Source organism: Carassius auratus, chromosome 31, assembly GCF_003368295.1.
Source record: "Carassius auratus strain Wakin chromosome 31, ASM336829v1, whole genome shotgun sequence".
In the NCBI taxonomy this organism is placed as follows: domain Eukaryota; kingdom Metazoa; phylum Chordata; class Actinopteri; order Cypriniformes; family Cyprinidae; genus Carassius; species Carassius auratus.
Window position 1 is genome coordinate 10306866 of NC_039273.1, and position 253673 is coordinate 10560538.

Here is a 253673-nt window from a genome sequence, read left to right on the forward strand (position 1 = left end):
AAAACATAATATTTAATGCTTTCTTGAGTATAGGAACAAAGAAAGCCAACAACCCCAATGCTTTTTTTGCCCTGCAGAGAATGACGATCACAATTTTTTTCTTAAATGGACCATACATTTCTGTGTGGTATAGGGTTGTTTGTTTTCTTTATATGGATTTTACAACACAGAAAGAAAAAGCAACAATGACTGCAGCTGAATGCAAGACTATCCTGTAAAGAAAAGAGGCATAGAAACACTAGATTTTGGTAACTTTAAAGGTGGTTTAGTGACCTAATGGACAAATTGATAACAATTTTGATGGCACACACACACACACAGCATTTAGCTTTTACAAATAAGTGAGTGCAAAAATGAACTTTAGCTTTAGGACAGACTGTTCACTTTGAGGCTTAACAAAACTACATTTCATTTAGGTAAACAAATTGTCATCAGTTTTTTTTTTTTTAAATGGCAAAAATGGACCACCAATCAATCCACAGTGAACCCTTCAATATACAGACAGTAATAACGACATTATTTTGCCAGACAAGTGAGGGGCTAGCGATAGCAACCCAAAACCTAAGACACAGAATTAAGAAAATAAAACAAACCAAACTTAAATCTTTGGTCTCAATGCCTAGGAAAAACAAAAAAGTAATTCAAACCTTTTTATTTTATTTTTATAAACAATTCTTCAATCGGTATCATGTACGAACATGGCCTGAATGGCCTGAAAATAACATAAAATAACTCTGTGACCAGTCTAGTACGCGACTCTAAAACTCTTCATATATGATGTGCACTATACTGGACTCCAATAATCACTTTGGAGCTCTGTGAACATAAATAAGCCCATTTACTTTCAACAAAACACACAAGATGAGTTCCAGTCTTAAGAATAAACAAGTTCAGACACTTTTATACTCAATCCACTCATGCCATAAAAGGGATTTCCTGTGTATTAATAAATGCATCCATGTATTAAAGACATTCAATGGTGAGTGATGCAAGAGTTCAAGTAATAGACAGGGGGCCCATCTGGGGCCCAGCTTCAAAAAAATAAAATAAAAAATAAAAATTCTGAAACTCAAACCATTTAGAAGATCGAATAAAACGAAAATAAAGCTGGACCTATGCTATTGAACATGTATGCCAAAATGTAGCCAAAAACGTTCCACAGAAAAGACGGCGACACCAAGGCTGCAAAGACGTAATCGTGAACGGTGGCACACACAGAACTAAAATCAAGCAGCTGATCTGCTGAGGCTAGCTTGTTCTGAATTGCGATTGAGGGCAGGTCTGCCAGTAACACCCAAGAAAACCACAGTCATTTGCAACTGCAAAACGAAAGAGCAACTGAAATGAACAGTGGATGGAAAAAAACCTTCATCACTTGCCCTGTATCCATGTGGTTTTCATTAGAACTCTAGGTTACAAGTTCATCTCTGCTGCTCTGACTAAACGCTCGGTCTGGTTCCCATCATTACCAAACTAACCCATTCAACCATCCAACAAAGACTTCAACTTAAGTTTTTGGTCCCAAATAACACAGAGATCACTTTAGAAACAAATAACACAATCTCATGAGAAAATGAATTATTTTTTATGATTTGCTGGTTTTGTATGATTTATTTGAAACCAAAAAAAAAAAAAAAAAAGGAAGTTCCACCCAAACCTAATTGTTGGACCTAAACCTAAATGATGTATAAGTAGATCATACAAAAAGGAACAATTGTTCGAATTCGTCACCAATTCGCCAAAACATAAAATAGTCAAGAACTGCTATGACAGTTTTGGACAAATAATGTCATTAAGTTTTCAGTTTAATTCACTATGCTGTGCATTGAGTGAGTTAGTTGCAGTGGTGGGTGAGAGCGGTCTGTGCTGGTTAATGGCCTGTAAAACTGTAACAGTCTGTTGTAGCTCAAGCATACCACCAAATTGTAAACTGTTAGGGAAAAAGAAAAAGAATTTCAATGTGAACTTACTCAACTGGACACCTGCATGCCAGAAGCCTAACAAAAAACACTAAGTATAAGATATAACTGATGTACCGACAGTGAACATTGTGCATATACAGTAGCTTGGAATATCTTTACATCAAGGTTTTATTGTGCGAAATTAAAACCAACAGGCAGCCGAACATTGAAAAGTGTTTTTTCTCTTTTCTGATACAGAACGAGTCAACCTGCTAAAAAGAGAAGCACTAGGCAATAAAGAGGCTTTTTAAAGGAAATTCTTCAAAAGGTTCTAGTGATTATCACTTTTGATGCCACTGAGAGCAGTTTGTTTCCCTCTCGGTCAGACCACCTCGCTACCATCAAAACCTGGATTGCACTTTTTTTATTTATTTTTTTCAAGTCACGTACTAAAGCACATCTGCTCTGACACGGCTCCTGCTTGCTGGAGAACGTTTTTGAATAGGTGTTTGACAGGTATACAAATCTAATTAATCCTTCATATGTCACATTAGTGAAATCCCAAATCGTTTTTTTAAATTTGGTGCAGCGGTCTAAGTGCTTAATGTCAATTGATTCTGTGTGATTTTGGTTCTTAAATAAAAAAAAAAATAAAATAAAATAAGTGGAGCTTCGGTTCATAAGACACAGATCCAAACTATTTTATGTAGTTCGCAAACAAGGTGTATAAAGTATAATTTCACTCAATTATTACAAGCCAATTTGATCACAAAAAGTAAAAAAAAAAAAAAAAAAAAAAAAAAAAACGAACAAATAAAATCCTCCCCATGCCAACTTTGGTCTCTGCACTGAACCGTAGCGAACTTAATGGCTTAGGAAAGGAACTTTTCAAAAACTTTTGATCCAGCCAAAAAGAAACCAATAACAAAAAAATAAAAATAAACACCTCTCTAAGGTTAAGTTAAACCAAGCTGTTGTTTAGAAGACAACACATTTTCACTTGTGCCCTCCCAAACATCCCACAACCCCTCGTTCAGCAGCAGTCACTGTGAGATCACTCTGGAAAGTGTCAGTCGTCTCTTTGCTACATAGTTTTTGCCTTTTTGAAACACACAAACAGAGATGGAGACATACAAATGTATTTCTCCTGCTTTGCATATATTTTTGAATTTTGCAAAGACAAAAAAAAAAACACCTTAGAAAGATGTGAGAAAATAGAGGCAGGAAAAAAAAAAAGCTTAAGCTAAAATGGAGCATGTAAAAAGTCCCAGCTGGAGTTTAGGTAGCAGCGCGGGTCACCTGAAACTCGTCTCTTCTGCTTCCTGCTTGCTTTTTTTTTTTTTCTCTCCACACATTCACATTCACAAACATTTAGATCTTCCTTGTGCAAATCAAGCAGTCTTTAGAAAGAATGCCCTCCAAATTGTTCTTGTAAAAATATATAACTCCAAGGTGGCTGACGTGTGTGTTGCAGCAAGTGTTTTTTTGTTGTTGTTGTTGTATGTTTTTTGTTCAGAAACTGTTCCCCTCTCCCATGAGTATAGAGAGTTTAAGATTGGGGGGGCGAGTCTTCATCTCCTTGGGCCTGAGGGCATCTGTGCATACACTGGGTACGCCAGCCGCACATTGAGCGCGTCGTTGTGCTGGACCAGTGAGGTCTGGTGGTAGTGCAGGACCAAGTCTTTCAGAGTGCTGTACAAGTTGTAGGGCTCTGCGAAACCATAGCCGCGTGGTGTGCTGTAGATGACACAGTGCTTCACCTCGCCATCCACACTACAGACAGAAACATGACAGATCTCATGATCAACGCGAGAACCAGAATCTAATGTCAGACAAAAATAAAGGCAATCCATTTGCTCAATGACAATCAAAGTTAATATCGCTCTAGAGGTGACAGATTCAGCCTCACATCTATGAAAGATACAACTGATTTTATTTTATATTAGAACAGACGAGATGGGAAATTAAAAGGTTGCAGAGAATGGAAATAGGAGACCAGATCTGAGCTAGTGTTGGACGATATGGTAATTTCTCAAACCATCATAGCGTCAGCCTGTGAGATTGACGATACATGATATTATCATGCATAGGTGGAGTAAGAGAGAGACTCTTTGTTCTTGTCATAGCATAACTATTTGGTGTTTTAAACCGTGTAGGTGCACGAGAGAGAGCCTATGGAATCACCAATAATCGAAAAAATATACTTTCAAACATACTGATGAACTAACGTTAAATATAAAAATACTGGACTTCAAACAGCTAGTTCATATATAGTTGGACGCAACTGTCATATTGCGTGTCCCGTTACAAATTTGCCATATGTGTGCACGGAAGTTATCAGTCTAAATGTTCTGCAAAATCAGTCAACGGTGAAAATCAGTAGTTTCATTTAAAGTCCAGCAGTTTAACACTAATATCGGACCTAAACGAACACATTAAATATATCTGGGCAGTTTGATAGCCGAATTATAACAGGCTGCCAAATAAAAAGTTATTATTTAATACATTAATAGGAGAATAAACCTAATATGGTCTTGACTATCGACAGAGACATCTGCTTGCGTCGATATCTCTGACAATCGGCGTACACGATTCTATCGTCTATTGGCACAACCCTAATCTGAACCTAAGCTAAGGTGAAGAGAAAAGACTGAAATGGCCTTAATGGTTAATGCAAGTTTGTTATTTAGTATATGATTGTGAACTATATGGCATTTTTGTAAAAAAAAACAAAAAAAAAACAAAAAAAAAATACAGAGACCACGGAGGTTTACAGTCAAAGAAAACAATCTGTTGTCACGTGAAGAAATAATAGTTCTTCTATTTCATTGTCACAACTTTCACCTCACTGTCTACATCATCTTAAGATACTCACACAACAGAGCAGGCATAACAGCCCTTCTTGCTGCTCTCGCGGATGAGGAAGGCTCCATCGGGTTTGCTGTGTAGCAAGTCCTCTGCCTGCGTTCGGTTAAGGTCCCCCACAAACCAGCTCTTCTCATCGTAGTGTGGCAGGTTCTCATCCTCCTCACTGACGAAGTAGGCTCTGTGATTTTGAGAGGAAATATGTTAGATGTTGTGATGCTGGAAATCTTTCATCAAACCTGTGGTCTCAAATTTGAAAAATGTACGACAACACGACTTACTCATCCACGTTCTCATTTTTGATCTCCAGCCAGTCGTTTATTCGTTTCTGTCGAACACCTTTATGATTGAGCCAACTGCATAAAAAAGAAGCAATGGAGTGGTTATACACTAAGAAAAAAAAACCTGTCAACTCAAACAGAACAATGAAGATGGCGAAATGAAATTCAAAGGAAGGATAATCTTACACAAGGTACTGATCTCTAATCTTTCGGAGCTGGATAAGATCTGGCTTCAAGCTGTTCATTTTCTTGTCCGTCTCCCTGTTGTCTAGAGCCTGCGTTTTCAGGTCCTGTTCGAGCCGGGTCTTACTGTCGTGAATCTCGCCAAGACGGGATTTGAGCTTCTCGTAGTTCATCATAATCCTGAGAGAGAAACAAGAACGATTTGGAAACCCATAGATCAAGGCTGCCGACCAGAGCGCTCTCAACGGAGGACTTTGCGTACCTTTCAATCTCTTTGTCATTGCCCTCTCTGCGGAATCGCTCAATGTATTCTTTACTGTAGCGTTCCTGCGTGTGACACTGTTCTTCAAAAATGTTAATGGTCTCATTGAAGGCCTCTATTGCAGTACGTTTCATCTGGATCTCCTGCAATCAAAGGAAAGATAAATCAATGGATGTGATGCGACCTCAAAAGTGCTGTGCCTCTTAATAGACTTGGTTCATTAGTCAGTGGGTTTCTGCAACGGGATAAATTGTTTGTGTCCATGTTGTGCATGTGGCATTTTGCACTGCAGTTAATAAGTTGGTTGTCTATCGATCCAACAGTGATGCTTACCTGTGAGGTTTTTGTGTGCTCCTCATAGAGTCGGTCATATTCTTTACTCTTCTCCTGATATTGATTGTGATATTCCTGGAGTTTCCTCCCCACTTCATCAATATTGTCCTCTTTCACCAGTTGATCCTGAAAGAGCAAGAGTAAATGCATTGTTATTGGTATGAATTGCTGAGCGAAGAACGGATGGGGGGAAAAAGGACTGCGCACAGCAACATGCTGTAGGTTTTGCTTACTAAGTAAAAGCTATTTTTCAGGAATTTTCTTCCAGGAATCATTAATACAAATCTTGGAATCTGTAACCGCCTTTTGAGGGCTTACATTTGTGGAACCCCCTAAATAATGAACACCTGTGTGTCGGAGTAAGATACCGGGAGGGCGATGGAGAGGAGAATAAATGCCTGGATGGCCTTTCGACATTGTGGATGTGTGCAATTATTTAGGAGGTGCGCTGCTGTGGCAATAAACAAAGTAATATTTCTTGCCAAGAGCATCCTGCTGCCTCCGCAGTTTCACTCACAACTAGCTGCACAATTCATTCAGCAAACACTCTCTTTAGTGCCGGAGCGGGGGAGGGAGAGGTGGGAGGACAAAGAGGTAAAAGGAAAAGAAGGGATGGCTGTAAATGTGATACCCCCACCCACGATCTAAACCCATTTACCTGCTGGTAGCGGGAGACGGGATACATGAGCTTTACATCCAGTTTGGTGTTGTACTGGGCCAGTGACTCGTGCCTGTAGTGACTGATGAGCTCCACCACTGAGCTGAACGTGAGCGGGTCTGAGAATCCGTACTTCCCATCCCGATGATAGATCTTTATTAGCTTATTGTTTCCACCTTTCCTGTAGGGAAAAAGGGGATTGTGTTAGACCACAGATCATTATAAGCTGAATGGAGAGGTTCTGAACAAGTAGAAGCTTTCTAAAATATTTCGAGTTACCTTAGTGTTAGCGTGTAATCTCCCTGCATCTTGGTGGAGGCGTCCCGTACCAGGAAAGTACCATCAGGCATGTCTCTCAGTTTGTCATTCACCTCTTCCCTAGACAGAAAAGACAGAAAAGGGTGAATGGTGCATGCATATACACCACACATCAAATCTTGCTCTTAGTATTTAATAATTCCAGCTAAAATAAGTTTTCTGTACCCTATGTCCTTCACTCCTTGGAAAGGGCTGACACACACACAAAAGACATGACTTCTCTTTGCCTGGCTATATAAATAAATTTGGTCTGGCAGAGGGCAAAGGCACTGGTCTGTGACCATACTGTCTGCTACAGCCGTCTGGGAAAGAGTGAGACATCTTTAAACGGTTTAACTGTTGACCCCATCCTGCATGCCCACATGTTCACTGATGCCTCCAGCTCTAGTCTTGAAATCAGACAGTCTGTCTCTTTAAAACAGCCTCCTGACCACCAGCGGCAATGCTATCAGGCCTGCTTTTTTGTTGCCTCCTCTATTATAGTCCAGGTGGAATTGCACATCCCTTGCCTCCTTCCATTCACAGACTAGTCATGCTGGAGCTCAGCAGACCCCGGGCCCATCTCATAAGGGGGGATATTTAGCCTACTTTGGGCTGCCGAGGTAAGGAACTTCTGACTAAGCAACGCTCCCACATTTCTGGGGAAGGAGTCCTCTCTGCACTGAGAGCTTGGGAATCAGGTACATTTTTAGGCTGCAGTGCATCAATAAGTTCATCATTTAGGGGAGGTGCCCTATTGTATTAACATGTTTGGGTCAGAAAAACAATAAGATCAATGAGATCAATGAGATTTACTTCAGCTTTATTAATCGCTTAATCATAACGGTTTATCAAAATGATCAAGACATTTATATCTGTGGTATAACAAGCACAGATGATTTTTGCCCAGTCAACAGTGCATATTATAAATAAAAAGAGCCAATTTTGAATTACTCTAAGCTCAAGCCTAGAAGAAATTCAGGAATCCAAGACAGGCATGCAGATGATTAACATGACTCATTACTATGTACTCATCTGAAACTGTGCCCAGTGATTTAAATCTGATCTCTCATAGGTCAAGTTTCTCAAAGCACTACCACTGCTTTAACTAAGTACTAGTACGGTTGTATGGTACTAGAAGAACATTATCCAATGAGACCATAATGGCAGTCCATATTTTAAATTCAATGGTCAGCATCACTTTGCTGTGGAGTTCTTCTTTATTTGATGCCTAAAGTTAAGTTGCTTTCTGATTTTGAAACTAGTAAGCACTGAGGACAGGTTTGAAGAAAAGCTAAAAGCAGCTCTGGTTTATCTGGGAAGGGACTGTGCGAGTTAAAGGATAGCAGTGCTTCAGAGATCAGTGAGCATCTCTGCAGAATTTCTACTCGCCAAACATCAAACGAGTCTAAAGCTGGTCACTAAGCAGCAGATTAATCTGCTAAAACCTGAGATTTTTATGGGTTGTGTTGGAAACTGGCCAGACAGCTTGACATTTTGGAGATTTGGGTTCTTCCCCCCCCCCCACACCCCACACACATACACACACTTTCAACTCTTCCTGTGTCTCTCCACCATTGCATTCCCTTTCTGCTTTTGTAAAGCTGCAGCAAAGCGTAAATGCCTCCAGGATAAGTGAGCCAAAAGAAGTTCACCAGCTCACATTAAGAAAGAAAAAAGAGCGGAAAAAGTCTGCAGAGCAGCTGAAAGAGCAACATGACACTCAAGAGCTGTGTGTGAGCCTCCACCTTCAGGCTACCAACTTGGAAGTCATGAGGTGGAGGGAAGTAAAAACGCAGAGAGATTTTCAAATTATCTTGATGCAGTCTTATGACTATACTGGTCAGCTATCACCTGACTTATACGTGTCCACCACGTGATGAGGGCATTGTCACACTAGAAGCTAACTGGCATGAGGAAAGAGCAGAACAGACATAAATCCAATCAAGTGAGAAATTAAATCTAATGTCAAGTGACTCTTACCTTGATATGTCTCCCCAGTACCATTCTGCTTCTTGCAATGAGCCGCTGGCGGCTTCTTTCACACCATTGCCATTTACTGGTGTCATGGGTTTTGTTGGCTTGGGAGGAAGAGCTGAAGAAGAAATGAGACCAATTTATTTTAGCGGAAAATCTTCTAACCTCATCACCAGTCTTACAAATATGAGGTTGGTTTCACCTTACAGATGAAAACCTAATCTCCTTAAAGACTACACTAAGTGGACACCATGTTAACAAATGGCTGTATGCTGTTCATCCTCATGAATAAGTTTATGCTGCCAAGAGAATCTAAATTTGAGCTTAAATTGCAAAAAAAAAAAGGTAGGAATACAATACGGTTGCAGGTTACCGCCCAGGATTAACCATTGACCTCTAGCCCTTAATTTTCCCATGGATGGCCTTTCAATACTCTCCTCCAACCTGTGACTCTCACATCATCTGTAGTTAGAGGAGTATGTTTTTCGGAAAATGCAACCGTGATTTCCACTGAAAATGCAAAATATCAGTTTTCACGGAAAATGCAACAACAACATATTCCAGTCGGCCCATGTGAGAGTGTAAACAAAAAACAAATGACCTTCTCTGCCAGTCTTGGTTTTCTGCTACTTGCTGAATATGTAATGAACAGGATCCTTCCCTTTGAGTGAAACACTTCCTTTGTTGCCAGCAAAAGCAAACCAACAGCTGCCGCAACAGCATGCTGGAAAGTTAATGTTGATGATGCTCTTGCTATCTTGCGGGTCAGCGGTCAACAGAGTGGTCTGCTCAGCCACGCAGTGCTTCACGACACCCTCACTCACAGAAATATCGCTGAGAGACTACTCATGCGTTCTCATGTCTAATCTGCTTATGAGAATTTTTAAACCTGAGAGCCAAAACTAGACTTGAATGATGGTAAATGACATGCAAATCTGGTGTTACAAAACTTTCAGCAGACTAGTTGGGCAACTAAAGCGGTTCTAAACAAGGAGTTCACGTGTTTGTGTTCAAGTGCTCAGCAAGGTGCAGTTGACTAAGATTAGTTTGAGAAAAAAAAAAAAAAAACTGAAGGCTGCAACTCCATCTGAAATGTACAGAGACATAGTGTTCAAGCCCTGTACCTTCCGCGAAGCCAAAGGAACCTCCCCCGACCTAACTGAATCCTGCAACACTGGCCTTGAAACAGCAACATACCACTCGGTTGTCAACGCACAGGTTTATTCAAAGGCATACTACACATACATACACACTCCTCATCAGGTACAATATTTTGATTGTTTGAATCTTTTTTTTAGCCCATAATGTACTCGCTCTAATAAATTTATACTGTAAAGTACTTATACTAATAAAAAAAAAAAAAAAATGTATTTCTACGTTTAAAAAAAAAATTTAAACGTGAGGATTTCTAAAATAATGTGCTGACTACACTGTATCTCAGGCACACACGATTAGTCACTCACACAGATCACGCAGACATTCAGCAAAACTTCTAGGCACTGCCTTGCAATTTTATCAATAAAATATCTTAATTGCTCATGAGCTACATTATCTTTACCAACAAAGAGCTGGTAACATCAGTTTCTAAAGGAATTAAAGCCACAGCTTCACGGTTAACGTTGCTTTCTTGCTCGTGTAAATAAACACAATGAATTACACTTTTCTGAGAATAGAATATTGAAGTGGAAATTGGTGTTTTCAGAAAGCAAGCATGTTTATCCATTGTGGGCCAGTACAAGTGATAACTTTCAGTATTTTTGGAGTGCATCGAACGTTTACAGAATCATAGTTATACGTTTTTCTTTTTTTCTCAGCATTATTGCCATTTGATTATTACTGGTGAGATCATAGACACTGGCAGCTTTAAAAGACTGCATTCACTGGTTGATGATACTCATATCATCAAATCTCTGTCACGATACATCGTCGTATCGATGTATCGAACATGGCACTAGTGGATTGTTTAGGGAGGACACGGCTCATGTAGAATTAAGCAAGCTCATGCAGATTATTGCCATAATGACCAAATCATAAAAAGAGTCAAGTTTCTGTAAAAACAGTCACCCACCTGTTCTCAGCCTGGCAGAGACAAGGCTGCGTGAGAGCGGGTGTATATCTATGTCAGGGGAGTGGGTGGAAATGGGGAAGGCATGGCGTAAGCCATCATACGGAGGTCATAAAGGCCTGGGCTGATTCTAGAAACCCCTGGGACCTTCTAGCCAAAGAAACTTCTATCTGGCATGTGAATTAAATGACTTAAGTCCAATACTCCAGAGGTGAGTCACGGAAATAAAAGCCCACAGGGACATGCAACACACACTACAGTCAATGAATGATCACCGCTGTTTGCACATTGTGGAATGACCCACTGCTCCACACAGAATTGGCTCCTTTAATAAGAAATAATAATAATAAAATTGTTAAAGATCAAAGAAGAAATGAAGACTCTCTGAAGAAACAGAGCGAGAAATACACTTTCTTGTGTTGCCATTTCAGTACTTCAAATTTTGAAAAGTTTTCATTGAAGTTTTATTACTTCCCGATATTGCAAACATTTGCAGAGGTAAGCTCTTTATGGTTCTTTAAAGTTTTGGTGTGCGGGAAGAGGGGAGTGTGAATGGTTTTCTTTGAGGGTGTCATTAATTAAAAGCAGTGGCGGTTTTTGGAGTGAGTGCATGAGTGTAGTCAGAGTTAAAGGAGTCCCGGGCACAGTGACAACTCCTCCCTCCATTGGCCCACAGGAAACACCTTAATCTGGTGGGGTGAGCGGCTTCAACCAGTCAAAGCAAAGCCAGGCTAACGGACACATCCCCACCCAAACTCTGCTCCTGCAGGTGTGCACACACACTAGTTCTACATTTCAGTTGGTCTAAAAGCAGATCAGTGTTATTTATTTATTTATTTTTTGTGGAAAATGAACAAAGCAATGATTTTGGAAGATAAAAATATGGCAACCCTGTGCACTATCCTGTTGACACAAACTTAGGGGGAACGCTCACCACCTGGTAGGAGACCATTTGTGCAGCACAGTAGCTTATGAAGAGTCATTTGACAATGTATAACCTTCTGTTGCCTCTACGCCAACACAATAATCACCATATTAATATTACATTTGCAAATACCCACGTGGCTCACCTCCTCCATTCCCCAGTGTAATTTAGAGACACAATAAACAGAGATTCAATATCTCACTATTCAAGACCAACATGTGAGTTGAAAACATACACATTTCTAGGAATTTGTCTGAAACTTATATTTTGGCCTGAGACATTTCATTTCATCACAAAGCCTCTTTTAGTAGCAACCTGCCAATAGAAGGGGAAATGACCCCCCTATTTCGCGCTCGCTCTCTACAGCAGCCAAATGCAGGTGCACAAGCCCAGCTGAAACCTCAAATTCCTGCCTATCAGTTTTCCACTGTCAGCTCTTTCTGTGCAAGCGTGTGACCACCTTTGTCCTACACACACACACTCTTGGTTATCTTTGTGAGCCCGAAAGGAACATGGAAAATGAAAGGAAACCGAGCAAGAAAGAGGCAGAGATATGACTAGGTGATCTCATTACAGCGGTCACCCCATCTGTGTTAGTGTCAGTGATATCACAGCTGGGGGGCACACAATGGAAAGCCCACTGTCGCAGAATGCAATCATTTTTTAAAGCTATCACTCACTGATTTAAACACGTTACGATCATGATTGATGACAAAACTCGAAACAAACAAAGGGGATCAATAAATGAGAAAAAAGAAAGTATTTCTTTTAAATTTCTACAACAGTAAACTAACCCACTATGCTTCACAAGGAAAGCAAAACTAATAAAGTAAGGTCGTTTTTTTCTACTTTTAAAATATTTTATTTCCTAAAAAAACTAAACTTTTAATGAAAGATGAAAAGGAAGAGGCGAGAAAAGGAAAGTGACCTGGATGTAGGATGGAAAGGATGAGAAAGAATGAGAAGGAGTGAGTGGCAATGCAGCGCTGCAGTGCTGCGCAAGTCTGAACAAAGAGAACTATACATCCATAGGTGAAGTCCACGGCAATCGACGACCAAGCAGTCCATTGTTTAGGAAACAAATCTCCAGAGGTCATTGTTCTGCAGTCATGCTCTTTTGCACAATAATAATAATAATAAAAAAAAATATGCTTAAACCTCTGGTTCTACAGGTGATGAAGCAACTGTACTTTGAAAAACAACACAAACATAGACTGATACAATCGCAGACGGGCACCACACACACAAAACAGTTTAGTACGTACAAATTAGGGGGTGCATTAGCATGAGAAAAAGTGTGTGGCAGAGAGTGATGACAGTGCCATTGAGGGGAACAGCAGGCGAGGGCTGCCACGTCCCGATCCAGAGGGAATGAATTAAAAGTGTCACCAAGCACATGGATGGTTTAAACAGTCCGTCGGGGACGCTCACAATCACGTTAAACCACACAGACTCTGTCCACGTATTATCATGACGCACTGTCACCATCCGCTCCTAATGAATGACTAAAAGACAATCCTTGCAGCTCAACTCTTAACAGAGGCTTATTAAGATGTGATTTATTTTTAATAAAATAAAATTTACATAAAAAAAAGAAGTACATCTATCAAGGATTATACATCCTGCAAAAGCATGATCCTTACATTAATTCATGTTGACAACGGTGCATGTTTCCATACAAGATCCAGGACACTTCCCACACAATAGGACAAACACTAATTGTCATCGTGCCTCCCTGACAGTCTTTTCAGAGCGTCACAACCGCCATAAAGACAGAAAAGATGAAAGCAAAGACAGTGACTGTGGAAAAAGCAGAAGAAAAGAAGAATGATGTCTCCCTTACCGTCCTCCTCGGGATCCTTTTTGAGCTGCATGTATACAGACTGCACTCAGCTGTCTGTGACACGAGTCCTCTTATTCTCGCGCTCCCTCCCACTCGCACTCGCTTTCTCTCCACCCTCCCTCGCTCACTCACGCTGCCTTTCAGAATAAAGCCAGAGGGAAAATCCCAGCACCTAAATTCAGATGCTGCAGGCTTCACGAACCCTCTCAATGAAGAAGAAGTCGGAAGCGGCCAATGAGAAAGCAGGAGGGGAGGTGGACACAACCATATGAGACGGAGAAAGAGAGAGCGGAAAGCTCTGGGGAATGATGTAGGAGTGAGGGGGGAGCAACGCTCCTCCCAGAGAGAGACAAGGCAAAGACGCCAACACATGCTGAGGTGAACACAAACTGGGACACATGCATCGAACCGCTTCACAGCCACATTGCTACGTCAGATTACAAAATGCTAAAAGGGTGCTGGTTGCGCAAACTTTAATTAATTAATTAACTAACAGATCAACATACATACACATATATACATGTGTATGCATTACATATTTTTTACATATACATTTAATATTTTATTATTATGTACACATATGCCTTTATGTACCGAGAAAGATTAGTTTTTTTTTTCACATTTTGCTAAAGAAAGCCCTGTTTCTTCGACATGCCAATTTTCCGTGGACATTTATGAATGAACAAGCTCAAATACATTCAAGACTGAACAAGCTGAGAAGGCACAGAACAAAAGAAAGGACCATGTATCAAGAGAGATAATGACATTTCCATCCCTTATGTCATCCGAATGCCCATTAGAGGGATGCCAGAAGCTGACTTTCCCTTTGGTGTCGCTGCACTTTTGTTGGCGACCCAGAGCACACTGCTCCGGCAGCCTTTATTACACTCACACATCACTGGCCCTAAGAGACAGGGGCCAACTTTCCCCTGGGGGCAGTGTGGCACCTGTGCTCATTGGACACTGCAATGGAACAAAGCAGTTGCTTGCTTGTTTGCAGACGCATGCACATACGGGGCCGTACCTCAGAGCCTTTCACATCTCAATTCAGCTGTAATAAATATTCCAATGAACATCTGCACAGGAACCAATCTTTTCCTGGGCCAGGCTGATTTCACTGTTCTGCAATGCCTATCTAACGGCTTCTTGGAGATGAAGTGTTAAAGAAGCAGATGATAAGTCAGTGTGTGGTTAGGACACTACATGTAGACAAACGGACAGAAAGCATCAACAAAAAAAAAACCTAAAAGGAGAGATCTGATAGACTTGTGTGCAGTGGCACAGAATGAAAGATAAGATTAATCACACAGTGCTGTGCTCATTCATCCCCGTGGCAGAGCAGTCGAAGGGCTATTCAACTATTCAATCCTGCTTGCCAGATCCGTTCAGTCCACCACAGCTCATTTTCTAGGAAATGAGGAGTTGAGAACTGAGTGTTAGGCATTGTTCCTTTGAACAACGCAGAGAATGTCGGAAATGTAATAAAATAATTCATTCTGCCCACTGTTGGATTTGGACCAATAAACAGTTAACTTTATGCGGAAACATTAAGGCAGCATCTTCACAATCTAACAACCATCATTAAAATGTTACAGACGAGCTGTCAAGAAATGACGCACAAAATGTGTTTTGTGCTTTTGCATTAAATACAGTCTGTCCTAAAACCCCTCACAATGGTCACACAAAAGTAACAGCCTCATGCAAACAATCAAAGTCTCTTTTCCCATTCCATTCACATTTAACGCTTCCAAAAGTGTCATCCTGTCTCTTTATTGCAGGAACTAACACCATGAATTAATGAGCCATTGTCGCCCATGCTTGTGACTTCTGAATGGCATCCAGTTTCCAGTCTATGACATCATTGTTTATGGCAATATAATGGTGTCAGCCCTTAACAGATGACACATGAATAACACTAAATGTTAATAAGAAGTGCAGGCAAAACTAACATTCAGAAAGCTGGGAAACTTACTCCAAAAGACCCCTAAAGAGCTTTCACAGGGTATAATTATGTGACTTAATTGGTCTATATGCTATATAGTCCCTATTTGCAGACCCTGTACAACACCACTTAAGGTGTCAAACCAATTCAGAGAATGCATTCCAATCTATCCACATTTTGCATATCAAAACCATGTGTGGTGAGCCATGCAAAACATCCAAATATCCAGAGGAAAAACTAACAAGACTATAGCAGGACCTGTAACACAACCTCTCTATAAAGGTGTTCATTTTACCATTTACAAGCCCAAATTACCTACACAATTACAATATTACTGGATATACACAATTTACAAGCCCGAATGACATACACAATTACAATATTACTGGATATATATACAGACAAGTTTACACTAGTCCTAATTTTAAGAGATAGTTCACCCAAAATGAGATATGCAAATTGACATCTCATTCATCACTCCCTTTCGTTCTTTTTTTTTAAAAGATGCAAAAAGTAAAAGGAGACTGAGGCTTTAAAATCCCATTTTGTGTTCTACTTAAGAAAACCAAAATATCATACATATTCGATATAATATAAGAGGTCGACTTTAAAATAAAAACTATAAAGGGATGTAGACTGTTGCAATCTCTTCAGGGATATGGCTCCCCTGTCTGAGTGGGAAGTCGTTTATCATGCATTTAAATTGATGTACACGAAAATGTTAATGCAGACAGTGCATCAGAAGCACGATTAAACCTGAGCAGCAAAAGAACGATTTTAAGATGGCGAAATGGGTTTTGGTAGAAGAACGAGTGCGAATGTTAAATGCCTGACATACGTGAATCGCTGTAAATAACATTAATATAAAAAACACATTTCAACGATGAAGCAAATTATGAAGCATTTCAACTCTATTCATCTAAGCAGACAAATAAGTGCAATGTCAGATAATGCGACTGCATAAATGTTAAATACGCTAAACGACATTTTTGAATTAAACAAAATGAGATATGCAGAATGACATCCTAGTCACCATTCATTTTCACTTTATGAAAGAAAGATACAATGATAGCAAATGGTGACTGGGGCTTTCAGCCTTCTAACCATTTGTGCTTCTTCGAGGGGGAAAAAAGAGTCACATAGATTTGTATCAACACGAGAATTGAGGAAATTACAGCATTTACATTTTTGAGGTGAACTAAGCGTGTTGTGAGATTGATTGTTTTATCTGTACCTGGCGGCTGGTCCATCTCGATGTAAAAAATTAATTCAGTGGAATAGGGCATCATCACGTCTCTCCAGTCGTCATCTTCGTTCTCCGTATTCCACACTGTATTGTACATGGTCTGAGTTCTCTGTTGCTCGATTAGGTTCTACTGAACCGGGTTAAATCAAATGTTCAACACAGACGAATGAAGGTAATATAAAAAGCTCGTATGACTGGAACAGAGAGCTCAACTTTAACAGTCTGAATGCCAGCTTCAGAGTGTCATGAAAGCTATCAAAGCACCAGGCTTCACTCATCCGATATCAATTGATAGATCATTTTTATAAAAATCTCTTAACTGTCCGACAGAACAGAAAGTAGATACCAGCTCTACAATCCACTCCGTCCCACCACGACGAAACCGTAGTCTTCATTTCAATCAGCTCACCCGGTCTACCGGTTCTTTCACTTCATCAGGAGGAGTCCATTCAGTACAAACAGCATGGGGTGAGGTGTTCTAATCGATACGCGTGAAGCAAATAACTCCCCTAGTGCTTATGTTTTAACAGCTAATTCATGTAAAAATAATTCTAAATAAGAAAAGAAGACGGAGTTTATAGCTATTTATTATCACTTCGTTACGGTGTTCTTTCATTTATATGTGACATCATTTCCCGGCACCCCTTCTCCAGCACGCAATGGGCTCGCCTCAGAACGGATCACTGGTGCTGTGGAACACGCACACGCTCCACATTTGGGAGCCAATCAGAATGCGCGGCTCTTCCACCTGCACCTAGTTGCCAAATTCAGAGTTTGTACATTATTTGCAGCCGCGTGGTCCTCGTGATCCAATGGACTTGTCCGAAGAGCGGAAGTCGACATTCTATTGGTCGAACCGTTACTATGAGGTGCAAAACGGATGGAGAGAACTGAGTTCGGTTTGGATGAAGTAATGATTTTGCTATAATGCTATAATATGTCAAATTAATTTATTGGAGATATTGACAGCGCATGCCAGTAAATAGGCCTATATCAGAAGCATCATAAGAAGTTCAAACAGCTGCTCATAAAAGTCTATTACGGATATATGTGTTTGGAAATACAAACTGGAATAAATCTTGGTCAATCTGTCATTTGTGCTGAAATAATTTATCCAGGAATTATATGTGCTATCATTTAATCTTTTACTAACTGTTGCCTGTGCTTCAAGTAGGCACATCTCATTAATGCAGGTGATGGTCTGCTTTAGGATGGCAATCTGTCTTCCTGTACACCTCTTTCAGTCCCCTCTGTTCACATACGTGTAATCTATCCATCAAGAAGGAGAATGTCACTGTATGGCCAGAGCGGAATAAAAGGATCACAGTGTTTGCATCTCTTTAATGCAGAACAGGGAGGAACCTCCAGATGGCTCGTGCCTGACAAAGGCTGTCCTTGTTAGCTGTGTCAAACTTGTTTAATTGTAACTGTCCATGCTTCAGTTCAGGATGAGCAGATGGACCCAAAACAATGACAAGTAACCGAATAGCCACAGTAATCCATAAAAGCCGTGGGAAAATATTAATCACTTACAATGCATAATGAATGAGCAATGAAGGCCACAGGACCATGTTAATTATACCCATACCAGTTGTAATTTCAAGACAGATTAATTTATTTGAGGTCACTCTGTTTTTGAGACTGAGAATGTCTGGTTTGGACTAAAGTGTATTGCTAGCCGCCTATGCAACACTGGAAAAAGACACGTGACTATGGGGATCTGAGCATTAGAAAAGTGTGTGTGCCTTAGAAACCTTAATGCTCAACCAACTGCGGCTTGTTATTGGTCCATGCCTGTCCTCTTACTGGACAGTGAGCTAAATGCTAACAGTGTTTCTATGGTCTGTCTGCAGGGGATTCAGATTTGGCTGATCCAAGATGTGAGAGATACAAAGGAAAATATCTTGCCAAACTATGTGCACTGCAGTTTTAATGTATTTCCAAAGTTAGTATCTATGAAATAAGACATGGTGAATGCCAACATTAAAATCAAATGTTTGGTCCCAAAGTATTCATTGTATGACAGCAAGTCACACCTAAAATAATAAAAACTATTTATAAAAATTTTTTTTCAGAGCTTTCTTCATCAGGCCTACCTTGTTTGTGGTTTAATAAATACATTTTGTTACCTGGGTATTAGAGACAGAGACATTTTTGTTCTCGAGTGAATTAATAGGGCAAATATCTGTGTAGTGCAGGATGAGTCATCAATATTTCAATATGCACATGTGCTAAAAGTTTGTCACTGTTTAGGAGTAGATTGACATAGAGTTTGCGTTAAAGCTAACACAGATGAAGTTAATAGCCACAAAACTTTTAAATAATAAATTACTGCTAACTTGGAGTTAACCTGCTTTCTAACATCAAAAGTTCTTGTCTTTAGCTTCTGTAATGATTTCTAGATAATGTTTCGCACTATGCAAGCAAGATTTGTTATTTCACACTTTTTTCTCAGATTGCTTCTTGGAAATACATTTCCACATGTAGATTTGTGTGCATGTGAGCTCAAAAGGAAGGCATGACTAGCAGAAAGAGATTGTAATCTGCCTGACTACAAGACCAAGCTAAACGAAGCCAAATCTTGTTGAAAGAATGAGACAATAAGGTCTAAGGAAGTTTTAAAGGTACATCAGTGACGATTGATAGATTTGAGGATGGTGAATGGATAAATATTTTGACGACATGCTAACATAAAAGTGACCTGCTTGCTGTGTGACAACAGTCTGTGTTGTTTTTATATTGACTATACTGTATATAGCCTTAAACATTTCATATTTTATCTGTGCCAGTACAACTAGAGGGGAAAGTACAATTTCCATCCAGATGCAAATAGGTGGCTTCATTGTTCCATATTTAACACAGACATAAGGTTGGCACTGAAGAGTGTGACTGCTGGTGTGCATTATACATAATTCATAAAGGAGATGAAAGCTGAAAGAAGCAATATCATTGTTCCCCAGCTGATATTGTGGAGCGAGAAATTAATTTGAATCCACTGTGAATTACACACAGTGAGAGCGATCACCTTTTTTGTTTTTGTTTTCTGCTGAGCTCATGAGAATCAGGCTGCTCTCTCTATCACTGTCTCCCTGCCTGGAATAAGCCATAAGCTGTTTTTCTTAAAGCCAACTGAGAGAAAAGAAAAGAACAGAACAACTAGAGATGTTTGTTTAAAGGAAAATTCCACCTAAAAATTAAAATCCGTTCATCATTTACTCCCTGATGTTGTTCCAAACCTGTATTACTTAACAACTTCTACTGAACAAAATTGATACTAGTTGCTCTTTTCCATGCAGTTAGTCCCCATGGAAAATGAAGCTTTCAAATATAATGAAAAAATAGGCCTAACATTAAACGATCATAAAAGTGATCCATGTGGCTTGTACATTATATTTAAAGTCTTACAATAACATTATGTGAGGAACAGGCAAAATTTAAGTCTTTTTTTATACAAAAAAACAGTCTAGGATATTCTTCGTAAATTCAGAATTTTGTGTTACACAAAAGAAAAAAAGTCAAGTTTAGAACAACTAAACTGCAACATTTCATTTGGTGAACTATCCCTTTAGTGCTGCAATCTCCATTATAAATATAGACCACATATGACTAAATCACAAAGCTCATTACAGACCGGATGCACATTATAGACAAAGTAGTTCTTTATTATAGGATACACCTTCAAGCATGACTAGATATCAGTCTCTTTTATCCACGAGGCTGCAGTAATGGGCGCACTCGGCAGAAGGAGTCATGTGTCTTGTATAATGTACTCTCTGATTCGAGTTAAAGGATTAGGCATACTGTCTGGTATTTGTTCTCTGCTTTTCATTCTGGATCGGTGGGATTTTCAGGGGTGTGAAAAGGCATAATTCACTAGCATTGCCGTACTAGCACATGCGAAACAGAGCGGCCCAAAAAATGACAATGAAGTGTTAATGACTCTGCAAAAAACAGCAGCACATATTAAATAGCAAGGGCAGAGACAGCCTCCCTTCGTCTCCATTTCTGGGTGGCAGGCATTCTGCGCTCCTGTGATGTCATCCTGCAATGTGAGCATCCCACTTGGACTGATGCAATACTCCGGTGACACTCAGTAACAAGCAGTCAGCGTCTGCCAATCCCCGCCCCCATGCCCCCTTCCTCTGTCTCATTGTCTTTCTTTATCATTCACCACCTCTCGGCCATGTTTCCTACAGTGTTCTCAAGTTTTAATCAGCCTCTCTTTCACCTTTCTACCTGTCTCTCTCCATTTTTTTTCTCCTGGATCTACTTTTCTTGTCATCCTTTCCTTTCCACACGCCTACTCCTCAGCCACCCTTCTATCTGAACGGCCCTTTGGTTGTCATGGCATCAAGCACCATTGCTCAGCATTCTGCAGTTCAGCAGATAAATGAAAGGCTGTTTAACTCTTGCCCGTCTGAGCCAGATCGGTCTGCAAGACACAGATATGTATTCAAGCAGCTATTATCCACATACCCTAGACTAATTAACAGCTTCTGATGATGATTAAACAGTCTTAAAACAAAATATCAGGGATGATAAAATGAAACGATCAACAAACAGTCCATTTGAGGGTTGATCTGTGGTTTGAAGTTTCTATTAGCCCAGCTGCAGCGTCTGAAAATGCTACAATACAACAAGCCCATTGTTTTCTAGTACAAAACCAGGGAAACCTGCTGGGTTCAACGGAAATCTTTGCATTCTGTCACAAGACTAAACTGGCTAAACGAGGTCTGCAACTATGAGAGTGTGTCAACTTGAGAAGCAAATAGTGACAGATTAACCCTTTGCCATAATGGCAAGGCTGCACTTAGAGAAGTAAGTAATGAATGGACTCTATCAAAAGATTAGAGACTTAACCTGGGTGTGCCTCTTCAGGAAGGATTGAGGTCTCATAGCGCCTTACCTACATCACCTTACTACCTCATACTTTTGTACTTTTCCTTTCAGTTCTGGAACTTTGTACATCCAGCACTTCTCATGTAATGGCCGATGAATTTCCAGTCTAAATAGTTCACATCTCAAGAGCCCTTTGAGAAAATAATTAACTGTGTGGACACAGATACTGTATGTAGCAGATAATGTAAGACATTTAAAAATGTGGTTCAGTATTTTCAGTCAGTGATTGCCAAAAGTGTATATCATGATAGCTGATAAATGTGAATAATCTTAAAAAACAGTAATTCTGGTTCCGTTGTTGATTACTTCAATTTGATTCATACCTAAAATCTTTTAGTAATTCCGAAAATAAATGAATGGACCAGAAAAGTGAGTCCATTCACCGATTTTGGTAACACTTTACAATGAGGTTCTATTTGTTAACATTAGTTAACTACATCAATTAAAAAGAACTAAAATTAATTAAAAGCAAAAGTATCTCTTAACATTTTTTTTTTTTAAATGGACCTGAGCTGAAGTGAAATAACAATGAACAAACGTTAACAAAGATGAATGAATATACATGCTCTGATTGCATGCCAAGGGGATGCAACTTGTCCCACCCACTTTTGGGAATTAATCATAGATTTTAAAAGTTTTGCTTGGCCACAATGCAAAGGGAATAAGTAACTGCAGCTGGCCTCATCAACTTTATGACAAAGCAGAGACCTCAAACGATTGCATCAGTAAACAAATGTGCATGTTGTAAACGTTAATCCTACTTTGGATAGCACCTGTATCTACCAGTGCCTGTATTTCCACTTATAACATAGGGCTACTGGGCAGCCTTAATGTTACAATATTAACATTCATGACCAAAGTTGAATTTTTATTTTATTTTATGCCCAATCCCCCATACAGATGTTCCTATGCTTCTGGGTTTTAATAATTACATTCATTTTTATATTTATATTTGGGCCTCAGTATACAATATATTTTTCTTTTCTGGTTCCATTAATAAATATTCAGTGTGCCGTTCCGTTTTAAAGCTAGAGCCTCTAAACAACTGACTCCTGACAATGGGAGATCTGTATTCTCTTCGTTCATCTTTTATCCTTGTCATTCATCATCCCTCTTTTTCCTGCCTTGTAGATGCATATTTTCTTTTATATTTACTTTCTTTTTTATATGCAACAAACAACAACATTGGCAATATACACAATGACACAACATCCAATCTCTATATTTTAATGTTAATTTTATAGTGCACTGAGTGGGATGAAACCTATTCTGTTATGCATGGTATAGTCAAACTTTGATCTCTTACAGGGGGACTTTGGATTAAATATTTACTTTTTTTTTTGGCATTAAGCTAGGTTTCTGATGTGTCTGCCAGCTCAGAAAAGCAGAAAAGAAAATACGTAGCCAGTTTGTTATAGGCTGTCTGAATCTGAAACTGTGTCATCCAGCAAGCTTTTTCAATTTGCAGCTGGTTTATGTAGATAGCTAACTATTTGAATAAGGCCAACTCCAAGTCACATGCGTGGGTAGTCCTAGGTAGCAATTCATGCATCTTGTGTGTAAAGAGAGGGACAGGGTGAGCAGTAGCTCATTATCATTTAAAGAGACGTGCATCAAAAAATCTCGCTGTGAACAGAGCTGTTTTTGACAAGGTACACCACTACTGAACAATTTTAAGGGGGGGGGGGGTGGGGGGGGTGGGGGGGGTGAAATGCTCATTTTCACTCAATATCCAGTTAATCTTGAGTACCTATAGAGTAGTACTACATCCTTCATAACTCCAAAAAGTCTTTAGTTTTATTATATTCAAAAGAGAAAGATAGTCTGTACCGATTTTTCCCGGAAAAACACGAGCGCCTAGAGGCGTGACGTGTGGGCGGAGCTAAAGAATCACGAGCGCCAGTAGGCTTTTGAGTTGAGAGCGTTTGGAAGCTGTGACATTACCCAGAGCCGTTGAAAAACATATTTAACGGCTCTGACATTGCCTTGAAGAAAAAAACATCATCCAAAATAAACCATGGCTAACAGTCAGAATCAGCATATATTTATGATCGAGAATCAGATCCAGAGGCTGAAACTGAACGAGAGCAGCAGCAGCAACGACTCGCTCCGAGCGGGGCTCGAACCCGGGGCTCCGATGGGAGGGGACGCACTAACAAGGAGGCAGAGATATTTGAAGCAGTTTTACTCACCGCCTGCGGTTCCAACACACGATCGTGACCCATTTTCGTTGGGATTGGATCATCCTTAAGAAATAAATGATACGTAAATCCGTCGTCAAACTGGGCCTTGTTTGTAAAACAAGCATCTTCGAAATGCAGGGAACAAACACAAACACTTGCACAACTCCGTTGATGCTCTGTAAAAATAAACTCCATCCACTGGTCCCTTAATGCTGTTTTTTCTTTGGTAATCTGTGCAGGGTTGTCTTGCCCTGGCAACCAAAAACACACTCCTTTTGTGACATTTCGCGACGCTCTCGCTCTGATCAGTGATTGTCTGTGCACAGCCTCTCTCTGCTCTGCTATACGGGAGCGCGCGCTCTTCCGGAAAAAGTGCCCTTAGGACCCATATAAGGAAATTCCGCTCCATCTCACGTCACACAGAGCCATACTCGAAAAAAACTTTCCGAAACTTGTGACAAACCGGAAGGAGTAATTTTGGAACAGAAATACTCCTTCAAACGTACAACTTAATTTTTGAAACTTTGTCCATGTTTAGCATGGGAATCCAACTCTTTAACAGTGTAAAAAACTCAGTATGCATGAAATAGCATTTCACCCCACCTTTAACCAAAGTATGTTACAGGCATTTCATCAAGAATCATACCAACTTGTGAAAAAAAACCTATGTTTGTAAGTTATCACCCCTACATCTTTACGTATTAAGTGTTTAAAGTGTGAATCCAATGGGATTACATCATTTCAGGACTATTCATTGTAAGTGTTTCAGGGGTTTAACCCATCCCTTGATTGTAACAAGCATCACAGTTGTGTGCATAATTAATTTAATCTGATAACCATGTGAGTTCCAATGAGATTTCATGCTGAAGTGAACAAACTATTCAATAAACCCCCTTCTCTCCTCCCAGATCGTATTTATAATTATAACCAGCACCTGATGCCTGTTTTATCCCTTGATAAAAGACTGAACTCAGTGACACACACATGTCATTGTATAAACTGCCGATTGCCTTTAACTCCCACGGTTGTGATTACTAGGCATTTGAATTGCATCCAAACAAAGAATGGAAAGATTCAAATGAGACTCCCATCCTTGTTTGAAACCACAGAAAGATGCATTAAAATTTACATACAAGTTTTACACAAAATCAAAAGTAGTTCAGCGCTGTCATCAGGCAAAACCAAATCTTTGTTTATCAACACAGTTTTGGGAATTGAAATCTTTTTTTTCTGGTTCTTGGCATGTGTTTAGCTTGTATTCTTAATCAACTGTGCATATACAGTATATCCGCTTTCCACCAAATTAGTGTAAATGCATTTTTTTATGCCTAACAAACATGTATGGATATAGTAGAGATAATAATAGCACATTTGCTAGATACAAAAAATGTTAAAGGGTAACCAGTTTTTCCTCCTACAAAAAATTGTGGCCTACAGTTATTTCTGATTATCTGAAATCTACAGTCGTTATTTATGATTTATGAAATCTAACATCATGGTAAGACTTTGCAATAAAGTCCCATTAGTTAATGCTTGCATTAACAGTTTAAATATGTAGCAATATTTCATAGGCGCCTATATTACCAACAAACTGCTCTATAAGTTTATACACCTCATCAGAGTCAGTAGCCATTGATAGAACAACAGCTGACCCTGTCCTAGCCTGCAGAGGGGCTCTGTTTGTGTAAAAGCAAAACCCCATCATGCTGAGGGAGCTGAGAGGCCAAACAGCCCATGTGTAATGGTTGTGCTATTGGCAGGTTTGGAGATGTGGGTGTGTGATTGTTCAAGAGACTTGTAAATTGGAGCCAGGTGAATAAACAAGGATTCCACAAAATTCATAAAACACACTTTTGCGTTTCTCTCTTTCACACATGCACTGTGGCATGCACACAAGTTCAAAGAACAATTGCGTTTTGGTTTTGTTTTGTTTTTTGCATAGTATGCAAATCCAGACTTCAACTCAACATACAGTAGAGAATGAAGCACTTCTGGGCAGAAGTAGAATGTTATTAAAATGACACACAGTGAAATTGTTTATGAGTTCATACAGTAAATAACAAGCAAGAAAGAATGATGGAGGGCAAAAGCAAAGCATGGTGGTGCTGCTTGCTCAGGAAAATACAGACTTACAAATTTGATTTCTTTACCTTAAGGCAGTGGTCACCAACCTTTTCAAGCCGAAGATCCCTGACCTCTGCCTTAATGAAAGGCAAGATCTACCTATCGAAGAATAGATAGAAAAAGACAGCCCAGATTGTACTTCCAACTTGAGGCCTTTTATTTAGTATTTGAATTGTATTTGAATTTAATACATTAAATGTTCTTTTCTTTTTCTTTTTTACTTAACTCGGAAGCAACCATCATATAATCAGATCATATGAAGTGGCACTGAACACAAGAAAAATGCCATTGTCAGCAGTAAAGTGCTTATTCACTATAGTTTCTGATGGTACTACCTACCCTTAACATTTTATAAATGAACTGTTTTATCAACAAAACTATCAACAATCTCAAATTAAGCTAAGTGCAGTTATGTCCCATCATATGCAACATCACTTTTCTCAATGCCACCAGAAGGCAAAACTGCTGAAGTAATGTTATTCACTCAAGTCAGTGTGATGGCTGTGACTGAACACTCTCTGTGAGTCCTCTGAAGTCTGGCTCATAGCTAGAGACAGCCAGTTTGAGGCAGTCTGTGAGGTGTCTGTCAGTAAGGCGGCTCCTGTATTTTGATTTGATTATTTTCATCTGTGAAAATGCCATTTCACAGAGGTAAGTTGATCCAAAATAGGCACACACTTTTAGTGCACATGCAGTGAGGAGCGGAAACTTTTCTCTGTTGACAAGTCCCCAAAAGTCACTGTCCCTTGATCTGGCTTTCAGCTCAATGTCATTTTGCAAATCAACCATCTCCATATCAACTCCACTTGACAAAGAAAATACTTGCTGGAATTTGGCTGCAACCTGTTCTATATCAATGAGCATGAATGGGTTTGAGACAAATGCAGCAATGCATTCCATTTCGTTTAACTCACCAAAACGCATATTGAACTCTGTTGCAACTTTGTCCAGGTGAGCACAGTATTTCTCAGGGTGAAAAACGTCCTTGTCTTTAATGCTCTGTGACATTTTTTCCAGGTTGGGAAAGTGTGTTAGCCTCCCGTTTTTAAGATGGGTGATCCAAACACCAAGCTTAGACTTAAAAGCATTCACTGCGCTGATCATGTGTGGCAGGTGTCGGTCTTTTCCCTGGAGCTCGTTATTGAGCGTATTCAGCTTTGCGGTCAAGTCTGTCAGAAACCCCAGGTCACACAGCCACGCATCATCTGACAGTTCCTTGTGCTCCTCGTTTCTTGCAGATAGAAATGTCTTTATCTCAGGCAGTAAGTCAACAAACCGCTGGAGCACTTTCCCGCGGCTCAACCACCGCACATCAGCATGAAGTAGTAGGTCTCCATACGCGGCATCGAGCTCATCCAGTAACGCCTTGAATAAGCGACGCTGAAGTGCTTTCGCTCGTATCGAGTTTATCAGTTTGACCACCAATGACATTACGTGTGAAAAATCAACGACTTTCCCTGCTAAGGCCTGCTGATGAATGACACAATGATAATTCTTGAACTCGGGAAAATCAGGGTCATTACGGCACAGTGCTATAAAACCCAGGCGCACGCCACGCATCGCCGGTGCTCCGTCGGTGGTAATTGCTACCAGTTTATGAATGGGGATATCATTTTCGCTTACATATTTTTTAAACTCAGTGTAAATATCCTCACCTCGCGTTCTCTCCTTTAAGTGCAAAAGAGTGAGGAAGTCCTCTTTTGTTGTAGAATCCTGGAAAGCCATTCTGACAAAAACAACAAGCTGAGCTGTGTCCACTGCATCCAGAGATTCGTCGAACTGCAGTGAAAAATATTCACAGAGTGACAAGTCCTTTAACACCTGTCGATCCACGTCCTCTGACAGTGACTCGACCCTCCTTGCCACTGATGCAGGGCCGAGAGGCACAGCACGGAGTGAGGCTTTTATGTCGTCTTTGTTTTTGAAATCCTTGAAAATAGTCTCTGCAGTAATGGCCATGGCTTCCTTGAATAACTCGCCATCCGTAAAAGGCTTTTTGTTTTTAGCCAGAAAGTGACTTACACGAAACGATGCTTCAGTAGCAGCCTTATTTTGATCAGCAGATTTTGTAAAAAGTGATTGCTGGGCCTTCAACTCAGATCTCAGCTCGTCAACTTTCCGTGCACGAATCGCGCTCTTTTGCGGGTAGCGGTCTTTAAATTTCGGGTGGTTGGTATTGTGATGCCGCTCCAGATTCCCTCTTTTACATAATGCTTGTTTTTGGTGGCACAACATACATACACACTTCTCTTTTACCAAGGTAAACAGAAATTCCTGTTCCCATTCTGGATGAAAATTGTATGTTTTTGCCTTCTTTCGTGGAGCCTCCGCCATTCTAGTTTGTAGTAACGTTATGTTACCTCGCGCGGGCTATCACCATGGAGATCCATATTGACGTTTGCGACAGTTAATTTACGGGTGCTCTTCTTTTATCTGATTGGTCACTTCATTGAAAATAAAGCAGTTGGATTAAGAAATACAGATTTTGCAAAACTGAAAACGTTTTTATTTTCGGGAGCTACCGGGACAGTGATAAAGATCTACCAGTCGATCGCGATCGACGGGTTGGCGACCACTGCCTTAAGGGAACATGTCCCAGTATGGGTTTGTTAAAAGTATGCTTGTAAAATGCTAAAGCATAGCAAGACTTTATTTGATCCTTTTTAGGAAAAAAAGCATACAATAAATGCTTGATATTCTTAAAGGTTTTTTACTGCTTAAAGGGTTAGTTCACCCCCAAATTTGGATTTGTCCATGTTTTACTCACCCGCGAAGCATTCTTGGTGTATGTGACTTTCTTCTTTAAGAATAATCCAATTGTCCTTGCTCTTCCAAGCCTTTCAATGAGGGTAAGCGGGTGTTTGTTGTCAACAGTTCAGAAGACATGAAATAAAGTGAGCGCATCTGTCATAAAATGTCCCTTACACGGCTCTGGGGGGTGAATAAAGGCCCCCTTTAGTGAATCGATGCATTTTATAAAATAAATATCCAGATTTCAAACGTAATAAAAACCTTTTTTCTAACATCTGCTGACTGTGGGATGACGTTTTATTACAGAGGTGCATACTTTATTTCACGTCTCCTGAACTGTTGACAACAAACACCCGCTTACCCTCATTGAATGGCTTGGAAGAGCAAGGACAATTTTTTATATAACTCAGATTGGATTATTCTGAAAGAAAAAAGTCACACATACCTAGGATGCTTCAAAGGGTTAGTAGAAGATGGATAAAATTTAATTCTCGGGTGAACTAACCCTTTAACTACAGAAGAGGTAGAAGAAAGATGAAGGGAGGATGAGTTGAGACAAGTGGACAGAGTAAGACGTGAAATGAATTGGTGGCAGGCTGGATAGAAAGGCGTAGAATCACCCTTTGTTTTCTTAAAATGTTTCAGTGCAGCTCAATGAATGGATCAAAGTGAGAAAGGAGAGTTGATGACAGCAGTGCAAACAGATGATGAAGCAAGTGACTAATTGTGCATTTGAAACCCTTTCTGACAAGCAAAAGGGAAAGATTTCCATATTTCCATTAGATGTCCACATTCAAAATCAGTGGTGTTCTTTTTGTTCTACTAGGATGCATTAAATTGATTGAAAGTGACAGTAAATACATTTATAATGTTACAAAAACATGCTGCTTTATGTCTATTATATTCATCAACAAATCTTGAAAAACAACAGTTTTAACACAGATATTAAGCAGTATGACTGTTTTCAATATTAAACAACAAATGAACATATTAGAATAATTAATAAAAGATTATGTGACGCTGAAGACTGTAGTAAAGGCTGCTGAAAATTCAGCTAGATTAGTACATTAAAATAGAAAAAATGTATTTAAAATTGTAATAATATTTAACAATATTCCTGTTTTTACTGTATTTTTTTATTAAATAAAACATTGGTAAGCATAAGAAACTTTGAAAAAACATATATTATCAAACCTCAAAATTTAGAATGACAATGAAACCTGTTATAAAATGGCAATGCTTAATTTTTTCCCCAGCCATGTAAAACTAATATTGTATTCACTCTGCAGGTCAGTTTGACCGTATGCAACTCAAATCATAGGACACAACTTTCTCCTCCGCTGTGATCTATTTGTTCTCCAGGAAAGCAGAATGGTTTTCTTGTGATCACTAGATTCAATTATCCTGAATGAAAAAGAGGAACGGAGGAAGATAAATTAGAGAATGAACAGTTCGCTTATGTGCAAGGACACAGTTATTGTTGTCAAAAGACAAGCAGGCCACACATCATACTGAGGACAAATGACGCTATGTGTCTAAAACTGAAAAAAGCAAGCTAATATGATTTGCAGATTTAATCACAAAAACACAGAGCAGCTGTGAGACATGAGATTTGGTAAATGATTCCAGTCCAGCTGTAGGAACTCTTACAATCTACCTCGCATGAATTAGTAGATTAGAAGTATTCATATTAGATTCACGGTAGTATTTGATCAAATTGTGATGTTTTTAATGTGATTGTTAAGTGGAAGTATCTGAAATGCTTGGGCATGAATCTTGAAAAAAAAAAAAAAAACAAGACTCTTATAAAAAGAAAAAAGTGAGATATAAGTGAAACATTTTACAACCTTCCTTAGCAGTTGTTTTTACCAGGAGGCCAAGTTGGCGCCAATAGCCTCTTTCCCGTCTCCACCCAGCCTCCTTTTAATGTTCCACCTCACTTCCTGTCTAAATCCTGTTCTATTCTAATAAAAGGCCAAAATGCCAAAAATAAATATTTAAAAAAAGTAGTAGGCCAAGAGATGCTTCAAGTACTAAGTTGCATATCAGTGTGCTGTTTTGATTTGACTGTAAAATGTAGAACCAGTATGTTAGAGATAATTTGGTTTGACCCCTCAGTCTTTATCTCTTTAAAGAGTTACGGGGATTGGTGCAATGACATCACCTCAGAGCATGACAACTGACACCGCAGCTCTCATTGACCCAGTGAACCCTCGGCTTTGTTGGCTGAGCAGCCAATCATTAGAGCACATCGTCAATTATTCAAGGTACGGCCATGTCACTTATCCTCCCTGATGAAGACGAATGGGGCTGTGGCTATAGTCTGTGATGACACTGGGGTCTGCTGAGGCCTGGCATCAACTGCTAAAGAGACTTATTCATGTGCTGAGAAATTTTAAGTGTCCTCTGTGATTTGACAATAACAAAAACCCAAGCATGATGCAGTATGAGAAATACAGTATCTGGATTTGTGCAAGTAAACAAACAAACCTCCAAACTTCCACAGGATCTGGCATTTAAATGTGAAACCATCATGAAAACCAGCATGTAAATTATTTTTAAATAATCTGCATAAATCTGCTAGATTTCACCTCTTAAGTTTTAGCAGGTCTATTATTATCCTAACCTCTTTATTAGCTTAAAATACCAGTCAGAAAAGGCAAAGCACAGTCTCAGAATGGGAAACCAGCTACCAACACAACCTTGGCAAGAGTCACTCAAACATTTCAAAATTTTCTCTGGGTAAATATGCTGTTACATGAAGCTAAATAGTTCCCTTTAGGGGTACCATCCTTAAAAGGTACATATTTGTACCTTATCTATTTCTTAAAATTGTGCTATTATTGAACGTACACATATATATATATATTTAAAGAAGCACAATAAGACAAATACAATAGAGATACAAATTAAACTAACTTTTCAGATCCTGTAGGTTTTACTTAACATGTATACATTTATTAAACATCTTTTGTTGGTTAAAATTAATGACAGATAGGTATTTTATTTGGAATGCTGTGCTTTAAAGATGGAAGACATGCATGAAATACAGACACACGTACACTTAATCCATAACCTACTGTATTTACGTGAGATACTCTACACAATAAACATTTGGACTGTTGTGTGTGTATTTGAGTGCTGAGAACTGATCTCGCGTTGTATATGAGAAGTGAGGAAGTGGAGCGTGCGCGCGTGCGAGAGAGAGCACTTCAATCAGCGTGATCTATCTCGCCTTCACTAACTTTTTTTCGTTAACAAATACAGTAGTTTTAGTCTTCGTTAACGAAATTAACACTGCCTTATAGGTCAGATAAATATTCCGGAAATGTTTGGAAAAAGCCTGTAAGGAGTTAGACAGAAGGACTTCTGTTCAGGCTTGTAGATGTGTGGCCATAATAGGATTAATGGAGAAAAATCTGTGTGAATTAATCCGGCCTAATGGAGCTTCCCGTCCAGTGCTCCCCAATCCAGTGAATCCTCTTCCACTGGGTGAGAAATAACAGAGAGGCTGTGACTCAAGTCAAACGACTTCTGTTGCCTAACTGTAGATTGTTTATGATTGATTCACGATTTCAACCTGGATTTGAATTAAATGAAATCAGAATAAATAAATTAAAAGCATGAACTTTTAAAAGAAAACTAAAAAAAGTTTAAACCAACAGAGTTCAGTTAAATATGCTGCCACTTTATTTTCTGTGGCATTAACTGAACTAATTTTATACTTTAACACCCCATTGTATAATTTTGCTTTAACACTGAAAATTATCTGGACAAGGCTCTGACTTTGGCCACATACTGTACATATGTTTATGCAGGTATGGCTGGACCCAAAAATACTACAGCCTACCTTGGGAGCTCTCGTCTGGTGAGATGGCCTACAGTGTCATCTGCTCTCTGCCCAGTGGGTATGAATAACCAGCATCTGCTGCATGTTAAACATTCACATGCACACTCATGCACATAAGCACGTACACACATTCACACACAAACACACTGCTAAACTGCTGAGAATACAACTTTCAGCTCAAATCCCAACATTTGGTACCAATCCGTCCTCTTAACAGTTTTCTAATCGCACCAGTTGAACTATATTCAAAAGCAGCTCATGACTTTCAGGACTCTTAATAAATCCTGCCAAACATATAAAGCTGATTAATTTAACTTACTAATTTAACTTACAGTCCAATAAAAACTAATATTTTAAATAGGAATAGTTTTTTATAGCTTAAAATTGAGCTAACTTTACTTTCTTGTCAACTTTTTTGCATTATGAGTATCTTCAAAGCAGCTTCCACTCCACTGTTTTATAGAAATATTGAGGATGTAAAAAGCTGCTTATGATGTATATCAATATGGCCTTGTTAGGGCAGTCCAGCTGGGAATCCACTTAGCTGCTATTGTGCTCCCTTTGTTCGCATACATATGAATATATGCACGTTATGTGTCAGAGTAACGTGCTTGACATCTGCATGTCAAAAGAGTCTTTTAATACAGAGCAAAGCCATTGCCCATGTGTTACATGTGTGAGATATAAAATCAGATTAGATGCAATACATATTTTTTATATCATGCTCTCCTTGCCTTTCTATCCCTCTATTGCATTTAAACACCCAAAAGACTGACTTTGTGGTAATATATCTACACATGACTGATGATCTGGATAATTAACTGTGACCGAAGTTATAAGTATACATACATGCTTAAATAAATAAAACTGATTTAATTACGTATTGTTAAAGAAAAACATTGCGTAGGTACTTGTATACAAAAGTCTTGATAAATGTTGTATTACACTGTGAACATAAAAATCCACTTGATTTAAGGAGATGCCTAATTGCAAAATATTGTCAAAAAAGTTTTTTACAGCACCCAAGATGTAAGAATCATACACCAAAGATGTAAGAATCTGACAGTTTGTCTGGACAGTTTGAAGAGTGGTCTACTTTTAACTTAGAAACAGCATTCAACAGCTGATTTAGATTATGGTACAGATCAACAGATCACAGAACAAGAGAGACAAAAAAGGATTCCAGGTGCTAACAAAGCAAGCAGATATGACTGCCAAAGAGGCATATCTGCCAGGAGAATAAGGACTTGAAGTTTACTGAAAAATAGGAGTAATGCAGACATCTGGAGAGATGCTGACCTGAAAGCTACAAGGACCAGCTCACCAAAGTAACTGAAACAAGTCAAGGTACAGTTTTAGACAGATTAATCAAGATAAAATTGCAGAACACACTTGAACTAGACTATTAGAGATGTCACTGGTAACGGCACACATGACACACACACACGTTTGTTTTTGTGAAAAGTGGGGAAATCCCATAGGCGTAATGGTTTTTATACCGTACAAACTGTATATACCACGGCCCCTTCACCAACCCTACACCTAACCCTAACCCTCACAGGAAACTTCGTGCATTTTTACTTTCTCAAAAAAAACTCATACTGTATGATTTATAAGCGTTTTTAAAAATGGGGACATGGGTTATGTCCTCTTAAGTCACCCTCTCCTTGTAATACCTGTGTCATACCCATGTCATTATACAGAGTTGATATGATATGTCTGATATGTCCTGATATGTCACAAAAACAAGAGCGCGCGCGCACACACACACACAATTTTGTACATTTGTATTTTAATCAGAGTAGTTGATGGTTTACCTAATTACATAGTCTACTGAGCATGCTGATGCTGATGACACTCACAGTTCTTGAATTTGCACTCAAGAGAGATTTTAATTTGAGCAAAGCCGGAAATAAATGAGAAGGAACATTGCTTAGGTCCACTCCATTTTTTCAGGGCATCCATCAGAAAGATGAGCCAGAAGGGTCTCCTCCTCATCTGTCTGTGTCTCTGTCCTAATGACCCGCTTTCTCCATGACCCACTCTTTAACCCATTCCCCTTATCGTCACCCCATCAAAAGAGCAGAGGGTCCAAATCAGCCGTCACACATGACAATTATGCAGAAGTGAATATTTATCTCTCACTATGACATTAGCCACATGTACAAGTATCTACATTGTAGAAAGTTTGGGGGATGAGAAGGAAAAATCTAAAAAAAGGACGAGAAGATGAGAAGTGAAATATGTTCCACAGAGGGTTGACAGAAAATGAAATAAAATAGATATATTTTTTATATTGCTGATTTATATTTTTTATATTAGTGATGTTGGGGAGAATTAATTCCAAAGATAATGTAATCTGAGTGTGATATAACTAAAGTAAAAATAGCAGTAGTACTATAGTAGAGTTAGGTTGACATGCAATATTTGACACATTAACAAAGATCAAAGTTTGTGACTGAAGCCTGGGATAAATCTTATTACAGTAATACATTTAAGCAGTCAAGCACACATCAAGACATCAGTGCATCAAAGAAAAGGTCAAACATCCCTTTCGACGGAAATGATGAGGATCACATATATTGGTTTAACACATTATGTCAGCAGATCTTCAAGTTTGCCAATGTGCAGAATGGCACGTAGCATTTATTCTCAGCCAAATAAAATTTAACAAGGTGCAACTCTGTATCACAGAGCCAGAAGCACATACAAGGAATGCTTTAATAGGACTATTATTACATACACTGTGATTTATCAGTTTATGAGAAATCCTGAGGTAAGTGGAAGTGGCACTTCTTCAAAGTTGCCATTTGGAAGCCATAACAACTATATTTGGCTTATCGCTCGGACACAGGACACGATTTGGTCCAACAATAGCATCATTATTTACACCCAGATGGAGAGCCCAATTGATAGGCAGAGGTGCATATATGCTGTGAGCATGAGGAGGGTTGACCTACACCCCTGACCTTCTCTCATCTGTCCCTGAGAGGGGGATTGATGTCTGGATGCAGTAGGCCAACAATGGCAGACCTAGACACTGGAAGAGAGCCTCTGGGGGAGGGTGAAAGGAGAATGAGGTTCATCACTGACAGCTGAGAAGGAAATGACCTACGCCTTAGTGTGGTGATGTCTTTGTATTATTTCAGACCATTCATCATGGGCTGTTGTAACCTGCAAAGAGTATGATACCATCAAAAGGTTATGAATTCTTTAGGATGAAGCATCAAGAACATTTTACCAATGCAATGTGAAGACATAATCTGAAAGGGATGGCTCAGTCCAAATGCACATTTATTGAATTAAAAAAAAAGGTGACCTATCCGTTTAACAAACAGTGATTGGGTTAGGAAAGAGTTTATGTATTGGGTCTCCAGGCTTGTAAGAAAAAGCAGAGAAACAACCCCTATGGTTCAGACCATTAGATTATGATGTCAGTCACTGGTTGTCTAACTGACAGCAAATGACCTCTTGTGGCCTGAAATGGATCTACTCATTTTTATTCAACACATCCAACTGGTAACTGCTACAGTAAAACCCACACAGTCCATGAAAGATGTATAGGTTTTGATGAAGAATCCCCATAATCTCTTTCTTGTTACATTGCCTGACCTCTCAAGCCTTCCACTGGCCTCACCGCACCAACTATATCTCCATTCATTCAACCATTCATCCACCCATATTCCACAGCTCCCCAAAACAAACATCAATGGGACACTAAGGGTGATTTCACAATTGGTTCACTTGCCTGGTCCGAACCGAGCGGCAACCTCGCGCTCTCTCTCATGAAGCCAATAAGGAAGTGACTAAAACTGCAATTCGTCGACTGGCCGCTTGAGGCTGGCTGCAGAAGAGAGTCAGTCCCATAGACTCCCCATGTTAAAATGCACAACTTTACAGCAGAAAAAAACATGTTTACAGCCTGGTTCAAAAAATGATTTTGGTCTATATTGCTAATTTTGCCCTTCATGACAACTGTGAGGGGGGCGATTTTTTTTAAACTCATCCGTTTAAATTCTATTAAGCCTTAAAGTTCTGCATAATTAAGGGTGTGGCCACTTGAGTGACAGGTGGATTGCCGCTGCTGACAATGCGGTCGCGGTAGGTGGGCGTGGCTTCAGCAATCAGCTCCCACCTTTTTACCCATTTTCGATTATCCGGGAGAGTCGTGCGGGGCCGCCCGGCCAAGATGGCGACGGCCCGCTCTGCACACTTTAGGCTTCAAAACCGCTATTGAGGAGTCTATGGGTGACGTCACGGACACTACGTCCATATTTTTTTTACAGTCTATGGTCCGAACCCGAGCTTGGTTGCTCCCCCCTCCCCCTGCCCCCGCTGGACTGTGTTCATATTATAATATTTGAGTCCGAACCGCGGATCGCTTGCGTCATCAAGCCAGCAGCTGTTTACCCCATTGCTTGGAAACGACAGCGCAGGAGAAGGGGGCAAATGCACAACATTAATCTCTGCACTTTTATGTATTACGTTTTTGAAGTGTTCGTTTTGTTTATAAAGCTTCGGTACATAACGGCGGTTGCGTCTGTCTTACGAATGTGCTGAAAATGCTCTAACGAACATTGAAGGCGAACATAAATGAGATGTACAGCTCTCTACTTGCAGCGCGTTAGTCACACTCATCAGGAAAGTGAGTTTTCATCAAATAATTTGCCATTAAAAGCGGTTCACTTCCACGATTTGGTATGATTGCGTTCACATAAGCAGTGAACCGTACCAGAGTTCACATGAAGCATACCCCAGACCACAGTTTTTAAGCAGACTCGGGTACGGTTCGCGGGTGCGCATCCGAGTACGGAAGACAGCGTTCACATCATCCAAACGAACTGAACTCTGACGTCAATTGAACCCAGGTGCGCACCAAAAGCGCTAGTGTGAAAGCACCCTAAATCGAAGGAAGCCCCTTGATAATTCCATTCCTGCATGAAAAAATAAATAAAAAAGCGAGATATTTCAAGATCTAGATGTCTCCTTTTTGACTGAACATGCCAAATCTCTTGGGTCAATGCAGATGCTGATACGCCCACTCGGCTGTCTTGATGGACAAACCCATCTTTCCCTGTAAAATTTGTAGTAATCCACCCAGTCAAATGTATTCAATGGAGGCCTAGGATCAATAATGCTAATCAGACAGTGCTTGCACCAACCAAACACTAAAAACATACATATTGTAGCCATATTTGGTTAAACTCAAACACTGAAAACCTGCTGATAACTGGGGTGACTGTGGCAGGAGGTCTTTCTGAACGGAAAACAGACATTTTGAATGGTGAATGGCAATTTGGATTTAAGAGAGAATTTATTTGTTGTTTGTTTTTGTTAAATATGAGCCAAAATCATCACAATTAAAAGAACCGGTAATCGTTCACAGTATGAGTTCACAATATGGATATGTAAGAGTATAATGAGTAGCACACTTTGGTCTTGGTATGTGCTTGTGAAGGCCTGAGGCAAAAAAAAAAAAAAACTTGCTGAAGTTCAAACCGAACATCAGAATGAAGAAGAAAGGGGATTTAATTTACTTTGAACGTGGAATGGTTGTTGGTGCCAGACGGGTTGGTTGGAGTATTTTAAAAACTGCTGAACTACTGGGATTTTCACACACCACCATCTCTAGGGTTTACAGAGAATGGGCCAAAAAAGAGAATATATCCGGTGAGCGGCAGTTGAGTGGATGAAAATGCCTTGCTGATGTCAGAGGCCGTAGGAGAATGGGCAGACTGGTTAGAGATGACAGAAAGGAAACAGTAACTCAAATAACCACTCATTACAACCAAGATATGCAGAATACCATCTCTAAATGCACAACATGTCGAACCCTGAAGCAGATGGGCTATAGCAGCAGAAGACCACACTGGGTGCCGCTCTTGTCAGCTAAGAACAGGAAACGAAGGTTACAATCCGCACAGGCTCACCAAAATTGGACAAAAGGAGATTGGAAAAATGTTGCCTGGTCTGATTAGTCTCTATTTTTGCTGCAACATTCAGATGGTAGAGTTAGAATTTGGCGTAAAGAACATGAAGCATGGATCCATCCTGCCTTGTCTCAACAGTGTAGGCTGGTGATGGTGGTGTAATGGTGTGGCTGATATTTTCTTGTCACACTTTGGGCTCCTTAGTACCAATTAAGCATAATTTAAATGCCACAGCCAACCTGATTATTGTTGCTGATCATGTCCATCCCTTTATGACTACAGTGTACCCCATCTTCTGATGGCTTCTTCCAGCAGGACAAGGCACCATGTCCCAAAGCTCAAATAATCTCAAAATGGTTTCTTGAACATGACAATGAGTTCACTTTACTTAAATGGCCTCCCGTCACCAGATCTCAACCCAGTAGAGCACCTTTGGGATGTGGTGGAATGGGAGATTTACATTATGGATGTTCAGCTGACAAATCTGCAGCAACTGCATGATGCTATCATGTCAATATGGACCAAAATCTCTGAGGAATGTTTCCAACACCTTGTTGAATCTATGCCATGAAGAATTAAGGCAGTTCTGAAGGCAAAAGGGGGTCCAACCCTGGTACTAGCAAGGTGTACCTAATAAAGTGGCCAGTGAGTGTTTTGTGTTTAATCAAATATTTATTTCAAGCTCCATCAACCCTCAGACAGAGCCTAGTTAAAATGTATACGTTTCATCGAGAGGCAAACTGATTTGAGTTTCAGTTCACAGTTCAAGTTAAGCTCTATGTACAAAGCAAATACACAAGCAACTTGTGTAACAAAATCTAACACAGAGTACCAATGGAAATTGGATGCATATTTTGAACACAACGCATCCTGAGAATAGGAATCTTTCATTTCCATCAGTGAGAAGTTCAGTCATACTTCAATCTTTTCCAATCTCACTTTTCTCTAATTCATGCTCTACATATCAAACTCAGCTCTGTCTCATTGTCTCCCACACAACTTCATGCACAAAACAACATTGCTGGTATATGCGGGTGGAAAGCATCCCAAGTCTGTTCCTGACCTCATTTAAACCTTCCTACTTTGCACAAATGAGGAGTAACAAAACTTAGATGAACATCCTTCATACCTAGAAGAATTAAATAAGATTGGTTGTTTCACCTCAAGTCCAAAGATACCTAGAAAACCAGACTGGAAAAAATATCATGCATCATGTGAGCCAGCTTCATTGTTTCTCTTAGGCATTCGTTTACACCAGTTTCACACACATGACGGGTAAATCCAATGAAATATTTATATGAGGACCCATTTCAAATTACATTATTCAATAAGAATTGTTGCATTGAGCCTGAAGGACAAAGTGACTGACATCAGAATGTAAATACTGAATCGATTTTTGAGGCTCAACACACACAGACATCACAGCCTGGCTGACATTTCATGCTATTCGATCCAGGTATCCAGAAAATGAAAGCTTGAATGAGGGCTGAGATTCCAACAGAGAGAAAAGCAAGTTGAAAGCAGTTGAAACCTTGGGCACACACGAACAACATCGTTTGACGGTTTATTTGATGATTTGCTGTTGGCCTTCCAGGAGACACTGTGTGTGTGTCTTTAAGCATGTGTTTAATATTGTTGGAGTTTAAAATTACTGTTTTATATGTAATATATTTTGTATAATGTACGTAATATATTAAATTATAGAATGCAATTTATTCTTGTTTAGGCAAAGCTCAATTTTTAGTCTTTAGTGTGACATGATGCTTCAGAAATCATTCTAAATGATGATTGAAATATTTTGAAACATGCTGATTCAGTGTTCAATTATTAGCAGCTACTATTTGGTGCTCAAGTATTTATAATTACTATCAATGTTGTAAACAGTTTTTGCTGTTATTTTTTTGGAACCTGTGAAAATTTGTTTATGAATAGTATGTTCCAAAGTTTAGCATTTATTTTAAATAGACAATACCTACATTGAGCAATGTTTTGATGGAGTTTCCCTTCACTAAAATGCCATGTATACAATCCATGAAACAATAGCTAAGTGTTATCAGAAGCTGCAGAACACAGAATAACAATACACCAGCCATCACTGACATTTCGCTATCAGATCAGATTAATGACCTCAAGCTGTTGGGTTGATGAAAACACTCATCCTGCCATCCAGGTTCCATGAGGGTAGTTGGTGTGAGGCAGCTGGCCCTGATGATGTCTCATCACATGCTCCGCAGACATGTGCATGGAAGCTGACGCCTGCTTTCACACACTTTTTTTTTAACCTCTCTGTGTCTGTTTTGTTGTTCATGTCTGCTTCAAAACAAGCATCGCATTGGAAATCCTGATTTCAGTCAGTGCTTTCCATTTGCATTCAATATTAATCAGAATGACAGTAATCATGCTCTGTGATCTGTGGTCATATCACTTTAAGGTGACACTAATCTTTGGAAAGCTCCAAATCTTTTGCAAAGTATAAATTCCAAAACATCTCTTCTCTCATGAACAACTTGTGTCAGAATGTTGTTTACTGATGTTGTGAAACGCAAATTATTCCATAGTGATTTTAGGACTTATATTTTATATAGTGGCATCTTATTTGCTATCAGGTGGACCAAAGGCATTCAAAATGGGAAATGACCTCATCAATATATGTTATAAAGATTATCTGTTGCCTTGACCCCAGAGAGGATTCACTAATCATTTCAGATTGTCCTGCAAACAGATGATAGCATTTGTTAATGACAGATGAGTAACTGAGTACTCAGCAATAACAATGACACTATACATATAGGAACAAAACATTAGATTGGATAAACTGGGGTCCCAAGAATCATTCTATTGGCTAAACTAAAAAAAAAAAAAAAAAAAAAACTATAAAAATAAATATAATACAGAAAAAGACAAAATAAAAACGAAAGAGTTACAGTAAAATATAAAAATAAATAGTAACAAAGTAAAATTAATGTACAATTAAACCAAATACAATTCAAATAAAATACAATATAAAAATAATTGTAAACAATAATTTTTTTCGAAATTTAAAGTAAAATAAATAAACAGTATCAAAGTAAAATTTTGTACAATTAAATACAATTCAAAATATATATAAAAATTAAATTGAAATTTGAAACTAAGTACAATTAAATTAAATGTGCTGTTAGGGAGACCAAGGCATGACAAAGGTTATAACAACAAATCCTTTTAATGGTAATCCACATGAAGAAGAGGATTTAACACAAAGGGTAACATCAACAATACCAGACAAAGGAAGACAGGAAAGATGAAGATAATTAATGACACACACCTGAACTAAATGACACAATCAAACATGAGGGATGAAAACAGAACAAAAGTCCAATGGAGTGTGACAATATAATAAATAAATATACAACAAATTAAATTAAATCAAAAATAAAAACTGTTAAGTAGTGCTATTATAATTGTGAGACAGAAAGCCATTTGACAGATATCACAACCGGCCAAAACAAATTCTCAGATTCCTTTTCGTAAAAACAAGCACACAAAATCTTTTCAAAAATGCAATAATTTGAGCAGCAGTTTTGCATTGTGATTTTCAACTCAACAGTAATTAAGTGGATTGGTTACAAATTGTATTATATTTAGATTTTTTTACAGGTAATGAAAAATGGAATGGAAAAATGGAAACGTCCCAAAAGCTGACGATATTCATTGTTAGTTTAATCCCTCATCTCAGTGTTCACATGCCTGATGGTTATAACCCAAGGGATCAGAAACCATGTCTCGTTTAAGTTTAAGTTTATTACAGCATTTACAGTAAGAGGTTTATATAGAGTGAGCAGGCTTATAACTATTGAGTGTTTGTCCAGAACACAGGGGAAATGAGACAGAGCTGCTACGGAACCTTGCTTTCTCTCTCTCCCTCTCACACACACACACACACACACGCGCACAATGAGTAAGTAATAGCAGCCTAATGGGTTGTAGTGCAACAGAGACTATCACAAAAAATAACTATGGACGTTTCTGCTCCTTCACATACGCACTCCCTGCTACTCTAAGGGTCTTGACGTACCTTAACTTCATATTAAAAGCTTATTTACATACGCACGAACTATAATTCACTTTCTTTCTCATACACACAATCTTCCAAGCTCATTATGTCTTTGGCGTCAGTACACCATGTGGGTCACATCCTTTTGGCCCAAGAGACTTGTGGTCTGGTTGGACAAGGCAACACTCATATACCGCCTGGGGGAACAGCTCATGTCAACCCATAACCCAACCCCCCCGCCCCCCCCACACAGTCTCTGGTTCAAACCGGGACACTGACCTAACTAACCCTTAATCAGCTTAAAATGCGTCAGTCTTACTTTACCACTCACCCAGTGTAAAGCTCACAGCCAGCGCAGACCTCAGTCTCACGGCCCCTTTCTTCCCCTCTCTGAGCACGAGTCTGAATCTTACATAACAGGACAATTCTTCCCCAAAGCCCCCTCATTCTAAGGAATTAGACCACTGGAATGCATTAAAAAGCCTTTGCTGAGAGCAATGAAAGAATGCTATATCCTCTGTTCAGAGAAATGTAATTTGGTAGAATGATTTTCTTTTTTTGTTTGATTTATAGGCTTTATGCCTTTAATTTTGCCAGAAAGTGGGAGTGACTGTACAGTAAGGGGAATGATACAAGATGGGATCAGTAAATGATTTCGTCTGGAACGTGAACATTGCGAACATGTTCTATACCAAAAATATGGGTCCAAAAAAGGCTATTTATTACTTTTAAATAATATTTATTTATAATAAAAAAAGACTTCTTTCAAAACATACAAAAATCTCACAGGCCCCAAACATTGAATTGCAGGGCCTGTGAGATTGTTCAGTGTTTTTGAAAGAAGTCTCTTATGCTCACCAAGTCTGCATTTATTATTCAAAAATACAGTAAAATCATCATTATAAAACTGTATTACAAATGAACTGTATTTAATATAGCTGTTTTTAACTGTTATAAAACAGTTAGTTTTCAGTTAGAAACACACACACACACACATACTTGAAAGACATATTTCTGGCTGGTAAAATTTCCCAATTCACCCACCATTGGCAGGTGTGGCAAAAAGTTAATTTTGGGCCCTGTGCAAAACCCACTGTGCCACAGCTCTAACAAATTACAGTGTTTTTTTTTTTTTTTTTTTCTTGTTTGTTTTTTTAACAACACACAACTTTGCTAAATTGAGCTCTCTTAGAAGGATAGGTCACCCACAAATGAAAATTCTATCATTATTTCCTCTCACGTTGTGCCAAAACCTTCTTCTGTGGAACACAGTATAGATCTTTTTTGCCAATACAATGAAAGTCAATGGAGTTCAGTAAAGTTTTGTATTCTTTTGATTTTCATTCTATAGGAAAAACCTTAATCAAAATATCTAATTTTCTGTTCCACAAAAAGAGAGAAGTCATACAGGTTTGGTATAATATGTGGGTGAGAAAATGATGACAGTTTTCATTTAGTAGGTAAGCAGTGATGAATTATGAAGGACTACAGGGAGTCCTGCACAACATAATACCACAGCATGTAGGAGGCAGACAGCAAAGAGAGCAGGCCAGACGTCTGAACCAAAACATCAAAGCTTAATCAGACAACTGATTTGATCGGACTCTGCTTGCTTCCAGGCCCAAATCGGAGGGGGAAAGAAAAAGGGCCTGAATGCTGGTTAGGGCAAAGTGGTAAGACTTCCCTGGGCCTCTTCGCTGGAGAATTACACTGATTAAATAGATTTCTTCCAATGAGGAAATTCTTCAAAGGAAACACACTAGGAGAGATCATGTTTAGATACCCTTGTTTAAACATTTAATAGACAATGGGTGCTTTCATTGGACTTAATAAAAGTGTCATTGCAAGTATGTGCCTTTGGTAATAAATTGTGCACTGTAGCACATTAAGGAGGGGTATGAATTCAATAAACACATAGAGGAGATAACAAATAGCTACAGAACTAGAAAATGACGTTGTCAAATTAACCTGATTGAATGAAATAGACTGTTTCTGGTCTGTGAAGCCATATTAGGGTGCTTTCACACCTGCCTCATTTAGTTTGGTTGAATCGTACCAGAGTTCGTTTCCCCCTTTGGTGCAGTTCGATTGGGCAGGTGAGAAAGCAGCAATTGCACTCGGGTGCGGACTAAAAGCGGACCAAACAAGCGTACCGAGACCTGCTTGAAGAAGTGGTCTCGGTACGCTTTCAAACGAACTCTGGTGCAGTTCGTTTGTGGTGAGAATGTGATCCGACCTCGAACAGACCCAACTGCAAAAAGTACTGATCATTTTTGGACTAAACCAGCTGCCGTAGTCAGCTGAGTTGTGCATTATGGGATGAGGAAGTGTTTGTTGACAGTTGCACTTTAGCATGGCAGCTCGTGGACAAACTTGGAGTAGTGAGGAGGTGCGGAGCCTCATAGAAATTTGGTCAGATGACCATGAGCATGTCAGAGTTAAGAAGAATTAATGCACGCCTCCGCTTGAAGTTACGAGCGATTCCCGCTCACAGTTTGCAGTGCATTAGAACGTTGTTTTCAAGCCGCATCCGCGCTTCGTCATAGAAATGTATTTTTTGCATATTGTGGTGTATAGGGACAAAACCAGCCCACGCAATCGTGTTATCGTGTAGTTGTGTTGTCTCCGTGTTGTTTTCTGGCTTTTCCTCTTATGTTGGAATTTTCCCGCACGTAAATTCTGCCCAATCGAAATTCAGTTTAGGAAATACGTCATGGCCAAAGAGTGATGTAGATGTTGTCATGTGACTGCATTTTGGTTCGTTTTTAACTGGTACGGACCAAAGCAATCAGTGTGGTGTGAAAAGGAACCAAAAAAGCTGAAAAATTCTACAATGTATAATTGTTTGCCCTTGGTTCGGACCAAATGAACCGATCTAGAGATGTGAAAGCACCCTTATACACAGCATTTTCCAAGACAGTTTTCCAAAACAATACAGGTTTGTCAAGAGGAATGTCACACAATTGCCAGTAAATGTTGGCAAAACTTCTAAATAAAGTGATTGCAGAATACATTTAGTTCATTTACATGTACCATTATTAAAGCTAAAGTTTAATTTCTGCACCATTAGAATCACCAAGTGGAATTGCAAAGGCAACGATTCTTTTACAAGACATTTTCCCATCAGTTTGTCAAAGAGATAAAATCACCATAAAAGCATTCTAATGGCGAAACTGCTGAAGTGTAATAGCTGGTCATTGATGAAAAATAAATAAATAAAACTTCTCTTTAAGAGGCAAAAGGTAACATTTTATAATAGCACAATTATTATTAAACTGTATTATTAAACTGAATGCAGGGACAATAGTGAACATTACAAAAAAACATAAACAATGTAGATAAAATACATGACTTTCTTACAACTGGCTTATTAAGTTGGAATAAATAAAAAAAATTAAATAATTGATAATCACACACATGACCCTTATCAACTAGAATCTTAGTGTGGAGAATGAGTGAGAAAGATTATTTATTGTAAAAGTGTAGGAGCCAGAGATGAGGACAAGTAACATTAAAGTGTGTGCCATGAAAGCTGATGCTATTGAATGTACACCTCAAAAGTGACGATAATGCAGATTAACTGCTTATACTTTATATAAACTGTGTGTCAAGGAGATTAGATTGCACCAGTATGAAGAGATTCCACTGGTTTCAAGAGATTACACAAAGTGGACTGATGAAAGAGCATGCTACACATCTGTATGTCACAGTCAGCCTTACAGACATTCAGCGACAAGGACAATATAGGACTCCTGCTTTTCACACACATTCAAAGTATAACCTACAACAACACATGCCTTGTAGAATAGTAAAGACGCATAATACAGGGCTCACTCAGGGATCAAGGAGAGAAAAGGAAATTCAGTTGCTCTACTGCGAAACAAGGCTTTAGATTCTTGTTCGCTTATATCTCAGAAAGCTCTCTGTGCATTTCAAAAGAATGTTAACATGGTAGGTTGTTTTTGTTTCCCACACAAACCAAATCCTTCGCTGAGGACGCAGGAATTAAGTCCAAAAGATGGGGTTTTCCTCTGTGCCTGGTTCAGAGGGAGGACATCTGCTTTTAGCAAGGCTTGGATTTCCCACAAAGCTCCCTGGGTATCATTTGCTATGTTAATCCATGTATGGGAGTACTTCATCCAGGAAAGAGATATCCACCACTCCAGCACAATGAGTAGATACTGTAATGTAATGTCACCTGATCCTTTTGTTTTTATTCAAAACATACAGAACGGTATTCCGAAATATGAAATAAAATAAAAAAAATAAAAACATAATATCCAAAGACTCTCAGACAGCACAATGATGCAGCTAACTGGTCGTTCTTCATAATATAATGTGAATCAGTGTTTGAAAAAAAAAGATTTTTCCCAAAAAGCTAACTTGTTCTTTCACAACATAAAACATTTATTTTATGATGCCTTACTCTTACCTTTATGAGCAAAAATGACAGCGTATCCACAAAAACAAAAAAACAAAAACAATGAAAGTGATTGCGCTGGCGTCTCCAATGTCCTGCAGTATGCACTTTAGCTTGCACTCTCCGCACAAAACTATTGGAAATAGTGCACATTTGTCTAGGTTTAATGTTTAAACATGCTTGGACTGTTTTATATCTATAGATTTTATTTTAGGCAAGTCGTGTTGACAGTTTCACTGTCTGCCGCTGGCCGCTTAAAAATATTTATTTTACGATAAAAAAAATGGTCCAAACATTTTTAATGTTAAGTTAAATTAATTAAAAAAATTGACTAAATATATTCACTTTGACATTTCATACAAAACTGAATTATCTGAATAGCTGAAACGGGAGAAGGGGGGAAAAAGACAGGCTCGGTCCGGTAATTCTAATAAGCTGTCGGACTGTCGGTGCAGGGCTCTAGGCTGGTCTGCCTCAGTGGTCCAACAGTGCTTGTCAATGTCAAAATCGTGATGGCCAGTCAAATCAAATAATGCGGGTCTTACTGTCAACTGTCACAATGTAACTGGAGTTTGTGGAAAGATTTACAGTAAGTAGCCTACTGTATTAGAAAAAGTTTTTATGATAGAGATGTTTAGCGACTGACAGTAATAAATCTAGTGATGCAAACTACTTAAATTTTTATGAAATTTACCCATTTTGAATTGAAAATATGTGATAGGCTAATGATTAATGTAAATCATAAATAAATGTGACAATAGACGTTTGCGTTTTCGACTATTAGACATACGAACAAGAGTGAGTGTGCACATGTTAAAATTAAATTAAATTTTCATATAGTGTAAATTTATTACTACTTCATATGAAGAGTTCAGATGCACATTTATTTTCTAAAATGGGACATTTTATCAGGCTCTCATGTGTAGCTTCAGTAATTTCCTTTTAACGGTAGTGAATAGTTTCTTTTCTTTCCCATTAAAGTAAAATAACTGAACATAAACATTGGAGCATGAGAAAAGAATCATTTTAGGAGAAAATGTTGGATGGCTTTTGCATCTGAACTCTTCATATATAACTGTCAGCAAGACTAGAACTCATTTTAGCATTCTTATTTACTTATTTAATTGCTTTATTATTATTATTATAATTATGCAGTAGATCCTTATGAGCATGTGCATGACCCTGATTTGTGCGCAAGAATGTCAGTGAGCACGGCATCACAATCGATCAGATGCGTGTTAAAGTTGCGTTTGTTACTATAGCAACCCCCCCCCCCACACACACACAAAACTGTAGAGGGCCACTTATGTCAACTTCGCACAGGGCCTTGCACCCCCCTTGCAACGGCCCTGTTGGTATTCATGTGCCACCAGGTGGACAGATCAATACAATCAAATGAAAAGCCCTGTCAGTATCTGCTCGAACTCTCTGGAGAGAGTACTGGAGGTCAGATGGATAGAAAGAGGAAGGAGGGTAGCCATAGCTCTCAGCCAGACGTCTGGGCTCGCGTGAGAGGTCGGGAGAGAAAGCACGCGATGGAGTCCCTCGCCTAAAGAGCAACCACTCGCAACCACTCTTTTCCTCTCTCATATACACACACACACACACACATATATGAACACATCTTTACACACTGCACGGCAAGGACAATTTGCACTGGTTTACAGTTCAGCCTGTCAGAAGCAATGGCTTAGCTTGTCACTTTTGCATGATGGCTGCCGCTCTGGGACCTCCTGTCCAACGAATCCTTATGGTCCTGAACCCCTCCCAACCCTGCTGTAGAGTGGTGTCAAACATGCACGCAAGCTGTGGTAAAAGACAGATGCTCCAGTGAAGCAGGAATGTGTATGTTTTCTTTACAGTGATGATGTCGTCAAAAAATGTCCAGAGACAGTGTCTATCGAATGTGGTCCTGTCAAGAGACTTGACTACAGAAACAAGCAACATACTATTATAAATGTTGAAAATGCTTCAATTTCACAGTCTATACTTCTTTCTTTGACTTGACAGCTGAATGAAAATGAGATGTGAAGCTATTAAATAGGACACTGTGACACATCTAAGCCAAGTGTACATTACCGTTAAGCCTTGTCTAGACAGAAAATCTAGTGTTTGACCCATGATAGCTGTGTGTAGACTGTCAGCCAGAGGAAAAACAAAAACTAATTTTACATCATGTTCATTATTTACTTTTTCTACTTAGTAGAAAAAAATTAAATAGTATTTCCTTGAAACGTACTCTAATAGTCTTTACTTTATTTAGAACTTCAAAACAAAACACATTCTTTACAGGATATTAAACTGAACACACAGACAATTCAATTATTTGAAAATAATTTATTTAGTTTTATTATATATTTATATATGGTAAAATATGGTGTTTGTTGGGTGTTATGAAAATTACCTATTACCTTTTCAATGCAAAACTCACTATTTAACACCATCTACTTTATTTGCACCCTGTCGAGGTAAGGCGTCTTGCCAGCTACTATCCTTGCTTTTAGTCATAAACCTTTATCTTGACCATAAGGTATATCAGCTCCCCTCTTGTCTAAACACATCTTAACAATAAAACCCACAGGTAATCCAAAGATTATATAAAAAAAAAAAAAAAGATAAAAAGAGTAAGCACTTTAGAACCTACAGAAATCCAGAAGCCTTAAAAGTCTCACAGATGTAAAGGCTCTTGATCTGACTTGGTAAGAAAATTTGTGGTGTAGCATACTAGTGGGGTCAGTATTGGCTAGATTTCACTTTGAGTGCCACAGTCAGCATCAGTAGGCAGTATTTTTATGTGCCTGTTGCCCCAGAGCCACTTCAAGGAAAATTAAACATGAATCAGTAAGCCAGGTCATTTGAGGATAATCAGATTGATTTCATGACCAAGCTCATTCTGGTGGTACCTGTGGGATTCTGGCTTTTGTATCTTCATAAGCCATGCATCAAGGTAGGTTCATTTGAGAGAAATCTTGTGAGTATATCAGGATTACAAGTGCAAAAGTGTGTGCGTGTTTCTGGATGTGTGGCAAGTGTGCTCTCTTAGTCCCTTTCTCTAGCTCACTCTCAATCCTATCACCTCTCTCCATAAACCATTTACCGACCAATCTCCGAGTCCAAACCAATCATTTAATTGACCAGTACTAGACCTACTAATACTCTCAAGGTATTAAAGGTAAGGTATTAAAGAGTTCTCAATCTGAGCCTCTTATTGTCTTTGCATAGTTGCACCAAGAAGACAGAGGTAGAAGTAAAGATCATTTAAGTAGTTAAGTTGGCTTCCACCATTAACGGTTGGATCTTGATGGATTAACATTATCATTCATTATGACTGAATGGAATTAAGCAATTTGCCATCTTAGCAATCTTCTGTGATAGAACTTGTCAGATGGCTTTGGTATAGTAAGCCCCCTTGACTTAAGATTGTATTTGGATTGGTTATTAAGAAGGGACATTGTTAATTGTATAAGGAGGCCGTCTTCGTTCCCTTTGCTGATAAGAAGAAAATCAAATAATTATAATCAAAACAATTTTCTTTTGTCTTTTACAAAACAAACAAACAAACACTTAAATAAACTTGGTTTATCTTAAAATGCAAATATCAGATGGCAATTGCAAGAAAGTAAGAGAAAAGAGTCAATGTGAACACACACACAAAAAAAAAAATCTACATTGAAAGAACAACACATTTTGTCTTTGGATGTCTATTTCAGGGGTGTACAAACCAGTGTCTTGAATTGTCAAAGTTAGGCTCCAACCCTAATTATACACACCTGAACCAGTTAATCAAGGTTTTCAGACTCATTAGAAACTTCCAAGCAAGTGTGATGGAGCTGGTTGGAGGTAAACTCTTCAGGATTGGACACCCCTATCTTGATCTAGCTTAGGTTCAAGGTAGGACATCTTGAATCTACAACAAACCATGCAATCAGTAGGTTGTACTAGCTTAAAATGTTTTTAGCCATCTTAAACCACATAGAAACCATCTACTGTGTTCCAAAACATGCTTAAGTATGATTTTCTCAACAGGAAAAGCATTAAAAAGACCACCAATGTCGATATTTCTCTTCCTTTAGTTCATGCAGTGTAAACGTAGGTGACCTCAGCAATGTACTGTAATCCACAAGTAAACAAACAAAGCAGATGTATGTGGGAAGATACACTGAAAGAAGCTTGGCACACCACTGGCCACGCACTAGTGCTGCATGTTTCTGTAAGTATACAGTACAAGCAGCACCACATTCTATTCATGTAGCACTTGCTGTTAATGCTGCAATACGTCATTGAGGGTGCAGCCTGGGAAAGAGCTGGTGGAACAGTGGCTCCAGGACTGAATAGTCTGAGGTTGAGGGGATTTTTTTCTCTCGAAATGTCTAACTCCCAACCAGGCCTCACCCTTACAAGACATCTCAAATACTAACAGTGTGGTGAAAGGATGGCTAAAACTTGTTATAAGACAATTTGAGGTTGGGAGCAAAGTATTGGATTTATTGTTTCCAGTTGGCAAACATTGCTTCAGTTTTGCTTTACTTAACTAGAATTAGCTTGTTTAAAACCTTAATTAAAGGGGTCATATGATGCGGTTTTGAGTGTTACAAGCTCTTGGTGCATAAATAAGATCTATAAAGTTGCAAAGACTAAAGTCTCAAATCTAAGGCGATATTCTTCATAAAAGTTAACATTCAACCACACCCCCCTAAAACGGCTCGTTCAAACCCCCCCCCCCCCCACATCTCTACGACAATGTGGGAAGTTTTGCATAACGCCGCACAAATGTTCATGTAAAGTAAGAAGGCATAACTTTTATTCTCGCTGTCGCCACTGCTGCCATGTTGTGGAGTCGATGTGTGTTTCATTTGTGAAAGCGAAACTACTTGTTTGGCATTCCAAAAGAGGACACGACTAGAAATCAGTGGCAAAGTTGTATTTTAACACTGTTCCAGAACAGTCCAACCCAAATATCCAGATTTTATGGTGGACGAGGACGGTTTCCTTAACCAGTAGCCTGCAATGCGTCTGTGGCACAACGGCTGTTTCTATAAAGCTGGGCAGTTCAAATGTTGCAAGGACAGTCTGGCGCTTCTGACTCAAAGCTTGTAAGTACGTTATTTATATTTATATAATTAGCCAATGATATTTCAAACGCAAGTTTTGAGCAGTGTGGAGTAGGTTTGTTTGTCGTTTCTCAGATCATAACTGCAGACGTGGTTTTATGTTTACGCAGCGAGATACACAACGCAACGTGTAAAAAGACAATATAAGTCCTTATAATCAGTAATTATGTCCCAACTGGATGCAACAAATGTCTTGTTTGTAACGGGTTTATATTGATTTTGTCTCGTCTAGTGATGTTCGGATCGCGAACAAATCTTGTGGTTTTCCAGTATGCATTAATTCACAAATTACTTATTACTTAAATTTATTATTTGGTTTATTAACGTGCTTAACACTCCCTCTGTCACAAAATAAACCAATATCCCGAGTTATTCAGTTACTCTAAACGGTACATTGACTTTGAAAAAGAACTGATGATGGGATGTGTACGAGCAGCTGGACTGAGTCTTGTGCTGCTGGCCTGGGAGACGGCATATGTTAGGGCATTTGGCCAATCACAACGTACTGGATAGTTGGCCAATCAGAGTACACCTCGCTTTTTCAGAACAATGAGCCTTATAAAAATCATTGCGTTTCAGAAGGCGGGGCATAGAGGAGAAACAATGTGCATTACATGGAAAATAATGTTGTTGTTTTTTTTTTTACCTTAAACACATTGCATTACAGCAAATACACAAAATAATATTATTTTCAGCAGCATCATATGACCCCTTTAAAAGTTTTTTTTTTTTATTATTATTATTTTAGAGTATAGCAATGCTAATAGTTCAACTTCCTTGCTTAGTAGTGAGGTGGAAACATTGCTGCACTGCAAAAATTGATTTGTCTTGATATGCAGTACGGATATTTAAGTATTCTTAAATCTAGATATATAATAGATATATATATAATATATTACTTATTAGATATTAAGTCTTGTTTTCTGAAAAATCAGTATAATATTAAATATATATACATACACACACACGCACGCACACACACACACACACACACGGTATATATGAAGAGTTTGGTTCCAAAATGCAATAAATCCATTGAATCAATATGAAAGTTATTTTTCATATCAAAACTGATGAAAACACATAAATTGGTAAGTGTATCCACATGTGACAGCCTCTGAACTTGGTCAATACTAAACTTATATACAGGCACTGGACTAAAAATACATTCATCAGTCATCACTCCCAAAATGAATTCAAGGGGTCATCTTGTTAATGCTATAAATTAATTACAGCGATAAAAGAAAAAGTAATCATGACCAAGAACATGAACAACAATATCACTTTAGACCACATAAATTCCAAAATGGTATTTACCTCATATTCAACTTCCAAAAGTGCATTCATCTTTGCCACGTTACATTAATTTTGTTGACTAGTTCTGTATGCTGTATTAATAAAAACATAAATGGCATTAATAAAAAACACTAACACTAACAAGCTATGCAATATAGTGTTGATAATCGAATGTGATTCTATGAACGCAATATAGCATAGCTTGTCACAGATCTACGGCTCTGTGTATTAAATGCATCTGAATAATTTCAAACTGAAAGCACTTGATGGAGATTTACTTGTATTATTAATCACAGAATTGACAATCACATGTGATTTTAGTAAATGAGGAAAACTAGGATCCCAGGTGTATTCAAAGTGCCGCCATTACTGTCTAGAGTGCATGGAATGGTGCACTGTGATTGGTTGTGCGGATATATCATGTTCTGCAAAAAAAGGAGACTGGCATTTGTCTATATATAGGTAATTTTTTTAAAAAAAATTTTTTGCAGTTAACACTCTCAGAAGCCGGCTCACAGTTCAGTCTGAATCCCTCACTAGACTAATGAGTTTAATTCTGAATGACATATGAAGTAAATGTTGCAAACTATTATCTCCATGTCGCCTGTAGAGTAACTAGCTACTAATCTCTTTAGCTTTAATTTATGCTTAGCTAATTTGTAGATGGTAGTCTAGCCAGTCAAAACGTTTGGGTATCTTACCCAGCACTGCTTAGTTATTAATTGATTAATAACTTAGTTAGTCACTGCTTAAAGATTTTAATTAAGAATTAAATTAATAATGAACTTTGCTTAGTGTTCAAAAGTACTACATATGCTAAAAAAAATTAAAAGGGAGAGAATAAATGAAACATGAAAAAGCTTTTGGTTAGGTTGCGTGCAATGTTGAGAAGTGGTGGCTTCTTGAGAGTGCATTCTTCTCTGACAACATCATTAGGCCAAACAAGTGTGGCATGGGAGAAGAGTTCTATCAATAAAGTACCAGAGACTAGAGACAGACTGCCAAAGCTTGCCCAAAGAGAGTGGCTGAGCTGTGGGTGCAAGCAGTGGCTGGAGGCTGGCCGAGAGCTACGTCCCAAGGGGGTTTGCTTGGAAACACACCCGGATCTCGCTGCCTCACATTTCCTTGCTCCTTCCTCTCTTTATGACTCAAACTGTCGATGTACAAACAGAATCCTCCAAGTTCTATGTTTATACTACCCCTCTGCAAACCACAGTTTGGTTTTTACCACTGTACATGTGCTGCAAAAACACATAAAGCAGCATAGTGAGTGGATAGCATGACAACCAAACAACATAGCCATAACAGCAAGTAGGGCAGAGTGGAGTCTGATGAGGCCCTCATGAAAGATGTTCCCCTGGCTTTGAGAAGCTGCTGGCATCCTGCTCATTTCTGTTCAAGCAGCGTGAGACAGCAGCTTTGATGACAGACCACAGAGTAAATTTCCATTAATCTAAAAGCAAACTCAGCTACAGCCACTGCAAAGCCAACCACAGAAGCCCTTTAAAGTTCCAAAAAGTGTCAAAAAAAAAAAATCAAAGCACAGATGGTACAAGCTAAAACTATGCAGCTGTAGTTGATAGTAATTTTTTAAATAATGGCCAAATATGTGTATGTATATATATATATATATATATATATATATATATATATATATATATATATATATATATAGAATGAATACAATTAATGGTAATTAAACAGTTAAAGTCAATAGTGATGTTTTGGATGTTTTAAATGACATGAGGGTAAATGAACACAAAGCATGCATTTCAAAATATGTTTGTGTTCCATTAGAAGATAGAGAGTAGAACAATATAAGGTTGGAAAAAAACACCATTAAGGCTTTCTTCATAACTCTCATCAATGTTTTTGATATTTTGTCTGAAATTTGGCATTTCAGTGCTGTGCGTTATTATTTAAAAAAATGTTCAAAGGAAACCTCTGAAAAGTAAAGAACTATCCTAAGCACTTTCTATTGATTGTCAACGTTTGTTGAACTCATCTCTATTCAGCAAATAAGCGCACACACACAAATACTCTTGCCTAAAGGCAAACATTTTGACACACAGCCAGACAGTACACACTCTAGTCTGAAAACTGTGCACAGAACTACAAGAAACATGTTTATAATCAGATATATACAGCTACTTGGCAGCAGAGTAGAAGGAGAAGAGAGATCATATTTTTCCATTCTTATATAACTCTGCTGGAGCATGGAGGAAGAGGAGGGGGAGGTAAATGAGACTTTGCTGAAAGTTAGCTTTGACTCTGAAACTCAGAAAAAGTGGAACAAAGAGATGGTGTGAGAATCTGCTGAGGAAGGCAGCCTCAGTCTGAGATCTGCCTAGGGGCCATCTCATGTGTTCTTTCCCTTCTCTCTTCCTCTATCCCTCTACCGCTCTTGTCTGCTCCTGAGGGTCAGGACCATCACTATCCCCTTGACCATTTCATGGAAGAGGCACTCTCATTATAAAGTCTGGGACTGTATTTTTTCATGTGTTTTCACCACACTAACAAAGCCCTGAGCATAGTGCTTGCCTTTTCGCTCTCTTTAACTGCATTAGAGTCCTTCAGCTCAAGAGCTTCAGCTTTCAGAACAGCCAACTACTTTAAATCATCTACTACAGATAATGAAGAAGCCATTGAAAAGATCTGTTTCTGATGCTATAGCAGCCATGCATTTGAGAACAGTTTGAGAACAGTTTGAAAAGTTTTAACAATTATTACTAGGGCTATCCTTTTGATACATTCATTTAATTAAATGAAATAAGAATAAAACAATTAACAACTCAGAATAACATCTAATCCATACGTAGAATCATTTAAAAGTAAATGGAGCTATGCAAGCCATCTTCCAAGTTCCATCTTGCAAGTCCAAAGCATAGATTTTTCTGGCCTCTTACACATACAGATTGGTTTTTGTGAATTGTGGGGACTTTCCATAGACTTCTGTTGTTTTTATATTGACCAAACAATATTTTCTATCCCCTAACCCAACCCTAAATCTACCCCTTACCGAAAAACTTTTTTTTTCTTTATAATTTTTTATTTTATTTATTTTTTATGGGAAATCAGGTCTTACTATCCTTGTAGGGACACTTGGTCATCATAAGTCTAGTTACTAATGCCCTAGTTGTTACCTATATGAATGTATTTATACACTGTTAAAAAATATTCCATAAAATATACGGTAAAAAAACAGCAGCGATGGTTGCCAGAATTATACCGTAAAAAATACGGTAAAAACGTTTTTTTGGTTTAACGGTTTTATACCGTAAAAAATACACTGTTGTAGGTTTAATGGTTTTACTTTATATTTACAGTTTAATAACATAATTTATCTGATATAATATTAATATACGAACTTATTGAAGTACTGAAATCTGTTTTGTACCTTTATATTACACTGGTAACCACCAAAAGCAGGTGGGGATGAGAAAGTCACGTGGTGAAACAAAGCCCATCACAAGCAGCTTTTATATAATAAGTTACATAGAAGGTGCACAGTGTCATTCACACAAGCACTAAACACCATCATGGTGAGATTCATTAAACTGAAATATGCAATAAACATTAATTTAACAACATTTTATGTAACATACAAACCTAATAAACATAACAGATGAGAAAAATTAAGAAGAAACATAGTAATTTCAAAGAAAAAACATCAAATTTAAACACAATTTGAAATGCAACGCAGAGAATTCTGGGAACGTAAGTTTACGTTTTTTCCCTGTAAAGTTTACAGGAAATTACCATTAACCAGTAAACAGGTTTGTACTGTAGTATTTTCACAGTTCTTTACCGTTAAAATCACAGTCATTTTTTACAGTGTAGTTAAAATCCTCTGCTAAGTTAAATACGTATCAAAATTCAGGTACAGAATTCAGGTAAGAAACTTGACTGCAGATGCTCCCAAAATGCTTCAAATATCATTTGACAGCATAACAAGTTATGTCCCAAAGCTTGCAAATAAATTATATCTGCTTTCCCAAGGAAGACACAATCTTTGCCTCTGTCTTGACTCCTGTGGTTTTCTTAAAGGGCACATCTTTGATAACACTCGACAAATCGGCCCTGGGGTTCTTCATTTGATAATTATCAGGCAATGTCATTGATGTAATTGGCACTCATTAGAGTACAGTAACTCTTTAACACTCAACCCATCTGAACTTTCATTTTAATGACACACACACATACATTTGTGGCTAGAAGGACGGGGACCTTACAGATGAGGGGGTTATCATAATTACCACCATAATCAGTTTCTCCTCCACCATGTTATCGTTTCAGTAATTATTTGGGTGCTAATCAGGATTTATAGTAATTAATCATAGATCAACATGCGTCTCTCCATCAATTAATGTAAAAAAGCAGCTGTGTGATAAGGGTATGTAACCCTACAGACATAGCAAAAGACTGGATTATTTTATGAGTTTTCAGAGGCTAATAATTGGTTAGCCAAACCCATAACTCATGAAGTTCATTTTATTTCAGTTTAGATTAAAAAGGGGTGTAGTACTGTATTAAATGTAATTTATTTTTTCCATTACTGTGTTATTGATATTAAAAGATTAGCCCACCCAAAATTAAAATACATGTTTTGTAGCCTGTTTCTCACAAAAAGCATATAAAAGCAAATCATAGAGCTTCAGAAGACTTGGAATATAGCAGACGATAAAACACTAACCAAAACCATGAGTTTTGTATTATCATGGTTAAATGAATTCAGTCTATAGTCAGTGGTGGTTGGATATAGGACACATGAAATTTTATTGCATTTCCCTGCTGAAAAAAAAAAAAAAAAACACTAAGCTGGATGACTCTTAGTTGGTCACCCAGCCAGGCCTTTGCTGGTCAAAAGGCTGGTTTTAGAGGGGTTTTGACCACTTCCTTAGCTGGTCAGGCTGGGTGACCAGCTGAAACAACCAGCAAAAGCTGGTAAGGTAAGTTTAGGCTGGTTTCAGCAGTTTTTATTTTTTTTTCAGCAGGATAGAATAATCATTATAAATAATCGTTATTATAATTTTAATCAAAATAATCGTGATTATCAGTTTAACCATTATCATGCAGCCCTACTATCAGCACATATGTTACTCATATGTTAGTCTGGAGGCCTTGAGTTCCTTGAGCTTCTTCTATTCTCTACTATCATCAATAGACAGGACCTAACACCAAGGATTCATAAACTTTACAGAAAAGATTCTTACTGGCCTACAAGACCAAATCTGTGGAAAAAAAGTAAACACTATTTCAACACGTCACTCACCATCTGAAACATGATTCAACCCCACACCCAGTGAAACCTTGTTCAACTGCTCTGAAAGCCAGACGGCAGCCCTGATCGGATTCAGAGGGAGCCTCTTTCAATTTCTAAGTAATGAAATCCAAACTCATTAGCACAGGGAGAATCCCTTTTAGCCAACCATGCAGAATGCCCCATAACAGCCAGTCAGATTTAGACTCTAGAACAGGTCTAGGACTATGCACCACAGAGCTCCAGCACTGCTTAGATAAATCGGGTTTAGCCTTTTCCAACATTAACTGTATTTGGATTTGCATTACAATGTTGCAACTAAACAATTACCCATTTCCTGCTATCTCAAAATCTGCTTGACCAATCAAATGCACTTATTAGAGCTGTTATACAAGTTTTAACATAATTTATTCATAACTAACGTAGACTAGATCACTTGGAAGTTGGAATAAAGAAATAAAATAAGTCCTCTGTAACATTGTAACATCGCAGCACTCTAAATAGGCATAGGGTCATTTAGCCTATAAATAGACCAATGCACCAATTAAAATGAGTCTTTTTAACAAATTAAATTAAGATTCATTTTAAATTAAGATGGGTTTTTGGCAGTAACGAAATTAAGATAAAGGCTCCGCCGGATTTGCTTCGCCACTAGCAGCTGACATTTATTAAAAGAATAATGCCAACATTAGCGTAAATACTCTGTCCACATTATGCATTTATGACTCAATTAATATTTAGTTATCATTTGAAAAACCTTTACTCACAGAGATTAGGCTAAGCCTACATGTTTTTGAGGAGGAAAATGATTGAATCCACTGTAGATGGCTTCAGTGCGTTCCTGTGCTCACTGATGGTGCGTCATTATTTACTCATTATTCTCATTCTAAACATGGTCAAAACTTTTCCACACTTTAGACTTTGCTTTAGTTGCTGCTGCTTTAGTCGCTGCTTTAGATGCTGCTGCTGCTGCTTTAGTTGTTGCTGTCCCATCGGTTTCGGGCAAATATCTTCAGCTTTAGCACTTTAGGACAAAATGCCCCTTCTTTGTGTGGTATTAATTTAAACACAGTCCGTTTGCCTTGATTGTAAACATGTAAAACAAAAAGCCAGATGTGCCAAAACATTGGATCAGAGCATTGGGCTTTGCTGTGTGAATTCAGCGTAATAGACCTGCTGCTATCTATTAAGTTGTTAATATTTATTAAGTAAGGCATTATAAATATCCAGCCGGTTGTTATGGCAGAATAACCCCTGACAGGGTGATCAGGACCCCAATGCGAAGCGGAGGCAGGGTGTGCTACTGTACAACAGAGTAATGGACAGGACATTCTTTTAGGCTCCTCATGAAGTGAAGCTCGCTGGGAATAAAGTGCTTCTTTTCCATCAGCAATAAGCCATTCAATAAAGAGTATCATGTTGCACATTCATGGCAGGAGCTGCTGGAGAAGTCAGACCCCACAGGGAGAGGTTTTTATTGTGAGCTCAAGCGCTTCTATGATGCTAAATCGGCACACTGCCTCCCATGCCCTTGTGCTCAGCCCACATCAGATGGGAAGAGACTCGGCTGCCTTACGTTCAATGCATTCACGGGTGAGGCTGCTGGGAAACACAATTACTGTGTGGAATATTTTTGAATATAAAAACAATATGGTGCTGAACATTAAGTGTGCTACACATTAAGTTAACCTCACTTTAAGTGCATGCATCAAATGCTTGTCTTTGCATTATTTAACTAAAAATATGTGCTATTATTTTAAAGAAATACAGCTCAAACACTTTAAGCAAAGCCTTAAAAAAAAAAGGTTAGGTTTAAAATGCTAAAACACATATATACTGCTAAAACAACAACAAAACAAAACAAATAAATGCATCTAAGGCAATTAAATTAAGACATTTGAAGTGTCATTTCAACCCAGCATGATTGTCATCATGAGAAAACCCTAGAGGAAGAAAATATAGGGGGATCAGAAATAAGGTGGTTGTGCATGAAACTCACGGGTCAAATCAACTTGACCTTTGACACTTAAGATGAAAACTATTCAGAAGAGACATGGTCATATGGTCATGGCCATGTTATCATGTGTGTGTATATCTGAGAGCAGCAGGGATGAGAGAGACAGCTGGTCTAAGCCAAAGGCTATATGCGAGGCTGCCAGATATGACCTCATGGTCTCACTCAGTACCTAGCATGAGATATGCATTACACATTTTCATGAACATATAAATGAGACTAGTTTTACCACTTACCAGCCAATATGCACCTTCCCCCCTACTTTTTGTACCATACTTGTTAATAGACACAATAAATAATAATTAAAAAGGAAAAACAAAACAAAGATTTATCTTAAATAAACTAGTAATTTTAAACATTTGGACATATAATATTTTTGGAAGAAAATAAAAGATAAAAAGAAAAGAAAAGTACACTTGGTCATATATTAAAATCAAATAAAATACCAAATGATTAATATTCACAAAAACTTACAACAACTTATTGCCCTGAGCTAAAACTAAAATATGATATCAACAATTTAAAAAAGAAAGCATATAATCATTACTACTCCTTTGAGAGCAAATTTCATTATCCATGCTTTTTCACAAGGGGACAGGGCCATATATACAGACCAGACTTGTGGGTGTGCACATGTGTGTCTCTGTGTGTGTATGGGTGTTTATGAGGCACAAATGCGGGGCAAACAGTGTAAATGTGTGTATAAGAGCAGTGCTGTGTTAAAGCTGTGTGTGAGGTCTCAGGGGCTCTGTGTGTGCATGTGTTTGTGAGACTGAGATGTCAATGTGTTCCTGCTTCCATCTTGCCACCCTGACCGGCTGCCTATAAACCTTTCCACCCATGAGAGGAAAGGTGAGGCAGCTGTTTTATTGAAATGTAAAGAGAAATTAGAGCTGTTTCTACACGTCTCAGCTCAGGACAATATCAGGGCCCATTTCCAATCTTCATACGGGCTAACCTTGACCCCCTGCTCTAAGGGCTTGCTAAAGGCCCATAATGTCACACCATTATTCTCCACAGGATAAAATGAGATGGTATCGGAGACAGTGCAGATGACCCGATAAACTGCGCTCCACACACTACTTGGCCACATAAAAGCCGTAAAACCCCAGCTCGGGACTGAGCCTCGTAAATCACGCAGCATTAGGGCCTCACTCACAGAGGACAAAGCCTCCGCTGCTCATTTATGCAGCGTTGAGCTGAAGTTATTCATGTCTTGCTAGTTTGAATTTCATCTCTTCACTCTACTGCACCTCTGCATCTCAGCTAACACACATATGTCACGGCAAACATCTTTTGACAGCTTGTTCCTGTCTCACCCTTCATCTCTTCACATGCCAGTTTCTGACACGCTTACGTGATGATGTCAAACTTAAAGCTCATTGGTTTAAAGGCAACTTCCTGTTATTAATATTTCAGTCTTTAGTGTTATACTACGTACAACAGGTCAAGGATATTTACATTAACTTAAACTATAATAATAATAATAATAATAATAATAATAAAAAAAAAATTAAAATCTTATTTCAGCTAGTTGCCAAGACTGCATTTCTAATGTTTGTTTAAATTGAGCTTGACACCCTTGTACTTCCCTTAGTCTATCTCTCTATCCCTCCCTCTCCATTTGCTTGATCATCCACATGTTCCCAGTGGAAAAGAGTTATACAAGGCCTTGCACTCCAAAAGGCAGTGCTAAAACTGTAAGCGAGGCATAACAAACAACTGCAACAAATATATGCATTAGAGTTGACATATGCTGATGAAACCGAGTCAAAACACTCTGAAAGCCACAGATGGTTTGGAACACATGCCCTCATTTATGACTGACCGAAAGGCTGAGATTTTTTGTTTGTTTGTTTGTTTGTTTATGTTTTTGATGAATCTATTAAGCACATGCATAGACACAAACAGAGAAGGCTACTATGGTATTACATTATATTCTATGGTATTACATTATATTACATTCTATAAAAGTATACAGAATCTATTTTTTGTTTCTGCCATTTGCACTAATCCCAATACAAATATATAAACCAATATTATTTTATTCACATTCATAATTTTCTCATTTTAAATGAGCCACCACAACTCAAGGTTTTTGCCACAGCTGCTATTATTAATGTTAAGTGTTGTTGTTATCCTTGAATTTTCTAAATTTACTGTTTTATAAGAAAGGTAGAAAAAAATAGTAAACAATTTTATTATTTTTTTTATTCAGATGCTCAATTACTGTGGAGGCTGTGGAAGTACATAAAACAATTACAGCAAGAATGAAAGCTGTTATTAAGGCTCATGGAGGCCATACAATATATATATATATATATATATATATATATATATATATATATTAATATGTGTGAATAAAGACCATTTAGTTGTTTCAGTTTTTGACTTGCCTAATAGTTTGACAGATTCCTAAAATATGTGTGTTTTCTCTTTATTATGACAGGTGGTCTAATAAGTTTGTTAAAAGGGTCATATGACGTTGCTAAAAAGAACATTAATTTGTATATTTTGTGAAATGCAATGTGTTTATGCGATTTAAAAAAAAATCCACATAATGTCCATTATTGTTTCTCCTTTATGCCCTGCCTTTCTGAAACACGTTGATAAACTGCATAAACATAAAACCATGTCTGGAGAAATGACAAATAAAAAGCGCTACACTATGCTGCTCAAAACTCGGGTTTGAATAATCAAATGGCGAATTATTAAGTCAGAAGTGCCAGACTGTCCTTGCAAAGATGGAACTGAGGAACAGCCAGTGGTCTGAGTTAGCGGCGGCTGGTGGGCTTGAGAACGGCATGACTGGTGAGCAACCACATGTGGCGATCCAGGGCTGGACTCCGCTTCGTCCACGGTGAAAGCCGATCTGGCGATTTACAGCGCGAAGTTGATGTATTTCCTCTGCGACAAGCATGGATCAGCTCATGTCATGACGAAGCAGATATCATGCTCATTTGGAAGGCAAATCAAAGTAGTTTCCCTTTTACAACAAAACACAGCCTCTTGACAAGAGCGGTGGCAGCAACAATACAAGAGCGAGAATCAAAGTTACGCCTCCTTTCTTTGCGTTTGGGCGGTGTTATGCAAATCTTCCCACATTGTGATGTAGACGTGGGGGCGTGTTAAAATGAGCTGTTTAAAGTAGGAGTGTTTGACTGTTAACTTTTATAAACAATATCTCTTTGGATTTGAGACTTTGGTCTTTGCAAAATACAGATCGTCATTATACACCAAGAGCTTGTAACACTCCAAAGAGAACGGAAAAACTGATCAATTTACCCAGCTGACTAGCTTAAAAAGTTACCAAACGTAATTTCACAACAAAATGTCACAGAAAAGCTTTTAGAGCATGAAAATACATGTAAAATGGTCAGTCTTAAAAAATCGGAAGTCTTAACATAAAAGATATCAGATTGAGGATGGCTATCATTTAGTCCTTTCCATCCCAAGATCATACTGATACTCTGTTCTTTCCTGTTCTTTTCCTTCTCTTTTATTGTCTGCCGATTTTATTGGTTGGCAAAGTGCCAGTATATCTGCATATGACATTTCTGCATGTGTGCGAGTAATTTGTCATATTAATTGGTCCGGATTTTCTCTCCAACTTTGCCCCTGAAGAGACAGAGCAAGACAGAGAGAAAATAAAAAAGAGGTAGGGGGAAGAGAGAGAGAAAGAGTCAAGGTCGAATAGCTGTGTGTTAGGATTTATTTGCTTTTTATGGTGGTATAAATTCTTTTGTGACAAACACTTACTCACATTCATAAACGCACAAAAACATTGTTTACTCTTTTCATGCACTACTGTCCACTGGGCCTTTTCTGAGTCTATACAAGAGTATTTTTTTTTTTTTTTTACACAATCAGATTGTGAGGAAATCCGTTCTTTTGTCTATATGTAAATCTGACCAAATAAATCCTCATGCGTACAGCATATGATGTCATGGCTGAGTAAACACATAATTGGATGAGAGACAGTGAAGTAAGCGGTAAGCTGATGGCAGAGGTGATGTAAATTCATTAGGTGCGTACACATAATTTCTGGGTAAACATATACAAATGAAGTACGTACTGTACATGTAAACCAGTCTCCATGATAATGAGCTTTGCTTGTCTAAGGAGCACAGACCCTAAGGTTTCCCAACTCATATACTGACCTGGGGTCAGTCACCATGTACACAATCAGAATGAAGCTTTTAAAAACAGACAAATCTTAGCTTACCCTGAGATAGCATGCTTCGCTGGTCATATCCATCCCTAACAACGTGTAATGTATTGATGGTTTTTGGGTCACTTTTTAATGGAAAGTCTCTCATTTCAAAACCACATATGTGAGCAGGCTAAGCTTGCAGCGAAAAATTCATGTGTGTGTATCCCAGATACAGTACATATAAAGTAGAACGACAGAAGGACTGTCAGGCCAAATTATTAGGATTAAAATCATCTGCTCATTTAAAAAAAAAGAAAAAGAAAAAAATCCTAGTGGTTGAGAAACCCCTCATGAAACAGACCTTGAGGGAAACCTAAGGACCGCTAATGCACAGCTACCGATAACAAGACAAACATAAACAGTAACATAGCTGCGCCCTTGGCCGTGTCAGGAAGCATGGTTTAGGGTTCACATAAAGTGATGCTGAATAACTGCACACTGGGTATTGCAGTGCCAAAAGCATTCTCATTCAAATTATTTTTGTGAAATAAACATTTAAAAGAAAGTTTGGGCTACTTTGAACTTGCATTATTGTGCCATTTCAAATGAAGCATTGAATGCTCTGTATAAGTACAAATAACAGCTTATCCCAGTCAACATGCAGACATATAGTACCAGACACTAAATCCTCTTTTTTTTTTTTTTTTTTTTAAGTATAGCACTTAAAAGATCCCCAAATCAGATGCATTCTCGTCTGTGCTGGACAGTAAGGATTTTTATGTGCAGACGCTGTTCCATCATATTTAATGTGTGTAAAAGTACTGGGCAGATAGTAAATGAGTGTCCTGGTGTCATGCTTGTACTTTCCACACTGGCCATTTCATATCAAATATTTGTGTAAGATTACGTGGCAAATAGCCAGAGGAAATGATTCTGAATGTGGGTGTGTGTCTGCAGGGGTTTACATTGCTAAACTTTAGAAACCAGTTGTGAACCATGTTTGAAGACTTTAGCTAAATCTGACACAACCTCCCTTTGGGGACATTTGGGAATGTGCTCATTTTAAAAAGATTTTTTAAATTTTCTTTTATAAATATAGCATGTTTTTATTTTAATTTAAAAATAATGTTTTCTTTTGGATTTATTTGAACAGTAGGTTAAAATTAGCTTAAAATTAGTTAAAATTAGCTTTACATAAAAAAACAACAACAACAGTGTGTAAGTACGCGGATGATTTAATTATAACAAATTGTTTTTAATTGTTTTTGTAAAACTGTTTTTACAATGCAAACGTGCATGCAATCTAGAACAACGTCACACCTCAGTTGTGGCTAATTCTACTCCGGATCACCTTGTCAACAGAAGTAAAACTAGCTAAACAGCTTAAGATCGTCCACGTCATTTTAATCAGCGCTTGCAAGAGAAGGCAGGGGATCCTTTAAGGAAGATTAATGTGTTTTATAGTGCAACTGAGGCAACCTTAATAAGATTGCTATCTCTTTAATGAAGAAATGGTGTAATCAGTGGGAGAAAGCCAGGGAACGAAAGAGAGAACAGGGGAAAGAGAGAGCTTCTGCTCTTCTTAAGCATTACAGCTCAGATGAATTAGTCCATGGCGCGTGAAGACAGCTTGGCACTATATCCTGTAAAATATAAAGTAAAAAAGCAATCCGAAGCATTCTAAGTATATTCATTATACCTCACCTCATGTACTCTCATGTTAACTTCCTACTCTCAAGGCTTCAGTGCTACAAATACCCATAATGACCAGGCTTGAGGCCTGTATGACTAAGCAGAATGCCAAATTTGAGCTTGTGCTTGCAAATGACCTTAGTTGGATGAAGACAGAGGAGGCTGTGGAACAAAGGCCACAGAGAGAGCAGCTCGAAGATTATTACATGGTACATTGAAGCATGTGATTGTGTGCAGCTGAGAGGCTGCGGAAGAAAGCACTGGTCATTCTCACTGGGTCATCTGGGACACCAGGTCAGCCAGTGGGGAATTCCATAAGGCTGCAACATCATGACCTCAGGAGAGAATGTATGCATGTGTGCTTGTGTATATATGGAGGTTAAAGTCATTGCTTGAGGGCATGACCGAGAACAGCTTTGTGTGATGGGAAACAAAGGCTAGGAGGGACAGAGAAATATACATAGAGAGAGAGAGAGAGAGAGAGCAAAGCAAATATTTTTTTTTAAATGTGTCAGCTCTGCATATTGCTAAAAGAGAAAGAAAGAACTAGAAAGAGAAGGGTTGTGTTAAAACAAAAGAGAAAAGCAGCAGGCCATGGCCTTGAGATGATCTAGAGTTTGGATAGCTTGGTGGATCTGTTTCCAAAACCTAGCAAGCCGCCTCACTCCCTACTGCCTACATAGGCACCTGTTTTCTAAAGCAATTTAGCAGCAACATATTAATACAAAACTCTTTGAGATTTTACATGTGCTTGGTGTTAGAAAGCAAACAATATGATACCCCGCCATAAACATACACCGCATTCGCTTGGTTAGAATAATCATTTTTTAAACACACTGATCTATCTTTTATTAATAAGTGGTATTAAAATGACAAAATATTTATATTTCAAATACATGTTGCTCATTTGAAATTTCTATCAGCAAATCAGCATTTAAGAATGAAACTTCATTAAGTTTAAATAAGTTTACATTTCAATACAATTTCAAAATACTACAGAATTTACTGCATTTTGTAACTGCATAATTGCAGCTTTAGTCTGTGAGCATGAACAGAAATGTACATGATGCTTTACAATGCTCACTAGCTTTTGAAACAGAGCAAATATGACTCCTATATAAGTAAAAAATACTCAGGGTAAAAATGACTGTTTCTCCATAATGTAGAAGAACAGAAGTCTATGACTGTGACAGAAACACCATAAGAGTGGCTGTGACCTTTGCTAAACTGTATTTGTCATTCCCTTCTCCTTGCTTACATGTATTTGCCCACTTTCCTTTTTGTTTCCTCTCTCACTTTCTCTCTAGAGCCCATGCTAACAGCCACAGTGAATCCATCAGCATTTGACAAGTGCAGTCATCCAAGAGAGAGCGAGCCGGACGTGGCCCCCAAAAGATTGCTCTTTAAACGCAATGTTTTGCCAACAAACTTTACCAAGCTGGAACATATAAGGACCAAACTAGAGAGCTGGAGGCACAGGAGTGGTCAGTTGTTTGCTAAAGCACTCTAAGTACATTACTGGCTGCCTCCGAAAAAGGAAGTCATACATAAACTGATGGGTTATGATGCGAATGGATGCGTTCTAACCTATTTTTTTGCTATAGTTCTTTTGTTTTTTGTATAAATCACGTTTTGGTTTGTGAGGTGGTTCACTCTGCTCGCATGCCAATCTAGCCTTTAGTCAAAGAGATGATGAAACCACTAGGAAGGAGAGCCTGCACTCACAGTCTCTGCAGATTCTGAGTTATTTTATCCACACAAATTCACAATGCTCGAGGACTAGTAGTACTGTGCATGTAAAATATGCAAGTGGAATAGAACTTTTCTATTGCTTCAAATGTTTATATGTATAAACTGAAAGTTAGTACTGCTGTTCAAAAAGTGCAAATAAGATTTTATTTTGAAAGAAATTAATAAGTTGAATCAAGGATGCAATAAATTGATCAAAAGTGAAAGTAAATGTTAAAAAAAGTTTTCAATGTAAAAAAAAAAAAAGCTGTTCTTTTTCTGTTCATCAGATAATCTTGAAAAATATGTATCACAGTTTTCACAAAAAATATTAAGCAGCAAAAGTTGTATGAACATGTATGAATAATAAGAATAAATAAATGCAAAATAAATGTAGCGTTGGCGAGTATAAGGCATTTCTTTCATAAACATTCAAAAATCTTATCAACCTCAAACATTTAAACACTAGTGTATATGACAGCCAGTCGAATTAGATCACTGAATATAGTTTAGGGGTAAACCATGTTAGTTTTAAGTAAGGCTCAAGCTTGCCACAGATATATTTACCTCTAGTCTTGCTTTGGGGCTAAGGTTATGACCCCACAGAAGCAAGCGAAGGTCACACCAGGCCCCATAAATCTATGTATGTGTCCATGGGTGGTGCATTTATTAGCTCTAAGTTATAGTCTACCTCCCCCCAAACTGAGCCTCTGTGTCACAGACTGTGTTGACCAACGTTTCCAATTACATTTTCAAATGAATTTTGACAATCTTAAGTAATCACTGAATTCTATCTTCTATGAGTTCTATGAGTGTCAGGGAAATTGGGTACAAACAATAATATGCTACATTACATTGTGAATTAAAGTATTTGTCAGATTTGTTGTCAACCCATATGTTTATCCATGCTTGCTGGTTTACAAATCCAAAAAGGCTGTACTGCAAATTCTGAAATAAATGTACAATCATTCATAATTACTCAGGTTTGATAAAAAAAGGGGGTTGTTTAACGGTATCAAAATAGAAATCATAAATCCTCCACTGTATTGTTTTGTGCTGAACTGATATAATTCACATTTAATGCACTTTATGACAAAAAGCTGAGGCTAATGTTAACCTCCTAGGACTGTCTGGGACTCCAGACTATCTGCCGACATCTAATAGGCCTATATTAATTTATATTATGTTGCAGGAAGTTCAATGACTGAAACTCAATATTTGGATTCTTGGATTCAATGTTTGGACTGCCAATCCAGAAGATCCAAAACAACAAAGTTTCATCAAGTCTGAGTGGAGTAAAAAAGCTGCATCAATGCAAGTACCTAATAGATACAAGTATCGTGAACTATTACTCATTATTCTAGCCCTCACAAGCTTACCATGAACACTTACTAAGTACTCATCAACCAATCACGTTTCTCAATCTCTCTTCCTTACACACATTTAGGCCTACATCCACAGAAGACACTACTTTCACATCTACTTCCAGAAATTTCCACCCTCAAAGACATAGAAGCATGACTTATTTGGACAAAACATCTAAAACTAGCCTAGGCTCGTTGGCTGGTCATAGCTGGTCAGCACGCTGGTTTTAGAGGGGTTTTGGCTACTCCTTTAGCTGGTCAGAACGGTCTTAGTTGGGAGGCTGGGAGACCAGTTGAAACAAATAGCTAAAACCAGCTTGACCGGGCTGGGAAACCAGCTAAAACCAGCTAAGACCAGCCAACCACATTAGGTTGGTTTAAGCTGTTTTTTTTTTTTTAAACACTGTTCTTGATAATTACCAAGTTAGCTATCCAAATAAAAACACACTGGATTCTCAAAAACTAAAGCCTGGGGTGATGCAATAAGCTTACAATCACATAGTCCAAAAGAAAGTTTTTACAAATATACTGTACAATGTATACAAATAAAAGATCATCCAAAAAGACAAATCTATACTCAAGAAGATTAAGAAAATGAGAAGCCCCTTTGATGTCTTACCTGGAGCAGCTTGTATCTCCATTAGGCCTCCAACCATGATAAGTGCCTCGAGAATTTTCACATGATGTTCTGGGTTTACATCCGCACTGGAGAGAGAGAGACATTTTAACATTAAGTATATACAGTAGTCAGACCATGGTGAAAAGTGACGTTGAACCTAAACAAACTGCAAGTCATGAAACATGGAAAGTTTAGACAAAAAAATTAAAATGAGAAACTAACATTCACACACACGCACGCACATGCGCACACGCACACACACACACACACAAACACACACAACAGCAATCCAGTTGGTCATACTCTATCACACACATAGGTCATGGACGTCTTGGGTTGCAGAGGCTGATCCACAGGTGAACTGAATGCTTGTTTACGGTCAAAACTTTTTAGAGGCAAATGTTCATTAGTTTATGCATTCAGCTGTAATTCAGGTCCTGTGATGCCTCAATGACCTCAGGTAGTGAGTGAAGCTGATGACGAACCAGAAATGTCTGTTTGAGGCACAATGCATTCTCTCTCCCTCCTTGCCCTCTCTCTCTTTCTCGCTCTCTGCCTGAACTGCCCCACAGCCATAAGACAATTGACAGGCTGCTAAGAGCAGGGAAAGTCCCACAGGAGTCTCTTGGCAGAGGTAAAGGAAAGCAGCTCACAATCGAAAAAGAGTGAGGTGACTTAATGGACTACAATGTGCTGACTGAGTTAGCAGTGACTCACTTGCACACTACTCTTTATTATGTGCACTAAAGTCCTTCATTCAGGAGGGCACTTTATAGAGGGTGTGATGTCATCATCTATTTAACTTTGATGAGATACAAATCTCTAAAATACCAAACTAGCTAAAAAGTACCATGGTACATATTATGTGGACACTGATTATTAAAATGGAAAATAAATAAATGAAATACTAAATAAATATTTCTGTATTATTAACCTGTGGGTAAAACAAAGTTTGCCTTTACATGGCATGCCACTACAATCTCTTTTCCACAGTTTCCAAGAACCACGGGGATCACAATAAGGATTCATTTAACCTGTGGCATAAGGACAGTTTGTAAAAAATCTATTCCATAATTAATAAAGGTGCAACAACAATATGATCATGTAGTATAGTCTGATACAGAGGTCTGGTACATAATAATAGTCAGGTTACATAAATAGTAACATTCACTCCTGGTACTCTTCAAATGGCAAGTAAAAGGGATTATAACATAGTGCAACACATTTTAATAAGCATTCCCATCTGTTGTATGTTATGTGCTGTTCCTCTCAAGAGATTATACTGTGGGCTGAGGGACAGATCAGGAATAACAGCTCCCTCATCTCTTTTCTCCACTTTAATTAAACTAGGGAAATAAAGATAGGCTACGACATATGTTCAACTGAGCTTTCTGCTGAAACAAAGAACATGCACTCTTACTCAGACCCAAGTTATAGGTATTTATTTTGTCATATAATTTGCCACAATTAAGGTATCTTACACAAATAAATGTTATTTTATTCTGCACATACACTGAAAAAATTTACCTTAAAGAAATGTAATTCACAAATAATTACAAAGAAATGTCAAGTAACAAAATGAATGAAAGATAAAATATAGAAAATTAGAAAGATGTATAGTAAAATAGTATTTTCTTGTAAAATGTACTTCTTTTTTATTTTTATTTACAACTTTGATAAAAAAATTACAGTGCACACTATTTTTTTTTTAACAAGGATGCATTAAATTGAAAACTGACTTAAAAAAAAAGAAGAGAAATTTACATGGTTACAAAAAATTCCTATTTCATATAAATACAGTTCTTTTGAACATTCTACTTTTCTTAGTTTCCACAAAAATTTGAGCTGCACAACCATTTTCATTAATAATAATATCTCATTTAACACTGAAAACTGGATTTATAGAGATGCTGAAAATAAAGTTTTGCCAAAGGAAAAAATAACATTTTAAAATATATTAAAATAGAAAAAAATTGTTTTAATTTGTAGTTTTATTTCACAATGTTACTGTTTTAATTCATTTTTGATGTAGGCTTGGTGAGTTTAAGAACCTTCAAAAACATCTTTCTGACCACAAACTTTTAAATGGAACTAATCTTGAAGACTTTTATGACTTTAGATTTCAGTTCACAAGAAGTTATTTTACAGTACCTGAAGTGGTTGTTTTTAAAGATGGCCTCGCTGTAGGCCAGAGCCAGAAGCCTGGGGCTTGCCTGAGCTGCTCCCCCACTTTTGGCCACCTTACTCAGGTGTCGGGTCAGATGAACCAGGAGCTGGTGGTTTGCCTGAGGGACACTGGGAGAGTCAAGTATTCTTTTCAGCTGCTGTCCACACTCCTCTATGCTTTGGGTTTCTTAAAGATAGAGAGAGAGAGAGAGAGAGAGAGAGAGAGAGAGAGAGAGAGAGAGAGAGAGAGAGAGAGAGACTATGTTATAAAGGGAATCAAATTGAGCTGATTACACCAAAAAAAAACACACACAGCTCAAAGCCCTGATTGAATATCTTGATCTATGATGGGAAATGGAATCAGAAACAGAATCATTTACGTACAAAAATAAATTGGACACAAGCCCTTCTACTATCATATATGGAAATATATGTGATTTGAGACTTAAACGAATTCTAAATAGAATACACTGATACTTTTGAATGGTTGTCAATGGATAAGATGCATTTAGCAGCTAGATGATGCAGTACCAACATCTACCAGCAGGGGATAACAAGCTAAACATCCAACCTGTGGTTCTAATAAAATAGGTGTAACTCATCTGAACTCAGACAGGACCATTGAACATTGGGGCACATTACAAAACCCATGACCTGGGACTGAAAGGTAAGCTCAGCAGGAGTTAAAGTGCTAGCCTAACATTGCCCTCGAGTCCATTGTCTATGAGCACCCACAAGGACAATGCAGTTATTGCAACAGCTTCCGACATACTGATGAGCTCCTTTGAGATGAGGTTTCCCACAGCAAAAGGCCAACATCTGTGATTCAGGCTTACTGGAGCTAAAGTTTACCCTGGTGACACAGCTAAGATATGAGCATTTCATCCCTAAGTCCCTTACACACAATGGATATTTGTCTTCATCAGCCAAAGGAACACAGATACAGTCTGGATATCAATGCGAAATATAATCCAGTCTGGAAAGTACAGAACAGGGGGGGGGGGATTCTTTAGGAATTCAATGCTGATACCGCTGTTTATTCACAATGTATGCCTTGTAATAACTCTAGACACCATCATTTGACGAATAACTGCTACACAAAATCCTTTTCCACATGCAATCTTCAAGGATTTCAAAAATGAAGGAATTTAATTCATATCGACATACAATGTCGACAAATTATGATTGTACACTAAAAAACACACACAGATGTTTGTTTTTGTGAAAAGTGGGGACATCCCATAGGCGTAATGGTTTTTATACTGTAGAAACTGTATATTCTATGGCCCTACACCTAAGCCTCACAGGAAACTTTGTGCATTTTTACTTTCCCAAAAAAACTCATTCTGTATGATTTATAAGCATTTTGAAAAATGGGGACATGGGTTATGTCCTCATAAGTCACCCTATCCTTGTAATACCTGTGTCATACCCATGTCATTATACAGAGTTGTGTCCTGATATATCACAAAAACAAGAGCACACACACACACACACACACACACACACACACACACACACACACACACACACACACACACATATAATAAATGTATTATAATATATGTTAAAATACATGCATGAATTTAATTCATTGAGACAATAGTGCATGCAAAGTTGGCAATTATTTTATGCAAAAACAATATATTATTCACATTAAATATATAATAAATGTATTATATAACACATAATATTACAGTATATGTAAAAAACACACACACAAATTAAGGCCTTAAAAATATATAAAAAAATAATATTTATGAGACTTCAAACATGCTAAATTGTGATTGTAAGCCAAATGTAGACATTATATTATATTATATTATATTATATTATATTATATTATATTATATTATATTATATTATATTATATTATATTATATTATATTATATTATGTTTTTGTGTTGGTGGTTTAAAATAAATAAAATGTCATGCTACAAATCACAGTATTAACATACATTTCTATTATAGTAAGTTTTCTTCATCCTTTGAGAAAACGTTTAACATATCTTCTCATTTCCCTTTCATTTTTGTTCATTTTAATGTTTCTAAATAAGTCATATTTCTTGTCAGTGATGTCAGCTTGCAGACAGGCTATTCCTGCAATACACTCAGTAAATCTTACCTCTCACAACAACTTTCAATGTAAGTAAAGATTACCGCCTAAAAGCTGCTCTCACACCCCCCAACAAACACATTCCCTGCCAACCACATTTTCTGCATGAATTATGAGTATGAACAAAGCCATTAAGGTGTTGGCTGGTTAAGGCACTTCTCCCATAGTGCTTATAGAAGATAAGTGCTAACAGGTCAAAGGTTATGAGCAGTGGGTGGGAGGGTGTCGAATGATGAATGTCTGAAAGTCTGCCGATCAGAAAATGGGTCAGAACTTTGACCTTGGCCTGAGACTCATTGACCATTGATAGAAGAGGGTTTCTATCTACTCAAGTAAAAGCAAGTTCTATGCATACACTCAATAATACATGCACAGACACACACAGACACCCATGCCCCAGTCTGGAGCCGGACAGTCCCACCAACTGCTGCCTCCTGGAGATTACTGATAGAGACTGACCCCTGTTCAATAAAGGCCAGAGTCATGGGCTGCAGGCCATGGCTGGGAACTTGGCCGAGTCCATCTGGACACAGCAAGACACAACCGGGGGAAGGGGAGCCCTAAAGACAGCAATCGCATTCCTGGAAAAGGGCATACTGGCTCCTGGCCAGCCAGATGGGCACCGGTGCTCGAGGCATGAGAGTTACCACTGAGTAATGCTCTTAAAATAAGACGTAGACAATGGGATTCAACTTCTCCCAGAAAAAGGACTTAATGCACTTTTCTTCTACTTAATAGAACTGTTATGGGTTAGGCAGCAAAAATGATTTGTAAAATTAATTTGTGTTAGATTAAAGCTTGAAATGAATTAGATTTTTATATCCTGCATCATAATACTCCTCATACATCAATAAAACTCCAGGAGTTTTAGATAATATGATATATCTAAAAAAAAATGGAATAGTTTCAATTTATGTGTTGATTAAATTAAGCATTTCAAACAAAATGATGCTTGATTCCACAGTTTAATGGATTTTATCCAGGCAAGAGGGAGGTAGAGTCTGGCATTGTTAAGGGCACCACATGACAAAGGGACTTTCCAGGAAAGCTTATTTGCCATAATAGCCCATTGATTCTTTGAACGGTTTGTGCACAAATGCTGGATATGCCATATGGCAAATCCTGTAGTGACTTTGCACTTGAAGACTCATTGGCACAATTCAAAATGTATTATAACCCCAAGTACATTATAGTGAGTCATTGCCTTGATTTCTGTTCACTGCTTCACAAAACTAATATAAGTTCCATTCTTTGAAGATGTAATATTAATTTAAGTACATTAACTTACATATTAGAGCCAGCAGAACTGAAGATGGAAAATGTAATTATTAGGTATAAGACAATCTAAGACAATCCCACTCTATGAGACCTACCATGCAAATCAGTCAGTACAATGAATAAATACAGATAACAGACTGAAGGTATAAACAATAAACAAATAGGTTTAGTCAAAAAGAAGATCACTCCTTAAATGCAAGGAAAGGCGCAGAGCAAATGTGTGAGCTAGTTTCAGTCCGGCGCTGCATTTTCCCATCCAGCGTCACGTCGTTTAATTAGCAAATGCATTCGCGCCCCTGGGCGTGCTGGTCTAAAAAAGAGTTGTGTTCAGGCGCATTGCTGGCCCAATGCTGTTTTAAGTGGCTGAAAATAGACTGCGCCATAGACCAACTCAAACCTGGTCTAAAGTCTGGAGCAATGTTTTTTCTTTGTTATTTAAAAAGCGTGTTAGTAAAGGCGGGTCCACAACACGTTTACACACTATATATTAAACACAGGGACACACAGCAGCACACAAACATGCCAAATATTAAAAATTTAAGGATTGATTTAATTTGCAATATAATTTTTTGTAGGTTAATTTTATATATAATTCAAATTCCAATTTCCGCCGTGTAAATAGCAAATCTGTCATGGCACGAGCGCAACTGACTCTTAAAGGGAATGGAAGATGAGACTCTGATTGGTTTATTACACGTTACGCCCAAAAAACACCCATTACTCATTAAGAGAATAGGCCGGGCGTGCCAACTGTTTTTCGGTCGTTAAAATAGCAAAGTGGATTTGGACATGCCCTGAGTGCACCTGTGCCATGCCCTTTACATTTTGCGTTTAGATCGTTAAAATAGGGCCCCTAAAATTAATGTAAGTAAATAAAAAAATAATAAAACTGCCGATATTTATCTTAGTATGTATTTTTGTCATTTTCAATAAAAATTCCTAAATGCCTGCAAAACAATATACATTTAGCTGAGATTTGAAAATTATATATATATTACATAGAAGGTTCATGCCTAAAACATAAAAAAACCTATAGAAAATACTTTTTTTTAAAGAAATATTCTCAGAAAAACGCACCTTTTTTGCATCTTAAGCAAAGTTTAGATATTTTAAAGAGGAAAATTAGCATTTTTAGCATTTGTATATCCTTAAATACTATTCAACCATTATATTTAAAGATAAAAAATTTGTCTCAAGGCCTCAAGAATTTTCAGGCATCAGAAACATGATGCGGCAATACTCAGTGTGGATGCTTACATAATTTAGTTTGTCCTTACAAAGTCAGACAACAAGCAACCAGGCATCTCTAAAAGATGGGGCAGACTCCGTGTATGCTTGCTTCATTTTCAGTGGGTGTAATGCAGAGCTAGGTCAGAGAGAGAGATGGTGTGAACCTACCCTTCGGCATAGTAGCGCCCCCACTAATATACACACACACACACACACACTCTCTCTCTCTCTCTCTCTCTCTGCCTCTTTCTATAACACTACTTTCGTTCTTGGCCTTTGTCAGGCCTCTTCTGCAAACTGACCATTATGTCGAAGAGAATAAACATAATCACCCATTTTAGCTGTGCATTTTAAGCTTGGAGAATTTAAACACTTAAATTCTGACATCATTTACCCACTCGCATGTAGTTTCAAGCCTTTATAACTTGTTTGAAGAAGTGTTCTGGATGATAATATTAAAGAATGGAGACTGAGGCTTTCAAGTGCCAAAAATGAGTAAAAAAGCTTCAAAAAGCATTTTTTTTTTTTTCGTAATATAACATAAAATGATGGTCTTTGAGTGTTTTTGTGCTGGTCTCCAGCAGACAGCTTACCTTGAGCAGTGTAGACCAGCTCGCTGTACACTACAGCTGGTATGAGCAGGCAGGGCAAGTCCTGAATGTAACTCTTAAGTGTACCAGCCAATGTGGACAATTCATATTGCTCAAAGTCCACTGCTGCTGGGTCTGAGAGAGAGAGAGAGAGAGAGAGAGGGGGAGAGAGTGAGAGAGGGGAGAGAGTATGGTTAATTATAGGCATCCAGAGTGCTCTCTACATTATTTACCCGTCCAAACCATGTGCCCTTGGCAAAACCCTAACAATTCACCTATAGTGGTGGTCAGATCCCCTGACCATTCCTGCACTCTCTGGGGACAATGATCCAGTCACAAGCTTAACAAAGAGAGTACATTTAAGTGGAAGTCTCCCAGTCAATAACTCAAAGCCTCAGATAATGGCAGCTTGGAAGACTGCAATTATACAGTAGTAATTTTAAAAGGCCCTTCATTGTGCTAAAATTATAATGGCATATTGATGTATTGGAAAAGTGTAAAAGGCGCTGACAGAGCTCTCACATATTTCAGATCAGAGCTTTTTCATTTATAGTTTGGGTAAAATTGCAGATTTATAAATATGTTCTTACTGTACAATCCACATTGTCTGCAAGATGTTGCACAGTGAAAACATGTTTTTATAAGTGAATAATGTAGGAAAAATATATATACAAATAAAGGAAATAAATGGGTAGTCTAGGTAAAGTACAGGATTTTAACAGAAAAAGCCCTAAGTGGAAGAAAAAAATGAAATAAAAATAAACGGCTACATATCCAGCTACAAGATTATGATTTTCCTTAGTTTCACTTATTTAAATGATCTTTCTGTTCTCATTGTCATATTTGTACAGTATGTTTGTACCAAGAGCTCCTAAAAACCCACAACAAATTACTTGTGTGAATAAAGCTCATTCTGATTCTGATCACTGATACCAACACTAGTGATATCTCAAGGAAATTGTTTTCCCCCCAATATTTAACCATTGACTATAGCTTTTCAACATTACAGTATAAATGAAAAAAAAAAACAACAAAAAAAAAAAAAAACACAAGGATTGCAGTTCATCACCTAAACAGGACATAATGTTCTAATATTATAACTATTTAAAAACATTAAGCAAAATAAGATATCACTATTGTAATAACACTATTTCAATTTAATAATAAATGTAATAACAATATTCATGACGTTCCAGGAAATCCCTTATATGGACAAAGGCATCCAGCTGTAAAATGCAGATTAAAAAGTTTTACCTGATGAAACATAAATACAATAAACATATGATTGTGACAAAATGTGGTTTATCTGTGTTCTTCGAGCCATTTTGGGTATTTTTAAAAGAATAAAGTATCTATAATGCAATGTTAATTGACTTAGCCTTCTATCACTGTATAGAATCAAAGACCACATAATCCTTAATGGGACTTTGGTAGAATACTATAAAGTATGATTTCTGCCTCATTCTCTGATATGAAACAACATCAGATCACAGAAGGAAGTTATTTCAAACACTTGACTGATGTTATTAAGTGAATTTGGACTAAAAACACATCATTAAATGTTTTCTTTGACAACAGGTTTTTAAACAGCTGTCACACATTGCAATACTGTATTGCACTCATGCTACGTAATGTATTTATTACACAGACCGATTTTAACATCTGTCACACTCTGCAGCCCTGTAAGGTAAGGTAATGTACTACAGACAACATTTTCCATCTTCAAAAAGATCAGGGGTTTTTGACAAAACATCAAGAGATTGGCAATTGAGATTAACAATGGAGTTGTCCAGTTCAACACCAACAGGAAAGCTCTGAAACAGAAAGAGGTCAGGTGTCATTTAAAAACCTGGCTTGAAGCCATTCACCTCTCGTCACCTCTTTAATTAATCACTGCTTTCCAACATCCTATGCCATTTTAGTATCAGAAAAGTGACTGATCTCTATGGCTAAATTGTAATTGCATTGATCGTTCCTCTGACTAACTGAAAAATAGTTTCCCTGTGATCAGGTTCAGGTGAAATCAAAAACCAGTTAAGCTTTGCTGATGACCACCTTTCTCTCCAAATGTGATTAGTTTGTTGATTTGTCATTATGTCTGCTTCCAATGCAAAGCTTCAAGATATTCTGGGTAATCCAAAATAGGGTAATCCAGAACCAGATAAGTATAAAACAAACTGATAGAGAGGGACTGACAATAGCAGCAGGTGATATCATAGACCATAAATGAACAGATACGACCATATCACAGCAACAGAAAAATAAATAAATACGTGTTGAACATTAAAAATAAATAATTTTATTTGTTGATAAGAAATCTATCTTTTTTCTTAAACATACTTTGGTGCAGTATACAATGATGATAATGATTTTCCAATTTTGAGCAACTGAAAACAAAAATTAGGACAGAAAACGCAGCAATATTTTAGATTTTCACTGTTTATAGGTCACTTACTGTATAAAAAAAGTAAGGTCTTGAGACAGATTTTATCAAAAGTTTAAATTTTAACTTAAGCATTCCAAAATAAATGTGAAATTCATGAATAATACACTACAAAAATTGCCAGACCACAGCGCAATGATCTGTGCATGGCATGTTTATATAGAAAAACAATGGGAAAAAGTGCAGTGAAAAAAGAAAGAAAAAAAAAAACAGTTCTGTGTGAACTTTTAAAATAACATAACAGTAGGCAAAACCTTACAATTTCATCAAAAACTTTCAAACGACTGGCTGAACCATTTGTCTCACCATCATATTGATTGCACTTCAGAAAATGTATCAAGCCTCTGAAGAGATGGTGTTCTTCTACATTAAACTCATGTGGCTAACAAACTGTGCTGAGCTAATATCAGGTTAGATAATGCAAGATTTTCCAAATCCCAAGTCCCCCTATCACAGAGGAAAAGTCATGGGAGAAACTACCACCTATTGTCCACAGTTTCTCAATGAAAAACATTTACTGGTTGTGATGTTAACCCTGAGCTTCCACATGTATTTCTTATTTTTCGAATCACCCTCCCAGTGGATGCCCATCTGCCGATCTTTAATTTCTCACTGACCAGTGGCCCAAATCGATTGTTTCCCTCTGCTTGACTTGATCCATATATTGTTGGAGTGTGCTTTTAAATGCCCAGCATGTAAAGTGTCTAATCCACTACAAACAGATTTGTTTAGGTCATCAAGAACCTTTTGCCCCATCCCTATCTTTCCAACAGCCCTCATGTTCATCCATTTACATGCCTATCAATAAAACTCACTGTCAAATTCAGCCCTCCATTCTGTCTCGCCTAAAACTATTGATCCACCAGACCTTTGTTTATTGTGCCTAACACCTTCTGTTGGTCACTCGGACACATAATCATCAATGATCATTTGGGCTTTTCCCCACTCTCCACAGTGACCCTATAGTTTACTTGCTTAAAATGTGGTAAGAGACATCACATAATAGCCTGAAATAATAATAGCCTGAGAACCTTCAGGTTTTGGAGGTTAGTGCTGTAAGTTAAAAGCATTGAAACGAGTCAACACCATGATCCTTTGGGTAAAGGTCACCACTGGCTCTGGATAAAGCTGCCTCAGCTGGACATTATCTGCTGTTAAAATTCTACAGATTGCTAAGTCCCTGTGGTAGCGCTGACCTACAAATCTCGCATAAGCTGTAGAGGAACATAAAGGTGTGAATTATATTGGTCAAAAAATCTGTAATTCCACTTCATACGGTTGAATTAAATTGTGTAGGAAATGTAACCTTGTTTTCCTCAAGTCTTTCGTAGCGGTGTTTCATTTATCTTATTGTGTAGTCAGAAGCATACCTGTCAACATTTGGGACACAAATAATATGGGATAATAGTGGGGTAGAATGGTAAAATACAGGAGAATGCCCATAAAATGGTGCGGAAAATGTGGATAGGTGAGACAGTGGGGATTTAGATTCACCATAATTCCATTTGCCACATTATCTCATCTTTCACTCAGCTGCGCCATGTAGGCAACCCAACTCATTCAGTGGTAAAAGCTGTGACTGTGTTGCATAAAAAAGGAACAGTTATTAAAAAGTTATGGGCTTCTACATCCAAAAGCAACCCCTAAGTACATTAACTCCATGGAGTCTAGAGATGTAATTAGTCTGTGTTTACTCTTTATGTCTTAACAATTCCTTTTAATGTTTGGCCTGTTGTAAATAACACTAGCTGCATTTACATTGACACTACTAATCCGATCGTAAACAAGTGTAACTTGTAAACACTTGATCGGATTGAAAACTGAAACTGGAATGTACTGAATGTAATGTAAGTGACATAGAAATAGCGTAATGACGTAAGACACGCAGAACGAACTATTCTTCCTGGCGAATAAGGTGTCATAAGTATTCCGTCATTATAAAACTCCCCTTTCACTCAGCATCTGTGAGGTGAAGCAGGACAACATTCCACCAGAGTCTTTGTTTAAGACTCTCAGCAACAAATGAATGGTTTTGAATGCGGGAAGGGAGAGATATGTATATTTTTATATATTTGATTAGTCGTCGCCTAATCAGAACCCGAAGTAGATAAATATCACGTGTGCTTTTTAAAGCAGTATGAGACAACAGCGGCAAACTCTATATATTAATGCAGTGTGCGCATGTCAAAAGAGTAAATCAAATCAGAAGTTTGTGACATATAAATGCGCATATCAACCCGATGACTTTATTTCGCATTCATGTAAACACTACGTTCAGATTCGTCAATCAGAATGAATTAATTCCAAAAGGAAGCGTCCATATGAGACGTCTGCTGACATTCATTTGAAAAAGTCACATAGAACTGTGAGCTGGACTGCTGTTTGCAAATCTGATTCAGACAGTTTGCAAAGATATGTAAAGTTCTGAAACTATTTCTAATATCATATTTTAAAAATGTCTCTAAATATACCTCAGGTATTGCCAGCTTTATACCAAATATAACAAAACTCAATTAAGTTTTAAGTTGTTAAGATTTGGTTGGGGTTGGAGAGGAACAACTGGATCAAACAAAACAAAAAAATATTTTTATAACTTATTTTTTAACAACCATAACTTAGTGCAACAGTTGCTCACTGGCTTACCAAATCTTTTTGTAATATCTCAGTGATTTCTACGGTATAAAGATACGATGAACTCACTTGGAAAAGGCACAACATAAATAAAACTACTTTTTCTTAATAACACCAAATGTGTGGCTTCACTGCCTTACATCTAAGAGAAACAAGGTTTTCAGAGAAAGTAATCAGATTTCTCACAGTGGGAATCACGGTCAGTGTCTGTATGCATGCAGAATGTTTGACTTTGTGCCGCATTGTGATTTTATGTTTGAAGCCCTCACACCATGACAGAAAGTGATCTTGGACTTTTCCTATTTTCTTTTTCTCCCCACTTGACTCACTTGCATTTTCACCCACACATCAAAGTGTTTCCTGCATGGTTTAGACACCATACTGTGATCTCCTCATATGAACCAACATTTTTCAAACTGTGATCATGAATACCAAAAGGTATTCTGCTATTGTCACCATATCACTCAGTTTAAACTTGCTTTCCTTTTGCACCATTTCCGTTCATTGAGTTAACTGTGTCATTATGTTCAGGTGTGGGCCATTGATTTGCCTTGTCTGCTTGTGTATTCAAGTTTCTGTCAGGTCCTGATGATGTTATGTGTATTGCAAACCTTCTCTGTTTGGAGTTACCTTCTGTGGATTTATTAAAGAATGCCTATCATCATCATCATTGTGTTCATGTGAGTTCATCAACACAGAAGTGAGATAGAAAACTGACCCAGAAGTGATACGCCTTATAGTTATATTTAGTGGGGGGGGGGGGGGGGGGGGTTATGCCTTGAGCATAGAACTCTGTCCCTTGAGGAACATGGAGGATTTCCTGTTTCTAGTTCATCTCTTCCACTACCTGAACACCACCACCAAGGAGCAGATGTCTTGGGAGGGACCTTGAGAGAGCTTCACTGACTACATGGAGTGGGTGCTGGTATCCTCCAGATCAGTGGTTCCCAAAGTAGGGGTCGCGACCCCACGGTGGGTCGCGGGACCCCGGCGCAGGGGTCGCGAGATGATTTCGATATAGGCTTTATATATTTTTGTTTCAATTAATTTAACTCTTTCGCATCGCACGTACGATCACACCGGTGTGATCAGTCTAGGCTAGTCCCTGGAGTGTACGACCACACCGGTCAGTGCATGACGTGAAATTCAAATGTGCTCTCGCGAGTTGGCTGGCGCTGAGCCAGAGTGCGCTCAGAGCTGTCATCACAACTTTTCAGTGTTTTCAACCACATAATGTTTATTTTAGGTTTCAGACATATAAGTACTAGAAAAAACAATACATTTAGAGTTTGTAAAATACACACTGATGTCAAAGGAAGAGGCAATAATAATCTTTTTCATTATAATTAGACACATTTTATTCATATCAGATACACATTGTGTAAGTAACTTTAAAGTTTACTCCATTATTCTCCCAGTTCACCAGCCACTTACTTTTATGTATTTCGGGAGAAGTGGATGAATTCACGTGTTGTAAATCCAACAGATCTGATTCTCTGAACTGCGTCTGCGGCACAAACTAAGATGGCGGCGCCCATCGCGCATACAGCTCAAATAACGCGATCGTTATAAAGGTGTTTAAACAACAAAACACTTCCACTTGCATATATTTGACAATCGGAATATCAGCTATTTCATGCCATATCTAACAAATTTGTTAATATTTTGAATAAAAAAAGGAAAAATGACAAAAGCAGATCATTCATTCAGCTCTGTTGTTGCTGTGGTATGTCACGTGACAAGCAATGACGCGTCACCATGGAAAGCATAAAGTGACACATCTAGCGGATTAGCGTGTGTGTGTGTGTGTGTGTGTGTGCGCGTGTGCGTGCGCGTGTGCGCGTGCGTGCGTGCGCGTGTGGGGGCGTGCGCGGGTGGGGGCGTGCGCGGGTGGGAGCACGCGTGTGAGCAGCTCAGACTTACTCGACTGGTTCCTGATGGCAGAATAATGAACGAGTTCAACCCAACATAGCTTCACAGTTACTTTCCGAGAGAGAACAGGTGGATATCGAGCAGCTCATGCAGAATTGTAACACTGATTTTGCACGCAGAACAATAAAATATAACTTCGTGTGCTTTGAGACTGGGCATAAAATCGATTTGCTGTACATTTCACGCGACGAGAGGTGTTTTTTTTTTTTTTTTGGGGGGGGGGGGGGTCGCGGGGCAGCAGCGCATTTATCATGGGGTCGCGGGCTAAAAAGTTTGGGAACCCCTGCTCCAGATCATTGCTGATGATAACACCAGTGGAGCAATAGAGCAGTACACCTCCCCCGAAGCTGTGCTGGCTGTGTCTCACCAGAGCCCCTTTCACAAATTGCCGGAACATTGCCAGGTCGCTTTTTGTTTGAAAGCAAACACATCCCGGGATTGATTCCGGGACTGATCCGGGGTCGGGGACCTAGTAACATTGCCGGGTTCAGTCCCGGAATGAGTGCTGTGTGAACAAAAGACAGATCTAATTTTGTGTCGTAGTGATGACTCACGTTGTCATGTGACTCTTTTATCAAGTGTTTTGAAGGAAGTTCAACGTTCGCGACGAAAAAATGTGTGCAAACTGTAATGAAGCAGAAATCAGTTATTTCCTCACTTTCCGTTCTTACGCAGAGATCGTTCGCTAGCTTCAGTGAAAGTATAACGTACCTAACGTTTTCGACTCGTACATGTCACGTGTCGTTATGGGACCTTTACGGGTTGTGTGTGAAAGCAGGTGTGTGAAAATCTAGCGACCCGGGAATGATTGCTGGGACACATTACCCGTGTATTTGCCAGAATTGGAGTGTGAAAGGGGCTCAGGTGTGCAAGCTGGCTGCCTCATTCATCACCATGGGGGCTCTTGTGGAGAACAAGGGAATGGAAGAATGGAGAACCGCAGACCAACCCGCAACTGAAAGTGAGTGTTTACTGGACTTGGATAGTGTTTTTCAGTTTGGAGAGTTAGAAACTTTGCTTCCCCTAAGCCTGCCTAATTCTGTACATCTGTCTGATTCGCTGGTCCCGCCTAGCCTCCCTCATCCACCTCCAAGCTGCTATAAGACACTTTATATTTTTGTTTGGATTTTGTGCATATCTTCATTCTCCTCTACTATTCCTGCTGTCCAGTCATCTTCTTCCCCCGTCAGACCCTCTGTGTCACCTCCTTCCTCAGTTGCTCCAGCTCGCCCTCTAGATCGCCACCTCATCATCTACATCTCGGGCAATAATTTCTACAGCTCTGTCAAGGCTGCCTGGATCCTTGGCATTGCTCCACCTCCTCAGCTCTCTGTCTACTGCCTGGCTCCTCCCTTCAGCGACTCCACCATGGACCGTTCATGTGGCCTGGTTGTGGCCTGGGAAATCACCTGCCTGTCCCTGTTCAAGGCCATTAATTGGATCATACCACCTTCACCACCTTCGACTTTTTGTTCGATACCTCTCCTGGACTCTCATCCTCCACTTGAGCCTCCTCCATTCATCTGCCAGCGTGAGGTCACAGCTTTCCAGGAGGGGGCGCAATGTCGTCATATCATTAAATTTTTCCTTTGGCACCATTTCCGTTCATTGAATTTATTGTGTCCTTCTATTCAGAAGTGTGTCATTAATTAGTCTGCTTGTGTTTTTAAACTGGTCTTTTTCTATTCATTGTCTGGTCTAGTCAATGTTGCAAGCCTTCTCTCTGTTTGGATTTACATTCTGTGGATTTTTTAAAGGGGGGGGTGAAATGCCATTTCATGCATACTGAGTTTTTTACACTGTTAAAGAGTTGGATTCCCATGCTAAACATGGACAAAGTTTCAAAAATTAAGTTGTACGTTTGAAGGAGTATTTCTGTTCCAAAAATACTGTCACAAGTTTCGGAAAGTTTTTTTCGAGTATGGCTCTGTGTGACGTTAGATGGAGCGGAATTTCCTTATATGGGTCCTGAGGGCACGTCTGCCGGAAGAGCGCGTGCTCCCGTATAGAAGAGCACTGAGTGAGAACACAACAGGCATTCGCTGATCAGAGCGAGAGCGTAGCGAATTGTCACAAAAGAAGTGTGTTTTTGGTTGCCAGGGCAAGACAACGCTGCACAGATTACCAAAGACAAAACAACATTAAGGGACCAGTGGATGGAGTTTATTTTTACAGAGCATCAACGGAGTTGTGCAAGTGTTTGTGTTTGTTCCCTGCATTTCTAAAATGTTTGTTTTACAAACAAAGCCCAGTTTGACGACGGATTTGCACATTGTTTACTTCTTAAGGATGATGCAATCCCAACGAAAAAGGGTCACGATTGTGTGTTGGAACCACAGGCGGTGAGTAAAACTGCTTAAAATATCTCTGCCTCCTTGTTAGTGCGTCCGCCTCCCATCGGAGACCCGGGTTCGAGCCCCGCTCGGAGCGAGTCGTTGCTGCTGCTGCTCTCGTTCAGTTTCAGCCTTCACAGCTGTCACAGCTTTCAAACACTCTCAACGCAAAAGCCTACTGGCGCTCGTGATTCTTTAGCTCCGCCCACACGTCACGCCTCCAGGCGCTCGTGTTTTTCCGGGAAAAATCGGTAAAGACTATCTTTCTCTTATGAATATAATAAAACTAAATACTTTTTGGAGTTATGAAGGATGCAGTACTACTCTATAGTTACTCAAGATTAACAGGATATTGAGTGAAAACGAGCATTTAACCCCCCTTTAACGACTGCCCATCATCATCATGTTTGTATGGGTTAGTGTGATATCTGCATTATATATGTCTATTTTAGTGATCCAGATAAGATCTAGTTCTAAAAAACATAGTAATAATTAGGCCCACAACTGTCATGCACAAAATTATAAACACCTTCCCCATCCCTTTGCATGTTATTACATACATTGATTACATTTTCTGCCACCAATGAGACTGGAGAACTTAAAGGTTTAGTTTGCCCAACAATTCTTTTTTTTTCCCTTTCCTTCCAACATAAATGCATTCTGTGCAACACAACATAATATATTCTAAAAAGTTGAGATGTTTTTTTTTTTTTTTTCATACTGAAAGCCAATAGGGTTCAATGTTGTTTGTACCCCAACATACAACAAAACAACTTCAACAGATTTCTAGGAGTTCCCTTCAAAACTTTTTACAATTTAAATTCCATTCAATTCAATTTCCCACCCAAAAATCAATGCACAAAACACAAAATAGTCCATCGTTTTTGCCTAGGGCTACTAATAAAACACTCTCAGAAGTGATATCTCCCACTCCTTTATATTCATGACACTTTTCCAGAATTACACACACTTGGTGCCAATCTGGACTGGAAAAGTATGGAACAGAATGCCTGACCCTGTCCAGGACACTTTTTGGCTTCACAAGTGCACACAAAGCCACGCAAACACTCTCACACCCCATTACAGCATTCTGTGAGTCAATCCACAAATTCATGCTCTACTAAGCCTACCTTAACCCTTAGTGTTTCTCTTTTGCCCATGTTCTGTGTTTACCCGACACTACCCTTGAACCCTCGCTTTAAATGATCTGTTGCCTCCTCTATCTTCCTGTCATCAGCCACTCTGAAACAACACCAGAGTCCCAAAGGCTTTTGTTTATGATATTTACAGGTGCAAACAGAGAAAGGCATTCAGACATTGGGCTCACAGATGACATGCATAAGGGCATTTAAGGCCCATTTGAATGGGTTATTTCACAGTTTATTTCAGGTGGTGGACCATTTTATATTATATATAATAAACTTTTCAGACATTTGTAACCAAAGTCTCTTATGTTACATAAAAAAAAGAATAAATTTCATCAGTGCATGCATCTGGCAAAAGAACTCATGACCTTGGTGTAATAGTGAGTACCATGATCTGCTGTTTGGGCTACAGAAATGGTAAATAAATAAATAAACACTTAAAAACAAAGCATGTAAATTACCCATACATTTTAAGCCTATACTATATCACGTTTACCCTTTTTCTTCATTTTACAGATTGCCGTTTCATGCTTATTTTATTGAAATTATCTAGACTGATATTTTCATAAATTACCTAGACTGCTACTATTTTATGGCAGACAAATATTCATAAATGTTTACTTAATCAGTTAATATATTAAGTTTATAAATCAATTAAATTTAATTTAAGTTAATTTCTATAACACCTATTAAAATACTTATTGTTTCAAAAATACTTTACAGAACATGATCAATCAGTTAACTTAAATAAATGTTAAATGTTGCTGATTTTGGTCAGTTATGATTTTTTTTTAAACTTTATAAAATTGTATGTATTTATTTAATTATCTCTCTCTCTCTCTCGTATTGAATTGGAATCCTTCACAGACTAGATTTTGAGAACCTTAGATGCATTTAAAACTTGGTCTTTGTACCTCCTCTGTTGCTCTCTTTTGACACTCTTTCCTTCCAGTGTTTTGTGAATGGCTATATGTGCTTTTGTGTGCCTCTGGGAGATGTGTGCTGGCTGTTTTCATGCTATGGCAATAGCGTGCTATGTTATCGTAAGCTTTTATGCTGTGTGTTCATCGTTATGTTGGAGTGATGAAGAGGGCTGTACCAGTAAGGCACAACCTTTAGGAACAGGAAGGGGAAAATAGCTTCAAAGATGACAACCCTCATTCCTGTGTGGCCGCAAGACCCATTGTGGACCCGGCCTGCGGGGCCATGTTCCTCCTAAAACTGAACTCAGTAACCTCCTTCATTGTTCTGTGACCTGACTCACAGACACCATAATATCTGGATGTCATGGGTGTAAAAATGCTATGAAATGTGGAATGTTGCCCATAAATGTTAACATCTGGCATTGTGATTCTATCAACAGAGAGTTGCAGCTTCAGTTAGTATGAAGGATAATTTGTACATGTGTTTCATGAAGACAATGTTCTTCCGTAGAACACAAAAGGAGAACTTTAGTGGGATGCCCAAACTGCTCTTTACAATACAAGGAAAACTGGGCTTTCATGGTTAAAAAATAAATAAATAAATATTTTTAAAAAGTGATAAATGCTTCATATTCTGAAGCCTGATGATAACTTAAATTTTTAATTTTTTAAGAACAGACTTAAATATAGTGTTCAAAATGTTGCTTTACATCCACTTACAGCACATTTACATTATATGGAAAAGTGTAATTTGCACATTCTTCAATGAAAACACGGTAACACTTACCTAAGTTTTCCCTGAACAAACTCCTAATTTGCTTCTTATTAATAGTTAGTAGGTAGTTGTTAAGTTTAGGTATGGTGTGGATTAAGGGATCTAAAACACGGTCATGCAGAATAAGGCATGCATATGTGCTTTCTAAGTCCTAATGGTAATACTTTATAGTTAACGTTAGTTAATGCATTAGTTAACATGAACTAACAATGAACAACACAGTTCAGGATTCCTTAATGTTTTGTTAATGTTAACTTATAAATGTATTAATGCAACTCTTCACTTTAACAGATTAATTAGTTAATATTGAGGTTAAAGCATTAGTTAAAATTAACTAAAAATTAACAAAACATTTGTTCAGCATTAATCTTTGCTCATGTTTACTTATTCATATACTAATGATGAAATAATTAACTAACAATGAACTATGCCTGTAGATAGCTTTATATATATATATATATATATATATATATATATATATATATATATATATATATATATATATATTTAAAAACATTGCAGGTGTATGCAAAAACGCATCCTGTGTAAACGTCCCCTAACTCAGTGGAGAAATCAATCAGAACATCTCTGTCAGGAAACTTTACAGCCAAAAAGGCTGAACAAGGGAGGAGTCTGGCCACAAGTAAGTGTGTGTGAGGAAGAGGAAGCAGTCGAGGGATGACATCATTGTTAGTGATCACTTCCAAGGCTGTGTCTGCAGAAAAGAGGAGAAAGTGCTGGACAGAACAGATAACGTGGATGGATTGTGCAGTTAGAGTGAGCGTAAACAAAACTAGAGACGTCATCTTGCAAAAAGGTGAGGACATTTCCAATGAGACTGCTGAAATGATTGAAACTAATGGCTGATATGGCTTAGTGTGCATGTGATGCATTATATACCACAAACATACCATAAAAAATAATATGCACAAATGATTGCATTTCTGTAGTCTTTAAATGGCCTGGATTAACATACAGGAAGAAAAAAAAACAGCATCATTTGAAACAGAAATAATAATACAAAAAAAAATTATAACACCACAGAACAAAGTGTTCCCGGGGGGCACAGTACCATCTCCACTCAGAACTCTTCAGGACTTTAGGGCGTGTTAAAAAAGACAATCGCTAAAAGACTCCAATAAAACAAAGGGTGAGAAAAAAGAGCTCAAGCAGCAGAAGCCCCTTCTGCCCAAGCTGACTGTAAAAAGCTGGGCTCTAATAGGTTATTGACTATTGCATACGAGACAGGATGACATCACTGTCAGCCAATGGGAGAGCAGGAAGTGCGGAAGATGAGAAGAGTGTTTTTAATTTCTGTTTTGCTGAGCTCAGCTTCTCTCACGCAAGAAAAAGACAAGAAATGCATCAATGATAAATGTTGGAATTAATAAACGGAAAGAAAGAGGGGCTGTTGCCTTGTTGTCGTGTGGGTACGGGTCAGCCACGCTCTCTGTGCGCCTGTCACTGTATCCAGGGAGACCGTAACTGGAATCAGTTTTCAAATCAATTCAAGTTTTTTTTTGTATAGCTCTTTTCACGATGCAAACTGTTGCAAAGCAGCTTAACAGAAAATTAAGTTTCTGCAATATATTTTGCCGAAGCTTTTTTTTCTTGTCGACTGTGTATGTTTGTGTTCATGCTTGTGTGCTTTTGCTGTACACTGAATGCATATTCATGCACACATGCAAATGTTTGTCAGTCCTCCTTGACCATTAGTTTGAATTTACTGCGTTTGCACTTGTTGAACTTCGATTCACCTGATCGTGAGTCATTCCTCTCTCTGCTCCTCTCTACCTCCTACATGAAACCTTTCCTTCTTCGCTTCTCTAAAATATGTAACCCCTTGGCTAAAACCGCTTGCTATCTCTATGACAACACACCGTTAATCCACAAATCACTGGTTGGTTAGCACAAGCTCTAGCTGGGTGATGTAATATTGTCTCTGGTCTTCTGTGGCCACTGGACTTCACCACTTCTTGGCTGGGCTTTTAAATGGCAACCATGGTGCGTGTCTGCCAAAACACTTATGAGAGTGTATGGAATGGTGTATTTCCACACTGAGTAACTAAACTGTTATATAACAACAGGAAATGGGTGCTGGATACACTTTGTAGCATTTCACGGTTGGCTTAATGGCATTCATACCACTCAAAGGTTAGACACTCAAATGGTTACATGTGAATGGAACGATTTAAAAATCAAAAGGTTATGGAAAAAAAACATGCATAGAATAAAAAGATGTCATAAACCTGTGAAATACATATTTAAAAACAAATAAATTAATTGTCATTCCAATTTATAAGTAAAAAAATATGAGTTTTCTAAGCATTAACGATGTTCTCCCTAATTAATTCATCCATTGTTAAATATGATTTATCTCCACCATGCCTGATGATCATCTTGAGCTTTAATGAATATCTGACTTTTGTACGAAGTTCAAAAGGTCACTGTAAGGAAATAGCTTTTTTTTTAATGTATGGTTAATTTTATAAACAAAAACATTATTCAATAATTTTTATATGAAGAAGTCAAACAATGCAATCAAACTCAAATCAATGCTGGAGGTCAATATGAAAAAAGCTAACCTTTCCTGCACCACTGTAAACTGGCCTTTCCACACTGTCATAGCACATTTATGTCAACCAATTACAACCTGACAACATCTACCCTATACATATCATAAGAGTGCTTATGTGCCAGAAGACATATTTCAGAAATTTGTGAAAGACACTTTAACCTTTTATGGATTTTGTACATGTGAGCAGAAGTGTGCACATGCACTCAATATGAACTCTAAAGAAAGTGACATGAACATGCCCAGGTCGTGTTGGTGCACATGTGACATTGTCTACCTGCAAAATTATCTATATGGTTCTGATACTTAAGTTGCGACAACTAAGACTTTACCTGTGCACATGTGTGCTATACACAGTGTCAAGATGTAAAGGGTTTTGCTGGACTACGTATATCTGCATTTGAAACTTATTTTTAAACTTTCTAAAAGTCTCAGTTCAAAACAACATGTGAATTACAGTGATAAACTGTACAGTTTTCTCAGATGGAAAATTCATGTTGTACCTAATCCTTTTAGTAGAGAGGAAAAGGATGAGGTGTGTGTGTGTGTGTGTGTGTGTGAATATCTATTTTCTTCATCTAATCCAATAGTAGTTTTTTTTTTTTTTTTTTTACCAGCATCTCCCAAAAAAGTACGGAGCCAGAGCACTCCCTTGTGGTGCTAAATAAGAACTTCATCTAAACTTTACAAACTTCTTCAACAAAAGTGGCCTGGATCAACACAATAAGTTACTCCACTGCTCAGAAAGGTTTTTTTTTTTTTTTATCTTTTCATGTTTTTACATATTTCACAATTAGTACTGTCATACAGTGTTTTTCTTTTGAACCACATACATGCAACAGCAACATTTTGATCTTAGATTTGTCTGAATAAATTATATCCCATTCAAGATTACTTAATCATTTAAGTTTAATTAAAACTCTCAAGACTTCCATACAATCAGTTTAGTAAAACTGAAATGTAATGGTTGTTGAATAACTAAGTGCCTATTAAGAAGTGCCTATTAAGGGACATGGGGGTCATATATACATATTGTGGAATTAGAATGCACAAAATAAGCCACTTATGAAAAAAAGAAAACAAGTTATGACTTGCCTGTTTCCAAAGCCTGCAATAATCCTGGGGATGCAGTCGAGGTCTGGCCGGACCGGTACAATGATTCTTTCTCCCAGTCTTGAGCACAGGACAGAGGTCAGGTTTATAATCTGATGTGTTTTCATGCTAACCAAAACTGTTTAGTAAATTTAACTGTTGGAAAAATAAGGTACATTTAAACCCCTTACAAAACATACTGTGGAGGACAATAAGATTTTTAAGGGGACATCAGATGCCCATTTTCTACAAGTTGGTATGATTCCTTAAAGTCATCATATCCCATTTAATAAACCTTTTATAAAGCAATGATGCATTAAATTGATCAGAAGTGACAAAAAATTTATATTACAAATATACAGTAATATGCTTTGGATTCATCAAAAAGTCCTGAAAAAATGTGCAATGTTTTCCACAAAACTTTTAAGCAGCACAACTGTTTTCAACATTGATAGTAATAAGAAATGTTTCTTGAGCACCAAATCTGCATTTTAGAATGATTTTTGATAAATCGTGTGACACTGAAAACTGAAAATAATTATTTTAAATTGTAATAATGTTTTTTTTTTACTTAAACTTTATCAAGTCTTACAAAAACTTTTACAAATCTTTCCAAACCCAAACTGAATGACATTGTTATTATCATCATTACCGTGCTACAACAGAATATTTCATATGCAATTAACTGATTTTAGAGGTTGATTGATTGGTAGATTGACTGGTGTCTGACTCTCTGAATAGTTAAATTAGACACTGTAGGGGAGGCAGAGGAGCAAACTCACCCAGTCTCTCAAGAGCCTCTGTCAGCCTGAGCACCACATCTGGGAACTGGTCATGCAGAGCACACTGCTCCATATCTCCCTTTCCACAGGGGCCTGTCAGAGAAGGAGGGAGAGAGATGATGATGATGATGATGATGAGAAATCCCACTGGTGAGACTAATTTCCTGATTAGGTGGCTGCCTGTAAACCCACATCTCATCTCTCCTTAGGGAACAGTCAGGTTGTCATATTCATACAAGCATGGTAGATATGCAACTTAATATTCAAGCCTTAACTTCACACACGTTTACATTAATGTAATATAGTTCACTTGAACTCTAAAAGCCAGAATTAATCTAGTTTTTGAGCTAATGTAAACTAAAAAATTACAAGTGCTATTATTACAACTTAAAATTAAATGGACAGTCCACTTTTATTTTATTTTTTTTCTTTGGTGGACTATCCCTTAAAATACTGCAAAATATAAACATTTCGTCCAAATGGCTTTTTAAAATGCAGTATATGATATGTCCTCGAGCAAAATGAAATATAATGCATAATGTTTCATAAGCATTATCGTCTCTGCCCATCTCCACGGTCCTTTCTTCTGAGCACTGACTTTCTGCTGAGGTTACAGTTTGGAAGTGTGCCAATCTATCTCTATGTGCGGGCACTTATAAACGTTCAGACCGCCATGGATAAAATCCTTGAGGAGGTCTGAGTTCTAGTTTTGAAATTTAGTAATGTGAATGATACTCACAATCCTTCACATGCCACCCTGTCTATGATGTCCTGAGACACGGTGTGGAGTGGAAATAGACCCGGGAGAGCATGGTTTTTTATTTTTTAGACTGTGCCTTAAAAGACTATTAATAAACATTAGAATTAAAGAAATACAGAATTTGTAAAACTGGAAAATTGATAATCAAAGCTTCAACTGTAAATGCGTTAGGAATCATAAACCAGAATGAAAACATTTATTAATCTAGGTTAAACTTAATTTCTATATAATGTTCATGGTTACTAATGTTTGTTCATAATACATTAATATTAATATTAATTAAATTCAATTAATTTAAAATGTTATAAATGTGTTAGGATATGTAGAATTAACCAAGATTAATAAATGCTGTAACTGAACCTTACTGTAAAGTCTAGCCATATGAAAACGTTTAAGGTGGAGATTTGAAAATTTGCTAACTACAAAAATCATGATGAAGCGTTCCTTTCACACACGCAAACAAAGTCTAAAGGTCTTATCACAGTAATGAATCACCCTCGTAACTGGAAATTACATAAACAAGATTTAATCTTGTACCCAGATATTGTTATTATTTAAAAACATTAACATAACTTTTTGGTTAAGTTACTATCTAGCAAACTTAGAGCTGCATTTGTTAGAAGGAAATAAAACTGACATTTACAAACCTTATTAAACTAATTTTTATCGGTATGCCTTTTATAAAGCCACAGAGTGACAATTCCATCCATTTACTGTACATCAAATTTGCGTGACAGCAAGAAATTCCAATTTTCGTCACCATTATGTGAAGTATGAGGTCCATGAAATCGTAGTGCTCTTGTAAGTGGCATTTGTGGGCTCTTGTGAATTATGTTCAGTGACAACACTAATTAGCACTGATGTGCACCACTCGCTAATGTCTACTCAGATACCAGTGCTATCTCTCGTTTTTTTCTTTCTTCTGTAATTAGGAAACGGCTGTTTATTTAACAGAATCTCCCACACAAGCATCTGTTGACAGCAGGAAAAGTTTGCATTCCCTTGCACGGGTGTAATTGCTGCGCTAATATGCACAGCAGTAGCTCTTGTTGCACCCCGCTGCAATATCCGCACAATGACAATCATGCTACAAGTTGGTAATACTTTTATGGACTGTACTGATTTATTTATTTATTTATTTTGTAAAAGCACCATGATACAGGTTTAGTTGCAGCGTCAATTAGATCCAACGGTTTAAATCTAACCAGAAGTATCAGCATGTGCAGTGCAGGAACTGATTAGGCCTATCATTACTCTTGACTTAATGTATGCAAATGTATAAGTTGCTGTGATCCTTTAGTAATAATATAAATGAAGCTAAAGCAGCAGGAAAGGGGGAGATGACAGTGATTAAAAAAAAACAAGATTAATGAAAAGTTCCTCTGAGGCTTTGATGCAGGTGGCACAAAGACGGTGGAGGTTTGAGATTACACACGTCAACGGTAGACAGCATTGGTATTCCAACAACATGTGGCACATTTAATTGCTCCACATCCTGCTGGTTTCTCTATGGACCTCGACAAGTGATGCCTTATGAATGAGCAAACAGGTCAGAGCACAACAGGGGGAATCATAATTCTCTCTCTCTCTCTTTCTCTCTCTCCACAAACACACTGTTTCCCTTTCGCTCCCTTCTTCCTTTTGTTTTTAAAAGCCTCAAATTCATTAATTATTGGCCAGCCAAGATTCATAAGACACAAAATTAATATGGAACTTTCTACAAAATATTTCTTGCATTATAGCGAAAATAGATTTGAAGTTAGATGGTTAGTTGATGAATTATAGTTGAAAGAAAAAGAATGTAAACCTTTTATCATGAATTTCTGTGGAAATTAGCCATTACATTTGATCTGATCTTCAACAGACTGCTTTAATGAATCAAACAAACAACAATGTTCAAAAATTCACAGTAGAGTGGAAAAAGCATGCCAATTTTTTTTTATTTGTTTAGGCAGATTATGTTTGCTTATTTTGATGTAACCAAGATAACGTTTCAGTGCGCAAATTTCCTTTCAATTGGAGTGCTACTATCAGGGGTTAAAGCAAAAAAATAAAAATAAAAAAATCCTGAGCTTTTTCAGGGACCGGTGCGTGGCAGCACATCAAAAACAAAGCATGCAGTGACTGTGGCATGCAAAACATTTGAAAGGATACTATGGCAAAGATATTGCTTTCTTTATTCAAACTGATTTTCTTTTTCATGAATATATGATTGACCTGAAGAATGAAAGCTGTATCATACACTTGGAAAATTATGAGCTATATCATTGCTTATTGACACTGGGGGAGTGACAATACACTTAGGGTATGTTCACACTGCAGGCTGAAACGACCCAATTCCGATTTTTTTTTCGCCCCTATGCGACCTGTATCTGATCTTTTCATGACAGTCTGGACGACAGAGATCCAATCTTTTCAAATGTGACCCAGGCCACTTGGGTATGTGGTCCTGAATCCGATACGTATCCGATCTTTTGAAATGCGACCTCTGTCTGAACGGCCAGGCCACATGTATCCGACCCGTACGTCATTGATAAGCTACAAACTTCATAATTGAAGTAGGCGGTAACGAGAAGATAAACAACAACCATGGGGGACGATGCTGCTGAGACCAGTCAATGGAAGGGAAGCGAGGTCACAGATTTAATTAATATTTGGGGTGACCGCTCTATTCAGGCCAAACTCGAGGGCTCTTATCGGAACCAGGCGGTTTACGAAAACATTTCCAGCGAAATGGCCGAGCGTGGTTACAGACGATCCTGGCTCCAAAGCCAGCGAAAAATAAAAAGCCTCCAAGCTAAATACAAGAATCCATGTTTAAAGTCGTTCACCCTTGAGTACTCTTCTGAGCATGCGGGTCACTTCTGGGTCATTTCACATTCACACAGGAGAACACAAAAGGTCACATTTAATTGGAAATGTGAACGGCCTTGCAAAAAAAATCGAATAAAAAAAAAAAATCGGAATTGAGCATTAAGCCCTGCAGTGTGAACGTAGCCTTAGTTCACGAGATGAGACAAAATACAGATACTTGGTTCACTAAAACGTGACAATATTTTTACGAAATTTTCAATGGCAAAATATTTGTCTTTTAATTACAGAAAGTAAAACAATGCAGATGTATTTAGAAATATTTAAACTAATCTAGGGCTGTAACTAATGATTCTTTAGGTAAATCAAATAATCTACAAATAATCTACTTATTATATTGACAAATGAGTAATCTGATATTTTTTTGTAACACAAACAGACCTAAGTGAAAACCAGGCTTTAGTACGACTATTTATATATAAAATAACGATGAGCCAATAATAATTGGCTCAAAAAAATATCAAAACCAAGACATTACTTGATTGTATTTAACAACACCACTAAAATACATAATATGCCTATACATAATATGAACATAACCAACTTAAATACATGATGTTTTAAAACAAATACCTTCAGAGGGGGGCCAACGGCGTGGTGACGTTTCACTTTACAGCATGATTAAACGGTTTAAATCCATTACATTTTAATATTTGGCCATGTGCAGAAATGTTTATTTTGAAATCGCAATGTACAATACATGGCATATTTACACATAGGTTGATGTCCTCCTGTGTTGGCAAAGATTTATAAATGATTTACATTACAAATCTAGTGAGATAATGCACACTGTTTTTTCCAGATGACATTAAGCAATTCAAATTCACAGCGTATACAAAAAAAGAGTTTAACCCCTTTCATACATACAGTCTTTGGTAAATTAACGGGAAATTAATAGATTATGTGTGAACAGGACCTTTTAAAAAACCCAGGTGAATTTGTTGTGGCAATCATATCATTCTTATGGAGATGACATGATAACGCTGAGCTGTTTACAAAGCTCCGTAGCTTTATAATTAGCTTTTCTATGTAAATATGCCCTAGATGGACATCTTTGACCATTGCGCCTTGCAGCTTTTTGCAGGATGTAGGATTATTTTTTTCCACAGCCAAACGCTGCACGCCGGAAATCCGGTGTTGTGCCCAATTTCGACCCCCTGCCGAATTATTACCCCACTAGTATTAGTAGGTTTAGGAGTAAGTGTGGGGAAGGGTTAGGATTAGGGGTGGGGTTAGGATTAGGCAATCAGGTAGCGATTTGAACAAGGGGGGGTAATAATTCGGCAGGGGGTCGGAATTGGGCACAAAACCGGCACGGTGCTGGAGAACTTTAAGCCTATACGTTTGGTGGTTCGATTAACGTCACTGTCAGAAAACATCACTGAAGCAATTTCTCAAAACATGAGGCACAAGATGGATCACCTGATGGGTGAGGGACAGCAAAGAACAGAGGAACAAGAGGGGAAGGACAGAACATGGCAAAAGCAATACTGGGAACAACGTCACAGAAACTAATACAATGATGCTGTTGTTTCAATACATATGGTACTTTTGATAAATTGCTATTCTGTATGTACTGTACAATCTAAGTACTGCTACATTTCTTCAAAGTCATGTTCAGTAGCCCCTCCTACTGTAAAAACTTATTGGCTCACAAAGCTAAGATACACAGTATAGCCTATACATCATGTTGTTTTCTGGCCATCATCGGAGATATGATATGATATTATATGATATACTGACAACTAATAATATTTTACTCAAATCTGTTAAATGTATTCTATAGTAAATTGTTAAAAAAAAATTCTTTAACATTTTTTTTCAATAAAATAATAACTTTATTTACCAAAGACACATAATTTTGATCAAAAGAAAGAGTAAAGACATTGATAATAATAATATTTTTTTCTTGAGCAGCATATTAGAATGATTTCTGAAGGATCATGTGATATTGAAGACTGGCATAATGGCTGCTGTAAAATAAGCTTTGCCATGACAGAAATAAATTACATTTTAACATATTTAATAATGATAATTTCAAAAAATTAGTTATTTTCAATTGCAATAATACTTCAAAATATTATTGCTTTTAGTGTATTTAAAGAAAAATAAATGCACCCTTAGTGAACATAAGGGGACTAATGTTTATAAAAGTAAAAAAATAAATCCTTTATTCACAATAATTTTCATTTATCAGTTATTGGCCATTATGTGGAAATAATTATCATATTTATTGTAATTAATAATGATTATCAGCTTATTGTATTGGATGGAATTCCTACACATGGATGCACCGATACACACACACACACACACACACACAGTGTAATTAAACATCAACCACCTTCTGATTGGCGGTGTTTGTGTCATGTCATGCAGCAGATTCTCATTCAGAACAAACAAACAAACTGCTTGTCACAGGAGGCTTTTCACATAACGCCCGCTGTTACATGTTTCCAAGCATTTTTCCAGGTGATTTACAGTTCAAACTCATGCTAATTAGCTTGCAGGACACTTAAGACAAGCAAAATATTTGCCAAAGGGAAGGACAATGTAAACAAAACATGGCAGTGTTGGTAAAGATCCTCTAGGGGAAATATAACTCCACTTAATATCTATTGTTGATACCATTAATGGCATTCATGAGTGTAAAGCTGGAGACTTTGCTAAACAACAAAGCTTGTGTATGCCCATCCCAGCTGCTCTGTGAGAACACACGAGCCTACCAGATCTTATCCGTTTTCTATTTCGAGGACAGAAAGCAATTTCTAGGGTTTTCATTGCCCTGTGTGTGTGTGTGTGCGCGTTTGTTTTTAACAAGCTCTGGTCATGATGACAGGGAATTACTGAATGGATCAGCCCTTCTGCACAAAGCCATTAAGTGTCCAAAGTCGGGGGTCAAAGAGATGAAAATGTGGGAACACAACACGCAAGTCCTGATACAAACACGAAAACAAACAAATTCTCTTACCCCCAGTTTCCCATCAATAAAAATAATTTTTCCTTTTAATTTTCTGACTTAATTTTATGCATATCGACAATATTGTCAGCACTGTTTACTTATTTTCTGCTCACATTAACTATTACAATAATTGTCTTTTATTGGCTCATTCCCTTTGAGGAGGTGATACAGTGATCTGCTCTTTCATTATCTAGTGTCCACTTCACCAGGTAAGTGACCACTAGGGGGTGCCACCCAAGTCACAGTGTCTCAGTGACACAGATATATGAGCCTTTGTGTGCTGCAGAAGGGACTACAGTGTGTGGTACAGAACCGAATGCTTTAAAAGGACAAAGGAATGGTGAGAGCCTCTGGTGGAATTATATAAAATGTGAAATACATACACAAACAGGACAGGTGCTCAAACTTTAGATGTATGTCATGCCAATAACCCCCCAAAAGTATGATTGGTTCCTTGTGAGGAACCCCCTTCTAGTGTTGTTATTGTAACTAAATCTAAAATGATGAAAAAAAAAAAAAAAAACACATTACAGTGATTGAAATAAAGATAAAATAAAATAAAGGTTAAAAAAATTAAAAATGTCACCCCGGGAACTAACTATAATGAACTTAAGTTAAAGTCAAATTACTGAAACAAAAAAAGACAAAAGTCCATAAGAAAATTTAAAGGAAAACTGAAAATCTTCCAAATATTAATAAATGGAATATTTCTAAATTTACGAATTTCAAATTATTAAAAATTATATTCAGAAGCTAACTGAAATCTTCTTGCTATAATGCGATAATGGCATATAAGCAATATTAAATGACACTGCCCCCTTTCTAAACTATAAAAAATATCAAGATCTATAAAAATATTGTATTTTAATGCATAAAGACCCATTTCTACTGTAAGAAAAACACAACATTACTGAGAAAGGCAACATATTGTTTGCTAAAAAAAAAAAAGTGACTTTGTATAAGATTTGTGTTTCCCACTCACGATAAGAATACAGTTAGATGAATAAACATCTGCAATTCAGATTTATTTGTATAGAGCTTTTCACAATTAATATTGTTCAAGACTAATTTTACAATTAAATTTAAACGCCCTTAAAAATACAGAAAAAAATCTCTCAAATTCTTTGAACTTTCCTGCGGCCCCCTGGGTGTCGTAGAGTGTAGACACCTGGTCAAGATCTATGTGTGAATATACTCATTTTCGATGTGTCTCTTTATATATATATCAAACTGTGTGACACACTATGCTAAATTCATTACTCTAGCAACCAATGTAGTTGCAATGGATATTGACTACACTGTCTGAACGAAGGGATGAGATTACATCACTTGCAGGATGACAGCAGACAGCCTGACTGAATTTCGAAATCAAATGGGATTTGTGCGTGCAATCCAATCCAGTGCCTCTACATAACACTCCCTTCATCTCCTTTAAAGTGATACACATAGTAAATCAAGCTTTGTACATAAAACCCGGTGCATAATACATACGATTCAGACAAAGAGAACTGATGGCTCTCTCCAATGGAAATGTATGTGGAGTATGTGAAGGAGGAGCAGCGGTCAAACAGATGAAGGCTTGCAGCTACAACAGTCCTGCCAAAGTGATGAGGGATGAGGCTCTTCCTGTAAATCTTTACAATGTTTTTGAATGATTTTTCCTTGTTTCTCTTTTCCCTTTCTCTTCTCCCTCTCTCACACATACACACACAGCTATAGCCATTTCCTTCATTACAGAGTGAAACTGAAATTCTCCCGTTTCTTTACCTGCTCTGCTCCACTGTGTCAATAAGGGCTGTTTAGCCTTTGACCCTTGCCACAGGCTAGAGTGATGAAAGATGTGGACCGACCAGCTCAACCCCATGAACAAGTATGAACTGATTCAAATGCAGTAGTATGCAGCTTTCTGACACACACACACACACACTCCACAGCCTTTTAATTCCTGCAATCCACATCCTTATCAATCACATGTGATAGCGGGTGCCACCCCCTTCAACACGGGAAAGATTACCAATTGCCTCGCAAAACAGCATCTTACTCACACACCGGCCACAATGCGTTGGGGATAATTTTTTAAGATAATGGTCAAAATATGTCAGAGGAAATAATTGAATTTAGATGCACTATCCAAACCAGTTGTCCAGACAAATAGAACCGCCCAGCTCTTCCCTTCATATTGATTATGTGCTCATTGTCTATTCCTGAAGGGATAAGAAAATACATTACACGAATCAATAGTTCGCCCAAATTTTATCAGGTTCACACAGGCCGAGATTAAAATTATTATGAAGTGCGGGAAAGTGATGCCAAGAGGGAGACTGTCAATCTATCAATTTTTGAATCATTTCAGTAAATTTCAACAGCATGAAGAGCCCTCTGGGATAAAAGGGTTAGATTATTATACTGAATGCGTGATAGCGCTTATCTTGACTGACGTCTGTATTTTATCATCCAACTTATCCTCAATGGAAAACCATGCCTCTACCTACAGAAGATTTTGACTCCACTTCAAACACTTTCCTATTCATGCACATCAATACAGTTTACAGCTGAAATGAACACTAGAGGCAGTAAAACACTAACACATTTTATTTTATTTTCATACAAATTATGACTATGGGGCAAATTATTGATTATTAAATAATTATTTTTTATAGGTTTCCTTCTACAAAAGTGTGTTATGACCTCAAATGATTTTTGCCATAGTGTATGATGTGTAAACAAATACATTTAGGCATTCTGAGATAGTACACTTGCTGGGTAGCTCACCTGGTAGCACACTACACCCATGACTCATGATAAAAAAGCTCAAAGATTTGTAGAAGCAAGCTAAAAAGACATGGCTCATTTAGCAGATGTGTTTATATTTCACATTTGCTTTTCTTAGCACTATTAGTTAGGTTTAGGGTAGATTTAGTTAGTTTCAAAGGTGAGATATAACATTATCCTTTCAGTGCCACCAGTCATTTAATTTCCAAAGTGGTGTGATTTGTACAATAACCAATGTAATAAAACTTTTGTATCTATCAATGTAAAAAAAACAAAAACAAAAAGAAGCTTTGTAATGTCATATTTCAGAAATATTACCACAAGCATGTTTTTCACTTATGCAGTTTCTTCCAAGAGAAAAGCAGAAAAAAGATTATCATGTCACAGTTAGTAAAAAAAGAATGAAGAGCGTGCAGGAGGGAATACAAAAAATGTAAACAGCCAAGGAGTAAAGCAAGTGATGGATGCAGTCAAAAGAGAGAGGAAAGTTGCAGTGTGGCCTTCCCAAAAAGATGTCACCTGACAGGGGCCTGGCCTTGGATGTTTTGCCTGCAGCCAATGACGGAGTCCCATTAAAGGGGCGTAGAGCACATGCCTCTTCAATTAGAGCACTCCACGAGAGAGGAGAAGGCGAAGGAGAGGGATAGGGATCATAGTAGCTAAGGAAAGATTTGTGTGTTGTCAGATGAGTGTTGTAAGAAAAGAGTTATTGAACGGAGAAACCAGAAATGAAAAAGCTGCTTGAGGTTAACATGTCATCAAACAAAAGTATTTTTAAGACTTTTTTTTCAAAGTTTATTTTATTATTAATATTTTATTTTTTAGTAGAAGTAGAAGAAGAAATCACAGACATTAAAAATCTGACTGACCCATCATTCATCATTTACTCACCCTTACTTCATTCCAAATCTATATGACATTAATGCTTTTGTTGTTTTTTTGTCCATACAATAAAATTCAATATGGTACAACATTACTTCTTTTCAATTAATTTTTCTAAATATCTTTTGTGTAGGGTATCTAGATCTAGTATTTGAATGGGGGTGTCTAAATCAGTGCCCACAATGGGGTGGTCGTCCATCCTTTGCTAATGTTCACTTGCAGGCCCCTTAATGAGCTATTAAAGACCTCTTCAATACCATGAGAGAAACTAAAGTGTGCGCACCGCAAATTTATTCATTCATGAGCATCTGACCGCGGCCTACTGAGGCATGCATAATTAATAAGAAAAGAGAGATAAAAGCAGACTGAAGTTATTTTTTTTCTTCTTGATGTAAATGTGTGTGTTGCCCATCAGCACGTATGTGTGTGCGGCCTGAGCCAGTGTGTATCTGTGCATGTGTGTTCATGTGAGTATGGGAGATAAGCCAGTAGCATTCCTCGCAGATATTGCATTCTAAAGAAAGACAGGACAAATAGACAGCAAATATAGGCTGCTGGCCACTAAAAATTAAACACATATTACACATCCAATCCCTGCTGCTTCACACTGCACATGAAATACAGAGAGAATCAGGAGAGGTAATTTTAAAAGAGTGGACATGTAACTGAAAGATTGGAAAGTGAGAAGAAATGAGTATGTGTGTGAGTCTGCACGTGACCAAAGGGACACTTAACTCATCTGCTTCTTCTGCCTATCCCCATGGGTGATCGGCTATGCAATGACCAAATCTAATGCAGAACATATTGTACCCAATCTACATGTCACACAATTCAACAGATTGAAAGACGAAGGGCTTTTTTCTAATGGAAATGGAAATAAAATGCACAAAGGCAACCTTGAAAACTGAGGGGCATTTCATGTGTGGTTTCAAATCTCTCACTTTACTCAAGGAAGAAGAAAAAAAAGAGCTGACTGAGGGGACAATAACTTTGATTTAATTCTTCCCTTTTCATTTTTTTTTTATTTCTATACAAAACCTGCTGTTTGAAAAAGTTGTGGCTTTGTGGTTGATCAACAATAGATCATTTCCTCATGTGCATCCAAAGCTGTTTCATCCGTTTGTAGCATTAATAATTTTTCTTTTTTTGTCCGATTATACACTCAGCAAAGCACCAGTGTGGTCTTTACCATAAAAAAAATAAATAAAAAAATAAACATCAATTAGTTTAAATCAACATTAAAGACTCAGAGACTAATCTTTACTGTTCAGAAATAATATCAGACGAGTGGACATGTATGTCATGATCTCAATAACAAGAGAATGAACATAATTTTTCCAAGAACAAGAAACCTTCAAACTTCAAAAGGCACCATCAGGGAAAAGAGACCAAAGGGATACAGCTTAGTAAGAGGTTGAGCATGGAAAATATCGGACAGAAGTGTAATTCTCAACAGATCACTTTAAACATTACTGCTGTTATAAATGAATTAAATTTGACATGACTGACAGGATATGTCTGTTGCAAATCAAACTCTTGAGTAACAGCGCTCCTCAAAAAGCACACATCACCTACACTGAAGTAACAACTTAGGTAACAATGAATGTTGCAACCCAGGCACATTGAAAAAAAACATCTCTAAAAACATGGAAAACATGGCAACATTTTTGAAAAGTGAAATGATGTTGGTTTTTGGAAAATACAATACAATACCAGTTGAGTTTCCAAGCAAGCTTACTTCATCAGAAAAGCCATATATATATACATACATACATACATACATACATACATATATATATATATATATATATATATATATATATACATATACATACATACATATACATATATATATATATATATATATATATATATATTATTCTGCCTTCACTAGTGTGTGTGAACTAGCTTTACAGATAGCTAACAATCTCCAATAAAGAACCAGGAAGCTTCTTGTTCAGTTGGTGTGTTTACTGGAAGGACTGTAAAACTGTAACATACAAAAACAATGAAAATGCATATTACAATCTCAATAATGTTAATGTTCAATACAAATATAAAATAAGTAACTTAGAATGACTAAAACTCTCACAAAAACTATTGCATTAGTGAGCGATTACCATGAAACCAATATACATGGAAAATGCCAAAGGAAAGCTAACAATACTAGCGCCAAATATTCCTTACGAATTATGAAATGAAAACATGTTAAAATTACTAAATTCAATATCTAAAGGAAGCTAAAATCACTATCAAATAAATACTTACAGACAGATCTTTTTGGGAACCAAAATAATGATTTACAGACTTTAACACACTGGAGATCGACTTGCTGTGAGACTGTTAGGAGAATCACTGAACTACGGAATCTATACGTGGACAAAATGCACGAAACTCAAAACACAAACAACTCTTCCCACAAGGGGGCAGCACACTCCCCGCCTGGTATACTGCTATAACACTATTAACCTTTAACTAACAACACAATTTCTGAAATAGGTCTTGTGTACACCTTAGCAGTACCTTCTTTAATTATTCGTACATCTACTTTCCGTACTCTCTTATCTCGACCAGGGTAAGTGTTCACAATAAGTCCAGTAGGCCATTCGTTTCTTTTAACCTGAGTGTCCTTTAGGAGAACAACATCACCGATGGTTAAGTTTGTATGATCTGCTTGCCATTTTCTTCTTGGTTGAAGCGTTGCTAGATATTCTTCTCGCCATCGTTTCCAGAATGAGTTGGCAAGACTTTGCACCTGTTTCCATTGCTTACGGTACAAGTCTTTAGGATCGAAGTCTCCAGGTGGAATAGAGACGGGACAGATTTTCTGTGTAAGAAGGGCCCCTGGCGTCAGCAAGTCGGGTTGTTGAGGATCGGAAGACACAGGTACTAATGGACGACCATTCATTATGGCTGTTACCTCTGCCATGAGCGTCACAAGTACTTCGTGAGTCAGATTTGGAGAGTGAACTTTCAGCAACATAGCCTCCAGAATACGTCGGGCCACTCCAATCATTCTTTCCCACACTCCTCCCATGTGAGAGGAGTGAGGTGGGTTAAACTTCCAAGAGCATGTCTCATTTTTGAGGTAGGATTGAAGCTCAGGATCTTCTGAACTTATCTGGAGCTCTTTGCACGCTCCAACGAAGTTCGTTCCACAATCTGATCTAAAGAACTTGGTGGGGCCCCTTATGGCCTGGAACCTTCTGAGAGCATTTATAAAACTTGAAGTTGAGAGAGACTCAACTACCTCGATGTGAACTGCACGAGTAACTAAACAGGTAAACATTACTGCCCAGCGTTTGTTCTCTGACACTCCACCTCTTGTCCTGCGAGTACAGATGTTCCATGGTCCAAACACATCCACTCCGACATTTGTGAAAGGAGGAGTTTGGATGAGACGATCGGCTGGAATTTCTGCCATCTTTTGTTGTTGTACTTTGCCCCTTAACCTGCGGCAGGTTGTGCATTTGGTGATAAGATTTGTCACCAACCTTTTTCCTCCAAGGATCCACAGTCCAGCAGACCTGATGGCTCCTTCTGTGATGTGTCTACCTTGGTGCACAACCTGTTCATGATAGAACTGGACAAGCAAGGTAGCAATGTGATGCTTCTTAGGAATGACAATGGGTTGACTTTGTTCTTGAGTTATTTCAGCAGAGGTCACACGTCCTCCTACTCGCACCAGTCCTTCTTTATCCAAAAACACATTCAGATTCTTCAGTGGACTGTGTTTTGATATGACCTCCCCTTTGTTCAAAGTTTTTATTTCCTTTTCAAATATCTCGCCTTGAACAGTTTGCACAATAGCTAACTTTGCTTGTGTTAGAGCATCCATCTTAGATTCCTCTGACTCGGGAGCTTTTGAAATAGATCTCGCCTTTCCAATGAGTTTGGCGATAGCTTGTGTAAGACGTTTCCAACTGGAGAAGCGCTCAAACCTATGTGAGCCAAGCGATTTTGTCACAGTCGTGGTTGCAAATGTTGAGACTTGTGGGCGGACTTCAGAGTCTGTGGCTGGTTCAACAAGTTGAAAGCTGTTTAATTCCGCAGGACACTCTCCATCACTTCTCCTCAAGAAGTCGGGACCAGTAAACCAATTGGTAGAACTCAGTAGTGAAGCTGGCACATACCGTGTTCCATGATCAGCAGGATTGCTTTCCGTGCTTACAAAGTGCCACTGACTGGGTTCAGATGACTTTCTGATGCGAGCAACACGGTTGGCGACGTAGACGTAAAACCTCCGGCTGGTGTTGTGGATGTAACCTAAGACTACTCGGCTATCAGTGTAGTATTTCACTTTGTGAATTTCGAAGTCAAGTTCATCCAGTAACATGTCTGCCAGCTCCACTGCCAGAACTGCAGCACATAGCTCCAAGCGAGGTACTGTGTGGACTTGTCTAGGAGCTAATTTGGACTTGCCCATGCAGAAGCCTATGTGGACATGACCTTCGGTGTCTATGGCTCGCAGGTAAGCAACTGCTGATATGGCTGATGTAGAAGCGTCTGCAAACACACACAGCTCTTTTTGACAGGTAGCTTGCAATGTCGTGTTCACATACTGTCTAGGGATTTGTAGTTTCTCAAGGTCAACAAGCGAGTTTTTCCAAGATTTCCATCGTGCCTCTTTTTCTGCTGGTAATGGAGTGTCCCATTCACAGTTCTCTGAGCACAATTCTCGGATGAGAGCCTTGCCTTGCATGATGATGGGGGCAGCAAACCCAAGGGGATCATAAAAACTGTTAACAGCAGAAAGAATACCCCTTCTTGTGAATGGCTTGTCTTCTCTTGACACGAGGAAGGTGAAACAGTCATTTTGCAAATCCCAGTTCAGCCCTAAACTTCTCTGTAAGGGCAGGGGCTCAGCACCAAGGTCAAGGTTCTTCAGTCCCTTTGCACGTTCTTCCGATGGAAACGCTTCCATAACATCTGGGCTATTGGAGGCTATTTTGTGCAAGCGAATGTTAGAGTCTGCAAGCATTTCTTTGGTGCTTTTCAGGGTTTGAATGGCACTGGCGTCTGAAGGAAAGGAAGCCAGTCCGTCATCAACGTAAAAGTTTTTAAGAACAAACTGTCTGGCCTCTTCACTGTACTCCTCTTGTGTAGCCAGAGCCGCCCTCCGGAGGCCATAAATTGCTATGGCGGGAGACGGGCTATTTCCAAACACATGTACAGTCATCCTGTACTCTCTGATGACCTTTGTGGGATCGTTACCTTCGTACCACAGGAAACGCACAAAGTCGCGGTGGTCCTCACGAATGACAAAACAATAGAACATTTGCTCAATGTCCGCAGTGATTGCCACAGGTTCTTTGCGGAAACGCAAGAGGACACCAATAAGTGAGTTGTTCATGTCCGGGCCGCTCAACAAAACATTGTTCAGAGACGTGTCTTTGTGAGTGGCACTAGAGTCAAACACTACACGTATCTGGTTAGGTTTGCGAGGATGATAGACACCAAAGAATGGTAGGTACCAACACTCCTGGTCCTTGTCGAGTGGTGGGACGGGTTCCGCATGTCCTGACTCAAACATTTTCTGCATAAAGTCCAAAAAATGTTCTTTCATGAGGGGCTTTTTGTCAAGTACGCGCCGCAGCGAATTGAGACGTTTGACCGCTTGGTCTCGGTTGTTGGGTAGCCTGGGCCTGTTTGTTTTAAAGGGTAGTGGCGCCACCCAACTGTTGGACTCGTCCATAAACATTTGCTCATCCATGATCTCCAGGAAGAGTTCATCCTCTACTGACATGGCGGGTTTGTCATCATGAGGGGTTCTCATGAACAATTTGTTGGTGAGACAATCGTTTTCATCTGTGTCAATCAAGCTGGTCATGTTCAAAGAGTTAAATGGGGAGTTGGAGCTCATAACTTTTTCTTTGACATGGAATGAGTTGGGGCAAGAGTCCAAGAGAGATGTGCGTCCATTGTACAACACTGTAGTGCGGTAAACACTGACTTTGCTTGGCACGTGAGCACCCCCAAGGCAAACCTCACCAATTATGACCCAGCCAAGGTCGAGGCGCTGGGCGTACGGAGCATCGTGAGGGCCGTTGTAGTGTTCTCTGACCTTGTGCACTCTCGGTATGTCCCGACCGAGGAGGACCAGTATTGAAGCATTTGGTTCCAAATCTGGAATCTTGTCTGCTAAATGCTTGAGGTGAGTGTGGTGTTCTGCGACCTCCGGTGTCGGGATCTCAGATCGATCATCTGGGAGCATGTTGCACTCGATTAATGTGGGAAGCCGGACGCTAATGTTGCCATCAAGAGACTCTACTATGAAGCCGTCAGCTTGGCGTGCCCTTGTTTCTCCCACACCTGAGCAGGTTTTCAAGGTGTAAACTTTGGTCCCTGAATTAACGTTAAAGATCTTAAAGAATTCTGTCTTTGCTAAAGACCTATTGCTTTGCTCGTCTAACACAACATAAACTTTCACTGCTTTTTCTTTGTGTCCAGCAGGATAAATGTTTACTAAACAGATCTTGGAGCATGAGCGTGAGCTGTTACCTTTGCCACAGATCTCTGTACATTTAGACACAATGGCTTGGATAGGACTTTCTGGCTGCTCCCCGCCATGCCCGTCTGGGTTTACAGAGCCTGGAGTTTCTGTTTTCCATGGTGCTGGTCCAGGGTGCAGCGCGGTTATGTGGTGGTCGCTTTTACACTCAATGCAATGTACACTTGTGTTACAGTCTTTCGCCATGTGGTTGATGGAGGAACAGCACTTGTAACAAATGTTATTTTCCTTGAGAATAGCTTTTCTTTCATCCAAGGTCTTTGCTCTGAAACCACGACACTTGCGGAGAGAGTGTGGTTTGTTGTGAAGCGGGCACAGTTTATCTGGGTCAACCGCCTTTTGCTCACAGGATTCACGATAGCCTTTTGCAGCAGTTATTTCAGTTTTTCGAACAGATACTGCAGTTTTGAAATTGGGCTTGTTCAGTCTTTCAGGCCTATAAACACTTGGGTTGGTAGAAAGTAAAGGGGCAAAGCTTGGGTCATTGAGGGTTTTAGCTTTGTCGCACACAAACTTCACGAAAAAAGGGAATGGCGGGTATGACGCATGGTGTTGTTCTTTGTAGTAGGATGCTGAAGTAATCCATTTCTCTTGGAGGTGGAATGGGAGTTTTTGAACAATAGGAGTGATGCCCCGGGACGTATCTAGGTAACTTAGGCCGGGTAGGAGACCATCTACACGGGCAGCATCAAGCTCTGAGATGAGATCACCTAGCTCCCTTAACTTGTGATTTTCTCTGTTTGCGATTTTGGGAAAATCTTCCAACTTTTTCAAGAGAGCATTCTCTATTGCTTCAGGGGACCCGTAGCTGTCCTCCAATCTTTGCCATACCATTTTGACACCAGCGGTGGCATCATAGGTGTGTACAGCTCTTAATCGTTTCGCTTGCTCTGATGATTTGGGGCCTAGCCATTTGCAGAGGAGATCCAACTCCTCTCTTGGGGATAAATAGAGACCTACTATAGCGTTCACAAAAGATGCCTTCCAGGCCCAATAATTTTCAGGCTTATCATCAAACGTCAGGAGCCCTGAGCTAACCAACTCTCTGCGAACCAAATATTTGGCTAAGTCTGATGTGGCTGGGGAATTGGACTCGTTTGCATTGACAACAGGGCATGGAGACGATAGCTTGGGCTGGAAAGGGGCAGACTCATTCATAGAGCGTGGCTGATATCTATGATCAGTAGTAACTGGGGTTGGATACTGTGAGTGAGAAGTGAAAAAGGCATTTTTGAATGAGCTTTGGGCATAAGAACGATCTGCTCCGCTAGTGTTGCCATACTGCGAGGGATGTGCCTCAGGTAGCTCTTGAAATCCATATTCACTAATCTCACTGTTTTGTATGCTGTGCTCTTTGACTTTATTTTGGACAAAATCACCACTGTATTTTTCTTGCTGAGCTGCTGGAAGCACTAATGTGCTAGCTTGTGCGGAGGCAATGCGGGTATTAGTCGGCACAGGTGGAACTGTTATAGGCTGGGTGACGTTGTCGCTGTTTTTTGGAAACAAGGTATATCCATCTTCATCCTCGGCCGCTGCTTCCAGGACCTTTGCTTCGGCGTTGGCGGCTGCAGCTGCACTCTGTAAACGTAGTTTGAGGAGATCAGCGGTGAGCTCTGCTTTCTTTTTTGCAGCTTCAGCTTCGATGTGGGCTTGTTCTTTTATCACCTCTGCTTCTTTTTCAGCGTATGATGCCTGTGCTTGAGCGGCAGCTGCTTTAGCGCGTGCTTTTGCTGCCAAAATGCTTGCGTTGGACCTTTGACTGGCCCGCGACCGCTGACTGGATCGTGAGATGTTAGAACAATTCGATCTCGTTTCCCACAGGTCACCAACGTTGCTAACTGTACTTTGGTGGTCTGGGGCAGCAGTGTTGTCTTCTGTATTGACTTTTGATTGAACTTCCATCTGTCTTTTTACTATTCTGCCTTCACTAGTGTGTGTGAACTAGCTTTACAGATAGCTAACAATCTCCAATAAAGAACCAGGAAGCTTCTTGTTCAGTTGGTGTGTTTACTGGAAGGACTGTAAAACTGTAACATACAAAAACAATGAAAATGCATATTACAATCTCAATAATGTGAATGTACAATACAAATATAAAATAAGTAACTTAGAATGACTAAAACTCTCACAAAAACTATTGCATTAGTGAGCGATTACCATGAAACCAATATACATGGAAAATGCCAAAGGAAAGCTAACAATACTAGCGCCAAATATTCCTTACGAATTATGAAATGAAAACATGTTAAAATTACTAAATTCAATATCTAAAGGAAGCTAAAATCACTATCAAATAAATACTTACAGACAGATCTTTTTGGGAACCAAAATAATGATTTACAGACTTTAACACACTGGAGATCGACTTGCTGTGAGACTGTTAGGAGAATCACTGAACTACGGAATCTATACGTGGACAAAATGCACGAAACTCAAAACACAAACAACTCTTCCCACAAGGGGGCAGCACATATATATATATATATATATATATATATATATATATATATATATATATATATATATATATATATATATATATATATATATTAGGGCTGTCAAAAATAGCGCGTTAACGGCGTTAATTAGTTGTTAATTACATCAAATTTTTTAACGCATTTCACGCATGCGCAGTGTGACAAATTATTCAGGTTAGGAAAGTCTCGTCGATCTCTGAATTCTCAAGATAATAAAAAACAGCGGCGAGTGCCGCGACGAAAACACCGAAGAAGCTTAAGGTTTTACCTCAGTTACTCTCAAATACATTCATGCCAAGCTCGATAAACAGAGAAAACTTTGGTAGTTGATACGCTGGAGCCTCTTCGTGTTATAGTGTCCTGTGTTTCACACTGTGCATGCGCAGAACGCATACATGCAATGCAGCGAAAATTACAGCTGTTTGGGAAAGCATATGCATTTTACTTGGTTTTACTCTCACTTGAAGCCTTCAGAATGTGAAAATATCGATCCTAAAGTATTGTGGCAGAGCAAATGAACACCTCCCAAAAACAAGAGTGCCCAGACAGAGTGCTGCTTATGTGATGGTGGCGCATGTTTCTGTTTCTGAGTTCATTCTTTCGAGTTTCTCTATGCATAATTTCATAGATATGTGGCTATATTTAACCACTGGTTCACCTAAAACTCTTACACTTTCTGTAGTTAATTGGCATGGTTTGATATAGTGCTCAGGTAAATTTGATCTAAGTAGCCTAAATGTTTTTGAAAAAAACTTTTGAAATTCAGAAAAAAGAACCACATATTGATGAATCAATACATGAATATAATGTAGGCTATCTGTGTCCTGTTATTTATCTTTTGGTATGCATTTCAGAAAAAAAAATGGTTAGGATTCAGGTGTAATTGCAAATAGTGATTAATCATGATTAATCCACCGAAAATTCTGATTAATTTGATTAAAAATGTTAATCATTTGACAGCCCTAACATATATATATATATATATATATATATATATATATATATATATATATATATATATATATATATCAATAATCTAATAATACTGTAACAGTAATTTATGTGAAAAAGAATACAATTTGTTGGTGTTTTACTGCCATCAGTGTTCATTACACCTGTAAACTGCAGTGAATTGTATAGGTATGTACATTTTTGGAGTGCATTTAACATTATTTTTGTATTGTTATAATTTATATTAAACAAACAATATAATGACTTCTAAAACCCCCTAATTGGGGGCTTATATCAGCAGACAATTGTATATGTGATTCATAATATATTGATTAATAAATTAATCATAATTATTGTAACAAAATAGATAATAAGTTTCAGTCGACTGATGGCCAAGACAAGAGAAGTATGCTATTTCCTCATTGAGTGTAGTTATGATAGCACATCTGTTAGAGTCCCAGTCTCTCTCTGAAATCTACAGTCAGAGACGGATCACAGGTGACCTCCATCACAGCTACTGACCCCATCTCTCTGAGCAGAGCAAAAGAACGAGAGAGAAAGAGGCAGACTGGATATGAGGAGGGGACATCTAGCATGTCTGAGTGTCTTTTCTTGAACCCTTACCTCATCTCCAGCTGTACACCACAGATTGCATCTGCTTAGGGGGCTTTCTGCATACACTCAGAACAGTGACTTCCCACATGATTTACCATTCCATATTATACACACCTGCACTAGGAAACCCATTAGTTGTGCCCTATCTTTTGTGTAGATACATTGATTATCTCCTTGTTGGCCAACAAACCGAATGGATAACACGGCACAGCTGGCCTTGATGAGAAGGCCTGCGTATTAGACTAATTTAGAGAGAAGAGAAATGAATGAGAAAAGAGAAAGGGATGGGGCAATTGGAACTGGTGCAGACTGGTGCAGATGTGTGCGGATGACACTTCAGATGCCAAGGTGTGCTGGGAAAGTAGTGTGTGTGTGTTTGTCCTGATCAGTGCACAGCAGATGTTCAACAGTAGGGAGCAAAAAGCAAGCTGAGAAAAAAGGCAAGCCTGTCATTGTATTCCAGCACATCTCTCTCGCTCTCTCTCCATAGAGAAATAATTATTTTAACAGTCGTGGCCAATACACTGTGGCCTCTTTAACCTCAACAACTCATCTCCCAGTGTCTATTCATATCAACATCAACAACAGCTATTCTAGTGGAAACTCAGGAAATCCCTTTAATGATTTATTTTTATATAGAATCTCTGTAATAAATAACAAATGAATATGATATAAACATACTATAAACTGGGGTTAAAAGGTCAGATAACACTATACACTACAGCTTATAACACACACACACACACACACAAATTTACATATAAAATATAATCTAAAATATATAAAAATGTAAAATGTAAAAATTGTATAATAATTGCATAACCTGATGATCATGCAAGAAAAGTGACCGCATTATCAATACCATTTAACAAATATCAATATTTTTTTTGGAGACACAGAAATAATGAAGGCTCTTTATGTGTTAAATTTGTCAAAATCCTAAAACTTTCTATTTTGCAAGGTTTAAATTAAATCTTGAATCCCAGATGTGGCTACATGTGTACCCTAGTAGAGTAAATAAAAAAAAAAAAAAATAAAAAAAAATAAAACAGTAGCAGTCTTCAATAAATATAGTCATATGATGTACAAGGATAACACTGAAATTAATCGTTCAATCTATTATGCTAAACTTCGTAGAAAGCTACATTCATGGATACTGTGTCAGTTGAGTGCCCAACAACTGAGTGAAACGAAGATTTTTATTTATTTTTTGGTTTGAGATAAGAGATGGATAAACCAAGCAAGGAAAAAGCCATCATCATCATAACCATCTCACAGCTGGATTCTGCTGTAATGTAACTGTTTGTAAGCCACAGCCTTAAGGGTTCAGCACGAACTGTAATTGAAAAAATAACAACTGGGAAAAATAACAGCAGCCACAACAACAAATCAAATAGTTTGACTCAAACTGAAAACTGAAAATCTATTTTAATCAAATAAATAATTAGACATAGAAGTTCTTTGAAATGGGGTTAAAGCAAGGCCTTTTCCTCCCCACAGTGTCATGCACTCACAAAATATTGCAAATGGTCATACTTAAAGGGCACAGCAGGCATTTTTCAATGACCAAGCCACCCTGGACAAATGAAACACGTTTTTCCTTCTGTTGTGAGCATAGGCACCCATCTGATGAGATAGTAAACACAAGGAGCAAATACTTAAATTAAAATTTGCTGAAAAAGATGACACCCAAAAAACACCCAAGATGAGTTTGCTTGTATATACCCAGGTTTTGAGAAATGTAACATAACATCACTTGCTCACTATTGGATCCTCTGAATGGGTGCCTTCAAAATGAGAGTTCCAACAGCTGATAAAAGCATTAAAAACAATCTACAAGTAATCCTCACAACTCCATTTTACAAATGTATGTCTTGTGAAGCGAAAAGCTGTTTTTGTAAGAAACAAGTACAACATTAAAGGTATAGTTCACCCCAAAATTAAAATTCGGTCATTCATTATTCACCATCAAGTCGTTCCAAACCCGTAAGACCTTTGTTCATCTTTGGAACAGGTATTAAGATTTTCTGATGCATTCTGCAAGATGCCCTCCTATAGACAACAAGGTTACTATCATGTTCAAGCTACAAGAATCAAAGAGCTCTTGAAATGCATCAAAATTATCTTAATTTGTGTTCCGAATATAAACAAAGGTCTTATAAGTTTGGAACGACTTGAGGGTGAGTAATTGATGACAGAATTTTCATTTTTGGATGAACCATCCCTTTAAGGGGTTTTAACTCTAAATGGTCCCTTCTGATCACAATACCAGTCGATAACCCAGTGAAAAGTCCGTTGCCCTCTCACATTAAAAATCAACCAACATTTTTGTTTAAAACTGTTCTTCCTTGTAAATTTTTCTTGATCTGCATGTGCACATTTCTTTCCTGATTCAGATTAGATTTTCTTTCCACTGGAGAACGTATTGATTAATTTATCTATCAAAGATATGCAGATTTTGCTTCAAATGGTGTTAACTGGAGTTGTGTCAATTACCTTGAATCATTGTGATGCTTTCATCTGCTGTTTGAACTTCCAATCTTATGGCACACATTCAATGCAGAGGATCCACTGGTGAGCAGGTGATGTACTGTAATGCTAAACTACAATAAGTCTCTTATGCTTTACCAAACCTGCATTTATTTGAGCAAAAATACAGTACAAATAGTAACATTTTGAAAGTTTTAAATAACTGTTTTCTATTTTAATATATTTTAAAATGGAATTTATTCCTGTGATGACAAAGCCGGATTTTCAACAATCCTTCCTCCAGTCATCAGTGTCACATGATTCTTTAGAAATTATTCTATATTAACTGTTTTAATAGACTGTCATAGTATACTGAGAATAAGATACAGGGGAATCAGGAGATAAAACAGTTTAAGAGTGAAAGCAGTTATCAGTAAGAATCTATGGTGTGAATCGTACTTCCCACCAGTAAGAGAAGGATTAATCCGTTTTAGAAGCCTGGAAATGGACCAGAAAATTGTGTTAAATTAGACATCACTTTTGAGAGGTTCTGTGTGTGTGCTGAGTTAGAATATCTAAGGGGGGGGGGGGGGGGGGGGTCATTTACAGCCATCCCCGTTCTGGAGCTCAGATTGTATACATACGCAGGAGAAGTCTAGTATGCTGCAGTTGTATGTATGTGCGTGCATTAGCATGTTTTTTTGTGAGGGATATTAATGCTTCAGTTTCACTTATTTTCCTGCTCTATCGTCAAAGCTCCCTTTACCAAGTGAGCCACTGCACCTCTCTGTCCTTACTTACTTACTTCTAAGCTATCTAAAAATGTATTATTTATAATATATTTTTTAGGAGTGTAACATATTCAAACCGAACCAAAAAACCGCGATACACCACCCACAGTATGTACCACGATACTCTCTTAGTCACTTCAAACAAATAGGCAAATGCTAGGTGCCCAAATGAGGCACCCATTATATATAATTTTTATTTGGGGAGCACTACAAATTAAAATATAACCGATATCGCATTATGGCTTAATCAGTCATATTGCGAAGATTGAAAAATTAATTAAATAAAAATACCTATGTGCTGCAGTTTGCAGATAATGTATTTTAGTGCTCAACTGTTCAAGATGTGCCAATTATTAATGATTCTCTGAGTGGAACTGACTGTCTTAAGAAGTTTAGATGTCATTTTCCTTGCATCTCTGTATAATGCATTGTTTTTAACAGCGGTAATCAAGGAAACAGTGCATCACTGCTGTTACTTAATCGCCACCTCCTGGCATAGAGTGAATTTGTTTTTTCATTCAGCCCATCTGCTTTTTGGTATGTTTTATTTAGCCTAATTTCACAAAGCTAAAGTCAGACCATTCTGTTTTTGCTTCAGGTTTTGAAATTATAAAAAAAAGTTTAATTTACATCATAATATAGAATAATAAAGCAACTAACCATATTCTCCATACACTATATTTTCATTATTTATTGTCTTTTGCTTAAATTAAATACATTAAAAAGAATTGGCTGTGAAGGGGCACCAGCTAAAAACTTGCCAAATTGGTCAGGGCTGACCCTGCACGAGCAAAGCAACAATGCAGAATATGAATAACTACTGGGAATTTTATATCCATAACGTTATAATGAGAACACTATTATAATAAGACACTGTGAATTTAAATTGCCGCGTTTCGCTGCGGGATTACGTTCATTGTGCGTAATTTTAAACATTCCCGCAGGTTTCGCAATTATTAAGTGGGTAATTCCTGAAACCATTTATGCACTAAAGCATGTAGCTTGAATCCTAACCCATTATCAGAGCAGAAGATTTTACAATTATATGTAACCTAAATTTCACAAACAGTGCGAGTGTTTGGGATTGAGTTGGACCGCGTCTTCTCCCACTCTCTCAAAACGCACAAACGGCCTCACATCCATAATATGCAGACTGAGTTTGCTCTATTTTAACCCATAAAGTACTCGCGCATCTGAGTGACGGTCTACTATGCGCTCTGAGCCAAAGTGAGCACAGCCGCACCACTCAAATGTCAGATTGAGTAATTACATATTTGATGAAAATAATTTCCTTATTGTCCAGCTATTCCATTTTATTTATCCATGATGACACATGCACATACATGTTCTTTAGCATTACTGATGCCGTGCCATGAATTCTACCCCCACAGTAAACAGAACCGAACAGAGGCTCCAAAATCGTCATATAAACCGAACTGTAGCATTGGCATCTGAGGAGTAATATAATTTATCTATTAGATATATATTTTATATATACAATATTTATAAATAATATATTTTTCATATTTTATAAGTTATATGCAGTACAAAGTATATGTAAATAAACTTCTAAAACAACTATTTATTATCTACAAATATTTATTTTCTACAATAACTAGCCCCCCGAAAATTTGGGACTAGAACACAGAGTGGTAATTTGGCCAAAGCCAAAAAATCTTAAATTGAACTATACTGTGTCTGTGTGTTCTTTCTGCTCTCTTTTGAAACTTGATGAATGTGGACAGGATTGGCAGAGAGCGGGGATTGCTTTGTTATGCACTGTCCCTCTCGTTCCTTTGATTAATACAGAGGCGAGCCACAGAACAAGGGATAAAGGAGGTATAAAGCAACAAGAAGAGAGAGATAGAGTACACTGACAACAACACTCCTGTTTAAAAACACAGTGGGCTTGCAAGCAGTGCATAAAACGTCTCCTGTGTAAACTGAACACACACCGAGATGTACTATAACAATACACTAGCATTTCCATCCTCACAGAGATGCATGCAGTTGCACATACACCACACACACACAGAGAGACACAAAGACATGCGGCCACACACAGAAAAAAAGAAATACCTTATAGCGCAAAGACAGATTCATCAGGGGAGCAACAGAGAAAAGTGGCATGAGCTAAAAGCAATTAAAAAGAAAACTCCTCCACAGCCCCACCTGTTTCACATCAGACAGCCCACTCGCTCACTGCCTCTACCCTGGGATGCTTGTTTTTTTAAGGGAGAGGAGACAGATTAGAGAAATGCCGCCACAGATTATTAGTACAAACTTCAACATTCACTCTTAACTGCGCATATCATCTACTTTATAATTAAGACAATATCCAACAGATGTTGTGATTTATGCTACAGTATTATTTTCTCTCTGCTACGGGTACTTTGTTTCTCTTAATCTCTTCCTTGTCATCTTATACACACATTAACACAACCTTTCATTAGAACATTTCATATCATTTGTGATGGGCTACAGGGGGTGTCATGTGACTACTTATTTTGAGAGGCACCAGTGGCACCAGTTTCAAATAACATCAATAGATGACAGAACATTTAAAGTAAATTATATGTTGATAATATTTTAGAATAAAATATTTTGCTCACTATATCTTACTCTCACCAGGGCTGCATTTGATCAAAATGGTAAACAGAATAATTCTATGTAATATCATCACAATTTAAAATAACTGTTTCTATTTTAATGTATTTCAAAAAGTTATTTATTCATGTAATAGCAAAGCTGAATTTTCAGCAGCCATTAGTTGAGTTTTCACAGTGTCACATGATTGTTCAGAAATTATTATAATATGCTGAGTTGGTGCTCAAGAAACATTTCTTATTATTAATGTAAAATAAATAAATAAATTCCGATTTAAATACAGAAGAGGTGCACTGAAATGTACTCCAATAATCTTTCATAGCTTAAAAAATGAAAGTGTGACTTTGTATGTATGAATTGCATTTTTAATGCATTTTCAATAAATAAAAAGAGTGTATAAACTTAAAGGGTTAGTTCATCCAAAAATGTCATTAATGACTCACCCTCATGTCGTTCCAAACCCGTAAGACCTCCGTTCATCTACGGAGCTCTCAGTCCCTCCATTGAAAATGTATGTACGGTCTACTGTCCATGTCCAGAAAGGTAATAAAAACATCTTCAAAGTAGTCTATTAGACATCAGAGGGTCAGTTAGAATTTTTGTTAGCATTGAAAATACATTTTGGTCGGAAAATTTCAGCATTATCTTCTCTTCTGGGTCTGTTGTGAACTGCAGTGTAGTGATGTCCGGTTCGCGAATGAATCGTTCGATTTAACTGTTTTTTCTTGAACCAGTTCACCAAATCGAACTGAATCGATTGAAACGGTTCGCGTCTCCGATACGCATTAATCCACAAATGACTTAAGCTGTTAACTTTTTTTTAACGTGGCTGACACTCCCTCTGAGTCCGAATAAACCAATATCCAGGACTAATTAATTTACTCAAACAGTAAACTAACTGAAATGGTATGAAGAAAGAACTGAAGATGAACGCCTAGCTGAGCCAGATCACGAACGAAAGATTGACTTGTTCTCGAGTCGAGAACCGTTTCTGTCGGACGCGTCCAATTCGAGAACGAGGAGCTGATGATACTGCGAATGTGTGATTCAGCATAAAGCAGACCGACACACAGAGCGTCTGAACCGAACTGGTTCTTTGGTGATTGATTCTGAACTGATTCTGTGCTAATGTTATGAGCAAGAGTAAACTGAAGGCTTGAATGAAGGGCAATCATCGCCAATGATGTCATTACGTTGAGCGCAAAAGGGCCGGTGAACCATTTTTTTCAACCGGTTTATTGAATCGAACTGTCTGAAAGAACTGGTTAGCGGAAAAGGACCGAACTTCCCATCCCTACAGGTGATCCGAAAACCGACACAACCAGTTCTTGACTCGAGAACCAGTCAATCTTTTGTTCGTTATCTGGCTCGGCTCGGTGTTCATCTTCAGTTTTCTCTTCACAGCAGTTCAGTCAGTGTACTGTTTGAGTAAATGAATTACTCCGGGATATTGGTTTATTTTAACTCCGAGGGAGTGTCAGCATTAAAAAAGTTAACAGCTTAAGTCATTTGTGGATTAAAGCTTATTGGAGACATGAAACGTTTCAAACGATTCAGTTTGATTTGGTGAACTGGTTCAAGAAGAACTGGTTAAATCGAATGATTCATTTGCGAACCAAGATATCACACTAAACGTGCTCACAACAGACCCAGAGGAGAAGACAATGCTGAATAAAGTAATAGTTTTTGTTATTTTTGGACAAAAATGTATTTTCGATGCTTCAACAAATTCTAACTGACCCTATGATGTCACATGGACTACTTTGATGTTGTTTTTAATACCCTTCTGGACATGGACAGTATACCGTACATACATTTTCAATGGAGGGACAGAAAGCTCTCGGACTAAATCTAAAATATCTTAAACTGTGTTCTGAAGATGAACAGGTTTGGACGACATGAGGGTCATTTTTGAGTGAACTAACCCTTTAAATATCAAAGATACTTTTTTGTCTGCTTGAAGGTTTCATATACATATTAAAATCCACTTGGCTAAAGCACCAGAGCATGACGTTTCTGGTGGGCATTAGTGTCAAATATTGGCAAAGCAATAAGCATTCAATTCATCTGTGATTGCTTTCATTGCTTTCACTTCCTCTGACTAAAATACCATCATATTAGAATGATGTACATGACAGAAACCTATGAAATGCCACCAGTTCAATTAACAGGCTCATTTTATTACATGTTCTCCCCCTTTTTCTCTGAAGCAACTCCCTCTGATGACCTGATAATAAAAGCAAAATTAATTCAAAAGAATCCCCCTCCAGAGTAATAGCCATAATGCTTTTACTAACATCCACATTTAAAATGACAAAATGGTTTGCAGCACTTGTTTTCCATCTCTGAACCATCAAAGCATCTCTCTATTGTTACCCTTCCACCACAATGCAGCCACAAGTACTTACACCGATGAAACGTAAACAAAGAAATCCCATTTCTACCAGAAACGTGTGAGAGTGAAGTCAAAATAAATATCTTATCACAACATATGAGTCTGGAAATGGATTTGGAAAATTCACAGTTTGGACAGTCAGATAGGCGGCTGCTTCTGATTGCAGACAAATAATGGTGAAATATGTGGGAGATGGGGTGGATAACATTTTATGGCTTGATAAAGGCAAGCTAATCCTTTTTTTTTAACCTTAGGATTCACTCCATTCCAACAGCTAAAGGATGAACATTGGAAGATATGCTTATCTCTGGGAATTTGGGAGGTAGGAAATATTCCTGACATTTTTCTTCATAGGCCTAGATTCTAGGCTATATGGTTAATGCAGGCAACGACAGATATAAAAAATAATTTTTAATTAAAATCAAGCTACTGTATCTTAATCATCCCACATTGCATTCTGCCATTTTAAAAGACAGAAGGATTACTAATTGGTCACAGTTGTGTGGTTGAACAGTAAAGACTTTATAATTAATGACAACCTACAGTACATTAAAAATCAACCTCCAACCCTCCATTCTCAAACTCAAATATTGTTACGCATTTCATTTTGTCACTTTGAATGGATGCCTTATTTTTTTTTTCAGGTGGCGTTTACCACTCAGGGATATAAATCATTAGTTGGACAGCAAACAAAGAGGGCTCTTTTTCTCTCTCTCTCTCCACACCCCTTTCAACCAAGTGATTAATGAAACATAAAACACATTCATCATTACTAATGTCGTTTTCCTTAAGACGCAATTTGTGCTGATCCAGTAAGCAAAAAAAAAAAAAAAAGAGTAAGAAAAAATAGAGAAGGTGAGACTACGTCACCAGCCAGATTCAACAATCAAATACACACACACGCACACACACACACACACAGACACCTGTGCATCTGCATGATATGTATCATGTAGGGGTATCCCTTCTATCCATCCATTAAACAATTATTAATGCTGGTAAACTATTGGTTGATCATCTCAACAATTATCAGCATCCATTGCAGAACTCATTACATCTTCACAGTGGGACATTCAGGTGCGCGCCTGACATCTGGACATGCTTTGTTGCTTTCACAGAATGGAGGGCTGATCATTGCAGCCCAGAGTATTTGAAAAATATATATACAAGATTCACAGCTCTCCTCGGTCCTTGTGTGTGCATATGCATATCGTGGCATAGTTTCTGCCTTTTCGCTCTTTCTATGCCTCTATCAGGACAGTTATAACCAGGCAGTCATGGGAAGGACTGCTATATCTGGGTTCTGGGCCTCATTCACAACAATAATGAGACCGCATACTTGGATGAGATAGAGAAATTGACATCATGGTGCCAGGACAACTGTCTCTCTCTGAATGTGAGCAAAACTAAAGAACTGATTGTGGACTTCAGGAAGAGACAGCAGCAGCCCTATACTCCTCTTATGATCAGCGGGACCCCTGTGGAGAGGGTGAGCAGCTTCAAGTACCTTGGTGTAAACATCTCGGAGGACCTCACTTGGACTACTCACATTCAAACACAGGTTAATAAAGCCAGGCAAAGACTGTACCATCTGCGACAGCTGAGGAAATTCAGGGTCTCACCAGCAATCCTGAAAACGTTCTATTCTGGGGCTATAGAAAGCGTATTGACTCAGTGTATCTCAGTGTGGTATGGGAACAGCTCCAGTCAAGACTGCAAAGCCCTGCAGAGAGTTGTGCGCTTAGCTGAGCGCATTTCAGGGTCTGCTCTCCCCTCTCTGCAGGACATCTACCTCAAACGCTGCAGAAGTAGAGCTGCAAAAATCATCAAAGACTCCACCCACCCCAGTAATCATATTTTCACTTTGCTGCCATCTGGTAAGCGCTTCCGTAGCCTGATGGCAAAAACTGAGAGACTCAGGAGGAGTTTCTTCCCCCAGGCCATCAGGCTCTTAAACTCTAAACCAGCTTCTTAACATCCTCATGACTCCACTTAATGTTCACTTTATCTTTTTACTATATACACTACCTCACATAGACACACTGACAGTGTCGCCCTGTTTTGCACATTTGCTTCTTGTATATTCCTGGGTATCTTAATATTTAAGACTACAGTAAAATGCATATATGCACATTGTACATCCCTGTACATCTTAATATTTAAGACTACAGTTTACACTCATGCACATTATTTTGCGTTCTATATTTAATTCTACAATATACATTTTTTATATTTTATTCTTATATTTTTATTGTTTACTTTTATTTCATTCTTACATAGCTTTATTTATGTATATTTTCATCTGTGTTGTTTTCTTTAATAATTGCACTGTCCATGGAGCGGACCTGACTCACATTTCACTGCTGGTTATATATGCTATATATAATTTTGTATGTGACGAATAAAAATCTTGAATCTTGAATCTATATCCATTGACCTCTGGCCTCATGCCCCCCGCTGATGATGGAAGACATAACCTGCATAACCGGGGTCTCTTCCAGCTGCTGACACTCCCTCCCTTGCACACACGGTGTCCACTCTAGGTTTTCCATGCTCTTTCACTAGGTCGGAACTGTCTAACAAAGAAGAACAGTGAGCCCACCTATAGAGAGAGACTGATAGTTTTCAGCTCTCAAACACTCTGTGAGTTTAAAGATACCTGACCACTAGCAGCTCCCAATGGAATGGAAAAATAACTAGATATACACAAATCAAATCATAATTCAGTAGATAAATAAATGTAAGAATGAAGACCAATCACAAGTCATTATGCAAATGTTATAATAATATATTTACCATCTGTTAGATTTTTAAAAAAGAACATTGCAAATCTTGGTAGGTACACTTCTGTCCAAGAAGAGAAAGCATAATGTTGATTTTTTTTTTTGAAAGTCTTACAAAGTTTACTAAAGTGAAAACAGATACATTAAAATAAAATAAAAAATATTATAATTAAAATAAATATATATAAAATAAATTATATATAAGTGATAATGAAGGCATTTATAATATTACAAAATATATATTTTTTCAAATAAATACGGTTCTTTTGACTTTATATTTATCAGAGTATCATGAAAAAATCTCCACAAAAATACCAAGCAGCACAACTGTTTTCCATACTAATAATAATATGTTTATTGAGCACCAAATCAGCCTTTTAGAATGATTTCTGAAGGATCATGTGACACTCGAGACTGGAAAAATGGGTGATGAAAATGCCTGTGCCATCACAGAAATAGATTACAGTACATTTTAAAATCTACTAAAATAGAAAACATTATTTTAATACCTTTGATCAAATAAATACAGTCATGGTTAGCATTTGAGACTTCTTTCAATATATATATATATATATATATATATAGCAAAAGCCTAAAAATTTTACAGTTAGTTTACTTCAGTTATCTATAAAACAAGGGTGTTTTTCATTTGAAACCCAGTCACAGCAAAATAAACCATTTTGGGAAGGTCCTCATCTGCTATAGCTGATTTTTCCCACTCTGAAGACAGAAGTTGAGTTGTCATAAAAAAATTCAGCCCATGAAAAACGAATGTGGCGTGGGGGATGCTGGATGCTTTATCGTGCATGCTTTATTCAGTCAGAGATAAGAGCGCTCTGCGGTGGCAGCATTGCGTTGGGGGTTTAGACCTGTATATTGAACACAGCTGGACCTGATGTTCTCACATCACATAGAAGATGGAGGTTGAAATGAGAGGTACGTTTGGATCTGTATGCAAACTACAGGTTATTATAAGAGCCAACAGAGGCAGACTCAACCTCCAGCATCAGCAGATGGATAGAGGAATGGCTCCTGGGAGGTCTCTCCGTTTGAGTAAGAGGCATCAACTTGCTTTGATTTCACTAGAATGCTAGAAATAATGAGTGGGAGATAAAAAGATGGGATAGGTCAAACAGATGAAATGACTCTAAATTAAGTGAGATGACAAAGTGCAAAACCATGGCAAGAATAACCCAGATTGGACTGTCTGAGGTGCAGAGTAAAAAGAAAAAACAAAACTTCAAACATAACTGTAGTCCAAACTATGGCCCAGGTGCACCATTGTGATATTAACTAACATTCCATTATGTTTCAATGATAAATCAAAGTTCACAAAGCAGGCCTTTATTAAAAAACAATAACTTAATAAGTAAGAAAATCATGCATGATAGGACCTGAATATTTTAATATACTGAGACTTCAGTGTCATGACTCTTGACTAAATAAAGACTAGGGAGCCAGTGGCTTCTAAAATGAAACATTTAAGAGCCAAAAGATTTTGGTTGCAAAAAATTCCAAAATCGCTCGCGTGATAAAGATGGTGATTCAGAATTGTTTCAGTTCATTGAGTGCAGTACAGACAGCTCATGATTTAGTTTGATTCAAATACAACCGGAAAATGACTTGTGGTTCATTGAGGGAGTCAGTTGTGTCCTGAACGATTCGCTGACTATGTGAATCCCTGACTCAAGAGCGAGTTTGAGGCTGTTTTCTGAATCGTTTTGACTGACTCATTAAAAAGAATTGGTTCACTGGTTCAAGTCATCTAGACATCACGGCTCTAGTTGTTCTTGCAGGAAACTAAGATGGTAAAATCTGACCACAAATGGACACAAAACAATTCTCTGAATTTTCAAATATTATTCAAGTGTTTCAAGAGTTTCAACTGTCGCATTTGTAACCATTTTAGTTAGTCTAAAGCACTGAGTGTTATAAATCAAATACATTGTAAAGACCTTCATAAGGGCAAACAAGACGTTTACATGGCAGATGTTGTTTTTGACATATTCTACCAGTTCCAATCTGTAAAGATTGAGAGTATTATATGTATCCTTTCAGAGTGGTATGTATCTAACAATCCAACAGAAAGAAAGACTAAGTGTCTGTATGACTAAGTGATCAACTGTGATAAAAACAGAGAGAGAAAAGCGAGAATAAAGGTTGTTGGCTATGTGTGGGGGACAGACTGTTTATGAAAGCTTGAATGTGCATGTTTATTTGTTCGTGAGTTCCTCTCAACTGGGGTTGTGATACAGTTCTGGAGGGAGAAGCCACATCACTGCTTACATAAAACACTTAAGGCAGAAGAATAAATATGAAGGAACGCCAGTATATCAGATATCATAAAACTTCTCTGAATATATATATATATTACTTTTATTTCATATCGAAGAGAAGACTGGAAGGAAGAGAAGAGGCAAAGCAAAGATTGACCAGATTCGTTTTTTTAGTCAGAATGAGAAATGAACAAGGGAGAGAGTGGGAGGAAAATCAGGAGAGAGAAATAAGATGGGAAAGAGAGCCAAACAAAAGTTCAAGAGAGGTGAGAGAGAAAAGGCACATAAGGGATGTGAAGTTGTGTATAGGAAAAGAGAAAAAGGAATAAACATAAAAAAGAGCAACTGGGCCAGTTCTTCTTGTCCTGAGCCAATCAGGATCATGAGAACTGGGAACCTGAAGAGAAAAACAAAGAAGAGGAGTGCTCTCTCTCACAGGAATGTTCTCTTACTTTAATAGTCCAGAGCGTATAAAACCACGTTATTACACAGTACACTACCATTCAAAAGTCTGGAGTTGTTAAGATTTTTCAGTGTTTATGGAAGAAGTCTCTTATTCTAACCAAGGATGTTGTTTTTTTTTTGATAAAAAAAAATACAGTAGTGAAACATTACATGTTAAAATAACGGTTTTCTTTTTTAATACAAATTTTATTTCATTAAAAAAAATATATATTGTAAAATGTAATTTATTCCAGTTATGAATTTTCAGCAGTCACCACTCCCATGATCCTTCGGAAACATTTCTAATATGCTGATTTGGTGCTCAATTAATAATATCAAGTAACTTATCAATGTTGAAAACAGTTGTGCTGCTTAATATTTTTTGTGGAAATAATAATATTTTAAAGATTCTTTGTTGTGTGCCATTAACAGAAAGTGATGAAAAATTATCACCCTCATAATTCAAAATTATTCATATGAGAGGACACAGTGACATGGCTGTCATGCTTAAAAAAAAAAAAAAAAAAAAAAAAACTTAAAATCCAAGTGTTAGTCTAATGTAATATTTTACATTTTATTTGCTAAAAATCAATTCCTTTTGCCCCCCTTTTATATTTATTCAATACAGTTTTGGCATATATACACTACATTTTGGAGCTTGACAAACCTTCATATCTGTAATTTTTTGCTTTATGTAAAGAAGAAGCATGGAAAACTTGGCAAAATATCTCACATTTGGATTTAGAATGAGGACATGAGGGTGGGGAAATGATGAAAGAATTTTATTTTTTGCTTGAAGTACAGTATCCTTTTAACATGAAATCCTGCAGAACTAGTGGGACGAGAAGTCTAACCAGACACCTTGAAAGACCAGTGCAAAACGATGAATTACAAGAATAACCTTGTCTGTGAAACTAGGTAAAATAAAGTGTAAATGTGCACAAAGAAGGAGCAAACAACTGAAGACTAAAGGAAATTAATTGAGGTTCGAGGAAGAGCAGGACAGCTGAAGATCAGAGGGTGCAGGTGTCCCTGCCTGAGGGTGTAACCGCGCACTCCGCTGTGAGGGCACATTAAGAGGAGAGCTGAACAGGTGCACGGTCGCATCTACCTCTGGCACAGACCAAAAGAAACAACATACTGCCCCAGTGAGCCATGACCAACTGGGAATATTGAGTTAGAAAGAGAGACACCAAAGTAAAGCAAGGCAGTGGGCCACCGAGGCAAACAGTTAACAGCGATACCATGGCGAAGAGGCAGAGGAATCTCTCTCTTTATACTTTGGGACAAGGATAAACTTCCTTTTCTTTGTCCTTTCCTCCTTTCTACTGATCTCGAAAGCACACTCGTGGATCATGCTTTGATCCTATAGACCTCTAATCCCTCTTCCTCCATCCCTCCCTCCCAAAGTCAAGGCAGAGGTGCAGGGCGACTGTGTTTATGAATGTAATTAACCTTATCGGCGGTGTGCAGCACTGACAAAGACTGCAAGGATAAAGGATCCCCAGCATTGTTCTCCAGTGTTACCCGAATGTACAGCATGAATGACACCTTAGTAGAGAAGTCTGTTGGAGTTAAATGTATGGGGGTTTATACAATTCAAATACTTAATACTCCACCCAAAAATGAATTACTCATGCTGTTCCAAAACCGTACGACTGACTTTCTTCTGTGGAACAATGTAGCTTTTTGAGAAATGTCTCAGTGTTTGACCAATATTTGGTTCTTCAAAATACCTTATTTTGGATTCCACAGAAGAGAAATGCTAACTTCTAAATCTTGATTTGTAAAAAAATTTGTTACATTTTTCACTCTTTGTTATATTGCAGCCATTTGCTAAAATCATTTAAGTTCATTTGTTTTCCCTCATTAATGTACACACAGCACCCCATATTGACAGAAAAGTCTTGACAGCCATGAGTCTTTTTGGGAAAGATGCAACAAGTTTTTCACACCTGGATTTGGGGATCCTCTGCCATTCCTCTTTGCAGAACCTCTCCAGTTCTGTCAGGTTGGATAGTAAACGTTGGTGGACAGCCATTTTCAGGTCTCTCCAGAGATGCTCAATTGGGTTTAAGTCAGGGCTCTGGCTGGGCCATTCAAGAACAGTCACGGATTTGTTGTGGAGCCACTCCTTCTTTATTTTAGCTGTGTGCTTAGGGTCATTGTCATGTTGGAAGGTGAACCTTTGTCCAGTCTGAGGTCCTGAGCACTCTGAAGAAGTTTTCGTCAAGGATATCCCTGTACTTGGCTGCATTCATCTTTCTCTCAATTGCAACCAGTTGTCATGTCCCTGTAGCTTTTCTTTTTTAATAAATCTGCAAAAATATCAACAATTCTGTGTTTTTCTGTCAATATGGGGTGCTGTGCATACATTAATGAGGGGAAAAAATTAACGAATGATTTTAGCAAATGGCTGCAATATAACAAAGTTAAAAATTTAAGGGGGTCTGAATACTTTCCATACCCACTGTATATAACCTAACCAAATATAAACTATTTCAATAATTAATTATTTATTCATATTATATTTTGCCATTTTTTGTTAATGTGCTTTCATTTTAAAATGTAATTGTATTCTAATTTAGAAATTATGCATTAAATGTACAAAATAAATGCAAGCTATGAAATCAGCCTCAACAAAACTCAAAACTTAAAAGGTAAAAAAAAAAAAGTCATCATGTCCATCACAGAATGCTATAAAACAATACATAATCTGAGATGACATTCGCAGAGAAATGACATTCAGGAGAAAAAAACAAACAAACTCATATTTGAAGAAACAGCCGTACAGTATATGTGAATGTTATGCAAAGTGCACCCTGCAAATTGGTTCGAAATGGAGGCCACAACCTCATCTCATGGGAAATATCTGTGTATATGAATATTTTGCATGTGATCATCTATTTTTTGCAATTATGTTTGTTAATGCCATTTCATTAGAGCATGTGTTTGTGCGTGATTATCTATGTGTTATCTTAGGAACCCAGGAATGCTGATGAGGTAATGTAAAACTGTGTTCTTGCCGGGTTATTTCCCAGTTGTGCTTTACGCTCTTTTCTTAAACAAATACCTCTCATCGCTTGACACTCGATCAATACACTCTTTTTGGTCTTGACTAACAACTCCCTTCCATTTGTACCAGAGACAAACTCTTTTCACACACAACTAATTGTATGAAAATGTTCCTGCATGTTATTAGAAAAATGAATGAATGATTGAACATATGACTGGATAAATCTGTGATCTCATAAGTGTAAACTGAGGGCTGTGACCTAAAGATGAGTGAAGTCTAGTATCTGTTCCAGGTTCAGACCTGTGTATCATGTAATGAGTCACAAAAATTAAACCATGTCACTGACCGCTGCCAAAAGAATGAGTATGATTTATATATGCAGACATATGCATTAAGCTAAGTGTTTCCAACTACCCAAGAAAATGTGTTTCGGTGAATATTGCAGTGAAATCTAAAATAAATAAGCTTGTCTACAGAAGGGGAAACGGTAACAGGTAAATTCGTTCTACATGCTGCCTCACAAAAAATTACCTATTTTCTATGAAAATAGATGTGTGATGCAGAAACTAGTAGTTATACATGCATACAACATATACACATACAACATTTCACATTATCAAATGCCTGAGGGGAAGTTGTCTCTAACCGTGCCAATGCCCTGATGGTTAATACATGTTTTAGCATTCGAGGCAGCATCTTATTTACATACATATTAAATATATACACATACAGTTCTAGGTTTGCATACATTGCACTTTCAGACGTGCATTTAACAAGACTAGACATCTGTTTCGGGTCAGCTTGCCTATTTTAACGACATTTGCTAGCGGGCATCTGTGACCTATGCAAATTTAGTAATAATACTGCATTTCATGCCCTATCTTTTCGATAAAAAAAAAAAAAGATGCCAGTGTCTGTCTATTTGTACCTGGTGTGGCATATCTGACAGACCTTATTTAAAGATTACAAAGATTCCATTCCCAACCCTAGGCCAAGCAAAACCATTAGTCAAAACATACCCAGTAATATTAGTTGATGGATATTGGCTGTAGATCTCAGCAAAAGCATATCCTCAGTTTTATATAATAGCAACACATTTGAATGTTCACAGCTTTCCGGTGTTGGTTAATGGTTATTTCACATGCAAGTAAACAGATAAAATATCTAATCTTTGATTGATAAGTGTTGTTATTTTAATTGTGTGTTATATAAATATAAATATGACACTTCACTTTATAATGAAAATGTCTCATAATGCTACTGCTGAGACATCCAGACAACAAAGAACAAATACTCTATTGTTAATGGAAATACTTACTTTTAAGTCCGTTCATCCAACTAACACTACAAGTTACGAAACTAATATGTATTCAAACTTTAAACCCATGCCACTTTCACTTCATTTTCAAACTTTTCAAATATTCAAACATGTCAAATACTCTAGATCAGTGGTTTTCAACCTATTAGGTCGCGGTGGTATTGCAGGTGGGCCGCCAATTACTATAAAAATAAATAATATTGTTAATATATGTAAAAATGTCTAAGTCATAACATAACATCATTTCATATATATATATATATATATATTAATAACAAAAAATAAATATTAAACTGTTACTATGCTTCCACTATTCGAGCTTGCTGATTGGTTTAAGAATAAACCACCAATTTATCTTACATATTTTTGCTGCTAATGCTACAGAACAACAAATTCAAACATGCATAAATGGCTGTTGTGTTCCTTCCTGACTGCTTGCTCCGGTGACTATCTACCCGCTGCCGAGCTCTGCCTGGATCTGGTTTTTCCGTTTTGCTGAGCGGTGCCAGCAAGAGTTATTTTCTGTTCATTTCCAGTCCATTCTAGTGCTGTGCTATTAATAGAAATCGTCATAAAATCACGATTTGAGCGTGCACAATTTCTAAATCGCTTTATAGCACGATTTTCCGCGCCCTGACCTCCCCTAGTATGATCTCCGATCCAATCAGAACGCATTGCGCCTAGACAGAGAACACAGTGTTGCCAGATTGGAAATTTGTTCAAAATTTTCGTAATTATCAAATTATCGTATTTGGAAGGAAATTATCGTACACGAGTCAAAACACTTATCTATCTATTCAAAACCAACTACATTTTGACACGACCTGCAAATTACCACAACAGATAACTAGGCGTATGGTTGGCCGAAAGCACTGCTACAGAATACTATCCCATTATTTTCAGTGACTGTCTGCGTAGTGGTGAATATTAAAACCTATTATAATGATTTTTAACTCTTGCTTTGTCGCGTCCATTGTAGGCGGAATTTAGCTGTTTCTGCGTGGTGCAGTTCCACATTTGAGCCGCTGTCATCGGAAGACTGTGTGTTGCCAGATGTTGAAGTGTTCTTGCTGTCATGTAACGCAACTAGTGCCCGTTGGCTTTAAAGCAGGGCACACTCCTGCATTCTTAACTCACCCTGAGGTGCACACTAACGCATTTAGAGTGCCTGTAATGAGCTGATTTTGTGTATGAGTAAAGAAGCCCTATGACTGCTACTACCATCATTTACATTTTCATCAAACTCTGAAATTATCGTACATAACGGGATTTTTTTTATTATTGATCGTACATCGTACAGAGGTAAAAATTATCGTACAAATGCGATAATTATCGTACATCTGGCAACACTGAGAGAACAGAACAGACTGGCCATATACCTGTAACTCCAGGTTCACACATTGTCACGTTCGGTGATACAGGAAACAAGGAAAGATCCAAGTGCATATATGATGTTTATTTAAGGGCAAATCCAAAGGGCTAAACAGTCCAGGCAGGGTCAAAACCAGAATATCCAAACAAACAAGAAAACAGACAAGAACACACTACAAGGGCAAGACTACGGATAGCATGAAACATCGACAAGGACTCCGTGACACAAACTTAGACAGACTGGGTATTAATACACAGAAGGTGATGAGGGAACAGGAGACAGGTGGGGAATTAGGGGTGCTCCGATCACGATCGGCCGATCGTTATGCGCATCTCCTCAGTAAAGCCGGTTCTCTAATCAGCTGTTAATTCCATCAGGTGCGTGATTTCACATAGAGCAGCTGTTACTACACAGAGCCGTTGTTAATAGAGAAGATGCGCAAATCCACTTCATTTTCAGCGTTTTTCGGTGACTAGCCCTGACTCTGGAGGATCATCAGTGACTAGCCCTGACTCTGAAGGGTCCATGAACACCTGACTCGACTCTGGAGGGTCAACTGGAACCTGACTCGACTCTGGAGAGTTCACTGGAACCTGACTCGACTCTGGAGAGTTCACTGAAACCTGACTCCACTCTGGAGGGTCAACTGGAACCTGACTCGACTCTGGAGAGTTCACTGGAACCTGACTCGACTCCAGAGGGTCAGCTGGGCCGGTGAACATCTTGTGCTGTGGCGCTTGACCTACGGCCATCATGGGCAGTGGGGCTGGCTTTCTCCATCTGCCATGGTGAGACGGCAGCTCTGGTCCCTCCCACATGAGCCCCGAGTCGAAGGGGGGCCATGGTGGAGAGCGATGCTGAGCTTCCTCTCGCACACTCCCTCCTCGGCGACCTCCCCTGGTCCCGTGAAACATGACCAGGTGGGTTCCCTCAAGCCGATTGCTTCTCTCCCGCTCGGTGGCTGGGGAAGAAGCATCAACCGACATACCGCTGGAGTATGGAGCTGGAGCTGGAGTATACCGCTTGAAATATGTTTCAAAAGTGTTCCTGTAGCTCAACTGGTAGAGCACTGCGCTAGCAAACAAGCAAGCCCAAGTGTGGGGGTTCGATTCCCCGGGAACACATGATATGTAAAAATTGATAGCCTGAATTCACTGTAAGTTGCTTTGGATAAAAGCGTCTGCTAAATGCATAGATTGAAGTTTTTTTTTAGTTTATAGTTTTTTTTTTGTGTCCATATCGCACAGCCCCAGTTCATTCAATAAATATAGTTAACAATCTAGCTTATGAGTACTTAGTTATTAACCCAACAATAGCGGGGTCAGTTAATTTTATTTTTAAGTTGGCCACGCAAACATACGCTTTCGGTTGTGTGGGCCGAAAGCTGAAAAAGGTTGGGAACCACTGCTCTAGATTTTATTATCCTGGAATATTGGTGAAATGCTGTAAAGTTCTGTCCACAAAACTATTGGAAATTGGAAAGTGGGCAAACATGAATTTTAATAAAGAGTGCACATTATGAGAGTTATAGAGTGAGGAAGCTTGGCTGTCAGTCAAATGCTCCAGGTTCAGGCACTGCTAGATAAGCGCTTAGTGAGGTCAAAATCCTCATAAGAAAATCCACACTTATACACATGCTCACACAGAATGTATGGACACAATGAAAATGTTTCTATGTTTCATCAGACTTCACAATAAGATATGCAGTCAAACAGTTGGCTCTTAAAAAGAAGATGATGGATACCCCATTCATGTCTGCTGCAGAAAAAACACACATACTATTAAATCTAGAACAAAGAATGCAGAAATGCATATGCAAGCAACAACTGCATTAATGAATAACCTCACCAAAGCTGCAATAGAGTCGCAAAACATGCTAATTAAATCAGAAAATGTTTAATGCTACATCTTTATGTGTATCTTAAAATGATAATTAAAAAATGCAGAGACTAAGTTCCTTTTGAGCTTTAGACTATAGCTTTACACTACACCTCTGGCTTCTTCTGCAAGAAGAAATACAAGCTAATTAAAACAGCCCCTGAATACTGGACAGCAGCAATTAAACAATTGTCCCAGAATGCCTCATTTTCTTTTCACCCACCTCCCCCCTCCCACCACACCATCTCTTTCTCTTGCCTCAACACACTCTTGATTTCTTCAACTCTCTGCTCCATCTATCATTTGACTCATTTATCTTTACCTTCTTTTTAAATGGGTTTGTGTGAGTGCGTTTTATTTCTCAGCAGCTGCAAGGGTATTTTAAGGGGCATTTGGCTTGGAAATCACAAACTCAACAAGTACAGGTGTGGATACAAACAGTGCTGTTTGTGCACATCCCAGAATCTCATTTGGTGCACAGAGCCAAACACGAGCACAAACATACTCACATTATGCGACAACAGATCGGAACTGATAGCACAACGATCCAGTGACCTTTACAACACAATCTGACTGAAATCAACCAAATCCAATAAAACGGTGCTGTGTTCTTACTGTAAAAAATAACGGGCTTCATTCAGGAAACATATAAAGTAGACATGAGAAATAGACAGAATGACAGTTAGATACAATGAGAGATAGAACAATCAGAATTTAAGTTAGAATTAATTATTGTCAGAAAGAGACTTAGGCAGAAAGAACGATAGTAAGGGAAATCTAAAACGACAGAAGGACAAAATGAACAAACAATAAAAAGAAATAGTAAATGATTCTAAGCTACACTTATCAACAGTTAAAAGAATGACATAGGATTTTTAGATTTTTGGGTGAACTATACTTTTAATAACAGAACTATGGAAGATATTATTTCACAGCATTGTATTATATTATACAGGCCCATTTTTAGTGCTTGTGGAGTACCAGACATCCCTGCCAGGTCTTTAAAAGAGCCTAATGGCTAAAGCAACATAGAATACACCTGGGGCACAGATTGTGTTAATGGCTAAGAAACGTATCATCTCATGACAAAGAGGCCGATAAGCTCCCGCTTTCACGCTATGAGCGTGCAAAATAAATTAAATCCAGTCCACTAATAGCCTGCCTGCTTGGAAAACTGCATAATATAGTAAACTAATATTTATATGTCTTTACCAGTCACCATAAACACACAAAAGAGAGGGAAGCTTGTATGCTTGTAATAAATAAATAGATAAAGTGGTAGATCCAAAGAGACACACTGCAGTGGTTTGAAACAAAGCAAGCTGCACTTCTCCAGCTGAGCGTCATTCAAGCTAAACACACTCTAAAAGGGTCCTGATCGGTTACACTACTTAATCATGCTCCTCCGTAAATGATGCATAACTAATTCAGAAATTGCATCAGAATCTTCATCATTCTGCACAGGACAAATGGGCAGCCAGAAAAGCGATTTTCCACTTTCTGGATTTCTGGCTATAATATCATACAGTCTGCTGACAGTGTCTTTGACCCTAACTATTATAAAGTAAGAGCATTTCAGTCTATTGTGAGGGTTTTTTATTTATTTATTTATTTGAGCTGTCAAGCAGACTCAAGTCAAAGTATCAGTCTTAAACATACATATACCAAACTGCACATACTTTGGATTGATATGGTTCTATTTTAATGTAAAATGGTTCTATTTTAAATGTAACTAATATGCAAACCCTTAAAAGTTTAATTTAAAATTTGTGAATATGATAAATGACAAGAAATAGTGCAGAATAGTGAGATTTTTTAGTAGCTTTAACCTCTTTTTACAACCGAGTTACAAGTTGAACATTTAAGATTCATGCACTGCGATAATGGATGCCTTGAGAAAACACTTGAATGTTTAAATTCATTGTAAGTAATTGTCTGATATCGGTTAGTTTAACTACCTTGCTAATATGCTTGTCATGTCTCTGTGTGTGCGTTGTGTGTGCCTGATTTGAGCGCATGCAGAATCAGCAATATATATACCCTTTAGTGAAATATATCGATGTGCACAGTCTTCTGGAGCGATCAATTCTAATAATTGATCCATTTACTATGATGGGCGGGATTCAGTGACACAGTAAATATCCGTGCAACACAGTGTCCTGTGAGAGAACAATAATACAAACTGATTTAACTGACATTCAGCTCAGTCAATCCTACGTCTGCCTCTATTCCTACCAACAAAATAATAAATGGCAGAACTTCAGCTCAACCGATAACATCAGAAATGCAAAAGAAGAAATAATATGGCAATGCTTTTCCAGAGTAAACATGTGTAATCCATCATTTACTTTCCTATTCGGTCTTCTTTACAATTAAGTAAAAAGTACCTTGTTTAAAATTTGATGTGGACAGCTTATCAAAACCAACTGAAATTATGACTGGATATAACAATTGAACCAGCCATTGTTCTGCTCGATTCTCTTTATACTGTAAGTAATGTTGCCCTCAGTATTGGAGAACCATTCAGCTTCTCAACATGCATCCCACAAGACAGTGAAAGTCGGAGGCTGTAATAACTTCCATTGTCTTACGTTCAGTTCATCTTAAATAATTAATGGCCTGTGCAGGAAAATGGACATCACCACCTCCTCGTGCCTGTCTGGAGGGAGGGAGCATCGGACGTGTTGAGGAGCAGTTTGGATGTATTTAAGAGGATTACCACTAATGAGATGAAAATCACTAAAGAGATAAAGCTGGATTAATATTGGGTCTGAATGGGAAGTGTTTTTGAGAGCTTTAAAAGACAAGCAAGAGGAAAACAATATATGCAAAGGCACATCTGCAAATCTATTAAACCCTATTTTTGATTGGCAGCTGTTTTAAGTATTAATGTGCAAAAACAACATAACTGATCCTCACAAATGCCATGGGTTTAATATAACTCAATGGAGAACACACTGAAGTGACATGGACATGGATTAAAACCGACAGGACGTTTCGTGTTGATAGGCCAATGCCAGTTTATGGCACAGTCCAGATTTTGTAAAGGTTTATAGAGACTCTCCATGCATTCACTACACATTAATGTATGTATGCGGTAGAGTTACCTGGGGGCAAGCTGTAGGCTGTTGATCCATAGAGCTTATCAAAGCATGGAAGAAATGGTGAAGGGATGAGGAAGTTGTTTGAGGCCAGAGGGGACAAGGAGTGAGGATGGAGAGATGTGTGGCAGGTGAGCTACACAGAGATGTTTTAAAGGGCTTAAGCTATACTGTATATCTAAACACTGATGGGCTTGCAGCCATAAGTATACAAAGCCTCTCAAGACTTACCTGCACATTAATAAAACAGCATCCTTTTACTGTCTCATTTCTTAAGATGACATGAGCACCTGCTTTAACAAAGGGTTACAACTTTAATTTAATTCTAAACTATTATCAGAAACCATCAAAATGGTTAGAAAGCTTGGAAGAACAGTAATTAATTTCAATAGAAATATTTTGCATCACAAACATTTTTTTTTTCAGTTTAATACATCCCTTAAAATAAAAAAAATAACAAATTATATATACAAAGTTTATAAAAAGGCCCAATCTGTGTATGTTACCCTTATTTATAAAAAGAAGAACAATATCAATCAATGATCTATTTAATTCTAACCTGATCCATTCTAAAAAAGTGCACCAGAGATAGAAAATACAGTTTCTGCTCAACAAGAACCAAAATGAGGAACATTTTGATTCAAATACCTATTTTAAATTAATGTAATCTAATATAATAAGAGAATAAGAAAATGGCTCCAAGCCAAACAGCAATGAATGATGGCCATTTAGAATCCACAGAGCATTCTTTAGAATTCAAGGGCACATATTCCATGCAACTAAAGATGTATAGACAGACGTATTTTAATCACTTTTAAAGAGAACAGCTGTTCTTGTAATACAACAAAATGAATTGTGTTTGCAATCAATAGTGTCCTTGGATGTGATATAATATGAATGTGTTGCACTGAATTCAGGTGAAAGAGGAGTATCAATAATACTTACAGAAATAAGAAGATAGATTTTTTTCAATAGCCCCTATAAAATTAAATGACGGTTGAGATTATGAAGTGTGCGTGCCAAACGTATATTAAGTATATGAGGGATTGTGTATGCTTGCGTAATGTGTGCAGCATCAGAAGGTGAGATGTGATCCAAAGGAAAGAGCTTTATTTGAAAATAAACCAATGGTAAATTTATGGCCTAATTCACATTAAAGACTTGATGAAAAAGGAAATAAAAATGTATAAATTCAATCAGATTGAAAGAGAAAACGACCAACTAATGTGTGCAATAATTCCATCTTGGTTTATTCAGAAGAATCCAACCTGTTCCACAGACAGAAAAGTGTTTCTTTATTTCCATTAATAGAACTCTTTCCTATCCATTAACAATGACAAAACCATACGGAGTAGGCCTCTTGGAAGACCTGAGAGCATCAAAGCATAACAAGGCATGACATCGTGCTGGGAGTGTGATGGAAGCCATAACACTTGCCTTCGTTTAATAGGCCAGTTTCCAGACACTTTGAGAACAAAAATCACCCACCATCTATGAAGATGTGAGAGCCTTTTTTCTTTCCGCTGCACATATATCCTCATTCAGAGCGAGTACAGATGGATGAACGGATGAAAGTGACAGGAAATGTAACAGTTTAGTTAAGTGTTGTGATTCTTTCCTTTGAAGAACGTTGGGAGGGTTGGGAATGTGGGGGTGAAAACGAAGGTAACCACCAGACAAAGTGGGAATGATACAGAGTTTCTTTATCACTGTTCTTTTCTTCAGCAGGAAGACAATAATTGCCAATTAAAATAACAAACTGCAGTGCGAGTCAAAATGGGCTCATTCAACTAAGTCAAACAACATTAGGAATGAATCACTTATGGCAGCTATCTCCAACATGCAGGAGTGTAACACAATTTCCCACAGGTCATTGCATGGATTGGACAGTGTACTGACTTAAATCTGTTACTACAATGGAATTAATTTCTTTGCAGCACCAAATATGCTGTATGGAAGAAAGGTATAAAGAGGAAGGAGGAGCATGTGTTTAAATCCGAAATTAGGAAATGGGCACAAATTGCCTTTAATTGTAAGAGTGAAAACATATTTTTCAATGCTGGCAACCAGTTAATAATGTTATTTCTTTGTTCGGAATCATGGTCAAAGGTACAGGTTGTAGGGCCTGCCACTAGAGGGCGCACTACCAACACAATAACAATCGCGTGGTTTGATGACGCTAAGAAGGAGCGTGGAATGATGGAATTTTAATGCGAGTTCGACGATTTGCGTGAGTAGATTACATACAAAGTCAATGCAAAGAAGCGATCAGACTATGGATCAGACGCGTCATCGCGCGGGTCTAAAGACGCGATGCCCCACGTTTGGCCTGTATGCCCGATAATACTAATCTTGTTGATCGTTATAATAGCAATACGTTTTCTGTAAAGATGCAAATCAAAAAACTCAACTGTCGAGTAAAACACAAGTGAGATCAGCATCTCTTTGTAGTTGGAGTTTGTCGCAAAGCTACTTCAACATTTGTCCACGACACTGTTGTCATGTGGTTTCTACATCATTAAAGGGGGTAACAAAGGGTAACTAACGTCATTGACAGGTGACTGCACTGCCCCGTGTCACTGTTTAGAATGGGAAAAAAAAGACCTGCATACTGGTTTATAACATGAGTATATGATGACATAATGATAATAATAATGATGATAATAACATTATTACTCAATAGTTTATTTAATTCTAACTAAATACTATTTGGAAACTTCAACAACATAATTTCTGTTCAAACAAAAATGAATCTAATAGTAGAATATAGAAATTAAACTAACCTCTGCATTGTGAAACGCAAGACAGACACAATTATTGAAAAAGAGCATGGTTCATAATTCGAAAAAGCAAAAGCAGCATACTGTTGATTTTATTTCATTATTATTTTTTGCTTTGTTTTTAATGTATACATTTTATTCTTTGCAAAAAAAATAAAACTAAAAATGCCATGAAGGCTCTTCACGACAAATGCGTGTACTCAACTAGCCTTCAAATAAACAATATCTCAATATAGCTCAATATCTACATCAAAACAACGAGTAAACAAAATGAACGTAGGCTTCATAGCATTAATGAGCATGATATGGATAACAAAAAATTTAAGCAAGAGTAAAATGGTTGCTGTGGTAAAAAGAAGAGCAGAAGCAGGAAGAAAAATGTCCCAGGGTGGTTAAATCAAAGAGAAAGTGAAGGGGAGAGAGAAATAGAAAGAGGCCTGTGGAAGGAGAAACATGGCTTGGGTAATGTGTTGTGACAGTAATCAGCGGCTCCTGATCCGAGAGCTCTGTTTGAAAAGGAGAAAGCAGGTAAAACAAAAAGCATGTATGCAGTCGCTTCCATGTGGCTACATTTTTGCTTCTGCAGTCCTTCTCTTTTATGACATACTTAGAGATAGATCAGTATGTCCTCTCAGACTGGGATGGGAAAATGAAGATAAATAGTTGTTGTGGGCCTATATACCCCCATCTATAAATCACAATAAGAAACAAACATTAAGGCTAGTCTACCCAACGTGCATTAACGGAGAAGCAACAAATGTTATTTCCATTAAGTTATCCTTTTCAGACAATGCTTCATATTTTGCAGCATATCGCAACATCTATACACACACTGTTGCAGCTTAATGTCGAAATAAATGCAGTCCTTGAAATTCTGTGGCAACATCAAGTATTGTCTGATCCAAACAAGCCAGTTTGCCAGGCCATGCTTCGGGTTGGCGTGTCTAGCAAAGCCCATGCTGTTTTGAGCAGGGAGTTTCCCTCAACGAGAGGTATGACCGATGCAGAGTTCCCTTAAAGGCCAATAAGAGGCTAAATGAAGGATAAGGTGGGGCCAGAACTCTGTATAACCCACAATGATGTGGTCCGTACTGGCCCAAACTGTCCTTTCACGCAAGCCGCAAGTGTGTCTCTGAGCGCTGAGAAGATTTTGCATTACCATAGCAGCCACTATTTACAATCATCAACAATCATCAGCACAAAACAAGATGAAACTAGGCATATCATCGTTTTCTAGCCAATATTAATCCCATTTTTTTGTGTTTATTGTCAAACAGAAAGAGAAAATTAAAAGGTACATCTTTGCACAGTGTCTACCCATACAGTGCAAAGTTTGCTTTGGCTTAAGGTTACATTACATTGACCAAAAGTGACAGTAAAGACTGTCGCATGGGCACTAAATGTGAATGGATCACAAATGACTTGATGTACTTTATACTTGATGTACTTTATATTTTAAAGCTTATATTAAAATAAAAGCTTTATATTAAAAACCTAAGGCAACTGTGATCAAAGACACACATAAAATGTTTTTGTCATATAATTAAGAAAGAAAAGAGCACAAAAAGGTCTTTCAATCCTGTTCCTTGTCAACAGGGAATAATAATCAGGAAGATGACTGCTGTGAACTTTTGTTAATTTCTGAGCTTGTTGGTTCAAATGGACCTACAGGGTCCAGAGAGAAAATCTGAGCTCAGACTAATGTCGCCTTAGCAGCGCAACAGCAGACAGACTTCAGAGGACTATTAGCGGTTTCCAGTGAGCAAATAAATTGGTGATTTAATAGTAGTGTGCTCTGTCAGCACCTTAATTTGGATGAGGACCACAAAAAGCCACAAAGAGATGATACAGTCATCAAATCCAGATTTTACTCTCTTTGTCCAAGAGCTGAGAACCAGGAGAGGAATGGAACATTTATCCAAGCCATGGATTTCAGGATTCAAGAAAAAAACAAAAAAATAAATCAACATTCACCTGAGAATAGAACAAATTAGCCTGGAGCAAAAGCTGGTGAAAAATAAATATATTTTGAAAAGGAGTTGTATAGACAAGAGACAGTTCCCATGCCATGTGAAGGGAGACGGAGGACACCGTCACTAATGCCTGACTTCAAACACCCCTCTGCCATGATGGGACATGAATAAATTTGATTGAAGTCTGTGATCAAACTGATTCTTTGATTTTTCTCAAGCAAAATGCTTCTGGCATGTTTAGATTCTCATGCAAAGACACATGTTTAAAAATATGTCAAACAGCATTCTGCTTCAATCTAATCTGGAGAGCAAATGAAACAACCATGACAAGTAAGAACTAGGTTGCCTTCAGGCAACCCATTGCTGTAGCACAGATCCCAACTAACTTTCAATGACAGTGTCAGTCTGAGATCAGGGATGTGTCCTCCAGTATTTGATGTTGAGAAGACAACGCCAATAGAGAATGATTCTTCAGCTAAATTCTCTGTTGTCAATGAGAAATGGGGTTTGCTTGTGTAAGAGTCTAATGGGGGTTACCCTGAATTAGCCTGGCGGTTGTTCAAGCAATTCAAATACTTTCTGTTTTTGTAAGGTTGGAGAAGAAAGCTCTTGCCCTCACATAAGTCTGTCTTTTTTTTTTCAAAATCCAGTCAGCTCAGGACAGATGAGACGGTTTTTTAACAAACTTGCAGCAAGTAAAAGAAGAGCAAAATGAAGATTGGGCCAAGGTAAAAGAACACCACCTGTGTCAACACAGCTCTGTGGGTCATACAGTATTTACTGATGCTCCTGCTGTCACTAAAGAAACAGTTCACATTAATTCACAAAATAAAATCAAAAAGACCTATGAACCAATAAATCAACAAGAAAGCAGAAGTAAGTAGGCCATGGTTCTTTTGGCTCTGTGGCTAGCATGTATGAGAACACAAACATATGCACAAATGAAATGCAAAGAAAACAATTTTCAAGTCAGCAGAACCAGACTAAAAATACGTTCTGCCCTGTATTATCTTGGTCCTGTTCTGGTTAATATTTTCCCCGCATTTTCCCATTCTCACTTCATTTGACATCTTCATATGACCCATTTCATACTGGGAAAAATTAATTTAATTGAGAATTACTATAAGAGTGTCTGAATAATGCATGTCCAGCATATTGACAGGGAACTTCCCAACTGCTGTTTAAAGTACATAAAATCATATTTTATTCAGCAAGGAATCAATAAATCAATCAAAGCTGACAATCAGACATTGTCACATTGTTACCAAAAACAAGAGAAAAAAGAAATCTATTTAGTTGTAAACTCTACCATTAACTTGGATCACTTGGAGTTGTAGGAATATAGTAGGAAGAACTCACCTCTTGACCTCCAATGATGTTATTTGTTCTTCTTGGCTGGATGAATTAATTTCTCTGAATCAAATCTATTTAACCACAGCTAACATTGTTTTATGCTCCAACATCAACATTTATAGTGCTGGTGAATTGGGCTGTTTATTGAAAACTGTCTTAATTTTATTCATGGTATGAAAAAATAAAATTATATATATATATAGACACACACTTCCAACTGTATGTATGAAACTCTCTGAACACATGAAAAAGCATTTCACATCAACCACAGTTAAAGAACTCTAGCCCCTTGCTGTAAAGCCAAAGAAGGGCTCTATTCTCCAAAGCCCAACTGATAGTTGGCATACTGGGTATCTCAAACATAAGCAAACATGAAACAGCACTTCACCCACAATACCATGACTCACAATAAAAGCATGCAATTCAAGGAATGTTGAAGCAGTAAAAGCTGCAGAGGCCAGTAACACTTAAGAATTTCAACCAAGATAAACCTTAAATTCTAACTGCAGCTCAGGCTTCTGATCTCTCCCTCAAAACACCTTTCACTCTCTCCAGAAACATCTGTGGCATTTTCGAGAATGGCCAAGATTAACTATCAGCCCCTGGCTCATTGCAACACTCTTATGTGGATCTGATAAAAGGAAAAGCTCTTAACAGAGCCTGGAGTGTCCAGTGAATTGGTCCTGCATCTTACATTTCTTGCAGCAAATTTTGCCATCCAGACATGTGTCAGGAGTTTTAACCAATCTGCAGCCAATCTAATGCTAATAGAAATGCACATTCCGAACCACTACTCCACTCAAGTGGTTTGAAGTTATGTGCTGATGCTAGTAAAAGCCTGTGTGTTTGTAAAGCTCTATATTTAAGTGTTTCCTGCCGTTTGAGCTGATCACCTGAGGCCAATATACATATCAATGCAGTATGAATTTAACTGACTAAAAAAAAGAAAATATCAACTATACCTTAATGGAAAATTTGTGTTCAAAAGTTTGGGGTCAGCAAGATTTTTTTTTTTTCAAAATACATAAATAAATGCATTAAATTGAAATAAAGAATATTAAACAGCACAACTTTTTTAACATTGATAACAATAAGAAACGTTTCTTGAGCACCAAATCATCTTATTAGAATGATACCTGAAAGGCAATTCAGCTTGACCATCACAGGAATACATCACATTTATATAAAAAGAAGATGTTTATTTTAAATTCTGATCATTTTCACAATTGTACTGTTTTTACTGAATTTTTTATCAAAATAAATGCAGCCTTGGTGAGCCTAAGAAACTTCTTTCAAACAATGATAATAATATCTTACTAACCTCAAACATTTGAACAATAATGTACAGTGTGTCACTTGCAAAATAAAATAAATGCTTTTGTTGACAAAAAAGACCCACGCTTATTTATAAAAGGCAGCATACCAATAATTTTACCCTTGTGTATTTTACATCCTTGCGTATTATGTTGGTTAAATTTCACAGAGACAAACTTATCTAGAGCCTTTCATTCGCATTTAAAATGCACAGATGAAGGGGATATAAAATAAGGACATAAAAGGCATGAGTCTTTATGAGTGCTCATAAATAGCAGGAGAAAGTGCAATATTGAGAAGCAGATTTAGCTGCTTTGGGCTTTTCTCTAGATTTCAGAAAACCACAGTCCAATCCCTAGCCACAGCATGGAAAGAAGGATAGAAACAGATTTATGGTGCATCGTTCTCCCAAGTGAAGGCAGTGTTTATCATCATCCCTGCTTCATGGAAAACAAGCGAGACAGAGAATACACAACAGCAGGATAAAATGGCAAACAAAGACTTGGCTTTCATCCACTTGGCATGGCACTGAGTGGGATGGTGGTGATGGATTTCAGAGAGATATGACTAAGGGGGTCTGCACCAGCCCTCGTTGTCATGCTTAAAGTTAAATCCGTCAAACGTCTGTTCAGAAATGCACATGGGACAAAGCGCTCTAAATGCTGAACAGCTGCAAGAACAGGGATGCCTACCTGCACTGCAAACGGTTTGTAAAATGAAACGTCATGTAAATGTAAAATGATTACATGCCTGTTTCAAGTTTTGGAAATGAAAAAATGTAAGCACGTGGGATTTTCTGTATGTTTCTTTGAATTTTGTTTAATTTACTCAATTAAATGGCCTGGCCGTGTAAATTAAAATAGCTTTTATTAAACCACTGACATGACTGGCATCTTCCAGCCTTGTGAGAATGTACATGATTTTTAACACATACAATTTATCATTTCTTTAGGCTTAAAAATTGTTAAAGTGGGAAAAAAAAGTTATGATAATTTCACTTTATATTCTGCAGACACCAGATCTATTGTACTTCTTAACTTCTTAAGCAACTAAGCAACTTTCCACAACCTTGCAGCACTCTAATAGTGTGGTTACATTAGCAAAATTTAATGGGCAAAAAAGTACATTCTCTAATGTTTAATGTCAACACTGAGTGATGTATGAAGTGCACAGCTCACAGACTGGTCACTTTTAAGCCAAGCAGCTTTCTGCTGGTAAACAGCCGTTACAGAATTTGCTTGGAGAAATCTTTTGGCTCCACATGAAAATCCAGATCATGTGGATTCCTCTTGAAATCTCTGGATTTTGTCCAAAAATGTGATCACATCTTAATTCTTACCCTAATAATAGCATTGCAAGTTAAAACAATGTCCCACAATGTTAACTGACAAAAACAAAAACAAAAGAAATCAAAATTGAAATACCTTGCCTTTTCCACCAATCAAGTTATCATTTACCTCAGTGGCTACTGTTGTTCATGAATAGCAATCGTTTCATTACCTGCTGTCCTCGCAGCTACATGCCGTCTATTCACAGCTCATCTAATCTCTAGAAATGACATTCGAAACACTGACTTCTCTCTGGCTAAGAGTCATAACAGGATACCCCCACCTCCATCCTTTACTGAAGGTATTGGGGTGATCCTTCTTCCAACTCAGTGATTCGTTTTTTTTGTTTGTTTTTTTTTGACATGTGTGTGTTATATCTTTCACTTCGATGTTATAAGTTGCACTGAGTAAATACAGCTGGATAAAGCAAAAACTGTGTTCATCTTCATTTCAGGCTGCAAAGCAACAGAATTTTATTATTTTAAAGGAGGTGATTATTTTCTACTGTTTGTATTATATACCTGCTTTTAAAAAATGGTTTTCAGTTTTAATGTGCTTTGGCCAAGTTTACCTATGTTACACAGGGCCAAATAGTTCACAAATTATGCTATAAAACTACAAAGTCCTAATCAGAGTTTAAAAAGCTTAAGTTTTTTTGAAATAACGTGAAACTGAGCGGAGCAAAGAAATATGGGAGCCAGCAAGTGTTCTGCCAAAGCCTTGGCCGTGTCTGAAACTCCCTCTCACATGGGAGCATGAAGCACTACACGAGGGCAAATCAAGTAAAGTTGCGGGAGCCAGAAGCCATAAATCAAGATTGTAAAACTGTGTCTTAAACATGGGGTTATTTTGCAGTATGACCATCAGTGCCAGCATTTTCACTTTGCTATCTTTCATGGCATACCCAACAACTGCACTGCTCTGTTTGATATTTTTACACAATAGGGCAGCCAATTATATTCTTGTCAAAACAGCCATGCAATGCATGTTGCTTGGGTGTATTCTTCCATGGCTATTTAGTTAAAAAACATTACACAAAACAGTTTGTTGTGGCTTAGAAAACCTTCATCAACATTCACCAAGGCTTTCTAAGGCATTTGTTTGTGGAAAGTTTAATAAGTCTTTTAATTCATATTTGAATCTGAAGGCCTTGGGCTATGATTTTACAACTAAACTGAATGCAGTCAGTTTTATATATACATTTTTTTTTTTTTTTGTAGTTAATGTATTCAGTAATATATTCAAATTCTTTTAACACAGATAAAAAAAAACTATGGGTTCCTCAAGTGACTTGTCTTCTAACTTGGCAGTTATTGCTTTTATTAATGGTTCAAAAAAAAAGAAAGAAAAAAAACTTTCCTTTTGAACTTTGTGTACATCAAAGAATCCTTAGGCATCACAAATGTTTTCAACACTGATAAGGAGAAATATTACTTGAGCACAAAATCAGTATATTAGAGTGATTTCTGAAAGATCATGTAAGACTAAAACAAGATGTATCAAAAGAAAACGGTTATTATTATTATTTATTTTTTTTAATCAAAAATAGTATTGTTGTTACTGTAAATCAGATAAATGCAGGTGAGCATAAGAGACTTCTTTTAAAAACATTAAAAAAATCTGACCAACCCCATAAGCAATTATTTCTTGAATACCACGCATAAAACACCCCTTACTACCTTAAGTATATCACTGAAATCAACAGATCATAAGGCATAACACCTGTTTCTGTGACAGCGCAAGAACCTATGATCAGCAAAAAAAAAAAAAAAAAAGGCAAGACAACACTAGATTGGCCCATGTTAACATTAAAACTGTAAATAAATTGTGACAGCCATAATTTCCAGGCCTGGTATCAATGATGAGGTTATTTTGAATGCAGAATTTTTTTTATTTTTTTTTTGTCCTCAGTATATACTCTATGGAGAACTGCACTCTCTGGCATTGCTCATTAACTCATTAAGCCTAGCTGCGAATACAGCAATGATGCCTGACCTGCATGTCTGGAAAATTGATCCCAGAAAGAGCTGCTCATGCTCCTTCATGAGTCCTTCCTAAAATCATCATCCCACTTAGCAGCTCTCTGACTCATCTATTAACATGTCACTGTGTGCTTGATCAGAGTGACACCAAAAGTGGCTATTCCTCATCAACCATACAACTACACAAGGCCTTTGAGAAATGAGAGTCAAGTAATCAGGCATCAGTTATCAAAGGAGATGGATCTCAAGTCGATAACAAGGAAAATGGTGAAAGTGAAGACTGCAGGCTTTGACTGACACTTTAACAGTGCTGGTGGGCAGCTAATAAGTTGATCTTTGCCTCGTAGTTGCCTTTGAACATGTCAGTTTAATCATAGTGGGGAAAAAGACAAAGAGAGAAAGCAGCTGTGGAGTGCATCATCTCCACACAGAAAATCTGCTTGCCCAACATCTGACAGCCAATTGTTTGTCCAGGAAACATGACGCATAGCTTATAGTTCTATTGCGCATGTAAATGTTGTTGTGACATATTGTACAATTGCTGCACAAATAGCATACATGAAATTACCTATAGCAGATCTATACTAGTGGAACTGGGGGAGGTGGAGGGTTTCTGCAAGACTTTATTACAGCGAACGCAGAACCAAACAATTGAAATGTTAAAGGGGGGGGTGAAATGCTATTTCATGCATACTGAGTTTTTTTTACACTGTTAAAGAGTTGGATTCCCATGCTAAACATGGACAAAGTTTCAAAAATTAAGTTGTACGTTTGAAGGAGTATTTCTGTTCCAAAAATACTCCTTCCGGTTTGTCACAAGTTTCGGAAAGTTTTTTTCGAGTATGGCTCTGTGTGACGTTAGATGGAGCGGAATTTCCTTATATGGGTCCTAAGGGCACTTATCCCGGAAGAGCGTGCGCTCCCTGTTTAGCACAGCACTGAGAGCACAGACATTTCACTGATCAGAGCGTTTCAATGATCAGAGCGAGAGCATCTCGAAATGTCACAAAAGAAGTGTGTTTTTGGTTGCCAGGGCAAGACAACCCTACACCGATTACCAAAAAACAGCATTAAGGGACCAGTGGATGGAGTTTATTTTTACAGAGCATCAACGGAGTTGTGCAAGTTTTTGTGTTTGTTCCCTGCATTTCGAAGATGCTTGTTTTACAAACAAGGCCCAGTTTGACGATGGATTTGCGTATCGTTTATTTCTTAAGGATGATGCAATCCCAACGAAAAAGGGTCACGATCGTGTGTTGGAACTGCAGGCGGTGAGTAAAACTGCTTAAAATATCTCTGCCTCCTTGTTAGTGCGTCTCTTCCCATGCCGGAGACCCGGGTTCGAGCTCCGCTCAGAGCGAGTCGTTGCTGCTGCTGCTCTCGTTCAGTTTCAGCCGGATCTGATTCTGGATCATAAATATACGCTGAATCTGACTGTTAGCCATGGTTTGTTTTTTTTCCCTCACGGTAATGTCACAGCTTCCAAACGCTCTCAACGCAAAAGCCTACTGGCGCTCATGATTCTTTAGCTCCGCCCATACGTCACACCTCCAGCCGGTCGTGTTTTTCCGGGAAAAACCGGTATAGACTATCTTTTCTTATGAATATAATAAAACTAAAGACTTTTTGGAGTTATGAAGGATGCAGTACTACTCTATAGGTACTCAAGATTAACAGGATATTGAGTGAAAACAAGCATTTCACCCCCCCTTTAAGCAAGAAAGCTTATAGGCTGAAGACGAAACAGAGACCAATCAGCTTGAGCCATAAAGTGACGATGCGATAGCTAGTAAATGGCATTAAGGACCTATTTGCCTGCATCATCTAGCAGTGTTTCTCAATTCCAATCCATGTGTACCACCACCAGTGTTGGGCAAGTTATTTTTAAAAAGTAATTAGTTACAGTTACTAGTTACTTCTTCCAAAAAGTAACTAAATTAGTAACTCAGTTACAAATTTTAAAAGTAACTAGTTACTTAAGAAAGTAACTATTGCGTTACTTTCAAGTAAAATTAAATTTTAAATGCTCAAATGTGACCCCACCTCTACCCCTCTTTAAAGGAACTTAAAATACATGTGCATGTTCAATTATTTATGATGAATATTATAATGAAATGGACACTTAATACAATACATTATTAACAGAAACATGAAACATTGTACACACATCTAAAAAAAAAGTTGCTGTGGGACAAAGTGAGACTAGCCTCCAATCAAATGGCATGTATGTAGATATTATGTTTATATAGTGGAAAAATGCAAATAACACGATAGATTTTTGGGAACTTTTGGTATTTCCTTTTATTGTTTCTTTAATTTCTTGAAGGAAAAAGTAATGTATATACTTCCAATTAGAGAAGGCTACTTTTGGATTATTTGGGCTCGTCGCCATACCGGTCTCTCGTTGACTGACTGGCTTGTGTTGTTCGTTGTGTGTCCTGTCCTGTCCGACTATGCGTTATGATGGGTTGTTCGCAATTCATGAGCGTTAGTGATGATGGGTCGTTAGCGAATGAGCGTTAGTGATGATGGATCGACTCGTTCGCGAATGAGCTTTTGATGAGTCGTTCGCGATTCGCGAATGAGCCGACTCTAAGAGCTGGCTCTTTTAGTTGAACTTCGGGAGCTGGCTCTCATATCTGAAGAGCCAACTCTATTTTTTCAAATTTAGCCTATAGAAATTAAATAATTATAATAAAAATTGAAATATTATAGTCAAAGTCATTTAAAGAGCCGTTTGTGAGACAAAGAGCCGGCTCTTTTCAGTGAGCTGAGTCAAAAGAGCCGAATTCCCATCACTACTATGCGTGCTTTCGAACACCCGCCCAACTCTACCTCTGATTGGCTTACAATGAAATTTTACTCTACCTCAGCCAATCGTCAGCATTTATGCGCTTGTCTCGTGCTCTGCCCACTAACCAAGGAAGAACAGTAAAAAAAAGTATTTGCCTCTCGCTCAGAGATGTAGTTGGTCTGATGAAAAAAAAAAAAACAGCTTCATCATCAGTTATAGTAACGCGCCGCATTTTTTGGCAGTAACGGTAACGGCGTTATTAAGATGAGAAGAGTAATCAATTAGATTACTCGTTACTGGAAAAAGTAATGTCGTTAGTAAGGCCATTATTTATAACGCCATTATTCCCATCACTGACCACCACTATAAAATAATAATCCAAAATTGAAAACTGAAGAGAATGGACTGCAGTGTCGGGAACATGCAATTCATTATTATGTAATTTTAATATTCAAAACAGAGGCCATGGAGATTGACAATGTACAGGTACTCATATTCATTGCAGAGCCCTTAATAATTTGACATGCTTAAAATGTTGTATAACTACATTCTGCAAGTGGATCAACAACTCTTCCAACTTTTAAATATATGAAAGTTTGTCTTATATACAAATAATACATCAGTGTAAAAAGTTCAAAATCTATGGCACAGTTCTGAACTGGTGTCCCATATTCACTGTTCCAAAACTTCCATTCTGCAGTGCCTGATTAATAAATACATAAATACCTAAATAAGGTCCATTTGATCAATTCTGTCAAATTGACAATTTGCTAGGCTCATAAAACTCTCTATAATCATGTTCGCAAATGTTTCGTCAGTGTTCCATAAGGATCCCTTGGCACAGAGTGAGTCTGATGATTGGCTAAATGTCAGCCATCTAATGCACCAGTGATCAATTATTCAACAGAACTGCATGATTTTGCCTCTCCTGACACTAAAGAATGGCTTTGCTATGCTGTTTATCACCAACTCTGTGTCTTGGCTGAAACAAAGGAACTCAATAAGCCACTAAAAGAGGATCTACAGTGAATAAAACACATAAATAGTTTAAATGCAACCTAAACCTTCACCATAAAAGAGACATGCACCCTAGACAGTAAGAGAGAAGAGCACTTTTGGAACATCCAGAGTTGGCTCTCTGACCTAGTTAGCATATGAACAGACTGTACCACAGTCAGAAACATAGGGGCAACGCAGGCCCCATTAAGAGCTTAACAACATTTTAAATATAATTTTGGCTTTAAATTAGCCATTTTTGCAAGCACTTATTTCTTATCTCTTTCTTAAAGATATTCACAAATCCTTGACAGATCTCTATTTTCAGCACTGGAACTTATGTAAGTAGCGGGAGCTGAAGTCTGTGATTTCCAAATAATGTCCTCAAATTTAAAGTGAAGCATTTTATCTCAGGGTTGTACTGCCTAACCCAAATGTGGGGAGAAGATAATTAGCCATCTTGCTCTGAAGATTGAGGGTGTAAGATTATGGATGCCACAGAGATTTTTTTCATTCACATATATATATATATATATTACATAAAGCACGTTAAATACACATAATAGTTACACTCACCTTCTGAAGCAGAGGCTCCTGGGGGCTGGGGCCCTACAGGTGTTGGCGGTACAGGTCTTGGCCAAGGCTTCCCTGAAGTAAGGCCCATCCTCACGACCCCAACATACTCCACAAAGGTGCCGGGGAAGTTGCCCTTCTCCTTAGTGCATTCATTGGTGCCATGCAGCCAGCCCTTTGGGCACTTCTCATCACCCTCCTGGTAATCGGATGTCAGCAGTGCCATCTTACTGACCGTGAGAAGATCTCCAGGCTGCAGGGAGATATCGTCACCCCCGCTCCTGCTTGTACTCGAACAGTGCACGGTACTGGAAACTGTCAGAGCTCATGATTTTTTCTTTACATAAGCTTCGTGGCTTTACTGTGTTTGATGCTTGTTTTTAAATTGACCTGGATATAAGTCCTTGGTTTAAATCCTGAGTGCAAACTCACTTGTAAAGTCCGTGGGTTATATCCTGAGAGCTCACTGACATTCTTGCAAGGGCTAAAACTCCAACAGTAGGCTACCATGTGTTGGGCAGAGGCCGTTATTGTGCAGTTACAGATTTGGTCCATGCATAAAAAGCACAAATTTATTTGAAACAGATTCTAGCAGTCTGTGGCAAGACACAAAACAGGGTCAGAGAATGCAAAACCAGCCCCATGAAGCGAGGGATGAACAGACGGATGAGGGACGGTAGCACAAGTTTGGGCACACAGTGACCTGGATTCGGGACGATGGTCTTTTCTGCAGTGCTAGCACTAGTCTACATATAGAAATAAAACATTTATTGAAGTAACCGCTCAGTCCATTAGCAGGTGTGGTCAGAAAGATATTAACGTGCATTGCCAGACTATGTATCAAATGCCAGACCAAGAGCCTTGTTCATCTCGTTGATAAAGACCTTAGAAAATGAAAAGCTTTCATTTTACAGTTAGTTTCACAAATTCTTACTAACATCAACTTAAATTACAATCCTCTCATTAAAAAAAGCTAATTTTGCATTTCAATAAAATTAATACCTGGATTACTGGATTGTAGCTAATATGCAAAAGCATTGTGCTGCATGCATAGCATCAAATCAACTGTGTGTCAATCAGTCGCTGAGCAATGCAATGGAAAAGGACATACAGCCTACATGTCTGACTTGCAGCGCGTGACTGGGACAGTGTCAACTTGTGTACAGCGTGCAGAAACTCGACTCGCGTGATATTGCTACTATATCTTACCTCCTGTCGCACTTCCCCAAACCGCTCAAAATACAAGATGCACGTAGTCCAATGCAGGAGGAACAAGATAGCATTATATGGTCTGTTTAGTTGAAGCATGAGTTTAAAATATTTTCCCAAATAACCTGCGTGGCTGAAGTCAGACATCCAGCCAGACTAGTGCTGTAGTACGGTTCAGCCCGAGCGACGTCAGAGACCACGCCTCCGCTGTCTGCTTATCGTACTGTGGGACAAAGTTGGGAACTCGGATGTCCTTGTAGCGGTCAGGATATGAAGAACGCACTGCAGCGTGAAAATGTTGCGTCGTACTTTTTTCATCTGCCTAAACACATTCCCACAAGTTATATAATGCACGTCTGACGTGTGCAGATCACGTTAAAGGCATACATCAGAATATTCTTTAAAAAAATAATTTTATTTATTTAAATACATGTATTTTTGTGAAAAGGTTTTTTTTTTTGGGCGGGGGGGGGGGGGGGTTAAGGTGTATCAAGCAAAATGTATTTCTTTATGATTGATTTAATCACTTGACATTTCAAGAGTCATTAAATGTAAATATTCTGTTAAAGATTTATAAAAAATGTGTGAAACCAGCATGAACACAAATGCTGTTTGAAGCAATTAAATTCACAAATGACTCGATTTGTAAAAGATTTCACCTTTTCATCATCTCTGCCATTCCTATTTGTCACTGAACCTTAATATAACATTATAAATAATGTGAAAAATGGTATAGTTTCTAAACAGTAAATTATCTATCATCAGTTAACCTATAAGATAATTAACATTAAACGGTTCATAGGCTTACTGTAATTTGTTTTTAATGCTGTTCGACATGCCTAACCTGATTTTACCAAGTGAGACATGTTCCTGGGACAACATCGTTGTTGACCCTGGAACAACATTGTGATTAACCAATCAGATTTGAAGAACCAGTTTATAGATTTTGTGAAGTTTATGCTTAAAATCAGTGTTTGGTGCTTGTACATCAGTGTCATTCATCTATCATTTCCTCTGATTTTAGGGATTACTCATGGTTAAGGTTAGGTTTAGGTGTAGGGATATGGTTAAGAATATATTTTTGGAGTAAAATGTTGTTCCAGGGTCAACAAAATATGTTGACCTAGGAACACATCGGACTTGGCAAAATCAGGACGTGCGTTCGACATGCTAAATCATTTATCACATTCACTACATATTCAAGTATTTGAAATTTTAAATATTAAAGGCTCTAATACAGTAGAAAACATCAAGCTTATTAATATTAGTAATCATTGCTTCTGCAAGTTAAGATTCAATTCCTCAAATCACTATAGGAAACAACAATATCATGTTTTTAAATTAGCTTTTATAGAGGTGATAATTGATGAGATTTTCATTTCTTGTATTCAAAGCTTACCCAGAGCAAGATTATTGTTATTATGAACTTAATCTGAAATGGAAATGGAATATATATTTAATGTGAGGAGCCTAAGGTCCTAATGGCCATCCATTAAATTAGCACATAATCTCCTATATCTACAGTATCTAATTGTTTAATTGCTCACCTCTCTTCATTGCAGTCACTGGAGTAACTTGTCATTGTCTACCCTCGGTGCCTGGTACAATATTTTTTCATTTTGTGCCTTTGAATAATGTAGGTAATTTCGTACGCCACAAGGTTGAATGTGTAAATCTGATACAAAAGACACCTAAGCTCAGTGCATGAAAATATAATATAAACACTAAGACATTACGCAAATCAATTTGTGGTGCAGAAAGATAAAAAATAATCAAGATAAAGCATGCATTTGGGCATGAATGCATAAACACAGTCTCTGGCACATGCTTTGATGCATACTGAGATGGTACACAGGTTATATGACCATTTATTATTATTATTAGTATCCTCTTGAGTCAGTGGCAAATCAGAAGAAGAAAAATAATCACATGATGAAAAAAGCAGTTCTGAACCTAACTGGCAAGAGGTCTCTTAAATGAACCTGGGTAATGACAGTTTGCATAAAGACAGACACAGATTGTTTAGTTCTGCTATTAGCGTTTTTGCATTAACCTTCACAGCATCTAAAGCCTGAGATGCCCTCTTCAGCAAATCCTCAGCACTCAGAGACATGAAGCTCCATTTCCCTTTTTAATCAGTGACAGCTGAGCTGAGAAGGTAATAAAGGTCTCCAGTCAGCAATTTGGCTGTCCTTTGGTCCAGCTGCTTGTCTCCACAAAATTTCAAGCACCAGAATTAACTTTTTCTTTTTATACTGTAAGGGAAATTGATTGAATCAAACAACTCAAATAATATTTGAACAATATAATTTATTTATTCAGGGTCATATCTAATCATTTACATTTTAGACACACTGCAGCCATTTATTTTGTTTATTTTAGCTCATACTGATTTAGTATTAAAAATGGAAAGCAGAAAATTCCATATTTTACATTTTAAACACAATGTGGCCATTTATTTTATTTATTTAGCTGTTGAGGCCTGTTCACACCAAAAACAATAACTATACCGGTGTCCACACCAACACATCATTTTGTTATGTTTATTATAAGCACACACCTGCAGTTGCCCTATGTTATCTGCCACCTTAAATGCTTGAATTCTTTAAAGCAGGATGGATTCTGATTGGCTGTTGATGTTTTTATTGTTTATCAGCTGGAGAAAATTGTTCTGAAATGCATTCCAAGAATATCGTTTCTCTGTGTCATTATTGTTATAGCTGTGGTGTGGACTATTTTTATAGAATTAGAACAATTTTTAAAACTTTATCATTATTGTTATAGTTATTGTCCTTTGTGCGATAGGGCCTAAACATATTGTTTTAGTATTAAAGATGAAAATGATTCCCTCTAAAACTGTTAATTGTTTAGAAAATTTGAAAAATTCCAAGCTTTAAACAATCACAACAGTGTCAGTAGAGATGTGTTACATTGTCTTCCAACATTCCAACAAAGAGAGACAAAGAGAGGGAGAAATATTTGCATTGCAAATAATGCAAATACTGATACACACCATGCCCAATGTTTTTTTTTTTTTTTTTTTTTTGAAACACAAACCTTTTCATTTATCAAACCCACCAACATTGAACCTACTCATCCAGCCACATTTATGAATCCAATGACTGAAAAAGACAATATGAAAAGTTTGGATTACTTAGAAATCCTCTACCCACAGTAATAAAACGACCTACTTCAGTTGGGTAAAAAGATGTGGTCTCTATATTGGCAATGTAGATGATACATTCAGTTGTCTTTTTATGTCTGTACTGCCAATATAAATGCATATACATCCAGGGCAACTGCTGGATCTCATAGTCTATAATGACAACCAGTGCAGGCCCTGAAGCCCTGAGGGTTGAAGCTTGCCTGAACAGCCCCATATACTGCCCCCTCAAGTCGACATATGGGAGATATATTGCACAGATCAGAGGTCAGTAGCATTCTGGTGCCCCATGGTTACTATAAGACAAGTATTGTGAGATTGACACAGTCATATGTTCAGCAGAAGGTAATACTGGTATTATGTTGGGAATGTCATTTAGATAAAATTACTTTAGGGAATGTTTGTTTCGCTTATCACATGAAAACATGTGTCTTCAAGTGTAGGTGATGGAAGAAAAGTCACTGTAGTGTGTAATAGAAGCACAAGCAGATTTTAGGGATCATTTTCAGGAGGTGGCAATCAAGTAAAGAGGCTTAACCCATGTTCTGTATCAACAGATGATCAGGTAAGAGCAGTCTATAGGTAGACGTTGACATTTATAAGCATGAGAATATTGAAAATGCGATATACAGTATGTAGCTAAAAGTTCAGCTTGTTGGGATTCAGGGCAAGGTCTCCAGACAGCTAGGTATCTGAATGTGAGATAATGTTTATAGGCTACTGATGCTGACATAAGTTGCTCTATGAGGGTTAGTGTGTTGCAAACCAGTGAGATGATACATCATATATCTGCAGTGCACACATGGTTTCAGAATAATATCCTAAATTGTAATACTTTGAATCAGCTGCTTTATTATAATAACTACACTAAGAAAAATTTGTAAAAATATGACCCAGTATACTGTTAATTCCATATTTTACCCGTATTTTGAATATGTCGATTATGTATTTTGAATGTGGTGTATTTTAGGGTTCCGTAAATTTAACGGAAAATGTACTGGTAAATATCAGCCAGGACATTATCAGTTTTTCTACAGATTTTTTCTTACAGTGTAATCCCTTATATACATTTAAGGTTTTATTCTCCAAGTTTAAATTTAAGTCGTGACATTTGCCAAGTATAGCAACCCATACTCGGAATTGGTGCTCTGCATTTAACCCATCCAAGTGCACACACATAGGAGTGAGCAGGGAACACACACACACACCCCATGAACACAGACCCAGACCAGTGGGCAACTATTTTTTCCAGCGCCCGGGGAGCAATTGTGTGAGGTCAGTGCCGTGCTTAAAGGCACTTCATCCATGGGTATTGAGGGTGGAAGAGAGCGCTGTTCATTTTCTCCCTCCACCTACAACTCCTGCCGGCACCTGCGACCTTCAGGTTACAAGTCCACCTTTCTAACTATTAGGTCACAGCTGCCCCTAGTCAGTCAATAACAGTTAATAACATCAAATGTCATCTCTTATGGACCAAACGCATCATATTGAACAATCATATTTGAGAGCTGTATATAGTTTAAAATAAAATAAAATAAAGGCAGTCATAAAGGTTTTTAACCGCATGAGGTATTTTCGAGTGAAATATTCCTTTAACTAGGCATGTACAGTAGGTATGTTTGTGCATGCATAAAATAGGATCCAGGAGCACCTTACCTCTTAAAAAGGAAATGTTTAGAGGGGTGGGTCGAAGGACAAACACATTAGACTAGAGGACAGGGTGACTGTAAAAAATGACAAAAAAAGCACTGAAGAGGGGTCACCTTCTGCCTGCAGCATCACTTGAGCTGTTACTCAACCAAAATAAACATTATAAGGTGTAGTGAAATGAAAGGAAAGCCACAGAAAGAGAAGGAAGGCTGCTGCCATGGCCACCACAGGGATGAGTGAATGAGAGAGGACGGCCATGAATGGGGTGGGAAAAAGGGGTGCAGAGAAAGCCATGACAAAATAGGTTTCTGAAACCGTAGGGGTCAAGGTTCGGCTGTTTAGGATGGCCCGCTTAACCCCTGCTGGTTGATGTTGGAACTCTGTGTTTAGAATTCTAGAATTTTTTAATATATATATATATATATATATATATATATATATGTATATATATATATATATATATTGCAAACTGCATGCTAATATTCAATTATATTACGTTAGATGGCAGATGTAGATTTCTCCAGACACTATGTCCAACAAGAGTAAACTTACTAACTGACACAGTCCAAAAAAGCCCAAACAAAGCTTCAACTCCAACTTTCTGCCTAATCTAATAATAGACTTGTCTTTATGTTTTGCTTATTTCTATGGAGCATAAGAAGTTTAACCTCACCACTTTCTAAGGTCGATTTTATCATCACATGTTGAGCATATGTGCTCTCAGTGTGGGAGAGAGGCCAGACAGGATTCGTCTGGCGCTGAGAGAACCTAAGGGCTTTGAGTCAACGCCATGACCTAGTAAATGTGCTCATCACAACACACGGTTCCTCACCAGCTGAAAACAGGACTGTTGATTGGACCATCAACACTCATTTTCATTGTTCCCATTATTCCCTGAGACCATCATCAAATTATTATGTTAATCTGGTTTATTCCATATTGGTTCCAAGGCTCATTTATATTCCCTGTGAGATTATAAATAAAAAATTCTACTTCTGAAAATAACCTAGCAATTATAAATACAAGTGTAAAATGTGTTAATCATGTGAGTTTCTTTAAAGCTTTTCATTAGCATGCAAGATGACCAAAGAGGATCAAATTCTGTTCTACTTCTATGTGATGTTTCTTTTTTTTTTTTTATCTGCAGAGCTGTATTGTGTTTTTAGGGCCCTATAACATTTCACTTTACTTTGTTGTTGTGTTTGAGTTTACCGATGGCTGATATATTCTCTACCTTTCTATGCCTATTCCCCTATGCCTTCTTAGATCCTGAACAACAAAACTTCAACGGTTCTTAGGTTAGGTTAGATGGAGTTCAAAGCTGTTTAAAGAGTTCTCAAGAATTCACCCAGGCATTCAACACTTCAGTCTCAATTCATCAAGAAGCTGCTACCGTTGAGTTAACATGTTGACTTGTAAATTAATAATCACTTGTGGAAGACATGCCTCCAGATTCTGACAACTAGAGCAAACTTCACTCACACAACCTGCTCATTAGCAGAGAAAAGTGGAGCACTCATCATGTGGGACACTGCCACATAGCACTCGCTATCATACTTTCCAAGAGCATCTCTTTTACTTTTTCCTTTCCATTATTCTTTTGTTCTCATGCTTTTCTGCAGTGACACTTCTTGTCCATTTTCTCACTCACATCTTGTTCAATTACATTTCCAAATAAAATGCTTACCGTGACCAGAAGAAAAATAAAGATGATGATGATGAAGAAGAAAACTGCACAAAGGGGGGGATTTATATATATATATATAGAACAGAACAAGCCAGGTATAGTTTTTTCAGACCTCTGAGAAAGAGAAAGAGAAAAGGCAAGAAAGTTGAGTGTCCTGCTTTGATGAAGCTGTGACAGACACAGATGGCTCCCAGATTACATCCCTCTTTGAAGACATCCTCTGCATTGGGTCACCTCTGATTACTACTCTCAGAAAAAAAATGTGTTTATCAGAGAACATATGAAGGAAAGTTGGATTGTATACACTTATGACAAGCCTAGCAAAAGCTCAAACACTGGGAAATTTTAAACGGAACAGTGTCTCATAATTTACTCATCGTCATAGCGTTCCAAACCAATACGACTTTCTTTATTTCTTCTGTGGAGAACAAAAGGAGAAATTTCTTACTCCTGCTGCATTATGCTGACGAAACGTAATACTGAATGGCATGAGTAAACAATAACATAATTTTTATTTCACTGTGTACATCCTTGTGAGCGAAACAGCTAATTATTAATGAGATCCCAAATGCTCTGTTAGAAAAACAGTCTTTCCCATCAATACTTATTAGCCTCTGGCTAATCAAAGGCTAGCAAGTTCTCTGAAAACACCAGTGTAAAAGCACTGTTAAAGTGGTTGTTCATGTATCTCACCTTCATTATAACATCCCCAAGGTAGACAGAGCAGTTGGTCATGTCAGCGACAAGTTTTTCTTTTTTGTGCATGTCTACATTTGTTATTCCCACAGCTTCTTCTTCCATCATACACATGGAACAGGAGAAACGCACAGTACATATAATTGATATGTGAGTGTTCTGCATATTTTAAAAAGATTTATTACCACCAACATGAATCTTTAAAATGTTTTCATATATTTTTTATAAATAAACCATAGCTCTGTTGAGATAATCATTGTCAAACCATTGACAGATTCCCTCCAGTTACTTCAGGTTTTGACAAATCTCAAATGATGCTTTCCTGAAGTTCATTAAATTTGCAAAAATAAAACAACAAAAACCCTGTTTAAAATAATAATTGAAACATGTTTCCTGCCATTTAGCAATAGCGCCGATGGAAATGATCATTAGAGATACATTTTCTTACACTGTAAGAACGCGTTTATGCACTTGAAGAATACTTCTGCCTTGGCTTTAAAATGCCCACAAATGAGCCCTTGGATTCCTCCAGAGAGGGGCTACTTTAGTAGAGGTTGATCGAGGGTGTGCCCACAAGACATATAATGTATTTCAGGTTACTGGGGCTCTAATCACTGGAGAGAGTGATGCTTGAAGAGAGGTGTGTGTAGTCTCAGAGCTGATGAGCTATTCACTGCCTGTGTACTGCAGTGAGGGAACTCTCTGACCTAGTTGGTATTGCCTTCAGTGCGACTGCTAATGAGTAGAGATGTCACAGGCTGTTGCCCACATCCCAATTAGCCCTGCTTCTACTTCAAATCAAGGAAAACTCTGTTTAACAGACAACAGAGCGGCGGTCAAAGATTCCATGAGAGGTTACCGCAGATTAAAGAACTGAGGATATCAGAACTCACAGCCGTGCTGATGCTCCCTAAACAGCATCATTTTGAGTGTGATGCTGCTTTTATGCGACAGTTACTGTAAATAAACAAGAAGTCAATAGTGTGTATCCTAACTTACATTCAGACTAAATATTCTAGGTTACTTTTGTCTGTCTCACTTTCCACCAATGAAAATAGTTCCAAACAAAGCCATGGCAGAATTAAGCATTTCTGAGAACAAGATACAGTAAAGGGTCATTCATGAATTACTCGTGTACTTTGTGTTACTCAACTTAGAAGACGTGGTTCTGTTTAAAAAAAAAATTCTTTTTAAAATTCTTTTGCTGAATTTTAAAGATTTACTAATTCAGAATATTTATAATACAGAATATTATAATTATGCATGTGAACATGCTTTTGGTAGCAAAATATAACATTTTATTTAATCTCAGCCTACATAAACAAATTGACTTGAAAAAAGATTTGCTGAATGAGATTCAAAGATCAAACCAATAAAATGATTTGATTTGTCCATCACTTACACAGTAGTGGTGTTTTGTTACTGAATGAAACAATGTTTTTGAACGAATTGGTCGAGTGAATTATTCAACTATTTATCTATTTATTTATTTATTTTAAAAAGAAATCCATTCTGGAACATGCAAACAAAGAAAAAAAAGTGAGAACTTAATATCGAGGAAAACATTGTATATTGTTAGTTAAACGTGTTACCTAACAAAAAGTAATACAAAAATACTAATACAAAAATACATTTTCCATTTAATTGTCTTTACAAATTAAGTATATTAAAATGGTTGCAGTATTCATCTTTTTGCTATACCTTTTTTTTTCTGTGTATTAGTGTTTATTTTGTGACAATGAGCATATATTGTCCCATACATATGTTTCAGCAAACATTTCCTAGCTTTCACTATAATGTGCAATTCTGGAGAGAAAGCACTGCAGTCAGCCTCTTTGTCTCCTTTGTCTCCCGCACTGCACAAACCTCTCTCCTCTCCTAGAGGGACCCAGAGAGAAGAACACTCAGAACAAAAGATTCTGTCTTACTCATACACACAAACTCAACCAAAAGACACACAAAAGAACAAACAGAGCAAACAAAGCAGCACTATGTACATATCTTCCATGCGTTTCATGTTTTTTTTTTTTTTTTTGATATGGCACACCAGGAAAGCCGCAAACTACATTATACTTAATACAAAATGAAATCTTGGCCATGTATTGATGTTTTCACAAAGCAATTATTCTGATTTATTGCATTACTTGCTCAAGGATCTACAATAATCACCTTGAGAAACTCGAAATTGCCCTGTCTATTTTAAAAGCATTCCACATTCAATAGGCCTCTTTAACTACAAATGATTTGGTTACAGCTGCATTGCAAAAACTGAGTTATCGGCAAAATGACTTCATCAACTACCATAATAGGTATGAGGCTATTAAAACGAATACTGATACAAATATGTCAAGAATGCCGGTAATGCAGAGAGAAAACATCAATAAACAGTAGGTCTGTACCCTAATATGAAGAATGTGTTGCAAGGCTTATATATTTAATGGCCTGCTGCCGCTTCCAGCGTGAGTGTGGTTATACATCCAGAGATCCGAGAAAATTATCTTTGATGATAAGCAGGCATTCTTAACCATATTCTGCACTATTTATTTCCACCAAGATGCATAGGTTAGATTTCATTCACTTCTCAATAAAACGTTTCTGAGACACAGATAAGAGCTGAATGTAGAAAGAGAGAGAGAGATAGGCAGCAAGAGCCCAGTAGATTTCTTGGCTTTTTCAACTTCAGAGAAAGACATAAAGATAAAAGGGTGTTGTACAGTTGGCCATTGGAGACCACCACAAAAGCGTAAACTCTCTTCCATCTCTGCCTCAATGATGTATTATGGGGAGATCCTATAGTTTCCTTTGTTCAAGAACAGTGGGTTAGTAAAGAGTTTTTTTTTATTTTTTTATTCTATCCATTGTGAGACTTTTGTGTTGGTTCAACACATTATGCATGTGCCATAGGTGGGTAAAATGGTCTAAGTATTATTTGTTAAAATATTTTAATATGGGTCAAAACACACACACACACACACACACACACACACACACACACACACACACACACACACAGCTTCGTTGCTTTGCAGCCTAAAATTAAGACAGACATGGTTTTTATTTTTCCAGCTGTATTTACTCAGTGCAACTTATTACATTCAAGTGAAAGATATAATACCAACATGTTAGAAATAAAACGGAAAAAGGACTAAAAATTATTTATGACTAAACTCAATCAGGTGTAGCTAATCATCTGTGAGCTTTCCTGAAACATCAATCCTTGCACTGCAGCTGAAGCAAGCAATTAACTATGGGAGGCAATGCACTGTCATAAGATCTTTGGGTTAAAGTTGTGGACAGGCAGTCAGGAGTTGAATGCAAATTTTTTTAAATAAAAACATAATAATAATTTTGTTCCACTTTATATTAGGTGGCCTTAACTACTATGTATTTACATAAAAAAATAAGTACAATGTACTTATTGTATTCATATTGTATTGTAAAACACTTTTACTGCAATTGAGGTGGGATAGGGGTAAGGTTAGGGAGAGGGTTGGAGGTATGGGTAAGTTTAAGGGTGGGTTAAGGTGTAAAGTATGGGTCAACAGTGTAATTATAAATGTAATTACAGAAATTAAATACAGATGTAATTACATGCAGTTTTTTTTTTTTAAATATAAGTACAATGTAAAAACATGTATGTACACAATAAGTACATTGTACTAAATTATTAATTAAAATGGAAGTACATAGTAGTTAAGGCCACTTAATATAAATTGGGTCCAATAATTTTTAATTCAATGGATTTATCAATGCCTAGAGGCAAAGTGAAATCTATTATTAAGAAGTGGAAGGTATTTGGTACAACGCAGACCCTCACCGGATCAGGACGTCCCTCCAAACTGGATGAAAGAGCCAGGAGGAAACTGGTCAGAGAGGCTACCAAGAGACCTAAAGCAAAATTATGACAAAGAGTGGTCATTGTGTGCAATACAAATTCTCCACAAATGTGGCTTGTATGGGATGGTTGCAAGAAAATAAAAGCCACTCCTCAAGAAAAGCCACATGCAGTGACGACTGAGCTGTGTCAAAACATACCATGAAGATTCTGAGGCAGATGAGACAATTATTTGGCCTCAACACCAAATGATATGTCTGGGGAAAATGTTATTTCATGCAATGCAAAGGTTCCATGGATAGTCATTCTTCATGGAATCATAGATGCCAATAACGAAATGTGGTATAAACATCAAGTAAAAATACCTGTGTATACAAACAATGTTATTAATTAAAAATCTGTGTAAAAAATATTTTTCATAATTATCACAAATTATTACATTTTTAACTTAAATTAGTTTCAACCTGAACTAACCAAAGAAAGCAAAGAAGAAGTAAATTCAGAATTGTATTCATAAATTAAAAACCATATAAAAAATAAAAATAATAATAATAATAGAAAAGGTCAATTCAACCAAAAAAAAAAGTAATAGAATAGGCGGTTTAAGGTGGATTGTATAATTATTATTATGTTTTATATGTATTTTTGAATACATTAATAGTCAAGACAAAACATTTAATGTTTAAAATAATATCTTAAATATTAATTCTCTACCTAGCATTGCAATTGGATCATGTCTTTCTTCATGCATGTCATCTGTGCATGAGATGCAACAATCAATCGTCAATCATGTGATAAATGGTTTCACTATTGTGAGTGCTGTGCTAGTCTGTGCCTTGAAAAGTATGTGTAAATTCTGTGTGTTCATTTAATAAGATCACGCAGAGGAGTTCTTGCATTAAAGCTCAGCTTTTGCATTTAAGATTACAAAAATACACTCTCAACTCACGCTGTAATGCTACAGGGATGTTTATCCCTTGTCACCCGCATTCCTCATCCTCCTCCTCTCTCTCTTTTTCAAAAGAAGCATTTTCTCACACTCTGTACTGGGTCTCTCCATCACTTCAAAGGCCCTGACTGTCATTAGCAGAGTCTGCTTATGAATATTACATCTGTGGTGTGAGGCTGCGCTGTACCACAGAACCTGCCTCGACAACCGCATCAAATATTTAAGTAGGCGACTGCGGGCATTCTTGTGTGTGTGTGTGTGTGTGTGTGTGTGTGTGTGTCGGCAAAAAGAGAACGAGGGTGGCTTTGAATAAAGGGAGAGTGTTTGTGGGGGTTGAGGGTTTAAGTTGTTCATCATTTACATGGGAGTGCTGATCCTGACAGCAGCCACCACCTCATCATACCACTTAGGGAAATGAAAAGAACAAGACCGAGAGAGATGGTGGCAGAAGCCAAACTGGATGAAAGAGCCAGGAGGAAACTGGTCAGAGAGGCTACCAAGAGACCTGCAGCAACTCTGAAGCAGCTGCAGGATATTATGACAAAGAGTGGTCATTGTGTGCATGTGACAACAAAATCACAAATTCTTCACAAATGTGGCTTGTATGGGAGGGTTGCAAGAAAATAAAAGCCACTCCTCAAGAAAAGCCACATGCAGTCACGACTGAGCTTTGTCAAAACATACCGTGAAGATTCTGAGGCAGATTAATTATTTGGCCTGTGTGAATGACATGAGGATGATATCCCTGACAGAATGTCAAACAGTGCTGAGATAAACTGATAGTTGAGATATGAGAGTAGATGTGTACTTCCGTTGTACATTAATGTAACGGCAAGGTTAATCATCCACACATTGTAGAATCAAACCAATATTTGATCATTTTTAGAAGCCAACATAGTACAGCCACGCATAATGTGACAGATTGCTTCTCATCTTCAGTGGATATAGAATATCATAGACTATCATACAGTTTGGAATAATTAAGATACTATATAATGTTTTTGAAAGAAGTTTCTTATGGTCACCAAGCCTTATTCGATCAAAAAATACAGTTAAAACAGTAGCCTAATAAAAAGTGAAATGTCATAACACTTTAAACGTGTTTTCTATTTGAATACTTTTAAAAGTGTAATTAATTCCTATGATGGCAAAGCTGAATTACTGCAGTTTTCAGTGCCACGTTCCCTCAGAAATCTTTTAAATATGCTGATCTGATATGGAAGTAACTGTTCTTATTATTACCAAAATTGAAAAAAATTGTGCTGCTTAATATTTTGCTGGAAACTGTTATTCACTACAATTCAAAAGTTTGGGGTAAGCAAGATTTTATTCATTTTTTTTAAATTTTTTTTTATAATACTTTCATTCAGCAATGACAAATTAACTTGATCAAAAGGAAAAGTAATACTGTTACAAAACATGTACATAAACATTTATAAAAAAAAAAAATTGAAAAAAAAAAACATCTATAATGTTGCAAAATATTTATATTTCCAATGAATTCTGATGAAACGTCTATTCCTCAAAGTTTTTGACTTGGTTATGCAATTATGTTCTATTTCGTATACATGATACTGGCACCCTGATTGTTGATTGTTCGTTCACGTAACGCCCTTCCATTGTTTTTGAATGTGCAGAATAAGCTACACTTTTGAAAGTAGCTTCTCCAGCGCAGTATGTAGTAGGCTGAATAGAAAAACAGGAGAATTCATGTGATCCATTACATTATGAATCTGTGATGTGCAGGTTTGGTGTTATAGCTTTAAAAATTCTACTATATAAACTACATGCATGTTAGTGATAGCTACAGTATAATGAAGTTTGCTCTATCTCACGCACTCACCCTTCTCCAGGAAAAAAACAAACAAACATCAAAAGCAAAGAAATTGGGTCAAACTCCAAAGCAGAAAGGGAGAATGAAAGTGGAGGCAAGGCAAAACAACTAAACTTGTGTGGAGTTGGGTACTTTGGTGAATCTCGTTAATTATTTTCAAAGTAATTTATTTGGTTGCATTTATAAATTGAATGCAATGAAATAGATGAACAAAATGGCTTTAGCTGAGTTTCTTACATTTTAATACAAAAGTGTGACAGCTCCTTTAAGGTGTCAGGAGTCTTTGCTGACTGTTTCCCTGAGGCAGTTAATATGCCAGATGTTGTTGTAAAACTGGTGAAATCTGTCAGCTAGACGATGCCTAAGCTCCCTCACCTGGCTTCCACCCAGAAAATAAATACTCAAATTAACATACAGAACTGTTTACAATGTCAGTCAAACCTAGGCAAATTACTAAAAATATACTAAAGGTTATTTATAGTACATAAAGTAATATTAAAGTTATGAAAGTACATAAAGTGCTACATTATAATTTCTGCTAAATTATTTAAAGGAAGTATATCTATAAGAAATAGCTATCTATCTATATGCTTATACTAATCATTTACTAAAAATACTAATAATTTTTTTATAGTTATTGTAAAACTTGATTATAATGCTAGTTAACTTTTATGCCAAAATCAACAACAAAAAATTACTAAATTTAGCCCCCCATGATTATTTTCCGTAGTCTCTCTGATGATTAGAATTAACAGGATTTTTTTTTTACATGTATTTTTCATTTTTATGTATTTATTTATCTGCTGTGCCTTTCAGAAGCATCCCCTTGGCATGTGAAATGAACAACACTGGGACTGTGTCAAATATCAGGTCAAATATTGTTGTTAACCGCTCCATCCTTCAGTAACAGCCTCTTTGTTATAGGTTTTACAATCTTTTCTGAAATATGCAATAGATTTTTTTTTTAAATCAGACTGACAAGATGTTTGTAATGGTATCTCTTTATCTCTTAAAATGTATTATCTATGTATATATCTTAGAAATTTAGTCCAGACTACTTAAACAATGGATTCGAAAAGAATACTGAACATTATGCATATGATTTGCCCTTAGATAGAAAGAATTATGTTTATTAGTATTTCTATAAAAAAAGTTTTTACTTTACTGGTGTTATTCTTAAATGTTCTATGTAGTCTCCCAATTATATGAACAAAAATAGGAATTAATGATAAGTTAAAAAGCTCTCCAGGCCAGTTTCAGCTCAGAGTGCTAGTGTCTAATATTAGACCCTGTCTAATAAAGAGAGCAGGTCAGGGCCATACAGTGTAGGTAAACATATAGCTCTCATAATTCCCACTGAAGAGGACACAGGGAGCAATAAGAGGTGCTATAATGGTAAAAAAAGGGGGAAAGACACAGACAACAGAGCTAATAATCTCAGTAATGCAATGAACATGGTGAAAAAGACCATCCATCTTTAGGTTTGGGGTTAGTGTACTTGCTGTCAGACAAAGGGTCATTGTGAAAAGGGATGGGTATGTGGTCAGGTAATGTTGCCTTTGTGGCAGCCCTCTGGGCAAATATGTATTTGTGTACCTCATTTTTCAATTTGGAAACAAATGTTACACATTCTGGAAAACATAGAAGATCTTTGTTTTTAAAGTGCAGGTACAAAGAATATCTGAAAGTTTGCTACTTTAAGGATTGCCAGAAAATGTATTATTTAACATTTTATTTGAACCTTTTTGTTCCAAACCTATGTGACTTTCGTTCTTGGGAAAAATACTGAAGATGGACTGTGCTGAATCTGTGTTTTTTTTACAGGGACTGAAGCTTTCAGGCTTCAACACAGGACACAAAAGCCCCATAAAAACAAAGATGTTGTATGACTGCAGAGGAGTTGGAAAAAAGCACTTGAGTCATGTGGACCACTTTTATGCTACTTTTATGTCCTTTTTGAAGCTTGAAAGCTTTAGTTTCCATTCATTTTTACTGCAGGGTAAGAAAAACAGTCTTCAGCATTTCTTTCTTTGTGTTCTGACTTCTGAGGGACTCACACAGGTTTGGTATGACATGAAGGTGAGTAAATAATGACAGAATTTCCATCATTGGGTGTACTGTTTTCTTTAAAGACACAAAACTGTTTCTAGATAAGTCATTTTTTTCTGCCTTTTATGTCTTTTATGTGGTCTCAAAGATGCATAGACATCACATGGCACTTCCTGCTTGACCCTACATTTACATAGTGAGCGTGATTTCACCAAGTATAACATGTCCCTGGATCAACATCCTTGTTGATCCTAGAACAACATTCCAATCAACCTTTGTTAATCAGCTATCCTTTCAGCTGCCACAAGAATAAATTATGGGTAGGGTTAGGTTTAGGGTTAAGGGATTGGGTTATTAAGTCTATTTTTGGATAATAATGTTGATCCAGGATCATCAACATATGTTGTTCCGGGAATGTCTTACTTGGCAAAATCACGGCGACCACATATACATCTGTATAAGAGCATGTGAATCATTTGATTCAATGTTTTGTCGACTGGCTGAGCTGTGTGCTGTCAAACATGCATAATCATTTCAATAGTACTTCAGTGAGTCTCTGGCTTAAATAAATGTAAACCACTTAAATATAATTAGGTCACCACTGACCATGGTTCACTCCTATAGTGCTAAGACCCTCTGCCAGGTCTTTATACTCCATTCAATCAACTTCAATTACAGCTCATAAAATCCAGGAAATCCACTTAATGGCCTTATGACGAGACTTAACTGAATTTATCCCTTAAATGTAAGGTTTTAGAATTTAGTCCAGCCAACATAAACAATGTATTATCAAAGAACACTGCACATTATTCACATCATTTCCCCTTAGAAAGGGAAACCAAAATATATTTTGTATCAGATTTTTTCAGAATTCTATAATTAATAGATTTATTTTTTTACAGTATTATAAATGAGTTTTCATCAACTGAATGCATACTCGCTGCATAAAAGTATTACAATTAATCTTACTCACTATAATATAATGGGAAGAGCATTATCGGGAACTCTACTCAAAAGAGAACGTAGTTACCGATGCATTGATTGAGAACATAAATCGGCTGCCAGTTATGGAAGAGCTTGATTGCTCCACCCTCTATTGAGGAACTCAATAAGTCCATTGATTCTTTAGCTTGTGGTAAAGCTCCTAGAAGTGATGGCTTAGTTCCGGAAGTCATCAAGACTAACAAGAAGAGCACTATCCTCAACTATCTCCATGAACTCCTGTTACAGTGCTGGGAGGAAGTGCCCCAAGACATGCATAATGCAAGCCTAATCAGACTTTATGAAAATAAAGGGGATAGAAAGTCTTGCAATTCTTATCATTGGATATCACTTCTGAGTGCTGTTGGGAAGTCCTTTGCCCGGGTAGTTCTCAACAGGTTGCAATCACTTGCAGAACGTGTGTAGCCTGAAGCACAGTGTGGATTTAGAGCAGGAAGATCAACAATTGATGTGATCTTCTCATTAAGGCAACTGCAGCAGAAGTGCTGTGAGCAGGGGAGACCACTATACATTGCCTTCATTGAACTGATAAAGGCTTTTGATTCGGTAAGCAGGCATGGCTTTTTTGCTGTACTTCAGAGGATTGGGTGTCCACCCAAGCTCCCAAGGATGATTGTATCCTTCAACGAAGACACGCAGTGTACTATCCAATATGATGGCTCATATTCTGATCCCTTCCCAATTCGAAATGGTGTCAAACAAGGATGTGTGTTCTATCACCAACACTCCTTGGTATTTTGTTCTTTTCTAGTGTTATATTGTGCCTTCAATCAGTCAGACGAGGGCATATACATTCACACCAGAAGCGATGGGAATCTTTTCAACCTCATTCATCTCAGAGCCAAGACTAAGGTACAGAGAGTGCTGATCAAAGAACTACTCTTTGCAGACAATGCTGTCCTGTTATCCCATGATGAAAAAGTGTTACAACATCTGATCAGCTGCTTTTCACATGCTAGCAGAGATTCTGGACTGGTTATCAACCCTCTCAAAACAATCATGATGGGACAGAATGTCAGCTGTGCTCCTAGTATATTTATTGAGGATCACACCATTGAGGCGGTGGAAAATTATATCTATCTTGGCTCCACCATCTTCAGTAATCTTTCTCTTGAGGTTGAGCTGAACGCAAGGATTGAAAGGCAACAGCAGCAATAGCCTGTCTGGCAAAGAGGGTCTGGGATAACTCCATGCTGACAATCAACACCACAATTAAGGTGTATCAAGCCTGTGTACTGAATACACTGCTTTATAGCAGCGAAACATGGACTGTATATTCTCACCAAGAATGCAGACTCAGTGCCTTCTATCTTCACAGTCTAAGAAGGATCAGAGTTCCCAAGAGATATGCTATATGACCTTCCACTTGGTCCAGGCCGGCAGGAAGGCCTGTACTTCGCTACAAAGAAGTATGCAAACTAAACCTGAAAGCAAGTAACATCAATCCAGATGAGCTGGAAAAAGTAGCTGTAGGTCGTAAAAGATGGAGGCATGCCATTCAATCAGGCATCGAAGATAGCGAGAGGAGGAGAGAGCACCAGTGGGAAGAGAAAAGAGAATAGAGATGACAGAGAGCAGAGAGCAGAGAGCAGGCCATCATGATCTTTTCTTGGAGTAATTGCAATAAAGCATGCTCATAAAGAAATGGACTGTACTGTCACAGCACTGTAACTCAGCAAATGTATAGAGGCCCCCATAGTGCAAATTCCTTTGTCTTACGAGACAGGAGGATGCCTAAAACAATATCATATCATATTATATTTTATTATATTATATTATATGTAAGGGATAATGTACATCCAGGCGGTTGTTATTGCAGAATTATCCCTGACAGGGTGATCAGGAAGGGGTTTATTCAGCAAAACAACCTGCTTGATATACATTACCCCGCTTATTACATGGCTACTTGCCACTATAATTAGTCACAAAATATTGATTTGAGTTGAAATATTTGAATGCAAAGCTTCCGTGAATACAGCAGTTGTGAGCAAGCAGCAAATACAAACTAGACGGACATATAAGTGCAGTTACACAATATTTTACAACATAAATAATTATAATAAATAATAAAAGATTTAAGATTTTAAAATGTAAAATATTTTAAAGTCTTACCAGTTTTTTTTTTAGTTATCTTATAATCTATTAAAGCATACAAAACAATCATAGCAAAATGGCAGCAGCTCATTCTGACAAATCAGAATCAAGTATTCCACAGACAATCTAGCCCCTTTCACACTGCCATTCCGGCAAATACAGGGGTAAAGTGTTCCGGCAATTGTTCCCGGGTCACTGGATTTTTCACTTTCACACTGCCAGTGATTACCCTGGATATGTGCGTGCTTTCACACACAACCCGTAAAGATCCCGTAACGACACGTGACATCAGGGCGTGACGTGTAATGTATGAGTCGAAAACGTTAGGCACGTTATACTTTCACTGTAGCAAGTGAACGATCTCGGCGTCAGCGCGGAAAGTGAGGAACAAACTGATCTCTGCTTCATTACAGTTTGCACATATTTTTCCCTCGCGAAAATTGATCTTCCTTCAAAACAGCCGGTAAAAGAGTCACGCGATAACATGCGTCATCACTTCGACACGGCATTAGATCTGGCTTTTGTTCAAACAGCGCTGGTCCCGGGTCGAACCCGGCAATGTTACTAGGTCCCCGACCCAATGCCGGAATCAATCCCGGGACGTGCTGCTTTCACACAGAAGGCGACCCGGCAATGTTCTGGCAATATGCCGGGTCCGACGTGCAGTGTGAAGGGGGCTACTGAAACATATTAATGGTCCCAAGACAAATAGCCAAGAGAAATTGCTTTGACCAATTGGTCTTCATATGTGACACTGAAGTACATGCAATTATTTTTAGTAATTGTCTTTTTTTTTCCTACAGAAAATGTTTCCATATTTAGCCTGTAAATTTCAAGGTCTGCAAGGTCATTCCAGCGAAAGTGATCATAAAAAGCATCAGACCAGAGAATATTTCGATTCCCAATCACTTTTTAAATCAACTGGGTTAAAATAATTTTTGCACTCAGAACTTCCAGTAAGCTTTAACGCTACCTCTGGCTAGATTTCTCTGCAATCTCCTGGCCTCCTCCTCTCCTGCACTGCTTTAAAGTGCAGAAGATTAAGTAGTTGGGTTTGAGGCTGTGCCTGTTAGCTGTTGTTGTGAGATAAATCAATATGGATCAGCGCTGTTAGCTAGCTAATCCTTATCTCAACAAGCGCATCCTTCAGCCTGCTTCACCACTAACTCTTAACAATCACTAGTCCAGCCAACTGAATGAGGGAGCACACAGAAGTGACTGTGGCCTTTAGGCAAGTGAGGCCTGGTATTGATCCAGAACAGTTTCTAGACAACACCGCTGGGTATCAGTGAACATAATCCAAACAGCATCTACACAAGTCTTCAGCCCAGATCCACCAATTTCTGGGATGAGGAACTACATTAAACACTTGGCACCTTATTAATGGTGTTCAGGGCCAGTGGCGGACAAAAAACGAAAGTGAACATATTTATGTTCAAAGAGAGGAATCATGATCTGGAGTGTAATTGTGATAATGAAGTCTACATATGTACTACTGTATATACAGTATTCAAAGGTTCGAGGGTTTTTTCCTCCTTGAGATTTTTTTCTTTAAAAAAAAAAAAAAAAAAACATTAATAGATTTATTTAGCAACGTAGATGTACTAAATTGAACAACATTGGCAGTGAAGACTTTTATGTTGTTAAAAAAGCTATATTTCAAATAATGTAAAAAAATATGCTGTTATTTGCTGTGCTATTCATCAAAGAATCTTGAAAAATAATTGTGTACACAAAACATTATTACTGTTTTCAACACTGAAAATAATGAGAAATGTTACTTAAAATAAAGATCTGCATATTAGAATGATTTCTGAAGGATCATGTAACACTGAAGACTTGAGTATTTGTTGCTGAAAATCCAGCTTTGGAATGACAGGAATAAATTACATATACAATATACTCAAATAGAAACTAGTTGATTTAAATTGTAATAATATTTCACAGCAATACTATATTTACTGTATTTTGTTCAAATAAATAAATAAATTGAATAAATTCAGTTCAAAGACTTATTTCATATATGAACATTTTGTGATGCTTTGCCTGAAAACTATTTCTACAATGTGTATTTGAATAATTTAAAATTTATATTTTTTATTCAAAATAACAATGTATTTGTATAATTCAATATGATAACATTTTATAGAAATATATATAATTATATAATATATATAATTTTCCTTTTCTGCTGTCCCTGTTGTGTAGTAGGAGAGAAAATGATGTCCAGCAGGGGTGTGAAATTTGGCTAGGGAAGAGATGAAATCGAGATAAGGGGCCCAGATTTAGAACCTTGATGGAAGGTGTACTTGGAAGAAAAAAACTTAATTTAGAAATGGGATACAGGGCTGAACAAAGGGGAGATTCCAGTGGAGGAAAACAAAGTCTGATGGTTGGGATTTTTCAAAGGCTGTCCATTCGGTGCTCTAGGTTTGACTACCTGGAGTAATACAGCACATTTGTCTCTGTAGTTAAGGACCTGCCATGGCTTCCTCTCGGGCTGTCCACATACAACTCTATTTGCTATGCAATGGGGAAAACAGCAAGTGAGGGTGAGGAAAGTGGGAGGGACAGGAAATCAAAGTTCTATGTACCTATTCGTATCCATGTAGACACTATGTATTACCTCAAGACTGAGGACTTAGTCTGCTATCAATATGATACAGCAAGCGGACTCTAACCCTCATTTTTAACCCTGGGCGGCGTAGAGTTAATAGCCTCCCAGCAGCAGGAGCCCAGACAGAGGTGAGGAAAGAACTTGACAGAAGGGGAATGAAGAAAGATGGAAGAAAAGACTCACTAGGTCATTATGCATCCTCTGTAGCTTCCAGGGATCATCTTTGCACATATTTTGACATTGTTTGGTGGAGCCATCGATCAGGGTGGAGAAAGGTACCAGGTCACTTTTAATCAAAATTCTGCACCATACTGTGCTCCGATGACACTGATGATGATGACTATGCTGTTAACGATTATGATGATGTTGATGATGATGCCCACCATTGCGGAAGTCTGTCCCTTTGGGCAGCATGCTGACAATTTGAGAATGCCCAGAAATGGTCAATCAAACCTGACAACTGAGTTCCTGTCTCGCACTGATGGATTTGCACCATATACCCAGTTCAATCCCCATATACCCAGTTCAATCCCCAATGCTCCAAATTAAAACCAGACCCTTTCAGCTGTACTTGATGGGATTGAGAGCATCAAAAGCACCCTTGAGGAGATTGTTCGGTTCACTCTCACTCACATACAGTACAGCCGAGCAGAGCAGTAACATAACCGCAAAGTACTGCAATAAAGTCATAAAAAGCCCCCTGAAGTCCTATTCATAATTAAAGTTTTTATTAACAGCTGTCACGGTTACAGGAAGGCCAGCGGGTAGTTGGTTGACCTTTCGGAAAGTGATTTCTTGAGTAATGTGCTGTAATCGCAAACGGACCACAAATCAACAAAAACCAAGGTTGGGTTTCTCACAAACATGTTCGGTTTTGGGCCATGTTGTTAGTTTTAAATGGGGGATTACTCTGGAGTTCATCCTGCAAGACTTCTTGTTTGAAATCTGTTGTTCTCGTCCCATGATGCCTTGGGAACATGACATGCCTGGGGCAATTAATGCCTGAGGAATTAGTCATCAACCTTGCAGCGATATCAGTATGAGAGGTTAGCGTCTAACTAGCTTTCTGTCTAGCTTGGTACCAGGTATGCATGCACACAGGCAGATTTTATTTCAGGCATCTGATAATAATGGTATAAAATAGCTCAATTTAAGTACCATCGCCATAAAAAGGAGAGGTGAAGGGGAAGGGTTTGGCTCTGCCTTTAAGCATAATGAAGGTGGTGGTTGAGCATGCAGAGGTACTGAGATGTTTTAGTGGCTTGTAAACTGCAATCTATGGAGCCAGACTGGTAAAGTTTTCTGCTTGGATGGTTCACGCAGGCTGGATTTAGGAGTACTGAACAAAAGAACAGCGTGCACACATAAGAAAACAGCATGCGTTAGCACACTTGGCACATATGGTGATACACAGAAACAGGCACGCACACATGTGCAGACACATATTTTAAGTTCACTGTTTAATATGTAAAGAAAACCCTTTTCTCATTCCATAATATCTGTATTATTTATTTAGCACAGTGAGAGCAAACTGAATTATGCATTACGCAAACTCATCTTCAATGAACCACGATTAATTTAATTTAACATTGATAGCACTGCATTAAAAATGAAAAACTGGTATAAAATCAATGATATGGTTTTAATCTGGATGCATTTATTATTAAAAAAAATATTTAAAATGCCATTCAATACATACAATGAATTTGTCTTAATTTCTGAATTAACATCAATCTCGTTAGAATTTCTTTTATTTATTAAAATGTCTGGGTGATACTACTGCACTGATATCACAGTAAAGGGAAAAAAAACAGCTTGGCATAATATTTTGCATTATTAAAATATTTTAAACCTGCTTTACTGCTTATTTATTTTGTGAAAAACTTTTGTCTGGCAAAAACGCCATCTGGAGCAATCAACATGTATTAACCTACAGACAAACTCCAAAAATATATAATAGAATGTATCAATAAGTCCCTTACAATATCACATAATTTTACCTTTATATGACAAGTCATGTGTAAAAGATAATGTGAAGCAACTCCCCAAAATGTAAAGATATTTAATCAATCATTTATGATAAGTAATAATATAATGATATTTGTAAAAACGTTTACATTGAAAAAACAAACAAACAAAAAAACAGTTTGCAACATTGATAATAATAAGAAATATTACATGAGCACCAAATCAGAATATTTGTGTGACACTGAAGAGTGATGGCTGCTGAACATTCTTTGTAACAATATCTCTATGAAAGAATATTACAGTTTTTGCTGTATTTTCAAACAATCAAGTACAGACAGTCTTGGTGAGAATACGAGATGTCTTTCAAAAACATAAAAAAACATTTTAAAAAGTTTTGAACTGTAATATACATTTATAACTTGGCACTTGACATTAATTTCATTATCGTTGCAGTCTAATCACTCTATTCATCAATTTATCAATTACCATAATAATTATGTTATAAGTTAAAATTCTGTTTTTACTACACTGTGCGGAGCAGTTACCCAAGCAAGGTTCAGTTGGAATGTTTTTAATTGCAGTATCTAGTTGCCAAGAGAAGTAAGACTAGGTCAGTCTTTAAGTATAGGCCACCATCTGATGAATTTGTTATAACCTACTATTTAGAGTTTCTCTATCTTGCTATCAGTGCCAGATGGGCAAAAAACCTATTTAATCCCCTCCTGCCCTATTTAATTTTCCTACCCATTTCATACCATAGCCTCTATTGTCTTAATAAGAATTCTTTATGGCAGAGGAGTGGGTGAATTTGGAGTGTCCGACTGTAATGAAACCACAAAGGCATGAAATTGAGCCACACACAGACACATACACATCAAGCATCAGGCATTGGACTTTAAAACAGAGCTGTGACTGAGTTAAGTCTAACCCAATCTGACACCACTTTTTGCCACCCATCCTGTGAAATTACAACTAATTGGTGATGTTGGTAAGGAATGCCTTCCCTAGGCATTCATTCAGCACACTATGCACACACATACTGTACATCTAGACACTACTATTAGTGTCTATATTAATACTATTATTATTACTATAGTGTTCCTGTAGCTCAACTGGTAGAGCACTGTGCTAGCAAGCAAGCAAGCAAGCGCAAGGCTGGGGGTTCGATTCCCCGGGAACCCATGATATGTAAAAATTGATAGCCTGAATGCACTGTAAGTCGCTTTGGATAAAAGCGTCTGCTAACTGCATAAATTTAATTTTTAATTTTAATTTACTACCATACATGCACATCTTCCCAGCCTGACTTTTACTGTGTTCTTTGGAATCTCATCACAGCCAATTGCTGTAATCCATCTCAATCAGTGGAATGATGCATCATTATATGCTTACAAATAAATCACAGTCCAGAGGTGGCCCTTTCATTTCCATTGCCACACACTGATCATGTTCAAGGGTAAATTACTGAAGCTGAATTTTTCAGCTGTCAATCATCCATTGACAGTATCAGATGAGACTATCACCTCTCACCCTATGCCCTAAATAGTTTGCAGCCGTGATTCATTGTGATTTGAATGTTTTAACAGTGAGGGGTTAAAGTGAAAAAAAAAAATATATATATATATATATATATATATATATATATATATATATATATATATATATATATATATATATATTATAAGATGCATAGTATGAATGCATTTTTACTGCTCTGGTGCTGGGGCAAATGTAGTTTTGACATGCCTATGGGCAATCTATTAAATAGAACATAGAATGTCTTTTGCTGAAACACTGGAAACATTATTGCTCGACACAATGGAATGGAACCAAACTTAGGTTCCATTAATGGTTTTTGCTGTACTACAATTCAGTGGTGAAGCTATTGCATGAAATGTACGGCGCAACTGTGTAACTCCTATGAACTGGTTACGTTCATTTATGTTCACATAGTTATTATATTGCATTCATGTTGCCTTTGAAATGACTGTGAAACATCTTTAGAAAGTTAATGTCAACACATTTAGCAATAATTGATTTACATTTACAATTTATTTGTCAAAATATTTTAAAAGTATTATTACTAAATTTTGTATTATTCAAATTGCTATTCCTCATGCAAAACACTGAAGGAAAACAGGAAATGTCATCCATCCCATGTTCACATGAAAACAATGAAAGTAATAACAAAGAACATATGTGACACCGTGAAAACCCAGCTTGAAAAAAAGACTTTTCCATGTGAAATCATCCTTCATGAGATAAAGAACATTCTGTGAAAGTGTAACCTTGATATATTTAATATTGACTGAGTAAGGCAATGTCAAAGATTGAAATCATAGTGAAATTAATGGTTAACCCTGTCACACCGATTTTTGAACATAGACGTCAAAGTACACTATTTACATTTAAATTGTTATAATTCATAAACGCTTTTGAATACAGACCAAAGGTTGGTCTCTTTTTAAAGAAGACAATCTGCAGATTATTGCAGAAGTGAAATAAAAAAGTTATAGAATTTAAATTATACATTTATTCTTTTATTTTTTATTATATTTTATATAAAATAAATATTTTATAAAATATGTTTTAATCCAAAATTGCTATAAAATTAAAGCCATACGTCTAAATAAGTTGTGTTCCAAATTTGAAGTTGATATAAAAAAAATGTAGGTTCATATGCAATTTTGTATAGGCGTTATACCACAAAAAGCCACCAGGTGCCATTGAAACTCCATTTAATTTTTCGGATGCATTTTTCTGTCACAAATGTAACAATTTCTCTCTCAATGTTATGTGTTATATGACAAAATAACCACCAAATATGGAATCTTGAGACTCAGACCTTTCCAACGATATGTATTTTGTCAAGATTATGAAATGTTTTGATTCTAAAAGACCGTAATATATTTGGAATATGACCCCTCCCACTAAGGGGGAGGAGCACGCTAAAAGATTGTAAAGTACGATTTCCATGGTAACGCAGTGTCCAATTTCAAAATGGTTTTCATAAGATGAATTTGGAGTATATAAGCTTTCAAATGATATATAATTTATGATGATTACTAAAACATGTGATAGGGAAAAAGGAAGCGGAGTAGATTTTTTGTGACAAAGGTCAGAACTCCTGTTATGATGTATATGTTTTGAGGTGCACTCTTTTTATAAATGAATCTTTTACTGTTCCTTCATAATTTTTAACAACAAAACGTGGTCAAATATCTATTTAGGAGTCTTAGACCTTTCCAACGATATATAGTTTGTCATGAGTAGATTAGGATATAATTGTAATATGTTGAAGTAAATTTAGGCGTCCCGTATACGGGATGGTGACAGTTAACAGGTTTAAAATCATACGTGAATGCTTGCTATCTCATAATTCGATTTTGAGACATCACCCTGGATTTCAGAGAGAGGGTCGCTCTTGTGTAAACAGCCATTTGAGTGACAGTACATAGTTCCTGTTTATAGGATTGAGTATGTGAATCTAGAAGTTGTGTGTGTGTGTGTGTGAGAGAGAGAGAGAGAGAGAGAAAGAGAGCGAGAGGGAGAGAGAGAATTACTTTGGAACAAAGCAAAGCTACTGAATATTAAGGATCAAGATTAAACATGAAATTGTGTGTGTATATGTGACATTGTTTGTGAGTATTATTTATAGCTGGCTGAGTTTTTACAAAATTATTGTTTAACTATGATAGAAAGCCTGCAGAAAATGGCTTTACTGCCCTATTAGAAACATGTTCCTACATAACAAATGCCATTCATTACATGGGTAAAAATCACTCAGAGTAAGTGCTGGACTGAGACTAATTAGACCTCCATCAGTCAGTAACTCAATTACCATGTACATGCTTTTGAGAGCAGTAGAACAGCAGACGGATCAAAGAGTCAAACAAGAGAATGACTTAGTGGCAGGTGTATGAGAAAAACATTGTAATATAAATGAGCTGATTTTGCTGTCAGTTTGTCAGGGAAACTGAACCAATTAAAGCATAATTACAAAAGACTCCTAGGCAGTGTGGAACTATTTGAGAAGAGCTACAAAGAAAGCCTCTTCTATTTGTGCTGCTTTCTTGCTCTTTCCTTCACTATCCTCTTTCTGTCTTGTTCTCTCTCATACAGACACGCTCAGTTTCTAACTGCCTGGACTAGCACACTGTTGATTTCCCTCGGGCACACCCAGTGTTCCCGCTTTTATTGTTATGGCCTATTAAATTCCATGATGGAGAGGACAAGTTGGGGATGGCATCTGTTCTGCCGGCCGTCCCAGATGGATACATGCGCCAAGTTAACCAAAGCAGACGATTTCTGTAAAGCTGAATATATCTGCTGAAAAGGTCAGATCGATTAAGGAATCATTTATTGTCTACTTTAATGTCCCGTTCAAGGCTGTTGGCCTTTTTCCACCCAATATTTTATCTGCGGTTTTAAGGCCCCAGTGAACTGTGGAGAGAAGGGTGAAATTTCTCATTTCAGAGTGGCTCCAGATATCTTAGGGTCTTGGTGGAAGAGGTCTGAAGATTAGACTAGATCTGTTGTTGTGCTTGACAGTAAATAAAAGCCAGAATGAGGAAATCAAGAGCTACTGAATGTCCTGAAAAGACCTCAGCCATCAGTTTGTCAGTTAATTTGCTATTTCCATTTATTCTCTCTCTCTCTCTCTCTCGCTCTCTCTCTCATTACATAAGAATTCAGCTACATTGATGTGAGGTCAGGCTTAAAGGAATTGTTGTTCAAAATTCATGTTTTTGCAAATCTGTATGACTTTCTTTTTTTCTTTTTTTCAGCGGAGCGCAGGAAAATATTTGTCTTTAATAATTTAATGAAAGTGAATAAAGCCTGGTGCTAAAGGACAAAGCTAAAGGACATAGATGCATCAAAAAAGTATCATAAAAATGATCCAAGCCACGCATGCAACATATTACAAGTCTTCTGAGCATATAACAGTTTTGTGTGGCAAACATATGCAAGTAAAGACATTATTCATTGATAATCTGCCAATCTAGTGGGATGTTATTTGTAATGAATCAGTGGGTTTAATGGGATAATCAAATCATGTGTGATGTAGACTGGTTTTTAATCAAGTGATTCAATGAAAAGAACATGTTATTTCATTGAATAACAATTTAAATGCAATTATATTGATTCAAAACATTTTATTATATACACTACTGGTCAAAAGTTTGAGGAAGTACGTTTTTTTTTTTTTTTTTTTTTTTTTTGTCGAACCAAAAAGCTTCAGCTTATTCTCTCCAAGTCTACGTTTATTTGATTAAAAATACAGTTCAAAATTGTGAAATATTACTACAACTTGAAATAAATGTTTTGCGTTATTTTTTATTGATTTTCTGATGAATGTAAAGTTCAGATGAACAGCATTTAATCTGAAATAGAAATATTTTAAAACTTTAATATTTATAAATGTCTGTACTGTCACTTTTGATCAATTTAATGCATCCTTGATGAATATACTGTAGGTATTCTTTTTTAAAAACAAACAAAAAAAATGAATAATAATTTAAATACTAATTTTAAGCCACTTTAATGTTTTATTTATTTATTTATTTTTTTGTCATTTGGAGCTTGACAGTACTTTGACTATATTGAGAACAGCGGCCTGAATCAATTTAAAACTAAATCACCTTTGTGTTTCATGGAAGAAAGAAAGTTGGGTTCGGAACAACATGACAGTTAGTAAATAATGTCTGAATTTAAATTTAGGAGAGAACCATTAATTTTAATAAATAATGTATTGTTTGGTTTGATGGGTGCATCAACAATAATGCAGTTCCCAAATTTCCAAATAGTTGGCCAGACACATTCCATTACTTTCACACTGCTCTTGTTCCAACATTGGGAACAATGCTACCATTTATCCCCAGTTGGATTCCCTTCTCCTTAGTGTCATTTCCATCTCAATGAGATTCTGTAATTAGGGACCAAATAGAAGAACGGACATTACAGAGGCAGAGCTTTTGAGGGATTAAGCATCCCGATTACTGACATCGGTAAATGTCAGCACAACAGCACAATTTAACATTCAAAATTAATCAAATTTCTGTATAACAAAAGAGAAATAAGCTTGCAGCATCTGGCCCAATAGATAACGTAGGGAGTATATTGTAACATCTCGTTAACCTTCCTGCTGCCGCTCTCACGAATTTCACATTTAAAGCTGGAGTTTGAATGAAGAGAGAGTCATCGGTGGGGGTGGAGGTCGAGGTGATGGATCAAATCAGACAGCATGAATCCATGCAGGTGCGGTGGCACGTGCTGCGAGCAGGTGAAGGTTTGTATCTCCATTGATTTGAAGCACGACAGGCAGCTCATTTTGTCATTTAATTCCCTGCTTAATTTCCAAAGGATAACCGTTCTCCCCTGCTGTATCAAGCAGTGTCTTATCTACAAGCGGGCGGAGAGCATAAAAGAGCATAAAAAACATTACTGTCTATTCCTGAAATATCCCTGGCACAATTAAGCTTTGACAGATGTATTATTCCAAACACTGACTGTGCTCAGAAGACAAAGGAACCTATAAACTGCTCATAAGCTTCTGTGATGCACAGCTGCCTCGGAGTAATGATGTGACCAGCACCACGGAGATATCTGTGAGAAATGGCATGGATACAAACGGTCTGTTTATCATTTTGGTAAAGCGCTCACATGTTGATGCGCAGGCATTAGCGGACAAATAATTGTTTGCCACTTGCACGCTCAATCCGATACAGGGCTTGGCATCTGGATGCATGTGAAACAAACAGGAGAGTACCTCTCTCTAAGGTCAGCTGACTGTAATGTAATATTCAAAGAGAGGATGTCAGCGAACGGGTCAAATCCATCAATCTAGTGGCCCTGGGAACACATTAGCATGGCTGGTGTTACATAAACTCCCTTAATGGATAATTAAACATTGGACTGGAGAGAAGTGAAATGCTTGTGAAACCCTGGACCATAAGATGCGCTTGGCCCTATGGGAATGTCTAGGTATACATGAGTGTAATTCCAAAAGCTTGAGAAAACCCATAGGCCCAGAGCATTTGCCAAACCCATGCCTGAGAGCAAGGCAAACAGTGGCAGATGGTTTCCCAAAAACAAAGAAATGATTGTAGGGACCACACTAAAAGTCTGACACAAGGGATCTTAATTTTTTTCTGGTGATGTTTTTGATTAATGTAAATTTGCAAACCTTTCTCAAGAGGATAAGTGAGTGAAAAGCAAAATTGTTGAGATTGGAACTTGGTGTTGAAAGAACAAGTATTTAAAAGACCTTCAGATCTTACAAAACATCTATGTGTGTTCTGGAAAAACTGTGTGCTTTTATACCCAACAGAATTATCATGATCTGATCTAGAACTGGATGTTCTGTCATGGATGATGGCCATGTGCAGTCAAACGAGCAGTCATAAACACAGAAGGCTATTAGTGCTTAGCGCACATCATTAATACCAGTTAAAATGGTACGATGGTACAAGTGGTACAAATGCCCGACATAAAGGTCTGCAAGAAATAGGAACTATGTGAATAATAAACCTCATTCTAAAAATATTATGTGACTTGAACAGAGCGCAAATCACAAAGATTAATATGGCATTTAGTGAAACAAACATCATGTACCTTGGCAACATGACCATAACCACTGCAATTTTCAAAGTATTTTGTGACTTACAAACAGCTAAATGAACAGAAATGAACCGCCTTATCTCAAAAAATGGAACTGAACATTTCTCCTAATGAGCTGTGTCCATTCGGAGACAGCCAACGTCCACACAGGGTTACACAAACACTGTTTCCCAGAGTCTATCTGAACAAAAAGAACATCAACAGCCTAATATGCTTCCCTGCTATATAGTAGAGCTGCACAATACAGTATACTGAATTGATCAAAATATTGCAAATGTACACTGAAGATTTTAATACTTTGCAAAGTTATGTTTATGTCAATGCAAATAGCAGAGAGTTCCAGGTTTTTAGATATTACTAGAAATCCAACACATCTGGTTTGGTAAGATAGATAAACCTAGTTTTATTCTTAGGGAGAATAGGAATCCATCCCTGAGATGTTGGGGATATGAATTTGAGTTACAACATAAAATTAAGATAACAAAACATTAATAAACATCTCCCGCTCAAACTTAATTGGTTAAGGACTTGGACTTGACTCTTGATCGACAGGGTGGACCTGGACGGAAAACTAGGATTACAGTAGCTAGCACATTATTCTTCAAAACTGTTCAACCCAGCTATAGCGTAAGGGCAATATGTACAATGAGTTTGAGGTTCAAATTAAATATATTCACGACACAGTAAAGTGAAAGTGGCGTGACATTCAGCCAAGTATGGCGAACCATACTCAGAATTTGTGCTCTGCATTTAACCCATCCAAACACACACACACACGCGCACACACACGCACGCACACACGCACGCACACAGCAGTGGGCAGCCATTTATGCTGCAGCACCCAGGGGTTCAGTGCCTTGCTCAAGGGCACCTAAGTCATGGTATTGAAGGTGGAGAGAGAACTGTACATGCATCCCCCCACCCACAATTCCTGCCGGCCTAGAACCTTTCGATTGGGAGTCCGACTCTCTAACCATTAGGCCACGACTTCCCAGTAGGTGAACAACGCCATAAAATCATTCTACTTGGGCTAAGATTCTTAATTGTACAAACAGTGAACTCTTATATGAGTCCATTGTTTTAGGTAATGCAGATATAAGTATAGATTTAAAAAAAATAAAATAAAATAAAATAATATATATATATATATATATATATATATATATATATATATATATATATATATATATATATATATATATATATATATATATATATTGAAAATGGACAATGGCAACATGAACATGATTAATAAAAGAGATTTTTTTTTATTTATTTTTTACCACACCTTCATACTTACATTATCAATGATTAAGAAATAAGTTCTTCATCAAATACAGCTTTGAAATTGCTTTCATCCACTCCAGCCAAAAATCCCATCTAACATAAGCTCCCATGGCTCAATCAGATTGAAAAGTTTCGAAGTAAACACCTCATTCGGCTCGACTGAGTTTGATCCACATTTCAGATGGATTGGAAGGTGTGGTGTACATTATAATTTAAATAATCTTGATCAATAAAACTAAAATACAAGAAATAACATTACAATTACTTCTTATTTGTCATTCTGAGACAAAATCAGAATTCCAAAAAAAAAAAAAAGTTGAACAAAAAAATGGATGAATAAGTAAAGAAACACATCAGGGCACGATGACAGAGACAGATCTCCAAAAATATCTACTAAACTCCAAATAGCGACAGTTACATAACATGCAGATGTTAGCATTCATTAGAGCTCCAGAGCTAAAGGTCAGTCATGCATGCAGTGAGCAAGCTTCTGACGCACCACAATGGCCTGTCTAAAAAAGATTTTATATATACCCTATCCAAAACAGTAACTCAACATAACACTCATGATGCACTTCAGCCTCAAAGGACAGTGTTGCAGTGTCTTGAACATAACGTCTGCTCCATTTGCTACAAGAAGCTTTAGAAAACTGACTCCGTAATGTGTGTAGCAGCCATCTTTATGTGCTGCTATATGTCTAATGAGGCTCACGTTAAAATGTTATCATCGGACCGTATCGGAAAAACTCTGGCAGCAGGCCCCCCCAAAAAAACAAAAAAAACATCACATGTCTGGATTCCACTGCGGTTTGCTCATAGTGTATTGCAGTGGGAACACAATTTATCTGTAGTGTAATCAAATTAAAAAAGAGGGATGGAATTGAAGCTATGTGTCTGTCAGACTTTTTCCATGCAGTAGGTGACAATGATGGTTCGTTTTGGTGAAAAAGGTTAATTGAACTATAATTCACTTCCATGGATTGTATCAGCTGGGAGATTTAAGAGAACAGTAAAAGAACATGGGAAATGTAGGTGTTACAGGGGTTATGGCAGGTGATGAATGTGCAGTCTCAGGTTAATTCAGAAGCAAGGTGTGTGAGCAGTGGTGGACGAACTACACAAGTCAAGTACTTGAGTAAAAGTACAGATACATATAATAAAATATTACTCCAGTAAGAGTAAAAGTACTCCTTTTTCAATCTTACTCAAGTGAAAGTACAAAAGTACTCGATTTTTTATGTACTTAAGTAAAAAAGTACTGAAAGATAGATGTTTGCAATTTTATATAGGCTACTTAATTTAATTTTATATAAGCACATATTCTTTTTATAATCCTACTGCTCAAAATACCCGGGGTTTTTTCCAAAATAACCACTATATGGAGTCAAGATATATTTTTGTTGTTGATATGGACTACGCTGATGAGAGTGATGTTAACTGTGAAGCTTACACTGTGATGCACCTAAGAGAAAACAGAGATGACCATCTGATTTTCACCAGTAAGAACAAAGTATTTTAAAGTTTGTTGTTTTACAGAACATCAAAGTTACAGTACAGACCAAAAGTTTGGACACACCTTCTCATTCAAAGAGGTTTCTTTATTTTCATGACTATGAAAATTGTAGAGTCACACTGAAGGCATCAAGGGTTATTTGATCAAGAAGGAGAGTGATGTGGTGCTGCTCCAGATGACCTGGCCTCCACAGTCACCGGACCTGAACACAATCCGAGATGGTTTAGGGGTGAGCTGGACCGCAGACAGAAGGCAAAAGGGCCAACAAGTGCATCTCTGGGAACTCCTTCAAGATCTTGGAAGACCATTTCAGGTGACTACCTCTTGAAGCTCATCAAGAGAATGCCAAGAGTGTGCAAAGCAGTAATCAAAGCAAAAGGTGGCTACTTTGAAGAACCTACAATATGACAGATTTTCAGTTGTTTCACACTTTTTTGTTATGTATATAATTCCACATGTGTTAATTCATAGTTTTGATGCCTTCAGTGTGAATCTACAATTTTCATAGTCATGAAAATAAAGAAAACTCTTTGAATGAGAAGGTGTGTTCAAACTTTTGGTCTGTACTGTAACTCTATATATGACATGATAATAAGGCCTGAAGTTAGGAAGAACATTAAGGAAAATATAATTATATTTTCATAATGATTTTTTCTTTCTCAAACCTTTTCTGTGGTTTAAAAACACCCCTGGCCAAACGGGGTGCATCTCTTCCCACTTTGATAATTACTGTAGTTACCATGTTCTGAACATCACATCCTTTCTTTTCTACCCAGGTGTAATCTACATATATATATATATATATATATATAACATTTATGTCTGTCTACTCTTCTAGTTAATCCAAACAATATACATATGTATAACGTTACTGTTGATAAACAATATAAAAACAGACGTCACATAGGACATTTTAATAAAACTGTTTAACATTAGGGCAGCGGGGAATTTGAACGTGCATGAGTTATTGTATTTAATCTGTGTTATTTAAAGTTTTTTTTTTAACCTAAAATTGATGCGTCTGCACTCGAGCATTTCAGTGGGCTTAAACAGATCACTCTTTACAACGGATTTAGTTCCCAAACAACTGACAATTTTGACCTAAATATGATTTTCAGTTACAATAATTAATCCTAAATTTCGACATTAATAACTTACTTTTAGCAACATCAGACGCACGCGCGCTCACAAGATCTCCCGGTTCTTACTTCTGGAGACTGCTGATGGTTTAAAGTAAAAATGACTGCCGGTTTGAAACAGACAAATGAAACAGCCATACAGGAGAGAGGTCAAGGACAACTGTCTGCTGTTCAATGCTTCTCATAGACTATCTCATTATTCAGTATTCTGTACAGCTTGAGGCAGTTGTTAACGGTTGTTGTCTAACCCCAGAAATGCTCACTTAACATTTCTTCCCATCTCCAACATCATCAGCATCCATCACTCACTTTAACTGGTTAGGGGCAACCAATAATTGCAGCAATCAAAGGGCAAACATTTTGTGCCTAGATTATGCTTGAATCTCTATTTGAAATATGCTGTATAATTGTTTTGTCCAATAGGAAATAATTAGGAGATAACTAGAGCTGTTAATCTTCTGTTAATAATTCCCAAACTTTAAAATGCTGGATTCAACTAAAGAGGTATAATCTTGAGACCCACAAAAAGATGTTTTAGTGAAATGTGAAAGGGGGTTCTGTTTTAGTTTTAACATTATTTTCCTTATCATACAGCGAGTCTAGAAAAGAATCACAGTGTCTTGCCATCCATTGTTTGTTTCAGTTGCACTACCAAGGAATAAAATGCTCCGGGAAAGTGATTTACATGCTGAGCTAATTAAAATGACCACAGCTGATCATAGCTGAAAATCAAATAGCTTTACAACAATTTGTAAACACAGACACACACACACACACACACACACATATATAGCTAAATTGTTCAATGATTTGTAGACAAACAGAAGAATTTTAAACTCAATTCTGTGCTGAACTGTCAGCCAAAGCAGGGATCTCAGAATGGGTGTAACATGATCTTTTTGATTTTTTTTTACACCCCTTCAGAAATGTAGCTGCTGCATTTTGTGCTACCTGTAGGAAGAGAAAAGAAGAAGAACATCTTCTGGAAGTTGCCCACTCTTCACTTTCCTTGCAGTAGAGCTGGAACATATGATCTGGCCAAAGCTAAGGAGAAATATGAGATAGAGGCGGGAACATGCTGGAGAGATAGCGTACAATCACAAAAACATGTAATTATTAGATTAGATTAGATTAGATTCAACTTTATTGTCACTGCACATGTAAGTACAAGGCAACGAAATGCAGTTAGCATCTAACCAGAAGTGCAATAAGCAGTAAGTACAGAATAAAGGTCTATAATATGTACAATAACTATACAGGTAAGTATTATGGACATTATTTACAGATATTAAATACTATAAGCACGATATACAGATAGGTGTACTATGAACATACTATACTATAATTATGATGCAAATATTGATAAATGACTGATTCTTCAATTACAGAAACTTCTGTTGTTCTTCTTTTTCATTAAGGAAAAATAACACCGCTAACATTTTCACACCAAACATTTACGAGTTAAACGTTTGTTAAATGTTTTTTTAAAATGTAATATTTTTTTTTTACTCTTCATTTTTTAAGGTTATTAATTCAAAATTTCTCCTAAATCTGTTAATAGGCCAGAGTGAACACGAACACTGTGTACAACCCAAAGACACCCCCACCATGTCTGATGAAGCACCTGTTAGTGCTGTTATGAGTGATGGAGGGAGAATGGAGCCAGACCGAGAGGAAGTCCTCCTTACTACTGAGGAACAGCTCGTGCAGGACATCCTGGACCAGGGTAAGAATAAGAAATCCATGAAAATTAGAAAATGTTATTATGAACCAATATATAGACAGTATAATATAAAACTGCATTTCATACTAACCACAATTTGTCTGTTAATAGGCCACATTCGCAAGCAGTATAAAATTGGCCGCATACTTGGTGAAGGAAGATGTGGTTGTGTTTATGAAGGGACTCGCTAGAAGAATGGACTTAGCCTAACCTAACTCTAACTTAAAATAATTTTTCTCTAAATATAATGTATTTAGACAAATAATGCAGATTTATCTTTTGTTTCAGCTAGTGTTGTCAAAAGACCCGGTACTTCGGTACCAAGTCTATACAAAAAAAATTTAAATGTGATGGTACCAGGTTTCTTTAAGTACCAGTAGTACCGAGGTCCCGTTCAAACCCGGTTCTTGAAGCATACAGCGCTATGATTTCCACGAAGAAGAAAACGAGGACGGAATCTCAAAATGCAGTCATGAAAATGAAACTATGAAAATATGGACAGTCACAGAATTTGTCAAAGTTAACATAAATTAATCAAATCATATCTCCATATGGACCAATATCGGTAAATGTTAAGCCGCAAAAGTTGTTTGAAATATGAATCCTGCATGTTCTGTGCGTCTCTGTGTGAATGATCGAATGGCAGAGACGTGTGGGTTTGTTTACTACATAGACTGAAGTGCGTGACGCTTGCATTAATTTCAGCATCTGAGCTTCAGAGTTCTCTCTCCATCAAGCGATCTGTACTTTTCGATTCATGTCAATGTACGCACATTACACCTGTATTTGACGCTCTGTAAATTCTGTGTGAAGGCGCACAACTCACTGTCGCTTTCTCACACATGCAAAGAGAGAGACAGCAAGAGTCTTACCATGCTGAATCAACCCGCTACATGTAAACTATATTCTTTGTTGTCTTCTCCTGTCAAAATAATGGAGTTTATTTAGAATTATTCATATTTTTCAAACAGGAAGAAGATATGCCGTTTTTTCCAGTAGTGGGCGGAGCTAAGGCGCAAATGGCAATTTCATTGGCTGGCATTCATCTATTACTGTCCCTGTTTTGATTTCAGCAAATCAGTTTGACCGAACGCATACAACGTGATTAATATTCATGAACCCAGCAGCTCATCAATCCATAGTGCATTCTATATTGTTAGTATGGTAGTCGAATTAGTAGCAGTATTATCTTTTAATAATAATTCATATGATCTATAACTTTTTTTTTTTTTTTACAGAAATCCTCAATGACCAAAAATATCTTAAGCATCACCACCAGTGTTAAGTTCAGTTAAAATGACAAATATGCATTCATTAAAAGTTAATTTTTACATAAAGGCATTGTGCTACTAAATATTACTATTATTTAGTAAAATGTATGTGATACTGCTACTACTGTTGAAAAAAAATAATAAAGCTTTATTTATTTTTTTAATAAATAAATCACAAAATATTTCTTCCCTGTTTTAATTTTAATAGCACATTTAACCCATCCAAATGCACACACACAGCAGTGAGAAATGAACACACACCAGGAGCAGTGGGCATATCCAGTGCCCAGGGAGGAACTGGGGGTTCAGTACCTTGCTCAAGGGCACTTCAGTCATTGGTATTGAGTGCTGTTCATTCACTCCCTCCCACAACTCCTGCCAGCACTGAGACTCAAACCGGCGACCTTTGGGTAACTGATCCATGTCTCTAGGCCACAGCTTTGGGTTTGGCGGACTGACAAGGGTGGTCTTTCCATCAGACCACTCTGGCCTTAACATATTGCAGGCACTGCAAGTCTTGGGCTACCTGCCACCTTGACTTGATGCAACAATATGTGTTTTGACGTATTGCATGCATGGGGATCTGTAAATAATTAATTGTTTATTTTTATGTATTATAAGGAAGTTGGTAAGAACATTTCTAAGGAACTTTGTAAGAATTTAAATGGAATTTAAGACAATTTGTAAGAAACATAATAAATATATATATACATTGTGCTGTTCCCTTGTAATTTCATAGTACATTCCCCTACAGTCCTGTCTAAACCTGCATTTACAAGATATATACTATAGTCAAAATCATTATCAGTCACCCAAAATATCAGCCTGAATCTAAACTATTCAGTGAATCAAAAAATTTTTGTGAAGGTAAGAGAAACGACCTAAACATTTTAAGATTGTTTTTATAAAGTTTTTAATATATTTTTATGTTTTTAGTGTATGTCCAAACAAGACAATGTCATTTACAAATACCATCTAGATCAGGTAGGGTTAACCCTCTCAGGCTCAAATTAAGTTTTAATAACTTAGTAACTTTAGTAACATTAAATATGTATCTGGAGTAATAAGGTTTTTAGTTACTTTACTGTTGCAAATCTGCAACGCCTGCCTTGAGAGGGTTAAAAATCAGTCTGTGATCGACTGTGATTTAATATTTAACTTACAAACTTGAAATCCCAACACAAGTGTATGAACCTATAAAGAAGTCACAAAGTATGAAGTCCACAATAATTACATTTTTGTTAATGATGATAAACCAGTAGTTCAAGGACATGGTCATTCCATTCAACCCACCCTACTCTCCACTGTCTGGTGTCTCTTCACCAAGGTTATAGTGTAAATGAGCCTTTCAAAAGATGATTAATTCCATTTCAATTTCAACACAATTTCTACTTGTTTCATTGTGTAACCGGCAGAGTAGTCACTGTCTGGGTGAAGTTTGTCCCTCTGCAGTTAATAGAGCCCCCTGATGTCACGGTGCCCAGCTGGCTGCTGAGTGGTTAACAGTTCATCAGCAGCTAGGCCAGATGCTATTTAACAGTTTTCACTGTCGGGCTAAGAGAAATTCCCTGGTGTCCAGATAGTCAAAATTCTTGTTGTCCCTCCTAGGGGGGCCATTCGTGCCATTTTGCAGGACATGTCCTGGCCAGGAATTTTATATTGCCAAAAACATCCACGTTTTGGCTTTGTTTGCACTGCACAGACCAATGGCTTCTTGTGCTTTTGAATCGCTCTCACGTTACTTTGATGTTATGCACCGATCCGTCTGCTCAGTGCTGCTTTCCAGTCCAACAATAAAATGTACACATATTTGCATCGCTTTGACCGTTCTCTGTAGATCCCACCTTCTCACGCACCACAATTGGTCGATTAACATACAATGTCTGCAGGTTATTGGTCAAGTGATCATTACCGTCATTAAGTATGTAAACAGGAAACCAAAGCCAAAACCTGGATGTTTTAGGCAATATAGAAATCCTGGCCAGGACGTGTCCTGCGAAAATGTCCACCCTAGTGTCTCCTCTGTGTAACCAAGGTATATGTAGATGTTTATATGATATAGCAGGCTAAGCATTTAGTATTGTTTATCTAATACTGGGTCATTGGAAAATAGGTGTCAGACTGATTGCCAGACGTACTACCAAAGGTATTTTTGGGAAATGCTTTGCATTTTAATGAGCATATTTGCACATTGGTCTTGGGCAAGGCACCTGCTGGGTAGCTAAGACACAACATCTAAAAGGTAAATGTTTATTGTGTTACGGGTAGACCCAGTGTGTTAGGATCAGTAGACACATGCAAAATGAATCTGATTCTGTTGTCCTGACGTAATGTATGGCTGTGTTAATTTTCAACCCTTAAAGGGATAGTTCACCCGAAAATCTAAATTATGTCATTAATAACTCACCCTCATGTCGTTCCAAACCCGTGAGACCTCCGTTTATCTTCGGAACACAGTTTAATATATTTTAGATTTAGTCCGAGAGCTCTCAGTCCCTCCATTTAAAATGTGTGTATGGTCTACTGTCCATGTCCAGAAAGGTATGAAAAACATCATCAAAGTAGTCCATGTGACATCAGAGGGTCAGTTTTTTTGAAGCATCGAAAATACATTTTGGTCCAAAAATAGCAAAAACTATGACTTTATTCAGCATTGTCTTCTCTGCCGTGTCTGTTGTGAGAGAGAGTGTTCAAAACACAGCAGTTTGTGATATCCTGTTCGCGAACGAATCATTCGACGTAACCGTATCTTTTTGAACCAGTTCACCAAATCGAACTGAATCATTTTAAATATTTCATGTCTCCAATACGCATTAATTAACAAATGACTTAAGCTGTTAACTTTTTTAATTGTGGCTGACACTCCCTCTGAGTTCAAACAAACCAATATCCCGGAAGTACAGTAATTCATTTACTCAAACAGTACACTGACTGAACTGCTGTGAAGAGAGAACTGAAGATGAACGGAAGTCTCACTGATTTGGAACAACATGAGGGTGAGTTAATGACATAATTTAGATTTTTCATTAAATAACCCTTTAATACAAATGTATTTAATGAACATACTGTGTGTAACAACTTTTATGTAGGATTGTGAAGACTGGCGCAAGGGCTCTTTTTCCACTGGTCACTGGTATGTCACATGGAGGCAGATTGCTCCTGCTGCTTTGCATTTGCCTAAATTAAGTGTATTGATAGTTCTGCCTTTCTTTTTTTATCTTCTCTTCTTTCATTTTAGTTATTTTTGCTGTGGCGTCTAGTTCCCCTGTCGGACTGATGTGCTGTACCAGTAGTACACATTGTCCTGTTAAGATTCTGTCCAGCTGTATACCTTATCCATCCTGCTAATAATAATGACCTCCTCGCCTTTCCCCCTTTCTCGAGAGTACTAAAGTAGCTGCTCATAGGAGAGATTCCTGGGTCCATCTTCGCCCACTGCACCGTGTATTTTAGTGGTGAACTGCACCTCACAATATTGATTGAATCACTTGCTTGTAGTGGTAGTGCCTATATGTGTGAATGGTGTGTGTGTGTGTATGCTTTTGACTGTAGGCACCACAGTTTAGGGCATGGTTGGTGAACTTCATGCTTATCACGGACAAGTAACCGATCTTGACAGAGAATTAATATGGCCCTGTTACACTGCTAATCATAGTGTTCCTGGTAGCTGCCAATACCAGTCCTGGTCTCTCCCTGTAGGCCAAGACTTTTTGGTTGTCTCTACCGTGACAGTGTGGCTCTTTTAATTATACTATTTACTAATAAAGTCTGTTATTTATTTACTGAAAGCACATCTCTGTCTAGTTCATCTTTGTTGTATTTCTATGAATCTGCTTGCCTTAGATAAGGTATTCAGCAGTTAATATGCAAAGCATATCTTGGTGTGAGAGGCACTAGGTGGCGTAGTCAAGAAACCTTTAAACCTAGATCTGGTCAAAGTTTCCGAGGGTCACAATTGCTTTTTTCACAATTGTTTCTTGCTACCTGCGAATCATGTTTCCCAGCACTTGGATGTGTCTTGAACAGTTCCTACAAAACCTACACAAAGTCACACAAATTACCCAGAAGCCTTATTTTCTTCCATTGGCCAATGAATCAAATCCCGCTATAAGGATGGGAAGACTGCCTGCAGCTGCTCTCAGGTGTTTGAACTTGAGTGTTTTGATTTTGGCATTATCATTAACACGAAGAATGTGCAAAAGTTTGGATTTTGACAACAGTGAAAGTATCTTTACTTCTGTGAGTGTTCAGATATCTGATACCTTCCATTTAGTTTTGAAGTCCTTGGGCATCATCCCTATATTTGTCACCTTACTGTAATTCTATGATTCAGTGCTGTATCATGTGGATTCAAATTGGAGCAGGTTCACAGAATTCTCACACCATTTGCTAGAAGGGCACATTTCTACATTCCAGTTACATTCTAATCACTGGAACCTGAATATCCTTTTCAGAGTGAGAAATTGCTGCCTTCATCATCATCATGCTGCAACGTGGATCTTGTCCTTGGGGAGGAATACAGTATTCGCTTGTATCCAAACCTGTTCACCTTTATAACTGCCACAGTTCCTCCTCTAGGCTATTCCAACACAGCCAGGAGAAAATTGAGCTGTAACTCATCCTCTGCTCAGAGCACGAGATCAGGTTTGTCAAACCAGTTAGACTGATTATGGAGTTTTTTCCAAGATTGGGTTTGTGAGTCCGTTCACTCACAGTGCATCTGGACCTCTGACCTCTGCACAATATATATAATGAAACTGCAAGATTGACTTAACCCTTTAACTGCCCCACCAAGAAAAAAGCATTTGAAAATTTTTTTGTTTGCATTTCTTATCTCCTTATGTCATTAGTTACCACACTCAATGTATTTTTTTTCAACACGTCCCATAATTTTTAAAATATCGGCCTCTACCAAATGGTTGATATGTCACTTTATGGCAAAAGTACCGGAATTCATACACATACTATGGAAATCAGAAAATATGAACTATAATGAATGATCAGAAAGTTATATTTCTCAGCAAATAGTACATTCTGACAGCAGAAAGGATTATCTGAAAACATTAGCTTAGCTTTTCTACGTTTACCATAAAGTGACAAATCAACCATTTAGTTGAGGAGGCAGTTAAAGGGTTAAAAGCACAGAGAAGGGAACAGGGTTTTAAACCATGCATGTGAGAACATTCAGATAAGTTGTTGTTTACTTTCTTTGCCATATGTAGTAATAAAGAAGATAGAATGGCTAAAAACAGCATTTGGGTTAATAAATGTAAGATATTAAATAAATGAATAAAAAGGTACAGTTTTTTTGTAACCAGACTTATAAAATATAAGAATGTATGCATTTATGCTGCCTCTTAAAAGAAGTTATAAACACATTTTTTTTTTCATTTATTATTAAATATCATAATTTTATTTATGTAAACTACTGATATATTTTCACTGATATAGACACAGAACATCATCAGTGAAGCATATCTTCCCTAGTTGAAGCTCATGCCAATAAAGTACTTGCTTTGTAATTATATGAATTGCAATTAAAGATATAATTACAAGATCAAACTGAAGCTGCAAATGTGTCCTGTTAAGTGGAGACTAGAACAGCAGAATGAAGAGATCAAGGAAAAAGGAGAGCAAAGGGCCCACCATGGGGATACCAAGAGCATTAACCAAATCTCATAAGAGCAAGCTATGAGGAGCTGAAGCGATGTGCAATCAATTCCACTGCCCTCGCCCCCCGGCAAGCTGTTAAGGAGACATGTGGATTGATCTTGCCATGACTGAAGCGGCCGCCTGCAAGAAGCCCAGAGGTACACTGTGTCATCTGTTTATGTGGCCTTGCGAGCCATAAGAGTCAAATTCCCATTCAAAAGCTCCCCAAATTAAACAATTGCTCCTCTTAACCTTTGTAGTTGTATGCAGCATGCATCAGGGTTTATGTACATTGCATATCCCTGAGGCCTACTCCAGTGTGTTCAGCACAAGAAGATCAAGCCTATTTAACCTAGCAAGGTCTGCCGGAGTTCAATGGAAAGATCTATTCAATGGGGCGGAATAGAAAAGCAGTCTCTGGAGAAATCAAATCTGCATGAACGCAAGGTTCTGCCACTTTGTCTGTCTGAAAACATAAAGGCAAATGGGACAGACCAGTCCTGATTTGTAGAGAGACTACATAGGGTCATCTGCGAATCAATACTATCTTTTACCATTAACATCCTGAACGTTCTGCCTCCCATTTCTTCCGGCTCATTACAAGCTATTGGCTTGTCAAGGAGGCATTGGTACTGTAGTTCGTTATGGCCCTTGAGGAAACAAGAATCGTGTTCATGCAAAGGATGCAAATCTTCTGTCTGTGTTTGTCAGTGAAGACAATTCAGCAAATACAAAACATCCTGTTCCTTAATTAGCCTTTCAGATTTATCCATTCTCTCTCCTGTGAAAGCCTTCCCATACATCTTTAAAACACTCTTTGTCCTCACAAAGGCTGACAAGGGAACCCAGACAGCAACGTAGTGTTGGCCCAGATCCGGCCCAAATCTGGCCCACATGAAATCCATGCGGGCCAGATGTGGGCCAGATCTGGGCCGAAACTGCTTGCTGTCTGGGAAAGAATTATAGTGACTACATTCACCTCAGGTCACTAAATGGTGGCTGGTACGATGGCAAATCATGACCCTTTTAGGATTCATCAGGCAGATCCACACATTCGAGGTCATCTAATTCGCTATGGTGGTCATTTTAAATATTCATTGTTGACCCCAGGAGTTTTCCTATGAGCCCCTGCTCTCATTGGGTGTTCGGTTCCATTCGGATCGGCTAGTCCTTTGAATTAAGTAAATGACATCCAATAGTGTTTGGCTTCTGGCAAGAATAAAAAACAGCCAACGGGGTAGGTATTTAATAGTGTGGGAATCAAGTCCTCTTAAAAGTTTTGTCAATGTAAAGGGATTTACATACGTTGTCCTCCATGAGCAATTTGCATTTAAATTCAGTGTGGTTTCAATGTCAATTAAGATTTGGCCTGAGGAGACCTTTTTACTTTTATTGATGCGTATAGCAGTGAGCAGTGGTTTTTACTGTGCATTTAAGCACCTGGAGTCATGTTCCAGGCCTGCCTGTCTTTTAAGCAAGACATGTAGGCTTTATTAGAACGTTTCAGGCTAGCGAACACCTCTTTAAATGGCACTAAATGGCAATAAACCCCAGTAGACCTTAACAGAGCTTATATAAAGGCAACATTTTGGCCCTTTCTGAAAGAAGCTTGAGTTATATATTGAGCATTCAATGCAAAATGTATACTGTAGAAGCCCTTATATCAGTAAAATATGTTTTGTATTTACTTAGCAAGTTGCATTTTTCAGCATGGAATTGGAATTCCTAATGTGGACTAATGTAAAACACAGAGGACCAATAAAACATTCGCACACCCAATCAGAACTATTTAAAGTGTTATGCTGAGATGTTAAAATATCTACCTTTGGCTTCCACATAAGAAAGTCATGCAGGTTTGCAACAAGGATAAGCAAATGATGACAGAATGTTCACTTTTGGGTGAACTATCCCTTTGAGCCACACTTAAAATGCCAGAGTAGGATGTCTTTTATTAGCTTTCAGTTTTAATCAACTGATCTCAAGGTTGTTTTTAATGAATGTATAAAGTCCCTTCACCTTGAATTCAATAGTAATCTCATTCATACACCTACACTGTTAGACCTTACCGGGTTTTTTTACAGTAAAATACTGGCAACACTGTTGCCAGCTAGTTGCTGTAATGAATCTTTAACAGTGACTAACTGGCAACATTGTTGCTAGTATTTTACTGTAACTGAACCATTACGATGACTAACTGGCAACAGTGTTGCCAGTTATATACTGTAAATAAAGAATTACAGTGAATAACTGGCAGGAGTGTTGGCAGTTATTTACTGTAATAACACGAAACCACTCAGTATAATACTGCATATAAATTTACTGTATATAATATTTGTGTAACACCAGAATGACAATATTTTTATTTTTTTTATTTTTTTTAAAATAATGCATATAAAATGTTCATACAAATATATTTTATTAATTTGGGAAAAACAAATATATAACATGAAATATATCACAAAATTAAACAAATCAGAACATATACTAAAATGAAAAAAAAAAAAAAAAAAAAAAAAAAAAAACAACCACATTATCTATAGGATTGGCTAAATAACATCTTACAACATCGGTAAAAAGTATAAACAAAATATAAGTATTCTTATTTCTTTATCAATATAATAAAAAAGTAAAATAAATAAACAATGCCAGTGTATTTTAGTAACTTAATTAATCAAGCATATTTTCAATAAAAGCAAATGAATGAAATCAATATTTACAATAAAATAACCAAATAGAAATAATGTTTTCTTACTTTACAATATTACACACACACACACAAAATATGTAGTGACAAAATATAATACTCAGTCACCATTGACCCACATGTTGTTCCAAACCTGTAATAATTCAACAAAAATTAAATGACCAGTTTATGTCTTTATAATAAAAGTCTTAAGAAATACTGCTTTTGCTTACTTAATTAGATGTTTTCTATTCAAATTCGGTAAGGCTCTGCAAAAATGTATGGACATGTGGATTCACATTTTGAACCTTCTTTTAACTGTAGACCCAGTTTTGCGGCTGAAAAAAAAAAAAATACCTGTATTATGAGAACCAAGTACAACAATAAATACATATTGGCAAAAAAGATATTCCTTAAATAAAACCATGATTGGACATAATGATTTTTAACACTTACCTTTGAATTAAGCTCAAGTGTGGCACTGGCTAACTCCTGGTACTCAATATTGAAAAAATAAAAGCAACCAAAAAGCGCAGAGAGTGCTGCAGCAAAATACAGCTTCCCTTCAATGCAATGTGTCACTTTCCGCTCAATGCTGACCATCTACTTAGATGAGGTTCGAAGTTTATTTCCTGAAAAATTAAAGGTCACCATGAAAAATGCAAAGAAACATATAGGTTTACAATACATTTTATGCTTACCAAGCACGATGAGCCTTGGGGTGGATGGTAGGGTTTGCTCAGTCTCTATTGACATCTTGGTGGAAGTTTTCTTGAAAACAACAACAACAACAACAAAAAGATTACTCAGCAAAAATGTAGCAATGTTCCCTTAGTTTTATTTAATTATTTAAATAAAAATTAGTGTGTAATGATTCAAACAAATCTCCATATTCATCGGGAAGAAGGAGGCGGGAACCGGCGCACAATCAAAAACACTTTAATATTCAAAGTAAATACAAAACAGCGCGTCAGCCCCTCACGGCGACTGACGCGCACAAATAAAAGCCAAAACAATATCCCAGGCCTGGTCCTCTCTCGTCCTTCACGGTCGTCGCTCCAGTTTTATATCCTTCCATCTCCTACGTGGGACTCGATACTAGCGGTGGGGCTCAGGTGTAGCTCATCTCCAATCACTACACCTGGCCTCACTCCTCGTTCCCACGCCTCTCGGCCCCGCCCCACTCGCCACATAGTGCATTAAAGGGAGTGAGTAAACTTTTCTACCATCTCATATGAATTCGCAAGTGGAAGCACAGCTCTGAAAAATTACAAGACACAAATGCACACCTAGGACCTGACAGTGGAGGTTCGCCTGTGGAGGCCTATGTATAATGTTATCTTGTTTTTGTGACTGCCTGTGATTTATGTGCATATGAGACCTAAACAAGGAACATTTCTTAAATGTACAAGGGCACTTCTGCATTCCACAGGCATATTGAAAATTTCCTCTATGTTGGTGTCTTTTTATATGTGCATAAAAAACACTAAGTTGGTGGAAAGGCACATTGCACAGTTTGCATCTGTACATTGTGGCAAACGTTGAAATAAAACATTACTAAATAAATAAACAATCTGAGTTGGTAAATTGTTGATCAATTAAATATTTAAATAAGGGATGTCACTCTAAGTTTTGAGGAGAGGCTCAACCACATAGCATTCTGGAAACAAAGGAAGTCCAAGAACAAATAACAACGATTTAACTTCACATAAAGTATTTTAGAAACCACACTTATATTTTAACAGTTTACTTACTCATTGTGGAAGGTTCCATTTTAAGGCTTAAATCGTGAAAACGTCACAACTGGTTGACTAACGATGCACGCTGAAAAGTAAACAAATGACTTGACCACCAGGCTGCCTTAAAGAGGCAACACCTTCACTTTTAGGATAAGGCAGTCAGTGCGTGTGTATGTGTGTGTTAATGCATATTGCATAAATCCTTGGTTTCTGCCTGAATATGTGTTCACTTCACAATATAATGTGACGTACTGCACTCGAGTAGTGTCGGAGGACAGTAATTTACTGATTAATGTTACAGTTGGTACCTGTAATGGGTACATAGAGTAATTTACTGTAATTTATTATTTGAGCTGCATAAATTCTTAAAGATGCACCTTATATTACAGTAAGATATTGTTCCCAGAAGATACAGCAAAACACTGGCTATTTTACAGTTATTTACCCTAGAAAATACAGCAAGCGATAACAGTGTAGTCAAATAAAGTAAAATGTCAGCAGGTCATGGTATGACATTAAATTAAAATAAAATAAAATAGCAAAAATATAGCAGTGGCTGCAACTTAAACCCCAGCACAATGTCATGGAATGGTAGGGCAGCTTATCGGGATATTCTGCTCCCTAAATGTGACTCATAGCTTATTGAATGATAAAGAGGTCACTGCACCAACAAAGCCTGTGCCCTGTGCAGTGGCTTCATTGTCAAGACCTATTTAATCAGGTTAGGAGCAGGAGCTAATTTCTTTGGCGGTGTGTTGACCTTTGTATCTTCCCTTACATCTCAGTGCTGCCCTGTCCTGTCATCCCTCATCTCTAGTGCCCATATCCACCTCTTCTCATCTGTAACTAACTCATTACTATCTGAAGTCTGTATGATTTGCTCCCCTTAACCCTGTAATGCCTGACATAGGAAATAATAGTCAGAAAAATCTATATTTTTGAAAGGTGCACTTTCTGATTTATGGCTAATGAGATTAAAGCTCAGATAGGCTGATAGCAATGTTTATGCATTTGAAACATGTTTATGCATTTCGTCTCAAGATGTTGTTGCATTCATTTATGCTCCGTCTGTCATGGTTATTTAAAACAACCCAATAAATTAATTCAACACATTTTCTAACTAATTATCCTAACTGTAAGAGGTTATTTATGATGATTTTTAAAGTGTTCGTCTGTAGAACAAAGAAAAAAAAAAAAAAAAAAAAAAAAGCTGAACAGAGACTTAAGCTTTCAAGCTTAAAAAGGTGCTCAAAAGTGCTATAAGAGTTGCAAAAATATCAAGAAAGTTGTCCATAAATTTAAAGATGTACATATTTCAAGATTTCTAAAGCTGCACGATAGCTTTGGGTGAGGAACAAACTGAAATGTATTTTATTATTTAGTCTGATTAGTGAATAAACCATTCACACAGATTCAAAATGATCTGAAACTTTAAGTCTGCTTTGACACAAATCATAAGACAGACGAATTTAAATTCAACAAATTACATAGACAAATTATTATTATTTATTTTATTTATTTTTTATAGCTTGAAAGTCCCTCATTCCCTTTTATTATATTACAAGAGTGACCAGGGAAATTTTTTTAATCTACCATTTTTAGTTAGAAGAGTCATTTACCACATTTATGACACTTTACAGTGATTTTCTGTCATGTTGGAGCTTGACAGTTCCAGTTCTCATTTACTTTTAACATACTGGAAAAAAGAAATACAATCAGACAGATTTAAAAGTAAATAATATAAAATAATTGTTATTCTCCTGCTTCACTCCTTCTGTCTTCTAAGCACACGTCATTATAACAGCTTTGCTTACATGTGTGTTTAAAAGAGTGTGCAGGCGTGTGCTTCTGTCTGCACGTGTGTGTGAGCATGGGTACAGACAGAAGGATAATACTGTCTCAGGCTCACTGTGCTGGTTCACTGAGCATGCCACTGACCCACATTCACCATCATCACATTAGCTCTTCCTTCCTGTCCATCACACAGACGTTGTGTAATGCCGTGGCTCTTCTCTGTGCTCGAATGTTCCACTTTCATCCAGATTCCAAACAATCAATGCATAAAGTGAGTGCAGAAAAAATGCCTGATATGCATGCAAATACATGTGTGCATGTCTGTCTATGTGCCAGTGGGTGAGCTGGGCTCATTGTTCTGCATACAAAAAAAGTAACAACATCAAAAAAATAATAAAAAAAATAATTCACACCTGCCTTTTGACAACATAATTTGCCTACTACCTACAATAGCAGCAAAATATAATTTCTTTGCTAAATTATGCCAGAGCCTATGTATTTTATGTTTTGACCCATGCCACTCTTTATTGTGATAACAATTGTGCACATAAAAATCCCATTGCATTTTCAGAGCCCTCTAATAAAAACATTAAATGTTGATGTTATGCTACAGAAGACAATGCATCTAGGAATACAGCTCTTTAAGTTAAAGGGTACGTTTGTGTGCTGGAATAATGTTTTCATAAACACATCCTCAAGTAATATCACGCAATTTCACCTGAAGGATTTTCTTGTTCACTCTTTCATTTTTAAAATAGAACAAACCCTGATGAATGAAACGATAAATTGTGTGTTCTCTTTACAGAACCTTCCATTGTGTTTCATCTCTGCACAGCGGAAATATATATGTCCATGCATTTATACACTGCCCCTCAGTGGCCAAAATGATAAAGACAAAGACAGGCATGTTCACAAATCCTACTCTTCTATTGTTCCTATACATGTATATACAGTACATATAAGAATGTTCGCAATGCACTCTTTTAATAAGCGGTGTTAGGAATTCCTTGACTGATTTACCAGTTTGATCTTAATCAGAAATAATGCTTCCAATGGAATGCAAAGTCATTGCACTAGTAATAATTAATAACATTTATCAACTATTAATATAAATGAGTAAAACAAAATATTGCTCAATGAATCGCTCCTTGGTCAGCTGGAACAATCAACTCTCTGAATATGTATATATACATCTAAAGATAGATAATATTTAGAAAGACAATTCATGATTTTTTCTTCTTTCTCTCTCTTTCTCAGAATGTATTATACACAAAGATATTTAATTTATTTTCTTATGTTTTTATTTTAAATACACTTTATGACCCATGCCCTGCCTCAAATACAATGTGACACAGGAGGGAAAGAGCAAAAAATTAATCACATCCAAATGTAAGATCCTTAGAGTTGCTTGATTAAGACCTGATTCTGTGGGAGCGCTCAATTTTACAGTCAATGCACATGCAAATTTCCCCATGGCAAAGTGGTGGGAAACAGGCCTGCCCTGTTGGTATGGTACAACATGCAAGAAGATGACACTGGGAGAAAGAACAGGGGAGACAGAGAGAGAGAGAGAGAGAGAGAGAGAGAGAGAAAGAGAGATAAGAGAGACAAAGAGGGAGAGTGAGAAAATGGGATTCTAATGAGTCAGCCATCCAGAACTGCAACTGATGCCCTGGGGATGATCCGGAGCATACACTATACCAACACTGTTTATTCTTTCATTTCCACAGGTTAATGGCTGTTTCCTTTATAAAATCTTAATTCCAATCTCATAAGGGGATTTAATGGGGCATTTCTGGATCTGACTGACACGGGCAAATGCGTTCTAAAGCTAAATGTCATTTTTGCATACCTAAACAGCATCAGACGGATGTTAAAAAGTATCTTTGCAATTGAGTTTGTTCCACTTTAGCACCTTTTACCTTAGCAGAGACCATTTACCTTCCTTGTTATGAATATATAGTCACAGTTGCAGCATAGATGCTTCTCTTTCCATTATTCTGTTATTATAGTAGTACACACCTCATTTTTAAACTGTCATAAAAGGAGAGTTATAGCTTTGTGCTTGCCATAGCAGCATTGCCTGGGGCTGAAAATATTAGGAAAGAAAAATTCAGATTTCCTTTTTTGGATAAAACTAATTTTGGATATGGGGTTCTGCCTGATGCAGAACAGGAATAGCAGGGAATACTGTAAGATTAATAGTGTTTGTAGTCACTCTGTGGTGCACAAACACGAAGCACTTCATCACATTGTGTTAGTGCATACGTGTGGGTCAGGGTCATTGTGCAAATGTCCCTATAAGTATAGCGAAATGTGAAATCACATACATTGTAAGGCCAGCAAACTAGGGTTGTGCACCATTCATTTTTTTTTTAATTCTTATTAAATTCATTTTGACTTTGCATTTCAAACAAACTGAAATTCAAAAATTTGTTTGTCTTTTTGCATTTTCTTATTATGGAAAATCAATGTTCATCAGTAAACTGTAAATGTTGGCTTGACAAATCCAAAAATATAATCTTTATAAAAAAAAGATTATAAAGCCTTAAAGTTTTAAAGATTATGGATCTTATGGAAAAATTAAAAAACAGAATGACATAACTATAGATTGGTCGAATTATAGAACAATGTAACTAATGATAATATGAAACTACTGATAAATGATGGATATAATGATTGATGAAACATTATAGAAATAATGATAGAACAACAGAACTATAGAGAGAATGATAGAACTACAGAAACTACAGAACTATAAATAGAATAACAGATGTATAGAAAAAAGCTGAGAAAGAGCGATAGAATCATACAAAGAACAACTGATGGATAGAACAATAAATAAACAAAATAAAAATATGGACAGAACAAAAGAAACAAATGAAATAACGATAGAAGTACATACTGAATGACAGATAAGTTGAAAGAACTATGAAAAGAATGAAAAAGGAGCATCAGAACTACATAAAGAACTGAATGATGACTGGTACTACAGAAAGAACTATAAAAAGAACAATAGAAAAAAGGACAGAAAGAGCGAAAGAACCATAGAATGAATGACAAAAAAAGGTTGGATAAAACTGTAAACGGAATAATAGAAGAACTATAGACAAAATAGAACTATAGAAAGAATGTCAGAAAGTACAATACAGAATATTACAAACATAATGACAGAGAGCTAGAATGATTTGTAGGAAAAAAGATTGATTAAACAATAGATAGATAGATAGATAGATCTGTATATACTCCTAGCACTCTGTACATTATCGCTGTGCACTGAGCGTCTTCATGTGTCACACAATACCAATAACCCATTTGTCTTCATAACAAAGTGTGTGTTGCGCTTTCTTTTTGAAAGCAGCATGTCTCATCTTTTAGTCTGGTGGCAAACGGCACCTGTTCCAGGAGGACACATGGCATGAGAGGCGCTGAGTCTGGCCTGACAGAATCATGGTGCTCTGTCTCATCCAAAAAGAAGTCCCTCGAGACCACAGGCAACAACAACAAAAACACAAAGTGGGAGACACTCATCTCTTACAGGTTGTGGCAGAGTCATGAGAAAATGAAGCTGTTGAGAAATAAAGAGCGTGAAGAGGAGGGAGTCTGAGTGTGTGAGAGGGAACGAGTGAAAGTAATCACTCCGAAAAAAGAGTGACAGTATGGATTGGGAGATGGTACAGCATTTCCCCTTCAAGGTCAACTCCTCAGGTACATCAGTGGCGGTTCTACATTGTAATACACCCTGGGCGAGACCCCTTTCGAGCGCCCCCCCCCCCCCCCCACACACACACACACAAAAAATAGCAAACAAAGTTCTGCACAAACAGCAATATTTTATTATAACAACTGTTTTCATATGATGTGATATCATTGCATGCATGTTTCCAATTTGCCATTCCTGCACTTGTTAAATTGATGTTCCTCTTGGAAAACAATTTGCAGCAGAAGCAAAAGAGGCTGTTGTTCTTAATTGAAGAAATCAGCCATCTTCTTGCCATCTTTTCACCACTTACTAATGTCTTCTTAAAATATTAGTGGTGGCAACTTCTCACATTACTCTCATTCCTACGGAAAACAAAGCCAGGTGGCACTTTACTTGGTCCTCTGTGAACCAGCTCAGTCCGAATCCTGTCAGTCAGATGTGAGGGCCAGTGGGGCTCAGTGGGGGTTCAGCTCCAGGCATTTCTATCAGACAGCATGTTGGCATATTACTCAAAACACATAGCAGTGAAAAAACACAGTCCTACTCATAAATTATCAGAAATATTAAAATTACATTAAATTGCAGTTGTCTTGTAGCCCACACACACACACACATACACACACACACACACACGATATGCACACCTGAAAGCTCATGCTGGGTAGAAGTAGAGGCAAAGAGGTCTTCATCCTCAATATCAGATATTTGTGGAGACATATTTGTAGCGGAGGAGGTGGTTGGCTCATCCTGACCAGTGGTAGAGGATGCTCCAAAATATTTTAGAAGTGCCCCTGAAATTGCAATTTAACTGCATTTGAAATCAAAAGACCATAGGATAATGTTTTATAAAGCTAAAACAGCCTAGGGTCAAATTGACTCAAAACATAATAGAAGGGTTACATAAACATGCTCTTACACACTAAATGTCTGTCATTACACGCTATATCCTCCTAGACCCGAAAAAAAACAACATTTATTTATTTCATTTTTTCCCCCCATGTCATCACATTTTTTAGAGCATAGAAACAAATAGTAAAACAAATACATTGAAAAATTATATTTTATTCACGTTATGCTATGGTCACTGGGACTCAGTTGTTTAAAAAATAAAATGACTTTAAATTATATGTTTAGGCAAAAACAAAAACTTTTTGGGTTTCAGGATATTTTTCAACCAAAATTTGTATATCAATCTAACTTTTCATGGAGGTACCATTAGGTTACTGCCTCAAATTATAGGCATGACACACTTTTAAAGCATCATAGCAAAAATGCTAACAAAGAGTTATACCCACCACCAATTAACATTAGCCCTTCATTCATGAAATGGATACTGTAATCATACAGAGACAATAGTTGCATACCTTTATCTTTTGCTCGTTTCTCCTCTTCTTCTTTTCCGAAATTGGGCACCTGGCTTTGACCTTTTCTTCTCCATCTCTGTTTATTTGGCACTCGACAATCAACAGATTTCCCATCCCCCCAACTGTCACTCAGGACCAGAAGTCAGGACTAAACCAATTCACCTTGATGACCGCATAATCGTTTTGTATTACCTAGTTTCATTTGCAGGAACTATAGGCCTGTATATAGGCCTGTATTATAACATTATGAATGAAATGTGCGTTATTTGGAAGAAAGTCGGGGTGTGTGACTGACTTTAGCCTATTATTAATTATATTACTAGTGTGGATCCCCCGTCCCCGTCCACCCCCGCCCTGTCCGTTCCATTTGAGAGAGACCCAGAGGTGAAATGTCGCACGCGCCTCTCGCCCCACTCCCTTACACTTCTCTCACAACACAAAGCTTCAGTGGATATTTTCAGCAAGCAGGGGCGCCAGCAGCTGCAGGGAGCGCCAATTTGCCAATTCCACACACAGTGAAATGATATAAATGACGAAAAACCGCTTCGCGACACAGAGGATTTTTTGTTTATCTACTCGTGCTGCCGCCCCCAATGTGTCCCGAAAAAATGACGCCCCGGGCGGCTGCCCGGTTCGCCCGTGCCTAAAACCGCTACTGAGGTACATGACGGGAGAAAAATGAGCTAGCGAAAGGACAGCATGGTCCCTGCTCACAATGAGGCCCGTCAGCTCCACTGCTGGCATATTTTGCCTTGACAAGTTTCATTTATTAAGTGGAGGGCTTGCGTATGCACCGCACTTGACGGCAGTCACATTTCGAGCTTCCCAATTAACTCCTCTCTAATTGATGTTGGACGTATTAAAGTTAATGAGGTAGCGGTCCATCTGTTGCGTGAGGAAGCGGTGAGGGTATTGTCATTGATAGGGCGAGAGCAATCATAATGCAGCAAGGACAGTGGTTTTTGACACTGTGCAACAAGACAAAGAGCTGTTTGGCGAGCGGGATCCATAACGGAGCTACCAGATTACCTCACATAAGCTTCAGGATGATCCTTTAGTGCGACTCTCGTACATTTTTATGAGTTTCATATATCAGTTACTGTATATAAGGGATGTATAACACAATTAATGATTCACGGGGCCTAAACAGCTCAGTATGTCTAATAAATAATAAATCTTACATTTTACTGATGCACACGCTGTGTTTTGCTCACGATTAAATTTTAATCAAGGTTACGGTGGCCACAGTGGTGGAGATGCCACTTGTGGACTGTGCAAATCTATAGCACTCACTCGCTTTGCTTTGATGTGGTTTCATCTCCCTGTGGTTTATCAAAGAGAAAGATTTCAGATCAATGCAGTCAGTTTATGTTTCTCTCTATGTGAGGCTGTACTTGCAAGCATATGAATGCATGTGCTAATGCAAAAGAGAAAGTGGGAAATGAGAAAAAGTAAGGTAGAAAGGCTAAAGATAATGTGAAAGATGGAAATTTGTTCTTTAGATCTTTACCTAACCCAACTGGAGACTAGTAATATGCTGCGACAAGAGCCGTCTCGCTTTGTAAAGATCACATGATTGTACACAATGTACAAAAAAAAAAAAAAAAAAGAAAAGTTAAAAGTTAAAGTCGCATTACTTTAAGAAAGTGGTACAGCAAAAAAAAAAAGAAAAGAAAAGAAAAAAAAAAAAAAACATTGTATAGTGTAAGTTAAATTACTATTAACTAATGACCAGGTTTTTCCAATAGCATTCTGTTAAAATTATGGAGTTTAAATATAGGATTCTTTCCTTCAAATGCACTCATCTGGCTTGGTTTTATTTTATTTATTTTTTGATCCTTCTCATTCCCTCTAATTTTTTGATGATGATGATGATGATCAATGCAATCTTTTGTGCTTTTGTGCTACACAAAGAACATTTCAGGAAGCAATGTTTTTAAAAACTCCAAAGCTACACATCTAACATTCAAATCAAAGTGGAACAGTCACACCATGTTCCTTTCCTTTTTATAGTGTTAACAGCTTCCAGATGAGCCCACATTAGTGTGTCAGACTGCTGAATTATGTAACCACAGCTTTACATGTCTGCTGAATGAATACCTTGAACAGTGGAATTCCCTAAGCCAAAGTGGGTTGGAACCAAAAATGTGGTAAAAACAATGCTAAGTAGAATAATAAAATGCATCTCTCCATTTAATAATGTATAGTAATAATAGCAACAACAAAAAAAAAGATAAAGATAAAATGACATGTTTCCCATATCCATTGTTTTCACTGCAATGCACTCTGTGAACACCAACTACTTTCGCTGAAATCTCTTATATACAGTATTACAGTACACTTTTAGAAAAAAATATGTGGAGAGAGAACTCAATGGATTCAATGGCTCGTCATATTTTAAGATTGAGCACTTCCTTCCTTTTTCCTTTTGAATTATAGCCAAACAATTTACAATCATCCAATGCATTAACCTTTAGTGGGCAACAGTAAGCCATCATTCTTAAAGCTTTAGAAGACACTTATAATGTGCACCTGATAAAGCTAAGAAAGAAGAAACTGTATTGAAGGGGAGACACCACAAAAAGAGAGACAGAAGGCTTAAAAAGAGTGAGATTAAGGTAGGAGAAGAGAAAAAGCTTGCCCAGCATCGGATATGTGACTGGCATATTTAACCTGCCCATCTGCATGAAATATGGCCAGGCAGACACCACTCTGCTTCAGTGCTCCCGAGCCCATGCTTAACATTTCCGTAGGTGAAAGGGGAGACGTCGTTAAGGGGAGCCACGCTCCGGGGATGCTCATCTCCAGATCTCCCTGAAGCCATTTATTGCATGAGAGCCTCCATATCAGGATCAATCCCCTGGAAAGACATGAGAGGGTCCATGCCACCACAGAGACTAGACCTTTTACATGCATGACCCCCAAAATACTTCTCTGTTCTCTTGAAGTCATTTTACTGGAGCTCGCAGGACTATTTGGGATGTTTAGCAGTATTCTTTTTACCATTTACCATTTACTCTTAAGGGAGAGGCGTACTGTATTATAGCTGGGACTGTTTTTCTAATATTTTCAATATCAATATTCGTTTTTGTGTGAAATATTTCTTACATTTAATACAGTTGACTGGTGATAAAAATGATGCAGGGAGACAACTCACTGCATTATGTAGGTTATAGAATGCAGTTATATGCCCCTAGAATTCAAGATATTGAATTGTAGGAGGTTTTTGTCTGATATTTACAGTACATCATATGATATAGTTAAGCAATATCACAGTGCTGTTTTTGTCCCTGAATAGCATGAGTGTAAATGTGATTTTATCCAGTTCAATAAACAAGAATTTAATATTGTTATATTTTATACACAGTATTGTCTGTTTTTGCTCAGTTTTTCCATTGAAAATATTACAAATGACTAAATGACTCAATAGCTGTGTCCCAATTCAAAGGCTCCCTTCAAATGCACCCTTCGTGTTTTGTGAAACAAAGAATACGATAGATGTACCCTTCGTGCCCTACCCTACTCTAGAATTTGTTGCAAGCAAGTGATGTTTATTGGAAAGAAACATATTCAGACAGGCTTTGGACCCAGTTTTGTTTTTCGGCAGTTGAATATAACTTTGAAAACAGCTCAGTATAAACGTTGCTGCCACTCATCAACAGCAGCTGTCACAGTAGCTTGGCGGCAAGAACAGTTCTCCATAGGCTTTGTTTGTTTGTTTGTGTTTAATGCCATGCCAGCTTCTGTGGCTATTTTCATGGTTAGAATCAGATTTTTACAATTTATTTTCATAAAGACCAACACAGTCTAACAAAACATGCTTCAGGGATAATGGTTTTTGGTATAGAGAACATGTTGGAGGACTTCCCCTCCATAGGCTAAACTGTCCCATTTAACAACGCTAGGTCCAACCTTCGTGGCCTTCTAAGGATGCAGCCTTTGAACTGGGACAAAGCTAATGACTTACTCATTTAGACATCTACTGCCACCAACTGAGCTCATGGAGGAATGTCGTGGGAGGAGCTAAAGAATCCCGAGCAATTATGTGCAGTTTTACTCACCACCTTCGATTCCAGCTCATGACTGGGATATTTTATCAAGGAAGAGAGCCTTGCTCAGTACAAATAGTCTGCAACGCTCTCCCTTTCACTCTATTTGCTGTGTCTACATTTTCTTACAAGGAATTCTGCTCTTCGTGACGTCATGAAGAGCCATACTCGAAAAGAACTTTCCAAAACTTATTCGAACCCGGAGTGTATTTGGAAATACTCTGTCATACGTCCAAATCATTTTTTTTTTAAACTTTGGCAATATTTAGCATGAGAATCTGACTCTTTAACAGTGTAAATAACTCTGGATGCATGGAATAGCATTAGACACCCCCTATAAAAAAATTCTTGACATCATTGACTGTCACCCCCTATAAAAAAATTCTGTCATCATTTACTCACCCTCATGTTGTTTCAAACCTGCATGACTTTCTGTATTTTGTACAGTAGAAGAATGTTGTAATGTTTTGGTTACCACTGACATCCATTGAATGAAAAAAACAACAGCTGACATTTCTCAAATTATCTTCTCAGCCAAATTAAAAAAACTGAATTGCTTGACATTTTAATATACATATATAAATTATACTGTATATGTTCATGTAAACTGTTATTTACTAATACTGTTTATCCCCTTTTTGTGTGAATTATTCCTTTAAAGTTCAACTGTAATTCTATATATATATATATATATATATATATATATATATATATATATACATACAAATGTAATATTTTATTATATAATACAAAATCATTTTACACACTATTCTAACTAACTCATGATCAATGTATATAACAAAGGAAATAAGCAATGTTTCTCTCTCCCTTTCCATAAACTGTGTAGGCTCTCTTCCTTGATCTGATTTATGGGCCTAGTCGCCTATGGCATGATGGACCAGCTTGAATTAATATGCATTTGCTTATAGCTTCCTGTGATAAATGAATGCTAGCGGAGACGATAGAGGTCACAGGGGAGTCTCTGTGTTTAGGCACAGTCACTACTGCTTCTGTTTGCTGCTCTGCGCATTTCATAATCCCTCACTATGATGAAAAAGAAAGTCTCACACAGGGATTTACAGGCTGTGTTTACAATGTGATTATATGACTGCTGTCAGGGTGGGTTCTCTTGTGGTCTTAATAAAGTAATAGGAATGCCTGATGTGTTTTTTTCCCCCATGACTATTCGCATACGGTTTTAAGGGTATTTGTTTCCCCCAGATGGTGAACTTGACAAAGGATTTGTTTTGGAAGACTGGAACTGCAGTGTTTTCGGTGTTAATGATATAATAAATCAGAGTTTTCACTTGCCTTATCTTAGCTTTGTCTAATCAAATAAAATGGTCCTGAGATTCTCATACTAAGCCATTATAGTGCCGCTCTTTTGTCGTGGTCACATACTTCCTAATTAGAGCAGAGCTGCTTGTTTTGCAGGTTTGCAGGTCGCATCATTGGCCAGCCTATGACAAGGGTTCCGTCCTGGGAGGAGATCCTTAATGATGGAATGCCCCCTTTGGATCATTGGAGCAATGACGAGAAACCAACCATGCATCACCTAAGTTCCTGCCCTGGAGGGGCAGATAATACTTAATCTAGCCAACCTCATTATGGCTGTCCATGTTTTACTGGCTTCACCGATATAGCTGAATTTTCTACAGCTTGCCTTACTTTTGATAAAAAAGTGACCACCTAATATTCATTTAGATGCTTGAGGAATGTCAATTAATGCTGGCCATGAAGAACTGAAGTGCAATTGGTAGAAATGAGAATGAGAGAAGGTAAATATAGAGACAGAGAGAGTTGTGAAAGATGCATGCAGGGCAAATGTGATATTAAAAACAACAACAGCAATAATAATAATAATAATAACAACAACAATAATCATTTTCTTTAAAAAATAAATAAATAAAGGTTGTTCCAGTACTCTGGTTGGATAGCTGTAGGATAAATTATCTACAAAATCATTTGCTGTGGGGATTTTGTTTTTGTTTTGTTTTTCTATGGATAAAACTGGACAAAGAAAGACATTTCATCCACTAAGGGTCCATCGATCATCTCCAAGTATCTAGGATACCACAATGGTGAACCAGTGAAGCCATGAAAGCTGAGAGTCTTTGTACTGCATTACTGCCCTCTACTGCCAGGTATATATGCTTCAGTACAAAAGAACAAAGGAAGCCTCACAGAAAAGGACACAAAGGAAAGAAAGGATTGTGTGCAACACCTGATAACGAGTGACCAGAGTCAACCTTTAAGTCATTTATTTTTGAAATGGCATCATAAGTACATTTCAAATCATTGCTGTTCATAAGCAAGTGAAACAGTAAATTGTCCATTATGTGAGGGAGATTTTGTAGCATATACAATTAGTATAACATCCAATCCACACTAACCAGCTATTTAATATGCAAACCACACCCATCTCACCTGTGAACACCTCTCCTGCTTTCTTTCCCTCTCATTCTATCTCTTCCCCTCTCTGCCAATTTCTCACTTAACATCTTTCTCAGCTGTTTTCATCTATTAGTGCACTTTGGATCTAATCAGGTGAGTTGCTACAAAAGCATAATAACATTTGATTTGAATGGATTTAAGTGGAAAGGAGTCAACATGTACTGTATGCATGTGTGTATGTAAAGCGATTTAAAGTACCACATGCAGCTCTGATTTATGTGTATTGTTTTGTTACAGATTAAAAATGGGCTGCTTCCCATTTGTTAAAGTTGTGATGGTTGTGTTCAACTTGCTTATCTGTGTAAGTAAGCTTTTTTCCCTTATTAAATGCATGCATTTGAGTTCAGGGAGACAGGTGTTTAGAAGAATGATTGCATTTCTTTATTTATTGACTGAGACTATTATGTGGGGTGTAAAGAACGAAATAGATTCAGCGTGCCTCTCAATGAGGAACAGTCATTTATTCTCTCCTCTTTACGGCGAATGCACACATAAATAAAAACCGATAACACAAATCCATTAGAAAATGCTTCTCTCCTCCATGGTGAAGTCTTGATAATCACAGTCAAAGTGTGAATGTGAGTAAGCCAGTCCCACTTACTCACATGCAACAATTTTCATCTCATTATTGTTCACAACCACTTTGTTTGTTTGAGATCTAAAGACTGCAAGTGCCTGAAATGATGGGTAGGCTGGGTTGCATGGTGGGACAGGAGATTTTTAAGGCTGAAGATACAGGAACAAAGGAGAGCTTACATAATAGTGTACAATATTTCATTCAAAGCATTGCTATAGTAGTATACTATTAATTTCTATATGGTGAACGGTTTCTATTTATCTGAACTACAACTGACTTATCAGTCTTAATACTTGTCAAGGATGGTAGAGGACAAAACTGGCATCACAGAGAATACAAGGTCAAGGTTTTCAGTAAAAATTTAATTAGAAGAAAAAAAAAAAGAGAAATCTGTAACCAAGAGCTTTTTGTTCTTTTTGTCAAAATCTCAACATAAACTAATCAGTCTGTCAATCGATCTTAAGTCTGACAATGATTCAAGTGCAATAGTGGGTCAACAAAAGATCTACTAATTCGATTTTTTGATGTTTACTGCAAGTGTTCTTCAGATATTAGAAACTTGCTTTGTTTTTAATATGTCTGCTGATTATGGAGTGTATTTAAAACAAAGACAATAACTATAACATAAATAATTTTTAGCTTCTGGCCATGACTCCATCACTGCTGAGGATATCAAACATCTTCAATATGTTGATCTTATTTTAGAACACATGTTGGCCTCCTTACTTGTGTTCAGAATGGCCCAAAAGTCTGGTAGTGTGTGACCCTCAATCATTTAGTTCATGATCCCCAGTTTTTCCTCTGTAACCATTTACAAAGTCAGCAAGTGTAATGCCTAGCGATCAGATTCAGAAAGTCACATAGTGTTTTCAAGCCTTAATATAAAATATTGACAGCCAATCAAAATCCACCACACTTTAAAAAGATCTGCAGAATTGAAGACACTGTGGTTATTGCTATCTTTATAATTATCATTTAGTGTGAATTGGCCTTTACTGTCACCTTTGTTGAAGGTGTTCAAGTATTAACATTGAATGACAGCAACAGTTTAATTTTTTTTTAATTTTCTTTTTTTATGAAATACATGTATATTTGCTTAAGTTGCATCTCAAATCTCTTCCTGAGATGAAAAACCCACTTTTGTGAATAGAAAATGAAGCTGCACATTAATCTATTATTTTACATATATTTTACATTCCAACTAATATTCAGCAAGACAGCCCTTAACATGTTTTTTTTTTTTCTGTTTAGATCTCCCTTCACATTTGTCTCCTAGACTACTTGTGTAATAACATGGAAATTCAAATGATTTTCCTACTCTTCCCAAGTCTAATCAGTTTAATTCCACTCCCATACAGTGTGCCATTTCATTTCCTTAGTTTACCTGATTATTCATGTAATCTCTCCAGATGCATCTTTCTTTGACACACCATTTCCAACATTATGCCACGCATGGTGGCATTTCATCAAAGCATTATTTGTTTAAAAAAAAAAAAAATGAAGAAGAAGGAAAAAAAGTAATAACTATGACGGGAAGGGAGCAATTGTTCAAGAATAAAGGTTGAAGGTAATATGCCCGTCAAATTCTATTTGCTTAGAGACGTGCCTATTATCAAAAGCTGACAGTTAAACTGCTAAAACATTCAGAGAATTCCCAAAGCTCCATGAGTGCAAATGGGAAATGATAAAATGAAAATTATTCTCACATGGAAAAAATTAACGTTGACGGTGAAGGAGTATTGAGCGTTTCATGGTCAGCTGTCAGCCAGCTGAGCTGGATGTGAGTCGCCTTGACAGCTGAGATTGTGTCTGACAGAACATATCAGGTGTCAGAGATGGTTATGGCACCGGCTGTGAATTAACATGCTGATGCCAACCCATTCATTAACCTAAACCACCACCAAATGTATTCTGGGTCTTAGACCATTTGATATTCGACTGGATGCATATCATTCTCCTTGGAGATATCGCATTAAATAGGCAGAAACTTTGAATAAACCTCTTCTACATCCCAGAGTTAAATAATCCAGCCATGGTGTTGCACTTGGATCTTGATACATCAGAAGACACATAATGACAACAGCATTGCGTTTCCATTATTACCCCGGGACATCCATATCACGACCAGACCTGCGTATGTGTCAGACCTCTTGTCTGCAATGCATCCTGGAAGTAACATAAATGAGCAGCTGAGCACCTAATCCTGCAGGCTTGTGGCCATTAAAGGCACCCTTTAGTTTTTTTTATTGAGCCATTGCCATTGTTGAATTACCTACCTTTATGGAAGAACACACATAGCGATACACTGGCAAAAATGCAGCCCCTCTTATAGTACAGCAGAATGGTGAGAATAAAAGGTCATGGGAAAATGCAAAAGATAAAGAAGCCAAATCCACATGACTACAACTGATACATGCCTGTGGTCATAATGCTTTTATATGAACTGGAGCTTACAGCAAAGAAACTTGAGCATGAGGTATGATATTGGTGTTTCATGAACTAAACTATGAGTGATGATCTGTGTTTAGCACTATGTCACACAGTATCAGACTGCAGTCTGTTTTTTCTGAAAGATCAAGATTTGTATTGTAAAAGAGCTGGTCACCTTTCTTCTAAGATATTTGCTTAATTCATTTACTTAAAGGATTTTGAGGACTGAAAATTTTGATTAACAACAGCAAAAACTCAATTACCCAGAATACCTCCTACATTCCTTTTCGCAAACTCTCTCTCTGTTGTTTCATTCAAACGCAAAAACGCCAACTTTGTGTGCATTGATAGTGACACCGGAACAAGTTGCGGTCACATTTACTATTTTTTGGAAAATGTTTTTAGCAAAATAAGCAAAAATAATTTTCAATGCTTAATTTGTGCGTGGAATTTTGTGTGATATCAAAAGATTACGCAAGTTGGTCATGAGGATTTGTCACGTGGACCATCAGAAAGCAGCTTGGTTGAAAAGTGACTTCTGTGTGAGCGGTCAATAAAACATTTTGCTCGGTAAATTTCGCTAATGTAACTGCACATTAATGAAATAATGAAAAATTAAAAAAATTAATTAAAAAGTATAGCTAAAACTATAACTTACTATAATCATTTGAATTAACTTATCTTAAGTATATTTTTTTATTTTAAAATGTGCAAGCAAATACTCTTGATCATAGGCTTTGCCTACTGTATATGCCAAAGGTGGTTTTGCTAATATATATATATAACAATGATTTATTTATTTATTTATTTTACTCTTATGACATTCAATTAAGTAATATATTTTTATTTTCTTTTTTTGGTCATAAAATGGGCTGACCTCATTACACATGCGTTTTGTTGGGCCATTCTGCTAAACATGCTGAAGAACTATATTGCTTGGCAGAATATAGTTTTTTTTTTTTTTTTTTTATCAAATGATACAGTTTCCCATAGCTGTTTTGCCCTTTAGCTTTTTGGGGCTTGCTGTTTTGTTTTGTTCAGTAAGTCTATTGAGGCAGATCCCTTTTTGTCATTTTACAGCATAGACAGTAGTTTGTAATGGATTGCATCAGTTAGCATCAAGAAAATCAGTTATTGGGGGAATATTTGGCCATGTCTGATTATTGGAGAGGGGTACTTGATCACTTCTTATGATGGTCACAGCTCTGATGACAGGGTGACTGCATACTTTATCATATTTGTATCTAAGCATTAGCCTATCACTATTAAAATGCAATTGTGTAAGTGGAAGTAAAAAGTGGAAAATGTTTTCGACAGCTCGCAGGCATGTGTTTGGCGGCTGCAGGGATATGGATGACAGTGGACGGAGATTCCTTTATGAAAGTTTTGCCACCTTTCACTGATGATTTCCAGAGTCATGTCAGTGTAGGAATCTTCAGCATCACTATTGGAGCAGTTATGACTCTGCTTGGACTGCTGGGGTGCTGTGGAGCTCAGAAAGAGAGCAAAAGCCTTCTCATAATGGTTAATCTCATTCATTATATTACCTAATGTCAAGTGTCATTAAAGTTTTACGTTATGGTTCTGTTAATATGTTTACTCGCTTTGTTTTTCTCTGTGCTAACAGTTCTTCTCCATCATTCTGATCATTTGCATCGCTGAGACGGCAGCCGCAATAGTAGCCCTGGTCTACTCCTCATACGTGAGTCTCGCTCAAAACCACTGACCTCTCTGCCAGTCCTCCCCATCCCCCCACACACTCTTTTTCTCTCTTTTCAGTTTAGCTGCATGTAAATTTCTCGTCATACTCTGGCCATCATTAAATTATGGGGTTTGAAATGGCTCCAGCACATTCAGCCACTTAATATCTCCCAGATTGCCTCAGGCACAATGCCAGCACTCTCACTTTGAGCAATTTATCGCACTACAATATTGACGTTTAGACATTTTATATGCAAAACAGCCGATTTACATACAGAGCTTCACCCATTTAGTGAAATGTATAATAATTACATCAACTTTAAATGAGTTATGGAGGGTATGTTAAGAGAATAATGCCCTTTAATTTAAAACACTAAGGCCTCTTAAGGAAAATTAAGAAAATAATAATTCCATTTAACAGAGATAAATCTCATTTAATGCATATGAATAGATAAACCTAGACAGGAAAAAGAATATAAATCTGATACTATATACAACGGGGTTGAAAACCTATGACTACATTGAAAATCTTGTATTCAAATCATAAAAAAACAAACATATATGTATCACACACATGTTAATTCAATAGCACATAAACATTCTCTAATCATGCTGGATAACACAATTATCAGGTTTTACACCGCTTACTATGCAAAATACTGAGAAATTATAATTTCATTGAATTTCATTCAAGAAAAGAAATAAAGCCAAAACTGAAGCTTATACTTTTTATTGGTGTTTTGTGGTTCTAGTCTGTTGACATTTAAAATGGTCTTAGGTATTTATGCAAGCATGGAATCAGTTTGTTCATGAAACATCATTTATATAGGCTAGCTATCTGGATGAAACACGGTACTTTATCAACAAGCCAGAACGGTTAATGCTACTGGGGAGTCACCAGAAAGGAAAAGTGCAGGACATTCCAGTGAATTATAGATCACCTCAATCGTTCAGAGGAACATTAAGCATGCAAATACCCATTTAATGTTCTGTTTGTCACCATCACACTTTTATCCATTCATTTATTTATTTTCCTGACAGAAGAAATTGGCATTTTAATAATTCATGTGCAAGTCAATGAGCAGCTGCCCTATTGTATTTTTGATAAGAAATCAAAAGGCTTCGCAAAGTCATAACAATCACACAATATGAATTTGAGTAGCATTATATGTTAACATTAAGATGTAAAATTGTAACAGAATAAGCCAAATCGTTATGGAGATTGCGGTTTTATAATGTTCAATGGGCAATACAATTTTGACTCTTTAAATTAAAGATTGCTATTATGATAAGTCAAAGCACATCACATTTACATTCTTATGTTTTACTACTTTCAGCTGATTTTATAAATGGCATTTTGTGTCATACGCACTGGTCTCAGATCAGCAATTAGCAATCGCTTCATTGTCTTACAGCGCTTTGTCCTGTCTAGATTGTGAGGGAATTCCTCCAGACATTGATGGATTAGCTTGCGCGTAATAGCTCTACTGATCTGTGTAGCTTCCACTGCTTCATAGGTGGGAGGGGGAGCAATCTTAATTGTGTTTTGTCTGCACATCCACATAGGCATGCTGTGCTGAAGACCACTCTTGCTGACCCCACCTTTCCCAGCAAACACTCCCACACATATGGGTTTATTAATCTAATTCCAACTAAGGGAGAAAGTAAGAAGAGAGAGAGAAAGATAAAGGAAATGCAAGCATGCATCACAGAGGAGATTTTACTTTACAAAGCATATGCAACCTTAGTGCATTCACATACACTGTTTTTCCATGTATCATGCATTAATTTCTAAACATATTAAATAATATAAACAATAGGCTCAGAACATGCAAACTGATTTTATTTTACACCCCACCAGAGTTTGATTCATAAATGTGTACTTTTATGAAGCAGTCTGTCTTTCACATTTACCAGTAATTTAAAATGTAAAAAGACAGACTTCTTCACAGTTTACCGATAAACAAGAATGATGTAAGTTTGTCTTAATGGTGTTAAAAATAGTAAGGCTTAAAAGTTATCCCCCATTAGTTATGCTTTACAATGTGTTCAATTTAAATGGTTAACATTAAATTACAACAATCAATAATTTTTTACATTATTTATTCATCTTCGTTCAAGTAGTTTAGTTATATTAGCTCAGGTCCATTAAAAAACTTTTCATAATGTTGACTTTTGATTTTAATAATGTAGTTATGGTTGAAATAACATCAGCAAAGATTAGTAAATTCTTTAGAAGTATGGTTCATTGTTAGTTCATAACTCATTTTAGTTACTAATGCTAACAAATAAAAACTTTTTGTGAAGAGTTGCCAGAAAATTAAATTAAATCTTGTGAATGCATCTTTGACAGCCATAACATTCATACATTTAAAATTTCTTTCTAATTAATTGACAAATTAATTCAAATCTTTGAAAGCCACAAGTATCAATATATTAAAGAAATAACTACGATTGACTAGTAAGAAATTACTTTATTGCCTAGCCTTTGTTTAATTTAGCTATGATAAATGTCATTGCTAGCAGCCCTGATGGAGACACAATGGTGAAAGCAGTTTGCTTTAACAAGTTTATGTTTGTGGAAGATTTGTATCTGTTAGTTTCCATTCCTTTCTGACTTTTCATGTGTCCCTGTTTATCTGTGATTTTAAAAGACTCAGAATATTCTAAGAGCATGGGCCACATCTGGACTGAAGGAGCAGTATGGGAAAGATAAAATCCTCACAGACTTGTGGAACTCAACCATGACAACAGTAAGCCACGGCCAACCGAATACATACATACATGAGTATTGATCTGCGCCTCAGGGTTTTCTGTACAGGTCAAATAAAATTAATCCATCATGTCAAATTTCCTGGCTAAAAGAGCCCTTAAAACACATATGGGGTGGTTGACAGTGAATGTGAAAATTAACTTACTAAACAGACTGCCAAGACTTTGACAGACTGATGAAAATACTTCAAGAGCTTTACAGATCAATACACATACTGTGCTTCATGGAAACATGTGTAGATGTGTTAGCTGTACAAAGCAATATTTGTGAAAATACTAAATGCAACTGACTGTTCTTGCTTTTCATTATGCAATAGTTGCAGTGCTGTGGCTTCAGTAATTACACAGACTTCTCTGAATCCTACTACTATAAGCAGAATGGGGCCCTTTACCCTCCTACCTGTTGTGCAGGTCCTGAGCTCTTCCCTTGCGAAGACCACAACGCAGATTTCATTGGTGTGGTGGTGAGAAACATGCAGAACCTTCACAGTTCAAATAATCAAATAATTCCACTGCAAAAGCTAGCAAGAGTTTGGACGTATAAAGTTGCTAGTAGGTATTGTTTTACCAGAGGTGTGGTAACTTGCTGCTTTTTAGCAAACAATCATTCTATTCTGTAAGTAGCAGCTGGTGTGTGAAGAAAAAAAATCTTGCAGGCTAAGTATGAATTGAGTATGTGGGATTTACTACTTGGTAACACATGCTTTTCTCCATGGAGAAAACACAAAATTCTAAAAATGTAACTATTTTGTGAAATTAAAAATTACCTATCATTTAGGCTACTACTGAAACTGTTCTCTGCTCCTGCATGTTGAAAGGTTATAGGTCATCCCATCTCTAAAATAATCTCTGGTTCCCAGTTAAAATTATGAAGTCGGCATCTCATATTTATGATAATTCTGAAAGCAGCACAAATTCTCGGCACAATAATTTTTGAGGCAATCATCTGAGCCATAAATGACATAAGATCGATGCTGCATTCAAATGCACAAGGGAAAATCATACCTCCAAGTCATGCACTCAAGTCAGAGACATAAAACCGAAGTGGCCAGATAACTACATCTAAATTTGAAATTATTGAAATATGTACTGTGTAAAGTAAATATAAAATTATGTTTTAAAAAAAGTTACATTTTGCAATATTTTCTCTGTTATTCCTGTGCTCTTGAACTTGCACTTACAATATTTCAGATGGCACTTTAAGGGCACATAAGAGCTGAATTTGGAACTGTGTACTAGCATACTACTTTTACTATGTTATAGAAATAAATGGTAGAAATAGTAACAGTAGTATACGGTCCAAATTCTGCCAATCATTATGGAGTCGCACGAAATTGATGCCTTGACAGCTCTGATTGGCTGAAGGAACCATAAACAACTATGACTTACCATTGTTTCAGCCTTACTAGGCGAATGATACATCACCTTATTAATATTTATGAGCCATGCTTATAAGGTATATAAATATGACCCCCCCCCCCCCCCCCCCCGCCACTTTTCAGATAACTCCTGCACCCCTGTGTATTACAGAGATGTGGTTATATGATTTAGGCCCTTTCATCTTATATTGGTTTCTCTTCCTAGGGCTGTTTTAAACAAATTGTTCAGATCATCCAGAGGAACCTCAACATTTTGGGAGGAATTGCTGCTGGAGTCACTGCCATTGAGGTACCATGCTGTTCAAATAACAAATGGATTGGTAGAAGTGTACTTGGTTTATGATGGAAGTTGACTGTAGCCTTTCTCATGATTGGTTAAGGCTGGTTTGGTGTACAAAACAATTTACCTCTTTAAATGTCTAGCACAAGCTTTAGTTATTGTTATTATCTTCATTCTTTCCAAATGCATTTAAATGTATGCCTGTTAAGCACTTCAATCATATACCACAGACAAATTATTTGCCACCACCTATAAATGACAATGTGTATACATATATATATATATTTTTATTTTATTTATTTTTTATTTTTTATTTTTTTAGGTGGCAGCGATGGCGTTGTCTATGTACCTCTATTGCAACCTGGGCAAAAAAATCCACCTAAAAGTTTAATCTAAGTATTTTTATGTATATGCATATTTTCTTTACACTGCAAGCTAGCACATATTAGTTAATACTTTAAGTGTAGATAATATTGTAGATATTATGTCATTATTTATTGTAGGATTTCAGTTGTATCATGTTAACGAGGTGGAAGTGGATGATAAAATCGTAGTTTAGCTGGCTTTGAAATCGGAAGTTACATAATTTTCTTCTGAGTATGTAATGGAATTCACTTCATGAAATAAAAATGTTGCTGTATCCCCTTCTACATGAGAAAGTAATTTTATAACCAGAATTCATTTGCATAGAGAAGTCATAATTGTTTTGCACTGAAACACTTCATGTCACACAAGCTGTTCTTATTCATGAAAACTTGGTTAAGGGTGAGATAGGAAAGTGTTAGGGGAGAATGTGTGATAAATAATGCATTTTTTGCACCAAACAAAACTATCCCTAAACCACTGAAGATATATCTATTTAAGATACTGACTGAGGAGGATAACTTGTTCTTTTTGTAAAGTTGATACTAAATAAAATGTAATGAGAAAGCATGAGTCAGTCCAGTTCCTCTAAGAATCCCTTATAATGAAAGTCTAACAAGCTAACTGTCAACCAACCTGATTTCAATAGTGTAGATCAAAATGAATGAATAGTCTTTTAAATAAAATTTATACACAATATTGCATAGACATTACATTTCACTCTACAAAAACAACTACTTTAGCTGACAGTCTGCATCGAGACGAAATAACCAAACAACATTGGCACACACAGAATCATTTAAACAAGGGATCAGCCACACTAAATGTGCATTGATTCCAATAGTCACACCATATCCTTTGTGACTGCTTCAATTTTCCACTTAATTTGTCTGCTGTGCTTCTTACCGAACACCAAAAAAAAAAAAAAAAAAAAAAAAAAAAAAAAAAAAAAAAAACATATTTTTAAAATATTATTATTCTAAGTTAAGGAAATAGTCATTTTGAAAGGAGCATTGACTCCGTAAATTTCCTGAAGGAAATTTTTAATCATACTTTAATCACTGATGTATTTAAATAATCTGATTCTAATTTAAATTGCTATAAAGAAGAAAAAAATAAAGATATAAACTTAATTAATATTCCTCACCCTTCCCCTGTTCGACAATAACTACTTTTTTTTATTGGTGAACATACAGCCATTTTACAGAAACACTACATTTATAATTATTAGATATCATCTAAATAAATAAAGACTCTGCTGTTCATACATACACACACACACACACACGCACACACACACACATACACACACACACACACACACACACACACACACACACACACACACACACACACACACACATATATATATATATATATTTCATATATGTATATATATATATATATATATATATATATATATATATATATATATATATATATATATATATATATATATATATAATAAACTATAGAATTTTCTGATAGCAACCATATAATACAAAGACATAAGCATGGAAATTAAAAAAAATGGAACAATGTAAGAAACAGCTTTAATTTAAATTAAAGAACCAATCATTTTTAATAACTTATACAAAACTGTTGAAGAATCTGGTTAGCATATTAGATACAATCTCGGCAAACTTGAGTACAAAATAATATTTTGGTATTGCATGTTCCAGATACTATGAAAATGTTTAGTGGCGAAAAAAAATCTCCTCCATGAAATGATTTGGACATTATTGCATGAGAAATACATTTTTCACAGGGCAGATCTACGATGAAGCTGAGATTGCACTGATTTCAAGTGTTAATCCTCTGCTCTTCTCTTATAAGGCTCTTTAGTGGCTTAAACACAAATCTCACCTAAGCAGCATCACATGTCATTCTCTGGAAAGAGGATTCTTAAAGCTGTTGCTGGAGGGCCATCATAGCACAACATGAAAATAAATAAATACATAATTGTACCTACATAGATTTAAACCTTTTTTTTTTCTCAGCTGTGCAGTCCAATACAGGTCTATATATCTAGTAAAAGAATAGTCCTTTTGCCACTGAAGTGCTCAAACCAATAGAAATAATATATAATAATAATAATAATAATAATACTTTGTTCTAAAAATATCTGTCTATATATTGTTTAATATGTAAACAAATTTAGCCTTTTGTTTCTTAATGCATTTTTTCTTGTGTAAAAGTTAATTAATTAAGTAAAAACCAAGTTATCTTAATATTGACAACATAAATAAATGCAAGATAAAACATATGTGCAGGATGGCCCAAAGCACTCAGTAGTGTTAAAATAAAAAAGTATCTGATGTCTGCCATATCCTCTTAATCCCTTTTTCACAGTGTCCTGGTTTGATGTTATCTGCTGTCACAATTCAGTAACACAACCAGCACTGGCTTTTATTATAGTACCAGTAATAGTTTAAAACATCTATCAATTCTTTTTTAACTCAAACCTTCCAGCATAACCACATATGAAATTTCACGACCCCAGGAAAAGCTCCCACTGTAAGATACATACCACCAAATGAGGTCACATTTTAAGAAATCCACACTTATATCATTCTAGTTTCAAAAGCCCACAGCACCTAGAAACTAATGGTGGTTTAGTCAGGTTCATCCTATTGTTCACCCCCTTTGTCTTGCATTGGCCTGAAGAGTAACACAAGGCCCATTGTTGACATAGTGGTTAGGAAAGGCCCTTTGGGTGGGATGAGGACTGATCTAAATTTGTTTATTTGTTTCCCCATGGGGTCCCTCTTCATTAGGTGCTGTTGAAGGTCATGCACATAATGTCCAAAAAAAAGTAGTTAAATGTTTTTTTTTTTTTTTTTTTTTTTTTTTTTTTTTTTTTTTTTTTTTTACAAAATCATATTTTTGTTTATAAAAAAAAGGAGACACAACAATTATGGACAGCTTTACATGCCTCTACTATGTGAGCTTTAAAGGGATAGTTCACCCAAAAATCTAAATGTTGTTTGTGTTGTTCCAAACCAGTGAGACCTCTGTTTATCTTCGGAAACACAGTTTAAGATATTTTAGATTTAGTCCGAGAGCTCTCAGTCCCTCCGTTGAAATTGTGTGTACGGTCTACTGTCCATGTCCAGACTGGTACGAAAAACATCATCAAAGTAGTCCATGTGACATCAGTGGGTCAGTTAGAATATTTTGAAGCATCGAAAATACATTTTGGTCCAAAAATAGCAAAAATAGCTCAATGGAGGGACTGAGAGCTCTCAGACTAAATCTAAAATATCTTAAACTGTGTTCCGAAGATAAATGGAGGTCTTACTGGTTTGGAACGACATGAGGGTGAGTTATTAATGAAATAATTTAGATTTTTGGGTGAACTATCCCTTTAATATATGTGGTTGCCAGATATTAAGAGTTCAAATCCCATAATCAGAGTTTCTCTGTCAAAAGGATACATTTTCAGCTCTGTGTTTTACAGACTTTTTTTTTTTTTTTTAATCACTGACCCCCGTAAATAACCTGAACAATGTAATGTATACACATGCGTATGGTGCGATTGAAACAGCCACCACTAGTACATGGTTCTTCTTTCTGAAGAGACTGCAGAGTCCTTTGTGATAACCTCGTACATCCAGGTCCCATATGTGTAGGCGCTATGAACAGTAAACGAAATAAGGCCATAACCTAATAACAACCATTTCCTCTCTCAGTGTTTATAAATCATTTATCTACCCTTGCAGGGTCTTCAGAAAATAGCCGGACATTTGCACCTTTAGCTCACATAAAAACAGGCAATAGAACTAACAACTTGGCATACAGAGTATCTACTGGCTAACCTGCTCTGAAATGCAGCCATTTGATACTTAAAATAGCCAACCGAAATCTCTCAATATCTCATATTTATTTGAAGCTTCTTTCTTTTCAGATTATTATTCACGGCTTTATCATAATAGGCTGCACATTAACTTATTGGGAGAAAACCGCAAGTTCTATGTGAAATCAGACATTTGAGCCTCTCACATATAGTCAGAATGGTGGAACCATAACAGACTGTGAATATTCGACTGTAAGTCGAATCAGGCTCCTCGAATCGAAGCATCGAATTGTCGACTATTTGGGGTCACCCCTACTATTTAGACATAAACTGTAGGCGGAATGCAGGAATTAGCTGCCTCACCTTCTCAGGAGTCGGCCATTTGGGCTCTAGTTCATCCCTGTAAAGGCTTTTTTGAAGTACCCAGCCAAGGCCAGGCATACTTTCCACTCTATACAACAGAGATGGGTCCTCTACTGTGTGCTCATAGCCCTGCAAAAGAGCACTGCTTGATGGCCTTTCAAGATTTACAGTAGTTTAATACGAGGGTATCACTAACCATTGTTTAGCGGAAGAAAAATATACCAAAAGAACAGCATTTGGCAGCATTTACTCTCCCAGACTTTATTTTCAAGTGAGAACAAATTGAAAAGAAAGCCACTCACTTGGTCATTCCAGGCTGAGATACAGTATAGACTATCATCCTCACTCAACAAATGGATGGTTTGACTGAAAACGCTAAGAGACAAATTTTTGGAGAATAAATATTTCACAAGATTTTAAGACATTTAATTCAAGCTGTTCTATTAAAATGAGTTGAGCTCATTAATTCTGCACACAGGTTTCTAAACAAGCCTGTGACAAATAATATTGGGTTTCTGCTACCACCTAGTGGAGACGTGAGTAATTCATAACAATTATAATAACTGATAACTTGATATAATCTATCACTATATTTATATTATTTTATCCATACCTGAAAAAATCTATGGAAATATCCAGATCTTCCCCCAAGACAATGGCAAAATCTGCATCCTAATTTTTTTTTTGTTTCTCAAAGTCAAACACTTGCGAGCTCTTTCACAATGTAACTGTATATAAGGTGCAAGGCAGGTGATCATTTGATCATTTGTTCAAAATCAATATATTAGTGCCTTTGAGCTGTGCAATCATCTATGACTGGCCATTCCTTTCAATGTTAATTATTCATTTTCAAACAAGTCACAAACATATCACCTGTGACACTGTGGCATTTTTTATACTGATAGGCGTTTGCTGAACTCCTTTAAGACCGAAGAGATCCACCACATCCATGGGTTCCTATCCAGAAAGCTTTTTTGTTAAGATGGTAAATATGTATAAATCCTCTCACAAAAGTGGATAAGAAAAAATGCATTTAGAAGAAGAGAAAAACATTTGAGAAGGAGACAATACCTCATAGTAGCCATCGATTAAAAACAGTGATCATCTGTGGATTGACACCATGGGAGAAAAGAAGAGAATGCAGCATTCTAGAGGAACAAACACAGCTTCAGACAGGTATTCAAGGTATGCTTTTTTTACATATAGGATTTCTGATTTCTCCACTGAAGCCAAATCAAAAATGTAGGGAAAAAGACAATATCAACAGCATCAGAAAAAGTATGTGAAATGCATGTGTCTTGGCTACTGAAAATTCAGTTTTGTATCACATAAAAAAATACAAATAAAAACATTGTAAATGTTCAAACATGAAACAGTTGTCTTAATATATGAACAAATCTAAACAGTTGTTTTTTTCTGTATTTATATGCAGACTTTGTAAGAATAAGCACATAAAAAAAAAAACTATTTAAAACTTTTGAACAATATTATAATGCATGATTAAAAAGTTAAGAAGCATTGTCCTTACCTCCCTTCTTCACAACCAGAGTCCACATATCTCTCCAGCCTAAGATGACTGCTACCTGACTCCCCAAACCTTTCAGAAGATTCTTCGCTGCAACCTTCAAGTGGAAAGTCCCCTCATCCTGAAGAGGCCAATAAGAAGTGCACTTACAGACAAAGAAAACAGAAATCTGAATCCATGAGAGTGGATGGGAGAGGCATTTCTTTAACCTTAATAGTGAAGATGAGGATTCTGCCACGGGTGACCATGTTGAGGAAGAGGATCGTAGCATCATCCTCATGGGGAGAATAAGTATCGAACACTCTTTTGGCCATGAATGAAGAGGATACAGCGAAATCTTATCACACAAACTTATCAAATAATCAAATTAATGTTTAAGTTATGGAGTGGACAAACTTAAACAACAGTCACGCTAAAAGAAGATACAGTTTGTCATGAGAAGTGAATGTGTGTTCTTACAGTTGCCTGATTTAGAACTATAACATGTGTCTCGTCTCATCCACTGCTACATAAACCTTAGATCGATTAGAGTACACCTCGATATCCAAAACCTTCCTCGCACTGGCTGGTCTCCGAGGAGTTTCCATGCTAGACAGGGCATAATCTGAGACAATGTTCAACGATAGCAAGAAAACAAATGTTATTCATTAAAAACTAACAGTGTGTAACAGTTAAAACCTTTGAAAGCACAAAAATATTAGTGTCTTTACAATTCCACTCAAGTAATAGTAATGTTTTAAATCATGTGAAGGCATCATAAATTAGTGTACACAAAGGCTTAAAGACATTACCATACTCTTGAGCTGCATCCTTCTCACTGGCTACTTTCCTTTTATCAAGAATGAGTTTGATATCCACAATCACTGTGATCAGTTAACTGTGAACCTCAAAATTAACTGAAGGCCTACAGGGCTACCAAACTTTGAGATGTAAACCTGAAACACAAAGCACTATAGAAAACTATTTAACTCCAAAATGATTGAATTATTTAATAGCTTTGTAAAATGTCAAATGACAAAACTGTTACTAAAAAAGAATTACTAATAGTGTTTCAAAACACTAAACCTCAGGCTTGAGGGGGTTGATTTGCTCATATAGATCTTTGGTGTTGAAATTAAATAGTTGAAATTAAATAGTTGATCTGTGGTGTTGAAATTAAATAGTAAAACGATTAATTTAGACGTTCTTTGACTTTATGTAGCAGAAGTGGCAAGAAGCTGTGAGAGTTTGTCACAAATATCTAAAGTCAGCAGGACATCGTCTTTTCTTCAGCTCTGTATGTTGGCTATTAAACAGGATTAAATTAGGATTAAACATATAAGGATGTGTTTCTTTTTCCATCACTATATTTCACTGGTAATTTAAGCAAAGATAAATGTCCAATTCTTAGTTTACAAACTGTGTGTGAACAAATTTATCCGATCATCTCTAGCAAGCGGAAAAGGCGGAGTAAAGAAAAGCCTTTAATTGTTCTGTTGGATATTACACTGTTATTATGTCTGCCTAGCACTCTTTTTCTCTAGAAACAGTCCCAGCGCTAAAGGAAAACATGGAACTTCTGTCAGCTTCTGGGTATGTAGGTGAGGTTTTTTTTTTTTTTTTTTTTTTTACATTAAACTTATTAACATAAATTGACTTTTCAAGAATTAGCTCTAAAACACAATCCACTGTTTTACTTGATAAACTCCACAATATACTCAGGAGGGGAAAAGAATTGGGATTTTAACGTTGTTGCATTATATGACTTTTCAGTGCTGTTTTCCTCCCTGTTCACACATGGAGCATTTAAAGCTCTGGATCGGTATGAATCAGTCAAAGGTTTACACTCAGGCGCTGCTCTAGAGGTCCAGCCTAACAGCAAACACTTCAGGGGGGGAAATCTCACCCTTCTCTGCTCAGTAAAAGGAGGTAATTCAACAGGCTGGATACTGAAGAAGCGTCAAGGAGCTGAAACGAGGTCAGGATGTTTGCAGTTGAATGGCACAGAATCTACAGACAGACCTGAAGAATGTCATTTCATTGACATTGACAACAAGAACAGTGGAATGTACTGGTGTGAGAGTCCTGCTGAAAACAAGAGAAGCGACTTTGTCAACATCACCGTGAGCTGTAAGAACATCAGTGTCAATAATATAGATTCAGTTCACACTTTTCAAATAATAGTTTTTATTACTAATATGTGAATAATTCCACAGATGACTCTGAAGATGAAAAGACATTTACAGGTATGAGATGCAGTTACTATCTGTTATTATATTTGGTTTCTGTGTTATAACCATCCTTATGAAATTTGTTATCCAGGATCTTTAGTCTGGGTTTCAGGGCTCTGTGTCATCTTGGTTCTTCTAGTGCTTTTTCCTGTGCTCTGGCTGTTGTGTCCAGGTTTCAGGTAGAGTATACAATTCATGACATCATTTTATGTTTTGGTGGCAAATTTGTATGATTGTAATTTTTTTGTACAATCTGATTACGCCCCACTGAGGGTTAGCTTTGGGGATGATCCTTTGTGCTTATTATTTATTTTTTCCTTAAAATGAAATGTTTTTGTACCATTCAAATCATACATATTTATAAAAGAAAATCACCAGCTCATAAAATTATTTTTTTTTCCCCAATGAGATCTGGTTGAGTATACAGATGTATGCTATATTTAACATTGATACACACTTAAAAGAATAGTTTGCCAAAAAATGAGAATTGTGTCGATATTAACTCAGTAAGTTAGTAAATGATGCAGATTTACATTTTTTCATTATTAATTACGACAGCAGTTTCTATTATTATGTCTGTGATATTAATTTCATTGACTACTGATTTACAATGCTCTCTGTATCAAATATCTGCAATGTTTACTTGTGCTTTTCAGGGAGAATTTGCATGTGTGTCCAAATAGGGCATTCAGGAGGGAAAGGGTCCAACAGGAAATGCCTAAAACCAAGCAGGACGTGACTGAAATCCAGTGGGATCTTCCCTGGATGGAAATGGACAATTTGCTGGACAAACACCAAAATCCTGGCAGCTGAACATTCTACATTTTAAATGTCAGAAAACTGCCACTGTGCTTTATAGAGTGAGTGATGGGTAATATGACAGATGAATAAAGAGGCCGTATACTAACTATATATATATATATATATATATATATATATATATATATATATATATATATATATATATATATATATATATATATATATATATATATATATATATATATATATATATATATATATATATAGTTAGGCCTATTGCACAGTGTTGACAAAATATATTTATGTCTTTAAAAAGGATAAATAAATAAGTAACAGAAATGAATCATATACATTCAAAACTGTCTGAAAATGCTATTTTTTTATGTTAACATTGTGACATTTGATTAACTGTTTAATGTCAGTGTCAGTGTAATTAGGTGTTTTGATCATGTACTGGTATTCCTCCTATAGGTAATTTTATTTAAATATTTAACATTAAGATTTTGCTTCAGTAATGAATATACTTTCATAAATTTGAAAGTATGCATGAGCATGTTTTTTAAAAGTACACTTATTTTCATGTAAATTTAAGAATATTTTTTATAGTACATTTTAAATTAAATAATGCACTGGTAATTTATGATACAATTAATTAATTTGGTAAAATGCTAACAATAATAGTTCATTATAATGTGAACTATCATGTAAAGTAATTGTATTTTATAATGTTTGTCAGTGTCCTTTCAGATTTCCAGCACATTGTAGTGTTCTTGATTGTGAAATGTGTTAAAGTATATATTAATAAATGAAGTCAGATTTAATGCATTTTTTATTAGTTTTGTAAACTGCTTGAACTTACATATGCAAATAATATAGTTTACTTTTAAATTATATTTGGTTAAACTTGAAAATAAATAAATAAAAGCAGTGATGCTTGCTATCAATGCCATGAAACCTGACACAGAGCATTGTGAGGCGCCATGTTTGGATGCAATTATTCTGTTATGGCATACAGTGTAATAAGATTTGTATCCAAATTGAGATTCACCCAGCATGGGAAGCTATTTAGAATAATGCATTCCCTCTCCCCCACCTCTGACCTTCTGTCTTCTCACACATGCCTTCAGCTTTTCTGGAGATCTTAACAGCAGACAACACTTCAGGGGTGAGCAGTTTTCCCTTTGCCGCTCAGTAAATTATGCTAACTCAACAAGCTAAATGCTGAGGAGAAGGCTCCATCCAGATCAATTAACAACAGTATGTTTACACATTAGCATTAACCTAGATAAATAAATGCTGTGAAAAAATATCCACTATTAGTTTATATTTATCTAATGCAGTAAAGGTATCAGTTTCCACCCAAAAATGAAAATCTCACCCTTATGTGATTCCATAACTGTATGAATTTCTTCTGTGGAGCACAAAATAATGTACTGTTATTTACATTTACACAAAATAATGTCTAATGCACTGTTATCCAGAGCAGCTTCTGGCCAAGGGCAAATGAAGTGAAAATGTTGACTCATGTAATATTGAGTCCCTGGAGCTGTCACCTCAAGGATTGCATTTCCTGGTTTTGTCTGGCCTGTCACTATGCCTGTCAGGATAACAACTTTTTGTTGTGCAATATATTGCCCCAGAAACAGTTTTGATAAACAATGTTATTGTAATTTTAGGACAATTTTATGCCACTGAATATAATATTAATATAACAGCAGGCCTGCACACCTTCAAATGACAACACATTATTTTATTATTTAAAACTGTAGATCATGGCAATTATGTAACAAAATATTAGTTAGCCTACAAACTTGAATAATTAGTAAAAATACATTTAATAACAAAAAGTGCAAAGTAACAAGTAGAACAAAGAAAAGTTCACAAATAACTTGTATGGAGAGTTTTTCCATCTGCTTGTAAGGAGATTTTTCTCTGTAAAATAAGGATAAACTCTATTGCTGAAAAACACCATCAGTCAGATGTCCATATATGCACAAAGTCACAGATCCCTAAACAAGATTGAACTTTTCTGTAGAATCATGTTTTACATTTGAACTAGCACCAACTACACCATGATTTGTACAAGAAGCTACAAAAGACACAGGCGCAAGTGAAATGCCAAAATAAAAAAATAAAAAATTTCGCTATAAAAATAGGGTAATGGGAAATATATTGCATCATCAAAAATTATTGAGGTTGTGTACATTTATTGTGCATTAAGTCGTTATATTGATTATTGCGATGGGCCTACCTGTCACAAACAGGCTTTCTAGTGTACATTATCCAGACATTCATGGAGCTGACTTAGAAATACATTTCTACACTATACTTGGATTTTACAACATGCTAGTGGAAAGAATGTAAAGGTGAGTAATCCAGAAATAACTCGGTTTTGGATCCAACTAGAGCTATTGAGAAACATAAAAATAATAAATAAATAAATTAACAAATAAATAAATAAATAAATAATGTTACCAAGAGTCACGTATTACGTAAGTAATAAGTAGTAACACTAGGGGGCAGTATTTCTTTACATTGTCCTAATGCATTTTTTTTTTTTTTTTTTTTTTTACTTACCAAAGTCAATTTAAATCAGTCATCAGTAAATCTAAACCTGAAACAATATTTTTAAAGAGAAAAATGTGTAATAGTGTGAGAGCTGAACAATTCTGGCTGTTATATGTTTGCTTTTTTTAACAGAATTAAATAAAGGACAGTCAAAATTCTCACTTAGAATGCGCATATATTAAAATATGATATGTTTGTCTTTCTGTTTTATGTATTTATTGCAGTGTTGCAAGCATGCCTAATTTTCATTTATAAGGTATGTGATATTTAATGTGTTTGACACTGACATATCGATGCATTTGCATGTTTGAAATAAGTGTTGTTGTTTTTTTTTTTTGTTTTTTTTTTTTATACATTTTTTTTTTTTTGTTTTTTTTTGGTGGGTGTGGGATAGCATTTATTAGGACCTGTGAGCTCTTTTTTATTCTGCTCTCTCTTATGTTTGTGTTTCAGCATGGTGCTGGCTGACAGACGATCAGCAGCCGGTGAGGGAGGGGGGCTGACCGCTACAGCGCCCTGTCTGGCTTCTCCTGCTAGTGATTGACAGTCTGAGAGGGGCTCCTTGGAGACGCAAGTCGAAAGCCAAAATGCTGCCACACTGACACAATGACTAAAAGAAGAATAAGTGTTTACAAAACATTTAAACTTTGCTCTTTCAAAACTAAAGACCAGTCAGACTTTAAAAATTATGTGAATAGGTCATAACTTTTCTCTTCAGTTTAGTTTAATCTGATATACTAAATAACTAAATAAGTAATAAAACTATAGACATAAAAACTGAGAAAAAAACACAAAACTACTACAATTTAAACAACAATTAAAATGAAATGCAAAATACGAAATATATATATATATATATTTAAAAGTTTTCAGCTCAAATTTGAAACTATAATCATCTGACAATACAAATTAAAGTAGTATCATAATGATTCTAAAATACTCTAGTTAAAAGTGGTATATCATATACCCAGCACTGCATTTTTAAATGTCTTTGGACAAGGAATCGTTTGTGCATGGGCAAATGCAATTACACAAATATACCAACCTCCAAGGGCATCTCAACTAGACTGAAATGTGGAGTCACTTTCACATAATTCCTCCCCCAGGGCACTTTATAGTTTCTACATTTCAGCCATGATTGCTAGTGAATCACAACTGCCTGATCAGAGATTCTGTCAGTTTTTCCTGTTAAAAATAAAGTCTGGGAGAGTAATTAAACCAGATTAAACCAGAACATGTTTCTTTCATGCTAACCAGGACTGATTAGAGTATAAATCATACAAAGGTAAAGTTTGTATAAGACATAAAGAAAAGCTATATGACTGCTAGAGCCTTCTGTTCACATCCACAACAGACAACAGATGACCAGACCTTGCTGAAGTTGCCCTAGTGATCTATCCACTGAGCAAATGAGTGCGTGAGGGAGGTATCTGAATGCGCTGATGTCAGTACAGTATAGACACTCTTATTTCATCATGCTTTGGTCTCACCCAGCTACATTTCAAACAGTGTCACCAACAGTGAGCACTGTGCCACACTCCAGAACCGTACATATGGCCTCCGAGCAGGAGTCCTCTACTCCTGTGACAAGCTGTGCAATACCCCAATAATTAGACAGGCTCAAAATAGTACAGATTGTTTTATTCCAATGGTTGTTTTCCATTTTTAAAGCACGTTGAAAGTGGAAATTCAAGCTTCTGTTATTGATGGATTAATTCATGGAATGAGGACTGATTCTGATTTGGTTGTAAGCACAAGTGAGCTGAATGGTGCAGGTAGTGTAATATTCAGATCAGTGGCATGATTGTGGCTGTTACATTGCTTTCATAAAATCGTTCAGTAAACGGGTACTAAACAGCAAAATCCCCAGAGTTATATAAACTCTGCTCAGAGTACATATTGTCCAAATCTATAGAGTGCAACAGTAACACTGAAGCAGAGTTACCACTGTTGAGGATTGTTTGATAATGTCTAAAAGCCTGTGCATCTTTAATACAGTTGACAGCAGGTGTCCATCACTAATGTTCAATCATCACCTATTTAATCACTTAAATATCTCATTAACTTTAACTCTGTAGATTGGGGCATTATGTAATCTGAGCAAAGTTCATTTAACTCTGGGGAGTTTGCTGTGTACGGTGTAACTTGAACACTATAATGCCTATTACTTTGTCATTTTGTTCTCCACCAACAAGAGACCAAACAAAGCCACAACAGAATGGCATTTGCGTACAGTATCTTTGACCAACAAACAGCTGTGGTGATTCATTCCTAAACAAATTTGTGTTTTTGAACAAATCATCTGATCGAATGATTCAATGAATCACTTAAAAAAACATCTACTGGTGTAACAATATAACCTGCAGCAAAAACCACATGAAATATCTAACTCGCAATGTCTAAAGATTTTTCATATTTTGTATAGTGAAACATTTTCATTAATATATTTTCATAAGTATTAGTATATCATGAGAATATATGCATCGACATGAAAAACTGACTATTTATCAATCTTTCTTTTTTCTCTTGTATTGTTTTCTTTTCTTTTCTTTTTTTATTGCTAATCAAGGTTACCTAATATCCAATTTCTCACTTTGTATCTAATGACTGTATACTGTATACCATCACTTAACATACTGGAGCATGTGCAGCATGTGTCCTTTATCTGCATTCATTTATATAATTCTTTCCTTTGTTTATGTCTCTGTCCACAAATTAGTGCCTAATTATCTTACTTGGTTCTTGGTAAGTAACATTGTTAGCCATTATTCTGGAATCTCAGCGTGAAGTTAGGCAGGAAATGAGAGGAATTTACTGTAGCGTTGAAATAAATGATTACCCTGTTTAAACACTGGACCCCTGGTATAAAAGTCTACACTTGTTTTCCTTCATGTCTTTGTCTCACCATAAATGGAGCTATTTATTTCTGGCCTTTTTGGTGTTTAGTGTGTAGACTGGTGAAATGTATGCAAACCGATGTTGACCCTTAACCAGACGGCACGCATCGGACACCGCCTCATTACACCGTGTTTGTGTGTGTTTATTAAATGGAATTCCAGAGGCCACTCTCCAACATCTTTCATTAATCCTCCCCTTTTTTTCTCCTCACCCAGTGGAATCTTTCTAATCATCCTGTCTCTTCCTCTCTTTCCAATAACCTTTTCAGTGGAGTTAATGTGCTGTGTATATGAGAAACCACTGCTCCCCTGATTATATGTGGTCAATGACATTACAGAATTATGAGTGGTTTCAAGGGCATGGAGAGAGGAACAAAGAGATGCGGAGAGAGGAAAGAGGCACCTTTATAAAATGAAAAAAAAGCTTTCTAGAAAAGAGAAAATTAATTGTTAGACTGAAAACGAGGGTTTAATTTTCTAGGGAGCTACTGGTACCATGCTTATTAAATTTAACTAAACATATTCTGATGCTGTGAGATTTTTTTATATACTATATATACATACATACATATATATATATATATATATATATATATATATATATATATATATATATATATATATATATATATATATATATATATATATATATATATATATATATATATATATATATATATATATATATATATATATTATACAAGGTTACACTAAATCCAGTTGTGGTAATTACTATGCAAATCCTCCATTAGTAACTTGTGAAACTTGTAGAAATAAGTATTAAATATCAGTGAAGGTCTTAGAGGACTGGCAACCCAAAATACAACAAAACCCATTAAAATGAAAATAAGTTAGTGCTCTTTCTACATTATATTATGTACACTACTTAATAAACAAAGGGGCATTCCCACTGACAACCATTTGCATTGACAAAGCAACTGGAAGTCATTCATTTTAAACAAAGTGCACTTTCTGGTGTTTTCATGTGGGTAACACACCATATTTATATGGCCAGTTATACAGCCCACCCACCACTGATGTTACTCTTAGCGACCAGCAGTACAGTGACCCAATGACCTCCAGTTGTCAGTGTCATCACAGGAGTAGCAAAAACACGCACAAACAGTGAGATTGATTGAGCTTTCTGTAGAGCAATTACGATAACATGTCCAATGTAAACCCACAAAGATTATTCCTTGGTAACTATAAACCTCCTCTTACAACAGCTAAAATATTTAGACAGTGTTTTATAAACACTGGAGTTGGACTGAGTGGTGGCAGCTCAGTAATATTGAACAGATTTCACAGATACCATGACATGTTTCAATTGGAACTTCTTATGCCTTGTTAATTGTCATGCGGTTTCATAAACATAAACTCTCTTAAACAAAACAAAACAAAAAACAACAACAACAACAAAAAAAAAAACTATAATGAAACTAAATTATAAAGCCCTTTTCAGAAGGAACTAATTGCTCCCCCGCCATGTGAATTGGCTGAAGATCTCAGATCGCAAAACTAAACTAAACTTTTTCATTGAAAAATGGGGACATCCCATAGGCGTAATGGTTTTTATACTGTACAAACTGTATATTCTATCACCTTTCACCAACCCTACACCTAACCCTAACCCTCACAGGAAACTTTGTGCATTTTTACTTTCTCAAAAAAAAAACTCATTCTGTGGTTTATAAGCGTTTTGAAAAATGAGGGCATGGGTTATGTCCTCATAAGTCACCTTCTCCTTGTAATACCTGTGTCATACCCATGTCATTATACAGAGTTGTGTCCTGATATGTCACAAAAACAAGAGCACACACACACACACACATACTAGAAATTAACTCTTGGATTCAAATTTAATTTGTTTTCCAGAATATTAATGTCTCTCTATATTTGCGCCTGACTCTGTAACAGTGGTACTTGTCATGTCCTTGCTCTTGTAACACATGACTTAACACATCTCATTGCTGCATTGTCTCAGGAGAATAGATAAATGGGCCGTTTTCACTTGACAGTGTTGCTCAGGGCAACACATTGTTAATGGCAACAATTTTCTGATGGCAAGAGGTCATGTCTGTGTCCACCGAAATATGCAGTACACGAGATCGTTGACACATTGTGTTGTTAGATGCTTTATTTGTGTCTTTTGCTCTGTCGCATTCACGCTCATCAGTTTCTCAAATATCACATTCCCGATCATTGGTTTCTATTAAAGTATTATTGTTAAGTGTTCGTTTCTATATTAGGGAGCTGCAGTATTTCCATTAGTCTAATTGACACAATTATGCTTTATGACCTTTATAAATGCTCCACATAATTACACAGTAATTATGAGTCTCATAATCCTGCCTAATAATTACTTTATGTCATTTCAGGTACAATTATTGATAAGAGTACACAGTGCAAGCTCTCTGTAGTGCTACTCTTTCACTCTATCAAAATTCTTTTGCTGACCTTTACATTAGAATATCAAATGTCCTTTTTTTCTTCTTTTGTAAGACACTTTCAGTCGATGTTGTCAGTCAAGGGCCCATATCTCAATAAACTCTAAGCTCATCTGAAAGGAAACTCAAATGCATATAGTAATCACATTAATTATCTTATTCATATGGAAAGTAATGGCCAGTTAAAAGAGCAAACATGCTGGATTTAGCCCTCCAATGGACCTACTGGTTTTCTTGTCCATCAACGATTAGATTCACTCCAGTGCAATGCATTTTCCTCAACTCTTTTCTCTGATCAAGGAAATTTACACACACACACACAAAAACTATTTTCTTTGCTTGACAGTGTAAGAGAAAAGTTGCCAAAAGAGCTAAAATAGTTGATAAATCCTCTGTGGGGATCTACGTCATCCCAACTACAAACTTTAATTAGATTTAACAGCAATTATCCAAATGCCAGCACCACCTCTGCCAGTGCAGATCTCTCCTGTAGCCCTTAACACCACCCTGTCCCTGATGTGGGGCCCATGTAATGGAGGTACCACTGTTAGACTAAGGTCAATTACTGGCTAATTAGTAGCTGGACTGTGTCACACAGAATCACAAACGGTTATAACATGCTATGCAGGGTTAATGATTCCAGCTATGTCTGAGAGTTTGAAGTCAGGGAAAGTTAGGCAAACAAGATATTTCATATTATAGTTTTAGGGGGCATTCATATAGAATTGTTTTTATTACTATACATGACACTAAGAGTGTAGAAGAAAATAAACTATGATTATATGCCACAGTATTCTTTAATACTGAATTATACACCAAGAATGGTTGAAGACATACTGTCCTATTCACATTGCGACAAGAGCACCAATAGGACAACTAATCCATATACTGTACAGTCTAAGTTCAAGGAACATCACTATTGTAACTACATGTAAAAACTTGTGTGTTCACTAAGCAGCATCTTTAGATCCTCAACATTTTATGATTCCTCTTTCGAAATCCTCATACAACGATTTATATTTGAACAGAGACATTGATTATCATTTCCTCTTGTGCTCAAGGCAAATCTCATAAAGTTGATCTTCAGTGTACAGGGAAATTACTTCCTGATGTCCCTATGATTGGATGAATTTGTTTCTCTGTATTTTCAGTCAATGGAACATCAGCAACATCTGTGCCGTGCACATCCATACATCTAATCTGCTACTGTTTTCCCCCTCAAATATGACCCTTTTGTTTATAGAGGGGCCTATGCATGAATTCTCCTAAATACTGGAGAGGAAATTGATTTAGTGTTCAAAGAACTGGATAATGAAATCACAACATGCCAAAATTAAAGCACAACAGACCAAGTAAGTCAACAAAAATATGCATCACTATTAAAAAAATGCTTATAATCTTCCAAACATTCCTTTGTCTCCCCCAATGAGCGTTTTCATAAAGAAATTGTTTTTATTACTGTGCATGACCCTAACACTGTACAAGACAATAAATAACCTTCGGTAAGCACATGTGGACCAGAACCTGGACACAGCATCGATGGTTTCATTACTGGAAAACCTATTTAGAATATATAATTGTTCTCTAAAAAACCTTGTGTTTACTTATTAGCTGTAAAATATTTTCCTGTCTTCTCCAGTACATGTTAATGGCAATTTAAAGGACAAATTAAATGTATAATGATAATCTGTCAAAACGATCAGGTCAAATGTTCTGTCATTTTCCGTTTCTATGAAGTCACAGTTTTAATTATTCTCATTTTCTGTATTGTTACTATAAAACTCCACATCAATTTACATCCAAATGCAAATTTACTGTGCAATTTTTTTTTTTTGCAATATATTTTACATCATATTTAATGTGTGATAACAGTGCTGTGGCATTTTGACCAGAAGAGCAGAGCATGTTGGAAAAAAATACATTTCTCAGTCTGGCAGTATACAATTACAACACAATTACAGTGATTATTCTGTGACAAAGGCTGGGATTTCGCCTGAGATTTCCACACAAATCAAGACTTTGCACTGCATCATGAAGAAAACTCACTTTGCTGACACTGTACATGCACTGTACAAAAATATTAAATTAAATAAACTCAATGTTTAAAGTATAATGACTATGTAAAAGGAGAAAATTGTGTAAAACAACAACAACAATAATAATGTTAAATTAACTTAAATGTGCATTTTATCCTTATACTGTGATTTTTTTTTTTTTTTTTTTTTTTTTCTTGTGGATCCTTATGTGATTTGCCTTGGGATTTTATGACTGTAAAAGGGTTACTTAGAAGTGAATATGTTGCTTATAAACTTCATTTGATTGAGTCAAAGATTGAGTTTTTATTGATACTGCTTAAAAGACTTAAACTGATGCATTTTCTAATTCTAGTCCAGCCACACACACACACGCATACATACACAATTGCCTTTTTTCCATCTGTATCTCTTCTTCCTGTTTTCCTTCCCTCTCTTTCCATCTCATAGTTTTGATTACAATTCAGCCTCCCTGTAGACAACTTTATTTTCCTGGTCCTTGGAAATGATCATGGGGTGATGATCCTGGATGGTTGCCAGGGCATATTTTGAATTTGGCAGATTGAACAATGCTACTCTGACCCACCAGAACCTAGCTTGTCACAACAAAGGCTGTTTGGGACAAGTGAGCTGCCATTCTCATATCTGTTTGTCACATACTGGTGTAGACAAAAAATATAGAATAAAGTTTTTGTACATTGAAAGTCATTGTGATCCAAAACAACATAGACTCTGAGGTATTTTTCAAAATATCATCTTTTGACTTACATAAAAGACACATTCATATAGGTTTGGGCCAGCAGGGATTTGTATTGCTCAATAAATATTAGTCAGTGAGTGAGTGAGTGAGTTGAGTAAGTGAGTGAGTTAGCGAGTTGGTTTAGTGATTGCGCTGGTTTAGTGAGTGAGTGAGTGAGTGTGTTAATTGAGTAAGTGAGTGAGTGAGTGAGTTGAGTGAGTGAGGGAGTTGGTTTAGTGATTGAGCTGGTTGAGTGAGTGAGTGAGTGAGTGAGTTGAGTGAGTGAGGGAGTTGGTTTAGTGATTGAGCTGGTTGAGTGAGTGAGTGAGTGAGTGAGTGAGTGAGTGAGTGAGTGAGTGAGTGAGTGAGTGAGTCAGTGAGTGAGTGAGTGAGTGAGTGAGGGAGGGAGTTGAGTAAGTGAGTTAGTGATTGAGTTGAGTGAGTGAGGGAGTTGGTTTAGTGATTGAGCTGGTTGAGTGAGTGAGTGAGTGAGTGAGTGAGTGAGTGAGTGAGTCAGTGAGTGAGTCAGTGAGTGAGTGAGTGAGTGAGTGAGGGAGGGAGTTGAGTAAGTGAGTTAGTGATTGAGTTGAGTGAGTGAGGGAGTTGGTTTAGTGATTGAGCTGGTTGAGTGAGTGAGTGAGTGAGTGAGTGAGTGAGTGAGTGAGTCAGTGAGTGAGTCAGTGAGTGAGTGAGTGAGTGAGTGAGGGAGGGAGTTGAGTAAGTGAGTTAGTGATTGAGTTGAGTGAGTGAGGGAGTTGGTTTAGTGATTGAGCTGGTTGAGTGAGTGAGTGAGTGAGTGAGTGAGTGAGTGAGTGAGTGAGTGAGTGAGTGAGTGGGTGAGTGAGTGAGTGAGTGAGTGAGTGAGTGAGTGAGTGAGTGGGTGAGTGAGTGAGTGAGGGAGGGAGGGAGTTGGTTTAGTGATTGAGCTGGTTGAGTGAGTGAGTGAGTGAGTGAGTGAGGGAGGGAGTTGAGTAAGTGAGTTAGTGATTGAGTTGAGTGAGTGAGGGAGTTGGTTTAGTGATTGAGCTGGTTGAGTGAGTGAGTGAGTGAGTGAGTGAGTGAAATAGCCAGGATACAGGAGTCAATAGACACGGGAAAGAGCTAGTCCACCTCTGTCAGACTTCAGCTCTTTATATCCTCAACGGTAGAATCAGCGGAGATTCCTGTGGACAGTTCACATATAGCTCAGATCTCGGGAACAGTGTTGTAGATTATGCTATATCAAATATAGGACCTTCCCATTTCAGTGCATTTACCGTCAAAGCTCAGTCGCCCCTGTCTGATCACAGCCAGATCAATCTCTTCATTAAAGGGGAAGACAACAAATCAAGGGGAATTCAGAAAAAGCCAATTCATCTACATAAACTCAAAGCACCATATAGATGGACTCATAGTGCTGCTGAAACATATATTAAAGCATTGAAGTCAAACGAAACTCTCAGTTCCATTACACTATTTAACAATTCAACATATGATAATAATTGGAAAGGAATAAATTTAGCAATTAAACATATTAATGACATTTTTGAAAATATAGCAAAAAAGGCTAATTTAAATGAAACAACCACATATAAACACAAAAATAGAGCTAAACAAAAACCTTCTGAAAAGTGGTTTGACCATGAATGTAAAACAATAAGACAAGAGCTACGATTCATTTCAAATCAAAAACACAAAGATCCGGTCAACTTAGAGTTACGCTCTAAACACTCTGAACTCCTGAAACAATACAAAAACACAGTGAGACAGAAGAAGCTGGAATATTATAACAACATGTGGAGCATGTGGAACAGTCTGAACAAGACAAAACCACAAGAGTTAGCCATACAAGATGGTCAGATCTGGAAGGATCACTTTGAGAAGCTCTATACACCTCAAACTGACCCTCTGAATAACCCCAACCAATTAAATGTCCTCCAAAAGTTGAATGCTCTTGAATCATGTATCAAAAACAACCAAAATCCACTAGATTATCCAATAACCCAACAAGAATTTAGTGAAAAACTGAAATCCCTCAAATGTCAGAAATCCTGTGGCCCTGACAACATAAAGAACGAGATGCTTAAAAACAGCTCTCCTGAACTGCAAACTGCATTACTCAAACTTTTTAATTTGATTTTGAGTTCAGGTGTTTTTCCTGAGGTCTGGAACACAGGATTCATCTCTCCCATCTTTAAAAGTGGAGACAAAACCGATCCTAATAACTACAGAGGGATCTGTGTAACCAGTAATTTAGGAAAAGTGTTTTGCTCTATAGTCAACTCTCGGATTTCATCTTTCTTAAAGCAGCACAATGTCATCAGCAAATCTCAGATCGGCTTCCTCCCTAAACATCGAACCACTGACCATATTCACACACTACACACGCTCATAAATGAACATGTACACCAGAAGAAAGAGGGGAAAATATTTGCATGCTTTATAGATTTTAAGAAGGCTTTTGACTCTATCTGGCATAATGGACTATTTTATAAAATCATTCAAAGTGGCATAGGGGGTAAAATATATGACTTAATTAAAAACATGTATAACCAAAATAAATGTGCAGTAAAAATTGGGCAGCAAAGGACAGAGTATTTTCCTCAACAGCGAGGAGTGAGACAGGGCTGCTGCCTCAGCCCGACCTTATTTAACATCTATATCAATGAACTGGCAGATCTTCTGGACCAGTCAAACAGTCCAGGACTACAATTACACGATACAGAGGTCAAATATCTACTGTATGCAGACGACTTACTAATTCTGTCTAAAACACCAGAAGATCTCCAGAACAACCTCGACATTTTAACTAAATACTGCCAGGATTGGGCCTTAGACATCAACATCCCAAAAACTAAGATTATGATATTTCAGAAAAAGCCCAGAAATCTAGAACATAAACATCTATTCACATTAAACAACACCACACTTCAACATACTTTACAATATACTTATCTTGGTCTGGTTTTAACTCCCACTGGAAATTTCAAATTGGCAATTAAAACATTACTTATAAAAGCCCGCAGGGCACTACACGCTATACGAATGAAATTATTTAAAATAAACATCCCCATCAGAATCTGGACAAAGATCTTTGATAGTGTGATTCTGCCCATTGCCCTGTATGGAAGCGAGATCTGGGGTCCAGCGAGTAACTCCAGCCATAAAGACTGGAACAAACACCCTTTAGAAGCTCTGCATGTGGAGTTCTGCAGAAGCATCCTTCACGTGCACAGAAACACTCCTAATAACACCTGCAGAGCTGAGTTAGGCCGTCTTCCCCTAAACCTCATCATTAAAAAAAGAGTTTTAAAGTTCTGGATCCACTTAAACTCTAGTTCAAAAGATTCTCTTCATTATAAAGCATTAAAAACACAAAAAAAGAGTGCTCAAAGTAATCTTTGTGTAATGGTATCAGAGCTAACTAACAAAGCACTCGATATCACCAATCCTGAAAAACATAGACGAATCAAAGAGATTATGAATGAAGAGAAGGAGACATACATACAGTATTGGAAAGAACAAACCAAAGAGCAAAGTCGCCTCCAGTGTTATCTGAAACTCAACAGAGAGTACAGTATGGCTGACTATCTGCTCTCAGTCAGGAATATAACACACAGACAGTTACTGACCAAGTACAGACTGAGTGACCACCAGCTGGCCATAGAGAGAGGACGACACAGAAAGAGCTGGTTACCCAGAGAAGAGTGAGTCTGTGCCGAGTGTAGATCAGGATCAGTCGAGACGGAGGAGCACTTCCTCCTCCACTGTGACAAATACACATCTCTGAGAGACTCACTGTACAGTCAAATACAGCACAACACTCCTGAGTTCCAGTCACTCAGTGAACATGACAAATTAAAAATATTACTGGGTGAAGGACCTGCTTCCTCTGTGGTAGCACATTATATTTACAAATGCCACAAACTAAGAGGTAAAGAGTGAACACATCTACATTATAAGTACCATCAATGTTTATGAAAATGTATATAGATTTATTTTGCATATATTTTATTCTATTTTTTTATTTTTTCTTATGGATATATATGAATTTTTGTTTTGTTTGTTTCTATTCTGCTATGTACAATGCTTTGGCAATATGTACCTTTGTATGTCATGCCAATAAAGCAATATGAATTGAATTGAGTGAGTGGGTGAGTGAGTGAGTGAGTGAGGGAGTTGGTTTAGTGATTGAGCTGGTTGAGTGAGTGAGTGAGTGAGTGAGTGAGTGAGTGAGTGAGGGAGGGAGGGAGGGAGGGAGGGAGGGAGTTGAGTAAGTGAGTTAGTGATTGAGTTGAGTGAGTGAGGGAGTTGGTTTAGTGATTGAGCTGGTTGAGTGAGTGAGTGAGTGAGGGAGTTGGTTTAGTGATTGAGCTGGTTGAGTGAGTGAGTGAGTGAGTGAGTGAGTGAGTGAGTGAGTGAGTGAGGGAGGGAGGGAGGGAGTTGAGTAAGTGAGTTAATGATTGAGTTGAGTGAGTGAGGGAGTTGGTTTAGTGATTGAGCATTTTGAGTGAGTGAGTGAGTGAGTGAGTGAGTCAGTGAGTGAGTGAGTGAGTGAGGGAGGGAGGGAGGGAGGGAGGGAGTTGAGTAAGTGAGCTAGTGATTGAGTTGAGTGAGTGAGGGAGTTGGTTTAGTAATTGAGCTGGTTGAGTGAGTGAGTGAGTGGGTGAGTGATTCAGTGAGTGACTGAGTGGGTGAGTGAGTTGAGTAAGTGAGGGAGTTGGTTTAGTGATTGAGCTGGTTGAGTGAGTGAGTGAGTGAGTGAGTTGAGTGAGTGAGTGAGGGAGTTGGTTTAGTGATTAAGCTGGTTGAGTAAGTGAGTGAGTGAGTTGAGTGAGTAAGTGAGTGAGTGAGTGAGTGAGTGAGTGAGTGAGTGAGTTAGTGAGTTGAGTGAGTGAGTGAGGGAGTTGGTTTAGTGATTGAGCTGGTTGAGTGAGTGAGTGAGTGAGTGAGTCAGTGAGTGAGTGAGTTGAGTGAGTGAGTTGAGTAAGTGAGTTGAGTAAGGTAGTTGGTTTCGTGATTGAGCTGGTTGAGTGAGTGAGTGAGAGAGTGAGAGAGTGAGTGAGTGAGTAAGTGAGTGAGTTGAGTGAGTGAGGGAGTTGGTTTAGTGATTAAGCTGGTTGAGTAAGTGAGTGAGTGAGTGAGTGAGTGAGGGAGTTGGTTTAGTGATTGAGTTGGTTGAGTGAGTGAGTGAGTGAGTGAGTGAGCGAGTGAGCGAGTTGAGTGAGTGAGGGAGTTGGTTTAGTGATTGAGTTGGTTGAGTGAGTGAGTGAGTCAGTGAGTGAGTGAGTGAGTGAGTGAGTTGAGTAACTGAGTTGAGTAAGGGAGTTGGTTTCATGATTGAGCTGGTTGAGTGAGTGAGTGAGAGTGAGAGAGTGAGTGAGTGAGTGAGTGAGTGAGTGAGTTAGTGAATGAGTGAGTATGTGAGTGAGTGATTGAGTTGGCTGAGTGAGTGAGTTGAGTGAGTTAGAGAGTATTACAATAAACGAAATAATTACTTTCAAAATATAGTTATACTGCACTTCAAAATGTGCATATGTTTGAGCTGATACTGATAGGAATATTACAAATAATGCAAATAATATAAAAAAAATTATTCAGTGCTTAGATTTTTTTTTTACAAAATTACTTTTTTTTACATATAGAAAGGCGTAAAGAAAAAGAGCGGGATGTGCACGGTATAAATATTTATTTATTTTCCATTAACATTTACACATTTTTATCATTATAAGTTTTACATTATCTTATTATCATAATGACTAGATAGATAAAACAGAAGGCATTCATTCCCACTCTGCTCTATGTTTATATTCAGCTGAATCTGACAGGCTCTGTATTTTGTGCATTGGTCTCCTTGGAGAAACTTGCCTGTGTGCTTCTGGAGCAGCTGCAATCAAAGAAAATCTCTACATGGGGTCCTTGTGGCACTCTGCCCCATCTTCTCAATTAAGTCTCTAAGAGAAGATGGGGCAGAGTGCCACAAGGACCCCATGTAGAGATTTTCTTTGCAGCTGCTCCAGAAGCACACAGGCAAGTTTCTCCAAGTATGAGAATAAACAAGAGTAACGTCATGAATGAAAGGCAGGCTTATATAGGATTTTCAGGTTACTTTAAACTTTCTACTATTATCCTTGTAGGGCCAAACCTGCCAACTTGAATCAGGGCCAAAAATAGGGCCTGCTGTGTACTTCATCGATTTCCCCCCCTTATTTTTGTCTGTTTTAATGAGACTGAAAAGTAAAGAAAATACTTGAAGCAAGCCATTAAACAATAGCTCCACTCCTCTTGCTTATTAGTATATTAGTATATTAAATCTATATATAAGGTCCATCACACTAAAAGAAATACCTCTTTGCTTTCTATTACTTATCTATGCACTTTACTATTTATCATTTATCATTTATAAACCTCTCTTAGCAAAATCAAGTTTCCACCATTATTTTATTTTTTTTACTCTCCACAACTCAAGGTGGAATCGGTTTCCATGACAACACCAATAGTCTCGGAGAACTAAGGAGATGATACTTTTTCATTCTTAAACATAAGCAGTCTCTCTCCACTGCTACATACGGTTTTCTACCTATACTACCTCCATCTACATACAGAGGTATAATGATACCTGATTTATCTCTCTCTCTCTCTCTCTTTTTGGAACACACATAAATAAATTTAAATATATGTTTTATGTTTCTCTACAAACCTGAAGATTTCAGCTTGGCTGCACAGAGGCTCACCAAACATCAGTCAATGTACAACCATTCTTTTCTGACTAGAACACTCTTCCTGAGAGAATACAAAGTGACAGTGAAGGGAGAAAAAACAAAGACAGACAATGGGAGACAAAGCATCAAAGCTACTTGTCATTTTGAACACAAAACAATTAATCCTATTTTCAGTATCCTCATATGTCTATTATAGAACAAAATACCTATTACTAGAGAACAGGCTCTCTACAATTGCCTTGCAGACAAAGAGTCCACTTCAAATACATTTGGATTCTTAGTGAACTTTAAAAAGCCTGAACAGTATCACACATAAAAAAAAAAAAAAACAGCCATGAGGTTCAGTAACATAACGTAATGTTTTAACACAGAGGACCTCTCGTTTGTTTCAGGGTCATAAAGGCAAAATCCTTTAACATGCTTTCTGTGAACCCAGCAGCACTCTCTTTTTACTTCATTGCTTTCATACATTCAAAGATTTCACAGACAGATACACACACCACTTGTGTCTCCCCATTTCTTTTTCCCACACTCCTCAGCTATCTCTGTTTCTGCACATCCAAAATGCCTGTTACTGTGGTAACCACACACAGTGCCATAATATTTCCCACCTTTCAATGAGGCATCATAGGGTGATATCCACAATGCAGATATGAATTTTCAGAAAGCATCTATGCAGCTAATAATGAGAGGCAATGAATGAAGAAAAGAGAGAGAGAGAGAGAGAGAGAGAGAGAGAGAGAGAGAGGAACAGATAGTAAAACTGAGAAAAAGAAGAAGAAGAAACAGTTCACCCAAAATGTACATTTTCTGAAAATGCCC

At 37.3% G+C, this 253673-nt stretch overlaps 3 protein-coding genes and 1 pseudogene across 6 annotated transcripts; 1 reads left to right on the top strand and 3 right to left on the bottom strand.

Moving 5' to 3' along the window:
* Positions 1-637: 637 nt before the first annotated feature.
* Positions 638-156066, bottom strand: pik3r3b (phosphoinositide-3-kinase, regulatory subunit 3b (gamma)). Of its 3 annotated transcripts, XM_026213537.1 has the most exons (16): positions 155774-156066; positions 154568-155310; positions 94218-94310; positions 93439-93516; positions 77590-77721; positions 72357-72558; positions 70206-70291; positions 8764-8875; positions 6763-6861; positions 6484-6664; positions 5826-5951; positions 5493-5635; positions 5234-5410; positions 5048-5122; positions 4777-4947; positions 638-3674 (listed from the first exon to the last, which is right to left on the bottom strand). In XM_026213537.1, exons 2-16 carry the CDS (start codon positions 154788-154790, stop codon positions 3473-3475), a joined length of 2100 nt encoding a protein of 699 aa, XP_026069322.1. In that variant the 5' UTR covers positions 154791-155310; positions 155774-156066; the 3' UTR covers positions 638-3472. The 3 variants fall into 3 exon arrangements, with proteins under 3 accessions (XP_026069322.1, XP_026069323.1, XP_026069324.1); XM_026213538.1 differs by lacking the exons at positions 70206-70291; positions 72357-72558; positions 77590-77721; ... (2 more) ...; positions 154568-155310; positions 155774-156066 and adding an exon at positions 16767-17196; XM_026213539.1 differs by lacking the exons at positions 70206-70291; positions 72357-72558; positions 77590-77721; ... (2 more) ...; positions 154568-155310; positions 155774-156066 and adding an exon at positions 13591-13797.
* LOC113050518 (uncharacterized) lies at positions 106342-113443 on the bottom strand. Of its 2 annotated transcripts, XR_003276776.1 has the most exons (3): positions 113284-113443; positions 106733-113005; positions 106342-106454 (listed from the first exon to the last, which is right to left on the bottom strand). XR_003276776.1 is itself a non-coding variant. In XM_026213534.1 (2 exons), the coding sequence occupies exon 2, from the start codon at positions 112878-112880 to the stop codon at positions 106929-106931; it is 5952 nt and encodes a 1983-aa protein (XP_026069319.1). In that variant the 5' UTR covers positions 112881-113005; positions 113284-113443; the 3' UTR covers positions 106522-106928. The 2 variants fall into 2 exon arrangements, 1 of the variants encoding a protein (XP_026069319.1); XM_026213534.1 differs by lacking the exon at positions 106342-106454 and having other exon boundaries at positions 106522-113005.
* A 61486-nt stretch (positions 156067-217552) lies between the features above and the next one.
* Positions 217553-228655, top strand: tspan1 (tetraspanin 1). The gene is made up of 7 exons (XM_026214768.1): positions 217553-217609; positions 221633-221839; positions 221943-222017; positions 224671-224769; positions 225106-225252; positions 226373-226456; positions 228584-228655. The coding sequence occupies exons 1-7, from the start codon at positions 217553-217555 to the stop codon at positions 228653-228655; spliced, it is 741 nt and encodes a 246-aa protein (XP_026070553.1).
* Positions 228656-230363: 1708 nt separating this feature from the next.
* LOC113051188 (protein O-linked-mannose beta-1,2-N-acetylglucosaminyltransferase 1-like) lies at positions 230364-233367 on the bottom strand (annotated as a pseudogene).
* Between the last annotated feature and the right edge of the window lie 20306 nt (positions 233368-253673).

Bases quoted from the DNA above. Each gene is read 5' to 3' on its own strand.
- LOC113050518 (XM_026213534.1), bottom strand. From the start codon at position 112,880: ATGGAAGTTCAATCAAAAGTCAATACAGAAGACAACACTGCTGCCCCA.
- tspan1 (XM_026214768.1), top strand. From the start codon at position 217,553: ATGGGCTGCTTCCCATTTGTTAAAGTTGTGATGGTTGTGTTCAACTTG. The intron at 222,018-224,670 runs GTGAGTCTCGCT...TGATTTTAAAAG, and splicing joins CCCTGGTCTACTCCTCATAC to ACTCAGAATATTCTAAGAGC. The intron at 225,253-226,372 runs GTGAGAAACATG...TTCTCTTCCTAG, and splicing joins CAGATTTCATTGGTGTGGTG to GGCTGTTTTAAACAAATTGT.
- pik3r3b (XM_026213537.1), bottom strand. From the start codon at position 154,790: ATGGCACTGCTGACATCCGATTACCAGGAGGGTGATGAGAAGTGCCCA. The intron at 6,665-6,762 runs GTAACTCGAAAT...TTTTCCCTACAG, and splicing joins GATTACACGCTAACACTAAG to GAAAGGTGGAAACAATAAGC. The intron at 3,675-4,776 runs GTGAGTATCTTA...TTCTGTCTGTAG, and splicing joins TGTTATGCCTGCTCTGTTGT to TGTGGATGGCGAGGTGAAGC.